The sequence below is a fragment of the Anas platyrhynchos genome, chromosome 9, assembly GCF_047663525.1.
Source record: "Anas platyrhynchos isolate ZD024472 breed Pekin duck chromosome 9, IASCAAS_PekinDuck_T2T, whole genome shotgun sequence".
Lineage (NCBI taxonomy): Eukaryota > Metazoa > Chordata > Aves > Anseriformes > Anatidae > Anas > Anas platyrhynchos.
Genome location: NC_092595.1, coordinates 5,037,872 through 5,301,745, shown reverse-complemented (window position 1 = coordinate 5,301,745; position 263,874 = coordinate 5,037,872). Strand labels below are relative to the sequence as shown.

The following is a 263,874-nucleotide window of genomic DNA, read 5'->3' as shown; positions in this document are numbered from 1 at the left end:
GTCCCCAAATAAATGGCAAAGTAGCTGAGGGATGATGGGGGGAGGAAGAGGGTTCTCAGGTCTTGTCCCGTGTGGCATTTTCCTATGTCATATAAATCCATACTCTAGTTTATACAGCCACAGCTTAGCGGTAACGTGGGGCAGTAACCTCCCCAGCTACTCGGCTGGAGGAGCTGAACTGTTAATGTTCAAGTAGATGAGGATCAGGCCCTGAGGATGAGGACTCAGATCAACAGGCTGCATCACAGCACCTGCAGACAGGCATAGGCACGAAGTAGCACTGCACAGCTCCACAGTCATGCTTCTGAGACCCAGCACAAGGCTAATACCATGGCTTAAGTACTGCTGTGCAATGTTCTCCTCCTGAACAGAGAAAGTTCCAGCAGACCCAACACCTTTTACTTTTCCTCCCATTGATAGGTTGCATGTTGCATTAAAAAGGCAGGAAATATCAAGGAATTGTAGCATGGCAGGGAGGCTGCTTGAGATGGCTTTTAGAGCATATGTAATACATTCATAATTTTCAGCCTTTCATGATGTGGATTGGATTTTGACAGACTATGGAAAGTCAGTCAATGTGAATCATGGACTGTCATGTGAATCACTTCCCCTCGCATCTCCAATCACACTCTGGCAGCGGTAACGATAACATTTATGGAAAACTAATGACAGTTATATCATTAATTTGTTAAGCTGCTGAAAATAAGAACACCAACACCAAACTATCCCTTCTCTCTCTGTGGACCACTAATGATATATTTACTGAGGTTGCTGAGCCATGGGAACATACAGTCCTGTACTTAATAACGTGAGTCATTCAAATGGAAATTTTCTACTCTGAAATTTTATGACTCTAATTAAGAGCATTAAAAAAATCTATACTTTATGCTTTTTTTTTGGTAGCGTTTTTGTTTTGAATATTACCTTTATGATATTTCCATTTTTTAAGAATTATAACCAGCAAATGAAATAATGAAAGTTCTACGTGCAAAAAAGGGAAGTTTATTGGCCTAAATTCACAGGTCAGTGTCCCACACCACATATCAAACTAAGAAAACAAATCTTTTTCTTTTTTCCTGCCGATGCAGTACAGAACTCTGTTGGTAATTAAAAGGGCAGTTGCCATAATGACAGCCCAGGGTGTTGAGACTCTTGTTGTGTTTTTAGGTTGGGTAAACAAAGTGCATAGAAGGGGCTGAGGAAACGCCCGGGTTTCTGTAACACTCAGCAGAAACGGATGACGATCGTGACACTGTGTATCCGACCATGACAAGCTGTCTGTAAGAAAAAGGATTTGGCCCATCAAATCCAGCACTTCATCTCTGTTACGAGGAATCTCTCAGTTAGAATGGGAAAGGGAGCAATGGACTGCAAGTGACAAACTGCAGGGGCAGTAATGACAGGGAGACGAAAATACAGTACAGAGGACATTGCTGTATTAGCAAGTGTTAGATGGAAATGGCGAGGAGAGCAGCTAGCTGGAAATGGAAGCCTCATCTGGACAGAGAGAGAGCTTCTACCCACAATTTGATCTGCAGCCAAAGCAGAAATGTGGTTGGTATCCTGAAAGAGCCAGTCCCATTACTTCGGTGTGATTTGCTGCTCTCCCTGCTTTTGGTTCCACTCGCATGTTCTATTTCCATAGAAAAAAACTGTCCCTCTACAGACAGCAAAACCCATGAAAGTGTAGTTATAAATGAGCATGGCCACGGAACAGCTCTGGTTCAGCAGCTTCTTGTTGGCTTGCACACTGCCTTCTTGCCTCCTCCCTAGCCTGCCTGGGCTCCTGGCGGAATGCAGCACGGCGCACGTAGGACTTTTATCCAGGGCGCTTTTAGCTCCCAGCTTGTTGCCACCAGCCACTGTGCTAGGCTTGGACGTCTCAGCTTACTTTCCTAATTCCGCAGCAGATTGTCAGCACATGAAAAAAATCCCTTGTATTATTTTAAGCTATTGTTGTGTATTAATAGCTTTATTATTCCTACGGTCATTTCTGTTAATGACACAGTACTTTGAGACAGCTTTGCACAGGAGGGTGCTGCAGCGTGCTGGCTGTGCAGTTAGTGATGGTAAGACTAAAGATAACTTCCCATGCACATCGTATTGAATCTTACTTCATGATCAAGCTTGCTCTTTCTGTTAATCAATACTTTTTAGTATTTATTCAACCAAATCTTTCTATGGCAATAGTTTTATACTCCTTGGCAATGTGCTGTTCTACTTCTTTGCCATTTTCCTCCACCACTTGCAGTCCACCAACGCAATGTCCTTAAGGCTCAGCAGAGAGTTGGGCAAGAGGAGACTTGGGCAAGCTGGGAGCACTAGGAGGTGTGGGGAGGGCTGGTTTGGGTTAGTGGGTTTGATGGGAAGAGCAAACGGGCAGAGGATTGGAAACTGGGGTTTATCATGTTAGATGTTACCGTGTTACAGATATAAAAAAATAGCATTTTTTATATTCCCCCCCCCATATTAGATATCATGTAAAATGAAGACATATAATACCTGGTTTATATAAATATAAAATACTAATGGCTTGATTTATCAATCATAGTCCCATCCAGTGAATTGGGTACAGAAAGAGGCCTCCTTTTCCTGCTCAGAACTGAGACTTTTGTCCAGTTCAGTGCCTTGGTGTGGGCTAGCTGCTAGGGGAGGGTGTCTCCCGCAAAGCTTGGCAGCTCAGCAGCACTGCTCCCCCGACATCCACTCTCTGTGCTCACCCCATTGCCCTGAGCATCAGGCAATGTAAAGTATTTCGCTTTAGCCCCTTGTTCTCAGTCTCCCGTAATCCCGTTCTAGTTTCACCAGAGCCCTGATGGAGTCAGGAATGAAACACATCCTTTGCAGGAGCATTTTTCAAGGAAAGTGAACACTGTATCTTGAAAGCCTACTTATAGTGATTACATTAGCACCGAAACTTGTCACCTGCAAATGCGTTGTCAGCTCGGCTGCTTCTGCGTCATTTGTTCTTACAAATGGCAAGTGAACTAACATCAAAGGGTTTGGTATCACTGAGGAAGGAGGCAGATCACTTCTTAGCTTCTTTTCCCTTCCTAAATCTCAAGCTGAGTTCTCCCACCTTGTAAAGCTGGAGGTTTCCTGTGCATTGTGGAATACAGGTCCCAAAGCCCATCAACCAAGTCTATTTTCTGACTGCTGCAGCACTCTAAATAATCTGTGTGGAGCGTCCACAGTACTTGGTAGCGGTCTGTAAAGATAACCCTTGATTTCCAGACTCAATGGGCCTGGATTGAGCGTCCAAAATCTGGGAAGAGACCATGAGAAACTGCTCAGCCCCAGCCCTGAGACACGAGCAGCAGGGCTGTCCGGAGCGTGAATAACTGGAATTTATATCAGGGTGATGGTGATGTAATTTGTACAGCTGGGACATCACACGAAAGCCAAGGAAAAATAAGAAACAACACATTCATAAACACAGACACACACAGATTAGCGGGAAGTTTCACCTCAGGAAATCATTGTGGCTCTCTGTTCCTGTCAGTAACGTGTCTGCAAATGTCACCCAGCAGCAATGCATCACCCCCTGAGCAGCCCCAGAACACAGAGGCGACCAAAATGGGAATGAGAAAGAGGTTGCCAAATACTTTTGAAAAAAGTCAGGGATTGGACCCATCGGGAGAAAAATTACGCAATAAAATCAACAACATGCCAAGAAAACCAAGGCCGAGGGAGGAAGCTGCCTGTGCCAGTCCTGGTCACAGAGGAGAAAGCTGTTTCCCTGGGAGAGGACACTGGAGCTGGATTCAATATTTGCTTCTCCTGCTGGTTGACTCGCTTCTCTACCGAGCATCTCAGACAACTGCTTTTGTCCAAACTGCTGTTCAGGCCTGGAGCCGGACTAGGTTTTAACAGGTACACGTGGCATGGGAAAATACTCGCTCTGCTCCAGGGAAGCCCCATTTTCTTCCTCTATCTCACCTCACAGCAGAGGTCTTCTGCCTGCCTTAGGAGAAATACCCCTGTTAAGTTCATTACGGACGATAATAACAATTAGACAAGGGAAAAATCAGGAAAATTGAGTTCAGTTCCCTGCTCTCTCTGAGCTGCTCACTGAAACAAGAGGCTTCAGGCACAAGCCAAAGGCTGCACACTTAGGTAAATGTAACAAAAACCACAGAGATTCCTGGCTATCCTGCTAGAAATAAGAGTCTACAAGGAGCTAGCACTGCAAAACGTCTCTGGAGGTTCAGCTGCTGGTGCCCTGCTGCTGGTGGGACAGACAGGAATAGTTACCAACCCGAATTCAGTGAGGCTCTGGCTATGCAGAACAGGATGTAAGTGCCGGTGCTGTGCTATCACAGTATGGTAAAAAAAGGGCACTCACAAACTGCTTGTGTGCATTTGTATAATTCTCCATAGTTCAGATGAGCACCAAAAGCTGCATGGCCTGCGGATGGTCTTTCTCTCTGATAAATTCCTCCAAATGCAATGCTCCAAGAAGTGCGGGGCCCATGCTCTGAGGAGCAGTGGTATAAAAGCATGGGGATGGCGCAGGCAGCAGCAGGGTGACTTTCTGCATCACTGCAGGACTGCGGGACTGACCTGGAGCCTTCACCTTGAAGGACTTCACCTGGAGCCTGCTCCCTTTCGGAGGCGCATCTGGCCGCAGAGGCTCCGCTGCCATTGCCGCCCGCTTTGCCAACCGTGGTGGTGATCACAAGTCTGCGAGGAAATGAAGTCACAGCAGTGACTGGAAGAGCTTCAGAAAAGCCTCCAGTTAGGCAGCGGGGACTGGAAACCACTCCTGGTGAGGGCTGGACTGGAAGCAGTAGAAACCCCTGTATCTCGTTACAGATTGCCACGGTGCGTGGATTACAGACACGGCTCTGGTTGGCGGTGCCATGCTCCAGGTGGACCGAGGTAGGACTTGGCTCCGTGGAGTGCTCAGAGTTTTAACAGGTTAACACTGGCAAGTTTGTTTAATACACTGAGCTCAGTTCCTGTTGGCTAATGTTAATGTTGGCACAATTAGGCTGATGAAAACACTGTGCAGATGTCCTCTGGTGATCCAGTCCCTCCCCAACACTTGTAACTATCAGATAATAAACTCTTTTTCCATGATTGTTCTGCTTGGTGATTCACAGAAGGTTACTTACACTACTTCTCTGCTTCCTTTTGCGATGTGTCTGGGCTTCTTACCTAACTCAGTACTTTCTTCTCAGCCGCCCATTACTGGCCGGTCAGGATTTCTCAGGGATTTCATGCTGCTTGCTTCCAGGCTGGGGCTGCAGCTCGGCTGTGAGTGCAGGGGAGGAGCAGTAACGGGCACGTTTTCATCTCATCACTTGATTTGAAATTGTTACAAAACCTTCGGCTTGATTTTTTTTTTTCTTTTAATAAGACCTTTCTCTCTTCTAACTAAACTTGTCTTACCCCTGTTTAGTGGATTCCCAGTTATAACTTACTGAAAGCTATATGGAAACATGATTGCAAATTAAAGCTCCTGCCTTATTCAACTCTCTGTTTAGAATTAGAACAAACCAGTTTTCCTATTGGTGCTTAATTAATTCTTGTCCATTGCTTTTGCCTCTAACAGGTAAATTTTGGTATCTCACCCCTACTTTTAATGATGATTCCTTTCCCTATAATCATTGCTAATAAAAAAAGGATAGAAAAAGGAGAGGTAGGTGTTGAAAAAACAAAGGGTCCTTGTCGGTGTCGGTTGTCCAACATGAGAAAAGCAATCCATGGAAAAATGACTGGCTGTAAGAGCTCAAAGGTATGAGACAAACCTTTGTTCCGTTTGAGTCGTGGCATCGTATGGTGGCAACACTCTTCTAGTTCTGTTGGCAGCAAGCTCTAGCATCAACATGAAGGCCAGGATGGATTTGAGTTGCTCTGCTTGCCCCCACACCTGCTGTCTTCCTGCTCAGTAAGCACTGCTGACTTTCTGGAGCATTTCAGCCTTTTAGCGCTGTTCTCCAAAGGCCTCCATCTACAGTGTGGAAAGCAGGCTATAAAAGGATGTGCTGGAAGCAGTTTTAGTCCCCTGGCTGTGTCTGGCCAGAGGAACGCGGGTTTCGCAGCGCTCAGACAGCTCCTCAGCTGGGTGTGTTGTCTGCTCGGTGCCCAAGTTCCACTCCTTCCTCTGTACTCCCGTTTTATGGGGAGGAAAGCTGTGTGTGTGCGCCAGATGAGGGTCACTGTGTGGTATGGTCAGATTGGGTCAGAACAAGCAGGGACCAGGACCCAGGGACATCCAGTGGTACGTCCACACAGCTCAGCCGAGTCGCACCTGGTGGCAATCCCTGCTGCAGCAGGGGAAGAAGCGCTTGATGTGATCTGCAGAAACCAGGCTGCCTCTGTGGTGCTGACTTATTTTCAGCTGCTAGAGCATATTAAGTAAGCATTTTCCCAGTCTTACTCTTCCATGCAAGCCACTGCTCCAGTTGCCATAGGGATGGCTTGTGCCTGCCACTGGCAGGGAGCTCAAGGCCATCTCTCCGGTGATGTGATGGCTGCTGTCAGGCAGTGAAAGCCCCCACTCATTTGCATTTCACAGCTACAGTGATGTTTATTGCCAGCATCAGAGCAGATGAAAAGAATGATTTGTTTTAGTTAATTTATTTTTTCTCACATGCTAGTTACAATTCGATTTTATATTCTCTCCTGGTAGAAGTCAACATGAATCAAGCCTGGAAACTCATCAGCTGAGGCAAGGAACACAGCGCTGACCTTATCTCCAATCTAAAGATGTCCTACACATTTTCAAGAAACATAAAGCCTGAGGAATTGATCTGTGCATGGGAGGAATCGGAACCGAGCCGGGCATGGTGGGTGGCGGTGGTCAACTGTGCGCTTCAAAAGGCATTCTCACAGAGCGTTGTTAGTCATTCATGTGCAATAGAAAATGAGCAAAGCAGCCTTTCTTCCACTGCATTGTTTTAGTTCACAAAAGTCTATGCTGACAGCATTGTTTCTTAATTAAAAAGTTTTGAGCATGAGATGTGATAAATAGGAACCTCTGAAAGGAGAAGCGAATCTATTATTCTAAGTGAAATCCGAACTGTGTGTGATTTGTGTTTCAGCAGACAGTTCTGGGGAATTTGTCCATATTTATTACACAATGCCATTTAGATAGAAACATAAATGGAATACCCACTTTTCTGCTCACTGTAACAAGTCACCAGTGCTGCGTTTATCACTGCAGGAGCCATGTACCTTCATGTGGACACCCATTGCCTCCTCTTGCTGCAGGAGGATGGGAAACAGGAGGTGCTGTTCTGGCACCCTTGAGGAAGGGAATGGATTTCCCGTTGATGCCGCCTCCCCAAAAGCTGGGAAAGTGGAATTTCCTTCTGCAGAGCCACTGCACACAGGATGGGCAGGGACTGGCAACCAAAATACAACACTGAAAAAGAAAAATCAGGGTTCTGCTGTTTCAATATGCAGTGACTCCTCTTCACAGGATGTGGCAAAGGAAAACAGACATGTATCCATCTGCCCTGTGGCGTGCCCCCCAGCATAGATCCAGGCACTGGGGATGTGAGCACAAGAGAAAGTAACAGGTCTTAATAATGCCTAGTCCAGGGAAGGGTCAATGTGTTTTGTAGCCGAGCAGTTTAGCTGGGCTCATCCTGGAGGAAAAGGAGTGCAAATTCACATACACTTTCAACAAGGAGTTTATTTTCCAGATGAGTCTCTGGGATGATGGAGTTGACAATGTGTAACTGCAAGAATGGATATCGTCAGTGATCTCTGGGACCAGTTTTCAAACTTCTTTCAGATTAGTGTTCCCTGGTAGTTTGGCAGTGTAGGGCTGTCTCCCATTTCTTGTCCACCCTGAGCATATTTAAAGCAGGCCATGTCTAAACTCCAGGCCCAACAATGCTTCCCATCCTGTCCAGTCTACATATGATCAGCACCGCCCCATCCCTCTTGTGAAAACAGTTGTTATCACTTCCCTGCTGGTCTTAATCCTCGTATTCCCCTTGTATCTTTGTGCTGCTTTCCCGCTCCATTGCTATCTTGGCTTTTTCCTCTCCTCCATCTCCTGCTCCACCCTCCTCCTTCCCTTGCTCCTCTCAGTCTTTACCATGCTGCTCCTCCTGTAGGCAAAAAATCCTAACAGCATAGGCAGGGTCCTCCAAACAGGTGGGAAGGACGGGCAGGATAACTGCATGTACGGACAGCTGTGGGCTTCCAGTGTTGCCTGTCAGCAAGCAGCAGGCAAACAAAAGCTGCACTGCACGGCAGTCAAAAAATGCTGCTGGGCCCAAGGCTCCGACACCAACACCGCTCACCCCAAACTACAGAGCTTGGAAACACCCACGCTGTCAAAAGCGGGTTCCCTTGACTGATTTGCAAGACGAAAGGCTTTCAGGCTTGACAAATCAGATGTAACATTTGTGTCGGGGAGAACAGCATGGTTTACTGCAGAACTGGAAACTTCACCAGATTGCTCGTTGCGCTCCTGGTGCTGTTTGTGTGTGTTATATCCTTGAAAACTGTGAGGCCCTTGTGAAGTAGGAGACCTACAGTAGAGCAAACATTTGTATAGCGTGTGACTCACACAGAAACAAAACTGTTCTTGCAATTAAAGCCCAGGAAAACATCCTAAACCCTTTTGACTTCAGTATCTTAGGATACCCAGTGTGTGCTCAGGAACTGATGCATGGCTGCTGACCACAGGCTCTAGGCTGCCGTCTGAATCCAGCTCGCACGGTGTTTGAATAGCAAACGTGGTAAAGGCATTGCAGCTCTCCATTGAGAGGCTTCACATCTCTCCGAGAGGTACATTTACATTTTTAACCCTCCTGTCTGTTGGCGTATTTGCTCTAATAGCCTTTGCAGACAAACCTGGAAAGCTCTGCGGCTAACGGTGCCTCCTGATCTCATGGGGCATGCTGGCGCTTTCAGTAGACATTTACCAGCAGCTGGGAGCTCGGAGATACAGAATCTATTCTTTCCTTTCACATTTGACTACAGAGCTGTAAATGTCAAAGCCTTTCAAGTGCCCCTCAAACAAAACGAGTTAGTAAATCAGCGAATGTGGCACCGCACCCCCTCATGCAGTGCATGTTAAGCTACTGTACTTCATTCACTTCTTTATCCGATGGCTCCGTGAGAAAAGAGAGCTTGCTGAGGCACCGAGATGCCTTAGTCATTTTGTTTGTTTTTTCACATGGCTACTGTTCGTGTTTTGTTTTTTTTCCAAAAGCTGCATCAGATGTGCTTAGCATTCAACTCAACTAGATACATTGAATGAAAAGGCTATTATGTCCTCGCTGATGAAATATAATTGAGCCCACTTATAATGAACTCACATACCAAATAATGAAACTCCACTTGTGCGACCAGGGCTCCTTTCCGAACCCCTCGATTCCCATTCCCCTAAGGGAATGTTTTGTGTGCGTTTCCACCAGTTTAACTGAGCTCACAATTTGGCACATCAGCTTTAGTCAAAAATGAAAGTTCTTCATTGTCTTTATACCAGAGAGAAGTAAGTTTGCGGAAAGGGAACATAAAGAGCAGGAGCAGTTTAATTAGCAACCAGGGCTATTTTCACAAAGCTCCGGCCTGGCTTTGCAGAAGAAACCATTTCTTTAGCACTCGTTTTTTCCCAGTCCTCTCTTCCTCCTGTTTTGTTTCTCCATTACCCCACAACCCATGGGTTACTGGATGTCCTCTTTACCTTCAACCTGTTCAAAGTTCCCTACAGCAAATTCTCCAGGAAGCTGCCAGTTTTGGCACGGCCCCGTAATCTGTTCCCTTGAAAACTGTGAGGGCCTTGTGAGGCAGAGGCACGGCCCGGGGCAAACAGCCGTATTGTGTCTGTGGGACTCCTGCAGAGATAAAGCTGTCCCTCCAGCTCAGATCTGGGGAGATGTCCCCAACCTTCTGTGCGGGTAAGCGGCGTGGATAAGCAGTGTACTTGGCCAGAAAGTCTCTGCGTGACCTCATGTGTGTGTCTGGAGAATGTCAGGACCGCTCGCCGGAGATAAGGAAGAAGAGTCGGCCCCAGACAGGGAAGATGTGGAAGGAAGGGTGGGCAACACTGCCTCTGCATGATGGATCTTAGGGAAAATAAATTTGTCGTACGCTTATTCAAATCCAGCTGCTTAAGGCTAGGCATTTTTTTCTCTCTCAGCTCTGCCCTAGGGGTGCTGGTGTGCGAAGAAGTCAAACCAAGTGAAAGGGACTCGGTTTTAAAAAAGGAGTGATGTGCCTTTCCTGAGGTGGCATAAACCCAGGAAATCTGTGAGCTCTGACAAAAATTAGCTTAAACATGACCGTAGCATGCTGCCAGCCCAGTGCTTTCATCAGCCTGGGTGAGGCCTAAGCCAGCAGCAGGCTGCGAGCCACCAGCTTCATCAGGGGTGCTTTGGTGAGAGGGTCTGCTGTGTGAGCAATGTCTGCTTTTGGTCTCACACAGGAATGGACCAGTATAGCTTCATACACCCTATATAAAGTGAACATCTTCAGCAGGTGCATGCATCAGGGCTCTGCCTGCACTTAATGGCCCTGAGCAACCTCACCTGAGGCCTCACCCACACCCTGCCCATGGTCCCTGGGCCCTATTTAAGCTCATCCCAGGGCCTCCATTTCTGTTTGAGCTCCTGGGCTGTTGGTCTTTGGCCTTGCTGCTGCCTCCTTGGGCCTGTGCTGGAGTTGGATCTATTCTGGAGGGCCCCTTGTATGTGTGGCCTTGCTCCCTTCTGTTCCTGAGAGGGGTGGCCTAGGGTCTGCTTGTCTGGGGCTGGTGGTGGCTCTGCCTGCTGTGCCCAGGCTCTGTGCCTGTGTGGGGCTTGTTCTTGGTTCTTTCCACCACAGAACAGCTGGGGCCCTGGCTGCTCTGTGCCAGCATGTGATGAAACCTAACCAGGTTGTTTGGTTGTCTTTCAGGAAAGCAAATGGTACCTTTTCCTCAGGAGCTGCAGGATGAATTGCTTGGATCAAGGAGGAGTTCCTCAGACTGCCAGGATGGTGCTAGCCCTTCTGCTTCTGGAAGAGCATCTCTTCATCTGTGTGAGTAGCAGAGCTGACCTTGTTTATCTCAGAACCTGTGGATGGGTATTGTGGTGGGTTTTTTTTGAGTTCTTCATAAACCAGAGATAACAGATAAGGGGATCTGACTTGCATGTTACCTCTTCTCTGCTGTAAAATGCTCATTCTGATACAGGCACAATAGCAGACTATGTATTTTTGTAGCTGTTGCCCTGTTTGCACTTGAAAGTAACAAGAGTCCTATCTTAACTGATTTTCTTCTATTGCAAAAACTATTGTTAGCAATTACCTTATGTAGGCACAGGCAATAACATTTACAGTGAATAATTCTTGTTCACAACAAATTATTAGCCCATTTGTCTTATCAACTAAAGTAGATAGCTATGTGAGTAAATCCTAGGTGTTCATTAAATCTGCACTGTAAGTCCAGCTGGTGACAGTCCACATCTGTCAGACTGAAGATGACAATGGGTGCACCTTTGTTGAAGCTGTGTGGAGGCAGGGGAGTGCTGTTCTCACTATCTATGCTGATATAAAAATGAAATTCAGGTAGAGACAAAGAAAGGTTGGGGAGGTGGCTGGGAGCTCATCACTTTCTGCTATAGCCTGGGAAGTAAATGGATCCCTGGATGTTGCTTCCCAAACACTTCTTCCCACAGGGGAGAGGGCACTAAGAGACCCACAAGAATCTCTGAACTTGCTTCTCCTAGGCTCTATGGGTTTTTTGAAACATCAGGTTATTGGTACTGGCCTCCAAATAACCTGTTATCACTCTGGGTTTCAGATTGGGTTGATGTTGGTTGACTCCCTTACCTCTTGTCTTTGGAGCTTGCTTGTAGGTTAGACTAGGCTGGCTCACCATCAGCCTGGTTTTACACCCTGGTAGGTGATTTATCACTAACATCCAGGGAAAGAGCACTTTAGAGGGCCTGCGAAGGTGGTACAAATGTAACTTGAATACTGATTAGAGGTGGAAGATGGTGGCAATGCCTAGCAGCAAACTGCTGCCTCAGTAATAGTCCAGTGAGGTCTGCACCCAGGAGTTCCCTGGTTTCAGGCTTTTCTGCAGTTAAATAGTGCTTTAGCAGAAATTCTGACTGCAGCTAGTTGAGCTTCGGGCAAGAGCAATGCTAGGTGTCTCTAGATTGGTACTAGAGAGGGATACCAGCTGCTGATTATCCATCACAGAGAATTACAGTGTGAGGGTGAATAAATATTGCAAGCCTTTTAAGGTAAATTAGTTGATGTGCTGTAGCCCGGCTTCTGACTGCTGGTGGCTACAGACAAGCTTCCCTCAGCACAGCCTCTCCCCGCCTCAGCAGGGGCTGGGAATTGGAGTGGCAGCTCTCACTGGCATTTCAAAGAAAATTACATAGCACTTCAAACTCAGCACTGCGAGTGAGGATGAAGGACTGTTAGTTATTGCTGTGATGAAGCTAATCCAGTCCTAAGGAGGATAAAGGGTTGCTTAGCAATGCTTTAGCAGTGACTAGCAATGCTTTACTAGGCTTTTACTATTTACTAAGACTTTAATGCTGGCTCAGTGGGTTTTTAGTGGAATGTTTTACTATTTTTTGTAATGGTCTCTCCTCTTGAGAAACTGTCAGACTCATCACATATAATGAACAGGCAGTCAGCAAGCATTTGATTGCTGATCATGTGTTGATTTTTGGCCTGACCTCATTAAGATTCCTTATCTCTACTTTTCCTTTCCCTAGGAGTTCTTAAATTAGCTACAGAGATTAGATTATTTAAGTGCTTTTCATATAAATGCCTCCTGGTCTGTTTATTTTTCCTAAACCTCCTCTTGTTCATGTGGAAGCTCATTTCTGGTACTTAAAGGAGAGGTGTACGGAGGAAGAGATCTGAACCAGGCCAGTCACATCTCAGAAAATTGTTTTATGGTCTTTGGTAAAGTCCTTTAACAGGGCAAGATGCAGATTGTTCCATTTCATATTCCTTACTATGATACTAAGAAGCCTACATCTTGATGAAAGGAGGCCACTGTGTAGTATGTTCTGTAATTTCCATAAAATGATATATTAGACTCAAAGGCAGAGTGCTCTATTTGTGTTCTTAGGTATTCAGCTGAAACACATAAGCATGCACCAAAGAAACTGATCCTCCTCTTCTCTAGTGAAGTATCTGAGTCACGGCTGTCACTGCAGAAAATGTATAGCAATATTTGGGGGAAAGGAAAACACATTAAGGCTGAGGAGTGCATCTGGATTCTTTAAGCATTCCCCCGGCTGTATCTACACTTTGGAGCTGATGGTATCAAGGGAACCAGTAACAACACGGTAATCTCCAGCAAAACACAGCTCGCACTTTAACTGTGTCCAGAGACTACTGTGCAGGCAAGCACCTTTGTGTGCCTCAATTTCACAGCCTGGGTGAGACTTCCACGGGGGGTGGTCGGGCCCAGCTTGCCAGGTGCTGAGCTCCTCTGTGCTGGAGCTGCTCTGCTCCGGGTGGGGACAGATCCCATTAAATCAGAGCTGTGAGTGGTGAAGGACCCATCATGGTATGGTGTGAGCGAGGCCACAGACTGGAATGAGCTTATTACTGTCTGAAGCTCTGATAAGTATATTGCTGCAGCTTTCAGATGTTCTGCAGTCATAATACCGATTGCTGTGAAGTGAGCTGAATTTCTGATGTGAGCACCAGTATAATTGCCAAGGATCTGCATGGTACCATGGCCCTCAATAGTTCAGCTTCCTTATCTGCCCAGAGTGGGAGCAGAGATGCTGAACACTCAGCTAGCAGCTCCTGGTGCTTGCTCTGTGCTGAGGCTTTTTAATTGTCAAAGGAATCTAGGTATCTCAGTTATTCAGCCAGGATCTTGAGTTTCTTTCAGCACTGCTAATTTCAGTAATTTCTTAAGTTTCAGTGTACTTAGGAAAAGAGCTGAAGCGGGCAGGGATTGTGCAGCAGAGAGCAGTCACAAGTTGTGCCCCATATCTCAAACCAGGTGTGGTTTTGTAGATTCAAAGGGGGAAATGAAACTTTTGCCTTGGATTCAGTGAGCTGTGCTGTTGGCTCAGCTGCTGGCAGCGTGCTCTTGGTGTAGCCAGCACCACTGTCACCCATTTGTCATCAGCCTGAATCACCCAGGGAAGGTTTGGTGGTGAGACAATGGAACAAAGTCAGCTCTGGTGTTTGATGTTCCTGGGGGGGGAAATGAAGAAAGGACTATCTCTGAGTTTTTATCTAAACTGATGGTTTAGCTATGATCTGGAGAGCGCTGAGGTGGGCAGGAAGAATGGGAATGCAGTTTGAAGATGAAATTCGTGTTTAGGCTGCTCCCAGGTGTACTATAAATATTACTCCAAAGTCCAGTTACAGAAACCTCTGAATTGTCTGGCATCTCTTGAAATCTGAATGTTGCCTCCCCTAAAACTATGACTAGACAACAGAAACAACATAGATAAATGTCATCTGTGTTTTTTATCACTGCTGTCAATTAGAGCCTAGCATAACTCAGAAATGTCAGTGTTAATTCTGAGTTATTGTATCTGACTGTCCCCAAGAGACCAAGGTTTCTGAAAATTGGAAAAACCTCTCCCACTTGAGAGTTAAACGAGGGAATGGTTTTACTGGTAGCTTCACAGCACTTGCTTAATGATATGAGCTTGGTGTATCCACACAGCTATTTCATTGCTAATATTTTGTAAGGTGTTCATTTAATTTCTGTATGTCTGCTCTTAGATACAAGAAATTGACTATTTTGGTGTCTTTGTATGTGTAGATTAATAAAATCTGACTTTTAACCACTTTTTCCCAAGCCTGTATTGCTTGATGGCCCTCATTGGGTGCAGATGTTTGACACTGAAGGTTTATCTGAAGCTTTTCTAGTCCTCTATAGCTGACTGCACCCAGTCCATAATATTTATCACCTGGCTGTTAGGCTGTGCTAAATCTACTTCCTGCTCTTATAGAGGAGAGGAAGGGAAAGCTGTGCAGTAACAATGAGATTTAATGTGCTCCCAGTAAAAATAAGCTTCCACCTGGGGGGAAGTGACAATGGCATGCTGTAAAATAAAACCAACTGCAGGGTAGGTGCTCTGCTATGGGCCTTCTGAGAAACAAGCTGTGATAATTTGGAAACTCCCACCTGGCAGAGGTCAGTGGCAGGGGTGGCTGTGTAAAGCTCAAATTCCCTTTAGGGACTGGGGCTCTTCTCTTGTCTTTGCCCTTCCCTGAGATGTAAGTCAAAGAAAACCATTTGCACCTGGCATGGGGGTAATGAGAAACATCACTAAATGTTGGTGATCTGCCTGGGGAATACCCAGAGACAAAGTGCTGGGGGCTGCCTGAGGTCTGTGTATGCCAGGCAGCACCCCGAGCTCACTGCCAGTGGGGTTTGGGAGCTGATTGTAAAAAGAAATGGGGTTCTGCCCAGGATTTGGGGGAATGTGTTGTCTTCAAGAGAAAGCAGGTAGGTGAGGGAGGAATGCTCTCACAGCAGTGCTCTGTTCTGCAGACATCTATCTACAGAGAGGAATAAGCTTCAGAGCAGAGGACTAGACATGTGGGGAGCAATTTTAATCCCATGAGGGTAGGAAAATGTGTTTGGGTACCTATTGTTTGTCTAGTTCATTACACTCCTTGTGCTAGCCAAGTTTGTCTTGGAGCTGGTCCACTGTCCACATGTCTGGTACCTCTGCATGGTGGTGTGGGCAGGGAGGGAGCCCCATGAAGGTGCTGGGTTAGGCTGGGGAGCTGAATCACCTCACCAAGGGATCAGCTGGGCAGGCTGCAGGGGGTCAGTGAGAGTATTCGTGCCATGCATGACACAGCTGTCGATGTGACTTGGGTCCCTTTAGTCTCCAGGCCAGCAGCCTTGTCAGGAAGCTATTGGAGGACAACCCAACCTTTTATCCAGCCGCCTGTCCCTGCACATCCTTCAGCTCTCTGGATGTTTTTGCCATTCCATCATGCTGTTGTGTTGGGAATTTTACTGTAAAACCTGACCAGTGAGGTAATCCGATGTTATTACTATAACTAGTAGTTACCGGTGAGGTAAATAAACTCTGCTACCCTCCACCCTTGTTTGGTGGCTTATTTTCCCTGAGGATTTTCTCAGAGTGGAGCATTTCTGTACCAGTGCTACCTGCTCAGAAGGCTGTGGCAGAAATCAAACAGCTTTGCACTGAAGAAATCGCTCTGTGTAACAGTATCTGGCTGCAAAAGGCAGCTGGGGTGTCTACTGAAGGTAAGTGAAGTTTAGCAAGTGCAGACCTTCCAGCCTAAGGGGAGTTCCTCTGGAAATCCATGAGGCCAGGTGTCTGGGATCCTTGGTCATCTTTGAGGTGGGTCCCTTCATTTTGGGTATGAAGGGGATTCCTGAGGGTTTATTTGGTCAGTCTGGGCTGTGCAAAGGAAAGCAGCACACATTGGGTGGGTTCCCCAGGGCAGAGCTGCAGCCCAGATGTGGGAGGCTAACAGCAAGGCAATAGCTGGTGCTGGCAGTGTGGAAAAGCTTCTGCAGGCCCACTCCCATTTTGAAGCAATCCTGGGAAGATCTATTTATGAGCCTGGCCTTGAGGTAGTCCTTCCATGTAGGACTTAATTTTACTTACAGCTTACTCCTGCTTGCGTTGAGACATCCTGTGATAAGAACAATGCCACTTCAAGGGTGGGAAAATCTCCCCTTGCACCACTTTTGTGGTGAAGGCAATCATTAGTGAGGTTTTGGATAAGGCTAGAGGCACTTGTGTTCCAAAATGGCCTTTCCTCCCTCCTGTACCAACAGCATTCAGCAGCTGCTCTCCCTGTACTAGGACCTGAGGGGTGCTTCCCAATTTCGTGGTCATCTTCTAGCCAGTGCTACCCTGAAGCTCCAGTCCATGTCCTCAGGCCTTGGAGGGACCCAAGGTTTCAAACTTTTCCTTCCCCGGCCCACTTTTCCTCCTTTGTTCTCCCTGCTTTCTTTTGCCTAGCTCAATGTCTGGGACCCTGGGCATTGTGAGAGCGCCAGGCTTCCTCCCTGCGTGGCTGCTCCAGTAACCAAATGTGGTGAGGGTGGGACCGGCCCCGGGAGGCAGGGTAAGCACCCAGTAGCCATGTGGGCATCTTAGAGCTTCCATAAATCAGCTGAGCATTAGCTCAAGTCAAAGCAAGAGATCCCAGTGGGACTGGGATGTTACCAGTAACTGGCAAGGAAATAAATGTTCTTCCAGTTTTGCAGTTGGGTTGTTTAATCTATGGAGCAGGTGCATGCGTTTCTCCTTGCAGGCCATCCATGCAAGTTACTGTAACTAAAAGAATCATTAGAGGATGTGTGATACTGCCAGTGTGAAAATTACTTCTTTCAGGGTGCGTACACCTTGTTTCAAAGGCACTTGGTAAGGATCAGCTTCATCAGATTCCTATTCATCAGCTGTTGCCTTCAAAGGGAGGGCTTGTTTCAAGAAAACGTGGCTATTAACTAGTGCCTTTCCTTTGATCTTTGCCAGTAAAATCTTTCTGTACTTTTCTGTAGTCTTCCACAGTGTCCCACTTGCTTATTTGTTCCTGGATTAGTTTCCATTAACTATCAGGGCCAGTAAAATAATTGCATTTTGATCATATCAGATGGCAATTTTTGTGTAGCTGCAAAAGCAGGCAAACACAGCCTCCTTTCATGTGGTTTGCCTTCGCCCTAACTGCCCCGAAGGCAGAAGATGAGGAGGTGAACTGATCCCAGCTGCTGACCGGCCTGCTGGTGCAGTGGGATGTTAAAGCAGGAAGGAGTGTGTCAGTGATAAATCTTCCCCAGGTGGCCTGGGGAGGGAATGGCCAAGGGGACTTCAATGATGCTTTCTTCTTGGTTATTAGTACCTGCACGGGAGGATTAATGCCCAGTGTTTCCTAAAGTGAGACAAACTTAAAAGCTTGAACTTGGGTAGGAGTGTCAGGAGTTGCTCAAAGCCAAACGGTTGAGGCAGGCAGTGGAGTGTAGGTGAAATGTACATGTCCCTGGCACTGCAGTGTGTTCATAAAGGGCAGTGTGAGCTTGCACAGCCTGCCTTTGCACTGAGAAGCAAGCTGTGCTTCATATGCTTAAATATGCCACCTGACTGCCAGTTTGAGCCCATGTTTCCAAGTCTTCTGTAAAATCTGTAGGCACCATGTTTGGTAGTCGCAGCATCTGAAGCATTTCTCCTGTATAAAGATCCACGCTCCGTCTGGGTGAGGAGTTCTTGGATCAGTCCTGTGCACTGAACACGTGCCACGGCAGTCGGACCCAGCCCTCCTCACAAAGCCTCGTCCTGCTAAGCCCATCCTGCTCTGCTGTGACAGCCAGAGGGCAGTTCTAGTCTGCTGCTGGGTCTCCTTGGCCATGGCTGCAGTAGGAGTTGGCAGCTGCTCCCTCTGCTTTCCTGGCTGCTATCGGCAGCAGGGCAGAGCTGGTGCTGGGGAGGTGTCTCCAGAGAACAGTGAGAGCCTGAAGCAAACAGCCCAGAGATGTAAAGGTGACCTGTAGAAAGCTGGGGTGCTGCTGCTCCTAACTCAATGAACAGGATTTAATTGTCTAGAATGATACATCTGGTGCTGTGGGCATTATTTTAAACAAGGAAAGCAACCCATGACTTGGTGGTTTAGCGTAGATCCTGATTTGTCCTGGTAAAGTGGCCTCATGGTTTCTGAAGAGCTGGAAAAGGGTGGCAGCCTGGTGTCCTGGAGGTGCTGTAGTGCAATCTCACACAGCATCTTCATTAGATCTGCTGCAGTATTAATTGGAAAACTCATTTGTAAGCAATGACGGTTCAATAAGGAAGTCTGCTGAACTGAAATAGAAACTATAACACTTGCAGCAAAAACACCTTTTATGTGCTTGCTGCCCACACAGAGCTGCTGACTAGAAAACCAAGAGATTAAAAAGGTAATTGGCATGCTCCTGTCCTGGAACCTGCTGTCAGGCACTCACCTGATTCACGTAGGCAGACCATCACCTGCTGTAATTTTGCCTAATGATTACAGGATCAGGCTTTAATTCTGTCTGTGTGCAGCTGGATGCCTGTGCTGAGTGCAGCCAGGTGAGGGGAGGAACCTGTGTGCAGAAGTGACTTCATTTTCTGGAGTGGCTCACAATTTTTTCCAGTCCATTTGGGTAGAAATCTCCACAAGTGTGTCCGTGCTTTATCAAGTGGATGTGATAGTTCAAGCCTGTGGTTAACCAACACCACTAAAAACAGCACTGCTGCTTCCAAAAATGTAGTAACATTGAGTAACACTGAACTTTCCATAAATACCGTATAGCATTTCCATGCAGTTAAGAAACTAGTTGAATTATGAAAAGTGAAATTGTAACGGGCTTACGTAGGCCATTAGCTATCAGGGTTGCCAGACTTCCCTCGTCTGGAAGAGATAGTATCTTGGCTTGGGCCATGGTTATTGTCTCTCTGGGCAGAAAGACTTCAGGAGGTTGGGTTGGCTGAAGCTGTAAGGAACTTTCCATTTCTTGGTAGGAGCTAGTGGATGAAAAATGAGCAGCGGGATAAGGGAATGAGGGATGATGCTGACCCTGAGCCACGGGTTGAAGAGTGAGGGAGTAGGCTCAGGGAAAGGACTGCAGCAGCTGCTCAGGAGACCTGGGGAGGCTGGCTGGCTGCAGGTGCTGGGCTGCTTTACAGGAGAGGCAGGGCTGAGCCCTACCAACAATCAGTGACTGCGTTTGTAGCACTGCTGGGAGTTGCAGGAGTATCCTAAGGAACTTTGACACAAGTCCAGCCTCGTGCCTGCAAGGTCAGTGCCCAGGTTTGTAGAAGCATCAGGTGTGGGTCAGGGAGCAGGGACTAACCCTGAGTGTGAGTGCTGGCCTGAGCCACAGACATGGAGGTAATAAAATCTTCCTGCTTGGCTTTTGTAAGTGACAGTGCTTTCTGGGGTATAAATGACTGTCTGAGCAGGGAATGGAAAGACTATGGCTTCATCACTTCAAAACACTTGAAGCTTTTCATCTACAGTTTTAAGTGTATTATCTTGAGATCTGGCTCCTATGGTTAAGTTCAGCAGTACTTCAACACGTGGGCTGATGGCTGGAGGTGAGGGGAAAACAGTCCAGGAATGAAACACAGGTTTATAACATGGCTGTAATTCACGTCCCATCCAGCTTGTAGAGAATCCTGATTGCCATGAGCACAGTAGTTACTGAAGTAGTAAGTAAGTAGTTACTGAACTCAGCCTGACAAGTGCTGTTGTCATCCTCGTGTCTGCCAGGTATGTGCTGAGATAGTGTTGAATCACAGCCTTTATCTTTCTACAGTTTACTGCCTAAATGAGCTGCTGAATTTACTCTTCCAGTTGCTTTCCTTTTTCCTTGACATATATGCAGGATAGAAGTTTGTCTTGGTGAAGTAGACGCCACCTATACTCAAATGGCCTTGCTGTGAGATCAGCTTATGCCCAGCCTTAATAGCAGAATAACCTTTCCTGGTTCTCGAGGGCTGCTGAGAACACTTCACAGCCCTGTGTGCAGCTTGAACTCCAAGCAGTGGGAGCGGATTAATCCAGCCATACTGCATCAATCCCCCTGGAAGGAAACAGGGACCTAGAGGTGCTTTGCTGCTGGAGGACAGCTTTTGCAGTGGAGGCCTCTACCAGAGGCTGTTTCTAGGGTCTGTGTTACCAATTTGATTTGCAAACTCTCCTTTTCAAGGGTGAATTCTTTAACCTCATGCTCTGTGCAGAGCTCCCTGCAGCCGCTGCCTTGTGCAGGTGGTAAGGCTGATGTTAGGCCTGGAGATTTCCCTCGCTGCTCAGCAGTACATGTTTTGTCATATCTTTCTGATGCAACCATTAAATTAACGGCTTCCTTTAAGTGCACTGGAGGCTGGAGGTTAACAGGATGTCAATAAATAAAACAAACTCTCTTAATGTCAGCATACAGCCCTTGTTATCCCTACTAGTCGCTGTGCCAAAACCAGAAAGGTGTTTGTTCATGCAGGATCCTATCCCTGGGCTGGTAGAAGCAGGCAGCACCCTTTCACTGGTTCCTGTGGCTTTGGGTCAGCCCCGGTCCCTTTCAGGCTGCTCAGACATGGAACAGTTTGACCCTCCTGGAGAAGCCAAAGTCCTATTTGGAAAAGCTCTTTGTCAAGCTAATTCAATGCTTTTTTCTGGTGTTTATAGTTATTGAGCAGATTAATACTGGTAAATATTAAATAGGGTCATCTGGAAGGGAACAAGCACTAGCTTTTGCCAGCAAACCACTTATGCACATGCTTAGAGATAAGCACTCCTATTAAGGTAAATGGGATTGCTCGTAGGCTTGGTGTTGAGCATATCCTTAAGGTTTCTGGCTTTGGAAGAACTTATGAAACTCACCGCTTGAAATCATCCTCTTATCCTTAATGAACGGAAATTCAATTCTAATAGGGGAACAGATTTTCATTAAACAATTTTTAAAATTACAAAAAGGTGAAAGCCAGGATGAAAGAGGAAATGACCTAATTTGAATGCCATAAAATGGCATTCATAACTTCCAGAAAAATTCCCAAATTCCTGTCTGATCTTCCAACCCACTTGAAAGCACTCAGGGTCCCGGCTTGCCTGGCAGGCTGGCTCGGTGCACGGGGGAGCAGCTCAGCACGTGGGGTCTTCAGGTCCTGGGGTGAGGGTCCTGCTCGGGTCTGGCTGGTGCAGGAGGGGCTCTTCCCGTGTTGGATGGGCTGGGATAAGGTGAAAGCAGGGTATGAACTTGTCTAGTCAAATACGTAGAGCAACATCGCTCGCTGGGAAGCAATGGTCTGGGTGTAGTGAGTGGTTATTGTATGTGCACCTCGATCATGCAGGAGCTTAAAGGATCCAAATTTCAAATTACAGCCCTGTTCTGAATGTTGTCACAAAGTGATGCCTGCGGAGAGAATTCATATTAAAGCACATCTGACCTTCTCTTGCCAGTAATAATCCACAAATGTGCAAGACCTAAACCAGGTTCTGGTTTGGCACTTGTGACGTTGTCCCCATGAGAGATGGGTGAGGTGTTAAAGCACGATGCTCTCCCTTTGCAGGAAGGGACGTGAAGAACCATTAAGAACTTGCTGCCGTGCTGAAGCAGTATCAGCACTATTTTATTTATTTTTTTTAGAGAAGTTCAGCACAAACTGACAGAACTCCCACCCTGCTCTGGGGGAAGGATATAATCCTGCCCTTCCTTTGGCAGGGGTTTGGCTTTTTGTAGGGTGCAGTGTCCCCAGCTGGGGGGCACAGGAGGTACATGCTGGCATCTACCTGTAAAGGATGATGTAAAGGAGGAAAGTAAATTACCGGATCTTGGATGTGAATTCCTGAACACTAAAAATGAGCAGGCTCTGCTACTGAGAAAGGCAGGGGAGGGAAGGGGGGAAACGTCTGCCCTGGGGGCTGGTGGAGCAGCACTCCCGCTAGCAGTGATCTGCAGTGTCAGGCTTTTAACCAAGTCATTAAAATCTTGACTTGAGCCATGCTGGGGAAGGAGTGCCTGCTGTTCACCCAGCCACAGTGATGGGAAAGGGCCTGCTCTGCTCCCACGTGCAGAGGGGGATTTACGGGGGTAGAGCCGCAACATTTGGCAGGCGCGTGCGTGAAATTTCAGGTTACCTGTGGGCAGCTGTTGCTTGTGCAGTGGGTGTTTTATATGGCTATTTAATTGCACATTGCTCAGCTCTAAGTGAGCACAACTGACGTGAATAACCCCAGCAACGCAAATGCTGCTGCCCCCGAGATAAAGGGCCGTGTTTGAGAAACAAGTGCCGAGCTGATAATGCCACTGGCCTCACGGGTTTTGTGAAGTCTGTGCTATTTAGCTCTGATAAAAAGGAAAGAAAGGGGCTAGTTCTTAAAAAATAACCCCCAAAGCGTTTTAAGGACCTTTTTCCCTTTTCTATTCTTTTCCCAGGTTGCAAAAATAACATCCAATAATGAAATGAAAACAAGCTGAATGGCTGCATTCAGCGGAGGAGGGCAGAGGTAGGCTCAGACAGCTGGAGCATGTCTGGGCCAGCGTCTCGCTTCTTTTCTCACTGCTCGTTCAGTGCCACTCCAAGAATGCAGACAATGCTGGCTACGACTGTTTCATATTTGATTTCCACACTTAAATCCGTGCTCGTTAAATGAAACCCCATTGTCAGGTTGGCAGACATCCACGCTGCCTCCCCAGGTCTCGCTTCGGAGCTCGCTCTGTGGTGGTGTCCCGCTCGGAGCGACTTAGCGAGGACCAGGCCTGGAGGAGCGCTGCCTGTGGCACTGCAACAAACCCTTTTGGACTGCTTCTGCAGCCACATCTGTGGGTAACCCTCATAAATCTTCTGTCTGAGGGCAGACAGAAGTGCTGCAGGGGAGGGATGGGGTTTTGGAAGGGCCTCAAGAGCGGCGGATCAATGGGGTGCTCAGCTGGAGGCAGTCTCGGGGCAAGGTACCGGCCGTGCTGGGCCTGGCCTGCAAAGGGCCAATATGGCAAATATCCTGCTCCAGGAGGGGTGCTGGGGGTGCTCCTGGGCTGGGTGAGGCCAAGGCTTTAGGGTTTTGCCAGGCTGGGACCGGAGAGTTCAGCAGTCGCAGGGCTTTGCCAGCGGGGTGCAGGGGTGGTGGAAATGTGGGGAGGGCAGGCAGAGAAATGCTGTGGATTGGGAGCAAAGCAGTGCCTGTGTTAATAACAAAGGATCACTTCATGCTCTCTGTAAAATACCAGGGAGGGCATGAAAATTATGAATATTATTAATAAAGCTGAAGGGATTACAAAATCCAACAGCTGTCCAGCCCTTCAGACAGACACTCCGGCCTCTCTGCTGCCCACAGACTGGTGTCCTGGCTGCTGTGTGCCCAGCTCGGGCACTGCTGGGGCACTGACTGCTCAACGGGTGCCAGCAGCACCTCTCAATGTTAAGGTTGGCACCTACAGACAACACAGCTGTGCCCCATGGTTTGTGGGGGAATGGATGGGAAGAGGCTGTGGGGCGTGAAGCTGGAGCGGGAAGAAGCGCTGGCTGTGCTCTGACAGCAGCCTCTTCGAGTGCCCCAGAGGAGCCCACTTCTGGGCTGTTGGCATGGAAACACCAGTATTTTAGTGGACTCGAGACTGGCTCCCAACAAAGGTTAAAGGGGGGAAAAAAAAAAACAACAAGGGACTGGAGGTGTGAAAGGTGAGATCTTCCTTAGCAGAGAAGCACTTGTCAAGGTCTGAACCAGCAGTGAGTCCTCTGGCTGTGTGGGGCAGAGGAGAGTGATGCTGCCTCATGGCAGTAGCATGGTGGTGGGTCCTGGCTCTCCTCGGGGTCACCTGAATGCCTGTCCCTTCTGGTTCTGCTTCTCCCATCACCTCCTGTCCTCCCACCGTGGCTGTCAGGATGCTGCTGCCTGTGGCTTGATGTGTGCTGAGCAGTGACAGGCTTGGGCACCTCGTCTGCCACGTAGGTGCTGGCTCTGTCTGCTCCGTGTGTTAACGCCAGTGCTGTGCTCTCAGCTCTTAGGAAGAGCAGAAAGGCAAATCTTCATGTTCTGATTGCCTTAATGTCAAAAGCAAAGTAACTTCCATGAAGTTTTGATCAGCTCTTAAAATCAGAGGCCCTAGCTAGGTGTGCTACAGTTGTGTCCCTTTATTTGGAATGATGCTGGGATGTAAGGGGTAAAATAGGACAAATTGCTATTCCATAAAGCTATTTAAACCTGGAATGGTGCACATAGTTTCAAGGCAGGTGTTGAAGTGCAGATGTGGTGCAAATGCATTCAGGATTTGTCCTTGTACATCTTTGTCACCCTCCTGGCTGTTACAGCTTTATGGGGACAATCAATCCCCCTTTCCCATCACAGCTCACATTTAAGTGTCCCAGCTGGAGCAGTCTCATTGTGAGCTTGATCTCAACAGCAGAAGCAGTGCAGAATATGGCCAGACTTGAGCACGTGTCCAGGACCTGCAGGGCCAGGTGGTACTGCTCTGACTGTACTGGGTCTTTGCAGAGGTTTGGGAAGGCTGTGTAGGGGAATGGGACCAGGACTGCCCAGGTGGTTGGTCCCAGTGATCCCAGCAAGCGAGTAGCAGCACTATGGGCCAGGGAGAAGAGATGGGATGGCAACAGCAAACTGCACTGAGGAGCCCATGGTGCTCCGTGTGCCCAAGGCAAAACTGTGGCCTCCCACTGAAATGGAGACAAAAGCACTTTATCGCTTTGTGACCTGCTGAGACAATTAAAAAAAGACACTGAAACCTCTCAAGTAGAGCTTAATATATTTGTATTTCTTCATTTCCAGCTTGGAAAAAAAAATCTGGGTTTTATATTTTTTTATATTCCTTTCTTTTGTGTCCAAAAAGAGATGTGATGGTAAGGAAAACTTAGTAGCTTGAAAGTCATGAACTTATTAATGAAAAATGTGGATTTTTACAGGGAGGGCAAAGCCAATGAGACAACATTTTACTAAAATATTAGGAGAATAAATTGGAGCAGGTATACTTATACAGTTGTCATATAAGTACAGTGGGTGGCCTTTAAAGTTTAAGCTGCATGCTTGACTACTAATAAAGCTCCTCATTATAAAACAGAAAATGTGATAGAAACTGGCAGAACTACTGTGCTGCTGGGATATTTAATGTGCACCCTCTGGAAGCCCTGCACAGCACATTTGATCCAAAATATTAGCAGGAAAAGTACATTTCCCTTTGAATGGATTTCCTACGTTAACTCTGCCGTTCCCTTGCTGCCTCCTGCATGTGACACCATATAGAATAGCAGCATAAAAGTACCAGGCATCTCCACATCTGCTCTCTGTCAGCTAGAAGGATGAGGATACTGGCAAGAACAGCCTGTGGATGGGGGAAATGTGTGGTTACACGCAGGGACTGATGTTGGAGCATCGCCCATCGGTGAGCACTTGGTCCTTGCCACCTCCTGGATGTGGAGCACCCGCTGTTGGCACTTCGAGCTGAGCTTCCCACCTACATGAGCAGCTCTGCCCAGCAGGGTTTGGGCATGGCTGAGGTCACGTATGGGGTTAGGGGGTGGAAAAGCTTTGCTGCTCACAACCTCCCTGCAAGGCTCGGTGCAGCCATGCCACCGCTCTGCACAGGGAGCTTGGCCGGGTGCTGAGCCCTCGGCACCCTGCCTCTCGTGGCTCCTTCTTGTCCTGGCGCGTCCCTGCCCTGGAGGGGTTTGCTGTGGAGCCAGCTCAGTCCTCTGTGCCAGCCGAGAGGCTTTTCCGTGCTGGGGAAGCCTTAGAAGAGCTTTTAGGAATAATTTGAATTTCCTTTGATCCCGCGGCTGTGCAGGTACAGAAGTAATGCTCTTAGAGCAAGCACCGACTGGCTGCTCCTGGGAGGGGAGCTCTCTTCTTCCATCTGGCGTCTCCCTGGTGCCCCTGGAGGTGTTCCTTCTGCATCACCCCTTGCTTGCCACCCAACCAACCAGCGGGACAGAAAGCTCCCTCGGCTCACCCAGTGCTCAGAGCAGGCACAGCAGCGGCAGAACCAGGGCTGTGGCTATGTGCATTCAAGACCAGTTGGGAGCTTCCTTGGGGAAGAACCTAAAATTCAGCATTTTGTGGTCACAGGCGTACTGCGACGTGCTTCTGTGTACAGCATGGCCACAGGCAGGTGAGGTTTGCTATTTGCTGCCGAAAAGCCAACGCAAACTGTTTTGTGCAGCTCTGTTTGCAATTCCTGTGCTCCTGAGCTACCTTGGGGTGCTGAGCCGCTGTGCTGGCACTGACACCACCACTGTGCCTGCAGTCAGGGCTCTCACCCCAAAAAAAAACAGGGAGCAGGGAAGAAGCCCAGATACCACAGATGGGAGTGCCTGAAGGAAACCCCATGCAATGCAGCGCAGCAAGGAGGGTTATCAGGATTATTTTAAGGTCTGCTTCACGCTGCTGTCAACACTCTGCGGGAGGAATTTATTTGGGTTCAGTTAATCACACAAAGTGCTGTCAAAGGCAGAGACTTGGTTGCTTACCAGGTCTCCGTTGGGGCAGGGCATGTTTCTTCCCTGCCCTTCTTTCAGAACCAGTTTTGACTGGGGCGAGGATCTGCATTTCTTAGGGTGGGCTGACACAAGCAGGCAGCCTTTCATTCATTTAAATACACCAGCAGTCGCTCTGGCTTCCAGGGAGTAATCTTTTTTCCAGTGGAAGCATCTTGGACCCACATGTATCCTAGCTCCTAATTTCAGGAGGGTGAATGGAAAGAAGTGAAGATGTGCTAAAAGCAAGAGCCCGTGTACGAGGACAGGGAGAACGGCACGCTCGGGGCTGGAAGTGCTGGGGCGATGCCGCAGAGTATCAGCGCGGATCCAGGACCTTGAGCAATGTTGTCCTGCAGTTTGAGTTCCATTCTGGCACACTAAATGCATCAGGGCCCAGGGTTTTTTTCATGGCACTTTCCATTTATGATTTAGGGAATTTGAAGAATACTTGTCTTGAGGCTGAGCCTAAAGTTATAATCTTGGCATATCCATACCATAAAATTCCCGTGGATAAAAGCAGAAACATCTGGATTCATGAGTGGATGTTGGCTAAATTTACCAGGAAAAAAAAAAAGTCTTCAAGAGATCCTAGAGGGTTCTAGCCAGAATAAATAATACAACAAAATAAGAGTGCTATTAAGAGTAATTGTAATACTGAAGCTGAATTATAAGACAAGGGCCAAGCCCTTTTCACAATCTGCTTTTCCAGCTAAGAGCCCTTCAATTTACACTTAACGCACATGTGGCTGATGGAACAAAGAAAAAATTGAAGAAGGATGAAAGCAACACAGAGATTATTCAGCCTTGCTGGTTTAGCTCCAGGCACATCATTTAAATGAGTAGATGATCAGTTTCCAGTTTGTTTTAAATTCTCTGGCAAGAAATTTTACTCTCAATCCCAAACTTGGATGTGCTTGAAACTATTTTATTTTTTTACAGCTCTGCCATTTTGTTTGATTTCTTAAGGCAGGACTTTAAAAGTGCTCTGCAGGGGTCACCTGAGTGCTGGGACTGGAGGCACAGCCTGGCAGTGTCACCGAGGGAGCCGTGTCCCCGATCCCAACCCAAGAGGACCTCAGGCCTGGAGAACAGCTGCTCCTTGCCTCCCTCACCCCTGGGAGGCTGTGAGCCCAGCCCTGCCAAGCCAGATGTCAAACCCAAGCTTGGCAGCACCCGAGGTCAAGCGAGGTGGTCTCAACAGCTGTGTTCCTCTTCAGCTGCACCCTGTTGTACCAGCACTGCTCGCTGGGCTTAAAGCTAGTGCAGATTGTGTGGTGTTTGCCCCTTGCATCTTCTCCTGGTGCTTTCAGGGTTAAGAGCTGTTGGAAATCAATATTCTTGCCACCTTTCTGCTCTGTCTCTGCTCTCCTCCACGCACCGTGCAGCAGGTCTCAAGCCTGCCCGAAGCTGCCACGAGGAGCAGGCTGTGCAAGGTGTCTCCTCAGCTGCGACCACATGTACTGACAGCCACAGCCAGGTGCTTGCAAAGTAACCTCCCTCCCCAGCAGATGCAGATCAGCATTTCTCATTAAATAGACTTTGTCCACGTGGATGTGCATCACCGACCATCTCTGACCCTGCACGCTGCCATTCCTGATTCCTGGAAAGCCTTGGGCGTTTGCCTGCTCTGCAACCTTCTGCCAGCACAGATTGGGTTGAGTAGCTTCCTCGTGGGCTGAAAACCTTCCTCATCAGCCTTCCTGGCCTCCTTTCCTCGTGCCCTCATCTTCTGCGAGCCGGAGTCTGCCTGGTGAAATAGCTGCTGAGGGAGCTGGGCTGCTGGCACCCTCTGGCAGGTCCTTCTCCATGGAGAAATTCCAGGTTGTTCTCCATGAATATGGTTCCTGTGGCTCGCTGCCAATGCTTAATGCTCTCTGGAAGCTGCCACGAGGCTCTGGTGGTGGATACCCATCTGGGGCTAGTCAGTGCTTGGAGTATGACTGCAAATACCAGCGGTACACAAGAGGCGATATTTGCACTGCCTGGTGCTCCATACAAGGAGCAATCCTAACCACACAAAGGAGTGGGAGTTCATTTGCCCTTAAAATAGCCTCAGCACATCTAGGAAAGCCATAAAATGCATGCTCTGGTATTTCTTAGGGCATTATTTTCAGCAGATTTTATTTGATTTGCTGCCAACATCTGTCACTTCTGCAGCCTGCATCCAAGCAGGGAGCTGGAGGTGTGCTGCTCGCCTGATGCAACAAATTGCCTTCTATTAGCGTGGCACAGCATCCTGACTGTCAAAGCGAAACGGGGAAATGAATTTGCTCATAGATGTTACAAAATATTTGTTTTAGATTAGCTGCTATCGCTGCCACGGACCGCGCTCGCAGCTGTGTTCTGCTGCCCAACATGAGGCTGGCAGTGGGGAGATCTGCTGAGACTGCAGGGCTCTTGGTGAGGAGCAAACAGGCTGAGGAGCTGAGGAATGAGAAACGAAGCAGAGCTAAATTTAGAGCCTCAGATAGGGAAATATCTCCAGTGCTCCGTGGCTTTATTTTGCTCTGCACAAAGCACACCTTGGTGCTGCGTGGCTGTTTGCAGATTGCGCCGGCTCAAAGAAGGCTTTTGCTTGTGGAGAGAAAAGGCTTTGATGTCTTCAGTAAACAAATAGCAGCGCTAAAAGACCTGCAGTTCTTGTTAGCATGCTGCAGACAGCGATGTCTGAAGCCAAATAAACATCCCAAGGTTGATGGAAGGGTAGGCAGGCCGTAAAGTGCTGTAGTTGAATCCTTGATACGAGCACATCAGGGATGTCAGAAGGGAAAGTGCTATGAAAGGGCTGTCTTTGCTTTCTTCTTTTGGGTTAAAAAGAAAATAACAAACTGGTGCGTGGTTTACCAGCCGTGTGGCAGGAATAAATGACTATAAAACCCTGTGGCTAAATCGTTTTTGACCCCCTTTTTGAGCCAGCTTCACCCACTGCCACAGGGACCCCAGGACCTTGTCACAAAAACCTGATCCGTTTGGGCACCTTGCAGAGGTCTCCCACGAGGAGGCAGCAGGCATGTGGTGTGCTCTTGGAGAATTTCACAGCTACCTGTGGCTACCTCGGCTTCTGCTCCGTAAGCCTTGTTGTGCTTGCCTTGTGTCACTTAGAACAACTTGGGAAACGCCAAAGTTTGGGGAATGAACCAAAGCAAAGAGCTAAACGGTGATCTCAAGTTATACCAGTATAGCCCTGGGGTTGTTAATTTACATTTAAACATTCTTAACAATCTGAATTTGGGTCGGAATGAGGAAGTTCAGACTTTCTGTAAATGGAAATTGGACATCAGCAGGCCATGGTAATAATCAATACGCCGATATTTGCTGCAGCTTTAAATCTTAGCAAGAGCCTCCAGGAGCCTCTCGCTTTAGTTTCAGGTAATTCCATGCACTTTTCTCTTTAAAAAGAGTTTGCAGGAGCTAAGAAATAAATAATTCAGACATAGTTGATTTTTTTAAGTCTCTGTAGCATCACTGACATCTTTGATAAAGCTTTTGTTCTGCCTACCAAAGCTCCTTTCCAGATGGGACTGGTGAGGCAAACACTCTGTCCAACAAACAAAGGCTTATAAGAAAAAACAGGAAAAAATTCCATAAAAAAACCACTTATAGTCCCAAAGGTAATAAGTATCCCTCTGGTAACTTCATACAGGCTCTTCACTGTCATTGTGAGCCTCTGCCTGCCGGATTCACAGCGAGGGTTTGCAGCTGAAGCCAAGGCAAGGACGTTTCCTAATAAACAGAAGCTCCTTAGAGACTGTAGCCATGGCATGTGAGAGCTGTTTACCTGGCACCAGAAAGCACTGTGCTGTTTATCTTCAGATGTTCCTACAGAAACAGGCGGTATTGCAGTGTATTAAAGAAGGCCCATTCACCCCAAGGAATATGTGATTTTTTTATTATTATTATTTTATTTAATCTCAGTTATTGCCCTTTGCTTTTGGCTGCAGAAAGCCCATTTTGAGGTTTCTGAGTTCGTCCTTCACCTGCCTTCCTGGGGGACAGACCACCTCACAGCACGGAGAGGCAGAAACCTGCTGCCAGCAGCCAGGGTGCTGATTGCCAGCCCTGAACCTGCCCACAGCCAGCATGAAACCAGCACCCTCGGTGCCAGCAGCACCTGTAGGACATGGCTACGTCCTGAGCAGGACCGCCTTCTTCCCAGGGGGAGTTATTTTGGAGTGAAAGCATTTGTAGCAGGGACATTTGGAGGCCTCGGATCTGCTCCTGGTGGCAGGCAGGCCTTTATGTCAGAGGGATTAGCAGCGGGTGCCTCCCAGTGCTCATCACGCAGGAATCCTGTTTCTCCCTACCTGCAACAGCAAATGTTTTGATTGCAAGAGCCGAAGCAATCGTGGTGTGTACTGTATCACACACAGTCCCCAAGGCACTCTGCACACTCCTTCCAGACCTCTTCTCCCCAGGGAGCTACAAGGGACTGGGATGAGCTGCTCACAGCTGGGGTAAACCAGCTGGAACCCCGCGGGCATGCTGGTGGCTCCCCAGGCCTCTGGGGTGTTGGTGTCCTCTCCTGACAGCAGGGGCGGAGAGTGGCAATTTTAGCAAATGGTGACTTTACCATTGAATTTATGCCCCTCAGGATCCCACAATACCTAATTCACCCTGCTGGTGAACTGATTTATGGCATAGCGTGGCCGCCTGTGGGGAGTGTGTTTAGTGAAGTAACGCTGACCCTCTCTATCAAACATTATTCCCCTTCTAGTTTAATTAAAACACAATTAGCAGAGCTCTCAATTCTGTTAAATATGCGCAAGCTTCTACTGAATTAATATTAATCTCTGTTCAATGTGCAAGTCAGTTAAGTGACATGTGGAAAATTACACGTTACTGACTCAGGAATGCAGCTTGGAGGATGACTTCATGTTCCTGAATGAAAATATCGGCGTGCCAGATGTGCCTAGTGCCTGACCCCTTCGGAGGCTCTGAAAGATCACACGTAGCTTTAAAATGTAATTTCATGCATGCAGAAGGAAGAAAGAGAGCCTAATAGCTTTATGGGACTTAGCTCTCCATTTAATTTGGTTAGGGCGGTGTGAATGTCTTAATAACATGAAGCAGAGCTCTGATCCCTGTTCTGCCTGAGTGTTTCCAATAGACACCCTAATGCCTTTCTCATGGTCAGAGCGGCTAACAATCCCTATTTGCTTGTTATTAGTGAGAAGTTGCGCTTCTTTCTTCATTAGGGAACGAGTTTCACAGTGGAGCTGACGAGTATGTGGTCCTTGCTTTGAGTCACCGACTTTTTCATGAATTGTTTTATCTGGAGATATAAGCAACAGATGTGAGTATAGAAAAAAAAAAAAAGATGTGCTTTTAAGTTACAAAAATAAGGTGGCATTCGACCTTGCCTCTGCACAAATGTCCTCGTTTTCCCCTGCCCGACTTCTCGTTCCCAAAATCCTACTGAAAAGCATGCTGAGAGCGATCCAGGTCTGCCTTCACTAGGTGTGTCCCCGTAACAAATTATATAACAGCATTTTGGAGTCTTGTACTCTGCCTCTCCCCCAGTGCATTCCACGCACCTACACAGCCATGCTAATTAGCTCATGTAATGAACTTAAACGTGGCAAAAATCTGTTTGCAGGGTGTTGCCAGACAGAGCTGGATTTGGAAAGCAGCCATTCATGGATGTTTTCTTTGACAAAACCCAAAGGATGTTATTTTCCTGAAGATGAAGCAGAATCCATGTAATGAGAGCTGTAATCTAAGGAGGCAAATGATTTTACTTACAGTCATCAGTGACCTTCTCCTACAAGGGCTTGCTTGTATGGGGAAAAACTACCGAAGTTTAATGCAAAGTCACGAAAAATGATTAAATTAAAAATCTGAACTAATGTGAGGCTAAACCTAGTTTAGCCAAACTTAACTAATCAAAACTAGTGCTATTCCACAATGTGTATCTACAAAGAGTTATCAAGGAACTCAACGTTGAATGTCAGGTGTCTTTTAAATGTAAAGAAGTGTCTGCATGCAACACAGCGCTGGGCTCCCCGTGACCCTCACTCAGTTTGCCCACAGGTAAGCTGTGCCTAACAGCGATCCCTGCGTTCCCAGGGTGATACAGGGGAGGGAAAATGCAGCACTCTGACACGTCGCCTTGGCGTTGCAGCCTTGCGTTGCATGCTCATTTCTCTACACGTTTGACAGTGAGGTTTAATTGGGCCCAGTTTTCACAATGCAGTAACATGACCGGCTGTCGGGTGGGAATTACTCTCTTAAGCCCAGTTCCGAGGGCTAAAATTTCAGTTCAGATCATAAAATTTCAGCTTTGGCCACCGTCGCACTGAACTGCTTTGAAAGCTGTAGGTCTGCTGTGTTGGCTCTTAAATAGAACCGCAGTAATTTTCCTAACGCTCTGGGCAGACGGAGAGCATTACCAGATGACCACACTTCTGCAGGGGGACAAAGACGGGGGCACGGAGCGTGACGAAGGGCTTGGTGTGAAACACGGGGCAGAAGGAGACGGTGTGGAGCTGAGGCTGTGCTGCATGGTGCTGCGGTGGGCCAAGGAAAGCCGCTTGCCCAGGTGCGGATTTCATCCAAGTGCCATTAATGAGCACGCCGAGAGCTTGCAGCTATATCCCTGACCAACACTAGATGTTGCTGTGCTGCTACTCATATAAGCTATACATTAGCAAGGCTTCCGAACGGTATTTACTGCTATTTCCTCTTTCCTGTTTCTGTTACTCACTCTGTTCTCGATGTTGGGGATCTGCTACTTGAATTTACTTAAAATAATAATAATAATAATATTTTATTCCTGCAGTATCAAGGTTACAACCCCCTTGAATGTACACGTACAAACTTTAGGAGCAGCAGAGACATAAGCGAAGCGAAGCAGCTCCTATATTTATGTCAAATATTTACTTAAACTCTGCTTCTGGATTTTTTGCAATCCGAGGGGAATGACATTGTTAACTGGACGATTCCGGGAACAGACTGACAGCTGCAAGGCCATGGAGGGAAGTTTGTTTATAAGGGGAAAATAAATTAAAAAAAATTAAAAACTGTTTAGCCCGGCTGGGTTTCAAGCTTTCTACTCCCACATGTTTGAGTGGGAGAAAGGACAAATCTTAGGACGTTGATTTCCCCATGGCAACAGAAAACGGAAATTACTTTAACCCCATCTAGTGACAGATGACTCATTGCTCAGGCTGCTGCTATTTTCCAAGCACTAAAACAATACAGCTGCAAAGAAAAGGCCAGCCTGTATTATCTCATAGGCTGAGCGCTGGGGCTCGTGGGAGAGGGCAGTTCTCTGGCTGCCTTTTTATCAAAGAAAGACAGAGCTGGAGCCTTTCGGCGACTATTTCATTGTACAGCACAACCACAAGCTGGTGTGCCTGGGTGCTCCTTGTCCCCGAGCCACTGGGATGAGCCACGGGCAAGTGTCCCACAGCTCAGCCCTGCTTGCCCTGCATCCAGCCATCCAACAGGGCACATCAATGCTTTGAGTTTAAACACCCCCCTTGAATGATGCGCCGTGAACTCAGCATGCTACAGATTAATAATTGGTTAAGCGATGCAGCCTGGTGCGCAGGCAGCAGGTATAAGCAGGGTTTCCAAGCCTCTGCAGATGAAAAAGATATCTGATGGTGGAAGTGCATTTCTGTATTGCTCAGGAAGTCATAACAAGATCCCGCATGTAGAGGTTGGAATAGAAATACTCAGCTTTGAAAGCTGAATAACCCTAGCAGAAAGTGTAATTGGGTGGGCTGGTTCCTGAGCAGGGACGGAGGAACCATTATCACTTGGAGCCCTTACAGCCTGATGAGGTGTGCTCTGCGAGGCGAGCTGTAAGCCAGCTGCTGGGACAAAGAGGTGAGCTGTGTCTGGGAGGTCAGCCTGAACGGCTGTGCTTGTCCTCTCGCACCTTAGACTCAGCATCAGAGCTGCACTGAGCTCCCCACGCACCGATCAGCACCAATTATTTCTGCTGAACATCTCCAGTCCCTGGGCTCCTCCTGCTCAGCACCATCAGGACATGGCAGAGAAGGACCGCATTGGAGAGGAGCAGGTTGAAGGTCGTGGATTCTGGGGTTCCTCATACATCTCTTCCCTCCAGCAGACCAATGCAGGAGAGAGCCTTGCTCAGGTTGGTTTTCCCAAGCCCTGGTAAGGATTTAATGAAGATTTAGTAAGGCTCCGGTGCATTTTGCACTTATAATATTACACCACTAGTTCTGTTGAACAGTGAAGGTATTAATCATGGGATCATAAAATCGTTTGGGTTGTAAAGGACCTTAAAGACCATCTAGTTCCAAACCCCTGCCACGGGTGGGGATATCCTCTGCTGGATCAGGTTGCAGAAACCCCATCCAACCTTAATGTTGCCACTGAGATGATATGCTGAATCATTGGTCAGCCAGCATCACTTAATTCACCTTAAATTGGGGGCAGATGGCGCAGGGTTGGGAAATCCAGGACCCCAGCAAAGCTACATGACAGGATGGTGTCATGGGATACGTGACACAGATTCTTCCTAGGAAAGGCAGGCAGAATTACTGGTGCAATAGCTGATTCTTTACTAAGTTGTGTCATTTGTGTGCTGGTGTGACTAATAATGTCAGCAAATTTCCTAACAGCACTAAATCAGGTCCATAACTTTCAATTTGGATAGTACAATTAACAGCAACAACAAAAACACAAAAGTTTGTTCTGGAAGCCAGACACTGGGCTGCTTTCATGGCGTGAAGATTACCTTTATACTGACAGTATAAAGGTAACCCGTATCAGCACAAATGGGTGGCTTCCTAGGCTCAGCCCCAGACCCCGATCAGGGCTCATGGCCATGCAGGGCACTGCTGTCCCTGCTTTGGCATGTCCCTTACCTAGGGACATCCTGGGGTCAGCTGTGGCTGTCCTGAAGCTGTGACTTGGGCAGCAGCTCAGCCCACGTGCCCAGAGCTGTCCCAGTCTCTCCGGGCTGCTGCTGCCACCCAAACCCTTGGTGGCCAGCTCTGGTTTCTGAAGAAAGGGGATGTTTCAGTTAGGGGTGCTTCTGGGCTCATCGTTATCATCACAGTTCTCTTCCTTCTCATTCTTTCCCTGCAGTTTTGTTCATCTCTCTCCTGCAACACAAAATGTCTTCCTCCCAAAAACTGAAGAGCCCAGAGAAACTGCTGGCTGTGGGAAAGGAGGACCAGAGGTCCAAGCAGTTTATTCTTGAAAAAGTAAATGTTACTGTTACTGTCTAGACTTACGTCAACCTGGTCAATCCAGATGGCTGTGGGGATTCAGATTTAAATCCATCTTCCAAGAGTTCATCAGTGTTCTGGATTAGAAGTATAGGAATTACAGCATTAAACATAGAGGTTGCTCCTTTCAGAGTATTTGTCAGTATCAGTTAGCAAATACGTTCTACATTTCATGTAGAAAATAAGTTTTTAATTTAGGTATGCTTTTTATTGCTTTACAATTCTCTCCACTTTAACTAGAAAAAAAAGCTCCTGAGGAAATACTTAGTACCGTGCTGCTTGAGGAAAAAAATATACTACTACTACTAATAATAATAATAATTCAACTTGTAAAAGTGGCAAATAATGTCCAAGCACTCAGCTTTACTGCCAACATGTGCAAATAGTTAAGAACGAGATACTATCAATCAGCCTTTCTTGTCCTAAAGCCCCACTCAGCTCAGAACTGTCTTCAGGGATTATTATTTCCAGTTATTTAGGGTTTGTAAGTGTGATGCTCCCACTGATGCTATACCCCAGATGAGGAGGGCAGGGTAGGTGAGTGCTGTTTTTCAAGCAGCTCGGTGTGTACAGAGCCCTTTAAGCAAGCCTGGTTTCCAAGAACAGCATTTGAAGCTTTGGTGTCCCCTCTTTGGTTTATCACCCCGAATTGCACACTGCGTTCAGTTCTTTGCAGTCGTCCTTACAAACACTTCCTCCACGTCTACCAGCTTGCAAACACTGCGGTGGCTTCTGTAAACCACAACCAAGTGCTGTACACTTCTGTCAGTATTTCTTTTGTACCACCAGGCTCTTGCTTTAGCGGTATCTGCAGTTTGTTTGGCAGTTCTGTGGCACACGTTGCCCTGAAGCCTCATTCTTATTCCAAAGCAGCACTCAGAGGAGCTCTCCACCCGGCAGGCAGAGGTTCAGGTCTGAGCTCTCCACCTCTTTTTTGTGAAAAAGGAGCTGCTTTGACTCTGACAGAATATTTTCTTCTCCCTTAAGCCATCAGGGCTTGGTTGTGCCTGGTTCTGTGGGAGGTCAGTGTGTTCTCCTCGAGCAGACTTTGTACCCCCTGAGGAGCCCCACAGCTGGCTTCCCTTTGGCGGCAGAATCCCAACTTGACCACCCCTTTTCTGTTCACATTGAGGCAGAAAATTTCTTCCTTGGTGTCCTGATGCTCCTCAGCACATTCAGGTTTTCCCACTGCTGTGTGCCGTTTTCCAGGCTCTGCTAGCAGAGCTGCCTGTACAAATGCCTCTTTTCATTTCAACCTATTTTCCCTGGCACCAGAGCAGCAGAAGCCTCCCCAGGCCGCAGGCTTTGCTAGCATGGCTCGCCAGGAAGGCTGAGAATTCATCTTTGCTGGGAACTACAGCTCCCAGAAGACATCTCATCCTCCCCAGACCAGGAAACGAGGCCTGCTGGCTCCGCCACATCTTTCAAAAGGCTTCCTCCTTGCTAGACAGCAGTGAGTGACAGAAGGGAAGAGGCCTTGTGGCGTTGTGTGGGCCTGCACGCTGCTCCTCCTCCTCTTCGGCCTTCAGACACCGCAGCGTGTGGTGCGACCCCAGTTCATCAGGAACTGTCCTGGGCAGGATTTTAGGAGGAAGGACGTAACTTCAGGGCTCTAAGCAGTCTCCTTGCAGTTCCACGTGATGTGACTCAGCACCGCGCTCCGTTCCTTAACAAGGCTGTGCTGCTAATTAAAAGCAGCCCTTCTCCCGCCTCCCGCTGTGAGCGCCGCCTCACGGATAGCGGCACCGCCCTGAACAAACTCATTTGCGTGTTTGCCGCGATCTCCTGAAGTCATCTCTGGTACTGAAATCAGAAGTCAAGGCTGTGCCTTTCACAATTATCTTTGTAAAACCCTGTTTCCAAAGCGCTGATCGCTCAGGGCTGCGGCTGAAGTCAGGAGGAGCCTCCTGAAAGTCGGCTACCAGAGAATGTTGTCTGTGAGCTGAAAGGTCCCGGTCTGGCATCTGCAGAGCAGAGAGCTCAGGACTGGTTTCCAGCAAATCAAAGGAATTGGGTAACGAGCAGTGTTGTCTCCCCAGTGGGGATTTTGGTTCCAAAAGTGAAAAATCAGTCTGGCATTTCAAGCATACGGCACTTTTCCCTGTCTGAGGCCAGTCAAAACAAGGCAGCCAGGGCTTAAGCTGTTCAGTGACGGAACAGCTTACCGAATGAGCACTGACCTTCACCTGAGCACTCGCTCCGGTACAAGGACTAACGCGAACACGGCAGACCAGAGCCTGCTGTGATGTTCTGACGTGCTCTGGCTCTGCTGGGCATCCCTTGCACCTCTCCCGGGAAGCCTCAGCCTCCGAGGCCGCTGCTGATGGAGCTACAGGAGGACGGGGCACTGCGGGTCCGCAGCAGAAACCCACCCTGAGCCACCACAGCCTGACAAAAGGCACCGTCAGAAGCTGGAGGGTGGAAAGGAAAAGCGATTCAGAATGAAGAAGAGAAAGCTTTTCAAGAACTTCACATCAACCACTTCTGAAGAGCTTGTAAGAAATACCCCTGCTTGCCAAGAGCGTATCTGTGAAAGGTACCAGCACCTCCTCCGCTTGTGATATTTCTTTGTCTCTCACAGGAGGAAAATAATGAAGCACAATTACTGTAGAAAGCAATCAGATAATGCTTGTTTCTAATTGCCGCTGGCAGGGAAGCCTCATTGTGTTTGAATTTCAGCGAAGCAAATGTTAGGTGGTGAGGTTGCCCCTAACACCACACAAATCTTCCGTACCTCTTCCCTGAAAAGCTGCAATTTCAGCGAACGTCACGTGCAATGCTGAGCGTGTACATGAAATAATTAGCCAGCAGGCTGTACCTAGCTGTGCCCTTCCACTTCCTCTCCCCAGCTCGTTCTTCGAAAGCCTCCTGGGACTGCACGGTCACGGCTTGCCTGGCACCAGGCAGGCACCAGAAGCAGCAGGAAAAAAAAATAAATAAAATTGAAGTGACCCCGTCAGAACGTTTTTAGCAAATTTGAAACAGGAGAGTGGTTTCATACCGGATGGGCTGTTTTGAGCCAGAGCAAGCAATAGGGCTCTCTGCAGCAGCATTGTACATTTTGTTTTCACCGCTTTGCGATAAAGTGCCCTCTATCTACTTTTAGCACACGAAAAAAAATGAACTTGTTATCCAGAGGGAGGGGAAAAAAAAAAAAAAAAAAAAAGGAAGGCCATGAGCTGCTCGCATTTTGGTGTTTCGGTGCAGTGTCGAAGTGACGCCGGCAGCAGGAAACAGCGCTGCGAGCCGCGGCGGCGGCGGGCGATGCCGCGTGGCTGGGCGGTGTATCTCGCCTCGCCGCCCGCCTTCACCCACTGCCCGCCGGCAGCTCCAGCAGCGGCCGCGTCTGCCGCTCGTGTCCTGCCCCTGAGCACGGCGTATGGTGGCCTTGCTGCTGCTCAGGAGCCAGGTGAGTGCTGGCTGGCACGGGGCCGGCAGGGTGGGCGTGAGGTTTTGTTCAGGGAAGAGGTCCCGTGCTGTCAGGAGGTTGGGCGAGGCGGCACCGCATGGGTTTGGGATGGGCAGGTTGCTCGCAGCCGCCCTCAGCTCTAAAGTCAACAGCAGCCTCACCTAGCTGCCTGTCTGAGTCCTGCACTGGGCCTGGCAGTGCTTGGCTACCGGGAGAACCTAAGGATTTGGGAACAAGTGTCTTCTGAAGCAGCTTTTTGGTCAACGTTGATGAGAAGTAGAAGTAAGTGCTGGTGCTTCGCATAAGGATCTGCCTGGGGAGACACCAATACGGATGGCAAGACTCAAAGCAAGTACCAGCCCTTCTTGTACGAGCTCCCAAATGTTCGGTGTGCTCAGCTGGAAGTCACAGCCTCCATGTCAGGAGCTGCCTCCGACCAAACACCGCGCTCATGTTGCTCATCAGCCTGTGCTGTGTGCTCCCAGCTGCACTGCTGAGGAACCCACTCTGCTTTGCCGTTGCGTTCCTGCAGGAAGGGTGGCAGAGGGTAAACCAGGGAAATTTGGCAGTCCGCATCTGCTTTCATTTAAAGATTTAATGACTGACACCTTTAAGGCTGTATGCATCTGATTGCTCTGTTAGTGTTCTTTATATATATATATATATATATATATATGTATGTATGTATGTTTGTTTCATAGTTTTCAAAAATCTATAGTGGGACACTGATTGCCAGCTGAAAGAGTGCAAAAATCTGGTGAAGTGCAAAAATTTTGAATGTTTTTCCTTTAACATTTCACATGCTATAACAGGACCTGATGAATTAGCTAGGTAAACGGGCGTTGCTGCACACTTAGGCAAATACCAGGCAGTTCAGCACATTGATCCCAACGCTCAGGTAAACACCTGTGTCCATTAGTTCCGTGAAACAGACAGCGGCTCGCTGAAGACAGCTCGCTCTGTGCTGTAGTATCTTGTTGTTGGCATCTGTGCCAAGCACGCTCTGATTTCCAGTGCTCTGGTCTTCCCAGAGGTACGGGCAGAACTGAAGGGAGGTGAGCACAGAGCCCTCGGAGTGCCCTGCTGGGTGAGTACAAACAGCAGTGCCTGCATGCACTCTGCTGGGGGTTTGCAGGCAGGCTTTGGTTTTTCCTTTCATTGCTTTTTGCACTTGTTCTTCCTTTTTCAGTTTTCATCCTGTGACAAAGCCTGTGTTTAGATCTCTTTTAGTTGGGCTGTACAAAACGACTGGGACTTTCTGTCTCTCAAAAAGAAAAGAGGAATAGAGAATCATGTTACTGTTTTTACTGGAGTGCTTGAGCAAACGGATTGCTTGAGCAAACTCGATTCTGTGGTTCTGAAACTGGAAGCAGGGCACTGGCGAGCTGGGGCTGCTGTGTGCTTTATCTTGTATTGAACTCCGGAATGGCAGAGCACTGCATTGAGCCTCTTTGCGTGTGTGCTTGCCAAAGAGTAAAATAACTTCTTTGTGACCAGCTTTATGCTTCCTGATAGATACTGAGTATAACTGAGAGAAAATAACGTGTGTTTACAGTGTGCCATATGTTGGGGTGGCATCTGCCCCAGCCAGGGTGTTGCTCCCTGGGGTTTCGGAGCAGTGGGTGCTTTGCAGCTCGGGATCCAGGACGTGCCTGCTCCTCTCCTGCTCTCAGAGGTTTTCTGGTCAGCCTGGAGCCACTGCATTTGCCTGTGCTGGCTGTGCTGCTTGGCCTGCTGTGACGCTGCCCTTGGCTTGCTGCTGCACTGGGGCCACGCTTAGGGTCACCCTCATGGCCCCCATCCAGCTCCGAATTCTTGATGCAGCCAGGCTTGGGGCTCATGTATGGGCTGCATTGCGCTGTGGCCAAGAGAGCTCCGGCCTTGCTGCTAAGCTGCCTGGCCCCAGCGTGGCTTTCAGGAGGTGCTCGCTAAATGTGTGTGCTCAGGAGCAAGGTCTGCGAGCTGCCTCCAGCTCAGCACCTCTTCCCCTCTCCCATTACAGCTCACCCTGCACTGAGTCACCCCACGATTGGGGTGAGTCAGCCCCGGGCTGCTGGGGTCACCCCATACAATAGCCCTGGCCGTGGGTCTCCGTCCCCAGGAAGGTGCAGGTGAGGTGATTCACTGCATTAGGGCAGCTTTCCAACAAGAAAATGTTGAATGGGAAAGTTTTAGAACAGGGCTGGGTTAGGAAGGGAAGCAAAGGGAAAGGGAAAAGCACCTTGTGAGGTGCTGCGGGAGAAGTGAGCGGCGGGGCAGCCCCGAGCACGGGTTCCGAGCGCTGGAGATGGGAAGCGAAATCTGCCTCGTCTGTCTGGCCACACCACCACATCTGGCTGCAGTTTGCCCAGATATTTCCGAGCACACATGCTGGGATACGCCGTCCTGGTCATCTGCTCTGACCTGCTGTGAAAGGCAAGCCACGGGATTTGGAGTCTCCTTGAGCCTTCGGAAGGAAAAACTCCAGCCTTTACTAGAGGTATTTTCAGTGATGGTGATTCTCCTTCAGCTTCTGACGATTGGCTCCACTGGCTGGATTTATTTTTTTGGCCTCTGACATTCGTGTCCTGTCCTAACAACATCCAGAGAGGGCTCATCTGACATCCAGGACCAGGTTTTCACTTCACAAGAATTACTCCAATAGCATAAGCAAAGCTCTGAGGATGCAGCAAAGCAGCAGATTGCAAAACTATGCAAAAAGCCTGATCCGTGTGATAATCAAAAATTCAAGTGAGGAGCTAATTTGGAGCGTCTTAATATTGGGAGTGAATGAAGCCAGTTTAAATAAAAATATTCCAGACACTAAACTAATGCTGCAAGGAGCTACAGGCATATGGTAATCCCGACAAAGGAGGATTTCTAAATGTAGAGCGTAACTGGGAGGCACAAAGCGAGCACCAAGCAAAAGGAGAAACATTTTTTCTCCATATTAAAACAGGCATCTATAGGAAGATAAATACGCTACAGGGATTTTTGGAGTGCCTTGTCTGTGTAGGACCATACGCAGGCAGGACAGCAATACAGAGAAGATGGCCTTTACCAAAGGTAACGAGGAAAAGAAATTCAGTAGGAACAGCGTGCAACCTAGGGAAAGAAGCATGTGATGGCTCAGAAGATGAGAATTTTGCATGTAATTAATTAAAGCAGAGGAAAAAAGAAAATAACTTGGGGAAATTTGGAGCAGGGCTGGGGCCGGAGGCAGGAGAGCAGCGCGGGGTGTGCACGCTGGGTCACGGAGGCTTTCTCGTGGCTATGCAAGAAAAGAGATTTTAACGCGATAAAACCAACTTACGTTATGCAATGACCAGCACACTTCCTACCCCGCTTTGAAACCTACTTTACAAATAAAACATTGGTGGGAAAGGAAAGAAAAAGAAAGAAAGAAACTAGCAGGAAAGGAAAAGAAACAAGCAGGAACTTCAACCGGACACGTGTTGGTTTTAACAAAGCAGGGAAAAATGACCCGCGGAGCTGGCACATCATGACACCAGGTGCGGAACAGACTGAGAACTGGGACTAAAACTGGACAAAATGCTTGCAGCAATTCCCATTACAGCACACCCGGCTGGCCCCGAGCTGAGCACAGCGCTGGGTGCAGCACAGCTGCCCCGTGCAGAGGCTGCAGAGGAAGGAAGTTTGAGGACGAGAGCCAGGGCACGGGTGGAAAAGGGAGAAGGTGCAGGAGGGAAGGGCTGGCTGCGAGGTGGGAGCTCCTGCTGGTGAGAAAAGAGGCTGGCAAGAAGTGAAAGGGGAAGGAGGAGCCCTTTGGGGTGGGCGAGTGGTGCTGTACCCTACACAGAGCTCGGGGCTAAGGGCAGCCCAGCAGGGCCTTGGGGTGTTTCTTCTGCTCAGAGATGGGCTTAAACCAGCCCCAGGGCTCAGTGCTGAGGGTGCAAAGAGGTAAGAGCTCTGGGGACACCCCGGTGCTGTGAGCGGGGCACTTGTGGTGCCGGCTGAGTCACAGGAACGGGGTTCTGACGTTGCAAGAAGAAGCCCACAAAAGTGCATACCGCTGCCTGTCACGGGGCAGCCTCGCTCCTGTCGTGGCTTGGTGCTGCAGATCCACTTTCCACGAGACAAAGGTCTGTTCTCGGGGGGTTGAATGGCCGCTCTGAGCCACTGGCGAGCTCGGGGCCAGCAGAACAGGCTCGCCTTTCTTCCCGGCAAGTACAGCGAGTGTAAGTGTGCTGCGACAGAGAGCCGAGGGAATCCCAGCTGGTGGGACACTGCTCGGTCTGTCCAGTGCTGCTCCCAGACAGCAGCAACAAAAGGGATGCTGCAGTGAGTGCCTCGCAGTGAGAGAGTGCGTACAGGGGGAGGAAACTGGATCCTGCTGCTGAAAAAAGGAGAGAGCGAGGCTCTGTGGGTGAAGAACGAGGCGGAGAGGTGCTGTTCCTTGACTAGCTTGGCTATCAGTACCGGGGGTGACAGGGGGATGCCAGGGGAAGCTGCAGCTGGAGAGGGCACTAGGGGTCACCCCTCTCTTATCTCTGTCATCTGCGTTTACTTGTGAAGGAAGATAACGAATGTGATAGAAACCAAAGCCTTTTTTTTTTTTTTTTTGTGGCTAGACAGCTTGCATCTCATTTCATCATTTTCTGCTCCAGCCCGCCTGCCTTCTGCCTGTCTGTGCCTTAAAACAAGCCGCCCTGCAGAGTCTGGAGGCTGCAGCCACGGGGGAGGCTCTGGAAGCCGGGGAGCTGCAGCAAAAAAAATCCCCCCTGCGCTGCTCCCGCTGCCGGCTCGGGCAGAGCCACACCACGGCCCTGGTGTGTCCCTGCGAGCACGGCCAGGCTGGCTGCTGGGCTGAAAGGCAGCCTTGTAGTCAGCACAGTAACTCCTGACACGTTTCGCTCTGCCTGGCCAACAACCCGGCCGTCTCTCCCTCCTTCCCCCCCCTCCAGATAAGGATCCCCGGCTTCTCACAAAGCTGCCTCTGTGTCTGCGGCAGGAGGAGGATCGGGTGCTGGGTTGTGAAGGGAAATGCAAATCCTCTTCTCCGAGTCTTTTTTTTTTTGCTTTCGTGTCTGGAAGTCACCATCGGTGTGGGCTGGGTGTATTGTCTGCGGCTGGGAACGGGGCTGTGTGAGGTGGGATGCGCGGTGCCTGGGGAGAACGAGGATTTTTTACATTTGGAGATGATTTGTGCAGGGACAGCCAGGCGCTCAGGCACGTCAGACCCGATGCACAGGTTGCACCCCAACAACCTGCCCTTTACCTACGGCTATATTTTGTAGTTGATTTTGCAAAACACGGCCCGCTTTGTCCGCAGAGAATTACGGTGTGATAGATGGTGGCATTTCATGGTGCTCAGTATCACAGAAGTCAGAAATCCGTGTGAACTCAGAGCCTGAACGGGCAAATGACCGAAGGAAAAAGCTGCTGGGGGCTGTGGAAGTGCCATGATAGCAGCTTTGGGTTTGGAAAGTCCCTGGCATGCAAATCCCTGGGGACAGGGAGAGCACTGGAGATGCTTCCCCGTAATCGTGCCCTGTTTGCACACTCACTAAGTGTGCCAACTCCCTCCTACCCATCAGCAACAATCCCCTTGGGTAGGCTCACCCGGCTGAACGTGGCCCCAGGGACACGCTCTCCTCCGAAGGTGGGGGAGTTCTCCCTATTTTAGGGCTTTACGTAACGCCCGGCTTATATAAGCCTTTGTCTGGAAGCTAAATGGGTGGAGCGTGCCCCGCTTGGATTTGTCGCTAAAGAAACACTCGTTACTTAACTCTTACCCAAGTGCTCATTACACACTTTAAGAATAGTCGGGCTGGTTCCCTTCTCGTTGCCAGTAATACTGCAGCTCCTTGACAACCCGCGGTGGGTGAATGATAACGCGGGGAATTCACCCCTGTAACCAGCCGCAGCTCAGGACCCACGAGGAGCCAGGCCACGGCTGCAGGCAGCGGCAAACCTGCATCCCCCAAGCCCTGGCCACGGGCTGCATCCTTCTTTTTCTCTCTGCCTCCTGCCAGCACAGTTCATGGTGTGTGTAGGGGTGGAAGGTGGGTCCCGTGGTGCTGCGTGGGAGCGGGGCGGCAGGAGGAGCTGTGCCCGGCCGGACTGTTTTCGGATGGACTTGTTGAGCTCCCCGGAGCCTGCCATTCATGCTGCAGCGTGGCTTTAAATAGCAAGGCGGCGTGCGTCGTAGCTCACCACCACACCATACGGAGCTGCTCTGCGCTCGCTTTCGCTCCCTCCTGCCTCCAGACGCCGTGCCGCACACGCTGACGTGCCCGGCATTCCCCCGCGCGCACCGGGAGCGCTGCGCACCGCAGCTCCGGCTTCCCAGCCCGGCCACACCGTGCCCGTGGCTGCGTGGTGCACCCCGGGGCCCCCACAGCAAGTTTCCGACTTCTTTTTTTTCCCTTTACCAATTTCATTCACGCTTCCCCCTTGAGAGGAAAAAAAAAAATACCCAAACAGCGCCAGCTTTGTTTTTGTTTCCATGGGAATTCTGCGAGAAGGGGAGGCTGTGAAAAGAAACTGAAATATCCCGGCCAAGCCTGACCATGTTGGGATGCTGAGCAGCCTCTGAGCCGTCTCAGAGCAGCTAAAGCCCAGGGCTCCTGCTGTCCCCTGGTTGTCCCCTTGCCACGGCCAGCACTGCAGTGTCAGAAAATGCGACTACAACTCCCAGGAGGCACCGTGGCAAGGCCGGCTGCCAGGGCTGAGTGCTCAAACTTCCTCCCCTGCCTCTTCCTCCGAAAGTTAGGATAAGAGCTGTTTTCCCTGGAGGATGGGGGAGGAGAAAAAAAAGGACTTGGCTGTTTTCTGCTCCGTCCCGCAGCACCTCGTGGGGACACGCTGCTGTCCTTTGAGTGCACTGCTCTGAAATGGCCACTGAAAAACACATTTTGAGTTCCTGGTTCGGCTCCTAGCGAGGCACAGTAACCCTGGTGTCCCGAAGGACCGCAGCACACATGCGGATGCTGAGAGACCACCGGGCGAGCTGGCAGAGGGGAGCAGGGTCCCTCTGGCTGGCACGTGGCCCTGAGCCCCGAGTCCCTGCCCAGCTGAGCTCAGGGCCACGAGAAGGCAGACGCCCATGGCACGGCACCGGCACCGGCACCAGCATCCCCCGTGCTTGGTGCCGGCGAGCTCTGTGCAGCTGCGGAGGAAATGCAGGGAGGAAAAAGGCTCCTCCAGGTGGTTTGCAGCCAAGAAGGACGGGCGGAAGAGTGCTTGGCTCAAGCGACTGATGGCTCTTTCCTTTGTTTGGGTGTTTTCGCCGGCTTTGACACTTTGCTGAACCAAGAAAGTGTCGGCTGCTGTGAGCGGCTCCAGCTGAAGCGTGGCCGCTCGGCTACCCCGGGCTTTGTAACACCATAAATAACCCGGCTCTGGGGATCGTACTGGTATAGCTGTGGTCATTTCACTCGGGGAAAGCACCCGGTGAGAAGAACAAGGCAGGTTAATGCCTGTATTGAGGAGGTATCTGTGTTCACCGAGTCAGAGCAGTCCCAGGCAGGGCTACTCCGAAATGGCTGAGGAGTGGGGCACCCTCCTGTGTGCCAGCCCCTGGGCAAAACTGCTTTTTGCCATAGGGTGAAGGGGAAACTGCATTTCCAGGTCCAGAATATGGCCTGGGAGGCTTGAAGAAGCAGATGGCTTCTGTCTCCTGTCACAAGCTTGCTCCCCCCTGCTCTGGGACCGGTGTTTGGCATTTTCCCAGCCTGGCGCTGCTGTCCTGCTGCTCTCCCCTCCCCTCGCTGGCCACCACGGTTGGTTGTGGTGCCAAGCAGTGAGTGAGGCTGGGGATGAGGGCCTTGTCTGAAAAAATAAATAGCAATAATCCCCATTCCTATTCCTGGGCAGTCTTTCAGCTGGAGGGTTGGGTTTGGTGGGCTCTAAGTGGTCCTTGAAAGCCTTCCTACAGATGTCTCTGCCTTACACATCCCCACTTTGGGCCAACTTGTTGGGCACCACAAGGAAAAAAATTAAAGAGAAGTAGAGACATTAATAAAATGCAGAAAAAAAAATAAAGAAAAGGTCGCCAACATTGTCACCTTTGTTTTCCAGGACCCAGCTGCATCGCTCCCTGTGTGACCTGGCACCGGCAGCTCGCGGTAGATGAGAAAAGCTGGCATCCCCTGTGACAGCAGCCAGAATCCTCAGAGAGCTGCGGGGAAGTTTCTGGAGACCAAAAATCAGGTGGGAACAGAGACCAAAGAAACCCCAGCCTCGCCTGTTCTGTGGTCGCCTGATGCCTTCGTTTCTTTGGGGTCTTTTAGGGGGCCCCCACCAAGGATGCGCTTCTGGCTCAGGGAAGGTGCTGGGAAGAGCAGCAAGGCCCTGCCGGGCACAGCTCTCCTGTCCGAGGGGTGGCTGTGGGCAGGGGGCTGCTGCGTGCTGGTGCCAGGGACGGAGGAATTTTGGTGTGGAGGTGCAAAAACGTGCACGGAGAGGGGCTGCTGTCTGCTGCTGGTCCTGCCGTGCTCACAGCGGCTGCCAGAGTAAACCTAACAGCATCGAAATTAAATGTGCATTAACTGAGCTGCTGTTTATGGATTTGCAAGGCTCGACCAGCATGCAGCCATGCCGGGTGCCCAAAGGAGGGCAGGCAGGCTCTGGCCTTACAGCAGGTAGCTGCCCTCACACACAGCTCTCTGCAGGTGCTGCATCCAGCCCTGCCTGGGCTCAGCACCCTGGCAGCAGAGAAGCCATCCTGCAGTGCTCTCGGGCACCCACCTCAGATTTCAGAGTGTGATTGTAGCCAAGGGCACGCTGTTTGAAGAAAGAGCCACAGCAAACCCTGTCTGGGCAGACGGAGCAGATGTGGGGTGGGAGGGCTCGGAAATGGTGCTGGGGAACGTGGGAATGCTTCAGTATCGCCCTGCCAGGGCACTGCCTGCAGCTGCAGTTGGGTTATTCATCCGTCTGGGTCCGAGGGGCACAGCTCAGTTCCTTGCTACTTCAATAAAACAAATCCTTTAAGGAAGAAAAGCATCACAACCGTGCTGAAGCCTTGCTGTAGGGACAGAAGTGGGAGCGCTGAGTTCTCTGGAAGAAGCCCCCGAGATGCCCCCCGTGCAGCTGCGGGGCTGGGAGCCAGGATTTGGGCAGCGTGTGGGGCTGCCCAGCGTACAGAGGGTTTCTGCGTGTCAGTGCTTCTGTGAGCACAAAGATTTGCTCTCTTTTCCTACAAAATCAGTGTTTCTGTAATTAGAGGGCTTTGTGGCTGGGAGCAGCGTGAGGAATTCAGCCCTAATGTGCACACCGATTTTTGCTTGCTCCCCACACCAAACCCAATTTCTTGGCCGTGTGGACGAGCCCCCTTCCCCTGCCCAAACTGGCTGCGAAAGGGGAAGAAGGAAGGCGAGCTTTGCATCCCCATGCTGGGGGGGAATGCCCAAGCAGCCCCCCTTCCCAATTAAGCTCTCCTTTTAATTATCCCCCCCCATGACAAGGGGTCTCTCCGCCCCGAGGTGCCAGCAGCCCCCGGCGCTGTCCCGGCGCACGGGGAGTGGTTTCCCCGCAAGTGGCCGCTATAGGCTGGGGCTGGGGCTGGGGCTGGGGCTCGCCTCGCCCCGCCCGGGGGGAGCCGGCCGTGGATTTGGGGCTGCTGGCTTTGGGGTTTTGAGGCTGCTGGGTTTGGTTTTTTTTGGGGCTGCAGCGCGGCCCCCCTCCGAGACGGGCCCCGAGTCGGGACTGGGCACCATGAGGCCACCGCTCCCCCGGGGGCACGAGGTTGGTGGGGACCGGGGGGGGACAATGAGGGGGGTTAGAGGGAGTGTTAAGGGGTAAAGGGGGTAGAGGGAGAAGGGGGTTAAGGGGTAGGGGGGGTAAAGCCGGGGGGCGCCGCCCGTGGGGGTCTCCCCGCGGCTGCAAACTTCGCTCCTGGGGCTTAGAGGGGGCTTGGTGCCGGGGGAGGGTTGCAGCGGGGGGCGGTGGGGACACGGGGCGAGACAGGGATCGGGACACGGGTCGGGACTGGTCGGGACAGGAGTCGGGACACGGCTGGGGACACGGCTGGGGACACCGTGGCTGTGCGCTCGCCTCCAGCTCCGCTGCGTGCCCGCATCGCCGCGCTCCCCCCCGGCTCGGGGCGCATCTGGAGCCGCGAAACGCCTCGGAGCGGGCCCGGGACACGGCCGAGGCCGGCCACGGCCCCCACCCCGCGGTCACGAGTGGGTTTTGGGGCCGTCGGGGCTCGTCCCGGCCGCGGTCGGGCAGCCCGAGGCCGGGGCTGGCGCCCACCGCACCGGGGGAACCACCGCGCCCTGCTCCCGGGTAGCCCGCAGGGGGGACGCCGATTCAAGGGGTTTTAGGCTCAAAAATCCCCATTTCCCCACCCCGTGCAGCTGGAGGCGTTTGGCAGCGTGTGCCCACGAGGGTGGCTCGCAGGTGACCGGGTCTTTCATCCCCAGGGATGTCCAGCCTGTCCTAAAGCTGGCAGCTCCCCGGCAGCCTCCCCATCGCCCCGCAGCACGCTTCCCCTCTGCCCAGGGTCAGCACATGTAGGGAGGGCTGAAAGGTCTCACAAAATCCACCCATGTGCACGTTTAATTGCAGCCAGATACCTAACATCCTCCTTTAGGGCTATTGAGTTGGTGTCAAGGCTCAGGTCTGGAAAAAAAACCCACCCCAGGGACTTCTCCTGGGCCCCCCGGTGCTGTTGGGGCTGCGAGGAGCCCCAGCGCCCAGCCTCGGGGACAGGGGGACACGGGCAGCTCTCGTGGCTGGGGAAGAGTTTCCCAGGCTCAGAGCCGCCACTGTAAGCTGCTGAGGAGACGGTTTTACGTATAAATAAATGGAGAACAAATTCCTAAGGCTGAGGTAGGTGATCTCTGCTGGTGAAATCACTCTGTTGTGGAGCGGCCTGAAATCACATGCCTCAGCTGGAAATTTTTACTACTTTTGCAAACAGCAAATTGTAAAGGCTTGTGTCAACTTGACTTTGTTATCCCCTGTAATTTATGAGGTGCTCTTTAGACTGCAGGTGTGTCTGCAGGAGAGGAAGGATCTGGTGTTTTACAGTGGGTCTGTTCTCAGGACGTGATTTGAGAAATGTCTGCCTTGAAAAACTCCGCAAAGAAGTGCGGTTGTGCCCCTTTTATTTGCTAAGCATGGACCGAACTTGGTTTTTTCCACTTACTCTTTCTCTGGTAATTGATTTAAAGCAAGCCAGCAAACCTTCAGGGAAGAAATACCAGGGGAAATACATTCGCTGCCAGTACGGCCACAAATTGTATTCCCGGGAAGTGGAATGGCAGAGAAAATGCCAGTCACTGATGCTCACACAGCCTCCTGGGTCAGGCTCCTCCAGGTCTGCCCAGCGAGCAGGCTGCACACAGGTGGCTTTCCAGCTCCTCATCAGCACAGCTGTTCTGAAGCAAGCCATTTGAAAGACAAGGTTGGTTTTAAAAACTGGTTAGAGTGGGAACCAGCATTGTACCGGGGACCTACATCAGTCCCCGGGAAGCAATCTGAGCTTCTCTGGGTGTTGGTTTCCTGGAGTGCCTTGTGGCAGGGGTTACCTGCTGCTTGTTGAGGCTTCTGCAGCATGAAGAGGGCAGGAGCCAGCCCTTCACGCCATTTCCTCCTATTGTCTGACAACCCGTGGTGTGTGTTCAACTTGCTCTTGCCTGTCCTGAGCTGTGAAAACTCCTGCAGGGACAGACAGAGACGCGGTCACGGCTGGGGCTGATGGAAGCCGCAGTTTCATTCTTTTCCCCTTCCCTTCCCCAAGCCTTGCCTGGCCTTTTTGCTGAAGATCAGGCTGTTTTGGTATTTTGGGGGGTGTTCAGGTGCTGCTTGCCGTGCTGTCCCTGCGCCCTGTGGTTCGTGGGATGTACGAGGGGCTGGCAGGCAGCCCGGCGGCTCTGTGTGCGCCCAGCTGCCGGGGGGCACGAGCTGGCCCCGCCGAGCTGCAGGGTGGAGATGCACGCAGACAGAAATCACGTCCTTATATATTGATTATGAATTATCTTACATATCTGCACGTCGTTTGTTTTTAACTGATAAGTGCTTGGGCACCTCTGCCCTGCTGCTTGCTGCCAGGGCCCCGTGGGCGGCTGCCAGATGCCCGTACCAGCTCCTTGTGTACGGGCACCCTGGAAAGCAGAGGGAGTGGGGGAAAAAAGCTCCGTTTCCCAGCTTGTCTCTCCAAAACACGCACCATGCTGCGCCTGTGTCTCCCACCCACTCGAGGCATGGTGTCCAGGTGGTGGGAGGCAGCCCATGCCCTTGCAGTAGGGCACACGTGCCCAGCCCCTGCCTCCCAGGGGAGCAAGGAGGAGGGAAACGCATGGGTTTGCAGATCATACATTTTTTATGTGTATATTTGTGCCTTCAGGATTCAGAGCTTTGTTTCCACGTTATAATAATCTAATTGTTAGGGTCCTGGCAGGGAGATGAGCATCACCTCCAAGGATAAAAGCGTGCGGTGTACATCCAGCTCTGGCCCATACGAGTCTGAGTTGGTGCCGATGAGGCAAAACTTCCTAAAAAGAGGTCGGGAGGAGAGGGTCATTGACCCAAGGACCTGCTGCTGCTGTGGCACCAAGCGTGCCGTGCCCATCCAGCGTGAAAACAGAGCGTGCAGCCAGGATTTATTGCCAGAAAGGGGTGCAGGTGTTTAATATCGAGATAAGATTGCTCTCTTGGGGTGGCGATCGAGTCGTGCGCTGGCTGTGTTGCCAAGAAGATGTATCAAAGAGTGGGGCTGGATGGGAACACCGCGGGTCACAGCCCCAGCAGCACCTCCCAGGTGCACATCCCATGGCTGCACGGAGCCACGTTGGGCACATGCGGCGTTTGCACCTCGCTGCTCTCCTCCTGATCGCCTTCCTGCAGCCTTTCTTCCTCAGAGCTCTCCCTTTGTGCTCCAGAAACACAGCACTGATCCTGTCGAGCCCCAGCAAATAAAATTGTGCCTTCCTCTGCTAGGATGTGCCAGCAAGGTAGCCGCTTTGCTTTAGTTATCCTTGTGTAAGGGTAGCGTCTCTTCCGCCTCCTCCTTCCCTTCTTTTTGGCAGAGGAGGTGTGGATAAAATAAGAAATTGTCCGCAGCCATAAGGAGCTGACTATCTAGGGAGAAAGCATGCGATAAAAAGGAGATGAGAACAGAGCTGGGGAGGGCAGTTCGCGGAAGAGAAGGGCGTCTGCCCCTCCGTGTGCCACCCCGAGCAGGCTGCGGGTTGGTACGGAAAGCGTCTGCGAGAGGAGGTGCGGAGCAGGGAGCTGGAGAAGATGAAAAACCTCCTTGCTATCTGCAGGTTTACCCAACAAAAAGAAGCTTTTTCCTGGGGCGTGGAGGCCTGTTTGCGTGGTGCTGACAGCCCTGAATATTCCCGGAGCAGGGAGCTACTCTTCCTGTTGGCACCTTTGGTGGTGGGACACAAACCGAGCTGTGATTTCCTTGGCTGCGTTTTCCCCGAGCCAGCTGTGAGGGGGCCTGATTCCTGTCTTATCTTTTTACTTCCACCAGTGCAAAGTGAGGCGGGGGCTTTTTGGGGTGGAATGGGACCGAGCTGCTGCTGGAGCTTTCCCTGGGCTCCCCTGGGACCGGTGCTGCCCCTGGGGGATCCTGCATGGGGGATGCAGGGCACAGCGGCACCGCGCTTCTCCCGGCCGAGCCTCACGGTGCGGAGGCACAAAAGGCAGTACCAGGCAGACAATATCCCACAGATCGGCGCCGTGACGTGCTCTGTCCAAGTCCGTGCAAGTGGATGATTCACATCCAGTTGTTGTTTCTGCCTACCCCGTGCTGTAGGAGCTTGCTTTCCGGCGCTTCTCGTCCTGCTGGCGTGTCCCGAGGCTTCCCGTGCCTCTGGCTGCGTGGCTCATGGGTACGCAGCAGTGAGTTGGCACGGGGCCGCTTCCCAGAGCTCTGCCTGGTGAAATGGGCAGATCGCTTTTTAATTGGGAAGTCTTGCTTCTGATTGTTCCCCCAGCCAGGACAAACCCTCTCGCAGACATCCATCGGCAGCCGCATCTCCTGGCGAAGCGGCGGCCCCTGGCAGCAGCAGCATCACCGTGTGCCGGGCTGATGCTGGCTGGCAGCCTCCAGGGATGCCCGTGGTAAAATTAAACCAGCAGCACTAACTGCTGGTAACTTGGGGCGAGCTGGCCGTGGCAGTGGGTTGTCACCGTGCTAACTGGCAGCCTGGCTGCTGTCTTTCATTATCTTTTCAAGTTCTCTTCATACAAACTTTGAGCGTGGCATAGAAAGGTAAAATAAATGGATAGTTGGGGTCTGCGCTGTCTCTTTATTCGAGCGAAACGTGCTCATAGGACGTGCTTGGCTCTTTGGCACGCAGGATGTGCGGCTTGGTATTTCCTGGGTGCTGCCCTGCTCTCGCAGCGAGCCCAGCCTGCACCCCTGTGCAGCCGAAGGGCTGCGGAAGCGATCTGGAGAGCAGGCATGGCGTGGGCTTTGCAGAAAGAATATTTTGGTCTCATTCCTCTTTTTCTCAATGCCTATTTCTGTAGTCCCAATGAGATGTTCTGAAGTGTGTTTTTCCATGACAGAAGTTTCCTGCAGACGGACTTGTTGCAGGGGTCCCACCCAGCTGTAAGCCTCAGCAGCGCAGAGCAGCAGATGAGTCACGGTGCCTCTTGAATTTCTGTGGTTAGACCTGATCCCACGAGGTTTTGGCAGCAGTTCTGGCAAACGAGCCATTTTGTTCCCTGGCACAAAGAACCAGCGAGATAGGAGCTGCTGTCTGAGTCCTGCTGGGCTTGGGTTTTTTTCACCCCTGAAAAAAAACCCACAAAACTATTGCTTTTCTTTCTGCCAAACAGCCTGTTTGTGTGCAGGAGGAATACAACTGCCTGCAGAAACCTTCTGAAGCTCGGCTGCTCCGGGAGGCAGCGAGGAAAAACCCGAGTTAAAATAACACAGAACCCGTGGCTCACTGTGCTGCCTGGCTCGGGCTGAGCTCCTGCATCCTAACCTCGGTGCTCCAACATCCCCTGGGATGCCTGGAGCAGCGCTGTCCTGCTCCTCGAGGGGATGAAGGTCAGGGGCAGCTCAGGCTGGGACAGGGGACAGGGGACAGGGAGGAGCTGGGGCTCGGTGGGAGCTCAGCCCTCAGCATCTCCCGGTGTGTGCTGCTGCTCCGTCTCGGGGGAGGAATTTTTTGTTCCTATTTCATTCTAAGGAAGCTGTCAGGGCTGTCAATATGTGTAAATGAGCTGCTTTGCATAAATTTGCAGATGTTTAGTTGTATTTAGGCAAGAAACAGAGGAGAGCTGCTCTGCTCCTGCTGTTCTGTTTCTGCAAGTTGCTTCTTTTAAAGAACAAAAGCTTGTTCCTTAAAATCTGTGGAATTCGCCTGTTTCTGATCTTGGTTCAACAGGTCCTGACCCAAAAGTACATGGAGTTCCCCGTGTCCTGCGTGCTGGTACCACCCTGTGTGGGGTCTGGACATCTCCCAGGGATGGGTGGCTTTGTGAAGCCCCCTGCGAAGTCCGGATGCCGCCCCTGCCCTCGGGGCTCAGCTCGCTGTCTCCTACAGCTCCCTTCGGGATTTCCCCGCCAACCTTCTTCTTCTTGTGAACTCCCAAGTTCTCAAATATTTGTTTTAGCTGTCCGGGGCGAGGGGAAATGCCGTTCTTGGGAGGCGTTAGCGTGAGCCCAGGCCTGCACATGGAGCTGTTGATGCACAGGAGGAGACGTGCGGCTGGGGAAGGGAGGCCGAGCGCTGACATTTCCCCATGCCGGTGCTCATGGCTGGCTGTGGCTTTTGGCAAGCAGCTGCTTGGGAAATGCAAACCAGGAGCAGGAGTGCCTCCATCACTGCCTCCCCGGCACCTGGCCTCGTGGGGTGTCTGGGCGCGTGGTGCCGGGTGGCCCAGGGCTGGCGGTGGGAGCTGAGGCTGCTGAGCTCCACAGCTTCAGGGGTAATGAATGAAAGTCACCGAGGCTGGGGGCCTCAGCTTGCCGTCAGATCTGAGAGTTGTGGTGCCTGCAGCTTCTTCAAAAGCTTTGCTCCAAAATGCCCTGCGAGCCGTGCCGCTGCTGGGGGTACCTTGTGTTGTGGTGCCCGTGGAAACCTCTCGTTACTTTGGGCAAGCCACTGGAAGGGACAAAAAAAACAAACCTCCCCAAACTAGCACCTTCGTGTACTTGTGTGTGCAATTTTCACTGCACCGAGCCCGCTGCTGCGTGCTGCCCGGGTTTGGCTCGTTGCAGAGGAGCTGTGCGAAGGGCTGTGCGTGCTCGCATTTCTCAGCGGTGACCCGAGCCTGCCCGGGGATGGGGACCAGCTCCGAGCCCCCGAAATTCCCCGTGGAAACGCTCTGGCAGGTGGTGGTTGCTGGGCAAGGAGGCAACCAGAATAGCCGTGAGGGCTGTGTGGGACGTCAGCCGCAGGGATGTAAACGTTGAGGTAATGCGAGTATGTCCTGCATGCGCGTGGCGTGCCCGGCTATATATATCGGAGCGGCAGAAATGCTCAGCGGCCCGGCTGCAGCTGTCCTCACCTCTGCTTATTGTCACTCCGAGAGGCCTCTGCGTGGTGCTGCCGCCCTGGCAAGCTCCTCGGTGTCAGGATTTTTGTAAAGCTGTTCTGGGCCCGTCCTCGTGCCAAGAGCCAGCGCTCTGCATCCTTTCCCCTCCCGGTTCCGCTCTCCGAAGCAGGTATTTTATCTTCGCCCCTTTTCTCCCAGCCTGGCTGCCCTGGGAAGGAGCTGCACACTGATCCCCTCGCCCCAACCCTGTGCTGCTGGGCTTGGGGTGACAGGGACAGACCCCATGGGATGGGGCACACCTGATGGCCGGCTTCCCACGGAGGTGGCACTGCCTGAGGTGGGGCTGGGTGGGACCCCCTGGACATGGCACAGGACACCCGTCCCCATCACCGCCAGCAAAAGTTGACCCAGCAGGACTGAAAGCCCCAGTGTGGCCCCAATGGTGAGACCAGGGGTTGCGAAACTCGCTGTGGGTTTGGGGTTGGGGTACATAGGGTGGTGCATCAGCGTGAGCTCATCAGCTCCTGCTCCTCTGCGAGCGCTGCCCTCTCCCTTTCATGTCGCCGTGCAGCAAAGCAAATAAAACCAGTCCTTGGGAAGGGCCGGACGCTGAGGCTGGTCCTGGGTGTGGGGAAAACCGCAGCACAGAGGGGTTTGGGGACTGCAGCAGAGGGTTAGTCACCCCGGGGATGACCGCTGCCTTACCTCACCGCTGCCCTTGACCTCCCCCTGCTCTCCTGTTGCCTTTCCCCTGGCACAAGCGCTGTGGGATGGGACGGGTGCTGCAGGAGGCAGCTCGGGGCTCTCAGCCCAGGCAGCAGGGATTTATGCAGGTGCCCACGCTCCTGATGGGCCCTCCAAACGTCCCCCTCCTGCTGCCAGCCGTGCAGGTCCCTGTCACCCCGTGGTTCCTTTGTCAGGCTCAGGGCTTGGCAGAAACCCTCGTGGAGAAGGCCGGCAGAGATCAATAACTCGCAGGCAGACGGCTGGGCTGAAGGCATCGAACGGGAAATGCTGACTGGCTCCTGCCTCCAGAGGGACTGCTGGTAAATGTAGGGGCTCCGCCTTCCGAGAGGAATTGGTTTGGAAACGGTGTTTGGAAATATTTGGGGTTTTATCAGGAATGAGCCAGAGATATGTGGTGTGGGTTGGGACCGTGCCCAAACACGCTGCTTGCTGTCGATTCCGATCCCCAGCTGAGTCCTTCTGCGGCTCCAGGAGATCTTCCCAGCAGTGCCTCAGCTCCTGTTTGGGGCTTGTCTGTGTGAGCCCAGTGGCTGGTGCTGGAGGGACCCGAGGCCGGGGTCTGGCACCTGCCAGGGAACTGGGACAGAAGGGAAGGAACCAGCGGGATGGGGCTGGGCTGCGGCGCTGGGGTTGTGCTGGGACTGCCAGCCAGCCTGGCTCCTCCTGGCACTATTTCACCATTAAAGCTAATTTTAGCTTTAAAATGCGAGAAATTGGGAAATGTTTACGTGGAAAACCTTTCACCACCAGGCAGGAGCTGCTGAGGGCATGGTGCGCAGGATTTCCTTGGCATCCAGCCTGGGCTCTAGGTGCCCGCACGGCACCTGGGCTCACAGCAGAGACGCGTGGCTCGAGTCCTTTTCCCCCATTTCCGTGCCCTATTTCAGCCCAAACCCATCCGTTTTGCAGTCACACACTCAGAGGCTCGCATGGGGAGGACAGAGCCAAGTGTGGGAAGGGTTTTTGTTCTGCTTAGCCCTTGCCAGGAGTCGCTGTGCCGGGAGGGACGGTGTGAGAACCGAGGGGAGGGCGGCTGTCGGGGCCGGGGCGCTTCTCGCCACGGGGACAGGAGCTGTGTCTTTAGGGAAGGCTGAGATATCTGTGATCCCCCAAGTAATAAACCAGTTAAAAATTGAAATAGCAAATAACAAAAAGAGAGCTCAGGGCCGTCTCCCCGTTCCCTTGTTGGCTCATTCTCCCCAGAGCTTTTCTTTACCCGTTTGCTCTGGGTTTTCCCCCTCGTTCCCCCAGCTTCGTGCTGCAGCCTCGGGCTGTGGGGATGCTGCAGGACCTCCCCTCGGAGCTGCTCCGTACCAGCCTCTGCTCCATCTGTCCTGCTGGCAGCAGCCTGCTGCACGTTTGCAGCCTGCTGGCGTGTTTTATCCAAGGTCTTTTCCTTCTTGGGTAAAGTCCCCATCCTGACACCGACATCGCACAGGTCAAGTGCTCTAACCCAGCATCGTACCTCCCCGCTGGCTGCCAGGCACTGCCTCTTGGCATGCCCCTCTGCTGCTGCGTCACACGGATGGTTCCTGACCCCCTGACACCCTCAGGCTTCCTTTTACTCCTTTTTTTTTTTCTTAACAAACTGCTGCCTGTTTTCTATCCTGGATGCCAGCAGCCAAACACGTGCGTAGCCCTTGTTTCCAGGGCACCTCATCCTATTTCTCCACCCTTCTGCAATTTGCTGCTGTTTTTTGGGTTCCCTCTCTGCCCTTTGTACGATTGCAGCCTCAAAGCTGGCAGGACCGGCAAATTTTAGATGTGGTTTCTCCAGCCCATCAGCAGTGCTGGTTGCTGCAGCCCAGAACAGCAGCTCTGCAGGACCCAGAGCTTTGCACCCTTCCTGTGCTGCCCTCCCTGCCCGGGGGTGCCCTGTGCCACCGCCTCTGCTCCTGGGCTTTGGGCTGGGCTGCAGGCAAGTGGCATTTTTCCTCTCGAGCCCATAACCTGGCTGTGATCCCCGCGGGAGAGCCTTGCTGCTGGGGCTGACTCAGCTCCAACTGCGCTTGGACTCTGCTCTAACCCAGGGCTTATCTGACCAGCTGCGAAAACAGCCTCAGCTTAATAAAAAAAAAAAAAAGGAATAATAAAAATCCTGAAGTTATGCAGCCCTGCTGTGGTCTTTAGCAAATAGCCACTTCACACGCTGGTTAATTGTTTACCCATTAACTCCGTGGGTCAATTAATGCGGTGAGAGGAGCCCGGCCGTGCCTGGCACAGCGGGGAGGGAGGGTGAGCACCCGGCCATGTGGGCACAGCACCCACAACGTGCTTGGGATGCTCTCCTCCTCGGGAGCATGCGTTAAGTTTCCTCAAAGCAAATTCTTTTCGTGATAATAATGTCAAATATGATCCATTTCCAAAGGTGAGTGCAGGTGGGAGAGGTGTGAAGCAAGACACTGCCTGACTTCCCCTCGCCCTACAGCTACACACGGCCCCGCAGCCTGTGGGATGAGTGGCTGCACCTCGTGAATCCCTGCAGCACGGTCTGTCTGTGTTTGAGCCTGCATGAAGGCTTCTTTCACACAACAAGAACTTTCCTGAACATAAACGAGTGCCCTTGCCCTCGTACTGGCTTCTGCAAAGCGCTGCCCCTCTGTCCCATCCATGTATTTTCAGCATCGCTGTCAGGCTGTGCCATTTATTGCTGAGCAGAGCAAAGTCCAAGGGGACTTTTTGTCACTTGGGTGCCCAGGAGCTGGAGCTTGGCCTCGTGAAGGGACCAGCAGCCAGGTCTGCAGCTCCACGGCTGGCTGCAGAGCCTGCAGGAGGAGGAGGAGGAGGAGGAGGACGAAGCTGCTTTGCAAATACTCACAAGCACTGCAAGTTGGCCCCAGTGTTAGTGGGCATGCTTCACGCAGGCTGTTGAGCCTCCTGAGATGAAGAAGCTGTCAGAAAGCACGAGACACAAAGATGCCAGGGGCAAGCACGTAAGGTGCCTAGGGATAGAGGAATCTGAATAATGCGAGGAGTTTGTATCAGCGGCTCAATCTCAGGAGGACAACACTTGACAAAAACGCTTAGTGATTTTCTGAGTGAGCTTCCCCTCTGTGCAAGTGGAAACGCAGCGTTGTGGGAATTGGGCCTGGGATGTGGCCAGACGTGAACGTGGTTTGTGCTTCTCCCCGTGCGCCATTGTTATCAGAGATGGCTGAAACACGCAGGGGAAATGGTGCTGAAAATTCCTCACTTTCAGCCTGAAGTCAGCATGGGAAAGTTCTTGTAACCCCCAACCACCCCCTGCAGGTTTCTGTAGCAGGAATGGGAAATATTGTGGATTTTTCACTCAAAATAGAAGTGAAGTGTCCGAGTCTGTAGGCAGTGGCAGTGGAGGAAATATTTGTTGGTGGCCTGAAGATGCCTTTGCTTTTTGGCTGTGGGTGTGCAGTGGGTGGGCAGGACAGGGAGGGTTTGGGTGGACGCAGTGCCATGATCAGGGTGATGCTGACAGCCCTGCCCCTTCCTCCTCCCCAGCCCCCCGTGGCTCCGGCTCGTGGCACTCTGAGATGTCCGTGAGGCCCGAAAACCATGCAGCTACTTCGGCGCTGAAGAGGATCGCCGCAGACATGAGCAACATCATCGAGAGCCTGGACACCCGGGAGCTCCACTTCGAGGGGGAGGAGGTGGACTCGGAGGTGCTGAATGACCCGAAAGGTGCTGGTGAGTTCTCGCCTCTGTGGGTTTGGTATCGGAGCATCTCCACGGTGCTGGCCGTGGGCTGCCCTCCGTCGGGGCGCTGTGCTAACGCTCTGTGCTCCTTGCAGCCTGCATCCCCTTCTCTGCCATCTACCACACCTGCGGATTCAAGGAGCCGGGCACGCAGACCTACCTGACGGGATGCCCTGTGCGGGTGCGCGTGTTGGAGGTGGAGCGCTTCACCTCCACGAAGAAGGTCAGAACTTAACCGAAAGACATTTTCCATGAGGCATTTCTATGGGGCTGTACTGAAATGCTGTTTGTAGCTTAATTTTTGTGTGTGCTCGCTCAGGAGGGAAGGTTTCCTGTCTGTTTTAAAACCTAACACGTGGTGAGACACAGTGATGCTTAGCGAAAACTTAACGAGGACTCTTCAGGCAGGCAGCTGCAGGAGGACTTCATTGTGTTGTTTGCCCACGCAGGTGCCAAGCCCCAACGTGTACACCATCGAGCTGACCCACGGGGAGTTCACATGGCAGGTGAAAAGGAAGTTCAAGCACTTCCAGGAGTTCCACAGGGAGCTGCTGCGGTACAAAGCCTTCGTGCGCATCCCCATCCCTACCAGGAGGTGAGTGCAAAAGAAAATGCCATCTCCTTTCTCCCAGTAGGATGTTGGTGAGGCTTCATGAGACCCATTTGCTCTGCTGTTAGGGGGAGAGTGCAGAGGTTCGTGGTTAACAGCCGTAACATCGTGGTGCAAGCATCTTTTGATGACTTGGGCTCCAGCTCATCGGCTTTTGAGCTGAATTTTTCTTGTAATTGAGGACGGGTTATGTTAATGCTGGTGGAGATTGTTGGCAGGATGTGGCTTTCTGCTGGCTTGGGATGGACACAGCAGGCATGGAGGGCCCCCAGCATGGGGTGGTCAGCCCTGCATGGGCTAACCCTGGTGCTGAGGGAGGCATAAGGAGAGCTGTGGGGAGAGGTGTGGGTCAGCAAGAGCCTCCTGCTGCAGGGAAATGTGGGAGAGGAGGCAGGGGAAGCTAGAACTATGAGGGGTTGTGGGCTGGGGAAACACCACATGCTAAAAAGAGGGTTTAGGTTCCCTTTACTAAGGCAGGGCAAAAGAGGACCCTGAAAAATCAAACTCTGATTTTTCTGTGTTAGGTTTTCATTTGTGGGCCACGTGGAGCACGCTGCCGCCTTTAGCGAAACCACGCTTCCTTCTTTTGCTTTCTTGACCATTCATCTCTTCATTTTTTTTGAGAGTTGCCTGGGAAAAACAAAAGCTTTGCATGGGAAGGGTTGTGTACTGTGGTGTGCGTGCACTTGCAGCATGTAGACTCGACACTGGGGCTTGTTCTTCCTTGCAGCCACACGGTGAGACGACAATCCATCAAAAGGGGAGAGCCGAGGCAGATGCCGAGCCTGCCGCACACGGCGGAGAGCACGGTGCGTGAGGAGCACTTCTCCAGCCGCAGGGTAAGTGCCCACTGCCCAATAAAAACACTTTTATTACCATAGAAGACTTTATTTTGACAAACTTAGGCCTTGACAAGCCTGGCTTTGACCCCAAATCCTCCTCCATGCCACGAGGAGGAGGATGCTCCCAGGGTTAACACGGGCGAAGGCTCCTCCGCAGTTGAGGAACACCACGATGCCCACAGCACTGGTTCCCCTGCTCCCAGCTGCTCCAATTTAAAGATAGAAGAGGCAGCTCGTAGAGTCGGGTTGCATGGATGGAGGCAGCCCCTCCACCATCAAAATCCGAGTGATTTCAGTCCCGTCCCCCCCTGAAAGAGGAGATGCCGATCAGGCTCTCGACGCTGAAATGGGTAATTTTAGCCGAGGCACACGTGTTCCGTGTAACTCCATCAGATGTTAACAGATGGGCCCCTCTGTGACGAGGGTGGATATCTTCCTACCTCCTCACTGCAGCTTCACCGCTTGCAGAGGCGAGCCTGCAGAAACGTGTTCCTTCACCCTGTGCTTATCGTTCCCCTTCCTGCTGGCGGCTCCCCCCTGGGCTTTCTGCCACTGCCATCTCCAGCCCCGAGAGGTTTTGTCTTGTGGCTGCGCGGTGCAGATAACCCTCCCTGTGTGCTGGCATCGCTGCTGGACAGGAAGTTTTAGGAGAGAGACGTTGGTTGAAAAGAGGAAGAAAAAGGTTTTCTAGATTTTCTTTTTCATTTTTTATTTTTAATCTTGCTTTTCCCTTTTGCCAAGGGCACGCACATCGCTCCGGCACGCCTGGGAAGGTCGCGTGCTGTGATGCTGGTGCTGTGAAGCATGGAAACCCCACTGGTGTTTCCTTTTGGTTGGTTTCATGCCGCACGGGACTCTGCCCAGCTTCCCAGGCCCATGCAGTGTAATCTCTTCTTTGTCCAGCTCCCACAAGGTCTCTCTCCTGTGATGGTTTCTCCTCTCCCCCATGTCATCCCATTTGGTTAAATAACTGCTCTCAGTTGCAGCCAAGGCTGTGTTTTCCCATGAAGCTAATCCCTGCAGGCCAGAAACACCAGGGACTGTTTTTATGTTCAAAATTGCTCTGAAACTTGGGCTCAGTTGAGAAAATTGACCTCTGAAATTGCTGTGCAAAGCAGCAGGTCAGCTGATGGAAGGTATGAGCCCGTGTCTGCGAACAATAAACAACCTGTAATCAAGTTGTTTATGCTGCCGAGCCCTGATCTTCAGTGAGCACACGGGAATGCATTTATTTATCTATTCAAGCTGAAAAGTGGGTCTGATTTCCTGATAGCTTCCTGATGCCAGACAGTTGGATTCTTTTATCTCAAAAATTCCTGCATTCCACCTAATGCTTCGATGTTTGAATTGCAGAAGCAGCTGGAAGACTACTTGACAAAGATCCTGAAAATGCCAATGTACAGGAACTACCACGGAACAGTAAGTAGAAATTAGTTTCCTTCAATGGCAACACAATATTCTCCTTCTTTTCAAATGTAGCTGGTTGAAAGAACACCTGCAGCTTTATCAGAAACACTCCACAGCCATTGTGCAAGTGTTTTGGCTCGGCTGATTTCTGCCACGTGCATGCAATATGATGAAAACCAGAGGAAAAGAGTGAAAAGGTGACTGAGAGGTCACTTACAGCACAGGGAAAACCTCCTGAAGGCAGGAGGCAGTTCAGGCCAGAAAGCTGATTGCATGTGTAAAATATAGAGGGTTTCTGCTTAATTCTGGGAAGAGTTTAAGATGATAAGCTCAAGTTTTAAATACTTAAATAATACAAGTCCAAGCTGGAGGGGTGGTTATTTCTTAAGTCTGAGCTGTGTGTGTGGCCCTGGGGGCAAGTTTCTCTCTGGTTTCTGTTCTGTGGGGTTTCAGTGGACCTGATGCTGTGGTTCTGAGCGATACCCATGCGCCTCCGTGGTTGTTTTGTCCCTTCCAAAGAGAAATGGCAGCTGGCTTACGGCCCCAGAACGGTTGTCTTTCTGAAATGGGAGATATCAAATCCAACTCGTGGGCTATTATGAGCAAAAATGCTTTATTTGAAAGTCTCATTTTCAAATGTTTCTTCAGTCGTCCCCACCTGTCAGCTGCAGCTGTAGCATTGCCCTGGGATGACCATTTATTTCCCCTTTCTTGGCTGCACAGTGACTGTGTCACTCGTCCTTTGCATCACCAGCAAAGCCTGGGACATTTCTGAACGAGGTGAAAACTGAGAACCCTTGGTTGTAAAACAAGATAGAAATACAGATGAGATTTAGGACACCTGAAGCGACCGGTTCTTCCCATTTCTATGTGTCTGCTGGGCAGAAATTCTGCTCTTTAAGCCTTTTTGCAGGATTTGAGTCGTGTCAGGACCTGGTGCAGCTGGGAGCTGCGCCCCAGTGTTGCGTGGCTGCTGTCGCAGAGCGGAGCACTGTTGGGTACCCAGGGCAAGGAGCTCGCCCAGCACCATCCTGCGTGTTCTGTGCAGCCAGGAGAGGTCTGTGCCCGTGGGCTGAGAGGAGCTGCTGATTCCCGAGGGGTTCCTCTGGGGACAGGCAGCAGGGTTTCAGCTCAGAGCAGCCAGGAGCTGTTCGCTCCGCACGCCGCAAATAGTCAGCCTTTGTTCTCGAGGCAACGTTGGGATAACTTGGCAATTTTGATCAGCAGCATATGCGGAGCGGGGGAGAGTTGTTCTACACTATTTAGCCGTCTTGGCGGATGAGGCAGGCGGCGCTTGTACGGATATTTTGCAGAATTTCTGCGAATGGCTGCTCGTGTAAAAACACGGGGGATCTGCTGCCCTGGCTGGGGCTGGAGGCGGCGTGCCACGGGGAGGATGAGCCGTGCTCGCCTGGGCAGCTGTGGGGCCGTCCCCTCTCCTGTGCTGAATCGCCCTTCTGTCCCCACCCCAGAGCCAGATGTCCCTTTGCACATCAATTCCCCGTTTATTGTTGGCTTTTGTTGGGTTTGGCTGCAGCAGAGCGCTCAGTGAGAACTTTGCTGCTAACGGCAGCGGGTCCTGCACCGGGAGAAAGCGCAGGGAGCAAAATGTTTCCTTTACAAGAGAACAAACCCCGCTGTTCTCTGCCTCGACCCTGAACTGAAGATTTCTGGCATTTTCCTTGGAACCGTGCTTGTCCTCCTTAGAGCAAAATGAGCACTTTGCTCTCCCTGTGGTCAGAGGAGTCTTTTGCCTGGCCGCTGACAAATGCTGCCACTGTTTTGGTCTTGGAGCACAATTTGACTCCTGGAAGTTCATCTTTTCTTAAAGTCCTAAATTCTTTGTAATTCAGACATGGAGCTGCAATGGCAAGCTGTGGGCAGCATGTTGTGTACCTCAAGTAAAGAGCCCGCTTGGGTTAATCACATCTCCTCGGAGACGTTTTTACATCCAGCATGCACCAATTTAATTGATTCTCTTCTTGCTTCTTTTATTTTGTGTTTGTGGTTTGTTCCTCACTGCTTTATAAACTGCTTCTCCAAGGATGTGCCGTACCCTGGGGGAGTTTTGGCCTGTGGGTCAGGCTCACAGGGGTTTTTCAAAAAAAAACAGCCTGGAGCTGCTGAATTCTGCCTGAAAAGCAGACACTTGCACAAAAGTTTAGCTTAAATAAATCAGATGTGCTTGGCATTGGTGGCTGAACGCGGTGGCTGCTCCACCTTGCAGCTGGCTCTCCACCTTTCGCAGCCTGTCTTTCTGCAGCTGGTCACTTGTGCCCATTTATTTCTTGTATTACTGCAGCGATGCCATTGAAGCTGCGTTCTCTGGGCCCTCATACCTCACATACCCTGCTGCAGCTGGCTGAGAGCAGCGGGGGCACTGAGCTGTGCGCGAGGTGAGAGCACCTCGCTGCTCTGCCTTCCCCTCGGGGTTCTTCAGTCAGTTACGAGCACCTCAATTTAACAGTAAAAATAGCTGATGCGGTCATAAGAAATCATCTCATCAGGTATTTTCCACTGCACTGAGGAATTTTCCTTGTAACTGATGAGATTTTTTATTTTTTTTGAACCAAGCCTGACCTGCTTGATACTGTTCTGCACAGAAATAACCGTGGAGCACGGGTAACTGCACGGATAGAGGGCACCAGGAGGAAGGGGGCTGTGCAGGAGGACTGTGGAAGGGGGTGCTTGGTGTTCCTCGCCCAGCGTGTCACCTAGGGTGTCACCCTAATGGCCATTTCAAGGTCTCATGGGCTGAAGAGCAGGTTTCTGTGCTGCCAGCCCACCTTCCTTCCCTTTTCATGGGGCAGTGCATCTGTTTCTGCAAGTCCTTTCTCCTCCTGGCTCTTCTTCTGCTCCTGCAAGGGCTGCTCTTTCGGCGCTCCTAGGGCTGCTGCCAGCTTTCTGCTCACCGCCAATGTTTTCAAAGAGTTTTGACGTTTGTGTGCTTTGGTGTCTGTGTGCCCGGTATGAGAGAGGTGTCCAGTTTTCTGATTTGTCTCAAGGCAAGTGCCAGCGGCTTTCTGAAGAAGTGGAAATGAGATCCAGGGGAAGGAGCCGGCCTGAAAATTTGCTTAAGACCTCTTGTAAGAGGCCGTGGGATGCGCTGTGTTTCCACACACTGTCTTTCTCCTGAGTGTCGCTGCAGAAAGGGACGAGTCGTGCACAGGTCACACCTGGTGCTTTCCCAGGACACATGGTGACAGCGAGGTTGGTGGGGAAGCCGTGGAATGACTTCTTGTAGCCGCTGCCTTGAAACAGGCCTGAAGCACCAGAGAGTGAGGCATGAATTTGGCTCTGCTGAGAAGAGATCACTTGGTGACCTTGAGCCGCTTGGAGGAGCACAGCAGATCCTTGGTCCTTCTCCGTGCCCGTGTGGATGTGGTGGGAAGGATGGGGAGGCCCAGGGGCACCAGAGGGTGAGGAGAAAGAGGGATTTTCTGTCCTTCTGCTGCTTCCGTGGGGCAGCGGTGGTTGTGCAGGGAAGGGAGGCTGAGCCAGGATAGACTGGGCCTGCAGGACAGGCCTTATCCCAGATTATCTGATATTCTGTGTTAGACTTAGTGTTTTCAAACCCCTCCAAGACTTGTGGGCCCACCCCGTGTCATTCCCGGGGTGTTGGTGTCTGAGCTGCTGCATGGCGCGGGTGGGCACGGCCTGGAGCTGCCCTGCGGCCACCTCCCGTCCCACTTGGGGTCAGGGCCATGGGTCGGGTGCTGGGCTTCGCTCCCGGCAGGCCTGGTCGCCAAAAAATGCGGTTAGAGGGTTCCCATGGGCTCGCTGCCTGGCGCCTGGCCAAAGGGGAGAGCAGCTCCTGCCCTCGCCCTGCCCTGCCCTTGGATGATTTTACACAGTAATGGATTAAACAAAATCCCAGGGGTGCAGGCAGGCCCCCGCCATGCAGATTGGAGGAGGATATCGGTAAATGTGGGGTGCCTGGGGGCGATCCTCCCCCCTTAGCAGGGCCAGGGCTAACAAGGGGCAGACCGACAGGAATGTCCTGCTCTGCCAAGCAAAGCGTGCTTGGCCGAAATTGCCTGGCGTCCTATTTTTAGAGCTAATCGTGGTGTGCTTTCTCTCCAGCTTTGCTTATCTTTACGTTCCTCTGCAAGCTCTGCTGAGGCAGGAGGAGCCGGGAGCAGACAGGCAATCCGAATCTGGGGTTGTGCTGGTGAACCTGGTGAACGCCCCCGTGGTGCCTGGTGGTGGGAGTTGGGACTTGAAGGGAATAGACCTCCCACCCCCAAGATGTGTGCTTGTTCCCTTTGTGGTTTTCTGTGTGGTTTGCAGGAGGAAGGAGAGGATTCAGGCCAAATAGCTAAGTTCACACAGACCCCAAACAGCATCAAACTTGATTCTTTTCATTCAGAAATACCACTGGGTCCCTAGGGCAAGTGGGATCTTGCTTGCCCTGGTTGCCTTTAATGCATTCTCCAAAGCACATTCAAAAAACAACAAGCAAATAATTTTCTTGGTCTCCCTGAAGCTGCTTAAGTTACAGAGAGTAACTCCTGCTCGGGCTCTGCCCTGTGTTCTCTCTTGGCGATAAGGCTCTGTGATGAAGCACACAGTTTGTGGATTTTGGAGTACGAAAGATGAAGGAATCTTTTTTTCTTTCCCCAGATGGAGTTCATTGGAGTAAGTCAGCTGTCGTTCATCCATGACCTGGGACCAAAGGGCATGTGAGTTGTGAGCTATTTTTTTCCAAATTATGGTTTGCCAAGAGCACGGCTTTATAAATAAATAGTGTTCACACTGATAGTTTTCCTTTCTCACTGATAACTGGGGAATATTTTACCATCTGGATATAAAAATGTATTAATGCTCAGATGGAAACGCTACAACTTTGGGAAACCGCCTTGGGAGCAGGCTGCTCTGCACAGCAGGGGCTGCAGCTCCCCAGCTGGGTCCTGGGGATTCTCCCCTGCCCTCCTGTAACCTATTGACCCGCTTGTTTGTGCTGCAAAGCACAAGAAATGGAGCCCTATGCTTCTTAAATCCGCATCACTTCCTTTTGGGGAGTTATTTTTGCTCTTGTTCCGGCTTTTAGGGCAGAGGCAGACTGCTCGGGCATGGCTGGAGATGGTAGGAGCCATCCCTTGTGGGGGCTGGAGGGATGCGGTGGGCATCCACCACCCGAGAGCTGCTCCTGCTCCTCCGGGGGACTGTGCCACCCCTCCTGACTGTGCTCCTGTCCCTGCAGGGAAGGTATGGTCATGAAGCGCTCCGGGGGCCACCGCATACCAGGCCTGAACTGCTGTGGCCAGGGAAGGATGTGCTACCGCTGGTCCAAGAGGTACTGCTGCTGCCGGGCCTGAGGGGCAGTGTGCCGCGTGCTCCTCTGGCACACGAACCTGCCTGGGGTCTTCTCCCCAAAAGACCGTGAGAGAGATTCTTGCCATTTTAGAAAAGCTACAGCTTTTCCTGTGCTTTGCTTCTCTGCATTACTGATATGGGCAAGGCTTTGCTCTTGAAAACCCAAAGAGTACACACCCACCTTTTAGTGATTTGTCTGTGAGAGCTTCCCCACATCATCACCTGTGTTTGGGTTTCAGCATTGTGGAACCACGATGGGCTGGGGTTAGCTTATCTTAAACAATGCCAGATCTTTCCCAACAAAACCTTACTGCATTCTTGTGAAGAAAAGGTCCTTTTTTTTTCTTTTTTTTGGCAGTATTTCCAGTATTTCTTCATGCAGTTTTACAGAAGTTATCTGTAGTGATTTCACAAGGAGGTGAGGATTTGACCTTCTTCCAGGTCAAATCATTAAGTTGGCTCCATTTTTCTCTCCTTTACGGGGAAAAAAACAAACCTTTCCAGTTAACTCTTTGTTCTGTTACACAGAGATCACGATTCAGGGGAGCTGTAGCACATTAAATTTTGCCATGAATCTCGTTTCTCCTTTAGAGCCTACAAATGGGACGAGGGCTGTGTTTGGAGCGGGACTGTCCCTCGGCTGTGCACAGAGTAACACAAGAGGACACTGAATCCTCTCCCGCGGCCTGTGGGGGCTGGCAGGGTGTGGGCATCAATAAATAAACAGGGGACAGTTACACTGCCCAGGCAGGGTTATTGAAGTGAGGAACTTTAGGAAAAACTTGCTTTTATGTCTGACTTGTACAAGTAATTTCCTGATTTCTCAATTAGAGAGTACACCCTCAGATACATCCTCTACGTTTTGTTGGGTAGGAGGAGGAAAATAGTGAAAAGCACCAGGGAACACAGAAAGGGAAATGCTTGAAGCTGTGCTCAGCAGGGGTTTGGGAGTGAAGTTATGGGCCACGAGGGGATAGAGGGGGAGGGCGTTTTGGCACCGTGTGTGAGGTCGTGCTGGGACAGCTCAGGGCACTGAGAGAAAAGGAAAATAATGGGGTCTGGAATTAGCCAAGGAGCTGGGACTTCTCAAAGGTAGGAGCTCTCCCACGTTCTGCAGTTGGGGCTGTTGCTGTGCCTGCTGGTGAGCGCGCACAGAACTGGGTCTCCTGGTGGAGACCTGTGTGGGACAGAGGGGGCCGGTTACCCCAGCTACGCGGCAGGGAGAGAAAAATTTAGAAATGCCACTCACCGCAAAAACATGTTTTTCCCAGAGCTGCCTTCAGGCAACGGTATTTCTGTAAAAGCTGCCGGTCATCTCCCATCACATGCTTCTAGCAGGGGGCCTGTTGCTTGGCAATAAAAGCTGTCCAAAATGCCTCGTTCACGTATTCTGATAGGAGTGAGAGCGATCCTGGCTTCATAAGTAACACTGGAAATGTCAAATAGTTCCTGCATTGCCTTGAGGGATGTACAGCCTGAATGTGAATTTGGGAAGCAAGGAGCCCTCCTTTCACCTTGCTGGGCTCCTGGCTGGGAAGTCTACCTGTGAGCAGGGAGATTGGGTGTGTTAACTGTGAGTTTTCAAAGGCTTCTGCACGAAGCAGTTGTGCAGTCACTAAAAATCCTTTATTGGAGCCAGACTTGTTGCCTGAGTTCATAACATGGGCACTGGGCTTTACAGCTTCCCTTAGGAGGTCAGAGCCCCGGTAAGAAATGTTACCCTTCACTTACATGCCTTCCTCTCCCTGCTGAATGCTTTGTGCTCGTTTGGCCAGAAATACTTTATCCCTTCCTTGGGTTTTTGTGGCTGGTGCCTGACGGCCAGCAGGAGGGACCAGACGCTCACCTCCCTCTGCCCCACAGGTGGCTGGTGGTGAAGGACTCCTTCCTGCTCTACATGAAGCCGGACTCGGGCGCCATTGCCTTCGTGCTGCTGGTGGATAAGGAGTTCAACATCAAGATAGGCCAGAAGGAAACAGAAACCAAGTATGGCTTGCAGATCGACAATCTCTCGAGGTAAGAAGTCCAGACCTTGTTTGCTTTGCTTTTGCTGTTTTAACAAAGAGTTGGTGGTGCCTGTCCTGGGGTTGGCAAGGTTTGTACCTGCTGGTCGTTTCCATGCCTTAAAGAGGGATTTGGTGCCTCAGCTTCACAGCCTGTCCCCAGGTTTTACTCGGGCCTGAGGGCATGGTGCACGTGGAGCTGCACAGTCTGGTTTTTCAGCAATTACTTAGGGTAATTTTCTAGGTCCTCTGTTCCTTTATGCTCCAAGCAAAGATGCATTGCATTATATCCCAGCTAGAGAATTGTACAAAAGATATGCTAGGTGGGATAAAGAGCTATTTAATGTTTTAATGGTAGCATCCAGAATAAATTCATCATGGAAAAAATACATAATTAGCCACGTCCAACTTCCCTACATGTTAAGCTGGCGCTATTCATTTAAATCTGTTTTTTTATTATTACTATTATTGTCAGCATGATGCTGTGATATTCCCTCGGAGCAGATAAGTGCCAATGTATTTTTTTGCAAACAAAACATGAAAGCAAAGTCTCTTGCTGCTCCTTTTAGCTTGATAAAACGTGACCAATACAGGTGTGCTTAGCAGCATGCTTGGACAGCAAGAAGCTGCCCTGTTAAATGTCCGTGGCTGCAGCACCTGCCCCATATGTCATTGGTTTTACAGGTCGCTGATTCTGAAGTGCACCAGCTACCGGCATGCCCAGTGGTGGAGGCAGGGAATAGACGAATTCATTCGGAAGCACGGCAAGGACTTCCTCACCGAGCACCGCTTCGGGTCGTACGCGGCCGTGCAGGAGAACACGCTGGCCAAGTGGTGAGACGTGGGGGCGAGCTGCTGAGCGTATCGCGGTGCCCACTTGTGCATCGAGTGAAACCCAAGGGAAATTGTGTGGTTGGCAGAAGTACCAAGTGGCACTTAATAATCTGCTATTGTGCTGCTCCGTTAAGCTAATAGCAGCCTGAAATTCCCCCCGCATGTTGTCTTAATTCCTGAAATTAGGTTTGTGTTTGGTTTTGGGAAGAGAACGTAAGTGGCATTAGCACAGAACCCTGTTGGTCTTCAGCTGTGAACTTTCTGTTTGATTACTGTGGAGAGGAAAATAAATCCCCGTGCTTTGCATGTTTTTACAGGTATGTGAATGCTAAGAGTTACTTTGAAGATGTCGCAAATGCCATGGAAGCTGCTAAAGAAGAGATCTTCATCACAGATTGGTGGTACGTACTTAGATATTTGGATTTTGCCCAGCTGTCTCCCTTGGGACGCTCCCGGCAGTGCTGCAGTGCTGGGAGGCCTTACAGTATGGCAGCTAGCCGTGCGGCCAGATGGTTTGGCAGCACACCCAAACATCTCGTCGGGTTGTATTCAAAGGCCTTTTCAGGAGGGTTGGCAGCAAAAGCACATGCTTGAAATCAACAGCTTGCAAGGAAAGGCCTGAAATTTCATGGAGGCACCTCCAGGTGCAAGTGTTGTGGTGCCTGTGGCTTCACCAGGCATGCACGGCGCTGTATGCCCAAGGGACAAGGATGTCTTTCAGGGTGTAAGGGAACACGGACACTCAGATACCCCTGATGAGGGCAGTGCTCCTCTCATGTTATCCTGCAGAGGACCCTCCTTTCTGCTCCTCGCTGTTTTGGGCAGCTTTGCACCAGGGATGAGAGCAACTGGGCTGGGTGCAGTTTTGCTCTGCTCTTAGCTGGGCTGGTAACGGAGAGGGATTTCTGTAGTCCCTTCCCCGAGCTGTGCGGCTGCTGGAGGACCTGGCTCTGCCCACTTCTTCCCTAGTGATTCAGTCTGTTTATGCAGTGCTCTGGTTCCTGTTTGAGGCAGAAAAAGCGTGCTCGCACAGCCTCGGGGTAGGGCCATTTGGCCAGCATCAGTTGCTGCTGCCTGTGCCTTGCCTTTGTGGTGGGTCAGGGGAGCCAGCCCGGCCCCTGGGGAGCTGCTCAGGCGTCCTCCCCAGCCGTGGGCACCTCACTGTGCTCCTCCTCTAACTGAAAGATGACCCTCTTGCCACTCATCTGCTGCCTGTGGGAAGTGGGGGATTAGTTCTGAGGTGGCAGTCATGAGAAAACCAAACACAGTGTTGGCGTTGGCTGGACTAAACGTCCCTAACATGACCACAGATAAACCCAGTGCTCCTCTTGCTCCTGTGCAACACTGTGTAGCAAGGCAAGAGCACTGCATTTCAGACCTTTTGTCTCTTAACATTTTATTCAGCAGCAGTCAGTTGTTAACGTACCGTGGAACTGCAAAACTGACCTGAAACTTGGAGGTTAAGATAAAAATGCTGTTGCCAGAAGCATGCTTTTAGGATGTAGCAATGTGCTTTAATCAAGCACAGGTTCCTGTGCTCCGCACAGAAGTGGTGAAATTTTGTTGCCTCCCTTTGCAGGAGTTAGACAGGAATGCTGAATTCTTCCTTGTAACCCTCAAAGCTATGAATCACCAAAATGTCTTGTTGCAATACCATATTGCTTTGTCTTTAGGCAGAAAGGAAAATTCAGCACGGATGTATGCTACTCAGATAGCCTAAGTTATCAGGAGAGCTGAAATCACACTTTTATTTGTGTTTTATATCTAGACATTTCTTTCTAATCTCCCTTGTGTGTTTTTTTTTCTTTGTGTTTTTCTTTCGTAGATAGGGTGCAAGTTTCCCTGTTGGCACATCACTGCAAAATTTGGTCCCCTGGGTTATTGAATACTAAGATGAATGTGCTGGACGTGTCCCCTGTCCCTGTAATGCTCTGTTATTAAAAAACAAAGAGCGTGATATTGGAGAGTGCATCACTGTGGGACATGAGCCTTCACATCCCCTTAGATAAACTTTCTGATTTCTTTACTTCCCAAGCTGGTCATCTAGGCCAGGGCTTTGTTTGCAGACTACACACGCTGAGTTTTTCCACCCCTGTATTTTCTTAGGCTGAGCCCAGAGATCTTCATGAAGCGGCCCGTTGTTGAAGGGAATCACTGGCGGCTGGACTGCATCCTCAAGCGCAAAGCAGTAAGTGAGCTCAGCCCCTGCACCCCCCCGGGGGAAGGTCCTGCTGGGACTGGGGTGTTTGCACCATTTGTTTGGGTTTGGAAGAGCTCCGAGGCAGGAGGGTAGATCCTCTGATTGCTCCTTCCTGCCCTCAAGCTCGTGTTGCTTCAGCTTTGCATTGTGGCTGCTCCAGCTGCTGGCAGGGTTGGAGAGCTGGTGGTGCTCGGTGCTTTCCTTGTGGCACACGTAACTCGGAGGTACGGGGAGGTCTCAGGACTCCCTGCTGGTTCTTGGTAGGTAGTTTGCACATTGCGGAGCTGTGCAGATCCTGTGTGTCCTACAAGGAGGAAGATTGGCTGTGCCTGCCCTACCTGCCCCTCCTCACATGGCAGCTCTGGCCGTGAGGGTCTTGGTGCATTGCTGTGGAGAAGGGACGTCAGGAAAGAGCTTCAGCAAAGCACATGGCTTGATTAGGATGAATGCTGTTTTGCAAAAAGGTGTACAGACACAAATGGCATCACACTCCCCAGAGCTGGACGGTGGTGTTGAGCTTCTAAGGGAGGAGGTGATAAACATGACTCAGAGCCTGCTATTTGCACTGCTCTGTTATCCTACTTAATGCATGCTTGTGTACAGTAAGCAAAGGCTTGTATAAACTGGAATTCTTGATAAGACAAATAATTCTTTTTTTGTTGCTCTGCTTTTATTTGTCCTCTGCTGTTCTTCCTGGGTAGATCAGTTCAGACCTGCTGCTGACCTGGTGCCTTTCCTGGCACTCCCTCTAAGGGTTCCTGTGCAAAGCTCTGTGTGCTCACACCCCTTTTTTGTGGAGCACTTGGAGACATGGGGAGAAAAATAAAACCAGGCTTAACTGTGGTTGCTTACTTCTTTATTTTTTTAACTCCCGTTATCATCTCTTATTTGTTGTTGGCTGTGCTCTGCTTTCAAAGAGCACATCTGGATGGAGACTGCAAAGAACATGTTTTATGGAGCCGAATGAGCCAGGCAGAAAAGATCAGTGTGAGGTGTCTGTGAGCATTTCTGCTGCTCACCCAGCCCATGGTCAGACTGCTGCTGGAGCTGGTAGTTTGCCCCACAAGAGCAGTGAGTCAGAAAGGGAGGCACAGCCAGGGAAGATTCTTGAATGTTGCTGTGTAAAAGGGCAGGAGTCCAGGTGGACGTGCTCAAATAGTCCTTGACTCCCTCCCCTCCCCACCCAGTCATCCTTCCAGGCCTCACCCATCCCCTGTTCCTAGAAAAACATAGGGGTTTGTGCCTGACATGAGCTGATTTGGAAGTAGACTTATTTTTTGGCAAATGAAACGTGGCCACGGGGCATGCTCGCTGGAAGAATTTGGCTTTGTGCGTCGTGTCAACGTGGATTTTCCTGTGGCTATAAATACCTTGTAAGAGTCAGGAGTGTCTCAAGCTTAGCTCCTGGAAATGCTTACCTGCTCCTTTCGACTCAGCAGGGCGGTCAGCAGGCTGCTGTCTAGGCAGGGATGAGGCTGTCTGTCTTTTATGCATATGTGGTGCTCCCTGGGACAGCAGAATATCAGCCGCACTTTGGAGACTGCCCGAGCTCTCAGGAGCAGCTTTGTGGGAACAGGAACTTAAAAGGCTGTGGAAAGGTTTGACCCTTAGTTTAAACTGGCAAACTCCAAGGTTTGAAGCTCTCCTGCATTATAGCAGGTGAAGCTGTCCCAGCGTGTGACCACCATCTGCCGAGGGCTGGGAAGTACTTGGCAGCTCTGCCCGTGCTTCAGCATAGCTGCGTCCTTAGAAACCCTCACGCGGATCCCATCAGAGTCACAAAAATCACCAGCCTTTGAGTCCTGCTTGCTGTATTCCAGGAACTTGCTCAGCCCTGCCAGCAGAAAGAGCTCAATCACTGGCGTCCCCTCGGCTGCATCTCCTTTGGGAGGGCAATGTCCGTGGGATGCCCTGCTGCTAGCACCCCGCGCGTGCTGCTAACTGCGGGCAAACCTCGGGGCAGCACGAAGCAGCAGAAAACTGGATGTCAGTGGGTACCTGCAATACGTGGCGTGAATCACGTTTGCCAAATTTTGCCTCAAAGGGCGGCTAAAAGTAGCTGCTGTAAGCAAAAGCGATTGGGAGGCTTTGGCGTGGCTCAGCCCTGCACATGAGTCAGTGCTGAGCCCTCCTCTGGAGCTGAGCGGCTTTTCCTGAGCCGTGCAGGCCCCTGCCTGCCGTGGGCTCTCGGGGTGGATCTGCAGGAATGCAAGCAGCAGTGAGTGACCTCGGTCTGCCTTGCTGCCTGCAGGAGCAGCGTGCCCACTGCCTCTGCCTCTCCTCACCTGGGAAATGGGCTGTGCCGCTGAAATATCTGCATGCCAGTGTTTCTTCTTGATTTCCGACAGCAACAGGGAGTGAAGATTTTTGTCATGCTGTACAAGGAGGTGGAGCTTGCCCTGGGGATCAACAGCGAGTACAGCAAGCGGACGCTCATGCATCTCCATCCAAACATCAAGGTAACTGCATGCCCTGTGTGCGGGACATCAGCATCCGACTGTGCTTCGCAGCTAGTTTGGGTGTGAATTGGATGAGCAGAGGTTCCCACCGTTACAGGCAGTCAAGAAATACCCATACCATGATTACCACGTCTGAGCATGGCAACTTCGTTACTTTGGGTTATAATTGAACATAAAACTGCTTAGTTTACAAGTGCCAAGGCAGCTGTTCATGTAATTCGTGAGAAACTGATTTCATAGGACGGGTTTATGGGGTTACATCAAATGGAAAATGATGATGTGAGAATGTTGCCTCATCAGCACTCCTGTTTGTGCGTAGATGACGAGAGTCAACACGGGGTGTTTACACTGCTGTCATAAATGCCCATCATTGCCCTGCGATGTGCTGTCACGCTGCTGCTCTGCCACCGAGCAGAAAACAAACTGGCACATGAGCCAGCAGCTAAGGCTGGGTCCCGTGCCTTTAAATTAGAGACATATACGTTGTAATAAGATATATTACGCACAAGGGTGATGAACAAACTGCTAAAATAATCGATTGATTATCACTTGGTCGGTTGTCACAGCAAAGCTTTAACTCGCCATCATCTTCCCAGCCAAACAGGAAAGTGCTGCAGGGAGGGCAGTGCTGGCTGCCCGGCAGCTTTGGGAGCAGGCCGGTGAATGCAGCGCCTTCCGCAGGATGTCAGTCCGATGGTTCTCTGCTGGCATTAAAAATAAAGCTACGTGCTGCTTGCTTAGATAGAGAAGTGGCTTTGTCATAAACAAATGTCAAAAGAATGTCATAAACAAATGTCAAACAACTTGCTGATTTGAAAAAAAAAAAAGTGACTTCTCATTTCTCTTGCGTAGCAGCAACAACCAAAGAAGTGAGTCAGATCGCCAATATGTTGTTTTCTTTCCTATCAGGTTCTGTATTTGGAAGCTCAGCTCTTACGGCTGTGCCAAGAGCATTCTGTTACTTGTAGAAACACATTTCTTGACAACGATGCTTTTACGAACGCAGCGATGCTGCTGTAAATGTGACCTATCCCAACAGCGTTGCTGCAGGGGGATACCCCGTTTAGGATTCCCAGCAGCCTGTGTGGATGCTTCTCTCAAATGTCCAGTGCTCTCCTGCTGCCCCGAGCAGCCGAACACGCGGGGCAGCGCTCTGGCAGGAGGCACGGCTGGGCAGTGGCGCTGAGCGTGGGTGCTGCTCCTGTCCACAGGTGATGAGACACCCAGACCACGTGTCCTCCTCCGTGTACCTCTGGGCCCACCACGAGAAGCTCGTCATCGTCGACCAGTCGGTGGCGTTCGTGGGCGGCATCGACCTGGCGTACGGCCGCTGGGACGACGACGAGCACCGCCTGACCGACGTGGGCAGCGTCAAGAGGATGGGGGCAGCGAAGTCGGTGTCGACGGCCAACCTGGCAGTAAGTGAGCTGCGTCCAGCCCGAGGCTGTGCTGACACCTGCCTGACAAAGGGCTGCTGGTGGGGATGAGCACGCTGCGTCCACTTCAAAGCCCAGGGATGGGTTGGGGAGGATGAAGGAGGAGTAGTCGTGGGAAGAAGGGAACGTCTGAGCACCGAGTGACTCCTCGGGGTAGGTCCTGCCCGGCCCCTGCTAGGGCATGGAGATAGGAAATGCAGCTAGGGCTGGGTTTCCTGTGGAGCGTGGAGCAGCACTCACAGTTTGGAGGCTGTGCTTTTATTAAAGCCTCGCTAAAAATGTACTTTAGACACTCAGAGTGCTCTGAACTTTGGGCCCTCAGCATTTGCCTTACTTGCTGAGCTTTTCTGCTAACCTGGGTATTTATGTAACCAAATCTCTCCTAAAAAATACATAAATAAATAAAGAGGTCTCAGTGTGTGAGAATTACAAAGGGAGTAGTAACCTGAGTAAGTTTATGGGTGATTGATTGAGGAATACACTGCCAGTATTAGTGGGTTTTCCTGCTCGGTGGCTCCTTGTACAGACCCTCTCCTCCAAAGGCATTCCTAGCTCCCACCACAGCAGATTTTGCCACAGAGCAAAATTTGGCTGATAGTTGTTTCTGAGCATTTCTATGAATGATGACCTGCAATAAAAGGGAATGTGCTTGTGCATCACCTGCAGCAACGTCCTGTGTCTTTTAAGTCCACAGCGGAGTCGTCTGAACACATCGCCCTGCAGTCCCAAGCCCCGTCCCCAGAAAGCCATTTGTCCCCGAGGAATGCTGATGATGTCCCAGACTCGTCAAGAATGAAAGGGATAGGAAAATCCAAGAAGTTTTCGAGGTTCAGTATTTACAAGCATCTCCACAAGCATGGCATGCACCACGCTGACAGCGTCAGCAGCATAGACAGTGAATCAAGTAAGTGCTGTTTTTCATCTCAGCTTTACCCAAACGACATATATAAAGCGTGTGCGGAGGTGGGTGGGTGGGCGTACGTGCAGACTCACATAATTTCTAGGGTAATATGTTCTTTGTAAAGAAGAAAAGCTGATGAATTCTTTAGCTATCAGAATAATAACTGTGTTTAGTCAATATGTAAATTTGTGTCACTGCAAAATATACAAAAAAAGTTTTAGGTGGATTTGCATCTAGCAGTTGCCATGAGCTGCCAGGTGACGGGATGCGGTGTGCGTGATACCTAACGTTTGTAATGCTGGAAGATTTTTGTTCCTGCAAGGGAGAATTGAGTCTTTTGTTTTCCAGTTTGTATTTATTATGAAAACTGAAGCATTTTCTGAGTATGATTATCCCCTCTCATTGGCTAGTGTTACGTAGGTTTAAATCATTCACTTAAATTATTCCCAATTTACCTACTTGATAGAGATGAGAGACTATTCAACCATTGAATGTTGGAATGCAGCTTTAATTCCCCACATAAAAAGTGGATATTCAAAGCTAAAATGTGAAGGGTCAGAGTGACGTTCATTCCCTCATGGAGTCCTTCCTGAAATCTGCTGCTGGAAGTCCTTCACTCCTGAAGCTGTAAATGCTCCAGGTGGGAACTCATCTGAGTTTTCGTCAATCCCAGCAGTGCTTTCTCCTTCCCCTGGCTGGAGGAGGCTTTGCTGGAGCCCAGTTTGGGTTGTTTGGTTGCTCAGGATGTATACCGAGGTAGCAAAGTCATTGCTGTGTGTTCGGTTTAAAACCAGCTGGGTCTTGAACTTGGTTCTTTGCATGTTGTCACTTGTACTTTCAGCAAACTGACAGCTCATTTGGACTTCTGTCATGCAAGGTGTCATAAGGCAGGAGCAGGACGCGGTGTAGCAGAAGTGGATGTGCATTTTTGCCATAAATAGAGCATCTTGACTTTCTGCAGGTTACTGTAACCCCCCTAGGAGTCAACCGAATTTAATCCAGAGTTTAAAGCCCCACCTGAGAATGTTCCATCACCACACTGAGTCCAAACAGGGGCTCACTGAGCCTCAGGAGGGTAAGTGGAGGAAGGCAGAGGTGCAGCCCCCTTCAGGCTTTAGCTGCTGATGTTTCTGCATTGTAGCTACGGTGAGAGTTAGGTTGGGTGCCAGGATCAGGCTGTGCTGCTTGATGTTCTCGTCCTCATCACCCCTCCAAGGACATCCTCACAGAAATGTCTTCTCCAGGTGCTTAAAAACCTGCAGCATAATACAAAAAAAAATAAAAAATCATGTAAAATAATTAATTTTTAAAGGTTGCAATAATATCAGGGAACAGCTGAGAAATCAGCTCTGATTCTGGAATATGATTTTTTCAGCAGCTCTCTTCCCATAAAGGAAGGGGCTTGCTACTGGAATTGGGAACTTCTGCACTGGATATTTCCAAGTGAGCCTCAGGCAGGAGGGCAAACCCAGAGAGAGGAAACAGCAAGGTGGCAGCTGCCAGACCTATGCTTGGATGAAGAAGACTTGAGCCCCCGTTCTGGCTCTTACTGAAGCCAGTGAAAGCATCCTTGGTTGAGAAAGGAGTTGGTAGTCAGGAGCACTGACCTGTTCTGATCTCTGGTCTCTGGACTGATGACAAAAGGTGCTGTTAAAGGGCTTTCCAAATGCAGTACCCCATCCAGACACTGTTGAGTTTCAGTACAGAATGAGGAGCAGCTCTTCAACATTTTCCTCTTAATATCTCCCTGTAAGGCCTGAGCTGCCAATTATCAAATGGTTATCACAAGGCAGTGGCACGTAGCAAGGAACAGATGCCTTTGCTTCCCCTGGAAGTGGAGTGCAGTCCCCACTGCGGTCACCTCATGGTCATTCACGAGTCGAAGAGCAGTCAGCGAAGCTCAGGACGTGAAGCACACCTTGCCTCGGCAGCATGCCCCATCCATCCCATCGGAGCGTGCAGGGGCAGCGATTCCCCAGCTCCACCTGGACTCTCACTGCACTCGTGCTTCCCGCGGCGGCCGTGGTGCTTGCCTGCTGCATGGCCTTCCTGGCATGGCTCTGCTCGGCTCGCCAGCAATTGTGACAGCGCTGGCAGGGCTCGCTTTGTGTGCCCCGGGCTTGCTGCATGCCGAAAGGGGTTTGCTGTGGTTACTGGTGATGGGGGTGGGTGGGGAGAAGACTTCTGCAATGGGCATGTTACTGTGGAATTGTGGCAGCAGTGCCTGATGCATTAGGTGATGCCTACACCCCACTGTAGAGTCAAACTCATAAACCATCTAGCAGAAAAGTTGGAGTTAACATTGTAAAACAGATTAGGTAGATGATATTCATGACATTATTGTACGCAGAGCCACTAAGGTCAGTCACAGCTGTGCGTGGACTCCCCCACGGTAACATTTAGGTGGAAACACAAATAATTACGGGGTAATTTTTAGGTCCAATGTAGACAGAATTCAGCACTTTGGTTCCAAACTCAGATATATACAGCCTGTCCTGACCGTATAACAAATATTTAAACAGAAGAAGAAACACTAAAATGCATCTTTGAAAGCAACAGAAAGACTAGGGAGAAAATGGCCTCAGCTGACCGGGTCCCACCGGTGCTTTTCTGTGGGTCTGTCACCAGTGCTGGGCGAGGGACAGCCATGACTTTGGAGCGTGTGTTTCTGTTTTGTTTGCCCGTGGCAGATAAAGGATCCATCCGCAGCTTGAAGACGGGTGTTGGCGAGCTGCTCGGGGAAACCAGGTTCTGGCACGGCAAAGACTACTGCAACTTCGTCTTTAAAGACTGGGTTCAGCTGGACAAACCTTTTGCTGGTAAGTGCCTCTGGAAGTGATGAGACCGTTTGGGTTTGGCTGCTGGGAAGCAGCAGCAAAGCTCCCATGGAAAGGGCCAGCTCTGCTCTTACGGTCCCTGGCCATGCCTGTGGGTGACTGCACGGTGCCTCCAGATCAATCTGCACAGCCCCTGGTGCCCCATCCCAGAGGGCTTGAGTTTGAGGAAGGTGATGCTGCAGTTTTCCCTGTTCATGCCCTTTGTCTGAAGAGATCCCGATGTGTTTTCCTGTCCTGCAGACTTCATTGACAGATACACCACCCCCAGGATGCCCTGGCACGACATCTCCTCCGTGGTGCACGGCAAGGCGGCGCGCGACGTGGCCCGGCACTTCATCCAGCGCTGGAACTTCACCAAGGTGGGGAGGGGGCATCGCTGCTGGCAGCATGGCATGTGCCTTGTCCACCTCCACAGGCATGCTTGCTTTGTCTTGTGTGTTACTGTGCTGTGCTTCGATCTCTTCAAGGAGTTTTGCTTTTCTTTTTCCCCCCCGGCAGATCATGAAGCCCAAATACCGATCCCTGTCCTACCCGTTCCTGTTGCCAAAGACTCAGCAAACTGCCAACGAGTTGAAGTACCAGGTGCCTGAGGCTTTTCATGCCACGGTCCAGGTGGGTACTGATGGCCTCCTGCTCATCTCCCCCTAGGAGAGCTCTATCTGTCTTTCCAGAAGGAGGTGTCACCACTTAAAATTATCAAATGAACTTAAAATTATAAAATGAAAAACTCCTGCTTAATTTAGCTCACAGCATAGGTGGTCACGTCCTCAGTTATGATAAAATAACACAACTCTTTAAAAAGAGAGGCGTTAATTCATGCCTCTGTCTTTGGGGATAAGAGGGCCAAACAGCATGTGGCACTCAAGTTTTGGAAGCACCATGACTTTTAGAGCTGTGTAGTTTTCTGGTTTGTTTTCTGCTGCTCTTCTTCTAATGGCCACGTTTGGTTTTGTGTTCTGGGTGGGCTGGTGAGTCGGGCTGGCCACTGAGTGTTTGTCCCAGATTTTCTCAGATATATCTGCCAGACCCCCAATGCCTTGTCCTGACGGGTGGTGGTCAGTTAAAGCCCAGGATTAAGAGGAGTCTCACGGCTGTTGCTTTCTGCGTTGAACTTCATCTGCATTTTGTTATGTAGCCCCTAAGTCCTGTGGGTCCTCTGCACACTCAGTCCAGTCTTGTTTGACAGTTCCTTACAGTCAGGAGCAAAGAGCTATATTTAAAAGCTATTAGCTGTGTTTTGGTGCAAATATTGAATACAAGCGTTAACCAACAGAAACTCGTTGAGGAACAGAAAGCCAAAACAGTTAATGCTGAAGCAGCAAGGCAATGGGGTGCCTCTGCATGAAATAAAATGGCTCAGACCAAAACCAGGAAAAACACATGCCTCTGCTGTTCGTAAGGAGTGGTCCACCCAGATGACAGCAGCGCTTGGGGAAGCTTGGTGGAACAAGACGCATTTTTCCGAGGCTGTGGGCTGCCAGGGCATTGTCTGTGCCTCACCACGTGGTGTGAGGGGTGGCCAGCACGGGAGTGTGTCATCCTTGTCTCATGCAAACGGGTTTGAGCATTTTACATCAAACGCCAAACCAATGTTTGCAGCTTGTTGGGAAATGGTCTCGCTCCGGGCATCATCATGTGGCTGCAGTACCTCCCTGGCTGTGTCCGTGACACCAGCTTCTTTGGGAACTTGGCTCTCATGGAAGCAAGGGGGCTCGTTTCCCCAGAGCACACACTTGAACCTCAAGATAAGCCTCAACTTTTAAATGATTTGCCCCAAAGTTAGACCCTACTGATTGCAAAGCAGTTCCCAGAGGAGAATCCACCCTGAGCACAGCCCCAGGTCTGCCTTTCCTTGGGCTCCGTGCTGCAGGGCTGCTGGCTGAGTGCATCAGCCCGTGGTGGAGGAGGAGGAGACGTGCATCGAGCCCCCGGTGCCGACACGGGGACTGCTGCCTGCCCTGGGTGCTGCCTGGCGGTGCACATCCTCGCCGCGACGTTTTGGGGCACAACGAGTGACTGGCAGTTCCAGGAAATTACGGGCTGCTCTCAGTGATGCTGCAAATAGAGAAAAGAGAACGGGTTTGTCTTGTGAATTATTAATCTGAAACTACCTTGCTCATTTCTAATTTATGCCCCATTGCAGCTTTTAGAGGCCCCTCAGGGTCCTGATATTGAATCCTTTGTTCAGACACCAGCCAAACCCACGTTCTCTCTGCCTTGGTGCAGGGTAGGGGCTGTACAGGCAAGTGTCAGACCAGAAGTTACTGCCCGCAGTGTCCCTGGGTGTGGGGCGTCTGTGGAATATCTGCCTGAGGGTTTTCTTGTTTCTGAGCCTGTCTGCAAATCTGTCTTCAATTGTGGGCAGATCAGAGGCAGAGAGAACACAAAGGATCTGTGGGGATTGCACTGGTACTGCTGGACTGTGCCACCGACCTGTCATCGACAGGCTCTGACCTCCTTGTGCCATCTGGCTTTGCTCTCCTTTGCAGAGAGGAGCAGAAAAGCGCATTTTAGGGAGGGTTTTCAGAAGGCAGGGCGAGCAGGATCGGTGCTGGCAGGGCTCCCGTGTGGGCAGAGGGGCTGAGCACCTCATCCCCTTGTGTCTGAACTCTGGGGTTTTGCTCACAATAGCGCTGCGATTGCACACGGGTTTTGCAAGACTCAAGAAGCCAGCTGCCAAAGGCAGTGCCGGTTTGTTCCCTTCTCGATTTCCATTCCAGCCCTTGCAGTTATCAGCCAAAGATAGCGCTGCAAAGACATGGCGTGGTGAGGCAATATCCAGCTCGTGATGTAAATGCAGTGAGGATTTAGTGCCCTGTCCGTGACCAAAGCCCACCACACCTCTTTGAAGTCTTGCATTGTCCAGGATTTATGCATTAGCCCAGAGCAAGCTGAAAATTTATTGCTCTTGTGTCAGTTAGAGGAGCTGGAGATGACAAATCCAGCACAGCACTTGGCACTGCTGTGTGAGACATCGGTGAGAGGAGAGGGAGGAGAATGGAGCTCTCAGTGCTGGGGCTGTGAGCAGCTCATGATGTTTCCTCCTGAGCAAAGCAGTGCAGGTTTAAAGCAGTTCATTTAAAGCTCTCCCTTAGGAAAGGACGGGTCTCCACGAGTGAGAGATGCACTGACCCTGCTGTGCCCGGCCTTCCCTGCTGCGTCACTGCCCCGGCTGTTAGGGAAATAAATTACCTTCAGCTGGGCTCCAGCCAGCAGCACACCTGTGGTGGTGGAGGGAGACCACAAAGTAATAGCAGGGCTCCAGGCAAAAGTGTCAAACAGAGCAAACCCAAAGCTGGAGCTGGACATGGGGAAGGAAGAGAAATCCACTGGAGGGATTTCCAGGAAAAAACGAGGCTGATCCCCAAAAAAGGACAGTTTTTTCACATACTGACACACATTTCACAGGTCCACACCGTTCGGATCTTGACTGAGCTGCTGGGCTGCCCTAATGGCTGTTCCACAGTATTTTAAGGCTATTGTTCCCCTGCTTTTATCTTGACAACATTTAAAGACTGAGGCTAATCAAGACTAATTATTTTCCCTGAACACTACCGACATGTAATTAAAAACTACGCTTTCATCTTGGAGACCGTGGCTCAGGGCATGCCCTCGCTGCTGCTGGTTGGGCTGCAGGAGGCAGCTGTGGGGCAGGGGCTGAACGTGGCCGAGGGCACGAGCAAATGAGCTGGCACATGTTGGGTTGGCACTATTGCAGGAGGAGAACGTGCCCTGGGACCTTGCAGTATCTGCTTTCGAAGTGGATTTCCAGCACAAATAAATAAATGAGTTTGGGCAGCTGGACAATGAGTGTTCAGAGTCACATCGTCACCAAGTGGGTGGCTGTTGCAAGAATTTGGTAGGGGAAATAAATGGCCTCAGGTGCACACGACGAAGATGTGGTCGGCATGATCAGGCTGGCTGAATAATTGTGTGCAGTATTATTAGGAATTATTATGGTGGGAAAAGGCATTGACCCGGCTGGAGACCTCAGCTTTAAAACCAGCTGAAGAAGAGAGGTCACCGAGTGGATGTGCACCCCTAAACCTGGAAATTCAGATGGTTTTAAAAAGCTTATTGTAACACCTTAAACAGGAGCAAGTCTTCTGGGCTAGTTCTAATTCACGCAGAGCTGCTTTGTTGGCAGAGGGGAGTAAAGCAGCAACATGACAGGGCACCTCTGTTTCTATCAAAACATTATTAAGCATTAGTTCTATTTTTAAGCTTCCTTTTCATGTATTACAAATGCAATAAAAATGGTCAGTGTCGCACATTTTGCTTTATTTAGTGAGATCCTGAGAGGCAGCAGTGCCTCTGATGTAATACAGTTGCGATGCTGCTCTGTCCGGGCTGGGGCTGAGGCGAAGGTGTTGGTCTCTTGCTTTGCAGGTGATCCGCTCTGCTGCTGACTGGTCGGCTGGCATTAAATACCACGAGGAGTCCATCCACAATGCTTACGTCAGCGTGATCGAGAACAGCAAGCACTACATCTACATAGAGGTGAGTGGAAAGGGGGGAAAGCAGCAGCAGCCTGACGCTCTGAGCAGGGCTTGCAGGTACCAGGAGGGTGGTACTTCTTTTGAGGGTTGGTCTTCTCTGAATTGTGAGCCCTGTGGATATTAATACACAACGTGCTCTGAATTTTGGGGAGCGTTTCTACCAACTTCAGACAAAGCTGATGCATACGTACCCTGGCAGCACACCTCTCCTTCACAAACCTCTTTGCAAAGCTGCCAGCAACTTCTGTGGCCTGTGCAGCAGTCGTCCTGCCTCCTCCATGGCCCCTGTGCACGCCCAAGCCCCCATGCATGGGGCTGCTCCTGCATCCCTGCAGCTGCAGGAGTCTCCTGTGCTGGAGAGACTCTCAGCCTCAGCTGACCAGAGACACTGATTGTCCTCTTTCCTTATTTTTTTTTATTATGCTGTTGTTAGGTTGCTCTTTATATGAACTCTCTGAACAGAGTGATCAGTAAGGACCAATTCATTCCCCAAGCAAGCACAGACACACACATCATCTAATTAAAAAAAATATCATCTGTTCAGACAACGCACGGCTATCTTTGCTTGCTCTTTGTCTGAAAGTATGCAAATATTTATTTTGTGCATATCTGGCATTATCTGACAGTAGTTTTGCCTGCTTTTCCTGCAGAACCAGTTCTTTATTAGCTGTGCTGATGACAAAGTTGTCTGGAACAAGGTTGGCGATGCGATTGCTCAGAGGATTCTTAAAGCACACAGGTAACCTCTTCTTAACAACACAGTGGAAGCCTGCCGGATGCATTTCTGCAGTGTGGTTCAAAATAACATCGTAATGGACACCACACTATGATCGTTTTTCCAACACACAACCCGTGTGGGCAGACATCGACTTGCTTTTGCAGCAGTGAGATTCTTCGGTGGTTTCTGTGCTACCGTGCTACCAGGAAGCTTTTGGGTTTTGCCTTACCCTGCTGCACATACATGTGTTTTGAGCGATGTAATTTGTTTGAAAAGCAAGGCCTTCGTGCTCTGCAAAGGTCACACCTTGCTGCAGAGCAAACCGGCCGTGGATTGCATGGTAGGGCAAGTTAGTGGGTGAGGAGGTTGAACGGGGACGTGTGGGATGTGCCACTTCTTTAAGTTATCTGTAGAGAGGATTGCTTTAAAACTGGGGAAGCAAACACATGTCGAGGGTTTTACTGCAGGGTTCAGCTGTTGTTGGAACCACTTTTTCTGGTAAGTGCTGGAGGATATTTACAACCTGCAGCCACTGCAAGGGGACTGCAGCTTGTTCCTGGATGGACCAAACCCAGCGGTGTGTTAGGCACTCCTGGTGCATGAGAATGCCTAACCCCGTGCTGAATGAATACCACAGACAGCAGCTTGTCTTGGCTTTGATCCTGGGCAGCCTTGCTTAAGGTTGCTCTTCTGGAGCCTGTCTTTAAGATATGTTTATGTTGTAGTCTAAAACTGTGTCCTGGTCTTGCTGGGCCGATGCACAGAAAGCTCCCTAAACTCCTTTCTTTTCCCTCTCACGTGCTGCTGTGCCGTGCAATGAGCATTTTTTCCATGTGGTAGCTGTGCAGAGCTCTGTGGGGCCTGCTTTCTCAGAGCTGCTCTCTGGAGTCTCAGAGATTGTGCTCTTTGGTGCTAGTGCTTGGAAATTTCCACCTGGGTAAAGGATGTTTAATGCTGCAGTAAGTTTTTTTTAGTCAAGCTTATACTTTTCTTCCTCTTGTAGACTAAATATTTTGTAATGATGCAATTAATAACGTTCTTTTCTGGGCTTCCTCTTTTTTTTTTTTTTAATGGGTGGATCTTTAATTTCTCTAACAAACCCCGGGCTTAGACAGACGAGCAGCTTTGTGGGGAAGGCTGCAGACAGCTGCGGTCCCACAGCCATTTGTGTGGGGAAAGCTGCCTCACCTGGGCCCAGGAGCACCACTGAACGAAGCCCTGCTTGTGGGACACCCAGCTGCGGGGAAGTGCTGGGGAAATGCAATAAAATTCCCCTTGTGTTGTCGGGCCGGAGGCCTGGAGGCTGCGTGAGCGCCCGGCGGGCCCTGCTCGCCACCTGGCGGCCTCCACGGGGCCTCTGTGGGTGCAGCCCCGCTGCCAGCACCCACCGGCACCCCTCTGGTGTTCCTGACACCTGACGGTGTTTCTGGCACCTAAACACCAGCATGGAGCGGGCACCTTGGGTCGGGTGTTGGCTTCCTGCTCCCTTACAGCTTCTCCAGTGGCCTCGGACAGAAACCAAGCCAGTCAACACAGAGAAAGTGAGACCGGGCGGTACCAGTTGCAGGCTAATATTTTCCCCAACCTGTCCCTTCAGGGAAAACAAGCGCTTCCGAGTGTATGTGGTGATCCCGCTGCTGCCTGGCTTTGAAGGCGACATCTCGACGGGAGGGGGCAACGCGCTGCAGGCCATCATGCACTTCAACTACAGGTACACACGCTGCTGGGCACACCGGGGACACCCCTGGCCCTTCCCTGTGATGCGGACAGCACGTTGCTCGTCCCAGCATCGCAGGCTGCCCTCTACCCCTACACAAAACCCCAATTCCTGACCCATTACCTGCTCAGGCTGTAGCAGCCCTGCTTCAGAAGGCAGCGATGCTTCCCAGTTCCTATGCTGATGGTACCAACTCCTTTAGGAAGCCAGCAGTCCTTGATACGTTACCATTTGTGTGGAAGGAGTGTGCGCTCTGTGAGCACCATGTTTCTTGTGCTTGCATGGGGTATTTCAAAAGCATCTGTGTTTGCAATTTACCTCCCTGGGTTCTGCTTCAGCATATGCCGCTGCCTCGAGGCACAGTGGCGCTCACGGCTGCCTACCTTCTTTCCAGGACCATGTGCCGAGGAGAAAACTCGATCCTGGGCCAGCTGAAAGCAGAGGGTAAGAGCTGTGTTCCTCTCTGGTGTGCTCACAGGCTGCTGCTGTTGGATAGAGGCATCCGGAGCCTGTAGCTGAGATCCTCCCGTTACAGAATTGGGTAACCTGCAGCAGCCGGGAGTGCTGCTACCCCAAGTGATGGGGAGAGGCACACTGAAAGCCTCGCTGCCTCCTGCAAAACATAAATGGGGCAGCGAGGTCCTAGCTGCAGCTCCTGGCAAGGCACAGCTTGTTGTTTGTCCTGGTGCACGCTGGTGTAGCCGAGGGGTCAGGTTTGGGTTGAGGCATCGCGCCGGTGGGCAGCACTGCATGTGATGGGCTGGCAAGCGACCTCAGCCTCTGCAGCACCCCAGTGCAGAGCTTCCTGAGGTCGTGTGAGCCTTGGCTGGCTTTCAGACCTTGGATTTGGATGCAGCCCCGAGCCGGAGGAGGGAATGACCCCAGGGAGGAGCACGGTGCAGTTGCAGCTGCTCAGGATGCTGTTAGTTGGAAAACGTCCCGAGCTGGGCCACACTGCTGGGAGCAGCGAGCCCGCAGCTGTACCCTGCCCCAGCACATCCCGGCCTGGTTTTGCTGAGGACAGAGCTGCCTGATGGCTGCTCTGCTTCCTGGCTGCTTTCTCCCCATGTGGGCACCCTCCTGGATGTGCTCTGCTGGGAAGCAGCACCGTGAAAAATGGGGATCGCAAATGCAAGAGGCATCCGTAATGCTCGTTAGTTGTGGTGCTCTGTGTAAATCAGCACTGCAGACAATTACACCAGGACATGTTTTCCATACTGTGCGTGGGCAAAACACCTGCTTAGAACCTCCTTCCTGCAGACCCTGCGGAAAACCAGTCGCAGAGTCCAGTTATTTGAAGGTGCTCGTATCAACTGGGAGATCTTGCATGCTGCACGAGGGAGACTTGGGTTACTTCTCACCGAAGGGGTGTATCGGAGCAGATCAGAGAGCCCACAGGTGTTTTTGAAAGTCTGTTTTTAAACAAACATACCTCCAATACCTGCTTACGTGCTTTTGTAACACAAGTTGCTAAAAGGACTATGCCCTGTTCAAACAGTGCTTTACACCACGAGGATCTTTTTCTGCTCTCCTTCCCCCTCTCACATCCCGTTGCTGTTGTTCTCTCTCGTTCTCAGTTGGAGATAAGTGGATCAACTACATTTCATTCTGTGGACTCCGAACATACGCAGAGTTGGAAGGAAAACTGGTCACCGAGCTCATCTACGTTCACAGCAAGCTGCTTATTGCTGATGACAACACAGTCATCATCGGTGAGTGGGGCGCTTGCGGGAGGGCCTTGCACCGCTCTGTCCTCCGGGGTTTTTCCCTTAGCCACGTGCCCGGCGTGGGCTGCGATGCCGTGTGCTTTCCTGTGTTGTGAGTTCTTCCTTGTGAAACATCTAACTGTTAAAAAACAAACTCATAAATTCATCAGGAGGGTGGTAGGTAGGAGGGAGAAAAGGATTTGGAAAGCTGTCATTTAATTTGTTTTTCTAGACTGGCTTTACATCCCCGCGTAGCAGTTCAGAGAATCCCAGCGCAGGGAATATTGTCCATCTGTCTTGTATCAAACCCTGCTCTAGCAGGAGGACTTGTGAGACTTGTCATCTGTTCCTTAAAGAACAGAATGTGCTGTGAAATTTGGACGGTTTGGACAACATGTGTCATTTATCAGCTCCGTTTCCTAAGAATGGGGAAATAGGTTCTAGCAAGTACTAGCTAGCGCTTCGTGGCTCTGTTACCAGATTTATTATGGGACCATGAAGCAAAGACAGGCTTGGGCCTCGAATTGCACATTGCAGTAGAAAGGCAGAACTGGAGTCTGTTTCTTTAACAGAACCCTTTCCGATCTGTTATCTCAGCAACCAGAACTTTGCCAGAGAACAATCCCACAGCAGATTTTGCAAGAATTGAAATACTCCCCTCGTTCAAAGCAGCAGCTCAGCCCTTGTCTCGGATGCCCCGTGGTGAGGTTTGCTCCTCTGTTACCCTCCCAGGGGTCAGCTCACACCTCTGGTACGCCCAGCATCCTGCGGGTGGGTTTGTTACTGGAGCAGGAGCAATGCTGCTGTCAGTGTGCTGGCCCAGGGGCCTGAGACAGCTCCAGCTCCTTTCTTCTCTTCTCCAGGCCTGCGGGCTGATTTTTTTTACCACACGTGTATCTGTGCCATCTGATGAGGTGATGGGGAGCCAGTGTGACTGCATTTACACCTAAAAAAGAGGTGGAGGTGCACAGAAAGAAAGCTTGGGAGAGGCTGTCGGGAGGTTAGAGCACTGAGGGAGCTTGGCTGGCGTTTCTTCTGGCAGTGCTAACTCCCCGTGAGAACACTCAGTCACAGGGAAGGCCAAATGGCTGACTGGTGTCTGGGGGTCTCTTGAGGAGTTCAAGGCCGTGTCCGGACGCTTTTTTTGTTCGGTCATTTCCGTGGGTGACTGACCTGCTGGCTCCTGCCTAGAGAGGCAGATGGGCTTCCAGGCCCCTGACTGCCGGTGCTTTACTGCTTTGTCAGTGAGTAAGATCTCAAATCCCCCCAAATTCCTGCCTTCCAAATGCAAATAGGAAACTTCCCCTCCTTACATCACGAAAGACCAGGGGATTTACACAGAGAGCCCGTTGTGCATCAGTGAACTTGTCGTCCAAACCCAGGCCTTTGCAAGCTGTGATATCCTTCAGCAAAAGTATTTGGGAAGTTACAGAGAAATTCAGCTTTTGAAAATGTTGACTTTGTCTTGGCTGTGATTTAACCTTCTTCCAAGCCTGAAGCCTGCAAAAATGTGGTCTTGCCTTTCCCCACATCCTGTTCCAGCAAGGAAGCCCTCGGGTCGGGGTGAGCTCTGGCGTCCCTTACTGCCAGAGCTCCTGCCCTGTGCAGCCTGATGCTTGTGAAGCAGTTGTGTTGATTTTCTCTCCTCTCAAAAATCAGTGGAATTAACTCAGAATTAACTCAGTCCAGCCCTCTACCTTTGCCTGGCACAGGAGGGGCTGTAACCTTGGTGCTGTCCTCGTGCTTTATTGCTTACATTAGAAGTGCTGGGATGGGAAAGCAGCTAAATTAGGCAATATTTAATGAAGTCACAGCCGTGCCCCCGTGGAGACGAAGGGTGCGGGTGCTGGGGGGCAGTGGGGAGCATGGAGGAGGGTCTCACGTGGCACTGAGGCGTCACCGTCGGTTGTTCCCCACCCCCAGGCTCTGCCAACATCAACGACCGCAGCATGCTGGGCAAGCGGGACAGCGAGATGGCCATCATCGTGCAGGACACCGAGACCGTGCCCTCGGTGATGGACGGGGAGCAGTACAGCGCCGGGAAGTTCGCGCAGTCCCTGCGCCTGCGCTGCTTCAGGTGGGGCGCGAGCACCAGGCAGGGCGTGCTCAGGCTCACGCCTGGCCGAAGCCTTTAAAGCCAAGGGAGCTGCTGCTGCCTCTGCTGCAGCATCGCCAGGCTGGGATCTAGCCTGGGGTTCTGCTGCTGTGTTCTGGAGTTGGGCTTTCTCCTGCCGTTCTGTCCTTGGCTCGGCAGTTTGACTTACACATCGTTTTGCTCAGGGATTTCTCTGGGAGAGCTCATAAACAAGACAGTGATGTTTTGCCTCCAGATCCTGTTTTCACACTGCCTCGGTTTTGGGTGGTGGCGTCTCTTCCTAATGGAAGTTTGTTCGCTCAGAGCAACCATCTGGCTGACAACACGGCTGGTTTTTCATTAAGACCTTTTCCTCCTCCCCCCCTTCCCCTGTTTCCCATCTGGACAGTTACTGCACAGAAAGAGAGGAGAAAAATCAGGCAGCGTTAAGGCTGAGAGGCCGTGGCAGCGGGAAGGTGTGCCAGGAGCACGCGGGGCTGCCTTTTGGCAAGTCCCGAGGATACTTTTCCTTTCTGGGCATGTCTCAAGACAGGGAGTGCCCGGAGCTTTGGCTTGGGCAGGCATCAGTCCCTCCCTCTTCTCTTCTCAGGGTTGTCCTCGGCGGCTCTGATCAAAATCCAGACCACCAGGATCCTGTCTGTGAGCGATTCTTCAAGGAGGTGTGGATCTCCACGGCAGCTCGCAACGCCACCATCTTCGATAAGGTGACGCCTTGTCCCCTCGCGGCCGGGAGGGCCAGGGCAGCAGGTCCAGCTCCTGGGGTCGGTCAAATGAACAAGCAGGGTCGGTGAAATGCTGTAGCTGGGAACAAGAAACCGGACTGCGTGCATCCTTGCATCACCCAGCTGTACTTCCTTACTTCTAGCTGGCAAGAGCGTAACTGGAGGAAAACCAAATTTTACTTCTGGTTTTTAATGACCTTTTGCAGTGATGAGAGAAAGCCCTGGGCTTTCCTCTCTGCATGCTCCAAGCATGCCACAGATGGCAGCAGTACCACCGAGGCACCTCGTCCCTCCTCGCTCTCCAGGCTGTTAATTTAGTTGCTTTCTTCTGGGGAAATACTTGTTGGATGTTTTGGTCTCTTTTGGAAAGTCCGCACCGCAGTGTGCCCTGCACTGACCTGTCCCTTCTTTCTGTTTCGCTCAGGTGTTTCGATGCCTGCCCAGTGACCAGGTGAATAATTTAGCCCAGCTGCGTGACTTCATCAACAAACCCAAACTAGCGACTGATGATCCTGCAAAAGCAGCAGAAGAATTAAAGAAGATCCGTGGGTTTCTGGTGCAATTCCCCTTCCGCTTCCTGAAGGAGGAATACCTGCTGCCCTCCGTCGGAACAAAGGAGTCCATGGTACCCATGGAGGTGTGGACTTAAGAAGATGCAGACTGCTTTGCGTTTTCGAGTCTGGGTCTTTAGAGACAAGTTGATGAACAATAGGTGATTTCTGAAAGCTGTTTGTTGCGAAGGGCGGCAAAAAAGACCTCCACCAAGCTCTGTGCCTTTCTGAAGGATTTTGGTGGAGGAACTGCAAGCAAATCAACACTAGCAAAGGAGAGGAGAGGAAAGACTTGGAAATTATGGAAAAAAAAAAAAAAGAAGTTTCTTGTCTGCAGGAGTTACTTCTAAGACACGTTCTGAGCACCTTAAGGATGCAGGCCACTTCCTGGGATAGGAACCCCATCCCAACTGCTGTTGTTACCACTGCCAACTGTGTGCTGTGGTTGCGTATGTCCCGTGATCGTGCTGTGGCTGCGCAGGAGTCGTGGGCTGCGTCTGCTTCAGGCTTTCAGGTACCCGTGCATGGGCTCGCCGGAGCCCCGCACCTCACCTCGTGCGCTGCCAGAGCCCTGGTGCAGCTCTCCACCAAGTGCTGCTGGTGCTGCCGTGGGCTGTCCAACCATCTCAGCTTGCCAAGCGTAGACATTTCACGTCTTAGATGGAAACTCACGAGCAATCTTTTATCAGAATCGGTATTTTAGTGTCTCCTCCCCTCAGGTGGGGAGGAAATACTGTTTTTAGCACCGCTAGAGCAATCAGCATGTCTTACACGTCGCATGGCACCGTGTGGGCCTTGGCAAAGGGCAGCCTCGGTGGAGCGAGCTGAAGGTGCTGGGAGTCAGTGGCATTTTCTGGCCTTTACAGAAAGGCAGCACGTCGGTGTGTTTAAACTGTGCCTGAAGGCTTTCTTCAAGAGGGAACTGAGTTTGAAAGTAAAATTGTAGATCTCTGGAGCTGAAGGAGGATGAGGCGCTGAGTGCGGTAGGGAACAGAGACTCAGAAGCCAGCATGGGCCATGCTGAGCTCTGTGCTCTGGGCCCTTTCCTCATGCATTTGTTTGCCATTCCACAGGTAGGCTTTTCTTTCCATTCCTTTCCCTCCCCATTCACAAGGAGGGAAAGGCCACGGAGCTAGGGGTGAAGCCTCAGGCCTGCTGTGCTCACCCTGAGCTGACACATCACTTCTAGACTGGTGAACGCAAGGGGAAGGGAGCATTTGGCAAAACCTCATCTCTGATCTACTTTGTTATTACCCCAGCCACGATCTTGAGCCCAGTCATGCAGGGTGTCTTCTCAATACAGGTGGAACTCGGTTTCCAAGCTTTTTTGCACCTCACAGTGTAGCGAAGCAGCAATTTCATTAGGCATCCCCAGGCAAAACACTACAGTCTTGGGCCAGGACGTGGCTTGGTGGGTGCCACCCTGGGCCTTTGCGCTGTCCTCGGTCCCACAGTGAGCTCTGCCTCCCAGTTTCATGTTCAGCACCTGCTGCAGTGCTGGGAGAGGCACTCCCCAGTGGCACCACGTCAAACACTACGAGAGCAGGCTGCTAGAAATGCCTAACGGGAGCCTGACCTGCAGAAGTGGGAGCTGAGCTCCTGTGCTGTGTGTGCAGCCAAGGACTGCCTTCGCTAGCGGGGCTCGGGTGAGGTCTGACCTGTGTTCCTCCGGGTGCCCAGCCCTCCTTAGCCAAAAGCCCAGCTGATCTGCCATTTAGTTCAGTTCATAATCAACTTTTTTTTTTTTCTATTTTGATTCTGCCACCAGTCTCACCTGTTTTTAACTGGAGAAGAATCACTCTGGTCATCCAGCTGTCCTCAAAACATAGCTGGCACCGCATTTTAGCTGATTGTCTCTTCTATCTTCAGAAACCTAAATAGGCACCGAGTAATTCTGCATGCTGCATCGCCTGCGTAAGCAACAAACAGCCATGTTCCTCCAGGCAGCCCAAGTTTTAGCCACTTCCTCCAGTTCCCACTTTTTTATGCTTGTGTTTTGTAGACGCAATTGCGAATGATTCCTTTCTGTTTGGTGAATCTGTGGCCTGGTTAGCCTGTTGGGAGTGCATGGGCAGCAGTTTGTGTGATAATCTTTGATCCGAGGGACTGATGCTTTTGGCCAGCATGCTGCTAGCAGATAAGTACATTCCCTTGATTTTTTTCCCTTAAAAAAAATCAACCTGGGGTTGCCCCCTGCAGAGCCAGAGCAATATGCCATGCCTGGACCATTTGCAATCAGTGGAGATCAAAGGTGTCTTGTTATTTCACATCAGCGCTTGTTCAGAGCTTTTATCTCTTGATGTGTTTTTAACTGGTTTAGTTTGAACAAAGCTGCTAACTTCAAACAATTATAGCCTGTCAGAAGCATTGTAAGTCACACAGGTCTGTAGTCATAGTTGAAAAGGAAGCATTCAACCCCCCCACCCGTACACGTGAACCTTGCAGTATGAGGCTCCTGTCAGCTTCTAAGTGCTCTTATTGTCCCCGTCCCCATATTAGCAAAGTTCCTTATAATTGTTAAATTATACTTAGATTGTCTTCTAAGGTGGCAGCAAGCTACTGGGGCTTCGTCACTCCAGTGGTGTTAATGGAGTGCAGCTCCACATGCCCTGGGCAGCTGATGGCACTGCGGCGATGTCCAGTGGATGCTCGGCTCCGCGCCCTCGTGCTCAGAGCTGGCAGCGCCCCGTCTGTCCTCTGCAGCCCTCCTCGGAGAGCCAGAAGAGCTCTGTTTCTTATATTAAGAAGCCTGTGAGTTTTAACACCTTGAGAGAGTTGATTTCTGCAGCTGAACAATCACTACTTGTCAGTCCTTAATGCCAGAGGGGTTTTGCTTTTCATACCTTCCGACTGCAGAGGGTGGCTCGCAGCCACACAGTACTGTAACGAGTGACATGGGTTCAAGCACTAGCAAGCCTGGAAACACGACGTGTTTCTTGTGGCGTTTGTTCCTTAGAACTGTATGAAATGAGAGATGTTTTCCCAGGCTTTGGCTTTATTTTGTAGTTGAACCTGAGTACAACACTTCCTTTTTTTTTTAATTTATTCCTTAATATATGCCACTTCAGAACTCACACTCGATATCGTACCTTGGTTTTTAATGTTTTTAAATATTCTCATATTTTAAAATAGAGATGCTGTTGTATAAATGTTGGACTGGATAAATGTTTCACTGTGGACTCGATGCATGGTTTAAAACTGAGGGATAAATGTCATCATATGTTAAGAATTTTACTAAAAATAATTTGTCAGACAACTCGAGTGCTTCAGCTCCTGGTCTCAGCCTCGGCGTGCTGCTGCTGGACGTGCGTGGACATCTGTGGCCCGACCTTATTTGCAGCTGACTGATGTGCTAACAGAGTCCCCAAGCTAGCGAGTGCGTTTGGCAGCTCTTATCCCAAGCAGGTACGTTTTGGTGTGCCTGGTGGCATTACAGCAGGACATCACTGTTCCCAGTGGAAGTGCTCAGCGCAACCAGAAGAGGAGCAGCCCAAGCTGGCCGGTGCTGCTCAGCCACCCAGCCTCCCACCCAGGGCAGCCACCACTGAGTTCACCCGACCTGATATCGCCTTTGCTGGATTAAACCCCAAACACTCCGTTTTCAGTTCTTCTGATCAGGTTTCACCAAACAATTTTGCAATCCTGGTGCTGTCCCTGGAGGAGACCTCAGCGTGGGTTCTGCCTAGCTAACAATAAGTTCCGGTACCTTTGTTCCTTCCAAGGAAACAGCCACGCACAATCAAACGCTGACTTGTTTTGCTGTTATTTCAGTGTAGCAGTTGCTCTGTGCACCCATAGCTAGGACTCCCTGGGTTTGCAATCCGTGCACAGCAGCCGCATTTATGGACTGTGGAAAGCCGTCCGAACGGGCCTGTAGCTGAACGCCTCTGCCTTCTCCTCCTGCCCAAATCTGAGTCCGCCAGCTGCCGAGCTGCTGCTCTGCCTGCCCAGCGCGAGGGACGCGGTCTGTGGGATGTGCTGGAGGCCGAGGCGAGGAGAGCAAGAGGCCTCTAAAGCAGGCAGATGGTCGAGGCTGGCATCTCTTGGGTGGCTGCAGGACTTGAATGCCCACACATGTTTTGGGGTGCTCGTGCTGCAAATCGGCTCAAGTCGGCAATCCCTGTTGCACAGCTGAGATCCTGCTGAAACCAGGAGCTTTGCAAAACTGGGGTTTAAACCAGGAGCGTAACGCCGTGGTGGTGAATCAAGTTAAACGTGCAGAATTAAGGTAAATCCAAGTGGAACACACACTGAAACTGTATCAGACCACTGAATGCAACCATCCTCTTCGGGTTTCCTTTTTTTTCTTTTTCCTGCCTGCTTTCTTGTTGTATTTTCAAACCTTTGGGATTATTCTGGTTTTAGTCTCCAATTGTGTTTTCATAAAATGTCCTAGATGTAAATAATTAACTTACCTGACTTTTTCCTGACACTCGGGAAAAGAGAAAAACAGTGACAGAAGTCACAGTTCTGGGATTGTTGTTTATTTTCTAAATCGTGTCTCTAGCAAAACTAATCACCAAAATGAGAGCTTCCACTTCAGGTGTGAGTGCAGGTCTCCGTGCGTCTCTGCCTTCCAATGGTGCCGTTGTGAACACTGACTATCCCTTCTGTGAAGGCTGCTGGAATTGAGTTTTGTACCCTTGTTTCTGCTGATGATTGCTTTCCTTTCCACTTGGTTTGTATTTGGTAAATGAATGTGTATCAGCGGACTGAAAATACAACAGACCATCATGTGTCAAAGCACTCGGCTGCAGTCTCGTTCCTGCTTGTTTAGGGAATGCGGCCACATCTGGCTGGGGGGGGCAGGTTCTGTCCTTGCCTGGCACTGGCGGCGCTGCCCCAGCTGGTGAGCAGCAAGAGCTGATGAGAAAAGGGCCCAGCATCCCCAGAAAAAAATAAAATAAAATAAAATAAAATAAAATAAAATAAAATAAAATAAAATAGGGCTGGGCAGAGTCATTGGGTTTTTTCCAGAAGAGAGAAATTGCTGAAGTAGAACAGCACAGAAATAAAATTGGACTTCTTGAAATAAGTAAATAAATAATCCTGTTTTAATAATCCAGAGGCATTATGAAAGGCCCAGACAGAAACAGTCCGTCTCCAAAATAGAATTAACTTGCCACTGTCCCTTTTAACTTTCAGTAAAGGAAATTCAACATTGAGAGAGGAAAAAGCAGATTACTGTTGACCTCCAGGGGGAAAAGAGATGAATAAAGCATCAGTGGCATTTCCAAGCTCTCCTGCAAACTGAAAACATGTTAACTTCTCTGTTTCTTAGGTTTCTTCTCCCTCTTCAGATGCCACAGGGCACCTGGCACGGGGCTGGGCCCGGCAGTCGCTGCTAGCAGCAGCCACCAAAAAGCCGTGTTGTCTCCGTTCTTATCTCAGTGTGAAGTTGGCATACGACCAGGTGTAGCTTTGAAGTGAGAGGGTTTAGGACCTCGTACGGCTTTATGACGAGGATCCAGTGTGACGTGGGGGCCCTAGAGGTGTGAGGGAGAGCTGAAATTAGGCACCACTGCTGCTTTTGCTGTTTTCTGTCTCACACACAGGCATGCCATGTTTTCACTGGGCATGACTTCATCCCCATCCATTAGCCCATTAAAAATACAGGTAAAAGGCAGCTTACGGGCTACAGCTGGCATAAATTGCAAAGGGGAGGCTCAGGTGCACTGCCTCCACTGAGGGCAGTGGCAAAATTCCCTTTGACTTCCCTACAGCCACAGAGTGTGCTTGATGAAAGACTCACAAAGCCTCTAATTTGATCGCTCCTCGCTGAGCAGAAATGCAGCCCACGCATGCCTCGAACAAAAAGAGCAATCACTGCTACATTTAATAGACACACGCTTTCCAGGACAGCTTTCTCCAGCCGCTTGTGCCAAGACCGTTCCTGCCTCTCCCCACAGGTAAGCCTCTGCAGCCAACGTGCCCACAGACATCCCGAGCCAGAGAGGGACAGGAAGAAATCCTGCCCTCTGCACCAAGCAGGTCTGCTCCTTGGGCCCTCGTTAGCCATCTATTTGTGCACTGAGCTCTCAATAAGTCGTCAACTTTTTGATTAGTGTCAGCCTTTTGCATGTGTGAAATCTCCAGTACCTCTTGGTTATTTTTGTAGAGGACGAAAGCAGGGAAGGAAGAAATAAAAGGTTTTGTCAGACAGGTCCAAAGGCACCTAAAAAAACAGGTTTCTTCTCCCTGCTAAAAATCAATCTGTTTTTGTTTCTCTGCAATTGTGCCAGCTCTTCAGGTTCTCAAGTACATCTCTGAAGCACTGGTGCAGTGGAGCGAAGGCTTTAAGAGCCCGAATCCCAACAGCAGTGTGAGTGAAATGCTCAATTTTTATTTTTTTTTTATTGGAAAAATTAAAAGTGACAGTTTCCAAATTGGTTCCACTGCTCTGATTGATTACTCAGAATATTTAGCTCAAAATGATTATGGTAAGACTTTCTGCTGAGCCTCATGGCCGGGGTGGAAATTAAGTTGGAGAGAGGAGTGGGGGGGAAAGTTCTGAAAAAAGAAGAAATTATTCTGCAAGGGAAATAGCTTATACCCAGGATCAATGGTGAGTAATCTCTCCATATTCAGCCTGATCTCGATAATTAAACATCCTGTTACCACTTGAGGACAAAGGAGGGGAAGACAGCATTATCAGGCCCTGACAGGTTTCTGTTATCTGGAGCTCAGCAGTGCCCGGAGGAAGCGAGGAGCGGGGCACGTGCTGCTGGTGGCCTTTCCCTGTGGCGTGTCCCTGCTGGGAGAGCTGCTCTGGGCCAAGCTGGGTGGCTGGATAAGGGCAAGGAGGGCCGGATCCTGCGGGGTGGATGGGTTTGGGGTCCTGGGTGAGGGTACAGCTAGGAGGGCAGTGGGGGCACAAGGGAAGCTCTGGCAAGAGCTATCCCCATCTCTTCAGCTGGAGGAACCACCAGGGCCACATCCGTGGCTGCACCAGATCTTTGGCACCCAAGGGTGCTCTGCACCAGGTCACGGTTCCTGAACTGAGTGATCATCCAGCCAGAGACCAATCCTCCAGCCCCCTCCTGCTCTGCTCCGGCTGTGCTGCCTTTGGTGTTTATCGCATTCCTCTGGTTTATCTCACCAAACAGACAGAAGAGTATTTCTGTTCTCTTTGCTGGGCTGGCATCCTGATTTCCTTCTCTACCAGCCCAGCGTACGTGGAGAGACCCCAGCCAGGCCTTGCAGGCTGGAATGTGAGTGTGGTGTGTCCCCAGCACCAATGTAAAGTGCATCTTCATGAGGGGACTCGGTGTAATCACCCAGCATCTTTTAATTTTGCCTTGAAAGATGGTTTGAGACTTCACATTTTCTTCATGTTTTAGGATCACGTTTTAGACGTGTTTCCCTTTCACATAGATGGATGGCTAATGGAATCGAACACAAAGCTGTGTAACCTCAGAAACATGAAGTAGCTACCGTATATGGAATTCATTTTAAGCACAACAATGGCTGTTTTTGTGTGGAAAAGCCCGGTTTGGGCCAGTAGCAGACGCGGAAGCGAGAAACTCTGGAAAGGACGGCAGCTATCGCCACAGGGCCGGCCCAGTGCGGCAGTCGGAGGCTGCTTGTGAAGACCACCACGTTTGTTAGCCCCCAGCCTGCCCGAGGAGGCTGTGCTGGAGCCCTGCGGAGCGAGGCCTGCAGGGGGTGCTGCGGCCTAACGCAGCCGCGGCCTCGCGCAGCGCCGCAGCCCGGGGCCTGCCCCTGCCCCCCGGGGGCCGCAGCCCGGAGCCTCCCGGCCCCCCGAGTGCTGCCTCCGCCTTGCCCAAAATACACCCAAAATACACCCAAAATACATCCCCCTGCCGGGAGTGCATCCGCCTTAGGTCTCGGGCAGCTCGCTGCGGTGTATATATCCGGGTGTTTCCTTGCAGGCCGTGTCTGTGTGGTATCAGTTGTGCTTGCAGACCGATGCCCGGCTGCAGGGTGGTCGCATTGTGCACAGCCACACACCCCAGGGATGTCTCCTGACATCCAGATGGGTACAGGCCGGGGTGGCTGAGCAGCCAGCGCCTGTACGGAATAATGAATCGGTCACTGAAGCCTCCACGGCGGCTCCAAGCTCTTGGGTTGCATGTGAGTGTGTCGAACTGCGCTAGCTACTTATTACCCTAAGAAAGCCTGAATCACCCGAATCACTCCAAATTTGGTTTCCACTGTGTCTGTATACTTTGTGTCTCACCATTTCATTATTATTATTTTTACTGTAACAGAAAGATTTACACAGAAATCACTTAAAATGCCTCAGCAGGAGCAGTCTCCCCGAGCCAAGACATACTGCTTCAGAGACTTTTTTTTTTTTTTTTTTTTTTTTTTTTTTTCCCCCAGTACAATCAAAATCCAGTTGTCAGTGTCCTCATGGATCCAGTCCTGAGACAAGTCTCAGACCAGCACCTGCTCCCAGTATGTTACTGGTGAGGACAGCAGCCACAGCAGCAGAGCTGTTAGGCATTTCCTTCCCGGGTCCCAGCACCCTGCGATGCTCAGGGACCCAGAAGCACATCATTTCTCTGCCCTGGAAATCTGACAGCCTTATATAGGGCAGAGCAGACTGTGAAAATGGAGGTGATATTCATCCTCATGATGGGCAAGAATCTCATGTGCAGGTTTTTTTTTTTTTTTAACTGATCATTTTCCTGTCCGCTGTCAAATCCCCGTAGGAAAGCCGTGTGTTGCTGTGTCACATGAAGGACATGCCTCGCATACGGAGAAGATGAAATTCTGGGAGGGGAGCAGCAGACAGAGGAGCAGAGAGCCCAGGGGCCGTGCTGACCTTCCTGGGGACGAAGAGCTGGGGCTGCAGTGCCAGGGACAGCGGTGTGGCACTCACTCTCCTGCTCCCTGAGCTGGGGCGCTGCCACCAGCATAAACCACCCTCCTGCCTGGCTCTGCTGTTTCAGGAAATTAGTCCGGTGCATGGCATGATGTCAAACACTTCCCTGAGGTCCGGATACGTTTTATTCACTGTTTGATCATTGTCTGCCGGCTCAGAAGACCGGAGCATATTTGTTAGCTAAGGATTTCCTTTTAGGGAACTGGCGGCTGATTACACTGGCTGTGTCTGACGGCATGTAAGCTAAGCTGTCACCCACATTTCCAATGTTTTACTGCTGGTAGGGCTACAGCAGGGCTGTAATTGAGGCGAGGTGTGGAGGCACGGGTCTCCTGCGACCATGCAGATCACATCTGCTGCATCTCCAGGTCCTCTGAATTTACCTTTGGTTTCTTTAATCCTCCCAGGGATCATATTCTCAGACTTGCTTTCCTAAGGCAAAGATCTTCAGTTGCTTATCTCTTCTTAAGTAAGAACTAAAGGTCATGTATAGATATGTGGTTCCGGGATCTGCAAAAATGCTGAATGTAGTGAGATTTATGAGATGAATGAAGTGAACTGGCTCCGTTGCCCTGCCATGGTGACACACGCTTGGAAGAACCCTGCCTCTTGCACAGGACATCATGTTCTCCTTTTGTTCCTTATAAGTCTGCAAAAAGAAGTTAATGTAGGGCTTAATGGTACACAGCCTCTTGCTAGATTTCTGATTTCAGCCATTTCCCTGTCCAGGTGTGTTAGCAGGTGTCCAGCATCTTGGTGATCAAACTGAAAAAAAAAAAAAAAAAAAAAACATTTCCAGCACTACCTGAAGTAATGCCATTTTTACCCTCTAAGTTTCTTTCTCTCTGATTAAACAGTTGTTGCTTTTCTTGGTTTTACTGTGTTTAACCTCAACATCGGTATTAGGCTGATGTGCTCCTTATGTTCCTAGATTCCTTAGTCTGTCAGGACCTGAAACAGCATACAGGCAATACTGGTAAAGGTGAGCACAGCTGTTTTGCATGCCTGGAAGAAGCTGTTGTCTTACAGGTTTTTTTCATTATCTTTATTAGTCAATTTTAGGTCAGCTGCATCTTGACTCTTACACTAGATCATGTTAGAGACAGAAAAGACAAAACAAAGGCTGAAAGAGAGCCTGCGTGTTTCAGGAGCCCAAGTGCTATTTCCCAAAAGCAATGTGTGTTTTTAGCACTCAAAGTGCCATCAACTAGCAGGTGAACTAGCTCTCAATGCTCTGTTTTGCAGAGGAAAAGCCTAATTCCCCTTCAGCAAACAGCCTGTGCCAGCTACACCACTTGCAAAACTCATACTTTGCTGTGTATGTCACTGAGGTGCTTCTGAGAGCATGATTGCTCTTAAATCACCAAATCCACCACCTGCCTATGTAGCGGATAGTGGATTTTCTGTTTGAATATGTCCACCTTGCTTCTTAATTTATTGTGTAAAGAACTGAAATCTTCTTTAGCAGTGAAGTAATCCAGAGATATTTTGCATAGAGCATGCATCTTGGCGGGGTGCTGTGGATCAGAAGGGTTTATCTCCGTGGAGGCGTACGCAGCTCGCTGCTGTCTTAAGGCTTGAGGATTTCACCAGTGGGCTCACCTCACCTACTGACCACCTGCCCCGAGACCTCTGATGCTGCTGCTTGCAGCAAATCCACATCACCCTTAGCTGTGTCTCACTCTGCCTCATCCATCTCTGTGTCCCCTCCCTGTGACAGCCTGGATCTGTGCCCTCAGCGGTCACCCTGCACGTCACGGTGGATTTGGTCCGTTCCCCCTTCATCAGTCAAGGCACACGCAGAGATTGCTACCTGGTTATTTTATTGATGTATCAGTTGTTTTACAGGAACACCTTTGACTTTATTTTGTGCTGGGCTGTCATTTATGCCAGGTAAGGAAAATTGCACGTTTTCAGCACTCAGGACTCTTTCTCTTCCAGATATTGCTTCCCCGTGTTCAGTGCATTGTGTATATGCTATTAAAAGTCAAGTGGTGTATAACGGATGTCAGGGAGTGAATCAGCTGGGGAAATACCCTCAGTTTCCCCCAGATGCTGCTGCAGCCTCCTCTCCAACCTTTCTTCATGGTGGCTGATTTTTACAGCCCTTTTGATGGGCACCACTTACCATCAAAACAGGCTTCATCTCATCCAACAGACAGAGGCACAAAGCTCTCTCCTGCCTTTGCCACTGCCCCAAGCCTTTCAGCTGGCTTCTCTGCAGAGGCTGGTTTGGAAAAGCCCCAGTAGCCATGCAGCATATAGACAAATGTCGTGCTAACAACTGGTATCAAGGGTATGGTCCCACCTCCAGACTCTGCTATCAGACGCAGAAATATCAGATAAAGCAGGAACTTGAGTAATGCAGATTAAATTTGACCTGACCTTTTCAGTAAACAGAGGAATGGAGAAGCTCCTGATGACTTGGTGCCTTGCTTCCCCAGAGACTTGTTCTAGGCACAGCTGGAGCAGTGCCTGGGCTGTGTGGACAAAGAAATCTCTCTCCAGTTGCTGTCATCTGTGGTGTGCTTCTCCCCACTCATCACCGCCTGCTTTCAAAGGCTGCGGTACTGCCGGTGCCAGGAGCTGCAAACCGAGCAGCACAAACTTCTGAAACCCTGAGATTAATTAAGTATATACCATCACTTTTAAAAATCTCTCCTTTAATATGCTGTCTGCTTTGAGCCTGTAGGGGCCAGAATTTCAAAGGAAATTTTCCAGCTCTTCCTTCCCACTCCAACGCTCATGCACAGGGGAAATGGGGCCGTCCGCGTCTGTGTCGTTTGGTGTCGATCCGCCTTCCCTGGGAAGGCTTTTCTCAGTGCCCCAGTTTCCTCCTGCTATCTAGTTCTCAGCTGATGGCTTCCTTGTGGTAACACATTTGTAGGGCCCAGGCTGTGAGCTCAGATGCGTGCAAGGGATTCCCCCTGTCAGAGTGGAGACAAACCTGCTCCTTCCTGCTCTCCTAGCTGAAGACGGAGTCGTTCCACTGAGCATGCAGCACACCTTTCATACACGCTCATTTTCAAAACCACCTCATTTCCTGCCCGATGTTTTGGTACTTTTCCATTTCTCAGAAATCACGCGCTAACGCTAAAATCACTTTGTTCAAAGTGGTTTTGTTCTTTTGTTCTGTATAACTCTGGGCTGACCTGAGCGTCGGCCTTGCTTTTCACACCCTGGCTGTGGCTTCATTTCCAGGTCTCTTCCACCTTCGCCTTGGTTTTGCCCCCTGTTATCACCTGATCAAGGACTCTTTTTCCTGCTGTCATTGTTTGGAGTCCTGTTTGTCTTTCTTTGTGGCTTTCTGGAGGTATTTCTCGGCGGGGTGGTGTAATCTTCGAGGCCCTGAGGGATCAGCCATCCTTTCATGCCATGTTTGTGGCTGCATTAACTGCGTTAGTCACTAGGCCACATGGCGGAGGTGAGGAGATGTCATGGCCATCCTGGCCAGTCTCCTGACTGGTTCCTCACCCCTTTGGAGACTTTTCCATCTGTAGGTGGTGTTAATGACTTCAGCCGGGGCCTGTAGGAGTGAAGGCTCCTCCATACTGCGGGCTGGGGAAGGCCTTCAGAGGGCCACAAAGCAGATGTTGAAGGCCGCCGGCAGCTTTTTTTCAGTCAGTACATCTGAAGTCTGTGGGATCTCCTGGGCCTGACGGCAGCCTGAAGACACTCTCCTGTTTTGCAGAAGACGTTTGTGTATAGGGGACAGACTCAAGTGGCTCCTTTCTGACAGGGCGCAGTGGTATTTGTGGGAGCCCTGATGGTGATGTTGTTTCAGCAAGTCAGAATGTCAGATGTCTTTGAAATTCTCCATCCATTTCACAAGAGCACAGCATGTCTTGCCTGTAGTGAACATTTGGGTTATATTTTTTAAGCTTTTCCTTGTTGTGACAGGACCTAGAAACCCTTTTTTTTTTCTTTTTTTCTTTTTTTCTTTTTTTTAAAGCCATTTTCATCTACTTCCAGGAGGAATGCTTTCATAGACTGCCACATCTCCGTGAAGGCATGAGGAAGTAAACACTTCTGAGAGAAAACTCCACATAAAGACAACAGCAATTGGCTCAGCCCCTGTCTTCCTACTCAGACACCACCACGTTAAGCACTACTCAGACGATTACTTTAAGTTGCTTTAAGCACCTCTGGTTGTTTTCTGACTGGTTTCTGCTTTGGTTATTGACTACGAGTGGGAAGCCTGAAATATCAGACCTGGAAAGTTTGTTCTGTGGCTTAACCTTTTTTTTTTTTTTTTTTTTTTTTTATATGTAAAAGACTTTTACTTTTTGTGAGGTAAAAAATTCAATATTCAATGTATTCAATGTGCTTGCAGAAAGGCAGCAGCATATTGCCATTGTGGCTCTACCCCCTCTGCAAAACACTTCTCACAAGCCGTGTGGAAGACACCAAGCATTAAAAAGGAATGAAAATCAGGAAAAATAAACACACCGAGGAGGATTTGGACCCAGATTGGCTCCGACCCGCAGGTGCACACATGCTGTCAGGTTCCTGAGCACCCTACACACTTGTCTGCAGCAGAGGCCCAGTGGAACCTCCGCCTGTGCTGACTGCGATGTGCAGCTCCAGCTTTGTAAGCCCTTCACTGAGAGATGTCGAACCCTACCCACACCTCAGGACAGATTATCATTAAGAAAAAAACCTCACTGATCCTGAAATGTGTCTTAATTAACTCCCAGCAATTTGCATCTGACAAAAGATGGAGCCAGTTTCTCTTGTTTGACGGATCTGTGCTTAGTGCCAGATGGGGGTGGCTTCAGGTCAGGTGTTTCCCAGGCCTGGGGCTGCCTTTGGTCTGCAAGACGAGCCAAGATAGGAAAGAGAGAGCCTAAATACCGCTCGTCTTAGGGTAGCTCAGATCTAGATGGATCAGCATAAATAACCATGTCAGGAGGCTATGGCTATTTGGGTTATTTTTATCAAAATAACTTTGATAAAGGGGACTTGGAACCAGAGCAGATGTTCCACCCTGTGGGCAGGGCTGCAGTCGTGGTGCCTGAGAGCAGTGATGCTCCTGGGTTCACGGGTGGGCTCTGGGGCACGTCCCTGCTGAGCTGGGGGTCCGTGCTGCCTCGTGCTGCAGGCTGTACATACAGATGCAATCCTCAAGATCTCGGCAAAAAAAAGGAGAAATTGTGGGACTACAGGAACATGGTTTGCTAGGGGCAAGGCTGCATTAGGTTTTCCGCAAGCAGTGCAAAAATGGGATTTCTCTTCACTTCTGCACTACCTAAAAATCGCACCTTTGTATTGAAATTTCAGTATTCTTGTAAATAACGCAGCTGGCCTGGTGGCTGGGGGCTGCCAGGCTCCTGCCCCTGGGTGGGCACAGCCCTCAAGGGCCAGCAAAGGCAACTGCAGGGGAAGGGGCATAAAAGAAAGACTGCGCTGGTCCTCAGTGCTGCGTATTTTGGGGAAGAACAGCTTGGGTGTGCTGTGAGAGCACTGAGCTCCTGGAAGTGTACCATCTACTGCCTCTTGATCTGCAGTGCCCCAGGACTTTGCTATTTAAATGCACAGTGCTGTTCCCTGGATATGAATCTGTGGAGGTAGATTTTTTTTGTTGTTATTGTTTTGTTTTTTTTTTTTTTTTTTTTTTTTTTTTCCATAGAGCCTTTGCTCTTTTTCCATTTACTCCCTCATTGCAGTGATTACAGGGCTTTGTAGTTGAACAATGCTTAACCGAGGGAGCGATTAACAATTTACAGTGCGTTTTTTTTTTTTTATTATATATATATCTATAGGAAAAATCCTGGTAGCAAGGTTCACACATGAAGTCCTGCCCAGCTCCAAGGATGCAACAGAAAAACATTTCCTTCTGCCAGAGGAACCTGTATCAGCAGAAGACGAGCAATCAGGAAATGATAATGAATCAGTTAAAGAGCATTTGGGAAGATCAATAGATGCAGGTAGGACACATGTAGCCATTCATTTCTGAGTTTCTTATAATGCAGCTGCATGTTATCAAGTTAGCTTAAAATCCAATTATTATGCATTTCACAGTATTAATTTTCCAACGTCCTCCCTTTGGTTTGGGCAGAGCCCTCTAACTACTGCTTTACATGGGCAGACATTGGGGTAACACAGCTTGGATTTAGGGAATCAGTAAATTTATGCTGTCAGTGCTCACAGAATTATTGGGAACATGTGACCCACACAGGATGGTGGAATACATCACACGATGGGGCCCCAAACGGGTTCCAGACAAGTTTTCCTGTTTGCTTCTTTCCCTTTTTTCCCCTCTAAACCTCTAGAGAAGGTTCCAAAACCTGAAGCACGCGAAGCTCCTGCTAATGGGACAAGGCCTTACATGTCATTTAGATTGACTAATTTTACATGTAACCCCACGATACAATTAACAGCAGTGGCACTGCCAGATGATTAAATCTGGTTTTATGCAGAGGTCAAATGAACTGGATAGCTTATACACGAGCCGATGCCCTTTAATGAACAAATCAAACCCCCTGGCCTGACATTAGCCCTCCACTGCCAACAGCAGAGCGTTGGTTCATTACGGTGCTCGTCGCTCACCGGAGCTGACCAAGGCTGCCCTGGCTCCTGCTCCGTGAGATGTGCAGGAGATGCAGCAGGGACCAGCCGCAGCTCTGGGGAGCTGTGCTGGGCAGAAGCACGATTTCATGTCGCACTGACTCACACCCAAAACATTTCAGGCTGATTCAACTGAGCGCTCGTTTTCGAATGAAAAGTCACGTGGTGACTCCAGTTGCAAGGTTTTGTTTAGATGCTCCTGACACAAAGAGGGTGTAGAGAGAGGCAGACGTACACCTCCTTGTGAGATGAAGTAACACCTCGGGAACTCCATTTTCTACAGAAAAAGCTTCCTGCAGCCCGGGGACGTGGCCCTCCCTGGGCCTTTCCATTGGCCTCCGGCTATCACTCACCCTGTGTCTTAAGTTACTGTTACAGAAGGGTTCTCTGTGTTTTTGCCATCTTGACAGGCAGAGGATAGATTGTAATTAAATCGCAGCTTAGCTTGGGGCTTCATGTGCATGCATAGGATCAGGCCAATCTGTCTATTTGCAGGACTGGAGGATACATTATTTTTTAAAAATCCTCACTTGTTTCACAAATTATACCTTGTATGCACGGATGGGAAGCACATTAGAGAACGGCAGCATCCTCCCTCATCCTGTTCTTTGCATTTCTCTTCAGAACAATGAAGGCAGTAGGAAGTCCCACACTGCTTTGTTAGAGTTCCAGAGCAGTTTTGCTTTCAGCTTCACAACTGGGAGCAAAGCATTGCGACATCCAGGTCTGACAGACACAGGCAGCATCTGGTTTAAAAAAAAGCCATGACAGCACCACCAAAGATTCAGGGGGGTGCTCAGAGGCAATGTGACGGCCCTCTGTTTTTTAAATGAGTGTTTATTTTATTCAGTTTACCATTTTGATCAAATCTGGCTTTTTAAATGTGGGGACTAACAGTGGTGTGAGACACCCAGGGGTCACAATTTATGTACTGGAAAGAGGGGTTGAAGCCAGGCGTGCTGCTGGTGCTGCACCTTTGCTCCCCACTGCTTCTCCACCAAACCCACCCCATCCTGCCGGGAGAGCAGCCCTGAGAGCCGAAATGCTGCCGGGCTGCTCCCAGCCCGTATCAGCGGTGCCACCATCAGCGCTAACGAGGATAACGAGACGTTGATGCAGCTCCTGCACCGCCAGCGGCCTCGGCTCCCTTTTGTCCCTCTGTCCCTCGCAGCCCGTGGAGCAGAGCTGGCTGCAGGATGATTTATTCTTATTTTTTAATTCACAAAGCGCATCTCCAGCCCCAAAAGCGTAAGAAAACCCCATCCGCCTGCCAGTTGACTCATGTGTAGGGTTTCCGCTTCCCAGATCTGCATATTGTGAGATCCTGACACAAGCCTGTGAGAGTTGCTGCCGTGAGTGCAGCTTCCATACGGTGCGCTCAAAGGCAACAGATTTTTTTATACGTATATATTTATACGTGGCACCTGGCTTGGCAGAAACCGCATCCGAAAAAGGGGAAGCGAGGAAAACAGGGGAAGCCGGCTACTGCTGCATTTAGGGGGAGGGGGGGGGGGGTTGGCCCCTTCTGAAGGCTTTATGGACGTGGTGTGGGTGCTGAGCGAGGGGCTGGGGGCTCTGCCGATGCTCTGTGCCCCCCTGAGGTGCCCGTGGGGCTGTGACACGACCCCTGCCTCCTGTGGGGCCACAACACGACCACCCCATGAGGCACCCTGAGGGGCCGCCCCTCGCCTTCCCCATCCCTTCCAACGCGTGACACCCCCCAAAAAGCCTTCCTAGGCTTCCATAACCCCCCCCCCCCCCAACCCCCAAACCCCCTCCTGGCTGTCGCTGCCCTCCCGGCCCCCTCAGCCCCACACGCGGGGCCGGGGCTCGCCCGCCCCCTGCCCGCCCCCGGCCGCCGCCTTCCCCGTGCCTCAGGGGCGGCTCCGGCGGCGCGCTGGGCCGGGAGGCGGCCATGCCGAGCACCGCCGCCGCCGGAGCCGCAAGCGGAGCCGGAGCCAGCCCTGCCCGCCGCCACCCCTGAGGCGAGAGGGGTGAGGGAGAGAGAGAAAAAAGGGGCGAGGGGCGGCTTCTCCCTCGCCGGCTCCCCGCATGAGGGGAGGCGTTAAATAGCGCCAGCGCCGCGGCGGCCGCCACTGCCAGCTCGGGGGCGGCGGGGCCGCCTCGCCGGCGGCGGCGGCAGCGGCAGAGGCTGAGGAGAGAGGAGAGGAAAGGAGAGGAAAGGAGAGGAGAGGGAAGATGGCGAGCGACTCGCCCGCACGGAGCCTGGACGAGATCGACCTCTCGGCGCTGCGGGTGAGGCGCGGGGAGGCGGTGGGGGGGTGGGAGGGGGGGTGTGAGGGCTGTGGGGCTGTGTGTGTGTGTGTGTGTGTGTGTGTGAATGTGCATGCAGGCACCCCTGCGGGGATCTGTGTGCATGCGGATGCCCTGCACGGGTAGAAATGTGCATGCATAAGCTCCTCTGTGTGTGTATGTGCACGCACATAGCCCTGCTGGTATAGAAATGTGCATGCAGAACCCCTGTGTGTGTGTATGTGCGTGCACGTATCCCTGCCTGTACAGAAATGTGCATGCACAAACCCCTGCCCATATAGAAATGTGTGCGTACACACAGGCACGGACAGAAATGTGTGTGCAAATAGCCCTGCACATACATAACTGTGTGTGCACATCCCCTGCGTGTGTATAATTGTGTGTGCACATCCCCTGCACATACAGAAATGTCTGCATATCCCTTTGCCCCTACCTAAATGTGTGCCTGTCCCCCTGCCCGCACACAAATGCGTGCATATCTCCCACACGTATGTAATAAATGCATGTGTACGGCCCTGCACGTACACAGCACGGCCGTGAGTGTGCACATGCAGACGTGTGTGTGTGTATCCGCCTGTGCGTGCACCCGCACACACATGTCGGGCTGGATGTGTGTACGCAAGCGTGTGTACGCGTCCCCATGGCTCTGTGGCTGCGCCTACACCCGGGGTGTGTGCTGTGCCCCCCGTGCCGCCTGTCCCCCAAGGCTGGGTGGCAAAGGGGGGTGCTGTGGGGTGCTATGGGGACGCAGGGCTGCTTGGGGTGGGGGCACCGCAGTGCTCTGGGCAGCCTGGCCCCCCCTTTTATCCCCCTTCCCCGCTAGCGGGGCTGGCAGCGCGGCGTCTGGCTGCGCTCGGGTAATAAATCATGTCTCAGGCGTGCACGCGCGGACACACGGGCACAGACGGAGCCGGGGGCTGCTCAGGGCTGCTCCCCACGCCCCGCTTTTCCCCGGCACCCACCCGCCGTGCCCTGCCTCCTCCCCAACCCCCTTGGAGATATCTTCCTGCTTTGCCCCCTTTCCTCTTCATCCCTTCGCTCTTGAGAGCAGCGAGCTGGTATCGAGGAGGGGGAGTCGTCAGGAGGAGCTGCAGTGGGGCTGCTTCCCTCAACCTGCTGCCATAGATAAATAAATAAAATTAAGCAGAATCCACTGAAGACTAGCACAAGTGTATTTTTAGAAATATTATTTGCTTCAGTGCAAAAAAAAAAAAAAAAAAAAGCCTATCTTTATTCACTTGCCCTACTTTCTTCCTGGCGAGTTTCTGGTTGATTAATAGTGTAAATGATTGCTCAGCAGTACACAGCGCAGGCGAGGCTGGAGCAGGGGGGGACCATGCACAACCTGCAGACCCAGAGCTCTCCTTTCCCTTGCTAGGTGGAGGTGTTTTAGGAGGAAGGGTGCTGAAGGCAGTGGGGTTACTCCAGGAAAGCAGGGTCCTTTAGGGAGGGAAGGGGGCCCTCTTCTCCCCCACCCCCTGAAATTCAGATTTTGTTTCATTTTCAAGCGTTGGTGCTGGGAACTCTTCTTGAACCAGGCTGCTAGCTCTTTTTAAAACTGTCCCCACGTGCTTGGTTCTTGGGTTTTGTGGCTTGTTAATCGCAATGTTCTTGAGACACAGTCTGGGTTTTGGTTTTGGGCCAGAAGTAAATGTTCTCCCTCCAGCCCTGAGAGCCACCAGCAACGCCCAGCCTGCGGGGGGTGACCCGGGACAAGGGACGTGAAGCAGGGGCTGGTGGCACTGCTGCAGGTTGTTCCCCTGCCTGGCCCTGTGCAGAGCAGCTCGCTGGCACTGCCGCCGAGGCTGGCAGGGCTTCGCGGGGAGGCTCTTTCTGCAGGAAATGGATTTTTTTCGAGTCCCATTATAAAATTGGAATTAGGAAAAGTTGGCCACGTCCAAGGCGCAGAGGAGCAGCATCCTGATGGGGAGGGCTTTCCTTTAAATTATGAGAGATGTGTTGGTTTATAAGTGAGACAAGAATAGGGGCTCAATTTGCCAAGGAATAGATCTTCTTCTAAACTAAGCTCCTTTAGCACTTGGAATAATTGTTAAAGGTCATAAATCCAGCAGATAGGGCAAGAAGCGTGAATCATTCCACCGGGTCTGAATCAGAAATCAATAGTAAATTTGCTGCCTGAGCACAAAACATGGCAGCGAGGAGTAATTCCACACGCCTCGCGAAATTTCATTTGTTAGAAAATAAGAGAAGTGTCACGCTGCTGCCGTAGGTGAGCCCGGACGGAGGGGACGTTGCTCCTGCGCCTACGTGTGTGAGGGTGCGAGCTGGCTGCCGGAGCTGCCGGGAGCAGGTAGTGACTCAAAATCTGGCGGGGGGGGATGATTCGTTCTGAGCAGCGGGGAAAGGAAACGCTCGGGCTGCTTATCTCGGAGTTTGAGTCACCAAAACGTTCCAGGAGGCTGGCTTTTATCAACAACCAGCAAAGGCAGATGCAGAGAGGTGGACCTCTGCCTGCCACTTTGCCCCGTCCCGTGCCCTGCCTGCCTCGCCTCTCTCGGGGTGTGTTCCCGGGGCTCTGGCACAGCGTGGCTTGGCTCTGGGGCAGGATTTGTAGGGGTAACAAAAACCAGCATGCACTCGTGCCTCTGCCACACCAGAGTTTATCGTGGCCGTGCCACCACGCTCCTCCGCAGCGGTGCATCTGCTCCGCGAGCGCGCTGCCGGCTCGGCCAGGAACAAAGCCCCGAGCTCTGATTAAAATGCGTGGCCTGGTGCATCTAGCAAGCGCACTTCTGGCTCACTGCTGCCTTCTTTGCGACACGTTTCTATCAATCATTTTCCACCCTGCTCATTGCCATGGTATCCGAGTGTCCCCAGGTCAGCGCGGAGAAGCGAGCGTGCAAGGAAGGGCAGGGCGAAGCCTGCAGCGTCACAAGGATGCTCTTAAAATAGAGGTCTGCCGCTGGTGCCGCTGGTAATGAGCACTGCTAATGTTGCAGAAAACTGTAATTTAAAATGATGAGGCCATTGAACAGGTAGTGCTGCATATTATCCTGACAAGGGGATAAGATAAACGGCGTTATAATGTTCTTTTGTCCGGGCTGGGAGGTATCTTTGCTAGCCCACTCAGCACGTTTAATAGCCGAATGCCCTGGCATTGCTATTAGCAGAATAATGATTAACATGGGGATTGGCACAGGCTGTTGATGGCCGTGTTTGAGAACAGATTTTTGGAAGAAAGAGGGGACGTGTGTGAGTGGCGATGCAGTGGGCCATGCTCTCTGGTGAACGCACAGCTGAGCACGCCGGGAGAGCAGTCAGAAGGACGAGGCTGGGCTTTTGGGCTCTCCTTTTTTTTTTTTTTTTTTAAGTGTGTGTCTCGGTGAATGCTGTCATCTCTTGCCGAAGCCCGTGGCCTTGATCCTGCTAAAATATCCAGGTCAATAGCTTTTCCTCCGCCACGTCCGCTCCCAGACGGCTGACGTGCTGGGGATGGCTGCGGGCACTTCTGCAGCAGCAGCAGGAGGAGGCCTTTGGGTGCTCGCCTGGAGCTGGCCCTCTCCTCTGCCAGGCTGCAGGAACAGCCCCCTAAAAGGGGCTTAGGTGGTAAGGGGATAAAGGGAAAGCCTTTGTCAGTGAGCTGATGGCCCCATGGGGTGGGACCAGCCAGGGGCAAGAGCCCACAGCTCACAGCTGTGCCTTGGGATGGCTCACCTGGGCTTGGCTGAGGGTTTCCTACTTAACAAGCACCCTTTTGGGGGGAAGGAGCAATTGCTTTCTTCCTGTACCTGGTTGTTGCTTTGGTTTGGGCTCATTAACAAAACCCAAGGCTTTGTTGTTTACTTTCGCAAAGTGCTGAGTGTGCACTCTCGGGAAACTGGATCCTAAAATCGTTAGTTGTTTTGGAAAGGGCTGGCCTTTAGTGCTCAGGCTTGGAGAGGAGACAGCGCAGAATTAAGGAGCCGGTGGGTATTAGCTGTTGCTGGGAAGACTTGGACGAAACCCAAAAATGTCACTGCTGTTCCTTTAGCTTTGCTTTGTATAGAAGTGAATTTTCAGTGGCCATTTGTTTGCATTAGCCGATCATTGTCAAGGAAGATAAAAGCTCTCATATTAAAAACAAAGCAAACAAACAAACAACAACAAAAAAAAAGCCCCAATATGCTGGCACTGTCCTGTTTCCAGGACTTCATCGGGTTATGGAATATTTCAGAATCATTAAAGATTTAGGAGAAGTTCTAATGGGGCGTAAGCACTGCGAGCCGCTACTCGGGAGCATTATCTTTGCAGCATTCTGTTGGATTTCTTCTTCCAACGCCTTTTGAAAACATGTAGCTCCACAGATCTGAAGCAGCTTTCGCAAAGGTCACCTTCTTCCTAAATAGAAAGAGGAACAAATTTTACTAGAGATGGTTTCTGGAGATTAAGAAAGGCGTGTCTGCGGTGCCTCGTACATGATATGCTATGTGCAAGATCTGGCACCGATCTTCAACAAACGTTTATTTCTATCTATGTATCTATAAATAGATGTCTATGTATAGCTGGGACTCCTGAGGTTAGACTCTCTCGGAGGTCTTCCATTGTGGACTTCATCAGGGCCTGTATAAGCTCTGGGCGCTGGGGATGTCCATGTTCTTTGGGAATTTTGAGTCCTCCTCCCCTTCTTTTTTTTTAACGTAAGACCTTGGTAGCACAACACCACACTCTGGATAATCACTGAAGGAGTGGAGATGTCCAGCTGCAAGCCCTTCTGCATCTCATTGCCATTCCTCAAGCCAGTATTTTGGTCGTGGTGCAAATGCTATTTTCTGCCCATGATGCAATTCCTTGTGTGTGTGTATTCACAGGAAGTTAAAGTAAAACCAAAGCTGGCTTCTGCCTCATCTTCTTGCACGAGGCTGATTTTTATTTTTCCCCATCCCGTGGAGCTGTGCAGCTCAGATGTTGCTCTTCTGCAGCTCTCCACGTCCAGCACTGGCACGGTGACAGGTTGGTTCCTCTGCCTGCTCTTTGGAGCTCTTCCACCACAGGCAAGTGGATAAGTGGCTGGTGTTTTTAAAGGCTCTGTTCTCACGAGTGTTTGTGTCCTGGTCGGTTACCAAAATTAATAATTCGGGCTGCTTAAGCATGAACTCAGAGCAATATGATCCATGGCAGGCTGATGAATGTGGGCATTTCGTTGGGTCAAGGTTTGAGGCAGTGAAGAGACAGGTATTTGGTTGGTGTGTGCATGTCTAAAATGCAAATTTGATTTCTATTCCATGCAAAAACGAGTGTTTAGAGCAGGCTTTCATCCCTGCTATGTGAAGGTAACTTTTATCTGCCAGACTCGTGGTAAGGGTATTGCACCAGGCTCGGCAGGGACCAGGGCTGGGGGCCAGGGGCTTTGCCTGGCTTTTCCTTTCCCCGGGTGGCTTCAGCTCTGCTCGGCGGGGCCTCTCTTCCCTGGTGGCCTCCATCACACAAGGCTTGCTCGTGCTCAGGCACCTCAGTTACCTCCCAGGCAGCCCTTACAGCCATCTGTAGGCCACGGGTCAAAAACCACTGGCCCAAGTCATCGCTAGCTCCATAAGTGAGGGGCTGTATTTACCATCTGTAAAGCAGCAGCGCTGATTTCCTTCCCCCATCCCCTTTTGTCACTTTGGACTGTGGCTGTACATGGAAAGCACTGGGCTGCCTGCTCTGTTCTCTGGAAAACCATTTATACAAACGAGGCTTGATGTTGTGCGTGTAAATTGCTTGTGATTTCTGATGGAGGATTGCCTAACGAACACAGCCCTGGGAAAAAGGAGACGCCCCTGTGCCCATATTCCCTCTCTGTGGTTGTCTCAAGAGGAATCCTGTGCGGGCTGTGACCCCTTCCTACACGCTGAGGATGCTCCCCCCAAAGGCGTGGTATTGAAGGAGAGGCAAAGCAAGCGAGGTCGGAAAACATTGGCGAGAGGCTTAATCAGACCTCGGTCCCATCCCTCTGCACGCCTGATTTTATTTTGTAACGGCAAACGCTCGGAGGACAGCAAGCCATTTCCCTTTGATCTGGAATGTTGCTTCCCCGTGTTAATTTTCTGCCGTGCTTGCCAGAAGTTCAAGGTTGCGGGTTGGTGCTGAATTATGGATGACTGCAATCAGGCAGCCAGCGCTGGAGTATCCAGATGCAACGTGCGTAGCCGGGAACCAGCGTTTCCTCCTGCAATCGGTGAGCAAACACCGCATTTACTGCCCCGCTCAGCTGAGTTACCATGAATTCAGGAGGAGGTACGCACTTTGTTCTGCTGCTGATAAGCAGGCCTGCCACAAAAAGCCTATCAGCATTAATGGCTTCGTGCAGACACCACCCTCTTGCCTGTGACCGAGACCTGGGCGATTCACGTGCTCCCATCCTTCCTACGGAGGTACCGAAAGCTGCCACGGCCCCTGGCAAGTGCAGGAGCTGCTCTGTGCAGCAGCCTGTGAGCAATGAGCTACTCCACGGAGTAAAGGCTGAGCAGGCTGAGTCTAACATCCTCTTTGTTTTACACGCTGTCACTGCAGCAGGGGTGGGTGGATGTGTTTCTGTTCGTGTGAACGCACGTGTGGTTTTCAGCTCTGGAGTGCATGAAACCTTTTGTTACAGCTCTCGCCTGCTTCCTCCAGCAATGTCATTTCAGAGTACGAAAAGAAATAAATTGTTTAGCTCTTCCGAAAACAACACTTTTTAGAAGCCAAGGATGTCGCAGAGGATGTATATTCCTTTATAAACTAACAAAGAATCCAGAATTTAATTTAGGCGGCTGACACTTCCCCCCCTGCTCCCCCGCCTTTTAAAAATTCTCTTTGCTCCTAATTTTGAAACTCAGCAGGAAAAAGCCTCCTGCCAGCTGAGTCATGTGTTCAGGGCATGACAGAAGTGACTGTTTGGGACCGTGCCCTTAATCTGCTGGATGGAGGCTTTAGGATGCATTTGAGGCAGTAGAGCCTTTGCCGAGGAAGAGATCGCACAGCTTGAATCTAATAAAATGTGTCTAATAACTGCTGTAGCATGCTACAGAAATACAAGAGATCAAAGCTGCAGAGGCATTTATTTTCATAATTTGTGGGTCAGATCCTTGCAGGACTAATTGGGTGCTGTTTGATGTCCAGGCAACAATAGAAATCTCCCTGTAAATCAGAATATATTTGCCTTTTCCTTTCTCTTTCGTATGCAAGCATAAAAGCTTAATATGATTTAGAGATAAACTGGCAAAAGAGAGGTTGCAGATCTCCTTCCTGTCTTGCTGCCATGGTTTTCTGAGTATTGCACTGTCCCTGTCCCAGCTCCTCACTGAAAACGAGGTACCAGCCAAAAGTCCTGGCTCCCCAGATGCCAAGTGCCAGGCGTTGGGGGCTGATGTTGGTAATGGCAGAAGTGAAGTATTCCTGAAGTGTCGTCCCCTTTAGGATGCCCAGTTTTTCCCCAGCTTACAGAAGCTGACCAAAAATGAATAAGGAGCTGGGTTCTTGGGGCTAAAAGCAGCCAGATTTGGGGTGAAGGAAGGAGCATGGGAAAAGGAAAGGGGGATTTATAGAGGAGAAAAGAAATGGCGCTGAGAAGTCACTGTCTCTAGCAGAGCAAGTGAAATAAATTAGCTGCTGATCTTTCTTCTGCGGAGCCCAGGTGATGCTCAAGGCCAGCAAGTTTCCCTAGGGTCACAGGTGTGGCCACACGGCTTGGAGATGGATGAGGTGAGGGAGTTTTCCTGTTTTTACCGTGCAAGAGGAAAGCACAGAGCCTCTCCGCCGCGTGGGCTGGGAGTGCTGCTCTTCCTAAGGCAAGGTTGTCGTTCCCAGCGCTTTGGGTGTTGCTTAATTAGCCATGGGCCTCTACTCAAATGAGAAACCTGGCTGGAAAGGAAGGGCACTGCGCTCAAACCGTTGTGTTTTCTGTTTTATCCTCCTGCTAAATATTCATGGCAGGCGTTCCTGGGGGACTTCTTTTGTGCGCCTGCAAAATGCGTCTGTTTTGGGGGGAAAGAAATATGGGCATGCAAAACTGTTCCTGGAGTAAAACCAGAGGCCAAGGCAACAAAATTAAAAGGGTTTTAAATGCACTTTTTGGCTCTGCAGACGGGCTGTCTTTGCTGCAATAAATCTCCAGCCTTTGCGTATTGATTAGCCTCAGTAAATACCGTGATGACGCTGCCCTTCCTATTGCTATTCTGTGGGGATCGGTGTGTTGGTGTGTCTGAAGAGGCTGTAATAGCTAAATGGGATTCCAGTAGCGGGAGCACTTTACAAATGGTCTCCAAAGTGAATCTCCCAGCCGGTGCGACCATCCCTGCTCCCTGTTTGAATGTTTTGCTGCTATAAATATCAACGCAGAGTGCTCCACTGGTGACCAGGCTGGTAATGGCTGTGTTTTCTAATGGACAAACTGTGTTTTTTCTGAGCCAAGTGCCCTGAAGTGGCTGTGCCTGGCCCTGGCAGGGATGCTGAGGAATCTCCTGCCTTCTGATGCCCTGGCTGGGGAGCTCTGGTGGGCAAATGGGGTGTGTGTAGGGGGCAGGAATGGAGGGGAAGGGCTGGAGTTTCCTGTAAGCTGAAGAACTGATTCAAAATCCAGCAAAATGTTGTAGAGTGTACTGTAGGCAGTGATGTGTGGCACCCCAGCCGCTGGGCCAACATTGTCTTCTTATGAAATTGTGGTGATACAGTGCGAAAAGAACAGCAATGTGGAAGGCCTGACAACCTGTTACACCCGTGGAGCGGTGCTGGGAGGAGGGATGGAGAGCTGCTTGCTTTAGACACCAGGTGCCGTAGCAGAAAAGCCACCCAGAAGACTTCCCATTTGCAAGCCCAGGTTTCGTCACCACGCCGCAGTGGAAGAGCTCCTCCAGACATAGTTTGGGCTATGGGGTGAGAACCCAAGCTGCTCCTCAGCCAGGAGATGGAAAGATAGGATGGAGAAAGTGTACAATTAGCATAACAATGCACCTTTAATTCAACTTGAAGGAAATAATTGAAGTCGCTGCTGCTTGTGGTGGTGACCTCTGCCAAGATGACTCATGCTGCAATATAATCTGAGTCACTTGTAACGATGGCCCGTTCAAGGAGAAAGTGCCAAATCCCCCTAACTCCTTCCCTGGGTGATGTAAAAGCCAGGCCAAAGACGAGCCTTCAGGATATTGTTTAAAAGGCGCTGCTACTTCGAGCGTTGAAGCGCTGGGCTCTCGGGGAGCCCTGGCGTGAACAGGAAAAGGCCTTGAGGAGAAACGCTGCTGCTCCTGTGGCCTCTGTTTGAAAGAGCCCCGTGACACACTTCTCCTCCCTGCCTTCCACGTAAATGCCGTGTTGCCAAAGGGTGGCAGCCCAGCTGGCTGTCCTTCGTGCCAAGGGCAGCCCGGGGGTGGGAGGAGGTGTGTGGGTGTTCGCTTGTGCCACGAGCACCAAAAGCCTTGGGCGCCTTTGCGAGGTCTGCCTGGCAAGGGCTTAGTGCCAGGATGGAGGGCGGCGTGGTGGCAAGGCCTGGAGGCCTGAGGGTGGAGAGAAACAAAATCCTAAATGTGGGAGAGGAGAGGCCAAGAGCTGGCCACCAGCGGTCGCGTCCTCGCCTGCAGCCAGGTACAGCCTCGCCGTGGCCTCCCCTCTGCCATCTGCCAGATGGGTGCAGGATGAGTTTATGGCCACGAGCAATCCGAAGTACTTGCTGTTAATCATTTGCTAGCTGACTTCAACAATTCCTTGCCTTGGACTCTTGCTTTTCCTCAATAAATAAGCTTTTACAAGTCGCAGAAGAAAGCGAGAGCCTTGCAGCAAGGTGGTGTGGCCCTGGGCAGGAGCTCACCGGGAAGCCATGGCCTTGGGAGGCCTTTCCTCAGGCTCTGCCTTCTCCTCTTCACATGGTGGGGCACCTTGCTCCTGGAAAGGGTTTCTAGCCCGTCAAAAGCCTGGTGGTTTTGTCTGATTTTTGTCGAAGCTTTCAGTGAGGCCCTGAGGAGACGAGAAGGGCTGGGCCTGCCCGAAGGAGGAAGGCTGCGTCCCCAGGTGCTGCTGTCAGGGCGGTCGGAGCATTCAGGAAGCATCCAAAGAACACTGAATGTGCAAGTGGTTGCGTAGTAGAAAATTGTTATCTCGTGCCTTGGCAACAGATCTCCCTGATAAGAGGGAGGAACCTGAAAGGAAGCTGCCAGCGCAGTGGCACCCAGGTCTCCCTTCTGTCTTGCTCCTTTGGTGACTGGCGTCCCCTTCTTTAACGAGGCCCCACCACTAGCCTGGTGGTCCTGCTGCTGTGGCAGCTCTTGGGAGCTGTCGTTGTACCATCCTCATCAACTACAGATGATTCAGTTGTCATCTGCATCAATTATCTACCTCATGGATAGGTAGACTATCGTGCCCCCCTCCCCTCTAAAATAAAACAAAAATAAAAAAAATTAAGCAGTGTGGTGAACGTGGGAGACCTGGCCCAAGTTCAGTGCCAGGGTCACTTTCCTGAGAGCCTTTCCCATGAAGTTGTAGTTTGGTTTTGCCACTTCATGTGATCTCTTCCATGCTCTTGCTTTAAAGCAAAGAGCTGGCACGAGCGCCGGCCGGCAGAGGAAACATCCTGGAGAGAAGATGCAGGAGCATTACTCATTACCAGACCCGAGTAAAACTGCTCCCAGCTAATCTGGCTGCCTAAAAATAGAAGGAGCGGGGGGGGAGGGACTGTCTTCTGTCTTGGTTTGCCCTTGGTTTCCGTGACATTTTGCTGCCCTCTATGATGTGTTGTGTTGGGGAGGCCGGGTGTGCAGGTCACGCCGGTGCAGTGCCTGTGAGCATGTTCATGGCTAAAACCACGGGAGAGGCAGGCCTAGGAGCTCGCTGGGGTTGAGCAGTTAACTCGGCGTGCAGTTATCTTGAGGTTTACTCGTTCAGGTTCACAGCCTGTGTCTCGGTGTGATCTCAAAGCCTCCCCTGGGTGGGTCTGGAGGAGCGATGTGGCTGGAAGCAAGGCGTGGGCTGGGCCTCGGCTCATCCCTGCCCATCCATCGCGTGTGCGCCTCGCCAGGGCCGTGCTGGAGGCCGCAGCATCTGCTTTGCAGTATCTAGAAAGGAAAAAACAAAATCGCTCGGGAAACCTAATTACTCTGTTATCAAGCATTTAAAATGCAAGTTTCATAACTGCCTTGTGATAGCCTCGATTATGCTCCTTTTCGGTATTATGCAAGCAGCTCACCTTGTGATTATGAAATAGTGAGATGTGCTTTCTAATACTCACCCTGTGTTTCTCAATGAGTTCATGAAGCCTCTTCTGCTTTCCATTAATTATGGAACAATAGGACATTTTTCTTTTCCCTTTTAAAAGGAGCTGAGCCCTTTGTTTTATTTTTCCCAAGTTCCTGGGCCAGCAGCTCCACTGAGACCTTGCTGTTCCCTGCGGTTAGACCAGAGCGGACGTATCTCCTGTCCTTCGCTGCGCCGTCCCCCACTCGGGGGGAAATAGGACGTTTGTGGGTCCATCTAGGAGGTCCTGCTGCTCTGGAGCAGTCCCAGCTAGTGCAGGGGCTGTGGCTGGCACCAGTGCTGCTGGTGTGAGCTGAGGCAAGTGGGAAAAGTGGGAGCGGGTCAGGGTGGGGTGACTTTTTCCTCCCCAGAAGACCTGAAATATTACTCTGCTTGCTCATAGCCAGTTATTTTCCAACTGGAAGTTTCTATTAATACCAGAAGAAGCCCTTTCTGCGTTCTAGTGCCCCACAAAGACTGCAAGGCACTGAGGCAGGGCAGAGCAGGAGCCTTCTTGTGTGCAAGGCCGTGGGAGCTGAGGCTCTGGTCTTCATCTTCAGGAGCATCTGTGCCGGGTCTGGATTTACCCTATCTCCACATCCAGCTGTTGTAGGATAATAGTGATTTTTTTTTTTCTTTCCTGTAGAGGGAAAGAATTAATTTTTTTCCCTAAGCACAGATGGGGAGTGCAGCGCTGCTCAGTTTGCCTGAGAGCACCGAAGAGGATGTCTCCAGGCTCAGCGGCCGGTGCTGCAGCTCTGCTTGGCTTTACATCCACATCCGGAGAGGCATAACTCTTTGCAGATGCTAATGAGGAGTTTACAGATAAGATCCCCTGTGAGGAAAGGAATGCAAGGATAGTCTTCTACCAGGGGAAATCAAGGTGAGGGGGGGGGGTCAAGCATCTTGTCTACATTCACTTACAGGCGCTGCAGCCCTGGCAGAGCAGGGAGTAGAAGTCAGACCTTCTGGCCTCTCATCCTGTGTTGTAGTCATTAAACTATGCTCTCCTAAGATTAGATAAGGTGTGTTTTCAGTGCCGGCAAGAGTTGATGAGCAAATTCCTTCAATAAATGCTTTTCTTGTAGGTTTGCCAACACAGAATGAGCTTTGGGACACTAGGGAACGGAAAAAACTTGCAGGTGTCAATTCTCAGGGAGGAAATCAGGTGGGAAGATAACCAACAGGTCAGAGTTCTTGAAAGAACCAGCAAAAATGAATTTGTGACCAAGACTAGTGCACCAAAACGGGTAGCACCAGTCATATAGAGGAACATAAGACCGGTGCTGGGACTTGGAGTGAGGGTGATGTGAAGCCAGCTCTTATGTCCTGAGCAGCCGTGACAGGGGACCAAGGTGCAGCCCTGTTACCGACAGCAAGTTCAGTGCATGGAGAGCACCTGATGGACTCGGTGAGGACAAAACACGGAGAAGAGAGCTGCATGAAAGGGGCAGAAGTGGGGTCTTGGGCACTAACCCACAAGGCATTTGTCGTACTGCTTGTTTTACTGCCCGACGGAGTGCGTCGCTGCTGCTGCCCTTGCACGGGTTTGATTTCTGGTTATTGGCACCCTTATCTGGTTCTGTAACCATTAGCTCTGCATCTTGCCCACGTGGAAAGCTGTAGGTTACTTCATCCGATAAGGCTTCTCTTATCAGCTCTGACGTTTATTGTGCAGAATTCAAATTATTCAAGGAACTGTAAAAGAGGGGATGGAGCCTGGGAATTACAGGTTAAAAGTTGTTCCTCTTTCAGCACAGAGCAGTGAGATTTACACGGAGAGCAAAGAATCACTACCTTTGTCAAGCCAGGACTGAGCTCTTGATTGTGCATCATGTCTAGAAAAAAAAAAGCACATTTCCTTTCCTTCCTTACTTTGTGCAACATCATCAAAACGCTCCTTTTGGCCTTTTAAACTCATCGAGGTGCTTGTGAAAGATTCAGAAATGCTCCGGCTGTGTTTGCGTCCCCATCGGTGGGCTGCATCCTTTCTGTGTGGCTTTGGGCTCGCTTCCTCCGTACTGAGTGACTTGCACTCCCTGCGAGCTCTGCTTCAAAGGGTATGCTGCCCTCTGGGAGCATGTATTTAAATGATAGGTAAGGATTTAAATGATCTTGAGGCTGATTATCGGAGCCTGCTGCTTTTTTAGTCATTAGCACCTCCGCACAGGAAGAGCAGGGCTCCATGAGACCTGGATGGGGGTGGCCAAGTGATGCTCAAGCGTGATCCTGCCATGGAGTTGTCCAGCAGAAACGAAGCTGGCTTTGAGAAACCACCTTGAATGTTGCCCTGTGCAGTAACAGTGCCACTGCAGGATGATTTCTGAGCCTTCCTCGTGGCTGAGGAGAGGTCCCACGTGCTCTCCTTGCTCGGTGTGTCGAGGTCTGGCTGAGGTCTGGACTGAATAACAAGGAATTACCACGACCAACATTGTGCTGGTAAAAAAAAAAAAAAAGTTAATAGAGGTGAATAATGGCACAAGTTACATGGGAATCAACATTTTCCTCCTTGGAGGCTGTAGATGTAATCCACTTAATATTCTGTGGAACACGAGATTAATTTTCTCCAGAATAATATATGTGAGGGCTTTTCTCCCCAGTTCGCTGGCAGAGGCGTTGCCGCATTGCTGCAGCTGCGGGCAGGGAATCAGGGGGAAAGGATGTGCAGGGATCCAGAGGCAGCGAAATGTGGCTGGAGGAGACTGAGCTCCTCGCTCTGCTCCTCTCCCGAGCACCTGGGCACAGGGCTGGTGCCTGCTGCATGTGGAGACCAGCCCCAGCCGTCACTTCTCCTCCTTGTACCTGTGCCGTGGTTGAGGCTCGCAGAGCTGCTCCACGTTGCAGAAGTTCCTTTAAAATAATGACGAGCCCAAAGCCCTGGTCTTCTTCTTGCACGGGATGGAAAGAATGCGGGGACTTGCCAAGCCTAAGGAGGAGTAGATAGAGGAGAAATAAATAACTCAAACTGATTTATTTTCAGTTGATTAATCTGATGCGTTTGTAGTTTTCTAAAACAAAACTTAGCCCTGGAGGTTTTTGCAAATCAAATCACAACAACAGCAATTAATTTAGAAGCAATGGGGAGTGTTTCCCACCCCGTTGCGCATCCCGACACCCACGTGATGAAACTCCCTGCTTATGGGCCCAGTCCTGCTCAGGGATGTGCAGCTGTCCCCTGCGGGACCCGAACTGATCCCATAAAGCAGAAAGGGGTGCTTGGGTGCATGGGGTGCCACGGTGACTTGTGGAGCAAACCCAGCTCAGACCCGTGTGAGAGGTCCTGCTGCCCTGACTGGGCTGAGGCACTGCTGCAGTACCCCCGGCACGTGAACTGCAGGGCAGTCCCTGCTCCCCACCCCGTTCAGTAATGGGATTTAGGAGAAAAAGCAGCTCCCAGAGCCTACAGGAGCGTTTTACAGCACCAGCCACTGCGAAACACAGCAGCTTTGCTCTGGGAAAGACTTTACGACCTGGCAAAAAATTATTGTGAATCATTTCGGCGCGTGTGGCTGTCAGGCAGCTCTCCAGGCATGTGGCAGGCAGGATCTTGCTCCTCTCGCTGCGGGACCTCGTTCCCCCCAGTCTGAGGGAGGGTCTGTCAAGCTCATGCTGCCGGGCTCCCCGGTGAGGCTGGCATTACTCAGCGGAGCCTGTGAAATGTAGGGAAAGGGTGCGAAGCCTCCCTCCCCCTCCCCTGCACCCTGTTAGCTCCCGAGTGAGGAAGCTCTTTCTAGATTCGAGGCGTGTGACTTAGCATATCCTTGGCGTTTCTGATTTCTGAGTAACTTTGCCGGTTTGTCAAGACAGTTCTGTGACAGACGTGTCCATAGCGTGTGTTTGGGGAGCCCGTGGAGCATCGCTGTGTTTTTTACGGTCTGCTGGCTGCCTCTTGCAGAGCGCTGCAGCTAGCGGGATGCTAACGAACGGGATGTGATCTGCGCCCTGCTTTGTCCTTCTCTGAAACAAAATGGGAGAGGCGTTCTCCCACGTTGAGGTCTTCTTCTGGCCGCAAGGAAGGAGCAAGGCTGCCTTGCCTTGGCGAAGGCAATCGCAGATGTCCGAGCTCGGTGGCCTCCCCTGGAGGCTGCTATCTCCAGGCTCAGAAGGTGCAGGCTGCCTCCTGAGCTGCCACCGCTGCAGGCATCCCCAGGCAAACCCACAGACAGGACCAGCTGTTAGAAATGCTGAATTTTGGCCTGCCTACAAAAGAGGGCTCTGCTCTTGGTGCTGGGCTTGGCGGTGACCTCGCTTTTCAGATGTGCCTCTAGGAGCGGTGCGTTGAGAGGCTGCAGCTCCTGGAACAGCAGCTCGGGTAAGTAATTAAAGCAGCTCCTCTGAGGTCCCCCAAACCTTTGACAGCATTTACTGGCAGGTAGCAATTTCAGCTGGATGCAAACATTTGCTGGCCGAGGTGAAACTCTTTATTTCTCAGAGGGGTGAGATCTAAACAGTTAGGAATAATATCTTATTGGGCTGAAACTGCGGATGAGTGACTTCCAGCGTGGAGCGTGTCCAGCTGCTGGGCTCTAATTGATCTCTCGCATCCTAAGAAGTGTGGCACAATGCTAGCGGTGACTTCAGATCTTCTGGGGACTACGAATACGATTTATAATTGGCTCTGTAGCTTTTTAGAGACTCTGAGCTTAGCCAGGCCTTTTATATATTGTCCTGCTGAAGTTGTGTGCTCGAATGAGGCGTGTGTTGAATCGGTGCCGGTGCTGGGGCCGCATTCATCCGGCGCGGCGCTGGAAACGTCGGGGTTCGCTCGGCAGCGCTGCCTCTGCGCTGATGGGCTCACAGCTCCTCTACAAAACAGCCCCCCTGAGCTGGAGGAGGGCTTGTCGCATGGCTGCCAGTGATTGTGGAGGCCTTCCCGAGGAGCCACGGGATGTGCCAGAAAGGGTTTTGAAGTGAGAGAGGATCCAACTCGGTTTAGGTCTGGGGAGAGTCAAGCTTCAAACGCGTCCTCCCGAAGGAAGGCTGGCTTCACGCCTGTCAGCGCAGGCCCTGCTGTCCCTTACTGGCATCTCTGGGCTGTGGGACCCATCCCCTACAGCAGCACAAACACCTTGTCTGGCTCTGGAGCCTCCTTGTTTTGTCTACTGGCTGCTTCTCCTTCCTGGTAGGAAGGAGAAATTGGGTGAGAAGAACTCCGATTTTGGGTGTGCAGGTGCTCGGCTGTAAGCAGGACATCTGGCAGAGGTCAGGATATCGTAGCTTCGGTCATTTGGACCCGGTGGAAGCATGTGGGACTGGCTGGAGGGGTTTGTGTGTGTGTAGGTGGATTTTTCCTGCTCTGCCTTCAGTAGAGCTGTTGGCTGCACTTCTGGTTGTTAGCTACAAACCCACGCTTACGCCCTAAATTGAAGGGGTAGGAGCTGAAGGCGTGATCCAGCTGTAGTGACCGCAATGCCCAACGTGGTCATTAGCTCTTTGTTAATTCTGCTGTCGCCAGCTGTTCGGAGGCTGGACATTTTGGAAGGGAAGCAGGGCTGGGGCTCTCAGCAAGAAGCCAGAGAGAGGAGGGTGGGAGGCCTGGGAGAGCTCGAGTGTGGGTTGGGGGGTGCAAAGCACGGCCGTGACCCTTCTGCCATGCAGGAGCGTTGTTCCTTGCCTAATATCTTCGGTTGAGATGTGGTGCTGGGTGTTTGGGGGTGGGGGAGGACAAACTGCTGCTTCCAAACGAAAACAAAACCCTCAGCGAGCTCCTCGCTGCTCTCCAAGCAGAGCAGCTCGAGTGGGCAGGGGGTGGATGGCACTGGTGGTGGCTCGGTTTGTGAGCCTCGGGAGGGGTGGGCGAGGGAGGGGAGAGGCACCGAGCGGGGAGGAGCCGTGAGATGAAGCACCCAGCAGGCCGGCGTGGTTCTGCTTCATTTCTTGGCTTATGACCAAAGCCAAATATCCCCCAAAATACCTGAGCAGCCCGTTGAATGTTTTTTTTTGTACTGCTTTTCTTACTGGGCAGGCGTCGGGGTACGTCTGTGTGGGGAGGGCAGTGCTCGCAGCTCAGAAAGGTACCATCAGCCTCTTTCTCTGGAAGTTCCCAGTAACTCGATATTTTATTGCCTCGGCCTTTGCCTCGCTGCTTTGCTTGCTGCCTGCAGCTATATAAGCAATCCTCTCCTGGCTGCTGCCCATCGTCACATTGCTCACAAGGTTGTTAGCTAGGAGAGCCTTGGAGACGGAGGCAACTGGTTTATTATTAAAAAGAAACTCTGTCCTCAAGTACTCCTCCAAACCCTCCATTTCGCTCTAAACCGCATGCCTTTTGGGATGGCTTCCCCAGGGGGCTCGGGACCTTGTTCTGTCAGATCATCCAAGTGCTTCAGTGCCTGCAAAATGAGCGCGGGAATGAGGTTTTTTGAGGGAACACCAGCTGACTTGAGATTTTTCTGGCCCTGTTGTTGGGGAGATGTGCGTGGCTGCCTGAAACTTCGGGCTTTGCCAACGTGCAGCCCGTTGGCTCACAGTGCAGCCTGGACGTGGGGTTTTGGGAAGTGCAGCCTGTGCAGGTGCCCCGTGTGTGGGCTAAAGCAAGTTGCATCAGCGACCTGGAGCCTGGGAATGCTGGCCGGCTGCTAACCCCTGATGGTGCATTGCTTCCAGTCACACCGAGCCTTTTTCTTCTCTAGGGTTACAACATTTGCTTAATGACTGGTTATCTCCACGCTTTTTGGCTGGAAGTTGTCATTAGCCGCTCAGAATTGGGGGAATGAGTGCACGGTGATTACAGAGGCTCTGATCTCTCATTTCCCCTCCCGTGCATTCACAGCAACAGTGCTTTAATTGGTGTGCCCCTCGGTTCCCCACCACCATCTCTCCCCTTTCTCCTCACATAACCCTTGCTGCTAAATACCTTCAGTGCGGCTGCAGGAGGGGAGAAAAATTCGGCTCCTGCAAGGAGAGGAGGCGAGCTGGGCATGCAGACTGCAGGCAAACGCTTCCATCCTTCCCCTCGTGTATGTGGGCATCTGCCTGGCGGTATTTAGGGACATTTCGTGATGGACATTGCCACGGATGAGCACCTGCAGCCCTCAGCTGGTGTGGTCACTGCTGTTGGAGGTCTCCTGGTGCCTCCTGTGCATTTTGGGCTCGCCGAAATTCGGCGGTGCAGGCAGCGGTGCCGTCCCGCGGGGTCTGCGCCAAGCGGAGCCATTTCAGTGAGGAGAAGGAGCTGCTGGGAGCCCAGCTGCTGCTTGCCTCGCACCGATAAGGCCTTCCCAAAGGCTGCGTGTGCTGCTGCCGGAGCTGGGAGGCGTTCTGCTTTATCAGCTGTGTGCAGAAGTCCCTTTCCTGACACGGTGAGGGTTTTCAGTGCGTTGTTTATGCAAATACCGGGGGCGTTTTTTCGTGGTGTTGCTGGAGAAGACTGCTCTCGCCTTGCTCCGTGTCTCACACCGTTTTTAGCCGCTCAGACTTGGATACCACCGATTTCCCTGGGGTGTTGGGGTCCCCAAAGCACAGCCCCGAGCCGTGCTGGGCACTGCCCTGCCTTTGTGCCCCCTCCTTTGTCAGGAGGGACCAGCTCCTGCTCTGTGTGTACACGGCTCTCAGCAGAGCTCTGTGAACGCAGCCCGTTGTCTGCCTGAAGCTCACGTAGGGCTGAAAATTGCTCCTGGGTTTGTCCTAAACGCTGGTCCTCCTCGATTTTAATCAGCCCATCTTCTGCCAGTAGCCCTGAATGATCAGCCACGTTGTGTCTAGCTCTTCCTGTTATTTCTGAGCTGATTTTTTACTAAAATAAAAATAAATAGCAGAATAAAGGAATGCACAGCCTCTGTGAGCACAGGGGGTGGAAGTGGGGCACGATACCTTGGGGCAGGGGCAGCGTGAGCAGAGAGCCCCGGGGCCGCTGCCAGCAGCCGCGCTGCTCCGGATCTGCAGCCCAGGCTATATTTGGGCCGAGATTCCTCCTGCCTGCCCGGGGCTGGTCCCCAGCCAGACCTCTGTGCTCTGGGTTTCTTTTCTCCAGCTAGTTTCAAAGCCCCCTCTGAGCACCCCACCCTGCTTGCCTGCCTCCCGTGCCCATCCCCTGGGATCTCGCAGCGGTGTCCGCGTCCCCCAGCCGTGGGGACAGCCCCCAGCATCCCTGAAGGCGCAGAGCTCATCCCTGTGCTGAGCCAGCTCAGCGGAAAGAAGGATTTCTCCCTGCCCTGACCTCTGCCTGGGCTGCCTTGGGTAGGAGCTAGCGACATGCTGCTCCTGGGCAGGGGCTGTGTGGGAGCTGCGGGGGTGACAGCAGCGCGAGGAGCAGCAGCAGCAGCGCGGGGAGGAGCGAGCACCCTTCTCTCCCTCCTCTCCCTCCTCGTTCCCGGCGTGTTGCTAGGGCTGTGCTCGAATCCTGCCCGGCCCCGTGGCTCGGCGAGCAGCCCCGTTACCTTGACAATGCTTCCCCGTGGAAATGGGGGAAGGAAGGAAGAAGCGTGGTGCTGCTGCTGCTGGTGGTGGTGGGGTGGGACGTCTGCAGCCGTGCTGCAAACGAGCTGGGGTAAACCTGGAGGAGCTGGGTGAAGCCAGGTGGCCCCGCAGGGCAGCAGGGGGGACTCCTGGGGCTGAGGTTTGGGAATTGGTCGGAAACGGTGTCAGACAAAATGGTTCTCGTTATCAGAAATGGCCAGCTGCTTCCCGGGATGCGCTTCTCCAAGCCTCCTGATCATCTGCCCTAGGCACAGCTTTCTTCTCTCTTAATCTCCCAGTGAATATTCAAAAATAGATATACTTGTAGCACTTGAAAAGCCTCTTTCAGAGTTGTTTCAGCACTGCAGAGAATAACCCTAAGGAAAGAAATTCAAGAAATAAACAGCAGCTGCTGCCATCCCTCCCCTCCTCCTCACCCAGTTGGTTCAGACTCGGCGCACCGCCGCTTCCCTTTCCCCATCCACTGTTGGGGAGAGCTGCCCTTGGTCAGCTCAAGGTGGTGGATGGCGTTTTTGGGCCGTTTTTATATGGTTTTGCCTGTCTCCCCAGGGATGCTCCTGAAGGCTGCTCTTCCTCCTCCTGGGGCAGAGCCGCTAACGCGCTGCCCGCATCCTGTCAGGCCGCAGGTACCCGGCTCCCTGGGACATCGAGGCATTTCATAGCAGAAGTGATTCAAAACCCCCCAGAGCCTCCGAGTGCCTGCAGCTTGGTGGCTTTTGGTGGCCCAAATGTCCTTGAGGCCAGGCAAGGAGCAAGCAGGGAGGGGGGAGAGCCACGTGCCCACCTGGTTCTCAGGGGAGCGCACGGACCCAGATGAAGTGAGCGTGGGGAGAGGAGGAGGAGCAGAGGAGCATAAATGGAGCTGCTGGATGGGGAAAACCCAGCGAGGGGAGAAAATAGCAGCGCCGGTTTATTCTTTCCCCACCCTCCCTCGTACCTCACAGCGAATGTTGGCTTCGGGCAGTGTCGCTGCGTGCGCTCCTACGTGTGCATGTGTGTGACAGCAGGGCAGAGGGGTGTGCGGGGCGGAGGGGTGTGCTCTGGTGCCAGCTTCCAGGTCTGGGTGTCCCGTTATTTATCAGAGAGGCCAGAAAGTTAATGGCCAGGATGCGCCAGGCCTCAGGGCAAGCAACACAAATGCTGCTGGGACACGGCCCTGCAGGGCTGGCTCACCACACGGGGTGGATTAACGCCCCTGCTCCATGTGATTGTGGTGCTTCCAATCCCTGGGCTGTCAGAGGACTTTAAAATGATCAAAACGTTTGTCAGAAAATGTTGGTCTTTCTCTTTAGAGAAAGCTTGTTTTTGAGGAGTTAGAAGTGCAGTGCATTAAATGCTTGTTCTTCCTTTTCTCCTAGGATCCTGCAGGAATCTTTGAGCTGGTGGAGCTTGTTGGCAATGGCACCTATGGGCAAGTCTATAAGGTAAGGCTACGCCGGTGTCTGGAGTGATCCTGGTCGCCTTGGCCGTGTGCTGGACGTGGAGCATCCCATTGCACCGGCCTCGTTAGGTCCCAGCAGTATCAGGCCTGACAAAAACCTCGCTGGGCTTTGCCTTTTTGTCACGTGCTCCAGCTCTGCGCAGCACGTGGAGCTCCTACAACAGCAATTTGTACTACTTCTGAAGCTGTCACTAAAAACAGATTGCTTTCTTTGCCTCTTCCCCCCCCCCAGTTGCTTTTTATGGATTCTGTGATGAGGGAGGGAGCGGGGAGCCTGGGGTTTCGTAGATAAATCTCTCCAGCAGAGCTGTATCGTGGTCCAGGAGCCTGCTCAGGCTGCTGCTCTGCCGGTACCATGGGGCTGGAGCACGCAGGCTGGCTGCCGCTCGCTGCTCGGCAGAAACCTGCTGCTGGAGGAGACCCACGGCGCTCAGCGGGTTTGCTTTCAAGCTCCTGCAAACGTCTGGCAGCAGCTCTCCAAACAGGAGTACAAAGGAGACCGTGGAGAACAAAATTATAAACCCATGAGCTTCTTCCTGCAACGTTTAAAGTGTCCTTCCTTTGCTAAAGCATGGCGCCTGTCCCCATCACCCCTCAGCTTGAAGGAATTCCAGAATCTGTAATCGTGGGGGTCTTTTGTTGTGGATGACTCTTGTGGCATTAGGAGGGGTCGAATTATTTTGGAGTCTGGCCTTATCTGTGCTTAATGCATGGTGTAAACATGTTTCTTGGCAAGGTGCACGTGGAATTTGCTGAGTATTCCAGGTCTGCTGGCAGATAGCAACCCCATGGGCCCCATTCTCCAAAGATCTGTGCGTGTGGGCACTGGATCTGTATTTACATTGCACTTGTGCCTGTGTGCACACAGAGATCCCGTTTGCCTGTCTTGCCCATGTTCTGACAATAGAAGGGAATACCTCCACGTGCTCCGCCTCGGTCAGCGGGAAGGCTCAGCCCTTGCCTGTCACACAGTGAGAGACAGCGAGCTGGCCCTAACGAAGAGGAGAAAAGGGTGCTTGGGAAGGCACCTGTCAGGAGCTGTTTGTTCTGATCCTGCTCTCCCCATCCTCCCACTGCCGCGGGCTAATTCCATCAATTCCACGCTGGAAGGACTGAAGTGAACCGAGGGTGAACCGCAACTTCGGGGATTGAAGATGTGTGAATTTCTGAACTGGAAGAAGGTGAAAACCAAACAGAACGCCCCCCCTCCAGCCCCCTTCTTACCAAGGGCATATTCCAGGAGCCTTCCCCTCAGTGCTTGCCCCGGGGCTGTGTTCCCCTGAGGGTGCTGGTGTTGGTGCTGGTGTTGGTGCTGGTTTTCGTGGTGCCATTGTTGGCTCTCGGGCACGGAGGCCAGCCCCGGGAGCTGGGTTCAGCCCTGTTTTTCTTCTCAGCCGCTAAAATAATGGCAGGGGGTGACCTAATTTTAACTTCGGCGTATTTCTAACAATCAGTGGAAACTATGCGCCGTTAATGGCCTTTAGAAAGTGTCATGTTTTTGTGGAAAGCAGAAAAGGGAAATAAACTATCTAATGTTTGCTCTGCTCCTCGCACAGCCCCGCTGCGCGTGTTTCCTGTTGCAGTGGTTTGTTTGGTGCCTGTGTGTGTGATCGTAAAGGGGGGGGAGAACCATCCAGAAGCACTCAGCTGTAGGCTTTTGGGGAGGTGATATATTCCGTGTTTCTTCTTCTCCTTCTTGTACAAAGAAAATCCTCCTTTTCGCTGTTTTTAATGTGCCGGGGTAATCAGATTGTCCCGGTGTGATTCACTCGCTGGCAGTGCCAGGCAGGATGGTGGCTGGGGGGGGAGCTGCTGTCCAAACCCAATTAGTAAGCGTTGAGGTAGGAATTCAGGCTAAGGCTGAGCTCAGATTCTCTTAAATTGAAGTCTTGGAGTTGTATCCACTTTATAAACAGAAGAAGACTTTGACAGAAAGCATACAGAACTGTTTATGGTGTCCCACCCTGAAACCTAGCATGGAAATAAGATCTCTGCGATTCTTTTCCTCCAGATACCACCGCTGTATTTATCTCTGAAAGCAAAACAGATGGATCGCTTTTCAAGACGCTTAGACCTTCTGGCTCCCTTCTAAAAACACGTTTGAGGCTCCCTTACCTAGGAGCAAAAGGTCTCCAAGCAGTCACATCCCCTGGCCAGCTTGGAGGCCAACAGCAGGGCTGATTGGGGTCCCCGGTGCTTGAAGGACACGGTGTGGAGGTGCACAGCTCAAGGTCGTACATGGGTGCGACCTGAAGGCTGGGGAAGTCCTCGTCAGGACCTGTCCTTCTTTCCCCACTGGCCACAAGCAGCAGTAGCTGCAGAGGGAACGATCCTTGCTCTGCGAGCTCTTGTTGAAGAGCTTGGCTTTTATTTTAACGAGGGACCGCGCCGGTGATGGTTTATCTCGCTAATTGAATTGGAAGCTGTTCTTTATTTCCTAATAATCCTGCGTCAACTGGTACGGGTTGTAAATTGTCTTTGATAAACAGCTGAGGTCTTGCTAGCTCCAGTGCAAGGCGTTGTTGTGCTGTGGGATTTTTGCGTTCCTGGATTTTTCTGAATGCTCAAAGAAATGGCTAACAGAAACATGGTGCTTTGGGCTTCAGGAGTTGAGCCGCTGCCTTGCTGTTTTTAGCAGGTAGCTGCTGACTGGAAACAAAACTCTAAATGCAGAAGTCGCGGAGACTTCTGATAACTCTTCAGAGCATTATTGGAAGTGTGAGGGAAGGCTTTTCATGTGGCAGAGTATCATTATTGCCGTTCATCTCTGCTTTGCATTAGAGAGCAAGCAAAAAGGCCTTGCATACTGAGCATACCTTAGGCTGCCTGAATAAATCTCACCGTCGGGGTTGCAACTGCTGGCGTGCCAACCACCGATGGACACGTGAGCTGAAAGGGAAATACCACCAGATTCCTCACAGACACCCTCCCAGCGGCTTGGTGCAAGACCGGAGGAAGACATTCAGCGGGCTGGTTATCGTGTGCTGAATGTGTCACAAAATAACGGGATCCTCCCATGTTTTTAGGCAGCTGTTTTGGTCACTCTGGGAGTCCCCTGTGCAGCAGGGTGGGAGCAAACTCGTGCTCAGCATCACTCAGGTACCCAGCATCACCACGGCAGGGTTTTGATGTGAGTCTTCTTAATATTAAACCAAAACAATCAGTAGGTCAGTCAGATGGTAACCATTGCTCTCCTCTCACATACAGATGAGCAGGGAGGTGAGTGATGCCAGGACTGCGTGCTCCATGCAGCTTCCCAACCCCAGCAGGAGGACAGCATGTGCTGACACCAAGCATGCTGGCTTTGCTGGGTGCGCCGGGGATGCGGCTCTCCGTTTGCAGCTTTATTTTACAGGGCACAAGATTCAGCACCACGGGCCGGCTCCATAACTGCACAATAACTATTGATTGCTTAATTAGCTGGGAAATGCCACCTAATTGCTAAGCAGTTCCACTGCATCGTTCAGGGCACGTGGGACTCGTGGCCGTGGTCCCTGTGCACGCTCCTCCGCTGCCGTGGCTGGCAGAGGGAGCAGCGTGGGGGACACCGTGGGGTGCCACCAGCTTTTAGGCCCAGGCTAGGTGGCTATTTGACCCACATGGGGCAAAATGATGAGGAAATGCATCCCAAAGTCTTCTGTCAGTTATTTTATTTATTACTCAACTTGTGTTTGCCGGGACGGATTCATCTGGAGGTGAACCCCCAGTTCGGCCCAGTAGATGAAGAAGTTGAGGTTCAGGGGTATGAGAAAATGACTGAAATGTTTGGGATTCAAAAAGCCACGTGTGGCTGTCTCCTGGTGATGGTGCCCCTGAGCCTGCAGATGCCAAAAGAGCTGGGATAACATGGTCCTGGTGCTGGTGGTGTGCTTCTGTGGTACCCAGCGTGTCCCCAGCTCTGCGTGCTCCCTGGGCACTGCTGTGCGTCCCCCTGCTGAATGAGTGGCTGGTGGATATGCCAAGGAAAGGCAAAGATTTTTTTTTCTCTTCTTCTATGCTTTTAGGAGGGGAGGTGTAAGAGAAGAACTTACTTGCTCCGCGTTCAGCCTGCCCATGGTCTGGCTCAGCCCTGGTGGGAACAGAGACTCTGCAGGTTCCCAGGTCATTACTAGCAGTTCAAATAATTAGCTTGAGTGGAGAATGACATTAATTGTTTTTAATAATCAGTTGTTTTATTGTCTCTCTTTCTGAAAGACCGATGGTCAATAGTTTGGTAATTAATCACCGTTGCTTCTAGCCCGGTGGAAGAAGTTTCCACGCTGCACAAAATGATCGTTTCCTGCGGATTGTTGCTGTAAAGAATTAACCTGAGCTGTGTACACAGCTTCCATGGCTGAGGGCCCACCGCTGGGACTTGCTCGAGAGCCCGTGCTGCGTGCACGCGAGCTGCAGGCGCTGCTCCTGGGCTGGCTGCTGCCCCTCTCCTCTGGGTGCCCCGCAGCACCGACACCCCCAGTCCTGGGCTGCTGGGGAACACGGAGCCCTGAGCTCCCCGCACTTCTGGCCCACAGCAGCCAGCTGATGGGTTTGGGTGGCCTTATTAAGCGTTTGCCTTTTCCCATCTTCTCGTAGCACCTGGTTCCTTTCATTAAACTTGAGCCAGGGGTGTTCATCCCGCTCTGGATCCCCCGCTTGGGGTCACTTGGTGGTTCCAGCCGGCCCCCCGAGGCAGCTCCGCGTCCTCAAGGTCACACAGGGGCTGTGTGACTGAGCACAGAGTGACAAGCTGCTGGATAATCCCTCGGTGCCACGAGCACAGCGTTACAGACATGTATTGAGCCACTGCTGCTGCCGGGCTGGCTGCCTGTGTTGGGGAGCCCACTGGGGTCTCCCCTTTTTATGGGTCCCTGGCTTGCGGGATGGTTTTTGTGTTTCAGTCGTTCTTACTGCGCTGTGGGAAGGGGCTGGGCTGGCACGCTGATGTATGGTAACGCGTGCTGGCTTAATCAGAGGGTACAAAACAGTGACCTCGATTTATCAGCTTCCCTGTGATGGTAGATTATCTTCGGAAGAGAGACTCCTTCCCTTGCTGCCTCGAATCGTGCGTGTATTTCTGAAACGGGGCCTGCTTTTGGCCACACAGGCAAGGAAGTCTTGACTGGAAAACGCTTAAAATGATGTTTCACTTAGGGGAAGGAGGAAAAAAAAAAAAAAAAGGCTTTGTTACCAGAGCAACTGGTACATCTTGTGCTGCTTCGCTTCGCCGAACCACACAGAGCACCCTCCGCCCGCCCGCCCTCCCCGCAGGAGCCAGCCCCCACACACCTACACACCAATATGTCACGGGAACTTCTCGCCGGCTGAATAATGAAGGGAAAGGTGCTTCTTACGCTGCGGCCGCTTCCAAAAGGTGATTCAAAATGCCCCTGTGTTAATTTATCATCCCCCTCTTTCGTCTCCATCCCCTCCGCAGCCCGTGCCGGGGCAGGGCGGGCGCAGTGCCCGTGGCTCTGGCCGCTCTCCTGGCGCTGCTGCACGCTCAGCACTGCGCAGCCTCGCCAGGAGAGAAGATATCTGCAGTGGCACGGGGGAAAAAAGCTCCCTTTGAAGACGCCGAGCCAAGCCAGTGGCGCTGCAGGACGTGGTGGCTGGCCCCGCGGGGCTGGTCGGGTGCCAGGCGTGGGCACAGGGAGAAGGGGAGCCCTTTGCTTGTCTCACTGGGCTTAGAGGATGCTTTGAGCTCTTACCAAGCGCCGTTTGGCCACAGGAATGCCCAGGCTTGGGGCTGTTTGCTTTGGGGATGTCCCTACAGCCAGGTGCTCAGAAAACAGGCAGCCTTTTGGAGCTGGGGGCATGCCCTGCGCAAGCCTGGCTCTGCTGTTCGGGGGCTGCAGCTTCCCAAGCTGAGGCTTGCAGAGCTCTGGTCACTGACACCACAGAGCGGGTTGTTACAGCAGCACGGCCAGCGGGTGAGGTTTGGTTGCTGCAAGGCCTGGGTGGATTATAAAATAATTTCCTGTTAGAATGTGCTGAGCTGATGGTAACCCTGGGCTGCAGAGGGGCGAATGAGGAAGATCTCGCTGGTGCGTGCTGGCGGTGGTTGTTGACCCGTTCGTGATATTTAACGAGCACCAGGTTGGTGGATTAAGCCTGATGCAGTGTCCGGGGAACCTTGTGCTGAGCCCTGCAGGTACTAACTTCTCCACTGGCCTTTGCTGAATCGCTTCTCTCTCTTCTGCCCTGCCTGTCCCCAGCTGTCCCCTGGGACCAGGAGCAGTGCGGGTGCTCTGCAGGTAGCAGAAGCTGCTTACAGGGAGGTGCTGTGCCAGGGGCAGCTGGTGGTGCTGCACTGCAAGCACAGGCTCAGGCAGGAGGCTGGTTCAGGGGGAGCCGATGCAGCAGCCACAGCACCAACCAAGCAGCCAGATCGCCAATTTGGCTGCTGCTGGCAAAACACATGGTGCCACCATCTCCGTTAACAGAAAACTCCTCCACACAGCATAAAGAAACACTGAAAAGTGCAAAGCAGGATCCCGGGGGCTGGGTCTTGTACCTGAGGCTTTCACAGTGGCCAGTGTTTGTTTTCAATGTTTCTTGCTTGTCCTTTTTTGCACCTTTTCCAACGTGGATGCAGCCCAATTTGGGGCTGGTGCTGAAGGCCTGGAGCAGAGCAGCGCTGGAGGGGAGGTGGTTGGAGCTCAGCATCTCCTGGGCACCCCTCGTTAGCTCGTTGCAGGGCTCTCGAGATCTGCTGTTTGTGCTGAGGTTTACCTGGGAAGCCCTTTACGCTCATTACCTCAAGATGGAAAGCGCCAAGCAAACACAGCCCGCTTCCAAATGTTGTGAAGGTTTTTTTTTTTCCTCCCTCACATAAGAATGGCAGATTGGTGTAATATTTTTTTTGCTGTTTAGGTCTTTTTAAGCTCTTAGGTTTGAATTTGCCTGTGGAAGAGTGTGGCTGGGAGCTGGCTCCATCCCCACGTCTCCAGCAAAGGCTTTGCCTTCACTCCTGTCCCTGTCCCCATCCTGCCTCGCTCGTCGGCGTGGGCAGCTGAGGAAGAGGAGGAGGAAGAGGTCAGGGCTTCCTTCTAAGACTTTCTTATCCCCACTGGGCTGCAGTAGAGGTGTCTCCTCTGCTCTGCTGGTGCAGGCTGTGCCCTGCAGCGTAACCCATGTGCTGTGCCCCATCTGGGTGCCGGGTACCCCCCCTCGCCCTCTGCAGCCCCATCTCTTTTACAGGGGAGCTTGCAACTCGTGGCAGCGAGTTTCCAACACAAATAACCTTCTGCATATTATTATTATTATTTTAATCTACTTTAAAACTGGATCTGAGAGCAAACGGCAGCTGAAATGACCTGTGTGTGCGGGGGCAGAGAGAGGGCAGGGAGCTAATCCCACACAGCACGCTCAAACTGGGAGCTGCTGGGGGCAGAGACTCGCATAAAGGGCAGAGAATTGGATTTTAGCTCCCCAGAGGTAATTTTTCCGAGCTGCCCACAGCCCCGCTCTGGAAGCCGTGTGGGTTTTGTTACCTCTCCATGGGTGTTAAAGACCAGGAGGCAGAAGGACCTTCCCCAGGCAGCGTGCCGGAGCTCAGCCTTCGCCCCAGCCCCGTGCTCCTGCTCCATCACATCACCACGGGTGTTTTCTGCAGCGAGTGCTGGCTGGGATCTCTCTTTTAATAAGTCTAGCTATTGAATTCCAAATAAACAAAGAGTGTTAGCTCGTTACAGTGCTTCTACTCCCTTGAGAAGTGGTTATTAACAGGGTCAGCGCGAAGAAATGTATTTTATGGTTGTCTTCGTAGTGTCTAGATCAGACGAGAGCAGGCTTAAACAGCGCGGCTGCTGCGTTAAAAACATTCGCTCGTGGATGCCTCCTCGTTAGTTAAAAGGTGGGATTTGTTCCTTGCAGGTTGCCACTGTGTTTTCGTTGAAAGTTGGGGTGGTTCCTCCAGCTGGGCACAGCCATGGGGTGTCTGCAGGATGGGATGGGATGGGATGGGATGGGATGGGATGGGATGGGATGGGAGCCTCTGATGCTGAGCTCTCATCCAGGTCCTCCTCTAAAATCCCTGTTGTAATGGCAGATAGTGGTTGCTGTGCCGGATGGAGGGCTGGAAAGGAAAGCCTGGAGCTTGTTCCAAGGCCTCTCCTTCTCCCTGTGTATTTAGCACTGATTTTATCCTGGGGCTGTGAGTTCCCTGAATGGGTGGCTGCAGCCTTGCACAGGATTTGTGATGGGCCCAGGGCTGCTGGGTCGTGCCGGCTCAGTGTCTTGTGTGGCTCTGCTGGTTTGCATTTAAAGAAAATCATGATTTTTTTCAGGGGCTGTTGCTGAGGATGGGATGAGTGTGTTAGCCTCAATGACAATGAAAGCAAATCTAAGCAGACTTTTTTTTTTTCTCTTAACTTTAAACTTGACATGATGGATTCGTCCCTGGAGAGTCGGGAGTGAGGCATGGCTGGGGTGAGCAGTCCTGCACTTACATCAGCCGTGAATTACGCCGGTTTGCATCACACCGAGGAGCGAAAGGAAAAGTGATTTATTGCAATGGGAAGCTCGTGGTCACACTCCCATTTTATCACGGATTACTCAGGTCTCTCCATGTTTTCCAGCACTGCCGTCCATGATCAGTCCTACTAGGTGTAATCCTAGTGTTTTGCTGCTTCTGAATGATAAAGAAAAAAAAATCCTCTGAAGCCAGGTGGGGACCTGAAGCCTTCACCAGTGGCGTGGCTTTCTGGTGGTGGCAGCATCACCTTCTGAAAAGATGGGGTGTTTCTACTCCAGCACATCTTTCACTTGATAAGCCTTTATGCTAATACTTCCCTTGGTGTTGCAATTTGTCCCTGAGCAAAGCCATTAGTTGGGAACACGCCGCCTCATTAAGTGGCTAACTTGAGCATTCAGCAGCCTCCAGCCGACCTCCTCCCTCGCAGCCTGGCAGATGAAAACCTCCTCAGTTTGAAGCTCTTACGGACAACATGAAAGGCTGGAACCACGTCTTCGTGTCTTATGGCAGGAGGAATCCACGTGTCATCAGCAATCAGCGTTTAAGAGAAATTGCAAATGCAGCTGGACTCGTTCGTTAGAGACATTGTTCTTACGGCAGAGCTGGCGGGGCCGCGGGTGCCGGGTGGGAATGCCTTCATGTCCTGTGCTTTGCAGATCTTCTCTTGCTTCAATTCGGCAGGGCCAGGATGGAGGCCAAAGCCTTTCTTCTGTACACAGCCTATTAGCAGGGAGGCAGCCGCGTCAGCAGAATTGCCGCGAAGAGCCTGCTCCGGCTGAACTGTGAATGGTGTGTCCGAACGGCGACAAGGCGAGCCCAGGGGGTGCTTTGCAAGGGGAAATGGAAATCTCCTGTTGGAGGAGCGGGCTTCTGAAACAGAGCACAAGATTGCACTTCGGGACTTTTCACAAATATTCCTTGCCATGGTCATGGAACTGCCTAAACTGCAGAAAACCTGCTCTGTGGCGCTGAAGGGCAGCATCCCGTGGGTGAGCCCTACCACTTGCACAGGAGATGCATCTGCTTTGAGTCCTGTAGCAGCCAAGCAGCAAGCTGGCCCCTCGAAAGCCGGCTGAGCATGCTCTGGTGGTGGTTTTTTGTTTGTTTTCTAATTGACAGGGAGCAATCTGTAGGGATGGAGACCCTGGTGCATGTGCAGTGTGTTCGGAGTACTCCAAGCTGCTTGGGCAGGCTGTAGTGGGAAGGAGCAGGCACGGTGGTGGTGTAGGGGAACCTTGTCTGTAGGGTTAAGCAACAGCAGCAGCATTTGGGCCCGAGGTCTACTCTGTCCTTGCAGTGCTGGCACCCAGGGCATTTCTGCACGCCGGCTGCCATGCATTAAGTGGATTTCCATGCGTGCTGCTACGCTCACATGCCGGATTGTGCAGGGCATGGGGGTTTCACATTACAGGTTTTTGCTTGGGGAGGGACACCAGGGGTCCAGGAGAGGTTTTCTTCAAGTGGTGTGTTTCTCATCAAGCTGGCTGGCTTGGGCTCTATGAATTATTTCAATTCAGGTTTGCTGCAGAGTGCCCCCCACACGTGGGTTTGCCTGGGTTAGCACGCCCAGCACGCAGAGTAGTGCCGTGCATCCAGGCTGCAGCCCTTCTGCTTCATGGCTAACCCGTGGTTTTATTTTTATTTATTCATTGCATCTGCCTAGATTAGCTGAAACTTGGCACGGCCAAGGAAAATTGGTTCCTCTTTGAGTGCCTCAATGCCTTGAGTGTTGGTTTTTGTTCCCTTATTGGTGACCATTCACAACCTATTTTGGAAGGCACTTGAGAAGGAATCAGCTAATTATATCATTTAATAAAAGATGTGAGAATGCCAATTTAGGGAGCGCCGGCAGTGTGGAGAAGCTGGGCCTGAAGAATGTGATTTGTGTTGCATGGGAAATATTAATCACGGCAGCTCCCGGGAGACAGGTCTGCCAGGAGGGTGGTGATGTTGGATGCACTGCTCATCTCTCTGAAATTAGGCTGTGCACAAGAACCAATAAAAGCAGAACCAAAGATTTCTAGCAGAAGGGATCAATAACTCGGAAGCATTTAAATTCAAAATTAGAAAAATGGGAGCGGTTATGGGCAGGGAGAGCGTATTAATAACGGCAAACAAGTATTTGTTACTGCTGGTGTGCAATAAGATAATTTAAGAGAAATGCTCCGAGTGCCTTTTGTCGCAGATAAAACCTTTTGTTAGATTCCCAAGCAAAATGGAGCTCGCGACTTTCAATTTCAGGGCTCTCAGATGATCAAAATACCGTGGGGCAGTCTGATCATATAATACCTTGCCGGAATGAGGTCATCAATAACTTTTGCCTGGGTGTGATTTACACAGTTGTCAGTGTCTGAATTGCCATAATACGTCTCTGCCTGGGAAAAATGCTGCATTTGGAGGAAAAAAAAAACACCACCACAAAGCAGCAGCTCTCTGGGTAGCTGGTTCTCTGCTAATAATGGATACAGAAGAGTGATTATTTGTGATCCATTCAAATAGAAATGCTCAGCGTCTAAAACTAGAGGCATGGAAGCTGTTACAAGGTCAAGCAGTGTCCTTTAAGGAGAAATAGGTGGTGAATACTGTCAGCTGCAGATAACGCATCTGCAACATCGTGGAAAGTGCATCTGAAATGAAGATTAAAGGTGCTCTGCACTCATACGGAGCTGGGGGCTGGGCGGAGAGAAGATAGAGGCAAAGTCAGAAAAAAAAGAGGATTAGCTTTTGGTGGGTGACAGGCGATAACTCTTGCAAGGAGGAGATTTAAGCACCAAAGAGCTCAGTAACCTGGGGAATTATTCCAGGTTTCTGTAGCCGCCTCCAGCTGATGATCTTCAGCAGCTCTAAATCCTTTGCACCTCTCACCCCATGCACGTGTGCTCATGGTGTCTCCTGCTGCCCCGAATTGCAGGCCCTGGTCATCCACGCTCGCAGCCTGCTCTAATTTTAGATGCCCCAGTTTAAGTAGAGGCAGAAAAGGAGCTGACCTTCAGCTGTGCTGCCAGGCCTCTTCCTTCTGCTGACATACCCCGCGGGTCAGGGCGCTGAGAGCTTCTGAGAATGAAGTCCTCATGTCTTGGCAGATGTTTGCAAGTGTCTGCCGCAGTAATGGGGGCAGAGAGCTTTGCTGGAGATCCTGCAGTGAGTTCCTAAGAGAAACTGGATCTCTTAGCTGGTGGATAGGAGCCAAAAGTTGCATTTCTTAATATTGTGAAGAGGGAGATACTGGAAGCGCTGTCAGTCCCACCGTGCTGAGAAATGCCAGTTTGTGAAAATACATTTTGGCAGCCCCTCTGAGGAGAAGGACTCGACCCCTTATAGCCACGGAAGTAGCTTCAGATGTGGAAAGCTGTCTTCATATTCCCAACTGAGAGTGACCCCAAAGGACAATACCTCCCCTGAAGCAGAGCAGGGGAGGTCCATGTACACATCAGGACCTGGCGCTTCTCCTCTGCCTAGGGAAATCACCGCAACCAAGCAAAATCTGCGGCTTTCCATTCAAATTGGGCTCCTCGATGCAAATCTCTGTCTTGCAAAAACATCCAAGGAGCCTAGGGTTTCTTCCATGGAAGACAAATATGTTTGCAGATCTCAAGTGTTCTGGGAGCTGCGGGCGGTGTGCTGGGGTTGCTCGTGCATAGGCTCTCCTCCTATGTGGCAAGACACGAGCTGGTGCTGGAGTCCTCAGGTCTGTAAACCCCCGGGCGGCTGGAGACCTCACTGGTGCCTGGTACAGAGCTGACCTTTCATTTTGCTAGCAGAAAATGATGATTAACCTTGAGCTCAGCAGACTGCACTTAAGATTGTGCACCCTAGCTGTTGGATAAAAATAGACACAGAAGCTGGAAGGGGGGAATATCGCATCTTTTAAAGATTATCTGTGTGCTATTAATGTACCAGTCACCAGGCCTGATGCTGAGCTTGTGGAAGCTTTACCTGCAGAAAAATACAGGATATGGAGTACAACGACCTCCCAGGTGTTCATCCTTCTGGTACGGAGCAAACCTCGCCTTCTCCAGCTGCTGCCCCACTCAAACCAGTTTTATCAAAGGAGCACAGTGGCTGTTTATAGCCTAAAGCAAGCAGCAGAAGAACAAGCTACTATGGTTTTCAGGATTCTGGTGCAAAATTCTTTCTGGATTTCCTGGCACTTAGTTATTAATGAGACATTTGTGCTGTTTGCTTAAAAACCTCCCAGCAGCTAGCACATGTGCGCTATGCAAATTATTTTGGGTCTGGTTAAATACTGTTTTTCTAGGAAGGGAAATAACTGACATTAGTAGAGGAAAAATAAGTAATGTTAACCCTCTGTAGGTCCTTCCCTCATTAATTATTTTGGCTGTTTGGCTCTCGCAGCAGAATTGCGTGCTTTGCTGTTGTTAGCAGGCTGGAGGAGTTCGACGGCGATTTGGGACCTCTGCTTGAATAGTCACGTACCCCAAGTGCATACTTTGGGTGGCAGTGGTCCAGGAATCTGCCAACGTCCTAATTAACACACTTTTTCAATGGACAATATTAATATTCATACTATTATACTGTAAAATGAGTAATTTGAATAGACAGAGTGTCGTGCACTCTCTTGATCTCTTGTGGATTAACCTACAAAAGGCCATTGGCACTCGTTCTTACAGGCCTTAATGGGTACGAAGGCTTCTCATAAAACTGCACGAAGCTGAGGCGCCTAAAAACGGGTAGCAAATACAGTGCATTGGGTAGGGCCGTTGATGTTTTGTTAGAGCAGCCACCGGGCTGTGAAGGAAAATGTTTGTAATAGATGAGCACCTCAGGATGATGGAGGAGGGAGGCGGCTCTCCGGGGTGACGGCTCCCACAACATCCATCTAACTGATGTCAGCCGAGCTGCAGTAATGGAGAGGTTCCCCAGCTGGGCCGGGGCTTAGAGGAGAGCAGTGCGGAAAGGGAGAAAGCAAATATATGTTTGACTGGAAAACAAAGGACTTGGAAGGCCGGTCATGTTTTATTGATGCCCACCATTAGGGGCCACCACAAGATGTACTGCCGATCCTAGCGAAAGGAATGGAAGCGCAGCAAAGACCATGAAAGAAAGCAGATTCCCCAGGAGGAGAAAGCAGAGGCACTGCTGATGTAGAAAACGATGTATTTAACAGACAGGCTAAGGGATGTGAGGATTGCAGGGTATGTTCAGGTAAGCAGCTGCTAATTTACTGAAGTATCCAGATGACTGCATTCACCTGGGATCCATGTCCCACGCACAAACCGTCCTTTAACAGGCTCCTTCCATCTCCCCCAAGATCTAGTTGACCTTGAGTCCCCAAGGAAGGAGGAGCTGGCTTCAGGGTCCATATTAAGGAGAAACAGCTACTGAAAAAAGAAGCCTCAGCACGTCTTCAGTTCAGCATTCAGGATTGAGGAGGCACGGCCTTCGCCCCCCTGTCTGGGGGGAGCGAGCTTTCCAGTGCTCCACCCTCTAAAGAAATCTTGGTGCTGCAAATATGGGGTAGTGCCAAGGAGAGAGGCCCTTTTGGTGGCAAGATCTGTGTGGTCAGTGCAAGGTTTGAGGTGTTACAGACATCGGTTTGCCTTAAGCAGCAGAGGCTGGAGAAGCCTACTTGAATGCAGGATAGGGGGACGCTAACAAATGTTATTTTGCTCAAAACCCCTCAGTTTGGGCTCAGCTGAGGAATTAAATCACATTTAACAGAATCAGGGGGATACTTTTAAGAAGTGATCAGAGCAAGCTGCTGCTTCAAACCTGGTCCTGAAGATCGATCTTGTGCCACAGGGATCTGGGGGAGCTGTGGTGCCTTGGGAGGAATGCCTTGAACCTGCTCGCGTCCTCCACGGGATGTGTTTGTGTTCCCACAGCTACCAGCTGGAGAGCCACAGCAGGGGCATTTAGTCTTGCTGGCTCTGTGAGCTTGATTTAATAAAAAAATCTATAATAATTAAGGTGAAATGACAAGAAAAAGAATGTCTTAAACCCGTGCCAGAGGTTAGTGCACAAAGGAACCCACTAGCGAGGTTTGAGACATCAGGCAGGCTTTGGCTGGGAGATAATGGAAAAATTAGAGGCTTTTAGAGCCTGGGTCAGTGTCATGAATCAAACACTAAAACCTGCTGCTTTACTGTAGCTCTACAAGAACTATCAAGCCTCCTTAAAGGAGTTCCTACGACCAAGTGAGTGGAAAATAACGAGGCCTTGTGACATCCTGGGGCTGCAGCCCCAGTGGCCGTGGGGCAGCATCCCCGCCAGCTTTCGCTCCCCATCCCCTTGAGCAGCAGAAACTTCAGCTAGCAGAGAAACCGCAAGCTGAAAAAGGGAGGGGAAAGAGAAAAATTTATTTATATATTTTTTTCTAAAGAAAAGGGAGGGCTTGATAAATGGGAGGCAGGAGGGCAGGGGCAGCGCTGGCGCAGTGCCGTGACTCATGCTGCTCCTCTCCTGACGTGCACGCAGCGCTGCAGCATCGCCGCTGCTGTTTGGTCAGGTCCGAGCCCCTGCAGAGATGTTCTCCTCTGTGGGGCCTGGGGGTGACAGCGGTGGTGCTGAGGAGGGTGCCCGGAGCCGGGCAGGACAAACCCTACTGCTGCTCGTGCCGCCCGTCCTTGTTGCCAGTTTGTAGAAGCACTGACGCTGTGCTTGCTGCATTTACGCTTCCCTCTTTTGAGAAGTGCTTTTGTTGTAACTGACTATTTTTGTGTTCCTTTTGGAAAAAGTCCCAAAGAAGGCCTTAAAATAGAGAAATCGGATAGATATAAGTATTTTTGAGGGAAGCTGGGGAAGTATTCTGCAGCCTGTTCCACGGCCTCTTCACAATTCCTGTGAGGTGACAAGCAACTTCCTTGTGAATAATCCCCAGCTACATTCAAAATATGGGTGGTACACAGCCGTGTAGCTGCATACTATGAAGTCTTAATCGTGCTGGCTGCTGGCACCCAGGGGTGTTTGTGTCCATCACAACACCAAGGCACGAGGCAGGACTTCTTGCTTTCATTTTATCTCCTATCTGACAGGGCTGGTGTTGGCCGGGCCAGGCTTGAAGGTCAAGTTTCAGCTCCAGCTGAGCACTGCACGCTGTTTTATTCAGCCGAGCTTTCCAGGGTTTACTGCTTCAGTCTCCAGGCTCAACCTGGTTTGAAAGTTTCCATGGAAATGATTTTTCCCCTGTTTGCAGGAAGGACATTTTCTCCAAGATCCTTTGCTTTGATAATGGGGGAAGAAAGCTCTTACAACCCCCCATTCAATATGATGGTTTCCTGGTATCCCGGCAGAAAGAACATGACATTTTATTTTATATTTATTTTTTGTTTGCTTTGCTTTTAATCTCGTCCCGGGGTGTGTGTATACTTGCAATAACAATCTTGGAGATGTGCACTGGTCTTGTGCTTCGTTCTCCATTCCGGGGCTCTGCTTTCTTTGTTTGTAATGTTTTCTCCGTAGCGGGAGCTGCTTGTTTCCCTGCCGGCTCCTGAGGACAGATAACAAGAGCTCTTCCAATCTCCCCTTTCTCAACAAAATGCCTTTCCCTGCCTCTGCCCGGTGGCCTGAGGCCAAGGACTTGTGCTCCCCGAGCAATGTGGGAGCGCCCTTTGTGGGCCTGCTGATGGGCAAGGCCTGCTGAGGTGACCGGGCCCTCGTCTGCTAGGCCGCGACTCGAAAGCACAAAAATGAGCTGCTTATTTCCTAACTGCTGATATTTTGGCAGACTTCTTCCTTCCTGAGAGGCCTGCAAGCAACTTCTGTCCTGCTGCAGAGCAGCCAGGGAGCAGCATGGGTGCAAGGGCTGTGTTTCAGCCAGGTCACTGCAGTGGCTTGGGAGAGAAGCCTGGTACGGGCCCTGCCTTGAGCACTACCCCAGTGTTAGGGTTGGCCTGTCAAGATTATCAAAACACGTATTTATTTTGAACAGAACAAGCTATCTGCTTGCAGCCACTGTTAACTTGAGCTCCCTGCACTTTTAGGAATTTGGGGCTGTGGTGAGGCACCCAGCTTGGGATTCCCTCAGGAATGAGACCACCTCTACCACATGCGTTGTGGTTATTTAATGACTGCTAGCACCATGTCATCCGTGTTAGTGATTTACATGCTCCTAAGTGTATGGACAGCCCTTCTGAAATCAGGTGGGGCTGCTTGGGTGTCTAAGGGTAAACGCTGTGGGAGTTTTTGTGCCTATGAGCCTGATTCAAGCTGTTCTCCTCTTTATTTTACTGAAGGTTTGTTTGGCTGCCACATGGCCAGGAGACGAAATGACAGGTTTTTCTCTAACAAGACTGCATAGGTGCATAAGGCAGGGATGAACATATGGAGAAGAAGGCATCCTCCTCTTTTGGGCAGCTGGTGGGGTCTGGGTGGGTTCTGGCCATGGTGGTGGTGGAGCAGACGCTGCCATCGATGCTGCTACGGGGACGGGGAGGTGGTGCTGGAGGGGAAGCAGAAAATCCTGCAGTGTTTTGTGTAAGAATCACTCCCCATTGCTGCTCCAGCACCAGTTGAGTGTGATGGAGAACAGAAAGCCAGCAGATTATTTCAAATTCCTTTTTTTCTCTGGAGACCAGAGGGGGGAGGAAAGTCATTTTCAAGCCGTCAGGGCTGTATAAATTACCGAAGAGCAGTCGGCTAGGAGGGAGCACGGCGTGGGAAGGCAGAGGGGTTACTTCTGCCAGCACAGCTGCCCCCGTGCTGGGGTCCTGCTTCTCCTCCTTGCACCAAGCTGGGGTGCGTGGTGGCTGGGTGACCGCTGAATTGTGATGGGGACCATCACCCCCATCCCTGCCCAGCTCTGGGGGGATGGAGCAGGCTTGGGAAGACAGCAAGGCTGCGTTACCTAAAGCAATTAACTTCCTTCATTCGGATCTTCCTTTGGCTCTGGGCTGGCATTTGCATTCATGGCCTTTTCTTCCCAGGTTGCTGCGAGATTTGTGCCGATGGGTCCCTTTTGGAGAATGCCTATAGCAGAAATGTGTTTTGTTATCCCTTGGAGCTGAAAGCCATAAAGAACAGAGTGACTTTAATGAACAGACCTTGCAGAATCACCACCTTGAAGCTCTAGCTGCTCATGTGAATCAAAACCTGCTGAAAGTAGGTCATATAGTAAAAATGAATTAGGTTTACTTCACATTTTATTGACTCTGCCAGTTTTTCATTCATAGAGTCTTGTAGTCAGGAATATATCCTGCCTTTTTAATGCTAGGCTTGGGTAGAAAGGGCAAATGCTGTTCTTTATTCTCGCCCTTTTAGCCTACGTGATTGAGGTTGTCAAAGATGTGATGGATGCACTTTCTCTTTGCCCTGTTTATTATTTTATTCTTCTTCATTAGAGAACTGCTTAAACAATAACCAAGTTCCCATATTATGTTCACAAATGGGAATTCAGGCCAGTCCAAAACATTGACGCAAAACCTAAATTCTTCTTACAACTTCCATGAAGGATCCAAGTGGTGTCGTGGTGACTGTGCAAGCAGGTGGATTGCCCTGCAGTGCCCCTCATTTACGTGATTCACTTCGATTACCCAGGAAGAAGCACAAATAAAAACCATTTGTATGCTTGTTTTATAGGTGTGGGCTCCTGCACGCAGAGGAGGAGCAGGGACCCAGCTGTGCTGAGGCATTTGTGGAGGCTGTAGCAGGAATGCAGCAGCCTGTTGCAGTCCTGGGAGTCAGGCTGGAGTTTGCTGTTTGTATCTGGGTTGCATTTATCGAGCCAGCAGTAGTTTGGCCCCCTCTTGTTAGTTTTGGCAGCGTGGGACTCCGGCAGCAGCGTGTTGCTTCCCAGAAACCCCTGAGGATGGGGCAGGGGGAAGCTGGTGGCTTCGGGTGCTGAATAGCCAAGTATTTGGGAAGGTGGGAGCAACACTGCGTTCATGTTACTGGAACAGCCGGGGGCAGTGATGTGGGGGTTCTCGGCCGATCCATGCTGAATGCCCTCGCTGTCCCGGAGCCGTTGATGTGGCACACCTGGCTGGGCGCAGTCCTGCTGTGGAGGTTTGTGCCTCGGAGGCTTCAGATAACCTCCGTGCTGTGGTTTCGTCCCCCCTCCCCTTGGTAAGTGCAGCCAAACACATTTTTTTATTTTTTTTTTCCCCTTAGAGCTTAGGTTTGGAGGCCTTTGCAGCACTCAGCAAACACCACGGCTTGTGGACAGTTGTGCACGGTGTGGGACCGGAGCTGGGGGTAGCAGCTCCTGGCTGCCGGGGGCTTCTGGGCTTGGTGCAAGTCCTTCCAACTCAATAGCCCCAGTGAGGGCAGAGCGCAGCCCCTCTGCTTTGTAGCCACACAATCCTAAGAATTGTTTTATTTGTAACACGAAATGCTCATTACCAAGTCTGTCTGACGTGGAGCACAGCAGCCCAAGGCCAGTGGGTAACGTGGGTGGGATAACCACATGCATGTGGCTGTGAGACCCCAGAATGAGTCAGCGTGGCAGATGTTAGATGGCTTCAGAAGGACTTCCACGAGGTGAGCTAACAGGACACACACGCACACCCCTGGTGTCACAGAAATATCGTGGATACATCACCACCAGAACGAGCACACGCGTTCCTGAAAGGAAAACCAGGCTGACCAAGGGGGCTGCTGTGATGGCAAACAAACCCCGGAGATGTGCGGTGTCCCGGTGCGTGTCACAGTGGGGCTGTTGCTCCTCAGCTGGGGCTGGGGGCAGATGTGCCCGGTCCGAGGCAGGAGGTCTGGCGAGGCTCTGCAGCAGCAGGCACGTGAATCGGAGCGTGGCTTCAGGTCGTGCTAGGAGGGGGAGTGAGAGCCCCAGCACAGTAACTCATTCTTCAAGAGGCTTGGCCAGCATCCAGGACGTCACGCAGTGAACCTCGGCGAGCAGGAGGGATGGGTTGGAGCAGCAGAGGCTGCTGATGAATGGGGGCAGCGAGGACAAAGACTCTGTGCTTGATGCCCATCACCGGCAGCGCTCGGGGCTGGCTGTGCTGCTCGTTCCTATCCCTTTTTGTAAGGTTAGGATTCATTTCCACGCTGTAGGGTTGACAGCGGAGGGCTTTAATGACACAGTGGGTGTTATAACCCGGAGGTAGGTCTCCGCCTCCACTGCTGGTGCGGTGGCTGGGTGCCTCCTGGGCCTCTGAACCGGGAATTAAATCCAGTAATTAGGATTCAGGAGCGTAAACAAGGGGGCACAGCTCCGTCAGCTTGTTGGACCATTCGGTTATAGCTTGCAGCAACTTCTTTCAACACAACTTGTTGCGTGGAGGGAGGATGTCCTTCTGCTGGGGGTAAAGAAGGAAGAGGAAACCGGGGGCTAAACGTCCATCGTCCTGCAGCTGGGGGCTCAGTTTGTAAAACGAGAGCTGCAGGAGCTCTCACCACGAGCAGGAGGATGGTACCACGTGTCCTGGTGCTTGGTGTGAAGCTTTTGAGCAGCAGCAGGTCTGCTGCGCTTCCATCAGGCCCTGCGGGTGCTCGCTCTCACCTGATGGGCTTTGTTTCCCAGCAGAGCTTGTCTGCCTTTGGTCTGTGGTTTTAGGATCTTGTGGTCCTCCTCTGCCACATTCTGCTGCTGGCTGGGGCTGGGCGTCCTCCTGGCGTTTCTGCCGGTCTGGAGCTGTCTGGTCGCAGCTTTAGCAAGAAGCTGGGAGGAAGAGAAGGGTGGAAAAGAAGGAAGAAAAGTTGGGGGATCCTGTGATGTGGTGTGTGCATGTGCTGTTCTTCATTGAAAACTTGTGCATAATGACACAGACTGGAGATTTTATCTTGTGTTTAGGATTTCTAACGTAGCTAAAACAGCAAATCTGTGAGTAAGGGTAGCTTCTCTAATGATTGATGATTTTTTTTGTCCTGCCTTCCTGCCTCATCTGCCTGCTGTGGATGGTACATACTTTACGAGGGAACAAAATCCCCACTGATAAATTAGGATGTGTTTTGCAACCTCCTCTTTGCAGCTACAGCTAACTGCTTTGATCTCAGCTGCGGACCTTTAGCCAACAACAGAATATAAATCCTCCCTACCTACAGCTTCATAATTTGAAGAAATACAGCCTGCAACTGTCTGGGTAGGAAGTGAGAGTCCTCGCTGGTACCTCTGTGCCAGGGTGCCTGGGGAAGGCACAGCAGTGTACCAGTAGCCTCTGTGCTTTTAATTACAGCTGGAGCAGCCCCACACTACCAAAATCACAGCTGGAAAAAATTAAACTGCTTTATCGTGGGTAATACAATGTGACCTACAGACGGAGGCCTGTAAGCAAACCACTCTTCTGCTCAAGAAAAGACCTTCATTGAGTATTATGTGCGTAATAAATCTTTCATTTTCTCTTAAGAAACAGTAATTACAGACGCTTCAGCTGTGGTGGGTATCTGCTGCGGACAATAAACGTCTGTCCTTCAGCACATCATCAGCATCTCGGTGATGGATGCTCGCGTGGACTGCAGCGGAGAGATAATATAAAATGTTGTCAGCAGCCTGTACTGGCAGCCCTTGCTCTGAGCCTTGGGAGCACAGATTGGGATGGTGCTCCGTGTATCGAGGAACGCATCTTGTTTGTCACACTTCCTTTTTTTTTAACAGTTTCAGGGTATTTTTGCTGTCTGGCTGCTGGCTACTAGCAGGGAGCTCCAAGGAGATAAGCTTCACTCTTCAGCAGGTACAAAGCTGCCTCAGCACTCCCACCAAAGACGGATGACCCCTTCTGTTGCTTCGCCAGCAAAATCTGAGCAAGAAACCCCAAGGGGATCAGTGGGAGCTGTAATCCAGTTGCACCGCCTGGAACTGGGTCATGGGAAGGGGAGGCAATGGGAGCCCGGAGCAATGCGAGGTCACGATCGGCTGCCCTTCGCCTTCAACTCTAATGGGCACCAACTGTCCTAAAACACTTGGGGATTGTTACATGTAACAGAAGAGGAGATGAAAAAGGAATTGTCTTGAATGTACATCTTCAGTAGGGCTACGGTGGGTAATAATGGGTGTGCGTGGAAGCAGCCAGGTGCCAGGGAAATCAGCCCAGTGTAGCTGTCTGTAGTCGTGGCTGAGAGCTGACCTGCTGCACGTGTTGTAGAAGGGCTTCTGGTGCTGGGTGGCTACCATCTGAACATACAGCCTTGGAGGGGTTCTTTTTATTTTTTATCACTCCCATTCATGCAGCTGGTGCTTGAACTGTGAGCTTTGTGAGGATTCTCTCTCCCAGGACACAGCAGTTCTGCCACGGCATCGCTTCACTTCCAAAAATTGTCTTGGGGGTTAGTTCCTGATAGAAACTGTTGTGATAAGCTGGTCTTGAGCAGAAACAGAAAAATAATTGCGATAAGGTCTGGACGAAAAAGGAAATGTTGCCAAAACCTCACCAAGTGCAGGTTTTAAAAATACACTTCTTCAGCATGGGTTTGTTGGCCACCAGGCTCCAGTGATGGTGGAGAACAAAGCACAAAGCACACGCACAGGGTTCTTCGGCTGTAACAGTGGATTCTTTAAAAAATATATATATTTCTGGACTCAAAATGCATCTAATCTTTACCTCCTTAACATATACCTTTGAGACAGACGTAAAAGCGGAAAGGATTGCAGAGAACTCCCTCTTTCAAGCAAGCCACTCCTGCAGATGTGCCTCCTGGGCCCAGCCGTGTCCCTGCAGGAGCCCTGCCTGGCCTGGGAGGATTGGGGGCAGCTCCAGCAACTGCTCGCTGAGCTGGACTCCACGCCTGGATTTAGCGCTGAGGAAGATAAAAGGATAAGGGGATGGAGCTAGGTGAACTTGGCAGCTATTCTTAATTCTCAGACTGGTTCTTGAGAAAGCGTTTCTTGAAAAGAATTACAGCCTCGTTTTGATGGCTGGAGATCTGAATTTCCTGACAGCTCTCACATTTTTTCCCTCCTGTCTCAGTGCTCTATAGCCCCGGGTGAGCTGGGTTGCACTGGCGAGAGGTGCCTGCAGCCTGGAGAGGTGAAAGTTGTGTCTCGCAGGAGGCTGGGGTTGATCTGATTGCGCTGTAGTCTTATTAATTACAGCACCCCTTTGATTCACTTACAAGGCAGACCGAGTTGGGGTCAGGGTATCAGGTTGTGTGCTGCCTGCCGGGGCTGCCAGCTCCTAGCACGGGCTTTTCCATGCAGGGTTCCTGTGCCTGAGACTTGAAACCATCCTGATAAACGTGTCAGGGATATGCGGGCCTCCAGCAGTGCCGCTGGGGGCTCTGCCAGGCTCTTACCTGTGGGTCTGGAGCTTTAAAAAGACCCCAGTCGGGCAAGCAGATGCTGTGCTTTGACCCTGTGCTTTCTGTTATTCACCTTGCCCTCAATGAAAGCAGCCACACCAAGAGTGTGGTGGTGTGCGGTGCCCTTCCTCTGCGCGTCTGCTGGAGCTGGAGTTGCCGAGGCACCATTTCCTCGCTGTTAGCTTAAATCCCAGGGAGAGCCGCGTTGCTCCCCGCAAATAAGTGTAAGTGACTCGCTGAGATGAGATCCTAAATAATTTACTCCTGGCGGAGCGCTCTGTGTGCTCTGCGAGGCAGGGGGAAGGAGGGAAGTGGGGCATTGCTGCACGGCGGCACGTTAAAGAACAACATCTCTGATTCTGTGTCGGTGAGACGAACAGATCTGGCAGGTTGTCTTCATTTTTCTTCTACCTCGTGGCCAGTGACTGCTCTGCTCCGTGTCCCATTATCCAGTGTTTTTCTTCTGTCTGGAGCAGAATCTGGCCTTGCCTTTGTGGCTGGGGACAGAGGAGCTCCTGGCATTTCCTGAGCTGATTCATTTTGTGCCACGCTGATGCGTTTAGGCTGACTGGGCTGCAGTGGTTTGGTAACGAACTGGGCATCCTTCTGAAAGGGCTTTCAGTAGTGAGTCCTTGTGACTCTTTTTTTCGCCATTTAAGCAATTGAACAACAGTCTTGAGAAGCCTTTGTGGAAAACTGAGCTTTTGGGGTTTCCTTGCTGCAGGGCGTAGTCAGATAACTGAATATCAGGGCTGCCCTGATACACCGTGGCTCTGGTGCTCAACGCTTCACCCGCTAATTAAACAGCAGATCTTAACTAATCTTCGCAAGCCCCCTCCCCTTCTGAGGCAGCTCAGGGAGCGCTGCTATCCCCGGTCACAGAGGGGGAATTTGAGGTAATGAGGTTAACGGGCCGCCTGAGGCCGCGGGAAGGAGCTAATTCAGAGCGGGGCTCCCAGCCGGGCAGCTTCTGGCACACGCGTGTCAGCAGCCCTGACCCCGATGCCAGCAGCGTGCGGAAGGTGATCACAGGCTTTGATTTGCAAGAAACAGACGGACAGAAGGGACCAGGAGTGGGATAGCTGCTCTTACAGCCCCCTGAAGGAGGGAGCCATCCCTTCCTTGCCACTGGTGGTAGCAGCGGGGCCGGGCTGTACCTGTACTGCGGCAGCAGATGGAGAAGTCGTGGGCAGAAGATGAGGCTCCTAGATGGAAGAATGCCTCCTGGAATTCAGACACAGTCACTGCTATAGCAGAGCATTACAATTTGATAGCCCTTGTTTTTATTGGTTTTATTTTATTTTTGTCCTCACTGCAGTGGTTTGTGCACAGCTTTTGCTGCCCACGGCTGTGCCGCGGCAGACAGGGCAGCTCAGGGAGCTGGAGTTTGAGCTGGAGGTGCCAAGGGTGGCTTTCTGAGGGACGGCATCCAAACGGGAAGGCCAGGAGGAGGAGGAGGAGAGCCTCTCTCCTAACATATGGATTGTATGGGGCCCAAACCCACAGCTGGCAGCACCCACAGTGTGCGTGTTGGCAACCAGCGTGGCCCCAAAACGGAGAAAAATGGTTACGGGCTGAGGTTCACAGTGGGATTGCAGGTTTCGTCCCCTCCTTGCCATGCCTGGGACTGAGACCAGGCAAAGGCGGTGATGCTCGGCCCCAAACAGGCCCAAATCACCCCAAAGTGGGGTTTCCAGGTGGCATCTGCCCTGTGGGCAGTGCCTGTCCCCTCTGCCTCGCAGCAGGGCCGCGGCAGTCCGCCGGGCGTGCTGAGCACGGAGCATCTCAGCCGCTCCTTTCAGGGTTTATTATTTTTAGACAGAGCAGAATATGGGAATGTGCTGAGCCGGCTCCTGAGCCCTGCCAAAAAAAGAACATCCTTCAGGCCTCGTGTAACTTCCAGCCCTGTCTCACCGCACAAGAGATCCACCTGGAGCCGGTAAGTGCGTCGGGCACACGAGGCTCCTGTGCCACAGCCCTTGGGAATGAAAGGTATTTCAGGAGTATTAGAGGAGCTCTGTCAGAGCAAACACCAGGCTTAAAAAATAAAGCAGATGTTTTACACCCTGAAAAATGTGCAAGTCAGAGCTACTTCGCATTGTTCACGGCCAAATTCCGCCAGCTGTGTTTGCATTGGGGTGCTCAGCACTTCGCTGGGCACCGCACAAATCTGTGGATGAGCTGGCCGAGGACACAGTGTCATGCCCAAAGCAGCTCCTGGTGTTTCTGCTCGCAGTGTCCACTCGCCCCTGCAACCCAGCAGCAGCTCGGAGCAGCGATGGCAAAGAGCTGGCTTGCTGTGAGGAATTTGAGGCTTTCCCAGGAGAGGGGCCGTGCGTGACGCACACCTCCAGCTATGCCGCTCTGTGCTCGGCTCCCACAGCCCGCAGATAAAATCCTGGCTCGGGGTAAAGACAGGCACCAGAAGCGTACCCGGGAGTTATCTCAGGTGACGGTATTGCCGTGATGAAGTACCCTACAAGGGCGTTATCACATCATTTTGCTCCGTTATGAGGCAGCGACAGAGGGCTGTGTCGGGGTGCAGCATTTTTGTACAGCACAGTGAGCTCGGTGGGAGATAATTTGTTCTTTCCCAGACTGATAAGTGGCACTGAAAGTTTTAAAGTTGTAAAATTAGGAGTAAATTTAAAATGCCTGGAATAGAGGTGGCTTTCCTATGTAATATTTGTAGTACATAGTAAGCAAAGTACTTGGAAGCTGTGCTTGTAGCCGTGATGAGGCGTGGGCAGAAGAAAAGCCAGGTTTGGAGAGAGGGAAAGTCTCCTGCTGCAACAACTGGTAGAGCTGGGAAGGCTTTCTGGGTACTAGGGCACGCTCGCTCCTTTCCTCAGTCCTGAAAAAGATGAGGAAAATACTTGAAGCAGGGCAGAAAATGCTGCCAGCAGAGTGCTGCCTGCCTCAGATAGGCTCCGTGCCAGGACGGCGGGGCTGTTAGGGGGAACGGATCCCCTCCTGCAGCATCCCCCACCTCGGGGCAGGACTGAGGGATTTAATCTACCCCCATAAGGACATCAGAGGGCCTTGGGTCACCACCGAGGTCACTGGGAAGGTGTTGGTGGGTGCTGGGACAGCATGGGGACAGTGGTGCTGGTGGCCCCGCGCTGCTCCCGCCCAGGACGACTTGCAGGTGGCCCTGGGAGGGGAGCGCTGGCTCTGTGAGCTCGGCTTTCTCCTTGGCTATCAGCGTTTCGCTTCCAGGAGGGAATGCTTTCTGCCAGAAGAATGTTCCCAGCTCTATTTTTTTTCCACTGGCTTTATGGAAACACTGCGCCTTTCTTCTCCTGGCTCCCCAGATGGTGCCTGCCCTTGCTGCACGGACTGAATTCCCACTGAGTCACCCAGCGGCTGGTCAAGCGCTCTTGGTCAGGACTGGTTTACATTAGAAAAAAAAAATGAATACACTTTCATGCAGATTAAACGTTTATTTTCCATGAAGAGGCCTGGCTTTGCTCTCACTTAGCTGCTTGGAGCACGTGCCTCTTGAACCCAGGGCACACAAGTGCCACCCCGCTGACCCCTGTCCTCGTGGGCTGGGTGCACCCAGCCTGAGCTCCCCAACCTCACTGCCCATGGCTTTTTAGTGAAATGCTTCAGGATTTGCCTTTTTACCTTTTGTTGTTGCTGAAAGGAACATTTGTGGGGTGGTTTTGGTTTTTTTCCAACCCATCTTTACTCGGTACAAGGCTGGAATTGAGCATGAAGGCCAATTTCCCAAGGAGGTGAGGCTGCTGCACCCTCCACGTCGGTGGGTGAGCCCCTCCCCTGCCCCAGGGCACAGAGATCTCCAGGCTGAGCCCAGCCAGGTGTGACAAGGAGCAGAGGTCTCAGGGTGGGTACTGCCAGCAGCTTTCCCAAAGCCAGGTAATCAGAATAAATGAGACCCTCGTTACCGTTGCTGATGAGGGAACAGCTGCAAACACTAAACTCAATTAGATTATTGAACATCAAAGAATTAATATTTATGAGTCACGGAAAATAGGTTTCATAAACCGTGCTGCTTGCCTCTCTTTACCTTTCTAATCAACAAAACAGCTCTTTTCTGAAAGGTGCTGAAAGGGCCCCGCTCGCACCACTTATTTAACGGTTTGTAGTGAGCCTTGATGGGAAAGTGACCTAGTTCAGGTCCCCAGGGGCTGCTGCAATAAAAACGGTTCTGAGCAAAATGCTCTTATCGCCATATGGCAGTTTCAGGCATTGCAGACGGACGCGGTCTGCGAGCGTTTTGTCCAGAAATGGTGAGCTTTCGCTTAAATAAATACATAGAGCAAAGCGAGAGGAGATGTTTCCATTCTTAGTGTTCTTCCCCGTGAACTGGCTGCAAAATAACTCGGTTGCTAGAGCAGGGAGGTAGCAGCGAGCTCTTCCCCGGCCGTGGTTTGTTCTGCAGCCTGCCCTGGATAATGTGCTTTGGGGAGCTGAAAGCCTCCGATGTAATAGAATCGGTTCTGCAGGTGCAGAGCACTTACTTTTTCCTTATAAGCCCAAGCCGAGATTTAATTGCTGCTCTTCAGAAGTGCAAAACAAGAGAATGTAATAATTAGAGCTGTCAGGGTGTCCTTTCTTTTATGCTGATGCTGACATTAGCGGGTTTAAAGCCTATTTTTAACCTCTGCAGCATTGAAGGCTTTGCTGTGTATTTTCAGTCTGAGTTTGTTTGTTTCGAACTTTGCAAATTGGAAGTAACCTAAACTGGAAGGGGTGAGGCTGGGCGGGGGCAAGAGGAATAACTGGATCGAAAGAGGAAGGAAGGAGGAAAAATGAAGCAAATTAAATGCAAAATATGCCCATAAATTGTTTCCACTTCACTGTGGATTTTTTTTCTTTTTATGGGCCTGCAAAATCCTCTCTAACTGGATGCTAAAAAATCTCAAGACACAGAGCACTGAGAGCCTGGTAAGATAAATATTGTGCTTAACGTAGCTTCAGAGAATGCCCTGGATGCTGCGGGCAGCAAGAGGACCATTTTTCTGCTTAAATAGCTCCAATTTTAGCAAAGTTCAGCCCGTGACCCCTCGGGGGGTTAGCCTGATGAGCCAGCATCTGTAATAGGAGTGATGGAAACAAGGTAGGATGTGCCATGCTGATTCAGCTCTTAGAAATACATGTAGTAAATGTGTCTGTGTACCAAAGGGTATCACAGATAGCCGTACGGAGGAGCTCTGTGCTTGCTCCTCTAAGGGCTGGGGTTTGGGTTTGCCGCAGAGGGAAGTTCAGGGCCCTTTGTCGTAGAACACAAGGTGGTGTTTCTGGCAGGATTATTTTTTCTTTTCCAAATGTGTTTTTTTTTTAAAGTTTCTCGGCACGGGGCTCTGGTTCTTCACTCGCCCTGCTGGTTCCTTGCGTTGTGCTGCTGTTCCTGGCCCTTTTCTTCTGCAAGTTTTTGACGGCCAAAATATGGATTTCTAATCCTAAAATTACAACCTGCCCTTTCACGGCGCTAAATCAGTTAGTTAATCCCCAAATAGTTCCCCAGCTCCTTGTTAGTCACTTTGCGCGATTAAACTCTCGGCCAAACCTTTATCCAGGCATTAAAGCGTGAATATTGAATACTCCTGCTGCTCTAAGCCAGCTCTGAACCTGGGAACCCCAAGCGTGGAAGGAGCAGTGTTTTCATGAGCCTGCTGCTCTTGTCTTGTCCCTCACCTCTAACATCCCATGGCGGGGTCTTGGGTTGGTGATATCTGTGGGCTTAGGAGGGTGAAGTAGAGCAGAGTTTGCTGGATTTGGGTCTCTGACCATGTCCTGAGCCACCCCCCAAAATGTGCACTTTTACACGTGGCGATCCCAACTTTCCTCATACATGGGTGAAAATGAGACATCGGTGCTGTAAACCCGACCTGAGAGCAGAATTGGGGGCAGAAAGTTCTTCCCTTGAGGCTGGCCAAGGGGAGATCCATCATTTCTAACCATAGCTACCTCAGAGCTAGGCTCTCCCCAACAAACTCGGCTCCTGAGCCATCCCACGAGCTGTTTCTAGAAGCTCTCAAGTTGCAGTTTTTTGGAAGAGCAAACCAGGACCGTGCTATTCACCTGCCTTATATTTTTCTCCCCCAGCATTTCTGCAAGCACCAGCACTGATAAACCTGGGTTTCTTTGTATTTATGTCCCTCGGTTGATCGAGTACTCCCCTAATTAAATTCAGATTCTCTCACTGCAGTAACAAGCGAGTTCCCTGAAAAATGGGAATCTTTACATTTGGGTATATGGTGAGAGGAGGGGGTTGTGTGACACCCGTGCCGAGTACCACACACGTTATTTCATACCCAGGAGGTGTTCTCAGCCCACCTTTTTGCCCTTTATTGGGAGTGCATCTATTCTTTTACAGGACAGGATGATTTGCAGCCTTGGATTGGCCGTTTGTCCATTTGCCATTCCCTACGTTAGGCGTGCTGCCGCCTTGCTGAATCACCCCATGTTCCTGTGCATGCTTTTAGCTGCTTTTTGCTATTCTCATTTTCATTTCTTTTGTGCCCGGGTGCCACAACAGGAGAAGCAGGGGTGGGGAGAGGAGGAATTTGCTCCGTGAGGGTTTCGTGCTCTGGCTGGGGCAGCCTTGCAGAGCCCCCCGTGCCTGTCCTTGGGGCACGTCCCTCTCCTCCGTGGGACCCCACAGCCCAGCCCACGGTGCCGGCGGGGAGCTGCAGGGGGGAGGAAACGGGAAAAGCTGAGCGCAAGAAGGGGAGGAAGATGGAAAGAATGAAAATAAACAGGAGGGGGGAAACTAGGAGCAAAAAAGGGGGACGGGGCAGGAAGGCAGCAAGGAATGGGAGGAAGTGGGGGCTCGCGGGGCTTCGAGAGCCGGAGAAAAGCAGCTGTCAGTGCTACGCTGCAGGAAGCCCGAACTGGTATTTTTAGGGACTTTATATAAATAATGGGTCTGGGGGAGGAGGGAGAGGAGCGACTGCTCTTCCTACCGTCTGCTCCACGAGGCTTTGTGTCGCCTCTGGTTTTCTTCCTCCCAGCCTCGTGACGTGCTGAGCGGGGAAGAGGCACTCGCAGCCCCAGCCCCATAGTGCCAGCCGTGTGTCTCGGGGTGCCACCTGGGTGTCTTGGGGTGCCACCTGTCCCAGGGAGCCACCCTGGGCTGCTGGCGATGAGGAGGGCCAGCAGCAGGGCCTGTCTCCTGGAGAACTGCTTTGTTCACTCACTTGTTCAACAGCAGCTCTCCAAGCCAGCAGGCTGGTGACGCGGGGCCAGGCTGGCTTTCTGCAGGAAGGTTGTGCTGTAGGTTTCTAACTCAGTGTTTGCACTTTACGAGGCACTCATCTCTCTAATAAACCAAACTTAGCTTGGTTTGCGTGGAATTGTTCAGGAAACGTGGAGCTTCCCTTGTTTGGAAGGACAAGGCTGTGTTTTTGACCTATTCGTTAAGCTTTCAGAGGGAGAAATGGTTTCGCGTTTCCTCGAAGTGGTTTCTGGCTGCCCAAGAGTTTCAGGGGAGACAAAGATCTGCTTTTGTGTTGTCACATCAGGTGTCTTTCATTCCTGCTTCCTGACGTGGTGTGCAGCAGAACTGGGACACGTTTACATTAACGCACAGCGCTGTGCTTTGCTGATGCTTTGTCGAGGCAGGTTTTAGAGGCACTTACTGAAGGCTCTTCCCCTGTCCCCATCTGCACGTGACACAGGCCTGTGAGGGTGACCCTCATTTATCATCAGCGTAAGCCTTTTCGGGAGGGCCGGGCCCAGCATTTCAGAACAGCTGAGAACCACACGAGGCTGCTGCATGCCCCAAGCATGGGTAAGGAGCTCTCCCCAGGCTGCAGATGCTGCTGCAAGCTCCTGCTCCCACCAACTCTCCTCCACGACCACAAAACCCACCTCCCCGTCAGCCTTTCCTGCGGGAGGCAGCCTGGCTTGGCTCAGGGGAGCTCAGCAGCAGTGACTGATCTCTCCAGGCAGCTCTGCAGCGACACGGAGGCGCTTTGTTCCCCCTCTATTGCCATTTATCTGCAGGGATTTGTTTGCTGCATCCCATGCCTGGTCTGTCCACGTTTCTGCTTTGAGATCCTGGAGGGACCAGGGAAGACACTGCAGCAGTTTTGGGGAGTGCGTGCAGGGCAGAGAGCAGCTCAATTATTGCCATCTCTGCTTCTTCTTGATCCGAAAGATACCGGGAGCCGCAGCCTTCAGGGAATTCTTCAGCTCATCTCTGACTGCAGGAATTTGGGAACCTGGAGGAGGGAAACAAAATGTGAAGAGCTTAAAAAAGAAAAGAAGAGAAAAAAGAGAGAGACTTGCAGCATCTGTACCTGAGCCAATTCGGAGATTGGCGTGTCAGAAGTTTTGATGAGGGCTCATTCTTTTGTCTGGCATTGCTCATGTGCCTCCTTTGTTCGAAGTGCCGGCGCTCACAGCTTGTAGGCAGCGCGATGAGCTGGGACTCCTGCATCATCTCCTCTGCTGCCGGCACTGCCAGGGACTGCACTGCTCGGCCACATCGCTGCTGAGAGTGTTAACCACAGCGATGCCCGTGTCGTTAGGTAGCCTGGAAGGGTTTGTGGTGGCCTTGTGGTGGGCCGGAGTTTCACCCGGGTCAGCCTGCCCGAAAGGCACCCCGATGTCTGTCCTGGGGGAGCCTTGAAAGCCGGATCCTATAGGAACGGTGATGGTGGCACAGCCCTCTGCGGGTCAGGATGCTGTCAGGGTACCCACAAAGTGGCCCCGAGTTTGCTGTGGTGTTAATCTAGCCCATTTGCTGTTGTCTCCACTTGGCAGAGAAGTCTCCCTCCTGGTTTCTGCTCTTTTAAGGATGATCCACTGTGCTTTGCATGTTAAAAATGCATGTTCCTATTCATTATGAACTCCTCTTCGGGGTGCAAAAGTGGAGTCTTGTAGAGGAGCTGCTGTGTTCAGCAGCAGTTTGTGCTCGTCTCTGTGCTCCGTGCTGGGGAGCTTCTGAAACAGCTTCTGCCAGCAGAAACTGGGGTCCTGCAAGAAGGGGGGGCAGGAGCAGGGCTTGAAGAGTCACCCTTCACGTGGGTGTGGAGCCAAACTTCCTCGAGACCCAGGAGCATCAGAAGGCAGAGGCCAGATTTGGGGCCAGCCCCGTTATTGTAGCAGCCACAAGAAGCTGCTCGCTGTTCGGCACGAAGGGTTGGGCTGTCCCTCTGCATTCCCCATCTCTGTGCCTTCAGCTCTGCTTTTCCAACCCATTTTGCAGGCGGAGGCACTCAGAAGGTTTCTCTGGAGCTGCTGCGGGTCAGCCGGTGACCGAGGTGGGGGGAGCCAAGTGGCTTTGGTTCCCCTTGCACGCAGGGCTGCAGTGCGGTCCTCACCAGCTCCTGGGTGAAAATCCTCTCTCTGTAGGGCCGGGGCTCTGCTGCTGTGCCCACAGAGGGGGCAACCAGAGCTCAGGGGTCTGCTCTGGATAACTTCATTTCATTTTTTGCCCTGCATATTCCTGCCAGCGTTCTGGAATCGCTGAGGAGCCGGCGTGGCTCTGCGGGGCCAGGTCTGCAGCCTGCAGTGCCGTGAGTCATCTCCTACACAAGAGCGGTTTTTAATTACAATTTCCAGCGCACTTTTTAAGCAGTCGTGTGGAAGCGCTGTGCAGGAGCGTTTGAGTCACAAACGTAAAGCAATTGTGTCCTTTGCCGTAAGGCTGTGGGGAAGACCAGAGGCTGTAAGAGAAATTTCAGAGTTTGTCCCGTGCCGTTGTTTGTGAGCGTGGCTGGGAGCAGAGTGCTGCCATGCGAGGGGGAACCCCTTTTATCCCCAAATGTGCTTGCACACCATCTCCTGGGCCTGGTTTGGGAAGCTTTTTGCAACTGCCATCAGGCACTGTTGCAAAACCCCCTGCAGAGCCTCACAGGGCACATTTCCCCTCATCCCATAGGATTTATGGCCCTGTGGTGTGTTAAAATACACCTTGACTTCAGGCTCTAACACAAAGGGCATTTATACAGCCTGTTAAAGGCATCAAACTGCCCCCAGCTGCGGCTGTGGGGAGCAATGGGCAGCTTCATTTTTGTGGGAGCACGCAGCGAGGGCTTTCCCCACTCCTGCCGTGGGTTGGCTTTTAGGGAGCTCTTGCTTACGGATGCCCCAGCCCCGGCACACCGAGCAGCAAAACTAACTGTGGGCTTGTCCTGCAGCCAGCTCCCACTGCTGGGAAAGGTCCTGAATTTTTAATCCGAGTCTGTCTCTAACACACTGGCTGCTTTTAGTGCTCGGCCGGCATCGATCCTGCTGGAGAAGGGTTAAAAGCTTGCAGCGGCTGCTGGCGGGGCGGCATGTGGTCCTGGGGGTGCTTATGGAGCAGTATTTTATCGCTCTCTTTGCCTCAGCACGGCTGAATCGGCCACTCGGTGCTTTGGGCTTGGCTCCTTCCTGATCCACCCACAGCACAGCGAGAGCTGCGCACAGTTTGGATGAGCTGAGGGTCCCCGTGAGGGCGTTCAGGTTTCCACCCCAATCTTCCTCCAGCCCAGTACCCGGCTGTCACCCTCTGCCCATGCTCTGGAGCTGTCTGTCTGCCTTGGTTTGCTTAGCAGCGAGAAAAATCCCTGCCCTCAGATGGTTTTTTAATAACTAGATGCCCTCCTGCTTTCATCGCCAGACGTGGGCAGTGGCTGCAGTGCCTCAAGTCCCTTAACTACCCGTGGCTGTGCCGGTGCTGCTCGCCCAGCACCGAAGGCCGCAGGGGCACTCAGGGCTTTCTGGCTTCCTCCCACTCCTTCCTCAGCTGTTTTATCCCCGTGCAATCCCCGGGATGGGTTTAACCTCCCAGCGCTAATCCCAGGTCCTCCTCCTCTCCTTGCTACCAGACCTCCGCTGGAGTTGGGCGCATGTGCCTGGGGGTCTCTTTGCTTTGCGGGGTCCTCTCTTGCCAGCTCCTTTCCTAGCAAACCCCCCGCACGCTGCTCTCCCTTTTGCAGAGCTGCTTCTGCTGCTGTTTGCGGAGAAACGGGGACCTCTGAGCCGTGGCTGTGCAGGGAGGAGTTCGTTTTGTGGCTCTGTCTGGGTAGGCAGGAAAAGGCCGCGGTCTGGCTGTGTGATTTGGTAACAGAAGGGCTTTGCCTGGCGGTGCAAAGGTAGGAAATTCCTGCTGCAGGGGGAAAAGTGAGGCTTGGGAAGAGAAGCTGGAGAAGCAGCGCAGTTTAATCTGCTGATCAGCTCTGTTGATCCCAACCTGCGGGCTGGCTCAGAAGGTAAGCCACAGTGGGGCTGGTTGGCAGCCGAGGCAGAAAATCCCTTCCTTATCCCAAACAAAGCAGTGAACGCGTGTGTGACATACGGAAAGGAAGTACGGGGATGAAGGGTCTGAATGTCATTTTGGGGGCTCCCTTCTCCAGTAAGATGTTCTACATTTTCCTTCCCTGACTTGCGTGAAGTAGCCAGAGGGCACAGAGCTCTTGCTGTAGAGTGGTGTTAGCATGGATATCACATACATGGCTTTAGCCAGGGCTTAAATAATAAATTTGCTCTTAAATCAGAGCACAGGCACTGCAAAATGTTTATTGACTGCTGGCAGTAAGTGACCCGCAGTGGGCCAGGATGGACTGTGAGTTGTCACAGCTGCTCAGGGCAGACAAAAGCTCCGGAGGCAACTCTGGCTGAAAGGGAGCGTGCTGCCCAGCTGCCTTGAAGTGCGTGAGATTGCAAATTGCTATTTGAGCTGACACGGATAGAAATGTGCAACGTGGGGTCTGCAGCATCTTGGGTTACAGGGTCCTTGCGCTTAGGAGAGCACCTCAGCCCTTGGCAGCACTGGATGTGGGTTCCTTCTGTCATTCTCCCACATATTTTCCTAGCACTGAGATCTAAGGCACCCCAAGAGAGATACATGAAAGCTCCTGTGGCATTTTATCCTAAGCCCTGTGAAACCTAAGTACCGCTACCAGCTTGCAGGTGGGGGTGAAACTGGTGAGAGCCTCGTTCAGCTGCCTTGCTGCTCTGCTGGGGCACCTGGGTGTCAGAGCTGGCGAGAGCCAGGGTGGGACACAGGAGCTCGTCCTGGGTCACTGCAGAGGTTTTAAAAGAAATACAGAGAAACAGAGGGGATGGGAAAGCTGGAAGGGAAAGCAGGCTGGGCTGCTCAGGCAGCTTGGGTAATTCATGTGGACGTGGCCATGGCCATTTTATGCCACTGGCAATTCGAGCACGAAATGCAATGGAAGTCCTTCATGGAAAACCACCCACAGCCATCGAGTTAAACTTCCTGGATTAAATGGTCAGCGGCAATCACCGAGAATAGATTTGGGCTTGCCTTCTCAGTCGGTTTTCCTTGCAGAGGGACAGCTAAAAGGTGCGATCGGTGTTGTGTGAGGAGTTACCTGCTGGTGTCTGCACCGCTCTGTCATGGTGGCTGCATGCAGGGGGACATCAGATGCTCCTGGTGCTCGGAGAGCCTGGTCCTCTCACTGCGGGCAGGGTGCCCGGCTCATTTCTGTGGGTTTTCTGCATTCTGCCTCCCAGGCTGAGCCGTCAGCACCGGCCAGCTGTGAAATCACTCGTGGGTCACAGTCCAAAGAGACATCCTTTAGCAGAGCCGGAGCGGTGGCAGAATATTTTACAGTGCTCTCCTGCAGGTACTGGCTGCGAGCTGTCATCCGGCCCTCTCTCATCTCTGCTGGGTGCAGGGGAATTGGGAGCACGAGAATTAGTTCTGTGCATGAAGGGCTGTCTGCACATAATTGCCACTGCCTGCAGTATCATTAACTCTTAAAAAAAAATAAAAAATCATAGTCAGGGATGTCAGTCAGCTTTCAGAACTGCTTCCTGAGCGTTACCTGGCTCCCCTATATCCCCTGCTATGGGTCTGGCTGTCCGTGCCCCGAGCACTCCGGCTCTCAGGGGTGCCTCTCCTCGCCTTGTTGTTGGTTGAAAATCCACCTTGCACTTTACATGCCACCTCCAAAATTGGATCTTGCTACTATGAAACTAGAACCGGAGCCAAGCAGATGGCACTGAAGAGGTGTTTCAAGAAACCACATTTCTGTCAGCATGTGTGGGGTTTTCTCTGCAAGGGCCATTTTTTTTCCCCCTCAGCCATGCGAAAGCATTACTGATCTGGGGCCTGGATTAAAGAGCAGGTAAAAAGAACACAGAGCTGTTCATTTATAAGAATCTATGTGTGTGTTTACCTGCAGCTTTAGATTGCTTTCCACATTAACATTTTGGACACTTTGGTGCCCCTGGGCCCTGTGGAAATTCCTCCCTCCGGTGGCTCCCAGGAGGTGGGAATAGCACAGGCTGTGCTGGCACCCTGGGTAACTAACGAGCAGCCTGGTAATTACAGGAAAGGGCACAGAAAGCTGCCAGCTGCCTTGGGACATCCATCCCTGCTGGCTAAATCCTGGACACATCGTGGTGCCCTGCTACTTGTCAGGCTGTGAGGCTGGAGGAAGGCCCCAGCCATGGCCTGGCCCTTTGGGGGCGGCCGTGTCCTTCCCAGGCCGCCCTCCAGATCCCGGGATCCTGAGGGGATCCTGAGGGGATCCAGGTGGTCCTGGCACACGCCAGAGCCCTGTGGGAAGCCCTCTGCCCTCCGTGGTTCAGCATTTCCCAGCTGGAAGGAGCAATCCGGTGCTGCGCTCGGAGCCGCGGCCTGCACACAAGGGCGCCTTGCGGGTCTCTTAAATGGAGATTTAATTCTAGTTCTGAATGCCGCGGCGCTGAACAGGCACCGATACGAAACAGAAGCACAGTGGGGGTGTTACAGGGTGGTAATAACATGGCTGTCATGAACTAATGTTGCTGGGAACAGGCTGTGCTGCCGTCTTCCAGCCGCCAAAGTGTGTGCTCCCAGCACGGGGAGAGGCGCAGGAGCGGGGGGCAAGGGGCGGGCTGTGTGCTGTGGGGAGCTGAAGGCCTGGGGGGGCTGCGAGGGCTCCAGTGATAGCTGAATCCATCCCTGCCCTCCTCCCTTCCTCAGATGCTCCTTGGGTTTGCTGGAAAAGCTCCTGCTGCCTCCTGTGTGGGACCAGCTCTTTTTTCTGTACTGCTCTTTGCTAGGAACATCTCTCCTTATTCCTTCGCTACTCCTTAAACCTGATTTCTGGGCATTCGCTTCTTTGCTGCTGAACAAAGCACCACCTCTGCTCTCAAAGCAATCATCTCTGCTCCTGTCTGCTCCAGGCTGTTACTCTCAGGCACCTCACCTTCCAGCCCAGCCCTGCTCTTGGTGGGGCTTTGCTGTCCTTGAGGTGAGTGGGGTTTGTTCTGGGCCCTGGCAAAGCCCTGCAAGATGCAGGAACACCCTGCGGTCTGCTCCACTGCAAAGTGTGCAAGGTGTCTTTTGACCATGAAGTGCAGCTCTTCAAACCCTACAGCTTCAAGCACTTGTGGACGATCTGAGGCTGATGTAGGACCTCCGATGGTCATGGCTCTATCCATGGAGGAGGGAAATGTCGCAGTTCTCCCTGAGCCAGAGGAAGGGCTGGTGTTTCCAGTCCCCTTTGCTTGAACAAGAGAAGGGATGGCACAAATGCAAACTTTGGGCTAAGGGATGTGTTTCGTTACCGCCTTGCTCACCTATGTGCTAGAGAGAGTGTTATTTTTAGAGGTGAATAATATGCTAATTTAACAATTTAGCTTGGTAATCTAATAATCCTGCCTCCTTTACTTAACGTCAGCCCTATTGTGGAACCGCTGTAATGGAATTGCAGCTCTCCCAGCTGCACGGCCCCGATCAGAGCCTGAATTGATACAGCGGGATTAGAAATACTTCAGCCCAAAGGTCGGCTTTGTTCGGTCAACACAGAGCATTGGCTTGGCCTTGTGCAATTAAAGACGTCTGGGCCAGGAAAGGATTTATGCCTCTCCAAGGGACAGCTCTGGTTGTTCGATCCAACCTGAAGTATTAATAAAAATGCCCAGCATCAGGGAGCAAAAAAAATAATCCACTCTGTTTTTGTTTCTCTGTGATTTTTTTGAACATTTTCCAGGATTTTACTACTTAAAAGGTTGGAAAAGATGACAAATGTGAGGGAGGATCGGATATGAGTAAAACTTGCTCAGTCCTGCTCAGTGAAAGTCTTCTGCTCTCCGAAAGCACCCCGTGGGGAGGGCAGCAGCTTGGCTGGAGGGAAGGATTTGTGCTCAAGCTTGCTGCAGGAGAAGCCTGGGCAATAGAGGAAGAGCTCTGGAGAACCCCTTTGCCAGCAAATAATATGTAGAGTGATTACATGCACTTTTTCATCTTTTTCATGCTTTTTCCATAATGGTGTCAAAATGTTTGAGATTTGTTACTTCTCATCTGCAGCTCGGACTCATGAAAGCGATTTCAGGAGGTTGAATTTCCCCCAAGTTCAAAGGAATTGCATCATGTTAGTTGTGACCTTTAATGCCTTGGGTCGACAGGGTTGCTCTGAAGCTCTGAAAGCTGTTTGTGAAACCAAGCAATGATGCAGAGGTGGAAATCCATGAAATTGAAGGGAAATGCAGTGTCATTGTGGCTGCCTGTGTCACGGTCATGCTGGTTCTCTCAAAAAGGGCAGCCAGCACGAGCTCTCACTGAAAATGGCAGAAGTTTTTCTGGGGTGTTTTGTCACAGGGCGGTGATACGGAGCCCCGTTCTGGCCCGGGTGCAAGAGCTGGTCCCAAATCCACAGGGTGGTTGTGAGCCCACTCGGGCTTGAAATTCCCCTGCAAGTAGCTGAGGCTAAAGTGCAAGCAAGAGCAATAGGGTTTGGGCCGTGATTGCTCTGATTAATTAAACAGATATTTTGCTTTTGTTAAAATAAACACGTCCCATCCTATTACATGACTCATTTCTCTTATGCTGACCTGATATTTAGACTATCTGATGCTTTAATTACTTTCTCAAAGACGTGGATGTATTTCAGATAAGTTTTAGGAGATGTGCAAGCCAAGTGCAAAGCTGAGTGCATAGTTTATAAAAACAGCTTCTTTTAGGGAGTGATGAATTTTCATACTGGGAAAAGCCTGTTTTTCCATACATGAGTATTTTAACCCCTTTAAACTTTATGGAGTTTTTGTTTTGTTTTGTTTTTTGTTTTGTTTTGTTTTCTGCGCTCCCTTGATATCCTTTCCAATGGGAAACTGAGAAGTCTATAAGCGTGCCTCTACTCCGTAAAAGCCAAGTGCGAGTCACGCTGGGTGCTATAAAATGGTCTAATTTAATGCAGGCTGACAGTTCAGATGCACATCCAGCACTTTGTAATTTCATTGTGAAGCGTACTCCAGTGTTTGTCAACACGGGTGTATTTTAGCGGTGCTGACGCTTAAGTGAATTTACTGAATATAGACCCACAGTGCTATAAAACAGAAGCAATGATTCTTGCAGATATCATCCCATAAACGGAGAACCTGCTCTCTAAATTTCCCCTTTATACTTAGCTGGGGAGCTCTGCAAGTGCCCTGTAAAACTGCTGCCTTGCTCCCTGCCTCCGTGTGTGGGGTCAGAGCGCGAGGGTGCTGCAGGGTGAGATGTGCCCGGCCCCGTGGGATCTGCACGAGCTGCTGCAGGAATCTCTGTTGGAAGATGAGCTTCTTGGGCAAACTAGAAATTGGTAGGAGTGGGAGCAGAGACCCGTGTGAAATTCAGGCTCATAGTGGGAGTGCTCCACTGCAGAAGGGCTTGAATGTAGAAACAGAGTCCAGGAAGCTGCGAGTGCCCTCCTGCTGTCCCAGCAAACCCCCTCGCAGTGTGCCTGCAGAAGCAGGGCTAAGGAAGGGCTGCCACAGGTGGTAAATGGTGTGGGAACGTAGGAAATTTAACTGGTGCTGTTTCACCTGGCAAAAACTCAGGTGTCCCACACCCTCACAGTTGCAGGAGTGTCATTTTGCTGAGACTCCTGTACAAAACGGGGTTTTCCTGGGCTCTCCTTCCTCAGCTGTGAGGGTGACTCCGCGGTCTGTTCCCGGCAAGGCTGTCGCCATCAGAATTTCTGAAGCTCCCTGTAACAGCACCCAAATGCCTCTTATTTTAACGTTTCCATGTAACGGGACTAATGGCATTGTAAAATGGCTGGATAGGAAGTGTTTGCCTTCAGAGCATTAAGCCTGCAACATGGGTACTCCATTAAATGCCTGCTGCGGGGATTATGCACGCACGGGGGTTTGGAGGCAGGGAGGGGACATCTGGAGCAGAAGGAAGCAGGAGCTTCACCTTTCACGAGAGAGCCACAATTCTCTTTGTGTCCTGCTGGTTTCAGCAGCTGGAGGTTCGTATATTTGGTTGGACAAATAGGAGCAGACAGTGGAAGTTAAGTAGCGTGGGGTAAATCTCTGGGCACAGAACGGCAGGTGAAATTCATGCTCATGCGAGCAAACTGCAAAAATCATCCTCTTTCTGTCCTTAAAGCTATGGGCTCAAATTTTGGGCCAGGATAGATGGTTACTGCGTACAAAGGCTGTTATTTAGGCCAGGGAGCTAACCTGCTGAGCCTGCCTTGGCAGCTTTGGTGCCTCCTTTTTCCCTTTGGAAAACTGGGCTGGCTTGGGGGGCTCCCCCCTGCCGTGCGTGCAAGACCTCCGATGGACACTGTCGCAGGGAGGTGCCCTGGGGAGCACCTCTGCCAGGTTATGCAGGCATCCTGAATGCTCGAGGATAAAAGGCATCATCGTGTGTCACAGCAAGTGGTGTTCCTCTGTTGGGTTGAGGAGCTCCTGGAGCCCCAGCAGTCACAGCAGCCTCTGCTGTTTGCCCGCACACAGGTAAACCTCTCCCGTGGACTTGGAGCAAGCCCTGCCTGCTGGAGTGCTCTCCAGGTAAATATTTCTATTTGGTAAATAGAAGCCTGAGTGCATCAGATGGGCGTTTAAAGGCGTTTAGCTATGCTCTCGTAACATGCTGGTCCATTACGTTTTACGGAGTGTGAGGGCCACAACCTCTGAAGAAGTGCTCCTGGTGCCTGCTTCGCTCACAGAAATTAGTCTTAATACTTGACACTATCGAGTTAGTGATAGTTGATATAACATTTTGAAAGCAATTAGGAGCACGGATTTATGCTCAGATGGATTTTAATTAAAAACCATTGCAGCTTTCAAGTTCACACTTGAATAATCTTGAGGATGAAATGTGGGTTTATGCCCAAGTGAACCTTGACAGCAAAGCCAGAGAGGTGAAAAACGCCTTAGGAGCTCCTATTTCCTCCTATTTGTTTTACAGCATCCCAGTCATCATGGTGTCTGTAGCACAGTGCTGAATTTATGGAGATGAAAGCAGATCTAGCTGTTCAGCCAGGATGTAACACAGCCAGATGCCAAACCTGCTGTGGGGACAGGAGCAGGGAGGTGTTGGAGAGCCTCTGGGAGCTGTACCCGCAGGTGACCAGCAGTTGTCCTTCAAACCTTGGGGTGCCAGCGGTGCTTACTGTGAACTGCCAACGTGGGGCAGTGGAAATCTCTTCTCCTTCCTCCTCTTGAACTTCTGGGGACTCGGTTGCTGCCCTCAGTGGGAGAGGAGCTGGAGGTTGGTCGGCCTGTGCTGATGTCCAGAGGAGAAGCAGCTCACCCGGCACCAGCAAGTGGCTGCTGGCAGTTGGCAGGAGCCACCCCAGGGTGTCCCCAGCCTCAGAGGAACAGCTCTGGGCACAGAGAGCTGTAGGACAGGCAGGGTGCTGCCTGCTCCATCGGTGTGCTCCCTGCTGCTGCCAGCTCCTTCCTGGCATAAGAAATCCCAACCTCAGTTTTGTATCTCCCTGAGAAACTTGCATTTTCAGCCCCAGAAAAGCCAGTTCCTTCGTCTTCTTTTTTATTTTTTTGAAAGGTAAAAAAGAAAAGGCGTTTTTGTACCAGCTCCAACATCTATCCGCTCCGGATGACCCTCCAGAGGCGTGATGAGCCACTGTAGACACTTATGTGCAGAATTAAAAAGCTTCAACCAAGCGGGGGTGGGAGGGTCATCTGGAAGCGTTTGAGTATAAAGCCTACGATAAATAATATTCCAGGAGATAATGCTGTGGAAAAATCCAGAACAATGCAGGAAGACAAAGGAGACAAGAAGCAAACTGTTACAGATTGCTGAGGAGCAGATCCCTCCTGTCCGTGCGCAGACGGGGTTGGAGGGCCCTCAGCATACCTGATGGCAGCAGGCAGGAGGTGGGGAGGGTGTGGGGAGGACAGGCAGCTGCAGCAATTGCTGAACCACTCTGCTTGGACTTGATTTACTCCTGTCACCCCAATAATGGTGGAGGTGGTGTGGTCTGAGTGCTCGGAGTGAGTGGTGGGTTTGGGTACCCCTGCTGAGGAGGATGGTGCTTGTCCTAAAGGCTTTGCCTCTGGACACGCTCTCCTGTGGCTCCAGGGGGAGCTCCCAAGCACGGAGGCGCCAAAATCACAGACAGATTTTCAAAACTGAAAGAGTTTCTCTTCAATGTCAGCATCTGCAGTCTTTACCCGCCGTTTTAACCCACATCCTTGCTTTTGGGGAGCAGAACCAACCTCAGGAGCACATGGGTGTAGTGCAATTGGGCTCGCTTGGGTGGTTTGTAAGAGGGGTCTCTGCTCCAGCATTGCTTTAAACGAAAATGTCAGTGAGTTTTGATCAGTGGCTGGAGAGGTAAAAACCACGTTATTACAGAAGCTTTCTGGCGCTTTTCTTGGTCAACCTTGCTATCCCAGTCCCCGTTCGCAGCTTCATTACAGCAGTGCAGAGTTCACGCTGGCCAATTTAGCACTTGCCACACGTTAATTATAAATCTCAACCTGCCTTGGCTTCGGGAGCAATGGCACGCGTTGCTGAGAGCAGCCTGGCAGCGCCGCTCAGCCCGGTTACTTTGGAAACAAAGCACAGAGGCAGCAAGCCCCAATCCTGCCGGGGCAGGGATGCTGGGGCTCGTGGTGCTGCCTTTTGGGCACATGTGCCTGCTTCTGCACGGCCAACGCGCAGGATGTGGTTGGTGATTAATGCTGTCAAAAGGGCTTGTTGCTGGCATGAAATCTTTTAATACGTACAGTTCTCATGCTAATTTTATTCCCCTATTGTATCTATCGCTTTCATTTTCAGTGTCTCTCTCTAGCCTGTCTGTGCTGTTTGCATCCGAATTACAACACCAGAGAATGCCTGCAGTTGTATGAAAATGAACTGGGTTTCTAAATTCAGTGAAACCATCATATGTAGCAAGAAACTATCAGTGCTGAACACCGAGTATCTCACATTGAAGGCAAAGATTAATTGGTAACGAAGGGCCAAGTGCTCGTGCTGTGCAGAATGCGGCAGGGGAAGGTGGAAGAGGAGCTCAGCCCTGGCCCCTCAGTCTGTTCTTCTGCGGGGTCACCGCAGAGGCACCTCGGCATGTGCAGCTGGAACGAGAAACGCCCTGCAGAGATGGAGCTAAACAACCCATCCCTGCAGACAAACTGCATGAAAAAGCAAAGCTTTGTTACCAGTTCCCAGGCTAAACGCGCTCCGCTTTGCCTGAGTTTTGCATGAGTAAGTGTCCCTCATGGTTTACATTAACATAAATTTCAAAGTGTTTTATTTTGTTTTAGTAAATGTTTGCACAATATTAAGTTCTTACCTTCATCTGTAAATATTTGGGAGGTGTGCGGGGCGTTGGTAGAGGGATGGGGCTGGGAGCTGGGGCATCCCCGTGTCTATTCTGAGCGCTGCTGTTGGCTGGCTGGGTGACCCTGCGTGCTCGAGCCTCGCAGTTTCACAGCTTCAGCATTTACCAATCTGTGAAATAAAAAGGATGGCACCTGCTCTACTGGCAGGGCTGCTTGCAGAACTGAGCTTATTGATGTTTATAACAGCCTGTGTAGGATCTCTGGGAGAAGGGCGGTGTGGGCACCCGCGGTGGTGGGGTTTTTGCTCGAGGTACCCTGGCAGCGAGGAGCATCTGCACCCAAAACACCCGCACTGCCCAAGGGGTGCTGTAAGGTCAGCCCCTGCTGGGTCATCAGCAAGGGCCTAGATGGCCTGGGCTGCTTTTTCAGTGGCTTCTCTGCTGGTCTCTCCATGTTATTTTTATTTACCCTCACTTTCAGTTCTTTTTTAAGATTGAAGCTCACACTGCAAAGTCACTGGCAGACGCTGATTCATCTTGAATTTGGGTTTAGCAGGCAGCGTCAGCCCTATAGCTACAACCTCGCTACTATCCCACTGCAAAATGAAAGAGGGACTGTGCTGTCAGTCATGCAGACACCGCAGACAGGAGGGAGTTGCAGTCAGTGCCACCCCGGGTGTGTGCTGGAGCCACATGGTGACCTCCAGCAGGGAACATGCACCTGGAAGGAGAAAACCCAGTGGAGAACCAGTGTTTGCAGCTGCAGCCCCAGTGCTGTGCTCTGGCTCCCAGTGCTACACGTCCTGCTGCCAGCAGCCTGCTTTTCCCTGCACCACATATTGTGAAGAGCACAAGCAGGGTTAACTGGGAACATAAAAGAATACAGGCAGCTTGAACAAAGCCTGGTTTTGTGCAAAGATATGAGGTAGCCCTGAGTTTAAAACATATAACAAAGAAATCCTTGGACTGTTGAACCTTATACAGATTTTTCCCTTTGTTTGGCTCATGCAGAAGCCATTAAGACCCTGTAGCACCCATTTGAGTTCAACCCTGAATTTCAGAACCGTTGACCTTAGTGCTGCTTCATGAATTGCTTCTTCATAGGGATGCTATATGATCACATGCTGTGCCTAAAGAGGTTCTGTGAGATGCATCATGGCAACACTAACATCTCTTTCTTCTGGCTGCATAGATAGGCAGAATGAAGTGTCGCTATGTCAAATGAGGCCGGGTGTGACTAGCGAATGCATGACTTGAAATGCCATGAGTTGCTTCACCTTCTCCTTCCTCCATTTTATTGAGGAGTCGATGCTCCGTGGTTGTGTTCCCTTGTCCCCTGCTGCTGCTCCGCCGGCTTTAATTAAAGATTCAGTAAGTGTGGGCGCTTCCTGGCTGAGCAAACAAGGATGGATTTAGGGAGGATTTGTTTTTGCAGATCACGCTGTCTAAATAGATGGTGTCTCTCCTTCCCATGGCTGTGTCAAAGGGATGCTTCAGCCACGGCCCTGGGTGAGGAGGCTCAAGGAGGCATGCACAGGCTGGGCTGCGTTTTCTTTTACGTTGCACGTTTTAAAATAAAGCTCTTTTCCCGTTGTTAGGACATGCGGTTGCTCAGGCCGTATAAATTGCATTATTAAATGAGTAAGGAGCCCTGCTGGGTGAAATTGGCTTCTTGGTGAAGGCAGAAATGTGGAGCAAGCGATGCTGTGCTGCTCCCCAAAATGGCTCTGCGGCTGGGCCTGGGCCTGCACTGAGCGGGCCAGGTTGCCATTTAGGAAATGTTCTTTTTTTTTCCTGTTTCTGCTGTTGGACAGCTCTGTGGCTTGTCCCCTCCCCGTGGTGTCCTTGGTGCATTAATTACAACTGTCCTGGGGCAGGAGTTGCCGTCCCTTGTGTCCTCCGTGCAGTGTCCCGCATGGCGGGGCCTTGGGGCTCTCCTGTGGTGAGGAGTGGCTGCGAACACAAGGTTGCTTCGCTCTACCACCTCACCGCCAGTCATTTTTGCATGAGGATTAATGTAGTTGAGCAGTTTCTTCCATGCTTTGCTAATTTTTCAGCAAGACTTTGTGTCCCCACACGGGGCTTCTGCTCCATGCTGGATCTCCAGCATCTCCTGGAGATGGGCCTGCCCGCCTGGGGTCACTGTGGTGGCAAAGGAGCAAATCTGAACCTAAAGATTCTCTAGCCTATTCAACGAGTCATTTTAAAAAAATAAATATTAATGGACAGTGTGTATAATAGTTTGACATCCTCTCTTGGTGTGAAATGGAGCCTTGCTGGGTGTTGGGGTTGGTCAGGTACCATGGTGGTGCCTGCAGTCAGTTCCTCCATGGTTGGTGGTGCTCATGGCCACGTCTGCTTTCCAGAGGCCTCCATACACAGGGTGTTCTTCAGCACCAAGCTGTTGTCTCTACAGTTAACTTTACGGTTAGCTGTAAAAAAAATTCAAGAGGATGTTCCCAAGACTTATTGTTTCCATTTGGAGGTTTTCAAGGATTTGTCCCGTGGGTGCGAGCAGCCGACAGGCTCAGGTTGGAAGTCCCTCGTGCCTCCAGCTGGGTGGTGGCTGTTGCGTGTCCCCAGGTCTGTGAGAGCTGAGGCTCAGCCGAGGACACGAGGGGACTGCAGTAAGCATTGTATAAATACCTCCGAGTATTTCTGTAATCACAGCTCCACTAGGCCATTTACAGCCGAGTCATGGGCTGTGCTCAGGAGAGGCCTGGAGCTCTTCTGCATGGCTGAGCATTGAAGGATGTTTCCAGCAGTTGTTTGCCAGGAAAATACAACAAGCAATGAAGGCCCCTTACTAATTAATTGTAATGGCAGGAGGAAGGGGAGGGAATTGCTTTCCCATCATGGCTGCTGTGAAGATGCTCTTGAAAAAGCAAAAAAAAATGTGTGAAAGCTGCCAGAGCCAGGAGATTGTTTAAAGATACTGCTTACTGTGAATGAAACATTGCCAGGCAAGCAAAATAAACAAACTTTTCTATTTTCTTCTGCAGGGTCGTCATGTTAAAACAGGACAGCTTGCTGCTATTAAGGTTATGGACGTCACCGGGGTAATGTATCTTCTTCCTCCTGCATTGTTGAATTGCCAGATAAGAGGGGAAGGGGACTGCATGTGATAACATGGGGGGTTGTGGAAGGCCTGAATTCCTGGGAAGCAAACACACTTTGAGATGATTTGAGATGTGCCATTAAGAGTTTGTGTTTTTAATAAATGTGGGAGAGGAAAATGAATCTGGAAGAGTTTTGAGATTAAGTATTTTTGTGCTGGAACAATGAAGCATCCTGTTCCAGCAGTGGCTCTTTTGAATGGATTAATAAAATCTAAAGAAAATTGTAGCCACACAATTCTGGATTCTTAAAATGTGTTGTGTTTTTTTTTTGAAATCCAAGTTTTTCACCAAAAACCTTCAATTCACCAAAACTATCTGCAGGTGTTGTTTTGAATAACTTTATTATGCAAGATAAAGTACTCCTTTTGTATCCTACTGATACAGAGAAAAAAATGCAGCACCCTGGTTTCAGCCTGGTTTCTCTTTTGCAACTTACATCAGACTAAGAGAACCAAGAATTTACAAATTAGCAAACAAATAACAGCATTTAGGGAAAAAAATGGCTTTACCATTTCCCTACGGCCACAGAAAAAAAAAAAAAAGTAAAATTGCTATGATCTCTAAAAGCCTAAACAGATGCATATAGGAAGGTCACATGAAAATGTTCTTTCTTGAATAAGATTTTAATGGGAAGTACCATTCATCTAGTTTTGGTAGGAAGCAGGCTGTCAGGGAATAGGCAGACCCATCAAGCACAGCGCTTTGGCGTGAATGACTGTGAGATTCCCATGAGGTCAAGTGTGAGTTTACAACAAATTTAAGCTGAAAATTCAGAATACTCCTTTGGGGCCAAAGAGGGGCTTACATTTGAGTCAACAATTAGTTTGGTAGTTTTAAACTATTGTCAGTTCAGAGGTGAGACCTCCAGGGACTCTGAAGGAATGCCACGAGCCCCAGGTCACTGCCAGGAAGCTGCTCAGAGTAGGACCGGGCTTGGGCAGGACTGGCAACGACCACAGGGAAACTGAGCAAGCCCGTGGCATGGTAGAGGACTGACTGTGTTTTATCGCTGTTGATGCTGAAGTCAGATCTAGAGCCAGATCTAGGGCTGTGTTCTCCAGCCACTGCAGGAGAAAACTCTGTTTTCTCTTAGAGAGACTGACACCACAGGGGGATGAGAAGACCTGGCCAGTGGTACCCAGGGAGCTGGTGGGTTTTGGCACTGACAGCTCCTCGTTGCCTCCAGCATGGTTGAGCATCCAGTTGCTTTTCTGAACCAGAGAGCTTCAGTAAAAAGAAAATCTCTGGGGCCTGATAAACCAGTACATTCCCTGGTTCCGCAGGCAAATGAAGACAAACTTGAGTGCCTGAAGGGAAGAGGTGCTAATGGTCTTTCAGAATAGTCCCCAGGTGTTTCTTGTAACCCTTGGGTCAGTTCCTCACCCTCTTTGGTGCTTACAGTCTCCGTGTTCTTATCAAAGATAGAATTGGAGGTCATTTATACAAGCTCCTCTCATTTTTTTTTTTCTTCCTCTTCACTCTTCTTCCCTGAATTCTCTCTGAAGAACTGTAATCATAAGTCATTTTTCATGGTAGTTTGGGAAGAAATCTGTGTTTCTGGCTTTGTTGTGTGACATCTGGTCAGGGAGCACTGGTCTTTAAGAGGAGCTGTGTCTGCCATTCAGCTGATCACCAGGTCCTCTTGTCATCTGCTGGGTTGTAAAACTGAAGGCAGGATGAAGCAAGTGGGGGGACAGAGGGGACATGCAGAGAGAAAGAAGTGACAGTCCTCCCGGTCCTTTTATAGTAACACTCATCAACATCAAGGTGCTAACTACCGCTCCACAGCCTGTGAAATTACAGCTGTGCCACGTTTTCTAGAAAAACGTCCTGGTGGGCCTCCTGACAGGTCTAAGAGCTTGTGCTGATGCATTACCGGCATAGTGCAAGTGTGGGTAAGCTTCAGAGCAATGTGGTACAAATGCAAATTATGACATGAATTAAAAAATTCAGTTTGAAAAGGTGGGCTGAGAAGATGTAATTTGTGAGGCCAAAGTCTCCAGTCCAGATTTTGTGTTCCCAGGCCTCTGGTGTCAATGACATACTGCAAAAAGTGACTGTAAAAAATAAATAAATTAAGAAGTAAAAGGAAACTGAGGGGAGAGGATGATCAGAAATGGGGTGCATGGAAGTTCACCAGTGTAGCAAAGAGAAGCTGGAGCCTGTGAAGTGCTGTCTCTTAGTGTCGCTGTTTTTTTTCTTTTCTTTTTTTCTTTTTCCCCCCCCATCATCCTAGGATGAAGAAGAAGAGATCAAACAAGAAATTAACATGTTAAAGAAGTATTCTCACCACCGAAATATCGCTACATATTATGGTGCTTTTATTAAGAAGAACCCACCGGGAATGGATGATCAGCTCTGGGTAAGTTGCTTTCTTTTCCTTGAAAATAGCTGGGTTTTAGCAAAACCACTTTCTCTGTGTTACCTGCTTACCACCACCTGTATTACACAAAATACCTTATTTTGTGTTCTGTTTCTTTTTTAAGTCATGACTTTGAAAAGGCTTTTCCTGCGCTGGGAAATGCTTCTCTGTTCTGCTGTAAAGTCATTGCAGACGAATGATTAAAACCATTTTTGTTCTGGATTGTCATTAGCAGCATCTTTGTCATAATAATCAATTGAAAACTATTGTATCCTATGAAAATAAAAAAATGCGTCAAAAACAGCTGGAAGGAGAAGGGAGCTTTGCTGGGAAGATGGAGGCTGAGAGGCTGGGTGGGGGATGCTGCCACTCCTGATTCCTGCCAGCTCTCAGCTTTGCTTCTTGTGCTCCGTGTTGCACAGAGGCAGTGCAGGGAAATGAAGAGAAGGGATGGAGCAGGGAGGGCAGGAAGGTCTGTGGCTCCTCAGCTGTGTCAGAGGTGATCGCCTTGTATTGCTGAAGGGATGGAAGCTGCTCTGCCTCCCCATAAATCCTTTCTACCTCATCCTGCTGCTTCCCTTGCCAGTGGCTTCTCAGTTACTAACTCAGCATTGCCAGTCCTTGGAGGGCAGAGCTGCAATCTGCCACCTATGACCAGAGATGAGCAGAGATAATGGGAGCCCACCTCCTCCTCCTGCCCTGGCTGCTTGCTACACAGAGCAGCCGGCACCACAGCCCGAGGCACTGCCTTCCTTCTTACCCCAAGGGCTAGAAACACAAAGCACCATTCCCTGCTCTGCTCTGAGCTCGGCTGGGCCGAGGTGGCTTGGAGCCAGCTCCTCTCCAGCCTGGCAGCAGAGCGGGTGTCCTGCCCGGGGCTGGGACACCCAAACCCACATAACTGAGCCCATGCGGCACAGATGACCTCTGTTTTACGTGTGTTGTGCAGGATTTTCGTTGCGCAGAGTACTGCAGGTGGTGGAGCTGGCTGTAGCTGAGCGCATTCAGGCCAGAGGAACCGGTGCCAGCCTTTTCTCAGGTTTGCCCAGTGCTGTACGTGTTCTCCCTTCGGTTCTGAGAAGGCAGCAATGTCCTCTTCGGTTGGAAGGAGGAGTCCTAAGGAGAAGGCTTATTTTGGCATCCAAAGCCTTTCCGTGTCCAAAGCAGACTGCTGGAGCCCAAACCTGCAGCAGTAACAGATACCCATGGCTCAGCTGGAGGCAGCGGACGTACTGCAGAAATGAAGCCTATGCTGAGGATATTAAAACGTTATGAATTAGTGTCAGCATCCAAAACCTCAGTTTTCATTCTTTTAAGAAACTGCTCCCAACATCTTCCTCTGCATCTTGATACAGTTAACACAGGTTGTTTTTCTTCAATATTTCCATATAACCCTGGCTTTGTTATAGGAAAAGGTCTGCAGTGCAGTGGCCACAGCTGATTTCCCCTGTGCCCACATGGCAGGGGGCTGTCAGGCAGGGTCACTGAGGACAAAAATGGCACCAGCAGGGCTCGGTGCCACTCAGGTACCCGAGACGTGCTGGTGTACACAGTTAGTGAGGAGACTTGGGGGCTCCAGGGGCTTTTATTGCATGGGTTTGTTGTGGGTTTTTTGTTTTTGCTGTTGTTGTTGTGGGAACTCTTGAAAAAAAACCATGTTCTTTGCAGTGGGCCTGGAATTCAGCGCAGAGAAAGCTGTCAAGCTGAGAAATGCCTTTTCAGCCCGTGAAATTCCATTTGGCTTTAGCTGTTTTATAATCGGTGTCAAAAAGAAAACCAACCCACAGCATTTCCCCTTGTGCTGCTGGAGTGCCTGGAGGAAAAAAAAAGCACCGAGTGCGTGCCAAAAGCCCGAACAGACAGCCAGGCACTGCCCGGGCTGTGCCCGGCCCCTGTGCGCAGGGGTGCAGCACCTTCCTGCTGCCTGGGTCTGGGGTTAAAACACAGCCTGAGCAGGGAAGTGGGTTTTTTAATTCAGCCCCAGTTCCGAGAGCTCTTGGCGTATGCAAATGTTAATAAAAATCATCTTTTTAAACTGATTTGCCCAGATGAGGGAATCGGGACTTCCTCTCCGAGCAGCTACCTGTCAGCTCAAATCCTGCAGCCTTTCTTAGGGGGCTAACAAAGAAACCATTGCAGGAGCTGCTCCCCTTGCTCTGAGCAGTGCTGGCATGCGAGAGCTCAGCCCGTGCGTGGTGCTGGGCTGGCGGAGGCGTTCACGAGGCAGCTCCCTGGCTGCGGAGCAGAGGAGCGCTGGTGTCGCTGTGTTAAATAGCTGTTGGTTCAGCATCTGATTGAATTAGGACTCGTGCGAACTCTATCAGTCTTGCGGAGCAGATAAAGGCTTGTTTATTTTTCATTGGCCCTTTGTTGAAATAAAGCGGTTTCTGATAATGCCCAAGTAATTCTTTTTATCGACATTCGGGAGGCTGATACGGAAATAAAAAACAGAGCGCTCTTTCAGTGGAGATTAAGATCTCGCCGAAACGCAGCGGGCTCCTGACATGAAGTATTGTCAGCGCTTCTGCCGCGTGCCTTGGTGATGAGCAGGGCTCTTGGTGCGGCTGCTCCTGAATGGAGCAGCCACTCGCCCTGAAAGACGAGCTCAGAAACCGAGTGAGTTTGCCTGAAATTAGAGAGCCGCGCAGGGCGCATTGTGCCAGACAACAATAGAGATGTGTATCGCAAATCTGATACCGCAGTTAAAAAAAAAAAAAAAAAAAACTGAAAATCTGATACGGTCGTTTAAAAGAAAAAAAGGAAAGAAAAAAGGAAGTGAAGGTCATAGGGACAGCCTTTATGGAACATTAAAAACAAACCCAAGATCTCGTTCCCATCGTGGATAAGGTGTTGGTTGGCAGTGCAAGGGGAGGGTGGGCTGCAGAAATGGGAGAAATGGCCCAGGGGATGGCGAGGAGCTCCTTACCTTGTCCCCGCTCATCCCAGAGCCGTGTTGGGCTCTGCTGCTGCTGGTGACAGCCCAGGGCAGAGCCCGGCGGTCCCCAGGGCCAGCGGTGCTGCTGCCGATGGGTCGCTTCCATGGCAACCTCGCTGTCACCGGGAGGTGGATTTGTCATGAAAAGGGAAAAAAAAGCTGCTACCAGGTGGGCTTCGGCGTAGCTGCTGGTGGCACTGGGCGTCCTGGCAGGGGGACGGCCACCCACGGCATCCTCTGCAGTGGTTGATCTGGGGCAGCTCCCTCAGGAGAAGGAACTGGGCTGATGGGTCCGTGCAGATGTTGCAAACACAAGACCACGCGCCCAGCTCCTTCCCCTGCCATCCCGAAGCGTTCAGCTGACTCAGGACGCGTGGCTGCCCTCCGGCTCCCCGAGGGACAGGATTTGCTTGTCTGGCCTCGAAGCCAGTCACGTTACCAGCGACGGAGATGGGCGAGAGCTGCTGCTGTCAGGGGGAGAGCACCGCGGCGTGGTGGGGCCGTGCTGGGCGTGCAGCCCGCTCCTGCTTAGCTCAGCGTGCCTAACGGGGGTGCTTTTTTCTGAGGAATATTTTAACCCATGAGGAATATTTTAACCGGGTTTTCTGCTGAGCTGTGAGGTGAGGGTTTCTGCATCTCAGTGCTCTGGCATTGGCTCTGTCACTGCCACGAGGTGTGGGGAAGGAGAACCTTTTACAAAGGAGCCTCCTTGTGGGGTGAGGTGGGAAGCTTTTGTGGCCGGGGCATGTGAGACTGCATCACCCCCAGTTTCTGCTTTTGCACCCAGCAGCGCTTAGGCCGGGGGACTCGTGTGATTGTTTTCACTGACTTAAAAAAAGGAAACCCAGATTGGTGGTGGGGTGAGAAGGAACACAGAAGGAACGGGCTTGCAGAGCAATGGATCAGGATGACTTCTGTGGGGCCCTCTGGAGAGGCTGGAGCTGTCTGACATTAACTGGGCTGGGCGTTAGGTACTGGAGGAGCTCGGGTTGGAGCCCTGTGGGGTGACGTGCAGTGGCAACGGGAGCAGAGGTCTTTGTGGACGATCCCAGCAGGGAGATGGTGGCGGCTGGGTTCAGAGCTGTGCAGGCTCCCTGAGTGATCCAACAGACCCAGAGATTTACAGCTGCTGCTTCTGATTTTGCCTTGCCTATGAATTTTGCTGTCACTCTGATGCGAAGAGCCAAGCAGACGCTAAATGAACTGTGTTCAAAAATACTTCCTCAATAAACGGCTGGCAGATTAAATTTCAGAAGATGATATTACCTTTATCCCATCTTGATGATAATTTTTAATTATGGTTAATAAAGATGCAATCTGCGTTTCAAGTTTATTGTCTTACCCCATCATGACTCCATCCTGTAAGAAGATTGCTAACGATGCAAGCGTGTGCTGGGCAGAGCTCTCACCTGGAGACATGGGGCTGGTGAGACAGCACCTGTGTAGGGGCAGCATTTGAAACCTTTCCTTCGTGTGTACTATTCAGTCCTAAAATCAGCTGGAACTTCTGTTCCCTTTTCTGTTCTCCTGGAAGGCTGTTTGTTGGTTTCCTACCTGAATATACCCATGAGGTGTTTGTGTAGTGATCCTCTGCCACGATCTGCCTTGTTGCTTAAATAATTCTGAAGTCATTCTGAGGATGGCCTGGTCATCATATTGCTCCTTTCTGTATCTGCTCTAATGTGCGGTTACTGTTCTTGTGGGCAAAGTCTCGCCTTGCCCAGTGGTGTGACTCCTTTCTCATCTTCCGAATTTTCTGTCTTTGGAGGCTGTGTGGTATGAACCGTAACTGGGTCTTCAGTAGCATCCGTCCTTCTGAGGATCAGCAGAAATTCGAGGATCAGAGGATCACAGGCTGTCCTGAGCTGCAAGGCACCCACACGGATCCCTGAGTCCAGCTCGTGGGTGCCCAGCAGTGACCCAGCAGTGCCAGGGGATCCCTTCCAGCTTCCCTCTCAATCCTACAGAACTTCTGGACATGGGGATTGTTCAGGCCGGTGTCTGCCAGCTTGCCATTGCGGATGGGGATGCGCTGACAGCCCCATTGTCTTTCTGCAGCTCTATCTCCTGGAGCAGAGCTTGCTGAAGTGCCTTGCTGGGAGTAACTCCCTGCCCAGCTGGCCCAGGAGGTGCTGGTGCTGCCCGCTGCTGCTGGGTGCTTTCCTAGGGGCGTTAACAGTTTAACAAGCTGAGCTGGAAACCCTCCCCCTGGGATCCTTTTTCCCTTTGTCTCTTATTTTAATCTCTCCGAGATTTCACGATTGCGGATTTCGGATATATCAGCAGGCAGCCGCATTATTCACCTCCTGGTGCAAAATTCATCTCACCTCTGTGGAAACGAGGGAGAGGATGGAGGAGCGAGTGAGTTGCCAGCTCCAGAAAGCTAATCTGGCAGATTAATGGATGCACTGGCTACTTAAATGGTGTTTGTTCCATCTTCCCTTAAGTGTTGTGATTGCAATTGCCGTGCCCTTCCTCGTCCGCAGCTCTGAGGAGTGCAGACAAGCAGGGGCGGTGTGAGTGAGCCCGTCTGGCTGCAGAGGGAGAAGACAGAGGTGCAGTGATCCTTAAAATTATTACCCAACCGCCCCCGTCCTTTCCAGCCAGCAAGGCCTCTTGCTGCAAGCCCTCAGTGCTGAGAAGCTGTGGCTGAATTCCCGTGGTGAGGGACCATCGAGTGCTGCAGGGAGAGGTCAGCCTGTGGGGTTGGAAGGAGTTTTTGGCTGGGGCAGCCATCCAGGGATTTCCTTTCAGGATTTGCTGCGGTGGTATCCCGAGTGCTCGCGTAATCAGAAACACGTGCAGGTACTGATATTCCCCGGGTGTCAGTCAGCCAAAAGGAGAAAAGACAGGAAAAGCGTCTTTGAAACGAGTTGTTCCATTAACTCCCAATCAGGGAGTAATTAGTGAGCCAGGGTTGGAGCCAAGTCGGGTGATCCAGCCTGACTGCTGCTCTCCCGCGGCTGGGTGGGACGGCTGCAGGCGCTGCAGCCTTGCCTGTGCACGGGGCAGAGCCTGGCCAGTCACGCCTCTGCTTCGTGAAGCCAGTTTCCTGACATAACAGGGACATGCGAGGAATCTTTCAGCTCTTGTTTTAGGAAGAGAAGGGAAATTTAATATCAAAACTAAAGATAGGAGCGTGGTCGAAGCGGCCTCTCAGCCAGCTAGGGTATGTTCTGCTCAAGCGTTTTGTTGATTTGGGAGGTTTATGGCAGTGCTGCCTGAATTTTGTCCTTGTTTATTTATGACAGTTTTTTAATCGCCGTGTTTGAGCAGTTTGGTTGGGAGTAAACCTTTTGTTGTGTCTTTCTCTTGGCCCATGCGTTTAATGACGCGATGTCACTTGCTGGGAAAACGCTCACTGCCATGCGGTGCGGAGCCTGAAACATGCCCAAGGAGGAACCTGGCGAGGCATGGCTTGTAAGGAGAGCAAACACCTTTTAGCAGACAAGCTGATCTGATTGGAAAACGTGGTTTCACTTTGGGAGAAGCACATGGTCAGGTCTTGGAGGAGGTTTGCTGTATATCCGCGCTGGGCTCGTGTTCCCCGCACCGTGATGTTTCCTGCACACGCTGTGATGGCCCTGGGAGGCAGACTCGCATCCGGGGCTATTTTTATGTGTTTTATTTCCCAGTTGCTCAATGACAAGATTAGGCTTGGGCCCGGGTTATATTCTTGTATTCCTGTATTTGATATTAGGAAGCTTTGTCAGTGCTACAGATGGTGGTGCCCAGCCTGATCTGAAGCAGCCCGCGCAGGAGGACTCCGGCGGTCCTCGGGGAGCCCGCACAGCCAGCTTTGCCTCCAGAAAGGTGTCTGCTTGAAAAGGTGGTCAAAGGCAGGGATCTGCTGCTAGAAAAAGTTGAAAAACCCATCTGGTTCTTAGGGTTGTGGGAAGCTTTCAAACATGTCACGTTGCTTTCACGTTTTCAGGGTTGAAAAGTTTAAATGCAAGAGGCAGAGTCTTGCTTGTCTTGGTGTTTATACGAGAGACTGGTGATAGATCGTAAGCACAAAGTAGGGCATGCAAGAGCAGGAGCTGAGATTTCAAGGCTTCCGATTGCCTCTGCTGCTTTTCAGCATTGAAGTGACTGCTGCGTCTTGTTCCCATCCTCATGGAGAGCACCGTGCCTTTCCAGCCTTCCAGCCTTTTGTTGTTCCCTCTCTTAACCGAAGCCACGTGGAATAAAGGTTGATAGGGTCGGGGTTACATGGAGGTGGCTCTGCGTAGCACTGCCACGGCCCCGCAGCTGCGATGGCAGGGTTTTAACCCTCGGGGCAGGAGCCCAGAGGATGCTCTCAGGCTAATTGTGCTAATTGCCCTTCTGCTTCTTTTGGCAGCTGGTGATGGAGTTCTGCGGTGCGGGCTCCGTCACCGACCTCATCAAGAACACGAAGGGGAACACTTTGAAGGAGGAGTGGATTGCCTACATCTGCAGAGAGATTTTACGGGTATGTGTCCGCAGGGAGCTAAATGCCATGCTGGTGGAGTGTTGCACTTGGTTCTCAGGGGACACGTGAAGCCCTTGGCTCCTCAGGCTCCGTGGCTGCCGCGCTGCCATGGACTGGAGCTGCTTCGGTGCCGGTAGGCATGAATGATTCATGTGCTTGTATGATGCATAATGAATAAGCGCTAGTTAATGCCCTTTAGCTCTCTTAGCTCCCTGACTTTTAACCCTCTTTTCTCCTTCAACAAAAATATAATTTCCTTTAATATTAATAGGGCAAAGATTTATTTACAATAGAATTATATTTTCAATTAACGGAAAGGTGAGGACTAATAAAATCTGTGGAAAGAGTCTGCATGATTAAAAAGCACCGCGTGCTTTATTAAATCCACGTGTCTCCGGCTTTAATGAGGATGCTGCAGCTTTTATACCTGCAAGATAAATGTTTGATTGGAATGTCTCAAAATGGGCCACGCTGGAGTTTCACATACTGGGAGGTGGCACCTCCAGCAAAGGCTTGCTTTCATTTTCTGCAAATGAGGTCAGATTATGTGATTGTAGTGGCTGCCCTGACATTAAAATCTAGAGCTCCACGAAGTGAGATTTTGTTCAGGAGAAGACAGAAATATCAGACACTTGAAGAAAGCGGTGGAAGAGCCATTCAAAGAAAATGAGACAAAATGACTGCTCTGACAGCTTGTCAGGCTGTCTCTGACACGGTTTCTGAGGCTCCTGCTGCTGCCCAGGGGTGACACAGCATTTCTCTTTTGACCCTGGATGCCACCATCAGCGCCGACACCACCAGTCTGATGCGCAGAAGGAGCTGGCGCTGTAGCTGATCAGTTGCTGCACGGACATTTCTTCCAGTGTCAGGAAACCACAGTTGCACGGGCTTATTTTAAATGTATGAGCTCTGTGGGCCTACTTCTTAAAATAGCTGCTGGTAGTGAGTCACAACCTAACCACTGAGTCATGTCCCAGGGCCACCATCAAGTGTCACCGCTCACTTTTAGACCCTGCAAAGTGCAAGCTCCGCTCCAATGTGGCCATGCGGCGAGTCAGTGGTTGGTGACCTGCAGGCTGGGAGGTCTGCAGAGGCTTTCAGGTCATAAAAATAGTGTTTCAGGGCGTAAAAGATTCCCACCTTTGCTGCAAGCCCCGTGGCTCGTTCTTCTTTCAGAAGTTGGGGGCCTGTTGTGAGACTTGGCCCTGCCCTGGGGAAGGATTTGTGGAAATCCAGTGAAATTTTTGCTTTGCCTCCAGTGCACGAAGGAGCCTCTAACTGGGCATAATGTGGCTAAAAATTGAGTGCAGCAGGGCTCCTCTACAGATCTAATCTGTTCCACAGTGTTGTCCCAAGGTAACGAGCAAAAACTGACTAATAACTACCAGCAGTGATAGCAGAAATTATTTTCTTCCTCAAATATGAATGTTTAATGTGAAACGTAAACCTAATGCAAAATTAGTTTTTAAAGAAATCCATATTTTATTAAGCTGGCAATATAGGTGGATGTTACTTTGGAACTGAAATAATAAATGAATGAAATAAAAAAGTAGGTTGCAAAAAGAAATTAATGAGCTAATAAAAAAGCACAACAGAAAAGCTCGTTTACCTTTAGCCTTTGAGACGGGCTTTTAATTTGAGCTATATCTCTATTAGGGATATGTACAAGTTATAATATTGGTATTTGCATGGTAGCTTTTTTGATACAAGCTTTCCTCTATATTGGAGCCCCATTTATTGGACCGATATAAGAAAGAGAATTGGTTTTTGGGTTTCTGGATGATGGCAATACAGAAAGGAGGCAAAAACATTCTGTTATTTCTGCTACACAAATGGCTCCCTAAGGCAAGGAAGCACATGGGGAAAATTATGTCTAGAAATACGGAGGAATTTGGGTTAATATGGGTTCCTGCAGAAACTGAAAGGTTGGTTTTAATCCCTGTAGAGCTGACAGCCCCTGTCCCCTGCGACAGAGAGCACCCACTGCAGCACACAGAGGCAGCCCGTGGGCACTGCACTTGCTGGGGATGTCCTCCCAGCGTGTAACACAGGGCAGGATTTTCAGCACATGCTAAACAAGTGTTCTCAGGTGCTTAACTCCAGCTGGGAATCTTTCATTTCTGGGCCATAATTGGTTGAGGAGGAACGTCAGAAAATGACATGCTTTGAACTTGGATTCCTCTAACCTTTTTCTGAATTCTCTAGGGCTTGAGTCATCTACACCAGCACAAAGTAATTCATCGAGACATTAAGGGACAGAATGTATTGCTGACAGAAAATGCAGAAGTTAAACTAGGTAAGAGTGGGTTAGAGCTCTTGGAAATTGCAAGTAGGCTTGCTGGAGAGAAGAAAAAATTGGTAAAGCCAGTAAATGACTTGGAGAAATGGGATAGATCCTAAGAGCTACTGTGTGTTTTTTCTTGTGCCAGCCTCAATAACATGACCTTGGGCGTTGATCAAGTGCCATGCAATAAACTGACAGTGATTGATGACCAAGTTCTGCATGCAAAGATCTTTTTTCAGTGGCGTTTCTGTTACAGAGGTGGCTTGAGCAACTCTGCCATCAGATAGGGGTTGAGCAATCATGACCATTTTTTCATGCCCCAGGTTGAAAATTTGCCTGTGTGCATCCCTGGATGTTCTCAAAGCCCGTTTCCCCATTGCTTTGTGGAAGTGTCCTCCAGGACCGTAATCAAATCAATTTAGTGTGACATAATCCAGATTTGTTTTCCAAGGCAACCTGTGGGAGAGAGCCTCATTTGCAAGAACTACTCTCAATTTGGTATGCAGTGTTAGTCACCCTTGAGACGACCCGTCATCCGCATGGAGCTCGTACGGATGACAGCAGATCAGCACAGATGATGTGCTGATATCCTCAGTTGTCCAGCACCCATGTTATTAAAGCTGTCTTTGTGCGCTTTAATTTATGCTAGTGATGAAAGATCCCTTACACTGGGAAAGTGAGGTGGAAACCTTGTTTTACCATGTCTCTCCTCCCTCTTCACAGCAGAATAAAAACCCAGCTTAACAGATGGCACCACCAGCTCGTTTGGCTTTATGCTGGTGAAGATTCCCCTCCAAGGGGAAATTCTCCAGGGCAAATCTCCAACCATTATGTTGTGCAAAGTGAACTTAGTGGACCATGGAGTATTCTCTCATTGATTTGATTTCATCAGTTTTTGCTTCATTTTGCAGCTCTATGCTTGACATTTCCCTATGGGCCTTTGTCCTTAGCCCTCAGTTCCTTGAGCCTTTTGCATTTCTGCCGTTTGCAGCAAGAATTTAGGTAGAAAAATGAGGCTTCTACAAACATTTGGCAGGCTTTAATTCAAATGAAAAAGCATAGAACAAAGGCTCCTGCTTATTCATGTTTCTAACCCTGTTCCTCATTAGTATGAGGAGCTGTGATTTCTTTTCATTGCCTCCTGGCAAGGAGGAAAAGACATCGGGTTTCTTACGAAACCTGGGAATCAGATGATCAGATTCATCCTTGGATGACCTCTGTTGATCTGTTGACCTCAGCAGAGATGAAACAGGAATGTCTCCAGCCATATTTTTCTCTCCTGACTATGCGCTAACGTACTTTAATGTTTTACATTCACCAGAAGAACGTTGCTCGGGTTTGTCTCTGACCTCATGGTGCCCCGTTGTCTTTCTGATCCGCAGTGGATTTTGGTGTCAGCGCCCAGCTGGACAGAACGGTGGGCAGGAGAAACACCTTCATCGGAACGCCTTACTGGATGGCCCCGGAGGTCATTGCTTGCGATGAAAACCCTGATGCCACTTATGACTTCAAGGTACTGAAACAAGCATCTTCATATTCCTTTGTACATCACTACAGATGTAGTCTGTGCAAAGTCCAGCACGTTCACTAATAAGGTACTCAAGGGATTAAAGCAGCTGAGCAACTCAGAGTTTTCTCTGTGTGCTGGCTGACTTAGCAGTGCTTGAGATGAGAGTTTGTGATCATAAACACCTTGGTATGATCTCAGATTTTATGCACTAGTACCATAAACTCGAGCAGTCAGGAATTCGGTATATTTTCGCAGCTTTGCAAAGTACATTGACAGGCAGCGTAGTCTCCTCCTGCTTTCTGGCTGTTAGATTTTGAGAAGTGAATTCAGGTCCAACGCGAATCTTTGTTGTGCTGCTCACGTCTCAAAATTTTCTGCGAGGAAGTATTTCCCCATGCTGAGAAAGGTGTCAGACTGAGGCTTCCTACCTGCTATTCTGCTTTTCAGTGCTGAATGTTTAAATACTACCATCAAACGTGCTGTATTTGCTCAATTTATTCTGCAGAGAAGTCAGGTCAGGTTTAGAAAGGGCAAAATCACATCTTTTGGCCTGCAGGCAGGTATTCACGGGGAGATCTGAAGGATGCCACACAATCAGACGCTCGGGGGTCTGACCTACTTTTCACATGTCTCTGTTGCCTGTTTAAAGTTTATTTTTGGATCGGTGGCAGCACAACATTGCTGCCGAACTCTAACGTGGCAGAGAGCGATGTGCCACATAGCAGGTCAGCGGGAGGGAGATGATTCCCACCTGCCCATTCAAACCCCAGTGAAGGCTGGTGTTTAAAGCAAGAAAATCTTACTCTGTTTTATCCCAGTTCTGCCTTAGTGCAGGTTTCTGGACACACATCTATAGGCATGTCCCTTAATTTTTGTCTTGTTTTTTTTTGAAGTGTCCAGAACTCGGTTTTCTAACTGCAAATGCCCTAAGGTTCACTGAGCAGGCCCAGAGAGTAGAGAAAAACATTAAAACCTGGGCTTTTGGAGGAGAAGCTGAAAGATACATGCAGCTGGCTATACCACTGTTTGTGCACATGCTGAGAGGTCGCTTTACAAAGTAATGTTTAAAAAGGTCTCGGTGACCTTTTGTTATGGGGCTAGGTAGCTGCTTTTTAACAGCAGGGCCTTGCAGTGTAATAGCACAACAGCCCCCCATGGCCGTACAATTTGGAGGGCAATTACTGGCCTCCCAGAGAATTTTAAAGTATCAAAAGATGCTTTGGTATTTCATAGAATCAGACTGGTTTGGGTCAGAAGGGACCTCAAAGCTCCTCCAGTCCCAACCTCCTGCCATGCAGGGCCCCCTCCCAGCAGCCCAGGCTGCCCAAACCCCACCCAGCCTGGCCTCGGGCACTGCCAGGGATGGGGCAGCCCCAGCTTCTCTGGGAAACCTGTTCCAGGGCCTCACCTCCCTCATAATGCAGAATTTCTTCCTAATGTCTCATCTAAACCTACCCTAGTTTATTTAAAGCTGTTACCCCCTGTGCTGTCACTTCACTCCCTGACCAAGAGTCCCTCCCCAGCTTCCCTGCAGGGCCCCTTTAGGCACTGGCAGGCCACTGTAAGGTGTCCCCTGATCCTTTTCTCTTTGGACTGACCAATCCCAGCTCTCCCAGCCTCTTTTCGTAGGAGCATTGCAGCCATTTCAGTGTATCAGTCAACTTTGGAACTGATGCTTTTCCTGAGAGCAGCTCTCCAGTGCCAGTTCAGACTCAGGGTTACATAAATTGTTAATGATAAGGACACGTAGAAATAGTTTAATCCGCAATTATTTAATTTTCTTTGATTAACCAATTAAAGCAGGCATTTCCTCAGCTCCCCTGATTGCTGTGCTCTGTAGCAGGGCTGAAGCCCATGCTCCAGTTGTGGAAAAGAGAGCTGCAAGTCCCGTTGTTGGGAAGGATGTGGGTTTGTGATCCTATTTTTTTTACAAGGAAGGGTGATAACTTCATAGGCAACTTTCTACCCTCACAGATCCCTGAGGTTTCTCCTCTTTCCAGAGCAACGGGGACACTCAATATGCCGATGGCTGATGCACAAGGTTGGGAGCAGAATGCCTCTGTTGTCCCTGAGGATCAAACGCTCGTAGTGGGCTGGCTGCTTTTGTCTCTGAAGTTGGCATTTACGGTTTTTCCTTGACTGGGGCCATGAAACAGAAGGCTGATTGCTGCCAACACGCTTACTGCGGGGTGTGCTCGGAGCTCGCAGGGATGTGGGAGCTGCTGGACATGAGTCTGTGCCCCAGCTCGTGTCCCTGCACCTGACGCTCTGGGTTTGAAGTGGGGGGAAAAAAATGTAAATGGCGATTTTTTAAAGGCATGCAAATCAGATGCTCAGATTTAGCCAACTGGCTTAAAATAGCGAATACAAAAGATGAGACTTATTGGGTGAAAAAAGGAATCCTCACAGGCTTAATCTGCTGGACAAAAAGCCTCTGATCTCAGTGCTTTCTCTGCCAGAAAGAGATGCCCGTGTAATCTATGGAAGGATGCAGTAAATACCTCCTCACAAAAATAAACCACTTTAAAAAAGAACAGATAGCAACCCCACGCTGCTGAAGTTATTTGTTGGCTTTTGCCCCAGACAGTCTTCCTTTTTTTCCTTAGAGATAACTTGTCAATAAGCTTAGAATCAAAAGGAAAAAGGAAAAAAAAAAAGAGCTTGCTTCCCTTCCCAAGTCAAGACAATACAAATATATTAGTGCTGCGGCTTGTTGCTGGGTGGACTGAAAAGCTTTGCAGACTCAAAAAGAAAAAAAAAATGAATTCCAGATCAGCACAAAATGCGTGCTTCCCACTGAGTTTTCTGCTTTCTCTCGGAGACTTAGGGAGGTGATAATCCCTTTCTGCGCTGCTCCAGTTTTAAGATCACTTGGCATCCTGCGTATAATGCTGGGCACCTCAATATGGAAAGACACACTAGGAATTTGGAAGGAGTTCAGCGGCAACCAAAAGGAAGGGGTCATGCGTACTGAATCATGTGGAAAGACTGAGATGATTAAGTATGCAGCACAAATCCCAGCTGGGCAGAGACAAAGAATGGATGTGACTGTCCTGTGAAAGTGCTGCGAATGAGATTGGAGAAGAGGATTTTTAGGCAGGTAGGAAGATGTGTAGCAAGAACTACTGGGACAGCATTTGTTAAGGGAAGACTTGAGTCAAAAAGGAGGAAAAATGCTTTGAAACTGCAAATCCGGGATGGCTCCCTGGGAGGGTGCATATGGGGAGCTGCTTGTGGTCCCCAGGGGTGCCTGCCCTGGCTCTGGCTGAGCTCTCGGTGCTTTGTGCTGGGAAAAGCAGCCAGTCTTGGGTGAACCAATTTGCAGGATTAGAGGCTTGAGACCGCCTGGAAAGGGCGGCTCTGACACGGAGAGAAGATTGAAGAGGGAGCGCAGGGACATGGCAGAAAGCAGGGCGAAGGCAGAACGGGATGTGGGGACTGGAGACAGAGGGAGAGGGGAGGGCAGGGTCTGTCCTGCCCCCTGACACGGACCTGCTCAGGGTGTGCTCGTTTCTCTGCGTAGTTTGGCCACTCTGCAAGAGACCTCTTTAAGCTTAGCCACATCAGCTGCATGCATGGGGCTTCCCTGTGGAACCACAGCTTCTGCCCTGGCCATCGCCCCTGGCCCTTCTTGTCTTGTTCTGCTGTGGCAAAGCCCCCTCCCTCAGCACGGCACTGCCCGTGGCTCCAGCCTTATGGCTTTCACACTGGGCTCCCGGAGAAGCCTGAAGTCGTGGCTCATTTTGGGGAGAAGACCTGCTCGGTGAGACCTGTGGCCAGAGGAGGAGCGGGGACAAAGCCATCGTTATCAGACCTGCTGGGAGAGCAGCCCCGTGCTCGTGGTCCGTGGCAGAGAGGGGAGAGAGGAAGGAGAAAGCTCCTTGGCTTTGCATTAGCCGAGTGTGCGGTGCCAGCTGGCACCTCCGCCACCCCCAGGCCTGGAGATGTGTCAGGGACTGTGCTTCAGATGAAGGCACCAAAATTAGTCTGGGTTCTGTTCCCGACGCATCGGGTGCTGAGTTATGAATCATTAGGCAGCCCTATACATGGTGTCCAAAATAATGAATTAGCCACCTTCTGCCAAAAAAACAAGTTGCAGCAGTGCCGTGAAGGAAAGTTCTCATTTCCCCTTGCCCGAGCACACGCTGCCTCTCCCTCCTCTCCTGCCACCCTTCGGGGCTCCTTACCAGCCCGAGAGGTGTAGCTGTGGGGTTTCTTTTTCTCACCTGGGGTTTCCTACAGCGTGGCCTGGTGAGGAGTGGTGCCCGCCAGGGCTTTCTGGCAGGGAGCTGGGGCTATAAATATTCCTGTTTGCAAGTGAGAAAAATAAAGGAAAAGGGATGCAAGCGGGCAATCAAAGGAGTTTTCCAAATAGCTGCGCTCTGTGCACTAATCATTCAGGAGACTCACCCAACCATGTGGGCTGAGGAAGGTTGGGAGCCGAGTAAATGAAAGTGCCCGCTTCTCCTCCCACTGGCGAAACGCTGCTTTCAAGCTTGTATTTAACGAGCAGTGCATGATTCAAGAGAGTGTCCTGAGGTATCTCAAGATACTTCATGTTTCTAATCTATCCCTGACAGCCTGCTTGCAGCGGCGCTGTAACAAATCCAGTTCTGTAGCACCCAGCTTTGAGCAGGGAGCCTACAGCCCCGCTTGTCCAGGACCTGGATTGCTGCCGTGGGCTAAAAACACCCCCGGGATCAGGACGTGGCTGTGAGGGGGATTAAAGCCTGGCCGCTGCACTGCGTCCTTGGAGCTGGATGGTCAGGTCACAGGGCATGAAATTGTGAGCTTCAGCCTTGGCTCTGCCAAAGGCTCAGGAAGGCGGCTGGGATTTGTGCACGGGGTGCTGTGTGCCAGCTCAGCCTGTTGGGAACGGGGAGATGGTCCCAGTCAGTGCAGGCCGAGTGTCCCCATCCCTGTCTGCACCCAAGCAGTAGGAGGGCACCTCTCTAGCACCAAGAAGCACCTCCAGATGAGGGCAAGGTGCTGAGAGCGAGCTGTACATAAAACTGTCACCAAAATACTTACTGAAGGTTGCGGTTTTGACCTGTTACACAACAAAGACCTCACACAGGAAACCAGCATAAGGATTTCATGCCAAACCATGCAGGTGACACTGAGCCAAGTGCTCCGGTGCTGCTTTGGGGAGATTTCACCACTTACACCCCATGGCCACCGGTAGAAGCAGCCGTGGTGCACAGTGTGCGCTGCCCAGAAGTGGGGCCACTTGGAGCTGGTCTCCCCTCTCGCCCCTTGCCACTTTCTCCATCCATGAAGCAGGAAGGTGGTTTGTCACTGGTTCACTGGGGATTTGGGGCTTCATTCTTTGGGGTGCCACAGCCACGAGGGACATTTGGGATGCTGGCATCTCCTCCGGCAGCATCCCCACCGTGGCCACTGGGAGCAGTGCCCAACAAAGTGGCTGCAGGGGTTGGCCTTGTCATCCACCAAAAACTCTGTGAAGGCATTGAAATAATCAGCAGGGCTGGGGGTCTCCTCTGAAGCCCTAACAAACAGGCAGAGCATAAAAGATGAGCTCCTGTGCTGCGGGTCTGGGGGCTGGCAGAGAAAACAGAGATCCAGCACATGGGGCTGAGCTCTGGGGTTCGCTTGGTGCTCCCTGTCGTGACAGTGCTTCACAGCATGACGTGTTTCCCTTTGCTTTGTTTTACAGAGTGACTTGTGGTCTTTGGGGATAACGGCCATTGAGATGGCGGAAGGCGCTCCCCGTAAGTAGATGCCTGGCTCTGCTTTAATTAACGCCACCTGAAACTTGCTGGGATTTGCTGAGTGGCAGCCAGCACAGGGATCTGCGTGAGAAACGCCACGCAGGGGGTTTGCTGAGCAGCCTGGGCTGGGTGAAATGGAGTTTGCAGGGTCCGAGATGTGGTAGGAGAAAGCTGCCAGATCAGCATGTCCTGGGGAATTGGAGTGGGCAGTGAGCAAAGGCACACAACCCCTGTGTGGCTCCTGCAGCATCACCTGAGCTGTATGTGACTCAGTTTCCTCCAAAAAAAATGCAGATAGTGAAGGGAGTGAAGGATGAAAGCAGTTAAAAGGCTGCTCCTCATCACTGGTATGCTTCTGGCCACCAGTGCAGCACACAGGGTTTAGCTGGCACATCCGCACCGTTCATACTACCCTAATTTTGGAGTGCCAGCTCTCTCCTTGGGAAGCCCACAGGGTCTGGGCGATGCCAGGCCCCGTTTAATGCCTCTTCTTGCTCTTTGCAGCTCTCTGTGACATGCACCCCATGCGAGCCCTCTTCCTCATCCCCCGCAACCCAGCCCCGAGGTTGAAATCAAAGAAGTGGTGAGTCTCTTTCTCGGTCTTCAGTGGTGGTAAAACAGGGGCAGGTTTGGGCCTGGGTCTCCCGTGGAGAGGTGTTTTCATCTCCATGGCTCATGACCGTGGGGTGAGGAGATAGCTGGGGAGGTAGCGAGGGAAATGCTTCTCACACTGCCCTTCCCAGCACCGAGACGGCTTTTCCAAGGCGCTTTGTACAGCTGAAAGCAGATGACACCTCGCTTGGCTCCCCTTTCTTTCCAGTAAGGTTCCGTTTGCAAGTGGAAACATGTACCCGTGCCAGAAAAACGATAGTTTATCTTGAAGGCCCAGGAATGCGGAGATTTGTACTTAGTTTGGGCTTTATTTTAAAAATTTGGAGGAAAAAGTACATCACAGTTTTGTAAAAAAGCAGGGTATGCCAATAAAAACCCTTAGGAAAAATATTCCTGAAGCCCAGCAGATGTTGTTTTGTTACTGTATGTTCTGTACCGATGGAGCTGGAGTCCTTAAAAACACTCATCCTTGGTTCGCACTCTTTGCCTGCCTCAGGTTCAGCAGCAGTTTTGTCAGGAGGGATCTGCCAGGCGTTAGAGAAACAGCACTGCCCCTTCCTCCCAGACAGGCTGCCATCAGTGAGGAGAGTTTTGCTTTATTCCCTGAAATGATGCATGTTATCTTTTTGAAAACACAAAGGAAAAGGGAGCAGAGTAGTTGGCAGGGACTGAAAAGATGGTGCCAAAGCAGTAGGTGTGCTGTTGCTGGGAGGGGAGAGGAGTCCTCTGCATCTGAGGCATGGTGCTGGAGTTTTGGGGCCAGACCCCTAAAAACTCACCTGGACTTTAGCAAGAGATGACTTCATTTTGTCAGCCACTTCCTCAGATATTCCAGTGCAAAACCAGGACAAGAGGGACCTTACCACGCTACCTCTGCCAGAGGGTGTTGAAGGTGCCCTCTCCTTGCAGTGTTTTTAGGATGCCATTAAAGCTGAGAAAACAGTTCAGACACTTGTTTTCTGCCAGATCACCAGTCTCCTACTTCATTATGCTACACGGCTACAGCACGAAATGGATTGTAAGACTTCAGTTTACTTTTCATACAAATATGCTGTTTATTCAGCAAAGCCTTTCTCAGCCTCCAGACAGAAGGCAGCTGACAAAAGCAGGCTTTGAGCAGACAATTTTCCCCATCTTCTTAAGTTAAAAACAGAACTAGGGTGGTCGTTATATTTTATTTCCCCCTCAGGTAAGTGTCTGAGATACTTTGATGCGTTTTGCAGCAGCCAGGGCATTCCCTGACACCACCTTCCCCTGCTATGCAGGTGGCTCTCTCTCAGATTTCCATGTCCTAAGCTTTGCTCCGCTGCTTGGTTGCACAGCTCGGCCCTGAGCAGTCGGCTGTTTGAGCTCAGGCTTTGCTCATGTCCTGTCCTTGACTCACTTCTCAGCCAGAGGTGTTGGGCCTGGCCAGCTTGGGAGCTCTGCAAGACCCAGGAGGAGAGGAGGTGCTTGACCAGGCTCTCACAGCGGCTCTCTAGCTGCCAGGGGTCTGTTTTTCAGAACAACAAATCACAAGAGAAAAGCAAAATGGAGAAAGGTTCAGATCACACAGCCTGCCTGCCAGCTCCTCCTTTCTGCATCCTTCCTTTTTTCTTTGGGTCTGGGTTTGTTCTTGCTTCTGTGTGCAGCAACACATGAGAGTACCCAAGGTAGGAAGCTCATCTCTTTCCTTACCTAAAAGAGGCAGTTAACAGACTGCAGCCCCTCTGAGGATAAGCCAGTGAAAGCAGCTGACAGGTAGCAGCAGCACAGGAGCTGCTCAATTGAAAATCCTAGAGAGGAAACATTTTTGTTGCTTGCTAGATCCTTGAACTTGCTTTTAAAGCACTGCTGTGCTCCTGTGAATTTAAAGACTCTTTGGTATCCTTTTCTCTTCCAATTAAAACGAGCCAGCAATGAAGCTTTATTTCCTTTTTCCTGCATTTCACAGGTAAAATCTACTTGAACTTTAGTGATGCCATTACCATAAACACTTCCTAACCCCTGCTTTATAAGAAATGACAAAACCTCTTTGTTAATGAAGTGATATTTGCACTGCAATAGCACTTTTCATCCAAGAAGCTGGAAAGCCTTTGCAAACATTGATTTAAGCTTTGCAAATCCCAGGAGCTGGAGGAGCAGCAGTGCGTGTGGCTGTGCAGATAGGCTGGCCCGCGCCGGGGGAAGCGATGAGCCGTGTGAAGGTGTCACCCTGAATCGGAGCCAGGGAGAAAGAAACCTGTTGTCTGCTGCCTTTTTGGGAAGGAATGCCAAGCACCTGCAGGCTCCCGGGGCATTTTGTGCAATGCTGAGTTGGGTTTGATTCTTGCTGCTGTAGATGGAAACTTGTCACAGCAGCTTGGCGAGGCACAAGGTTGGTTCTTGGCTCAGCCAGCTGCTGACAGAGCTGGGCTGGGCACAGAGCTGTGTCCTGCATCCCTCTGCAAATACTGCCTCGGACCCCTAGGAGATGGACAAACCCATCGTTTGCTGGAGGATATTTATTAAACTACTTCATCTTGACCATATCTGAGGGCGCACTGGGCTGTGCGCCCATAACTGGAGGCTCTCTAGGTTCAGACTGAGAGGAGAATCATTTTTAGAGGTGTGTTTTTAGAGCATCACATGGACATGCCCTTGTGGGATACACAGAGACGCTGGGTTTCTTGAGGCAAGGTGCAGAAGGAAGATTGGCTCATTAATAAAGCTGGAGGGAGGATTTAATTGGATCCAGTAGTGTATTTTATTTTTGCATCTCAATTTGTATGGATTAGCACTTAAAAGATAAATCACTTTTAGTCTGACAGCTTAAAAGTAAAATCCCTGAAAGCTTATTGTTTTATTTCTCAATGCAATTCTGTAGTATCTGTTGGCTTCTGACTTTAATTTGCACTCATTTTCCCATTTGCTAAAGCAACATGCAGCGTGGCGGCCTGTCAACATCCCTCTTGTAAATCCCTGTTCTCTTGGGCTTATGATGTGGTGAAATTAGTTCCAGCAAAACTTTCGATATGTAAAAACTTGAGACTAAGAGAAAATTGTTTATTAAAGATTTGGCTGGATTTGTTTTGGCTGAGATCGAAACTAACTGTTTGCTGGTGAGGAGGGGTCTCACCAAAGGGTCTCACATTTCCATGTGTTTTGTTGGTTACCAATGATGCCATTTGATTTTGGTCATTCCCCAGTTATGCTGATGGTTCCCAGGATCAGCAGAATGGTGTTTTCCCCTAATCACACCTGCAAAAAATATAGATAACGACATGCATGGGAAGAGTAGGAGAAGACAGGGTGATAAACGTCACTTGTGATGGTGCAGCTTTGAGACCATGCTGAGTGTCAACAGGGCAGTTGCCTGAATCCTCTCAGAAGGCTGCATCTGAGCAAGAGTAATGCAGAATCTGAACAGTGTTCTCAAATACCCACAGGTCTCTCACTTTTTAATACAAAAATCAATGTTGTTAACTGTTTTCTTCTTTTTTTTTTTTTCTTTTTTTCCCTTTATCTTCATTTTCTGTCCTGGGCCAGGTCTAAAAAGTTTCAGTCCTTCATTGAGAGCTGCCTGGTGAAGAACCACAGCCAGAGACCAACCACGGAGCAGCTGATGAAGCACCCCTTCATCAGAGACCAGCCCAACGAGAGGCAGGTCCGCATCCAGCTCAAGGACCACATCGACAGGACTAAAAAGAAGCGAGGCGAGAAAGGTCAGTGGAGGAGCTGCTCTCTGGGCAGTCACTGATTTTTGTGTGTCCTTGGAGATCCCTCGTGTAGACCAAGGTCTGTCAGTGCAGGAGAAGGATGTGGGTAGCAGGAGAAAGGTAAAAAGCACCAGGCTGCTTGCAGTCTCAGTCTGAGTTTCCCTTACTCAGGTGGCTAAATTTCTTCCCAGAAAGGTTGAGTTGAGTATGCATTGTCCTTTTGTGTGAATCCTCTTGTTACAGTTTTAAGGTCCAATTATTCTGTTTGGTTTGACTCCTCTCAGTCATAACCAGAGTTGCAATGAAAATAACTATCTGTAACAAAACAGGTGATGTTCATACAAAGGCTACAGGTGATTGTCATTACAGCTAATTGCTGTTTTTAAATCTTTTTTTCTTTTTTCCTGATGAAAAATGGTGTCTTTTTTGTCCAAGTGGTAATTTCCACGTGGCACATTTAAGCTTTGATTCATACGAATGTGTGTATAAAATGTCCGTGTGCGTATGTACATACAAACGTGTGGGAGGGAGAAACTGCTAAGCTGAATTTTCCCAGGTCCCTCGTTTAAAGTCTGTTGATCTATGTGACATTTTTGCTGCAGCAGCGACGAGCAGAGTTGTGCAAATGAACATCCAGATAAGACCCTTGCCCCAAAGCAATCCCATTGACTAGCAGTAACCTATTAAACTGAATGTTTTCAGTGAACTCTCCAGGCCCTATCAAAGCCCTCTGAAGGGAAGATCAGATAGCTGAAGAAACTTGTTAAAGTACTCTGTTGCTTGTGAGCTGAATTTTAATTTGAGAGCTCATTTGTAGAATTCAACAAATTAATATATATTGCTATTTCGCTTCTTATTGGTAGCAATATTAATTTTTCATGTGTACCTTCCAGCCCCTTGTAATAGATTTCGCTATAATCAAAACAATAAAGCAGGATCTTAGTGAAGTATTAAATGTGTTTAGTCTGGCAAATGAAGGTTGTACCCTAGAGATGGAGAGTAATTGGATAAACGCAAGCCTTTCTTTTACTATCATTCCCTTCATCTGATAAAGATGATATCCCAGTAGAAATCACAGTGTGCAGCACAACATTGCAGTTGGGCTTTTAATGTCGATGTCTTCATTGCCTGAAAAATATACGTGTTTGCATAGGAAGAGCGTGTATTTAGGGAGAGAGCAGTTCTCACCTTCGGAGCAATAGCTGATCCCCACCTTCCATTGCCTGTGGTGCACCTCACTTGCAAGAACTCTCCTGAAGAGGGTTTTTGCCGTATTGGGGTAAATCTCTATTTTATGTTTATTTTTCATCTTTGCTTTTGAGTTCATGATTGCTGGAGGCTGTTGCCCACTGCAGCCAGGACTGCAGCCCTCTTTCTGGCACGCCGAGCATGAAGGGCGCCAGGGAGACCAATAAAGCTTTCCTGGCCTTGCAGCCCCCCTAACATCAGCAAGCGGACAGAAACAATGCTGGGTATTCTTTTTCATGCCAGAAAAAAATGAGTTTTCTGTTCTCCCTCAGAGCTCTGGGGTTTTCAGCCATCAGAAAAACAAATGAGTCCAGTAAAGGGCACTGATAAGCAATTATGTTCCTAGATGAGACAGAGTACGAGTACAGTGGAAGTGAGGAGGAGGAGGAGGAGAATGACTCTGGAGAGCCCAGGTAAAGATCAACATTTTGTTTCTACCCTTGTGTCTCTTTAACTCTGTGTGAAGTTGGCTTGGATTACAGGCTCATACGAACTAGAAATGGAAAAAGGACAGTTTGATCACTGAGTCCCCTTCCCTGGCAGAACAAAGTACATTCCCCTGTTAGGTGGTGGGTGGGAATTAAGCTGATGCTACAGATCACCTCGGCTGAAAGCTTGGGAAGAAGACCCAGATACCTCGTTTGCTGTGGGATTGCAGTGGGATTGTCACAGGAATGTGGCAGGTCCCCTTGGTACCCTGCTCCCTGCTAGGCAGCCCTGCTCCATGCCGTTAGAGCTGCTGTGCTCTCAGGGGTGACATGGGAAGGCAGGGTGGGATGGGGTGGGTACCAGAGCAGGGTGCCCAAGGGATGCAGATCATCCAGGGTGCATCAGCATCATCCCTTCCTGCTGTGAAACGTAGCATGGGCTGCAGGCTTACCCCATTTACACCAGTCCTGTGCCACTCTGGTTTGCCATAGCACTCTTTTCTTTCTCCTATGATGTTTTCCCAACTGCTGATTACCTCATTAAACATATTGGCCATAATTCAGCAGAGCCAACACGGTCATATTGATGAGGAATCACACTTTTTCTTACCCTGTGTTTGCTAGTTTGGGTCTAGAAAGGTTCCTGCAGCTTTTTCTTCATGGGCTGCATGTACAGAAGGCCTCGCTTGCACACATCAGCTTGTGGGATGTAAAACTGGATGTGCAGAGCTCATTGCTCAGTTTTCATGTGCAGAATCATTTGTTCACACACAGATGGGTATGTAAAGAACTGCCCCTGGGGGTATTTAGATGTGGAAAAACGTGGGGTGAAACTAAAGAAGCTTCTTGACAGTGTGCTTCCTTATATCCAAGTGCATCTGTCTCCCTGTTTCCATGCAACTTCTCACCATGAAACCTTCCCAGTGATGCTGCAAGCACAATAGGTCTGGAACTTTCTTTCTTTTATGACATTTTTCAGTCTCATTGTAATTAGTATCAGATTATTCCATTATTTCCCTGAGATAATGTAGTATTTTAATAGCTGGCAATGATTCATGCTAAATGTGCTTTGTGAACAGCTAAATATAGTGCGTGCCACTGCAGCACAAGGGACTTTGGTGAGAAACTTACTGTAAAAGAAATCTTCAGCAAATAAATTGTCGGTGAGCTCTAAGTAGATCAAGCATGCCCTGTGGTCTGGGCCAAGCTGCCAGGACATACATCCACGCAACACCTTGTCTTCTTCAGGGCTTCTATTTAAGAAGAAAAGAAAAAAAAAAAAATAAGAAGGGGAGATGATGTGAAACTCATGCTCCACCTGGCATTGTGCCTCCTGCCCTGCCCCGATGGTTGTGGCACCCCCTTCCCTCCATCCCTGCTGTCCAAGCGTGCCCAGGTGCTTTGGGGGCGCACAGCCCTGGGAGTAAGGGTCACGACAGACGTGAAAAAGTCTTAAGGATGCGCGTGGGACCTTCTGTGGTGCTTTTCTCCCGTGCAGCTCCATCCTGAACCTGCCCGGAGAGTCAACGCTGAGACGGGACTTCCTGCGGCTGCAGCTGGCCAACAAGGAGCGCTCAGAGGCGCTGCGGCGGCAGCAGCTGGAGCAGCAGCAGCGGGAGAACGAGGAGCACAAGCGGCAGCTGCTGGCCGAGCGGCAGAAGCGGATCGAGGAGCAGAAGGAGCAGAGGAGGAGGCTAGAGGAGGTAACTGGCCCGCCTGGAGCTGCTACAGGTGGCTGGGGGAGCTGAGCAGCAGGTCCCAGTGGGTGCTTTCAGCCTGTTTGACCATGGGTTCCTGACCTTCGTGGTTGGTGAACTCGGATGTTTTGTTACACTGAACAAAGCCCCCTGCTCGTGCTTTTTGTGTACCTACCTCCAGCTGCTCTCCTCAGCACATGCAAGTGTTGCCAGCCCTTGTGGAGGTAACAGAGCTTGTTTGCTATGAGTAAACCCTTTAAATACCAAACTCAGAAGGGTTCCTGACTGAGCACAGTTAGTCCTGTATCGGTGTGATAGCTGTACTCAGTCCACATGGGCAAAACTCAGGACATAACGTCTGTCACATTCATTATCTTTATTTTTTGCTGTGATACTTGGGAAGAAGCTGAACAACTCCATTCACCCTTTCCCCACATCCATGCACCGCTTACGTCCCATTTAATCCCTATTTTCAGCCTGGGTCCTTTTAGCCCTGCCAATTACAATTTCTCTTGTGGGGGAGGAGCAGATGCCTGCCTGACTTGAGCAACGATCCCTATGTGCCCCGAAGCATAAGATTTCATTACCCTTGTCTTAACATACCAGCTACAAATACGATTGGTCATAAAATTATCCACCCCATTTAAAATCCAGCTGCAGTATTTCACTGGGTGTCTCTGGGTGTCGGTGAGTGGCACAGCCGGGCTCTGTAAAGAAGTGCTCGCTTTTGGCTTTACTCACAGTTCCTGGGTTGCAAAAGTCCACAAAACAATAAGGGGTTTTCTCTTGTTCTAAGTTTATTGATGTGGTTTTGGTCAAAGAAACCCATTGACTCACAAAAGCTCATCCCAAGCATCTGATTGAAGGAATTATGTGTTAAGGGTAATTAAATTAGCTTTCTGAAGAGGTCACCAATATGTCTGAAAAAAGTCTTGCAGTAAATGGGCTATCAGAGCACCCACCCCCTTAGTTTGACTGAGCCACAGCATCTGTTTTGTTTAATCTGGGTTTCCCTAGACTGGGTTTCTGTGGGACGGGTAATGCCCCTGGGCTGGAAGCTTAGATGGGAAGGAATTTCAGGCAGCTGACTGCACGTGATGTATGAGCAATGCACGGCCCTCTGTCAAGGTGGTCCTGCTGTGGCTGTCTTTGGGGCGAAAACCAGCACTGGCTAAGCACAGGCTGAGCGTTTTTCAGGCTGGTAAATACGTAGGTCTGTCATGTTGTCAGTGTGCAGAGCGTTCTGTGTTTGGTACGTTGCAAGTTAGGCTTTTCTTGCCTCCTGCACGGTTCACAAAACCGGCGAGATGACAAGGTTTGCACATGCACGCACCCCGAAATCCTCTGCACCAATGAATGTTTATCTAGGGACTATCGTAAGGAAGCCTGGATCTGCCATTGTCAGAGCGTGCTGGCTGGAAGCAGTACAGAAGTGGAACAACAGCAGGATAAAAGCAGACACCAGATTAGCTGAAATCCTGTAATGAATACAATACTTGCCACTGTATTAATATGTTCTCTTCACATAGAAGAAAATTGTCCTCTCTCTTTGCCTGCGCTCCTCAGGCAGGTTTTGATGGAGGACTAATCCTCTCGCTAAGCTGGCAGCTCTGCCCCAGGCTGCCGAGGCACAGCCCCAGCCTGCTCTGCCCTTTCCCCCATGTCATTGCAAGCTGAAGCCACCAAGGCCAGTATTTAAAATCAATGCCTCTGTTTCCAATGACTCTAACAGCCCCCCTGGGCTCTTTGCCCATTACCTCCTTTCCAGCTGCCTTGCAGTGTTCAGATCTAAATTGAAAGGGAGATTTCAGCTGGAGCAAAGCAGGCCACGAGAGGAAAGGTATTTCTGCTATCCTGCTGTGTTGGACAACTGGGAAGGACAGTGGGATGGTAACTGAAAGGCGTCCTCTATCTGGCCCAGCACAGAGCCACCAGCATGATCAGGTAGGATTAGGACAGAGCAGGGAGCTGCGTGCTGGCAGCTGTGGTGTCCCCAGCAGCGTGGGCATCCCCTCCACCCCGTGGCACTCACACCCCAGGGCAGCCTGTCCTTGGTCAGACTGCTCCTGCTGCTAATCCTGGCACAGACACCCAGTGATGGAAGTAGTTTGGTTTTTACGTGCTCCCCAGACATTTCGGGGCAGTGTGCGCCTGGTGGCCAGGCAGAGGCTACCAGACAGAGGCTGTCACAGCTGTGCTGAATTCAGTATCGAGGTCAGTGCCCGCAGGCACGCAGCACACTGCTGCTCTCTTGCTGTATTTCTGCTCCAGAGAGCAGCGCTGGTCCAGCTCAGGCTCATCACAGCGATACCCAAAAATGCTTCAACAGCAGCCAGGCAGATTCCTTTTGGCCTCTCTGGCTCTTCTCACAGTAGCTTTGCTGGAACACACTTGGAGCTGGTGGCTTTTGGGGTGCCTAGGTCAGCCTGTTTAATCCTGCAACACGTTACTGTGTTTATAGGAAGAGCTCTGACTCGTAGTAAAACACCACGAATGTGGTCAGGCTGACTGCGTGCGTCAGCTGGCCCCACGTGCAGAACCAAAAGCTTTGGCTTAGGAGGATGTGAAGCTCAAAAATGCGCGGAGTTGACTTGTGTTGGCAATTGGCAGACAGTCAGTGGATGCCCCGGGGTCAGGGGTGTGTGGTGAGGGTGCCGGCAGGGCTCTGTGGGGCTGCAGGGCCAAGGTTCCAGGTGCTCCCCAGCTGCCCGCTTGTGCAGACTGGGGGAGAGGCAGTTGCTCTGAATTACAGCACAATTCCTGAGCCATTTTCCAGTTAATGCAGAACGGTGAGTTAGCTTGAATGTATTCTAATCTTTCTGTATATTTATAGTCCCCTAATAGACTCTCCACGTGTTGCCAACACAGAAGGAGCCTTGCTGCAGCAGGTTTACCACCAAAACGCCAGCTGAGCTGGAGGAGTAGCACATCTCCTGGGCAGGGGCACTGGGGATACTGCGGGACAAATCTTGCAGACCCTGTAGCAACAGTGGGCAAACGTTGTCGGGGGAGGTTTCATAACCTCACTTTTATGTCGTGTTGTGGATTTTTTTTCCTTTTAAGGCAGAAAACAAAGGTCAGATCTGTACAGGGAACACACAAGGCAAATCGAAGCACCTCGCTGTTTACATGTGACATTTCATCCAGTGCGGCTACAGAGCTGGAGGGTCAGTGGATAAAAACTTGCTGCAGCTCTGCTAGATGTTAACCACCTACTGGAAATTCTTACAGAGCAGTGCAAAAGGTTTCCAGAAATTAATTACAGGTAAACTTAGGCTGGCTACAATTCTGTTTATTATTTTCTGGTGCAGATGCAGGTGTCATATAGCTTGTAGGAACATTGTCACTAGGACAACATTCTCGTAGTAACGGGGTTCTTGAGCCTCTTCCTGCACACAGTCTCAGTCATATTCCTTCGTGATGAACCCAACCCAAACCTGCAGTGGTTCAGAGCGTATCCCATCCCCGTTTGCTGTGCTAGGAAGTTCTGACCCAGTTTTTCTACCAGTGGAAAACACCTCTATGTGCTCCGGTGCTTGGTGTGTCAGGGAAGATGATGTTCCAGGCACAGTCACTCCTTCCCTGGTGGCTTAGATAAATGAGCCTGTCACAACAACACAACCACCTAGAATATTTGTTTGCATTTGTTACTTGGAATTCCCCTTCCACTTCTTTGCTGCCTCATGCTCTGCTCGGGAGCAGCCGCCGAGGTTTCCGAGAGCCGCATCTTGCGGGTGTTGGTGCCTCGCAGAGCCCCGTGGTTCGTGGGGAGGCTTTAACCCTGAACAGCTCTCCCGTTGCTGCTGTTCCTAAATACGTCTTGTACAGCAAAGAGAGCTTGCTCCTTTGAAGTCCTTGTTTCATGCTGGACCCCCAAGGGCCTTCCCACTGGGGGTTTTGCCTTCGTTTGTCTTCCCTCATCAATATTTAAAACCTGTCATTTCCTGTGCAGCACAAATAAGATCCCATTCTGGTTACAAGCATCTACATATAGCTTTACCTGCAGAGTTATATAAATGCAGCCCTAATTAATTGGTGCTCTTGCCTTGCATGAATAATAAATCTGGGTAGTGTAAATACACACGGTAGTTGCAGGCTTGGAGAAACGTGGGCAGTGTGCACTCACAGGGGGAGGGAGAGGGCAGAAAACAGGGAGGAAAGGAGGCAAGTAGAGATCTTTGAATCTTTCGTTTCAATATTCAACTGCATCTTGCAGATTTGAAGTCCTGGTTCAGACAGGGTCCCCTGCTTCAGACAGGGCTTTGAGGTGTGCAGGAGGCTGGTGCTGAGGTGTGTGCCTTTCAGGAGAAGCCAGAAACGGGCGGCGGGGTGTGCGTTTGGCTGGGAGGATGGCAGTGCTCAGCTCCCTCCTGGGAACAGCATTTTCTGTTCTCTCTTGGAGGGAGTTGGCTTTGTGTGCCTCCTGGATAAAGCCCAATCGGGTGATTTTTATCAGAGAAATAGCTGTGGCATTCAGTCCCCTGCCTCCTGCCAGCCAAGCCCAGCCCACACAACCATTATGCGTTTTATTCAGCAGCATGCTTTTTTAGCAAAAACATAAAAAATACCAAAAAAAAAAAAGCCCCTCCTCCCTCCCAAGCTAAACCAGTGCGATACAACTGCAGTTGTGAGCTCGGCTTAGGGTATATTCAACCCATGCTCCATGCTCCTTGGGGCCACCTGAATGCCTGGCAGCAGTGACCTCCACAGCATTCATCTGAGGAGGTCAGGCAGGAGCTGGTGAAGCTGGGAAATCCCGTGTGTCACCGCTACATCCCGGAGCATCTCATGTCTAGAATCGAGCCCAAAGCATAAAAACAGCCATACGACGAGGACACGCGTACGCGCGGAGTAACACATGCATCCCGTGGGTAGTGTGACAGCGCGTGTGGGACACGGCAGAGTCTGTAGCTGGCAGGTTATTTCAGGTTTGGTGCGATTCTCCTGCCCTGAGGCGAGTTAAATATGGCTGTGGATGGCACTGAAGCTGTGCTGCAGCCCTAAGGTGAGGCTGGAGGAGATCAGCAGGCACTGTGCAGGATCCCCGTGGATGTAACCTGTGGATGGAGAGGTGTGAGACAGGCGATGACTCCTCATACTGCAGTGTGGGGGTATTTCTGTTAGAATATTCATCTATGTATAGATAGCCATCTATAAATACATGGCTCCGTATCTCTATAGAGACATATCTGCAGATAGATGTCTGTGTGGATAACAGATATCAAATCCGTCTGTGTACACAGCGCGGGTTTCCTGCACAGCACGGGCGTCTTCACCTCCAGATAGCTCAGCCAGCTCCTTGGGCAGATCCTCTGCAGTCAGCTGCCTGCTCCAGACCTTCGTGTGATCAAACTACCCCGCAGCATTTAAATCCCTCCGGTTCCTTCCTTGCCCTGGTTCCGCCGCTGCATGTTGGCAGTGGCAAAAATGTCCAGATGGAAAAAAAATGGGGAGGGGGGGAAAAAGGCTGTGATTTGTGCCTCAGTGGGCTGCCTCGCAGTGAGGGCTGCGTGTGCGGTGCTGCACCCAGCGGATGAGGCACCAGATGAGGTGGTTGCAGTCCCTGGTAGCCGATATTTGCATTTGAGTGCCCTCTGCTGATGAGCTGGCTGTGGCGGTGCAGAGCAGTGGGTTTCATCCCCAGGGCAGTGCCCATGGCTTGCTCCCAAACCCCTGCTCCTAAGCAGGAGATGCCGGAGCACTTCGGGTGTCTCCAGGTCCCTGCCTTGGAGAAGATGCCAAGCAGGGAAGAAAAACCACGAGTCCTATTCTTAGTACATTCACAAAGAAGGAAGGGAGGCCCATCTCCCTCGTGTTACCCACATCAGAAGTGTGGGCCACCCCAGAGCAGGTAGTAGATGATCGCCACCCCATTTCCCTCTGTTCCCCTCATGAGGGAGCTGCAGGCCGCCATGAGGCCTCCCCTCGGCCTGCTCTGCTCGGGGCTCAACAAACCCAGGGCCCTCAGCTGCTCCTCATGCACTGTGCCCTCTAGGCCCTTCACCACCTTCATGGCCTGCAAACCAGGAGTCCCCATCCCACTTGTGTTGTGTTTAGAGGAGGTTCGGCCTGTTGCTAGCTCGTTATTTTCATCAGGGCACAAGGCGAGCAGAGGTGCGGGGGGATCGCAGTAGCACGTCCTTACAAAGCTGTATCGATTGCCGGGGAAGAGGCTGTAAATGTGTGAGCCCTTCTCATAAAAAGCAGTTTGATCTTCAAACAACTTGACTGAGAGCCTTATTTTTCTTAGCAGATAACATGACTGACGGGTAAGAATCAAGAAAAGGGAAAACCCTTGGATTTGGGGTCTTCTGTGTTAGGTTTTGGCCTCAGCCAATATAAGAGGGACACGCTGCCGCCTCAGTGGGCTGTAGCTCTCCCTGCAGCCCCCCTCAAGCCTTTTGGGTGGTTTTGGGCTGCAAGACGAGGGGATGCTCCGGCTGGCGCCGTGTGGCAGCTGACCTGTGCCTGTGCTTGTGCCCCCTGCAGCAGCAGAGGCGAGAGAAGGAGCTGCGCAAGCAGCAGGAGCGGGAGCAGCGGCGGCACTACGAGGAGCAGATGCGGCGAGAGGAGGAGCGGCGGCGCGCGGAGCACGAGCAGGTAACGAGGCAGCCTGGGGCCATTGGCCTCAACCTGCACGCCTCTCAGTCTAATAAGATAAAAGGCCCATCTTCTCATAAACACTCAGATTTCTTTGCCGCTATCACCACTTGAGAGTAAATTGCTTAATTGTCAGCGCCGCGTGTGTCGCTCCCCACTGTCCTAATTGATTTCTTTGTGGATCCACTTGTTGCCCGCAGGTTGGAGGCACTCGATGCAGGTTCTTCCCATCCTCCCGTCCTCGGGGTGGGGTTCTGTGCAGCTCCCAGTTAACATTTGCTATTTCCCAGCAGTTTTAGCTCTTTTCCCTCAGAAGGCCCTTGTAGAGCAGTGGATGTCCTGGGCTCTTCGGGCAGGGTTGGAGGGTGCCCGGGCTGATGGATCAGTGCCGGCTCTCGGGTGGGATGGATCTGGGTGCCCACCTCGTGCCCCTGACAGGCTCTTCCTCTTGGGAAACACCGTCTCTTTCACCTTCTCTCTCTTTTTCCTTTGATCCTTGCTGCCATGCCTCCAGGAGTACATCAGGCGACAGTTAGAGGAGGAGCAGAGACAGTTAGAGATCCTGCAGCAGCAGTTGTTGCAGGAGCAAGCGCTACTTCTGGTAAATGGGAGGCCCCGTCCTCGCTCGCTGCTTCCCACCCGCATGCACCCGTGACCCCGCACGCCTCCTGCCATGCCAAATGGTGGATGGCTCGTGCGTGCCGGTGGGCTGTGACGGGGACACTGCTGCCACCCCAGCCCTGCCGCCAGCATGCCAAGCCCTCGTGTCCCTGTGCCATGCACGCCTCCCCGTGTGCCCGTGCCTGTGGCAGCGGTGTGCCTCGGCCTCTGTCAGAGGCCACGGTCCAGCCCTGGTCATTGCCACGGCACTTCTGAGGCTGTCTGCAGCATGCTGGAGTGGGATGGAGCTGGGCTGGCCGGGCAAACCGTGTTTAATGTTTGTGTGAAGGTTTGTGTCTTAATTCCCTCACAGGAATGCTTGTGCTGTTTGCATTCTAGATGCTTTCTATTCATTTATTTTTTAGTTATTTTCTGAATGATGCTTTTTTTAATTCCGCTGGCTGTTACTCTCACTGTGTTTTCTTTTAATCCACAGGGATTATTATGTCTCTCTTCCTATTGAATTTATTTGGGGAAAAGCAAAACCCTCACACAAGCCCTTGCTTTTTAAAAAGGCCCTTTCAAAAACTGTTAATGATTTAGTAATTAAACCTCACAGAGCCATAGGGATTCAGGGAGCTCATACAGTTGGCTCTGCTCTGCAGCCATTGCCACAAACAACAAATTAGTCCTACAAAGTGCTCCACAGACTGGGCTTTGGCTGAGTTCTACATGAACTGGTGGTGTTTGGTACCTCATTGCATTGATCCTTTGCTCTTCTCATCCAGAAAAATCTGGGCAAAATCAATAGTGACTTATAAGCCCCGTGAGAACATTGGTTTATCTAATTGGCTTCTGGTTGGCCCTGGCCAAGGGATGTCAATGCTGACTTTCTGGTTCAGACGTGGATTTGAAGTCTCCTCTCCCCCGGCAGCTTTGCAGCAATGTCCCTCTGCAGACCAAATTTCCACATGCCTCATCTACAGACTCCCAAAACCCCAAGGTGTCTCCCACCTTTCCTGGGGAGCACCACAGCCACCAAGGGACTTTGGTGGCCACGTTAGCAAAGCGTGTCCTTGCCAGCCTCCCACAAAAGAAGGGCAGGAGGGTCCCCAGGCCCCAGAGCAGGCTGGGGTGCTTGGTAGCTCTTCCCCTGCATGGCTGCTCTGTGGCAATGGGATGCAGAGGTTTTTGTGCGGATGTCTGAGCCGTCAGCAAGTTGTTTTTCTGGTGAGGCAGTGCTACCACCCTCCATTATGTGGAAAATGGAGACAGAAATGTACCAGCTGCAAAGTGCCAGAGCTGGGATTAAAGCTCTGAATTTGTTGGCTACGTCCTCCCAACTGCCTCTCCTCTGGGACGCTTTACAGCTTCGTCTCCAGAGTCTTTAGAATTAATGAGCTTTACCAGAAAACAGCTTGTCAGATCCTTGGGCCCAATTTTCCATCCCAGCAGATAAAGCTGCGGTTTGCTGTCCTGCATATTTACACGCTTGCCAGGCTCCGTGCACCCGTGTCACTGTGCTTTCTTCTGGGCAGGAGTATAAGCGCAAGCAGCTGGAGGAGCAACGGCAAGCGGAGCGGCTGCAGCGGCAGCTCCAGCAGGAGCGGGACTACCTGGTGTCCCTGCAGCAGCAGCAGCAGCAGCAGCGGCAGGACCAGAGGCCAGCAGAGAAGAAACCACTCTACCATTACAAAGAAGGGATAAATGCCAGTGAGAAGCCAGCATGGGCCAAGGAGGTAGGCAAGAGCGAGGAGTGCGGTGGTCTGGGTGTTTCCATGAGGGGAAGTCTCCTGGAGAGATTCAGCCATAGTGAGGTACTTGTGGACACGCCAGGAAGGAGCCCAGGAGATTCCTGTCCTTGCTCTGCTTGCTGCAGAGGGGGCAGCTGCCTGCCCATGCAGAGAGGTAGCTGTGCTGGGGTTCCTTGCTGAGTGCTAATTCAGCTTTCCATAATCAAACAGGGACCAGGCAGCTTTTTCTTCCTTGCCAAGGACTTTTTATCTATAGGGGTTGCTTTTCTTTCATGATTTTCAGGAGCGCAAGCCACACTGCTGATTCTCTTTTTCTCCCCAACAAAAAGAAAGAATTGTTATAACAATTGTGAGATCTTGAATATTAATTATTGCCTGACTGAAGAGTCTTGAAAAGATGAAGACGTGCATTGTCTGCAGTGCGGTTTCAGGATCATGTTGCAAACACTTTCTTTGTCCTTAATCTCTTTGTGGTAGTTCCAGTAAGACTGGTGCCCACTCTTGTTATTAATTTTTCTGAAGTTCTTTGGGTTTAGTTGGTTTAATTTTGAAACCCTACTCCTGGGCAAAAGATCATTTAATAACCCAGCCGTTCTTCTTACTGAGCAGCACCACTGCTCTGCTGCCAAGTGTCTGGAACCCTTTGGTCCTGGCAGAGGTGGTAAACTCTGAGCATCTCTTTATTCTCCCTTTGGTTCCTCCTTCATTCCCTTCTGATTCGGTCTTCAGAGTCTTTTGGTGGCAACCAGGCACATTTCCGCAGAGCTGCAGGATCATTCTCCAGCCTTTCATGTGGAAGAAGAGGCTTGGTTGGTGGACAAGATGTTCCTGCCTAAGGCCAGATGTGCCACACAGCGCAGCACTGAGCTGCCTCTGGTAGGAGAGGCTTCCACCTGGGTGGTGCCTCTGCGGCTTTTTGTAAAACTGGGTCTGTCGTGTGTCTGCAGTAGTGTTAAGAGCGAGTAGCAGGCAGGAAAAAGGGAGTAAACTCTGCCTTTCATTGCCTAGTTTTGAATAAATCATCTAGAACATTGCTGAAGTACCTCTGTACAGTGTCATTGAAACTATAACAAAGATTTATAAAAAGGAATCTTATTCTTTATTTAGGATGAAGGAGCAAAGTGCTGGGTTTGGCTTTCAATTTCAAGCACAAAGGCCCTCTTCTTTTATTCTGTGGGAGAGTTGTCTTTTTTTGATGTACCACTTGAAGAGGGGCACTGGGAACTGTACAATGCAAATAAGAGTGTCAGAAGGCAGCCTCGTCCCCTTTGCTGAAATCCCAGGCAAGACAAGGCTTCCTGGTGTTCTGGAATGTCTCCAGCTTCCGCCAATTAGCTGTCCAAACCATTTATTCCTCACCTGTGTCATTCCGTCCAGTTTCTAACAAAATGTTCAAAGAAATGATTGTGGCATCATTATGCTCTTGGGAGCAGGTGTTTGATGTACTTGACAAAGCACCCTTGGGAACTCCCCCACACTACTCCTCTCTCCTCCAAACCCTGTTTTATCTACTTCACACGGTCCCATTTTTAGCACAATTTACCTACTTTGCTTGATCACCAAATCTGAGCTCTCCTTGTGCTCTGACCCTCTCCGTTTTTCATACGTCTCTTTTATAAACTTATTTATCCACATCATTGGTCTTCATCGAACGAGGCTTTGATGACTCCAGGACCCTGCAGACATGGGATAAAGTACTGGATTTAGCAGCTCTCTCCATTCCTGCCTCTTCTGTTCCAGACCAGCATTTGCTGATCAAAGGGATGCAGACAACCAGGCCCAACCTCTCAGTGACAAAGCACTGGCAGCTTGTTCATCTGGAGGACAGTTTGGGGCAGATACATGCCAGGCATGACCGTGTGTAAAGGAGCAGCAGGGGAACACGTTCCCTGCAGCACAGGAAGGCACTCCGGGGGCTCGGCAGTGCCTCACAGACCAGGCTGTTCTCTGCAGCAGCCTGCACACGTGAGCTCCTTCATCAGTCCCTGTGGCTTTTATAATTCTTTTGCTTTGAAGTTATGTGTTAAAATGGTAGCAGCTTTCCACTGGGAGCAGCTCAAGAGCTGCTAGGGATGTTTTCCATTTGAGGGGAATCTTGAGTTATACACGAGATGGCTGGGGCTGGAGCCATGATGAATTCCTACAGAGCTCTGCACTGCACAGTGTTGCTCTTTCCCCTTTCTGCTTCATGGTGAAATTGGTAAAGACCCACAAAGCACAACCGGAGAGTCCCAAGAGCATCGTCTGCTGAGCTGGTGAAACCAAGTGCTAGCGAGGAGATGCGGGCAGTGGGAAAACCAAGTGCCTTTCTCCTTCCCAGTACGCAGACATCCCCGTTTCATTACTCTCCTGCTGCCTCCCCGACACAAGCTTTGAAGTCCTCCGTAATCAGCCGCACGTTGTGGGCTGGCAGCCTGCCAGAGAGCTCCTGCTCCTTGTCAGTGGCATCATCTTTGGCTGTTGCTGCCCGTGCCAAGGCTGGGCTGAGAAGCAGATTACTGGACTGAGCCTGCAACCTAGCGTTCATGCAGCTGCTTCCTTCTTCATAGAGAGTTCTCCTTCCCACCTTGATCTTCTGCCTGTCCTTGCATCCACTCCTGTGGGCATCGCTGTGAGTTCTGCACAGCCTCTGGCTGCTGGTGGGCAGTGCCTGGGGGAAGCTGTGAAGCCCTCTTGGTACACAGGAGTTACCCAGCTGGTCACGGTGGGCTAGAAGAGAAAGAGTCTGTAACATAAATCTCTCACCTATTTTTTTCTCTGACTCCTGCTTGGCATCCAATAGAGGAGAAGATTCATTTTTTTATTAATATAATGGCTCTTTTGTTGCATGAATATTTACTTAACAAAGAGCTGTGATTCTTTCCAAGCTACTTGTTTCATGGCTTGCTTTTCAGCGTGACATTGCAACTAGGAGAATTAAGACATGCTAAGGGCATTTAACACATTAATGACATGAATGTCAATGTAAATGAAAATCTATGTCAGATTTCTAGTTGAGATATCAAAAATTCTGCATAGTGTATGCTGCATGAATACCAATGCACACAGTCTAATTGCAGTGGTACCCAGATTGCACATCTATCTGGGCTACCTGAAACCATTGCATTTCCATCAAGATTAGCTGAAAGCAGTGGGCTTTGCTTTTATTTCTGTATCAGTAACAGAGGTGTTGTTTTTTTCCTTCCATACACGACAAGGTGCCAGGCTCAATAAATGTAGATCAAAGCCAGCCATTTTCTGGCTGCCATGTTTATTCTTTCATTCAGATCAAACAAAAGCACCCCTTATGTTGTTTGTGGTGGTGAGGGAAAAGGGTCCCCTTGCTCAAAGACACGTTTGTGAAGAAGCAAGACCTTCTTCTCCGAAATAATCTCCTAGAAACACCTCTCTGAGGCATGCTGCCTTTTCTTGGAGCTTTATTTTTCCATTTCATATTCTGAAATGAATTATGCACATAAAAAATACAAGTAATCCTGTTGGAGTCTTTAAAATGCATTTATTGCATAATGCTGGGTAACGAGGATTCCCTAGTCATACAACACCCTGAAATATCTGAAAAGAGCTCCCTGTATGTTTGCATACCTTGGTTTTCAATTAGAAATGGCTCTTTATGGGGCTTTCTTACCTTTTAGAAGCTGGAGGTTCCTTTTAGGTTTCCTAGTGGTGTTGATCGCTTGCAGCAGTGCTCTGTGGGAGCTGAGCTGTGTGAATTTTGGTGAATTTGGAATTCTGGTGAATGTGGCAGGGCTGCAGGGACCCCTCCTGTGCCCGTTCAAAACTCACAGTACCCTGCACAGCCATGCTGTTCAAATCAAAGCTGGTGTTTTCATATAAACCATGATAGCAAAATTCAGCAAATAAGCAGGAAGGCATCCTCTCCCTGGAAGTGAGGGCGTGTGGCTCTGCAGGGTGACCCACTCTCCTCCTCTCGTGCCGCAGGTGGAGGAGCGCTCCCGACTCAACCGTCAGAGCTCCCCAGCGATGCCACACAAGGTGGCCAACAGGATTTCAGACCCCAACCTGCCTCCTCGATCAGAGTCCTTTAGTATTAGCAGCGTGCAGCCAGCCCGGACCCCACCCCTGCTCAGACCCGTGGACCCACAGGTAATGGTGCTTCCCCCAGCAGGCGTCCGCACAGCACCCAGGAGGCAGGGGGTGCTGGACAGGTAAAAGGAAAAGCAATGGGTTAAAATAGCATCTTGTTCCGTGCTTTCTCAGCCTAAAGTGTATCTGTAAGAGCAGCATCTACATTCATGAGTGGGTTCCTCCTATCACCTCCATGTATTAGAAACATCATGCTGGTTTATACCTTCCTTTGAAGCATCAGGTACTAGTTACTGCCAGAAACAAGCTGGAGGACCGAGAGGAACCGCTGGTCTGGTCCAGTGCAGCAGTCGCTCTCTTCCTCTTAGGATCTGTTTTATTAAGGGGCTAAAACTGCAGTGTCTGGGACAAAAGACCTGGGACACTTTGATGCTGGGGATCATCAGAAAGAGGTTTTGCTTTCTTTGTCACTTTAATTCAAGGTTTTGTTTTGGTTTTCCATTGAGTTAACATCAGTCACAAACACATCTGGAGAAGGCATAGATCACCATGACCGTCACAGAGGAGGGGAATCGTGATTTAAAAGTCACCCCCCGTCACAAGGTCTGTAAGTAGGCTTCCACAGAGTGTTTTTGGAGCATTGGTGCTGGCTCCGGGTCAGTCACTGGAAGTGCTCCTGCAGATCTGCAGACTCAAGCAGGCATTTCAGGAGGTACAGAGCCCTTGCTCCACATCCAGGTGGGCTTTCTGTAGGAAAATGTGTCCATTAAGTGCCATCCACATGTGGTGCGTGCCCCTGAAGGTCAACAGGACAACACCAACTTTAAACAGAATACGTACTGGAGAGCCCTTAAACATACAGCTCTTTTTTCCCAATGTATGTGCATGGTGTGTGCATCACAGCCATTGGGAAGTGGATACAGCCCCACTTCACAGACATCGCAGTAATGTCTCTGCTGGACCAAACATTTCCTGATTTCTTTTTGAGTCTGAGAATTTGTTTCAATGGCCTTTTTGGTGACCTATATTGTCAACAGCTATAAAGGCTTTTGCTTGACAATAAAATACTAATGAAAAAGCTGCTTGAAACTCAGAGACACGTGTAAATATGTACATGTACACATTTGCATGCATGCACACCCACTTATAAATGGAAACATGCATAGAAATGTAATGTCTTCTCTGAAATAAACATTACAACTCCGCTGTATCAAGGTGAGGGTCATTGTAGGGTTCTCAGAAGAAGCTCTGATTTCATGAACTCTAGTTTTGTGGATTTTTCAGATTTTCCGAAGGAGATGTCAGCATTCCTTTCACTCATTAGCCTTAGATCTGTAGCACTGATCTAAGGATTCCTAGACCTGTAGAAACTCATGCCTCGAGATAATTTTTTAAGCCATCTATGCCTCAGAATTGCTGAAGATTTTTTTTATTATTATTTATTATTTTCTTTTTTTTTAATTATTATTTTTAACAACAAAACTCCATGCCAAACATCATTAGCACAACCGTAGAGTTAGAGGTGTAGGAGCTTGACACTGAGCGCATGGTGGGCACAGCCTCGGGTGCACGGGGCGCGTGCGTGAGCTGGCCAGGGGGCACCCTGCCCTCCCTCCTCTGGTGTTGCTGTGAGTAAATGCCGTATCACAGTGCCTGTCCAGAGATGGTCAGAACTTGAAACGTGGCTCTGACTGCGGCATTGCTTGATTTTAAAGTTCTGAGCTGTGTGAGCATGATTTTTAATCGATCTTGCATTGAAGTGATACAAATCAGAAGTTCCTGAAACCAAGGCAGTGCTGATCTCAAAACAAGGGGGCTTTTAATGCATCCAAAGTGCTAATCAATATTTTTTTTTCTAAAAATCAAATTTTTAAATCTTTTTTTGATTCCCTTTTTTTCCATTTTGTACTGATAGTTCTGTTTTGACTTGGTGCTTAGATTCCACATCTGGTCACTGTGAAATCCCAAGGAAGCTCCTTGTCTGGGTCTCAGTCACTGCATGAACAGCCTGCAAAGGGGATGGCTGGGTTTCAGGAGGCTCTGACGGTGACCTCTCACCGCACTGAGATGCCAAGGCAGAACTCGGACCCCACATCAGAAAACCCTCCTCTGCCCCCTCGCATTGAAAAGTTTGACCGAAGTTCTTGGTTACGGCAGGAGGAAGACATTCCACCAAAGGTAACACTATCGCTCCTCGCTTTCAGCACGTCAAAGAGGCAATCCCAGAGCTGGTCCCCGTAGGATGGGGCCAACGCCGGTCCTCTTTGCACCTCTCCTCCGGCTCTGCGCTCAGCACCTCTGGCCAAGCGTGTCCCCGTGGCTCCACGGCCAGTACCAACCCTGGGAGCAGCTTCTGGGTGCATGCACAGCGCTGCAAAACAGTGTTGCCCTCCAGCAAAGAAGGTTCTCGAGGCCGGACATGGGCCAAAACAAATCAATTTCTCCTTTCCTTAGGAAAAAAACAAAAACAAAAACAAAAAAGCAACAACCTTCTGTTTAAATAGAATTATAGGAACATAAAATTTGTCATGCTCAATAAGACGTGTTCTTTTAGTTCAGTTTCGTGCCTCCAGTTGCGATCAATATTTGATGGAAGACTTGTAAGGGCTCCAGCAGCTCTATACCTTCATTGACGTTATGGCAGCATCTGGCAGTACCTCTTTAATTAAGACTCTTCTGGACCACTATTTCAATTGCATTGTTTATACACCTCCAGTTTGGATGAATTATAACTTGGCCATTAAAATTCCCCTTATAGTTAATCAGCTCTCAGCCTGGGAGGATTTTTCGAGAGACAAAAATTATTACAAATTGATTAGTTACAGTGAGGCAGATAATATTTGTCTGCGATGGAGAGGCAGTTTTTCTGCGTGTTAACAAGCAAGCAGCTTGCATTTTTCAAGTGAAAAATACCAGCTAGCAGGTAAGCCTCTCCGTGCAGGGGACCCGTTGTGGTGTGTCACTTGATGGTAGCGATATTCCCATTCTGTCTGCCACCAAGGGATAAGCTGCATCGGTGCTGAGCTCAGAGGAGAAGCAAGCTGACAGCTCCAGGAGTTGTGTGCGTGCTTTGCTCCTCAGTAGCACAGAAGGGTGGCTGACGTTTTTAACCTAATTTTGAAAAGTCTTTCCTAAAAAGTATTTCCGCTTGAGCTGAGGAAGGTACAGGCTGTGGGAAGGTCCCCACCTCGAGTGGTGTTTCACGTTTAGGGCTGGTGTTTTGGCAGTCCTACACACGAGGAGTCTGACTTCAAGTTTTACTGACTGAAACAAGGTCAATGCGTTTCTAACTGGGAACAAAAGGATTGCCATGTGAGATGGGGCCAGCTTTCTCTGGGGTCTGAGGTCTTGTTTCTGCCAGTGTTTGGGACTGGATGCTTCAGAGGAAGGTAACAGAAACTGCAGGGGTCCTGACTGCTGAGTGACCTGCCCAGAGGGGAGCTGGCTTTTCAGTGGGATCAACTGCAGCTGGTGTGCTGCACAATACAGAGCTCCTCTCTCCCCAAACCTTCTAACCTTGTCTAACGTTGCTGTGTGTCTGTCCTCCCAAAAAATGCCTAATCCTTTTTGCCGAGCCCTTGGCCTCGCTGATGGCTGGTGTTGCACGGTGAGTATCGCCGTGCCTCCCACGCCAGCCTCCGGTGCTGGGTGATTTCCCATGTGGTGCTGCAGTGGTGTCTGAGCTTCCAGGCGTGGGGATCGGTGGCCTGGCCCCATGTGCCTGGGTTTATGTGCTGTAGCAATTGTAGGCTGTGGTTTGGGTTTCTGGAAGGTACATTTGCTGTGAGCTGTCCTGCCTGGAGCATCTGGCAACCAGCAGGCTTGGCTCAGCTCAGAACAGGTTACATGGTTTGAAAGAGAGCCTTAGGTGGCTCCGTTTGGACCTTGTGTTTGTCCACCAGCCAACACTTTCTCTCTGCTGTGTCATGTCTGAACTAGAGACTCTAAAACCTCCACCATGGCTTCTGAAATGCACTTTGTTCTGAATTTTACCTTAAAAGTGCCATTTCTGGGTTTTGTTAGATGTGCACACGTATGTTCAGCATTTAGAGAGTTGCCAGGGGGCAGCAGGGCTGCGGTGCTCGTTGCTCCCTTCGGGCTCAGGCTGTGCCTTGTCAAAGCCGAGAACTTGATACTCTCTAATTGCCATAAACACTGCATCTCTCAGCGGGAAATCGGTCAGAAATCAGATCTTAGGGAAGTGCCAAAGGCTGGTCTCTCCGATGCGTGGGTGATGGTGAATGTCTCCCTTCCTTCCAGGTGCCTCAACGAACCACTTCCATATCCCCGGCGCTGGCGAGGAAGAACTCCCCGGGCAACGGCAGCGCCCTGGGACCCAGGCTGGGCTCGCAGCCCATCCGGGCAAGGTAGGAGCACCACGTGTGGCGGGCAGCAGTGATCCTGGCACGAAACTGCCCGCGTTCCTCCTGGCATCACCTGGCTGGGAGCCTGAGCAGGTCCCACCGGGCTGGTCGGGTGCCTGCAGCATGGCTGGGCTTCAGCTCTCCTTTTGGCAGCTAGTGTAAAACAAAATGTTCTGCAATGCTTTTGTTGTAGCCATGGAGAGCTGGGCTTGCATTCATTAGTATTTTATATCAGCACCAGAGGCTGTGAGTGTGTGGAGTCCCAGAGATATTCCCTTTGAACTGGCCTTAAGATGTTCCTAGGCATTGTGGGGTTTGTAGCTGTGTCTGCTGCTGTGGGGTCAAACAGGAATTTGGCCATTCTCTTTAATGAAAGCAGGTTTGGGCTCTCCAGAAATTGCCTTTTGCTTATAAAGAGACTCATGCAGTTGTAAGCCAGTGGGGAGATCTCAGTGGTACATACCACAAATGTCCTACAACTCAGCTTTTCCAGGTAATGACCAGGGAGTGTGCAGGGGGACAGGCACTGATACAGCTTGGTGAGATCCAGTTCTTCCTTAGGTGTTGATCAAGGATTAAATTCTTTTTGGCCTCCTGGGACCAATTCTCTTTCCCATTTCTCATGCTACTGATGTTAAAATGTGACAGGGAATGAGAGAGAAGTAATGACACCGTAGCTTCTTCCCCTCTTCCTCTTACCCTCACCAGGTTTAGCTCAGGTATGTTTTTGTGTGCGAGTGCATTCCCTGGGGTCACACTCGCATTTTTGAGGAGGGCTGCAGCATTGCAGCAGCAGTCTGACCTCTTCCCTGTGCGTTAAGGAAGCCCAGGACAGAGCTACCCCTGACATGTTGAAAATGAGCAGGGACATTAAGAGGCTCAGCTCAGAATGGGATTGGAAAAACGTGGCTTAGTCATGCAAGAGCTTGTCTCTGATTTGCAAAGTGGTGTAGGCAAACCTCTATAAACATCAAACAGGAGAATCTCAGGATAAACGTGTTGCATGTAGCCTTGCGTGGTGGAGCTCTCTGATTTCTTCTTCCTGTCTTGTCCTGTTAGGGAGAGGTCAAGAAGCAGACACGGGGATGGCTGTTGCCATATGCTGTGCACTGCAACCAGTTCTCAGCATATGTCTTTCTTTCCAGCTCAAAACCCACATTATGTATCAGCAAACTTGGGTATAGCAGGCAGCAACTTAAAGTAGCTGGCAGGGCTAACAGAAGGAGAAAGCATCTTTTTTGTTGTTCTTTTCTTAAATTACAGGAAAAAAAACATTCATGTCACGGATTTTTGCTCATCTTTATTGCTCATGGCTGAAGCATTTTGAAGTCTTGAAAATGTTGTTCTTTTAATTAGCTGCAGCCTGAAGGACAATTTAAAATGTGGCGTGACATTGGCCTGCACAGTCCTAGTGTGTAATGGTATTGAGAGTAAAAGGGGTAGTGTGAGACTGCGGGATTCAAGCTGAAGGTCACCTAATGTTTCCCTCAATCTCCCAGTCCTGGTCAGTACAGGTAAATACATTAGTTGCCAAAGTTTTAAAATACATTTTTTCATGGGTTAATTTAGCTAAGGACGTGCCAGCTGTACAGCATGAGCTGGAAGCCTTCAGTTTGATGAAAATTGAAAATGATTAGGAGGCTGCCCTCTCCATTAAACTAAGTAGTCGGTGAAATAATTTCACATTTCATTTCCCTCACACTAATGTACCATTTCTCCAATTTTCCTTTTTAAATACCTCTCCTATTTGCTCTTAATTCCACCCATGCACAAATGTAAATGTATTAAAAATATTCTTTCTTTTATGTCACCCTATTGGAACAACTGGGGGGGTTATTTCCAGGCACAGAAAGCTGCTGCCTTGCTCTAATCATTTTAATACCTGCCTGTGTCAATGGAAGATAACACGAGGTAGTGATTTTATATGATATTAATGCCAGAAAATGTCCAAACAATTTTGCCAACAACCCAGTGATGGCAACGGGGCGATGCACAAATTTGCACCATTCTGGGCAAATTTCAGACCATTCTCTGAACAGGTCTGAGTGATGGATGCACTGTGCACACAGCACACACCTTGTCCTTAGCGTTCAGCGCCTCTGATTGCAAAGGCATTATGCACTGTGGCAGCAAGGGTGATCTTTATGTACACGTGGTCCTAATTAGGCTTGATGGAGAACATTTTCTATACATCTTTATCAGGACTTTGAATTATAAGATCACTTAACAGAAATACCATATAAAAACAAGTTGCATAACTCTGCATGAGCATGTCTTCTGATGTCATCTCGGTGCCAAGTAAGAATTAGCTTCCTAAGGGCATCTGATACCCTGCGAGATATTAGTCACTCTTTGTGTATCAAGGACGCTTTTTATTCTAGACTTCTGTATGTTCACAGGGGGGAAAGAAATCAAGGAGCAAAATGCCTGAAGTGGATAACTTATGCGAGCTTGAAGTGAAGCCATGAAAATTGGCAAGTGCGAATAAGTGGCAAAAGTAACCTGCAGCCTTGTTGCAAATTTGAGATATGTTCTTTACAAAAATATTTCTCTGGCTAGCAGCAATTTGCAGCTTCCCGATGTTATAATGAATATTGGTGGTTAATTCAGATAGCTCCAGCATTGTACGGCTGCAGGCCGAAAGGGAGTCCTGAGCAAAGAATCTTTTCGTTTTTGCCAAATCTGGCAAAAGTAGAGAATAAAGTTGCTCTAGCCATTTTTTTCTTCATGGCTGTTGTCCAGCTCCATGAAGATGTTGGGTGCCTAATTCTGCAGAGCCTCTCAGCTCCGCTGGAATTCAGTAAGGCTTGCAGGATCAGTGGCTTCTAAGGAGAAGACTTCAGCCCTGCCTTCCCCAGCAGAAGAGGCGTCTTCTTACTGTGAAGCTGTCTGTCAGTTTGGGGAGGCCCTGAAGCCCTTGTGGCCTCAGCTGATGGTTCTCTTTGTGCCCCTGCAGCAACCCGGACCTGAGGAGGACGGAGCCCATCATCGAGAGCCCGCTGCAGAGGACCAGCAGCGGCAGCTCCTCCAGCTCCAGCACCCCCAGCTCCCAGCCCAGCTCCCAGGGCGGCTCCCAGCCAGGCTCCCAGGCTGGCTCCAGCGAGCGCAACAGAGTCAGAGGTGAGGTGGCTTTTGCTGTAAAACGTCCCTTTATAAAGCAAAGGATTCATCATTTCTGATGTTCTTCTGTGATGGACTTGCCCCCTGGAAAACAGAGATGCCAGCACTGCCTTCTGCCTGGAGCCTGCTGAAGGCACTGCTGCATGCCCCTGGCAGCACATTCAGCTCCTGTGCTCTGCTGAAATACTGCAGTGCCAAGTCATTTGTACAAAAGGAGGCAGGGGTTATGCTGCAGGATAAAAACCAAGAATACCAGCTTTGTCTTCACTGACCCAAGCTGACATCTGTGCCAGTTTCTTGGGATTGTGCTTCCACCTTGGGTGGGTGTATCTTTCTGGTTTTGTTGGGTTTTTCTTTTTGTTTTTATCTTCATTTTTGTGCAAAGCATGCGATGAGAGCAGAGGAATGAATTAGCCTGTAAGCAGCTTTCTCTAAAATGCTTTCAGACAGGAACCAGGTTTACACTGAGTGTATATTCCTAGCTGGGTTGTTTCCTATCATCACAGAGCCATTCTTCAAGATTTTCTGTTCCCTGGTTTAATCGCAGCTGGAGTTGCTAAGGCCCTGACAGCCCGTTTATCTGCATTTTTGTCACAGCTCGAGAATATAAATCCACAGAACTGAAACACATTAAAACAAATGTGGCATCCATGCTTTGAATTTTTTATGACTTGACTGTAAGATGACATGTCTGTTGTTGAAATAATCACTTCTTTAGGTAGTCAGGAAAAGTAATTTATCACCAATTGTCTTTTTCTGTTTGTTTTTGTTTTTACTAATGAGGAATCCTGTGACAAATAATGTCCTAGCGATGTCAGGTGCTGCAGAGTTTATAATTTATAACACACCCTGTTTTTTGCAGAGTGAATTTGTTTTCTTTGTAGAAAGAAGAAAGGCAGGAATGCTGGGAGCAGGCTGGGCTGGATTGTAGCTTCTGTTGCTGTATGGAGGGAGAGTTGTTGCAGTGACAGCCAGGCAGGGAGCAGCAGGAGGATTTTTCAAGACAACCAAAGCAAAGCATAGCGAAACTTTATTAGGTAGACAGAAAGTGCCAATTTGCAAGGCATCCAAGCTCGAGATGTCCTTTTCTAGTTTTTCCAGGGTTTTCCTGCTTGTAATGGGCATTGCTTGTGTGGGCAGGAGGGTGATGAAGCTCCCTCTGCCCACCCATCGCAAGGGTCTGGGAGTGGTGCTGGTAGCAGGCACTTCCCCAAGCCAACGGGCAGAGATGGCTGTGGACAGTGAAAACCCTTTGTATCCTTGACAGAGTTTTAATCACCCCCTCTCTCTGTTTCCTTTTTGCCCAGGGAACGTCAAACCTGAAGGGTCACCCGTGCTCTCCCACGAGCCCCCTAAGATCAAGCAAGAAGACAACAGAGACGTGACGCGACCAAGCCGACCTGCTGTGAGTCTTAAATTATTTCCTGCAGGAATGTTGCCAGCCGGGTTGGCCAGGTGTCCAGCCGGTGCAGTAGCACAGCCGTGGGGACCCCAAAAAAGAGGCTAGTACCACTGCTCCTCCAGCTGAGAGACTCAGAAGTGGCGGTATGACAAGAGCCTGAGGGGGGGTTGAATGCTTAAGAGAGTGCATGAGTTTGATCAGGAGCCCAGCTCTAGGGGAAAGCACTTAAGCCTGTGATTTCAAATAGAGCAGATGCTTAAGTGTTTTGCTAGACTGGGCCCGGTGTCTGCCCGTGGCACATTGTTGTGTTCCGTACTGCATGGTGCCCCTGCAGCGGCCCGCAGGGATGCTCCTGGTCGGGAAGGCTGGGTGACCAGCCCTGAGAGCCTTCACAGCTTGCACACCAGCTGGGTGGTGGCGTCTGTACACTCCTGTGTTACTACTGTTAGCAAAGGCCCAGCAAAATCTCATCCAAAGTGTTTCTTTCTGATTTAACGTTGTTGATACTTGTACTTTAAAACTGCAGAGTCGACCTAGTAACGGAATGAATTTCCACTGCTTCTCTTTTTTAATCTGTATTAATGTTTTGTTGATGTTGTTTTCTCTTTACACTCCACAGCGTTGAGCTAACAATTCTAATTTTATTTCTAACCTGCTTGCCCTTCCTCTGGCTTTTTCCTGTCCTGATCTGTTTCCTCTGATGCTGATTAATCTTCCCTTACCCACAGAGCTATAAGAAAGCTATAGATGAGGTTAGTGATATCTTTTCTCAGCGGGTCATGCCAATGTGAGGTTGACTAGCTAGAGCTTAATATCAAACTGGGTTTTCGTGGTGCTGCCATTCAAAAAGGTGATAATGCAATCCTGGGGCAGATTGGAGATTGTGTTTCGGCACCGTGAGCCTGCCTGCGGGGAGGGAAATGGAGCTGGTGGTACCTTTGGCTTGCCCATGGGCTGCGTGAAACCCACTGACAGACCACACGTGGGGGCCCTGGCAAGATGTGCATTAACGTTCACACGCAGAGCAACTCCTGCTACTGTTGCTCTGCATTTTTAAAGAGAAAGTCCAAGAGCAGAGCTTTCTTGGGTCAGCGGAGGTGATCCGGACAGACTGAACTGCACATCAGATTCTGCTCCCAGCTACAGCCCGCAGGAGCCCATTGATTTCGGTGGGCAGATCGAGCTATATTTGAAACGCAATTTAGGCCTAATTCAAATAAAGGCATTTGGCAAGTAGAGGGAAACAGAGCAGTGAATGCAGTGATTAATTCATTGTTACAAGGCACACCATCAGCTGCATCGAGGGCCAGCAGAGATGCCTTGCCTTGGTTTATACCGGCTGGGAATCTCACCCTGCAGCGTAGGTGCTATCCAGCCCCTGCAGGTGAATGTGTTTACCAAAAACAGGATAGGCAAGGACATACCTAATTACCCAGGCTGCACACAGCAACACACTTCACCACCCCAAATCGCTGCCTTGCTTGCTGGGACCAGCTCCTGCTGGGTTCGCTCAGCTCACTCCTCCACCACGTTCAGTGAGGCCGAACGCAGAGCAAGCTGGCACTGCCTGCACAGGGCACTCGCCAGCCCCAGGGAAGTGTTTGGGGCATTTTCTTCATTTTTCCCATGTTGAGGTTCTCTTCATTGTGTTTAAAAATACTGGTAGAAGGAGGAAGGGTGCCCTTGAAAGCACTGGTAGCAGCAGCCTGCTCTTTACTTTAAAAAAAGTAAATAGAAGAAGGAAAGGGGGAAGACAGCGTGCTGGTTAGTTAACTTGTGCTTTTGGATACAACACGACCGATGCTTCGTGTTTAATGGGGTGCTTTGTTAAGAAAAAAGCACATAAATCAGTGTCTGAAGAGAGGCAACGTGCATGCTAAATTCAAGTTAAATGAGCTATGTGATTTTGGAAACCAATCTAACTTGATTCCAGCAAATATTAAATCTAAAGACATCTTGGCAATTACACATAATTAAAGAGCGCTGATACTTTTAACTTCCGCATTATGCCACCTTCAGTAATAACATTCCAGACACGTGTGGAGCTACGTAGTGCTTTCTAGCTGTCAGATGGTTTTTGGTCCAAGAGCAACACGGTCGAGCCGTTTAATCCTAGGAAGTGCTCATTATCTGAGAACATGATAGCATCAAAGCATTCACCGTCCTGCGGCAAAGCCTCAGCTAGGAGCCGTGAGTTGTCTGATGATATTGGCTGGGAGTATTGTTGCTCGTATAACTTCCAAATTAGTTATTAAAAACTAATTAAGTTTATTTTTAAAATATTTGGCTATCTCTTAGCGATGACCAAGGAGGGTTGATAGGGTATGGCCGTTCGTCAGCCTGGTGGCAGGATTTCAGCACACCCATGTTTTTCAGCCCCGCAGAAGCGGCAGGCTCGGTGTGAGGCACTGCAGTTGTCACAGTGCTGCCAAATTGGAGCCTTTCTCTCTCAGCAATCTCACTCCGTTCAGGTCTGCGCTGGGCAGAGGCATCTGGAGGATATCCCTGAATCCACGCTCTGCCATGCCCAGGCTTTATGAGCAGCCCGAGGTGGTTTGCAGACATTTTTTGGGGTGCACCACCAACCCTTGCACAGGCAGGGAGCACTGCCTCCATGCACATCGTGCCTTCGAACGTGCTAGCAATGGAAGGTGCGAAAAAGAAGTAGTTTTCATGGTCCATCCCTGTGACTAGGAGGGGTTTTGTGCTAGTCCTGTAGTGCCGCAGGCATTCATGAGGCTCTTACGCAGTCTTCCCTTAAAGTCCTTTTTACACTGGTGAAGGCTTTAATCCAAATCAAAGGAAAGCGCTCGATACACGAGAGCATATTTTGTACTCTAAGCAGAGAGCATTGTTGAGCTGTTGAAATTTTCACTGATTCTTACTTAAGAAGAGAAACAATCATAACCTGGAAACTGCTACAGCATTAATTAAAGTAATTAGTTGTCCTACCTGCAGACTTGACTGTATTTCAATCCCAACATGTTGGCATAATAATAAACTCTGTAAGTACCACGTTCTCTCTTTAATCATGATAAAGAGCCTTTCCTTAGAGTTACAGAGAGCGTTTGGATTTGGAGAGGGATATGGAATACCCTTCATGGGTATCTGCTCTGAAGCATAGATTATTCCTAATTTTTTTTATTAAAAAAATGTTTTCACATGCTGGTATTTGTGGCCCTGATTGCAAAGCTTTCTGACGTCCACAGGAGTCTCTCTTCTTCATCAGTAGACTTGGAAGCACACCTTAAGAATATAAATTATAAAATTATAAAATTAAAACAGCCAAAACCTACTCTGGGTTCCCAGGGCCTCGTGGCCACGGGTGCCTGGAGCAGGGCAGGGCAGAGCTGGGAGCAGAAGGAGCGGCGCTCCGGCACAGCGCCGGCAGCGAGGACCCAACTGTGGTGCCGTGTGGTTGATGTGACAGATCCGTTCTGAGCACTCCTCATCTCCGCAGACCCAACTCAGTGCGGCTCGAGGGCAAATTTAAATGTCAATAAAGCATTTTGTTTGATTGGTGTGGAACTGGGGATAAATGATTACTCCACTTGAAGCACCAAGCGCTTCATTTTCGAGTCTAATCCGAATGACACAATGAGCTTGTTATGTCCTCAAGATTAGCCAATAACCGAAGTACAAATTGCTTGCAAAATACTACCTATTTGTGGTTAAAAATATGCTAGGTTTCCATCTCAGCAGTAGCATTTTTCCATCATTTTCTTCACGTGTCGACGGGATAGATTTTAAGAACTGACCGTAATTAATGTTGCCGTAATCGCCCCGCTGGAACGGTAAACTGGAAATGTGTGGCGTGCAGTAAAGAGAGAGTGTGGCCATGAGATGGTTGTGGAATCTAGCGTTTTTCAATGAGTTTCTTTCTCCCTAATCCTTTATCTCTGACCGAATGCACTGATGGCTACCTCGGTCACTAATATAGGGAGAAATGGTAAGACTGACAATTGCGATGCTTTGTTCGTCATGTGCATGTTTTGTGCAACAGAGTACTCTAACCCATTCTAATTAGAGCTCTCATGCTTTTTTGCCCTACTGCTTCCCCCTGCATTGCTATAAAAGCATGTAAGATAACAAAAAGTCTATTTTCTACACGGTGCCTGCAATGTTCCTTGTTTTTAAATAGCAGTGTCTATTTTCTATGACTGTCGGGTCTAAGGCCTCATCAAAGTCATGGTAAACTGAAAAATTCTTGCCAGGTTTTGGGACTGCTCCCATCTTTTTCTCGTTTCAAGGCTTTTTCCCCCTAGCTTGTAGGCTGTCACATTTCACATAAAGTGCTTAATGGTTCCCGCTGAGGGATTTTTTTTTTCTTTCTTTTACCGATTTCATTTTTATTTTATTTTTTTGATCGCGTGGCTGACTCAGAGCAATGACTCAGAAGTCTCGCTGAGCAGGGCGCTGCAGTGAGCCAGGCACCTCTCCGGGGTGCTCCTCACCGCCTCTCGGCAGCCACCTGACAGCGGAGACTCCTCACTGAAGCAGCTCTTGACTTGGGGATTGCACCACTCCATGGGAGATGCTGTCATTGCTTCCTTCCCAAATGCATTTATTACAGAATAAATACAATTCTGGGCTCTCTTTGAGAAGTTTGAAAGAGGAGAAAACCCTGCAGGAGAAATTCTCCAAGCCAATCTTTGAAATGACGTTGTTTTCCAGTTTACTATGATGGTGACTGAACTTCACCTTTTCCAACAAATATAATTTTGTCGTGTATATACATATAAGTGTGTGTATATATATGCACATACGCATTCCAAACAGAAAAAGAACAGGTTGGCTATTGATTTTTCAGTGAGCATAAATCAGTTTTGTTTTGTTTAATAAATGCTACATGCTACAAACATTGTCTTACATTTGTCTCATGTTTGTAATGACTCTGTAAAGCTATTTCTCGTTGCTCGTGCTGTTAGCATTGGCTTTTGAAGAGATGTATGTGACGTTCTCCTCACTTTAGATATAAGAGCCATCGATTTCTTGTTTTTTTGCCCCCATCCCCTTTAGGATCTGACGGCCTTAGCCAAAGAGTTGAGGGAGCTGCGCATTGAAGAAACCAATCGCCCTCTGAAGAAGGTGACAGACTACTCTTCCTCCAGCGAGGAGTCAGAAAGCAGTGAAGAAGAGGAGGAGGACGGGGAAAACGAGACGCATGATGGGACCGTGCCTGTCAGTGACATCCCGAGGCTTATGTAAGAAGCTCTTTCTTTCAGGAAAAAAACAAGAAACTGTATCGTTTGTTTATCTGGAGGAGCAGTAGCTGTGGGCATGTCCAGAGCATGTCGTTGTTCAGGGGCTGGCACAAGCAATGGTGTCATGGTTGAAAGGGATAATTTGCTCAGATGTGTCTTTTCCCTGATCAGAATTAGAAATATTTAAGCTGAATTATGTAACTGCGCATTCAGTGAAGTTGTATTCCAAGTTAATGGACCTCTTCCTGCTGCCAGGTGAGGTGGGTTTGTAGCCAGAGTGGATGTACCTCACTCCATTCACACCTTGAGTCCTGCCTGCAGACCTGTGGCCTGGTTTGTTGAAGCTCTGTCTGCTCTGTAGCTTGGTCTTGCCTCAAATCAAGCCATAATGAAGTGCAGTGTTTGGTAACCTGACCCATGCCAAAAGAGCCAAGTTTAGCACATAATAATGTGGAATTTTTGTCATTGCTTTCTGTCTTTGTCTCAGTCGCTGTGCAGGCTAAAACACTGAAACCAAGAAGTCAGCAGACCACAGTAGTGCATTTGTCTCCCCGTTATAGGTCATCAGACACTTGGGCTTTTGAATATCTCAGTAGATGAGGAAGGAGGGAAGCACAGCATCAACATACACAGCACATAACTATCTTCATGCAGGGTGACCTCAGTGAGGCATCTCCACCAGTATTTTGCTGAACCAGCTCACTGGGGGCATTTCTCGTGGCTCTGTGTGGTAGCAGGGTTTGACTCCCCTGCTCTTCTGAATTCACAGAGGAGTTGCGGGAAGGCTTTAGGAGATTTTTAGCATGTTAATGTCTTAATTTCCATTCTTTGTGCAAAATGAGGTGGATGATTAGTCAGTGGGGATGTATCTTACTTCATCCATGACTTGGCTGGGTTAGGAGCAGCAGGGAGATGTTTGGGGTCCATTTCATGCAGAGTGCTGAGCTCCAGGGTTGGAGCTTCCTCCCAGCAGACAAAGGAAATCAGAGCTCTTGAGATTTGACAGGGAAAGTCAACAGGGAGAGAGATGGTCGTGAATATGCAGCAGTGGGATGGGCAGTCACACAGGTATGAAGGGGGCCTACGGCTACTCACAGAAGAGGAGTTTAATCAGAAGTGGGACAGTTTATTCCTTTTGTCTCTGCAGATGCATTTTCTATATTTGAGGACTGTGATGGTTCCCTTAAGATCTCTCTTCTCTGGGCTAGACAAGCCAGATTTTGCTCATGTCATGGGATTTCTTGCAGGGTCACTTGCAAACTGCATGCCACTAGGATTTGGGGCTGCAGTAACTGTTCATTCACTCATTTTATTGCCTCAGAATCAACATAACCTCTTTTCCCTCAGTTTTCTTTCTAAAACAGGAATAAATTTATAGGTGCTAATGATAGGATGGAGGTGCAAGCTCGTTGCATGAAAAGTGCTGCAGAAGCATGGTGTGCTGTTATTTGATATCTGGTTTGATACGATGCAGGGAAGGATGTGCTACAGAGTGAATTCACAGTGATGGAGAACAGCCAGTGTGTATCTCTCTTAAATGCAAAGAAACAGGTGTGTCAGCAGCAGCTTCAGAACAGCTGTCAACATTTTCTGGCACCCAGGCAGGACGGGGTAATCCAGGCGTGCTTTGTCATTTGCTTTTGGTTTCATTTGGATTATGGTTAAGCAGCTTGCCTGTTCATACTGTAACATAATAAAGTCATGGTGGGAGCTCCCCACCTGCAACATGCACTCAGAAGCAATCCTAAAATTTAATATGTTTGAGAATAAAATCCAGTCTCTCTCCTAACATATGAGCACAGAAATAAAGTCAGCACCTCCCAGCACTCCAGTATCTCTGGGAACTGGGTCCCAGGGAGGAGCTTTGCAATGTTTCCATACAGAAGGTGTGCATTAAACAGACAGTTAAACTCTCAAGTGGACTGATATCAAGCCCACGCTGTGAATTGCTTCTCCAGACAATTTGCTGTGATGTTACTGTAAAAACCAGCCTCTGGTGGTTGCTATAGGAAGGCAGGGTTGCTGTTTCATAAGGCATAGCAGAGTTGGGTCAGATTGTGTCCTTGCCTGTGAGCACATCTGCCCCGAGTTTAGCTTGGCCAGATGTGGGTAGGCTGAAAAGGAGGCGGTTCAGGGACATCACTCAGTATCAGCCACGGATGGGGAATGCTTCGCTGGTGGCTGGCAGGACATGCCCCAGGCAAAAACCCCTTTGGTAAGGAGAAAGCCAAAGCCTGATTGCTGCTCAGTATTAGCTTGAGTGACAGAGGCACCCTCATTAATGCTGGCACATCACCAGCTGTAAAGTGGAGTTTTAGGAGAACCACAACCAGGTCTGCCTGTCACTGGAAGAATTATTCTTGTTTCCTGAAATCTTCTCTGAAAATGACAGTGTACATTCCTTGCCAGAGCGGGCACAGCCTCGGGATGACGATCTCTTTCTCAGAGTGTGCCTTTTTAACACAAGGAGCCTGTAATTATTTTCTACCTCTCTGTCTCTCAGTCCTTCAAGGCTAAGTCATGGGTTATGGCTACATTTTCACCTGCATAACGGTGGAAAGCTACAGAACAGAGCTTGTGTGCCTGCCCGCACCTCCTCCAAGCTCCATCCACTTCACTGTCACATCGTACCCTGACAGCTCTGCCCCGGCAATGCCTGGTGGGGTGGGACCCCTGCCCCTAGGTAGTGCCCCTGTGTGCTGGGCAGAGCTGGGATGTGGAATTTAGACCCTGTAATCTGAAAAGCCAAAGCAAGCCCTCATTAAGCTTCTGATCTGGTCTTCAAAGCAGGTGGGAAAAACCCACCCTGTGTTTGTGAGAGTTCTCTGGTAGGTTGGGTATTCCAGGCACTGCCTGTCTTTCAGGGGTCGAGTTGGTAGTACTGGGGATAATCCATTAAACGGAGCCTGATGCAGTGTTTCTGGCCACATAAATAATTTCCCCTTACATTTAAGTAGATATATTTTCTAGTTTTCCTTCCCATGATACCCTGTCTGTAAATAATACCGTATTGGAGGATTTTTCATCTAGTTCAGCTGAGGAAATGCCTGTCACTAACGCTTTTCCATTCTGTCCTCAGACCAACAGGAATTCCTGGAAGCAATGAGCCGTACAACCTGGGAATGGTGACAACCCACGGTCTAGAAACTTCCCATGCAGATACGTTTAGCAATATTTCAAGGGAAGGGACTTTAATGGTGAGGGAGGTAAGTTGTAAAACAAATATTTCCATGGAGCATCTTCAGGAGGTTTTCCCCATGTAAGCACAACAACTAACAGTGCTGTGTATCCGGAACACAAAATGACTGAGTAAATTGTGCTCATTAGTGCTCTCGTAATGCAATTTACACTCTGAGCAAATGTGACAAGTGCAAATGTTTCTCAGAACTACAAACAGCAGTGAATAGTAACGCTGGGGCATGGTGGGGTGGATGTTCAGATAAACGACTCTGCTGTAATCCCAAAATAGCTCCGAGCAACAGAAGTTGTCTTCAATTTAGAGCATTTATTTGGAGCCTGGCCCAAAGCTTCCCCAGTGCTTCCCAACCTTTACCATCATACAAATGTCAGAGGCGTTGAGCAGATGTGGTGCTTTTTGAGGCTTCTACCTGAAGCCTGTGGTTACAGGCGGCTGGTTCTGTTTGGGGAGGCAAGGTACGGCTGCTGTTGACCCCTGGACATTGCAGACTCTGCTGCTGCTGCTTTTGCAGTCAAAAGTCTTGATCCAGTGCATTTGCCAAATTCGCAGAGACCAAGTCTCCCTCAGGTTTTCCCAACCTGCACAGCTCCCAGGTGCTCAGGGAGCACAGAGCTAACAAAGGGGCATGGCTTGGGCATTGCTGATCGATGGTACTGAAGAAAAGAGGCAGGGGAAAGCATGTTCAGTTGGCTGTGGAAATTCTCCCCCAGTGTTTTTTGTTTGTTTTTTTTTTTTTTTTCCTGTAACATGCTGGTGATGCTGTTGGAAATGTAGCTGGTGTCCTGGAAAGGGCAGGAGGCTCTGCAAGGTAGTAAAATGTGCACATGCCTCCTGCTGGCATGAAGAGGAGGTGGATGGTGGAGGATAAGAAGGGAGGGGACTTCGGAGTGGGCAATCATAGAGGAGAAACCTTTAGATCAGCTGCAAAGTAGGCTTACTTGGCTTTTTATTTCTTAATTCTATTTGTATAAAATACATACAAAGGAAACAAATCAGTGTAACTTTGCAAGCAAGAAAAGTTAGCAAAGAAGTCACACAGTGTTTGCTGCCTTCCTCCGTGACTTCTGGAGCTGATGGGAAATGCACAGCTCACCCGTTCCCTCACTGTCCTTTACCTGTTTGGAGCAGAGACCCCTGAAACTTGCTCAGTCCTGTGCACATCCTTGTAGCAGCAGCAATGAGGAGGCTGAGTGGGAATACAAGTCACTGCTCTAACAGGCAGGCATTTCTGAAATGAGCTTGGGTTGCGTTGCAGCTATAAGATACGTGCCACACCAGCGAAGCAGTCCGATAAAACAGTGCTGCAGAAGGATTTAAAAGTCACAGGAAAGAAAAGCAGCAGGGAAATCTCTTTTGGCAGGAGGGAGTGTGATAGGAAACCAAGCTGCAGCCTTGTGTGGGATGTTTGCTCTTTGTCCCTGACCACAGCCGTTGCAGCCAGAGGAAGGACTCACTGAGCTCCGTGGGCTTGTCTGCCGGGCTGCCCTGGCAGGGTGACAAGGTGTTTGAAGGTTGTGGTAAGGAATGATGGAAAGAGAGATGTTGTCAGAGCTGACCGGTGAGCTGCCAAGCCTGTATCAGAGGGATTTTTCCACTAATCCCTGCAGATGGACAAGCCTCTAACAGTTTCATTAGTGCACTCCAGGTACCTGGACTCATCAAATGGCAAATGCCTCAAAACAGCGGGCAGGGATGGGAGAAGTTTCCTATCACCTGTCTTGCACGAGGTGGGGATAAAGAGAAAGGGTGAATGCGTTAGAGTAGGCGAGTGCTTGCTTGGTGTAGGCAGCTGCACTCAGTGCTCACCCGAAAACACCCCTGGAGGGAGCTTTTCTCTGCAGCCAGGGACCTGCTGCTGGTGCTGCGGGGAGCTTTGCGCTCAGAGCAAGATGTGAAGAGCTCTGCTGCTGCAGGCCAGGGTAACGCTGCCGCTGTTCACTGCTGTTTTGGGTTACAGAAACATGCAAGGAGGACTGTGTTGGCATTTGCAGTCAGGCTACTGGCCGGTGTGGCTGTGAAAGCCGTTAAGGCTGATGCTGATCACGGGGGCAGATTCTGCTGTCACCGTGGCTGGTGGCAGCGTGGGGGCAGAGCTGGCCATGGGGCTTGCACCATGGTGGCACGGGTGGAATCTGCCCGCCATTCCTTTCCTCGAAATGACACCGATCAGGCTTCTCCTTTTGCTGTAACGTGGCTAATTACTCTGTATTGACTTTGTGATTAATCCTGTCTTTATTTCTCCTGGGGCGGGGGTTGGTTTGCTGCTTGCCAGGTTGCATGGGGATGGAACCAGCAGCGAGGGTCCTCGTCCTGTGCTTGCTCAGGGAACTGGGGGACTGCAAAAAAAAACACTTGGTTTTGTTTTTCTTTTTTTTTCTTTTCTCTTCTTCTCTTTTTTTTCTCCCCTTCTCTTTTCTTCCTCATGCCTTGTGTCTCTGCAGACCTCTGGTGAAAAAAAGCGTTCTGGCCACGCAGCCAGCAATGGCTTTGCAGGCCACATCAATCTCCCTGATCTGGTGCAGCAAAGCCACTCGCCTGCGGGCACACCGACCGAGGCCCTGGGGCGAGTCTCCACGCATGCGCAAGACATGGACTCGGTGCCTGAAGTAGGTGGTGGGGGCTCCTCCTTCTCCTCTGCGCTGCTTTAAACAAGTATTAACACCTCTGTCCCAGCGAGGGCCCTTCCTGCTTCCTTCCCTGGCTTTCTTTGCTCTCCTCTCTCTTTGTTTCCAGTCCGTGTGGGTGAGTGTAGTGGAAATCAAGGGGAACCCGATGGGTTATTGGGAGACGGGTCTGTGCCTGGTGGTGGGGTTGTAAATTAGGCCTTAGCTCAAGCCCACCAGCTGGAGTTTGGCTGTGATGATGGCTTGAATGCTGCAAGCTGGTGTGAAAGTCCTCATCTTCTGGTACATGGAAATGAAGCAAAATAGGAGAGCCAGTGATGCCATTAACCTCACCTGGGCCCAGTTGCTGCTTAGGCAATATTTGAGGCTTAACGTGACCCAAAAGGTTAACACAAAACAAAGCCAAAAAAATCCGTATAGTTCTTCAGACTAGAAAAATTTGGCACACCTTGAATTTTTACCATGACTCTGTTTCCTGTCACAGCATTTTTCCCCCATAGCTTTTTTAGATGGACGTGATTGAGCACAAAGGTTGTACAAGGTCTAAAGAGTCCTAAAAATCACAAGATGTTTCACATAAGACAAGGGAATTGGTGTGCCTTGCTTACCAGAACCAGTTCTGGGAAACTGGCACAGATTTTTTTGTTTTCCCATGGAAAATCAATCCAGTTGGTGCTGAATAAGCTATTTTGTTTGTGTTTTTTTCTTTCTGTCTTGTTGGATGTACGATCACCTTATCCTCTTCCACAGAGATGATGTGCTCACTTGACAGTTCACTTTTACTAGCAGCATAAAAACAGGAATGGCTTGGGATTGTGTTGATGAAACGTGAGAACAGATGGTGCCTGAGTTGACCTCCAGGTTTTACCCATTTCCTCATTGCCTTCAGAAGTAGCGCTGGGACAGCTGAGCCTGACGTGCCACCTTCCAGAGTCACCCGGGGACTGCTCAAACACCAGCAGTTTGCAAGGCCTGGGTTTAAATAGACTCATTTATGGAATATCAACCGAGATCTTTTCCATTTCTGAAACTGCAATTTTAGGGCTGACGGAGCAAGGAGTGGGTGGAAGTGGAAGGGTTTGGATTGGGTTCTTCAGGTGACTCACGGCGCTGCGAGCAAAACTCGCAGCCTGGCAGGCAGCAGCATAAGCACCTTGCTGGGAAGTTATCCCTTGTCCTGCTTGTATAAGGTTTTCCCATTTCTGGTGGGACATCCTCACGGGTATCTCTCTGCCGGAGAGGCTGTGATGTGTCAGGACTGAGGAGGGTGGAAGGGACCGAGCACTATCGCACCCTGCAGCTTGGTGCTGTTTCTCTCAGCCAAGACAGGGGTTTGGAGTCAGCTGAACAGAACCTGGAGGAAGATGAGGGCTTAATATTTAAATAACAGGCTTGCAAGTTCTTAAAATGCCAGCTTCTTAGGAGAAGAGCAGCTGAGTCTGAGCAAAGAAGAAAAAAATGCTTGGGGCATTGGAACGAGGGATTTCTTCGTAATTCATTTGTTGGAAAGCGCCTAGCTCTCAGCTGGAAGGCATCCCTGCAAACAGTGAAGTTGCTCCCTCTCCTGAATTGTCGGTGCTTTGTGGAAAAGATACCCAGCTCAGGAAAAAATGTGTATTTGCTGGGTGTGAAAGAAGCACAGAGCTGCGAGTATATCTTGTGTGCACAGACAAATATTTTGGCCATGCAGTATACGTAAATATGGTATCTGTTCCTGCAGCCGTCTCTGCCTCGGGCTGCTAACTCCTCGCACGGGTCTCCGTTAGCATTTACTTTTTGGAAATCGTCCTGTTTCTATGGCAACGCAGGGGCTGTTGCCAGGCCATGGGATGCAGATTGGGAGGGAAGCAGGAGGCGCCGCACCGCGGGGGCAGGCGCAGTGCGGGGATGCTGGCTCACCCCAAATGTTCTCGGTGCCTCTGGGGAAGGACCAGGAGAGGCCATTTGGGGTCATTTTGTCTGTGTGCTCCTTGCGAAGCTTCAGCAAGGAGTCAGGGGGTTTCTCTCTTCCTTTTCTGGTGGCTTGGAAGCTGAGCAAGGTGCATTTCAGGGAAGGAAAATGTCCCGAGGAATCAAAGTGTGAAAGTGCTGCTGCAGTAAGGTCTGGTTTTTGCTGCTGTTAGAGCTCTGAATGTCGGTCCTTCCTACATTCCTTAAAACAAGGGATACCCTGAGCAAACACTGTCGTAAAACGAAGCTGCTCTGCAAGGGGAGGAGCTCGTGGCACTTTGACTCCCAAGGGAAGGATTTCGTTTTGTTTGGGAGAAGGTCTTGGCCTTGTGTTCTGCCTTAACAAAGCGATGGCAAAAGCAAAGCCAGCAGTGTGGTGTTGGAGTTCGTTCCTTTCCAGCTTGCCTTAGCAAACCATTGGCTCTGGCATCCCCTACGATATGTTCAGGGTCAGTTTTGCTGCCACAGAAGTGGCCTTTTCTGCAGTTGCACCTGAAGTGTTGTAGACAGTTTGAAATCCTTTACTGGAATCGCAAGGAACCCATGGCAGACACACACCTGCCGTGGGATGGAGCCTGGAATAGGGGGGATGGAGCAATGTGGCTGTGCCATTTCCTACATCATGCCCCCTGCCCCATGCTGGAGGAACAGGACAGTGGGGTTTTCCCCAGAGCCATCCTACAAATCTCTTTTGGGGCGGTCACGTTGACAGGAAAAACAACCCCTGACATCCCAGCAGGTGTGCCACGAGCATAGAGGTGTTTTACCTGCCTTCACTTTTGCCTCTGACACTGCGGCTTCCCCGCTAACCAGTCTCCGGCTGCGCTGTGCTTCCACCTGTGAGCTGAGCCCGCGGCACCGGGGCCGGGCACTGCTCCCCGTGCCCTGCACTTCTTGTTTGCTGCTGCTGCAGAGGCATTCACAAATCTGGTGTCACGTTTTCACTGGTCGCTTCTGGGGGAGGAGGATCAAATGCTCAGAGAGCTCCTAAGGGGCGCTGCAGGGTCCGGCACTGTGCGCTCACCAGGAAGTCACACACACGATGTCAGTGGTATTTCTGTGCTCTGAGCTCTCTCTCTGCTGTTTGTTTTGCAGTATGGGATGGGAAGTAGCACCAAAGCCTCTTTTACCCCTTTTGTGGACACTAGAGTGTATCAGACCTCACCTACCGATGAAGATGAAGACGAGGATGAAGAGTCATCTGCTACTGGTAGGAGGCAATGTCACCAGTTTGAGAGGGGAGGGCCTCATGGAAACCAGGTCGTGGGGCATGAATAACCCCACGGAAGCTCTCAGATTTCACTTACCCTTGTCCAAAGATTCTTCAAGTTTGTACCCTCATGTTCTCCAATTTCCATCCAACTCTTTCCCCCACACCAGTGAAATCCCATCAGAAAAGTCAGAGAGAAGACAGGGAGCAGCAGAAATCCACACATCCCTTTCTGCCCAGGCACCTGGCAGAAATGTTTCTAGCAGAGTCAGGAGGTGGCAGCTGCTTCAGAAAGCTTGCACGTGTTCAGAATTCATTGAAAATGGATGGATGAGGGCAGGCAGGCAGAGGATAGGACTGGTCATCTCAGTGGGCAGGGCAGGAGGCCAGGGGACATTACCTCTTAGGGCTTTGGTGTTGGTTCCAACCCGTGAGGAACTACTGATGTTACCTCTCGAAACTAATGGCTTGTAGCATAGTGATAACTTCCCATCAGAAGATAAAACAAGAGTTTTCTTCCTCTAATCAGTCACACCTCATTGCTTTGTTGTTTCCTTGTCAGCACTGTTCACCAGCGAGCTGCTCAGACAGGAGCAGGCCAAGCTGAACGAAGCCAGGAAGATCTCCGTGGTGAATGTGAACCCTACCAACATCCGCCCCCACAGTGACACCCCGGAGATAAGGAAGTACAAGAAGCGCTTCAACTCGGAGATACTCTGTGCTGCTTTGTGGGGTGAGCTCCTGGTCCCACTGTGCCCTCGGCAGAGCTTTTAGGGGACATGGCTAGCAATGCGACACCATTTTATGGCAGAACCAAGCTCCTGCTTCTGGTTGTCCTGCTCTCCATCCTGGGCAAGGCTAATGCCAGCTCTGTCCCTGAGGCCCTTTGGTGTAAAAGTGATGCTTCTGGTCTGGGGGATCGCTGCCCTTAGTTGTGATTGTCATGGGGTGGTGGTGAAGAATGAGCTCGGGGTGCAATCCGCTGGTGGGCAGCAGCTGTGGCTCCTTATGCCCATTGCTCTCCTTGTTTCAGGTGTAAATCTGCTGGTGGGCACAGAAAATGGCCTGATGCTGCTGGACCGAAGCGGGCAGGGGAAGGTGTACAACCTCATCAACAGACGGCGGTTCCAACAGATGGACGTGCTCGAGGGCCTGAACGTCCTTGTAACAATATCAGGTACCCCTCTCGCACCCCATCGATAACCTTCTCGTCCATATTCCCCAGTCGATATTCACACCTCAGCTGCATTCACTGCTCCCCAGCAGGGCTGCACGCAGAGCTGGGTGAGCAGAGCAGTGTTGCCAGGTTTCTCTGTCCAAAATGAGAGCCTTCCATGCCGGAGCTGAAAGGCTCATTTTGCATAGCCATATCTGAGGTGTAACCGTGCCTGGTTCTCTCTCTGTGAGCACCGATTTGTGCAAGCTGGAGTTTTCAGCCTGCAGTAAGCAGAGCCCAGCTCATACCGCATCTGCCATTGGAGTGGGAGACGAAGGCACAAGCAAAAATACAAAACCAACTATATTATTATTTCAACTTCCTTTTGTAAAGGACTTAAATTTTATCTTAGTGAAATATATTAGTGAAAATAAACACTGAAATCTCAAGGTTTTCCATGCAAGCATGTTCTGCTTGCCCTGTGTGGCATACAGAGAGGAGGAGCCTGGGGCTGTCCCTGGGGCTGCGTGCCACTCTGTTACTTCTCACTGCCTCTTATGGCCAGGTTTCCTTTGCCAACAGGAAAGAAGAACAAGCTGCGAGTGTACTATCTGTCCTGGCTGAGAAACAGGATTTTACACAACGATCCCGAAGTCGAGAAGAAGCAGGGCTGGATCACGGTTGGGGACCTGGAAGGCTGCATCCACTACAAAGTTGGTGAGTGGCTGGGGCCACCCTGCTGGGCTAGCATCAGTGGGAAAATGGCTGGAGGCATTTTCTCTGTCACTACAGCTGTGAAAATAGCATCTGGTTGGCTCTCACACTGAGAAGGTGCACTGTGTCCATAGCTCTGAGCCTGGAGAGGGTGATGCTAACTGGATGCAGAGGGCTGGTTGCCTGCCCCACAGCACTGGGCATTGGGAGTTCTTCTATCATAGCCTACGTGATAAAATGGCTTGTTGTTAAAAATCTTCTGCTTTATCTGATTAGTCACGTACTGCATATGTTACAAGCAAAAGACACTTGGAGTCTTGGAGATGTTTATTCTATAGTCTTAGATTTGATCTGATGATTTCTCTTAAAATTATGGGCAGACCACAGCCACAGATAATTTTGATATTATCTATATGTATTAGGTGGACATTTTACCACGTGGGAACCAACAGAGAGAGAGCCTTAGAAGCTGGTTCTAGAAATAAATTACTCAGTCTCAAAGCAAAAGTGAATGTTTTAAACTTTTTTTTTCTTTTAATTTTAGTGAAATATGAAAGAATCAAGTTCTTGGTGATTGCCTTAAAGAATGCTGTAGAGATCTACGCTTGGGCTCCTAAACCATATCACAAGTTTATGGCATTTAAGGTACGTTTTTCTGGTCACCAAAATACGCTCTGTAGTTGCAAATACACGAGATTCCTGTACAATGCAGAACAGAAAAGTGTCTTGCTTATGTAGTCCTCGGTGAGCTGGGTGCAGTCTCTTGAGAGCCGATGAAGAGAAGCACCCGCAGCGATTCCTGACAGACTTGCTGCAAGGTGCCAGGCCTTTCAGGTCTCAAGGACGCAAACAAAAGCACTCCTCAGAAACGTTATCATCCTTGTACTTCCCCTGGCAGCGAGTTCTGAAACTCCTGGCTGAAGAGATGTGATACGCGCTGTTTATGGCTAACAATTAGGCGTTAATTCTGGCTTTTCCTGGGAGGCTTCACAGGGGAAGTTTGCAGAAAGCTGGCCAAGTGTCCTTGAGTAAAATTAAGTTGGGGTTTTGGGTTGCTTTTCTTTTGTGTTCATTTGCCTGCTTTAACTTCTGACTAATTTTCCACGTGTAATGTGAAAACGGGCTGGCATTATTTTCCATTTTTATTTTGCAAGGTCCTCTCCCCTTCTGCAATGTGGATTCTGTTTCAAGATAGAAATTCCAGGAGAATGACCCGCTCTTTCTCTCCCTCTCTCTTTCTCTCCCTTTTCATCTACCTCAGTTTCCTTCAGTGAGACCTTTCTCCTACATAACCTGCCAACGGGTATTTTGTACTCAGTACTTTAAAGCACTTTTCCTTCTAAGCTCTGTGCAGCAGCAAGTCACAAGGGGCAGTGCCTTCTGGAGACTTTCACGCTGAGTAATCTCATTTTGCATCCTTCCAGCACAAATGGGCTTATTCAGTATTAGGTCACATTTGCTTTCTCTGAACAAAAGCCAGAATAAATGGGCTGGGTGATATGAAGAGCTCAGCAGCAGTTAAGTAGCCTGGGATCCAGCCTCCACGGGCTGCAGTTAGGATGCTGGTTGGTGCTCCTGCTGCTGCTTTTCCACTCACTAATTTTCCCTGTCAGGAGTCAGAGGGGCACTTGTGCAGGGGGCAATTCGCCCTTCTCTCTCCCTGGGGGTGTTTCACCTTCCTGCTGGAGACCTAAGCCATGGCAGGACGTACTCTGTCCCAGCTTGGTCCGTGCCAGGGAGCTGATCTCAGCATGCACCCAGCACGTTAGCTTGAACAGGATAAAGGACGTCTGATTTTAACTTGTTTTAGCTGCCCAAACTGGAGCGGTGATACCCAAGAGGGGAGGTGGGTGCTCACAGCTGTTTGCAGACTTTGCTCTTGTTACGCTGAGCAGCACCAGAACTGGGGGGTCCCTGCATGCTGGCTGAGCTGTGTGCTGATGTACAACCAGGGTCTCTGGCTCCTTCCTTCAGAGACCAAACTGTTGGGCTGGCCTTGGGCTCCTGGGGAAAAGCTGTGCTTGGCAAGGGTGAGCACCTCTCTGCTCGGATGGCTGGAGTGAGTGCGTAATACCCCTGATGTGTCTGACGTAGGAACAGAGGCAGGAATATAAATAATGACATGTTTAATAGGAAACACGGTCAAATAAATGCGATTTCAAAACTGTACCAGTCTGCTGTAGGAATCTGTTGGTTTTCCATGATACTCACTGAAAGGATTATAAAAGTCTTTTGCAGATCTCCAGCACAAACCGTTGCTTGTCGATCTCACTGTAGAAGAGGGTCAGAGACTCAAGGTTATCTTTGGATCCCACACTGGTTTCCATGTGATTGATGTAGATTCTGGGAACTCTTATGATATCTATATTCCATCTCACGTGAGTACATGGGGGAGTGCTGCTGCATGACTAACGCAGGTCCCCAGCAAGGTTTGGCCGGGCTTTTGGTGTCTCAGAAATGCTGACTGGTCAGGGGACATCCTGCCGTGGGTACGACGTTCTCCGGTGCCATCCTTACTGATAACTTGCCTAGAGAGGACGCGGAGGTGTCACCTACTTCATGGCCATCATTCACACAGGCCACTGCTGTCCTTGTGCCCAAGCAGGCAGGTGTAAGGTTGCCAGGTCCCACAGAAAGGAGAATCTTAGTCCTGACACCGCATGGAGCAGTAATGGAGCTCTTTGTAGGGCGAGATGCCCTGAGGTGGTGCAGTTTGCCCAAGCAAAGGTTGCAGGATTAGGGTAGCCCAAATCTCAGCCAGGTTGTAGGCTGAAATGCCCAACTCCCGGACAGCGGTGACTCACCACAGGTTCTCTCTCAGGTCCATAGGCTATTTCAGGAAAGAACCAGTGCTACAAAAAAATATTGTAGATAAGGATATTCTTGGTGGCTTATTTAAGCTCCATCCATGCTGTTGTACCAACCAGCATCAGAAAGGGCCTTAGGAGGAGAAATGGTGTTATTGATGGAATCCAGGAACTGCTGAGTAGAGCAACGGAGCTTCTGCAAGAGCTGGCAAGAAACCCAGGAGAAATATGGGGGCAGTTTGGGACGGTTTTGTTTTCTTACCTATGGAAGGTCAGGTGGGGGTGGAAAGGTACTGTTACTACCCTCAGGAAAGGGGAATGTTTCCTCCCTAGAGCTACCTGTAAAATTCTGGGTTTATTTGCCTTAATTTGAATAGAAGATGGATTCATCAGTCAACAGTTGCTGATTTGTGTTACTGCCAAGTGTCAGCCGTCATTCTTGGGGGCGTATATGTTGTGATCTCTCTATAATTGCTGAACCTGTTTATCCTTGATGTCTACGACAGCTTTGATGGTAGGGTAAACATGACAGTTTATTCCCCTTCAAGCTTATCTCTAAAAGCTGATGCCTGTTTGTTGAATGGAGTGAGGGTTTTGTTCTCGGTGTGGTTTTAGGTTTTGTTTTTTCTAAGGCTCTGCTCCCTTCCCCCTACCACTTTCTCCATTCAATGTAATTCTGACTTGTAGGGTTTATTTTAACTGCAGATTCAGGGCAATATTACTCCTCACGCCATTGTCATCCTGCCTAAAACAGACGGGATGGAGATGCTTGTGTGCTACGAGGACGAAGGCGTGTATGTGAACACCTACGGACGGATAACTAAAGATGTGGTGCTCCAGTGGGGAGAGATGCCTACTTCTGTGGGTAGGTCAACCCTTCCTCTTCACCTGCATAAAACACATACGACACCATCCCTGGAGGTCTTTAAAAGACGTTTAGATGTAGAGCTCAGTGATATGGTTTAGTAGAGGACAGAGGTAACAGTGTAAGATGCAGAGTCAAGGATGCTGAGTTAGAGTCATTTGGGATTTTGTTTATCAAAGGAGATTTCTCTCAGCCAGATAAGAGATGCACTAGCTAAATTTATACAGTTTGGTCCTGCACAGAAAAAGCAGATGACTTACCGAATATTTTATCCATGTTTTATCATAAGTATAAGCTGTTATATTGGTGGGATGCTGTGTTGAGTGGAAGAGGCGCTGGGTGCAGAGTGGGACCGAGACTCCACAGACTGTCAGGCAGGTCACTGTCCAGCTCCTCACCTGCAGAAAGCAGAAGCGTAACATCTTCTCTTTAAAGCACTCAGTAACTTCTGGATTAAAAGTGCTACTTACAGACTATTTAGCAGAGCTCTGTGATTCGTCTACGTAGACTTTGAGTAACAGCTGATAAGAGTTTTTGTGCCCATTGTGTAATATTTAGCTCAACACCAGTAGTAACATGTGCCAAACGCTTCCTTTTGACAGCCTACATTCATTCCAATCAAATAATGGGCTGGGGAGAGAAAGCTATTGAAATCCGGTCAGTGGAGACAGGACATTTGGACGGAGTATTTATGCACAAGCGAGCTCAAAGGTTAAAGTTTCTATGTGAAAGAAATGATAAGGTGAGTCCACTTCAAAGCTTGTATCCATGCTTTACGCTACAACCAACTACTTTTAGACTTCGGGTCTAGTTTATCTTGGGGTTAATAAGTAATTAAGCTGAAGGTCCTGTTTAATAAACAATACCCATAAACCCGGTCCCAATTAACTCTCTTCAGTGGATGTAGATCTCAGCCTGTGGTGGCAATATCAACCAAGATCTCTTCCACCTCAAAGTGATGTCTCCGTTGACTTGGCTTGAATTTCTTTCAAGTGTTGCATCAGAACGTTAATTGTTGAGGCCACCAAATAAACTGCAAAAGTTGAGAAATGGTAGCAGTAAGGTTGTGGAAGTAACCCTGATTTGAACTCGGGTACAGAGACATTAAGATGCATTTGTAGTTCTGTGATGATAAGCTATTTTTTGCACAGACCCCCATCTTTTTGTATGGACAACATTGATAAATACTGTTCTGGAGGGGCACCAGAGCTGCATGGTCAAGTTGCATGGTTGTGCAGATTACCCTTGGCTTGGGTATTACTGAGGAAGGAAGGTGTGCAGGGCATGAGGGAAGAAGAAATGCCTGGAGGATAAGGGATATCTTCATGGAAGAGGTGGTTGAATGCGGAGATCTGATCTCTGCTGGCGGTATTGCCTCGCGTCACAAGATTTCACCAGGATAAACCAGGACCATGGAGCGGGGAATTCTTCTGTAAAGAGCACAAGCTCGAAACACGTGAAGAAACTGATTGCTGTGTCGCCAGAGCAGGGTTTAATAACATGCAATAAACAAGATTTGAGGCCGCAATTAGTTTATTTAGTTGGCCTACCTGTTGCATGAAGTTACACTGGGACTCTGGATAATGTATCCTTATCTTTTAATTGAGGTATTTCGTGCGAAGTTGCCCACGAAGCTGAATTTTAGTTGTGTCCAAATACCTTTAGTTGTTTTTTTTTCTTACTTTTGAGAACTTGACTCTAGGTTTTATATTGTTCATTTAAATTGGTCTTTTTCAGTTTTGTTCCTATTGATTTTTTCCTTTTCTAATAACGCTGGGGGGGGAAAAGCACCTCAATTTTTCTAAAATGATGGAACCAGCTGACTGCTGGTGCATCTCAAATACCTCAAACAGGTGTTTCTCTTTCTGGGCAAGTGGCTAATCATGAAAGTCCTGTGAAGACTGAATGATTTTTTTGTTTCAGAAAGGACTAAGTCTTCACATACTTTAGCAGCAGAAGCTGAAGAAGTCTCCCCTTAAAATACTTGCAAATGACTTATTTTTTAAGACCTCCACTGTGGTCAAATGTTGGTGGATCCAGACGGAAGCACCAAACTGCACATTCTTCCTAGAGAGCCCTGATGGCCTTCTGTGTCTTGAAAATATTGAAGGAAAGTTTGAGTTTTCCCTGATGTAGCGTTCAGAAGTAGCTGAAATAACGTAACTAACTTCTGCAAAGAAGTGCATTTCCAACCGAGGCAGATAACTACCGTATTGACCCAAATGGTTAACGTTTAGCAGGATTATAAAGCCCTGGAAGCAGTCATATTAATGTTGCATAATAAATGATGCCATGGCAGTGCTGTGTGATAAACTTGGTATTTTTAAGGCTTTCCAAACCTTGCTCTCTGCAGAGGTGATAGCGAGGGAGGTTTTATTACGGTGTTTACTAATAAGCACTTGGGATTTGAGCCGAGCCTTGCTTGGGCTCGCTGGGCTGGCTCCTTCCAGGGCCGCGCTGCTCTGGCTGGCAGCTGCTGCCCCGGGCTGGGCTGCAGGCACAGCGAGCACCCCTCGAGTCCAGCAGCTCCCACATCTCTGCCCACGTTTCTGCTGGCACCCAGAGAAAAGAGCAGAGAGGCAGGTCTGGATGGAGCAGACTGCACGGGGTGTGGCTCAGCTCTTGCTTTCCTGGTTCACAAGACAATCAATAAACTCCTTTTTACCCTTGCCAGCATTTAACACGGGGTGTTTTTGTCTCCATCCAGGTATTTTTCGCGTCGGTGAGATCCGGAGGAAGCAGCCAAGTGTTTTTCATGACCCTCAACAGAAACTCCATGATGAACTGGTAACAGAGGAGCACTCGGCACTTACCTCCGTGGCATTATTTCTAATTTAAAGGACATTAAACACGTGGACTAACACTGTAGAGGCAGGTGCGGAGGGTCCTGCAGATCACCGCTCCCCACGCTCCCCCCGCCGGCGTGGCGCTGCCCCAGGGAGCGGCTCCGGGGGGCTCGGGCACGCGCGGCAGGGACGGGCGCTCGCGCTTGGAATAGGGACACCGCCTCCCCAGGTCTCCTGATTACGCTGTGTTATAGTGGGTTATGAGTTTTCTTCTTCTTTTTTTTTTTTTTTTTAATTTTACTTTTTCTTTGTCCCCTACTTTGTAAGAACGGGGAAAGAAACAAGTGTCAAAAAGTCTGTTTTTAATTCTGTCTGCCTGCTAGCATCAAATATATAGTATGTTGTAAAGTTACCAATTAAATCTGGTGAGAGACAGCACAATAAATGTACCTTTTATCTTTGTGATGAAGGCCATAACCGTATAGCTGGGTAATTTTAGAAATCTTTTGCCTTCACCAACATTTACATGTTGCTTTTGGCAGCAACGGCTTAACGGATTTTTAAAGAAGAGAAAAATAATAGATTTTTTTCCCCTCTTTTGGGAAATGGATTTTAAATGGCTAAGCTACTAGCCTTAGACTAATAAAAATCAGCTACCATTTTTGTCAAGTCTGTCCATCCATATTTCTATATGGATCTTCACCCAGTGCTGTGTCGTGACAGGGACAGTGGTGCCGTTTGCTGTTGCTCCGGATGCTGGCGGGAGAGGACGGCCGCCTGCCCGCCGCGGGGGCACCGGGACGGGGACGGAGGGGACCGGGCACTGCGGGGGGGCCGCGGCCTCAGACAGCTCCCGGGGGTGCCGCGGGCACCGGGCCCGATGCCGGAGGTGCCGCGAGCCGTGGGTGCTTGTCCCTGGAGGCGACGGGGACAAAGCGAGCCGCCCACCCTGCGCCTTGCTGCATCGGGCTTGTAAAGAGCTTCAAACTATATATATGTGTGTGGTTTCTTCGGCCAAGGGTCTGAATCTATACTCGTTTTCTGCCCCCTCCGCTCCCTACGAATTACCCAACATACAGTGGAAGACAACATCTGTGCCGAAATGTGTGTGTGTTTAGTTCAGGTTGAATCGTGTCCTTATAAACTCTGCTCAGTTGATTTACATTTTCAGTGCGTATCTGGGGTTTTCTTTCTCAGTAGCTGCAAGCATGGCCGCCTGTGGTATTGGGGTGTCGCATAACAAGGTCTGTGTTGCTGGTTTTTAACCTACCTCGTTTTGTTTTGGGTTTTGTTCTCTTTTTTTTTTTTCTTTTTTTTTCTTGGTTGGGTTTTTTGTTTTTGTTTTGTTTTCTTGTTTTGCTGTTGATCACAGCACTGTTACCTCCAGCGACATATAGAGAGCTTACCTGGCAATCTTGGTGTACTCAGTAACGATGGCTTTATTAAAAAATGATTAAATCAACAGGACCTGGTCAAACTCGAATCTTTATCCAGGGCAAAAAGTGTTTGCTCGCTGGGGGGTGCAGTGGCGGGGATGGGTCGGGTCGGGATGGGACCAGACACGATGCCCACAGCCACGCGGGCAGCACAGCACGGCTCAGTGCTGGTGGGGGCAGCCTCCTGGGCCACCTCGTGGGCACCGGGCACCCTCCTGCTGCTGGCCACTTGCCTCTGGTCCAGCAGAGCCCCACAAGCTGCAGTGCCGGCCCTAATACCGCGGTGCTGGAACAAACCCCGGGACAAGTCCCGTCGCAGACTGATTGCCACCAGTTCTTTGTATTTTCTCTGTGGTCGCTACCTGAAACCAGAGGGGTTTATTAAATTATGTTGCAAACTGATGCCTCTCCTTTCCTCTTTATTTTGCTCCCCTCCTTGATGTGACTGGTTCAGAATACACGGCTTTAAATTATTATTTTTTAATTGTGGGGTTTTGAGTACAGTTATGAAATAAAAAGGAATCGTTGTGTTTAAACATACGCTAGTTTGTGAATGTATTTTTTGAAACCACGGAGTCATTTGAAACAATCCTAAGAAGCCAATATTAACACAGTCCTGTTTACAGTGTGTACACGGACATAACAGATCAAAAGCATTTCTGGTGCCAACTGCAATAAAGCCCGAGCCTTCGACACGAAGCCATGCCTCTCAGATTTCTGCGAGCACCATGCAGGGTGATAAGCAGGCAGCAAGTCTCCGGGCTCCAGTGGCTTCTCAGGGCTCGGAGCCGCGATGCTGTTTTCCTGGAGGGTCTCAGGAAGCAACATTTTGGGGCAGGATGAGTGCACAGGGGCTGGGGTGTCCCAGAATGAGAAATAAAGGCTGCAGTGTGAGATGCATTTGAGCCTGTTGCAGATTTAAAGCATTTCCAAACCCCTGTCAGAGCACGATTCATGGCTCATCTCTCACTGCGGGGTGGTTTGGAGCTTGGTATTGCATACACGTATGTGGGGACGGAGGGGGAACGCTTGGAGTGGCCCTAAACGTGCCCCTGGAGCCGGGCTGGGGGCTGGCTGAGGCTGTGGGGCTGCAGTTCCTGGGCTCAGCCCTGGCCTCTTGGCCCCTTGCAGCTGGTGCAGGGATTTGGGCACTGAGGCTGCGTGCCGGGCACGGTGCAGGCAGCACTCACTGCTTCACTGCGAGACCTGGCAGAGGTTGGTTTGTTCAGCAAATCCTGCTCAGGGAGCAGGATGCTGCCGCCACCAACACATCCCAGAGGTATCTGCTGGCTGCCCACGTCCCCCTGCAGTGCTCTGGCACCGCTCTCCACCTCCAGACCCAGCCCAAGCGCTCACCTTGCAAACCGCCACGGCCGCAGGTGATGTTACCTGGATGTGCCCGAAGTCCTGCAGTGCGTAACGCTCCCGTGCAAACCTCCGGTGTGCCTCTCCCTGTCGTGCTTTTATCTGGAAATCCACAGCCCTAGGAGCTGCGTCTTCCTGGTTTACTTTTCCTGCTTCGTTTGGTTTGCTTTTCCCAAGAAAGCTGCCTCGGAGTAAGCCCAGGACCACAGCAAGGGTGTTTCGGCCACCCCAGCGCAGAGAAACCTCGCTGTCCGTGCTCTGAGCCGCTTTCAGTGATGAGAGCACGCTCAGCTCTTCAGCCTGACACAAACCTTAACCCAGGGCTTTTATCACATCCCATCGTGTTTGGCAGCACCGCTAATTGCGGTAGGCACAGCACAGTAGGCAGCGGGGACGACCAAGCGGCGCGTTACCGTGCGTGGTTCTTGCACATTATTAATTAACGCAGCGAGCAGCAGTGGGAGTGCTGCTGTGGGCAAACAACGCCGAGGGTGCACAGCGGGGTTTTTATCTGTGCATTTCGCAGGACCACCGCCCTCGTTCTCTGGCATCAGCCAGAACTGTGCCTTCAGCACTCGGGCGTGCAGCTCCTTTTCCTTCTGCTCCTGCAGCTCCTGGGGCTGCGCTGGCAGGCGCTGAGCTGACAGCCCCCTGGGGTCATGCGCTGGCTTTACACAGCAGCCCTGGGTCTACACATCAGCTCTGGATTTATACCAGCCCTGGGTTTGCACACCAAGCAGCCTTTTCCCACCTGCAAGCCAGCCTTGAGCTGCCCGCTGCAAACCTGTGCAAGGCGACACGGCCACATCCAGAGCCCAGTTCAGAAAAACACGGGCCGGGCTGTGACAGTGCCACCAGGAGCCAAAGGCGTGCTTTAACGTATTTAATTAACGTATTTAATTAAAACTTCGCCCAGGGGCACGTCTCTGGCAGTGTGCATCACAGCGCTGGGTACCCCAGCATCACCCCGCTCTCTTTGTTTGGTGTTTCCCATCATCCACACCCCACCGGTGCCCCCACTGCTCTCCTCACCTCAGGCACCCCACGCAGGGACACGTGCAAGTGTCCCAGATTCTCCAGAAGCCGGCGGGGCCGCGATCAATGCGCACAGGAATGCAGCGAACACTTTGCCCAGGTTAAAGTTTTACTCTGAGACCAGAGCAAAGATTAGTGGTCTTTTTCTCCTCGTTTTTTTTTTCCTCTTCCTCTGTAGAAGGAGCATGTAGCGCCCATGTGAAGGCTGCCTGAGCATCGGTGACTCACCCTACCTTGGCTGCGGAAGCCACCGCAGCTCACCTGGGCGCATGAATCACCTCGGGGCTGAGTCAGGTCTTGGCGTGCCAGCCCTGGCTTCTGCATCCATCGCCAGCTGATGGTGGCAGTGCCCGCGCCCACGAGACCAGCTCAGACCAGATTTTGCATCAAGGTGCAAAGTTCGGCAGGGCAACGATACCCGACAGCATCGGCAGCATCGGCAGCGCGGCGCGAGCCCCGTGGTGGGCTTCGTAACGAAAAGGGACGGCCTTGTGGTAATTTCTGGGCTCTCCTTCCCGGGCTGCAGGTGTAGGCGGTGGCTGCAGGCGTGAGCCTGCAGAGAGACCCCGCACACGTCGGGGTTTGTGCGTCCTCTGTGTGCACGACACACGCACACACCAAGCTGTTTTCAACCAGGTGCCAAGTGATGTTGAAATAAACCACTCGTTTTCTAGCATCTTTGCTACGCGTGCCGGGAAGTTTTCTTCTTGCTGAAGTTCAGCGAGACGTTTGGGGGTTCAGCAAACAAATCCCAGGTGGAAGCCAAGACGGGCGCAGAGCACCCACAGCCCGGCTGCGGCACATCCCCGAGCCCCCCGCACGCCTCGTCCCGGTGCTGCTGGCTGCCTCACCGAGCGACGGCCAAAAATTCCCCAGGTCCACCCCCTGTCTTTGGGGCCGTCCCGTTCTTTCGTTTGTCCCCCCCAAAATTTCACGGGATTGGCAGAAAGGGCTCAGGGCTGGCCAGATGGGGGATATAAGTGCTGGGACGACGGGTTTCTCATTAACCCTGGAGGTGATATAGCTCCATCTCCCGTGTCAAACCTCGTTGCTGCTCCCGCTGTCCTTCCTCCTGCACTGAGCCCTCGTCCCGCAGCCCAGGACAGAGCCGGGAGCACAGCGGAGGAGCCGAGGGATGGAAAAGAAAAGCAAAATGCAAGCGGAGAAGGTAACCACAGCCCAGCACTGCCTGTGCACTGGAATTTCCAAGGGAAACCAGCACCCAGGGGTGGTATTTATTGCCCGCTAAGAGCAAAACCAACAAAATTTTTCCCCTTAATTATCTGGCCTGTGATGTTTGTGTACAGAGCGGGGGCAAAGGGGCCAAGGGATTATTTGCTGCTATTTTTTAAGAACTTTGTCACCTTACGGGATAATTTCAACCGCGATGAAGGGAAAAGATATTTGGAACGGGATTGCTGAAAAACAAAATCTTGGCTGTTTTTTTTTTTTTGTTTTTGAGCTGCTCTGCTCCAGCAGCGCTGCTGTGCCCCTTCCTGCTGCCGGCCCCACAAAGCCCCCGGGGACCAGCAGGGCGGTGGGCTCAGGTTGCTCTGTGCGGGGCAGCACGCATCCTGCCTGCCCCCGGGGCTTCCCCTTCTCGTTGGGAGCCTGGCAGAGTGACCCCGGGGGCTCACCTGGGGGTCCTGGGGCAGGGCAGGGGCTGAGGCTGTTCTCTGCTCCCTTGGCAGCACCTGACGGGAACGCTGGTCCTCTCCGTCTTCACCGCGGTGCTGGGCTTCTTCCAGTACGGCTACAGCCTGGGCGTCATCAACGCGCCCCAAAAGGTAAGCGCCGAGCCGGGCTGCAGGGTCAGGAGCCCGGGGAGCCCCAGGGTGTCCCCATTCCCTGGTGGAAAACACCCCAAAACACAGCCGGGGGGGGGGACAGACGTGAGCCGATGGCGATTTTCCTCTTTGCAGGTGATAGAAGCCCACTATGCGCGCGTGCTGGGCATCGTCCCCATGGACAGGCTGGCCACCAACACCTCCGAGGAGGACGGCCCCATCCCCAGCACCATCCCCAGCACCGTCCCCGGCACCGTCCCCAGCACGAGGGCTTGGGGCAGCACCGAGGGGATGCTCGCGCCCCCCGAGGACCCGGCCGCCTCCCCGCACGTCCTCACCATGTTCTGGTCCCTCTCCGTGTCCGTGTTCGCCATCGGCGGCATGGTCTCCTCCTTCACCGTGGGCTGGATCGGCGACCGGCTGGGGAGGTGAGAAGCAACCCACCCCTTCCCCCCGTTTGAGGCAAAAAGGGCATCTTTCACCCCAATTTTTCCTGCGTGCCAGCCATGAGGCTCTGGTTTGCCCTCTAACGAGGAGGCTGCCGCATAGCCCCACGCACCTGAGGGGGTCTCCGTGGGGCGCCGGGGGGTTGGAGGGCTGGGAGGCACCGGCCTCGTTTCCTCAGGTATTTATGGCTCTCTGTGAGCGCAGAGCCCGGGGCTGGAAGTCCTCCACCTGCCCGCCCTGCTCCCGAGCTCTCCCCAGGCGAGTCACGGCACCCAGACCCCTCGCCAGGAATTTCAGACTTTAGACAGAGTCGGAGCCTTTCTGTTTGCCTGTTTGTTTTCCTCCAAAAAACGGTTTCCTTCCTATAGAAACGCCACTCATGCTGTTTTTCCTAATACAATGAAAAACCCCTCAAACCTCCAAAATACCGCTCCAAGCATCCCGGAGCTCTGACTTATTAAAACCCTAAATAATTTATTGGACGTTTTATTGCAACATTGAGCTCTCAGACCAGAGATCAACGAGCAGCATTTACCGATCCCACCTTTCCCTGTATGACAAAAGCAAGAGGAAGGTGTCTGGATAAGCTTTCCCCCGGCCCTATAACGAGTTTTAGGCACCCCGACTGCCCCCCCGCTGCGTGTCCCCGTCGCCCTTTCCCCGCTGGCTCCTTCCTGCGGCGGTGTGGGCGGGCTGGGGGCGCAGAGCCGAGCCGTGCTGCCTCCCTGCAGGGTGAAGGCCATGCTGGTGGTCAACGTCCTCTCCATCGTGGGCAACCTCCTCATGGGGCTGGCCAAATTGGGGCCGTCGCACATCCTCATCATCGCCGGCAGGGCCATCACGGGGCTGTACTGCGGTGAGTGCACACTGAGGGCTTCTCACCTTTTGTAACTTTATTTTTTTTTTATATTTTTTTGGGTTCCCAAGGGCTTTGGCAGGTGGCACTTTGCCTCTCCCCCCGCACACCCGTCCTCCTCAATCCGGGATGTTCCCCAGGGGCGTTTGGGCCAGCTCGGCCATAAAACCAGCTCGGTTTCCCTCGCGCCAGAAGGGAGCTGGGAGCAGCGCCTTGATGTCAAGGCTGGGTCTTGGTGGTGGCTGTCACATAACACGCTGTTAGTCACAGTGTTTGAAAGGTTCCCCGGACGACAGCACTATCTGCAGCCGGCTGCACTTAGTACAGGAGCCCCACGGGTAGGGAGGAGAAGATATCAGGCAGATAATAGGGGATTGTATCGGGATCAGCTCAGAAGTGCGGCTCGCTATCACGGGTACTGGCGTGTAAAGGCAGCGCTGCACTCTGACGGGTCAAGGAAAGCCTGGCGAGAGCTCTTTGCTCCGCAATAACTGCTCCCAGCAGCTCTGCTCCACGCCGGGCTGCCCGTGTTCACGTGCACAGCGCTGCTGGCCCCGCGGGAGGCAGGCAGGGCGGGATGTGGGATGCGGGACGTGGGCTCCGTCCTCCCTCCCGGTTTGGGGAGAGGTTTCTGCTGACCATGGAGCTGCCGTCTCGGGGTGCTGACGCCTCGTGTGCTCCCTGCAGGGCTCTCCTCTGGCCTCGTGCCCATGTACGTGAGCGAGGTCTCTCCCACCGCCCTCCGCGGAGCGCTGGGGACGCTGCACCAGCTGGCGATCGTCACGGGCATCCTCATCAGCCAGGTAAAGGAGGAGGAGGCACAGGGCAGAGAGGGCATCGCAGGGGTTGGGGATACCCCAGCTGGGAACCTGTGGGAAATCTCCTCTCAAACCCGACCCTGTTATTGCAGGTCCTGGGGCTGGACTTCCTCCTCGGCAATGACGAGATGTGGCCCCTGCTCCTGGGGCTGTCTGGCGTGGCCGCCCTGCTGCAGTTCTTCCTGCTCCTGCTGTGCCCCGAGAGCCCCCGATACCTCTACATCAAGCTGGGGAAGGTGGAGGAGGCCAAAAAGAGTAAGACACAACCTCTGGGGCTGTTTTCACCCCATCTGTGGTACTAAACACCGAGGGGAGAGCCTGGCTGAGTGCTCACAGGTGTCCCTGGGTGCAGCTGCTCCTTTCCACACTGCTCCTCTCCACCCCAGGGGTTTCATCCAGCAGGTGCAGGGTTTTCTGTTGCCACGCTTTTGTAGGAAATCCCCACGACTGCGATTACGCAGCAAACCCTGAGCAGTTCCTGCAGCAGCTCACACATCTCGCAGCGTGGCCGTGGCTGCTCCGTAATCAATGGTTCATCTTTTTTTTTTTTTCCTTGTTAGGTCTGAAAAGGCTCAGAGGAAACTGTGACCCGATGAAGGAGATTGCTGAGATGGAGAAAGAAAAGCAAGAAGCGGCGAGTGAGAAGAAAGTCTCCATCGGGCAGCTTTTCACCTCCTCGAAGTACCGGCAGGCCGTCATCGTGGCGCTGATGGTCCAGATATCCCAGCAGTTCTCGGGAATCAATGCGGTGAGCCTCCCAAAACCTTTTGTTTCTAAAGAAATCCACGTTTACCTCCTGTCCTTAACTTCCACGAGGCAGGAATCGCCTTATTCTTTGAGAGAAGGGAGGGACCAGAGTCACTCCAATGTAGCAAGAGTCTTTAAAATCCTTTTAAAGCTCAGTCCCATCAAGGTGTTTGCCTCCAACACGCCGTGCTGGGGGTCTGGTTTTCAAGATTAAACACGGAGCTGCATGGAAGACAAGTTTTCCATGTGCAAATGCCATAGTTCAGGAGGGGAATTTCAATGGGATTTTTAACTCCCTCAGGATTCTTTGAAAGTTTCAGCTTTAATTATTGTACCAAATCATTAAAATTTGAAAGATCGGTTGCCTTTAAATTGCCTCAAATCTCAGCCAAGCAAGAGCAGCTCTTCCCTCGGGAGAACAAAAAGTTCCCCCTGCCCTGTTACCTAACCCTCCGTCCCGCTGTATTTTGATAGATCTTTTACTACTCCACAAACATTTTTGAGAGAGCCGGAGTTGACCAACCCGTTTATGCAACCATTGGCGTTGGAGTGGTGAACACGGTCTTCACTGTTATCTCTGTAAGTAAATAGTTCTGCCCTAGGCTACAAAATCGGGTGAGCAGCAATTTGACTTTGAGACACGATTTTATCCCGGGGCTGGGGGGTTGCAGTTTTGCAGGGCCGACCCTGCACACGCTATGGGAAAAAAATCATTCCCTGGGCATTCCTTCATCTGGAAAACCAAGCCCTGAAACAGGGCTCATTGCCAAACAGCTCTGCTGAATGCACCATGAATGAAAGCTGCATTGCCTTGCTCGGGGAAGCTCAGGTAGCTCAGTGCTGCCCCAAAACCAAAAGTTGACTTCGAGACACATTCTGCGGGTCCGATTTCCCCGAGGAGCAGGCAGGGGCTGGAGTAAAGCCAGCAGCTCGCAATCTCTCTTATCTGTTTTCTTTCAATTTCCCACCCCTAAGCACACAGCATCTGCATGATTGATATCTGAAGGCTATTCCACGGCAATAAAATAATAGAGCAATTCTCATCAGCTCTGGGCACTACTCTGTAGCAATAAAAGGGTGGCTCCATTTTTCTTTGCCTTTCCCTCCACTTGTCTCTCTCCTGGGAGGATTAACACAATTCCAATCAGGAGATAATTATTTTTTAATGTGGTCATTAATATAGGAAGAGCAGGAAATGCTCTTTCCCTTCTGTTTCTAGAGAGCATAAGGGAGCAAAGGACTTTTGCTCACCATGAAGTGGGACTTGATGCCCTGTAGAAATACGCAGTCCTAAAAGATCTTTGCCCACCCTATGGATGGCATTGGGGTGAAACTTCTTTAGAGAAAGTCCATTGCAGATCCCATGCAGAGGAGAAACCCTGAGTGGTTACAGTGAAACAAGGCACGGAGGCTGTGCAGCCGGAGGAGGGCTGCCTCCAGCTCCGACGGTCTCTTCAGTCCCAGATCCACCCTGGGGACATTTGCTCTTTGCTTCTTTTGGCCATAAGCCCTTTAAAAATTACCTGCATCTGTCAATGAATGACAGACCCCGACCAAAAGGCAGAAGCACTGACGGCCGTGCAGGTCTTGGCAAGGGAGAAGGGAGGATGATCTGCCGCCAGCAGTGAGACCATCCCCTGGGAGCAGTTGTTATAATTGCAGAAAAAAAGATGTCTGAGGTTGAGGTAATGGCCAAAGGTGTCCTTTAGAGCAGAAGGGAAGGAGCAGGCAGCCTCAGAGGGTATCTTAGGACAAACAGATTCATTATCCTCTGGGGCTGCCTGCATCTCCCCAGTGGGTGAAGTGCTGAGTATAGATGCAGGGAAAAAATAAGCCCATAGCCAGAAATACACGTGTAGGAGAAGTTTGCTTCAGGCTGTTTGCTGCCGATGGACCTGGTGGAAGGTCCGAGAGCAGGCGGCTGACCGGCTGCGTGTTTCTGCAGGTGTTCCTGGTGGAGAAGGCAGGCAGGCGCTCCCTGTTCCTGGCTGGCCTGATGGGCATGCTGCTGAGCGCCGTGGCCATGACGGTGGGACTCGTGCTCCTGGTAAGGCTCGCTCCTCATGTTATCTCTGTGGCTTGCAAATGAGAGAAGACAAACCAGCCCTCGAGGGGAAAGCTTTGAAGCTTCTTCTCATAGAAGCGTGGAAGTCCTCAGAAGGGACAACACGGCCATAGCTGGAGCTGTCTCTGATGAGGGCAGTGCCTTGGGACATCACACTCTGTCCCTTGCAGTCCCACCACACACCCAGCCAGCACCAGCACAAACACTTAGAGTCTCAGTGACACACGTCCATCCCCCACTTGCCTGAACAGGGGGAAAATTCTGAAAAAGAAACCTAATAACTTAGCGATAACTAATGAGAGAGTCATTTTGGGGCCATAACACTGAACGTGTCCTCTTGCAGAGCCAGTTTGCCTGGATGAGCTACGTCAGCATGATCGCCATCTTCCTCTTCGTCATCTTCTTCGAGGTGGGCCCTGGGCCCATCCCCTGGTTTATTGTGGCCGAGCTGTTCAGCCAAGGCCCGCGCCCTGCCGCCATCGCCATCGCCGGCTTCTGCAACTGGGCCTGCAACTTCATCGTGGGGATGTGCTTCCAGTACATCGCGGTAAGAAACCTCGGGAAAATGGTGCAAATACCTACAGGGCCCAAGGGCAGGCTGGTGGGGTGTGCACGTGTCCCCCGGGTCTCCAAGTCCTCGGGGGTGGGGTGATGAGAAGCCACCCGTGGTGCTGACGGCCGTGTCCCTGCTCTCACTCGCCCCGCTGCAGGACCTGTGCGGATCGTACGTGTTTGTCATCTTTGCCGTCCTGCTTCTGGTCTTCCTCCTGTTCGCCTACCTCAAAGTACCCGAGACCAAGGGGAAGTCGTTCGAGGAGATCGCGGCCGTGTTCCGCCGCAAGAAGCTGCCGGCCAAGACCATGACCGAGCTGCAAGAGCTGCGAGGCGGCGAGGTGGCGTAGGCACGGCCACGCAGGCAGGAAGGAGGGACGGAGCCTGGGCTTCCCTCAGGCACAGCGGGAAACGCTGGGCAAAAGTCTCCTTTCGCACCACCCTGGCAGGCGGCAGCCCAGGGGGACTGCTGACTGCGGCCGCCTGCACCCTCCAGCCACAGGTGCCCACCTGGCGCTTTGCTCTGACACCACGGGCACAGACGGGCTCAGGAAGAAATGGGGGAAGCACAGGAGGAACACGTTATATGCGTGTCCCCATGCCTCGCTGTGTGCTAAGCTGATGGCCGTGCTAGCGGGGAAAGCACTGCATCGAGCAGGGCCTCGCCCGGCTGGAGCGAAGGGACCGTGTGGGGTGATGCTGAGGCGTTGTGCCTTCACTTTTTCTTCTCGTGCTCGCCGCTTCCTCCTGCTGAATAAGCTGAGGCCTTGGGCAACCAGCAGCGAGGCAGCGGTGCCAGCAGCACTGAGCGCCCGCGGTGCTGAGGGACGCAGGCCCCAGGGGGATGGGGCAGCCATGGCTGCTCGCTCCCCTCCCTCGCTGCCCTCCTTCCCCACCCTCTGTGCCCATCTTCCTGTCATGATTTATGGTGCTCAGGCCAACCGTAACAGCTAAGGGGACCCCGAAGGGTAAATGGCTCCTGCCCCACTGACTGGGAGGTGCCCCCTGCCTGGCACCGCTGGGGTCTCGTTTGCTGGCTGTGCTTCAGCGTGTGGGAGGGAGGTGGCTGTGTTTCTGTAGCCTTGTTCGTGCTCATTTTGAATTTTGTGTGAGAGAATGCCAGGTGACAAAAGCAAACTGCGAGGATTTTTCTTCCTTCTGGGGGGAAATGTGCCGCTCTCTGCTCTCCGCTCGAGCTTTTAAGGTTTGCACGTTCCCTGGTGTGACACCCGGCTGCTTCCCAGCAAGCTCCTCAGGACAGACACCCCGTGTTTATTTAAAGAGGAGGCCCCAGCACTGCTGGGTCACTGTGAGCTCACAGCAACTGCGAGTGAGCAGGGGCCATGGTGTAACCGAAGAGCAAAGATGAAGAAAGGCATGAGAAGAGGTGGGCCAAGGAGGGCCACAGCTGGCTGCCGTGGCTTTGGTTTCAGGCAGGAAGGTTCACGGACTTTCCACAGGCCTGAACCTCCTTCCTGGGTACACTTTGCCCTCTTGGCATTAAGACCCTAAGGCAAGTTTTGGTTCCTTCTGAGCAGCTGGAGCGCGGGCACGAGGTTCCCCTGGCCCAGCAGCTGGCCCTGTGTGCACACTGGAGCAAGGAGATTTCACCGGAGGCTTTCCCAGGATGCCTGCAATAACAGCGGTTATCTATGTCTGTTACATAAAGGTGGCAATGAACAACATCTGTGGCGTCTGTTGGCTTGTGCTGTTGTGTTTTTTTTCCCGTCCGTACATCCCAGCTGTATGTCCAGCTCCAGATGGGAGGTGTTTTGCTGGCAGGGTGCGTTTGCTCCGCAGGCAGCAATTGCAAGCCCTCTGCTGTAAGACACCGCTCTGCTTGCACGGAGCCTGGGGCAGCTTCACAGCTGGTGCTGTGCCTCTGCAGGGGGAGCCTGTGGGAGGGACGGGGCTCGAGGTGTGTTTGCCCCACTATTAGGGCAGGTGGATGGGGCAGCAGCAGCAGGGAGGGCCCCATGTGGCACCCACAAACATCCCCACTGGTCCCCCCTTGGCCAGCCAGCCCCTACAAGCAGAAGCAGCCTTCCGAAGCGGGCAAATGGCTCAAGCCACGGCTGCACAACGGCCATACAGGTAGTTTGGTGTGAAAACACCAAATGTGCTTCGCTGCACTTCTGCTGGGCTTTGTCCTGATGTCTGAGGAGCCCCTCAGTGATGGGTTGGATTCAGAGCTCCTAACCCAGCAGTGTGGGGTCATTAATGGAGCAAGGCTCTGAGCCGGGCAGGCTGCGTTTTCCTGCCTATCGCTAAATGAATGCCAGCAGAGAGCCTAATTTGCCTATTGTAAAAAAAAAAAAAAAAAAAAAGGCTTTCTGTCTGCATTTCAGCCCGCACTCTGCGAAGCTTTTGGCTGAGCTACAGCCCAGGCCAGGTAGCTTGCCACGGGAGCCTCAGCGCTAGCAGGCACCGCACGCCAGCAAGTTCCTCCCACCCTGCTGCTTTTCCATGGCCTGCTGCTGGTGTGCTGGGCCTCCTGCAGGCTAACAGGACATTTCCTCGCTTGGTCGTGCTGAGTTTCAGCCAGGAGGAAGGGAAACGAGTCTTCTTCCAGGCTGGGACCCCCACGGGGCATCCTCTCTCACCTTCTCAGACCACAGCCGGACAACACACCTTGGTGCATTTTGCTGTTCTCATTCATTTACCTGTATAGCCCCCCAGAGACGATGTTTTGCTCGTCCTGGGATGTTTCAAATCAATTCTGCTAATGGTTGTGCTGTCCATGGGGCAGACAGCAGCCTGGGAGAGGGTGCGCAGAGCTGGGTGCTGCGAAATGCTTCGGCAATCCCTGTCCTCACCAGGGCTGCTGGGGACGGATGAAGCTGATCCACCAGGCTGAGCTGTCACACTGTGCTTGTACCGTGCATGGCAATGCAGGAAGGGTCAGAGGAGTTTGTTAGCTCTGCAGCCGTGTCTACGTCTGTCTCATCCCATCAGGCTGCAATTAGCATTTTATCTACCCTCGCTACATGTGAGTTCCAGCTGAAACTTGCTCTTATGACACAGCTTGTTCAATCATTATTTTTATCTCTGTTACAGTTTTATTAAGTTGCTAATCATTAAGGTTTAAAAGACCAAGTCATACTTATTAGCTAAATGGTCATTGCACTTTAGTTAACATGCAAAGTATGTTCCCATCCTGTAGTTAGCTAATAATGCAATATAATTAATAGCCCCTAAGAAAGCATCTTGTCAGCAAGAGCTTTGACAGTGTTTTCCTAATGTGCTAAGATGACAGCCATTACGACTTTTCTGTTGTGTCAGATAAATGGCTAACAATATCTACTTTCCCACTCTCGAGGCGTAATTTAAAAATTAGTTTGAC

General features: G+C 50.7%; 4 protein-coding genes and 2 long non-coding RNA genes across 17 annotated transcripts; 4 read left to right on the top strand and 2 right to left on the bottom strand.

Annotated features, from left to right (window-relative positions):
* The first annotated feature begins 10,497 nt into the window (after window positions 1-10,497).
* LOC106017125 (uncharacterized) lies at window positions 10,498-23,675 on the top strand. 4 transcript variants are annotated; one of them, XR_011811572.1, is made up of 3 exons: window positions 10,498-10,657; window positions 10,867-10,989; window positions 15,795-16,005. It is a non-coding gene; the product is annotated as an uncharacterized lncRNA (long non-coding RNA). The 4 variants fall into 4 exon arrangements; XR_011811573.1 differs by lacking the exon at window positions 15,795-16,005 and adding an exon at window positions 15,452-15,563; XR_011811571.1 differs by lacking the exon at window positions 15,795-16,005 and adding an exon at window positions 13,049-14,718 and having other exon boundaries at window positions 10,499-10,657.
* Window positions 23,676-24,698: 1,023 nt separating this feature from the next.
* Window positions 24,699-30,617, bottom strand: TMEM212 (transmembrane protein 212). The gene is given in 3 exon segments (XM_072042527.1): window positions 24,699-24,927; window positions 24,929-25,011; window positions 30,316-30,617. Coding segments are annotated over 3 exon segments (537 nt in total). The 5' UTR covers window positions 30,541-30,617.
* An 8,693-nt stretch (window positions 30,618-39,310) lies between these two features.
* Window positions 39,311-97,937, top strand: PLD1 (phospholipase D1). 5 transcript variants are annotated; one of them, XM_038183503.2, is made up of 28 exons: window positions 39,311-39,500; window positions 47,523-47,654; window positions 60,144-60,329; window positions 60,434-60,561; window positions 60,788-60,933; window positions 61,679-61,787; window positions 63,144-63,209; window positions 67,821-67,879; window positions 68,401-68,493; window positions 70,377-70,529; window positions 71,201-71,350; window positions 71,668-71,751; window positions 73,457-73,538; window positions 75,899-76,009; window positions 77,221-77,427; window positions 78,133-78,349; window positions 79,308-79,421; window positions 81,037-81,165; window positions 81,424-81,542; window positions 81,682-81,795; window positions 85,573-85,683; window positions 86,333-86,421; window positions 87,998-88,111; window positions 88,512-88,561; window positions 89,695-89,829; window positions 91,747-91,900; window positions 92,508-92,622; window positions 93,065-97,937. In XM_038183503.2, exons 3-28 carry the CDS (start codon window positions 60,176-60,178, stop codon window positions 93,287-93,289), a joined length of 3,228 nt encoding a protein of 1,075 aa, XP_038039431.2. In that variant the 5' UTR covers window positions 39,311-39,500; window positions 47,523-47,654; window positions 60,144-60,175; the 3' UTR covers window positions 93,290-97,937. The 5 variants fall into 5 exon arrangements, with proteins under 5 accessions (XP_038039431.2, XP_038039428.2, XP_038039429.2 ...); XM_038183500.2 differs by lacking the exons at window positions 39,311-39,500; window positions 47,523-47,654 and adding an exon at window positions 48,963-49,190; XM_038183501.2 differs by lacking the exons at window positions 39,311-39,500; window positions 47,523-47,654 and adding an exon at window positions 48,998-49,190 and having other exon boundaries at window positions 60,144-60,323.
* A 12,532-nt stretch (window positions 97,938-110,469) lies between these two features.
* Window positions 110,470-251,399, top strand: TNIK (TRAF2 and NCK interacting kinase). 5 transcript variants are annotated; one of them, XM_038183497.2, is made up of 34 exons: window positions 110,470-110,865; window positions 131,838-131,903; window positions 177,970-178,026; window positions 180,323-180,448; window positions 187,726-187,836; window positions 190,042-190,132; window positions 191,503-191,633; window positions 197,308-197,362; window positions 197,867-197,945; window positions 201,482-201,657; window positions 203,246-203,312; window positions 204,826-205,030; window positions 211,514-211,624; window positions 212,139-212,225; window positions 213,763-213,963; window positions 217,918-218,082; window positions 219,961-220,200; window positions 222,283-222,389; window positions 225,343-225,506; window positions 226,814-226,911; window positions 227,637-227,660; window positions 230,849-230,857; window positions 231,928-232,112; window positions 235,192-235,318; window positions 237,753-237,917; window positions 240,981-241,095; window positions 241,658-241,828; window positions 242,129-242,272; window positions 242,834-242,968; window positions 243,510-243,610; window positions 245,194-245,343; window positions 246,478-246,637; window positions 247,240-247,379; window positions 249,345-251,399. In XM_038183497.2, the coding sequence occupies exons 1-34, from the start codon at window positions 110,809-110,811 to the stop codon at window positions 249,426-249,428; spliced, it is 4,104 nt and encodes a 1,367-aa protein (XP_038039425.1). In that variant the 5' UTR covers window positions 110,470-110,808; the 3' UTR covers window positions 249,429-251,399. The 5 variants fall into 5 exon arrangements, with proteins under 5 accessions (XP_038039425.1, XP_071898622.1, XP_071898623.1 ...); XM_072042521.1 differs by lacking the exons at window positions 227,637-227,660; window positions 230,849-230,857; XM_072042522.1 differs by lacking the exons at window positions 212,139-212,225; window positions 227,637-227,660; window positions 230,849-230,857.
* Window positions 156,917-159,198, bottom strand: LOC110352730 (uncharacterized). The gene is made up of 2 exons (XR_005267780.2): window positions 158,157-159,198; window positions 156,917-157,916 (listed from the first exon to the last, which is right to left on the bottom strand). It is a non-coding gene; the product is annotated as an uncharacterized lncRNA (long non-coding RNA).
* A 2,866-nt stretch (window positions 251,400-254,265) lies between the features above and the next one.
* SLC2A2 (solute carrier family 2 member 2) lies at window positions 254,266-262,216 on the top strand. The gene is made up of 11 exons (XM_013099577.4): window positions 254,266-254,427; window positions 254,951-255,046; window positions 255,182-255,474; window positions 256,225-256,349; window positions 257,037-257,152; window positions 257,260-257,422; window positions 257,728-257,915; window positions 258,389-258,493; window positions 259,860-259,961; window positions 260,323-260,526; window positions 260,690-262,216. The coding sequence occupies exons 1-11, from the start codon at window positions 254,395-254,397 to the stop codon at window positions 260,879-260,881; spliced, it is 1,617 nt and encodes a 538-aa protein (XP_012955031.4). The 5' UTR covers window positions 254,266-254,394; the 3' UTR covers window positions 260,882-262,216.
* Window positions 262,217-263,874: the final 1,658 nt, after the last annotated feature.

Bases quoted from the DNA above. Each gene is read 5' to 3' on its own strand.
- PLD1 (XM_038183503.2), top strand. From the start codon at position 60,176: ATGTCCGTGAGGCCCGAAAACCATGCAGCTACTTCGGCGCTGAAGAGG. The intron at 76,010-77,220 runs GTAACTGCATGC...TCCTGTCCACAG, and splicing joins ATCTCCATCCAAACATCAAG to GTGATGAGACACCCAGACCA. The intron at 92,623-93,064 runs GTGACGCCTTGT...TGTTTCGCTCAG, and splicing joins ACGCCACCATCTTCGATAAG to GTGTTTCGATGCCTGCCCAG.
- SLC2A2 (XM_013099577.4), top strand. From the start codon at position 254,395: ATGGAAAAGAAAAGCAAAATGCAAGCGGAGAAG. The intron at 257,153-257,259 runs GTAAAGGAGGAG...CTGTTATTGCAG, and splicing joins CGGGCATCCTCATCAGCCAG to GTCCTGGGGCTGGACTTCCT. The intron at 260,527-260,689 runs GTAAGAAACCTC...GCCCCGCTGCAG, and splicing joins TGTGCTTCCAGTACATCGCG to GACCTGTGCGGATCGTACGT.
- TNIK (XM_038183497.2), top strand. From the start codon at position 110,809: ATGGCGAGCGACTCGCCCGCACGGAGCCTGGACGAGATCGACCTCTCG. The intron at 246,638-247,239 runs GTAGGTCAACCC...TCCTTTTGACAG, and splicing joins AGAGATGCCTACTTCTGTGG to CCTACATTCATTCCAATCAA. The intron at 247,380-249,344 runs GTGAGTCCACTT...GTCTCCATCCAG, and splicing joins TATGTGAAAGAAATGATAAG to GTATTTTTCGCGTCGGTGAG.